Below are 235,381 nucleotides of genomic sequence, written 5' to 3'. Positions count from 1 at the left end.
TTATCTATTCAAATTACACTCAAAAAAATTAAACATTCGTTACATTTAATTTAATTGATGAAAGGTTTTAGACACAATTTAATTAAGTTCTGTCAAGACAGCTCTCAGAGAGATTGGGATGGTAAGGGATATGGCAATGTTAATGTGTAATGGATCCACTATGCTGCAGAGCAAGTACAGAGACGTTCTGTGAGTATGTAAGATATGCTGCTGCTGTTGTACAAGCAGAGATGTTCACAAGTCATTTTTTGGAAGTCCAAGTCAAGTCTCAAGTCTTTGAGTTCGAGTCCACGTCAAGTCTCAAGTCTTTGAGCTCGAATCCAAGTCCAGTCTCAAGTCTGAGCTTGAGTCCAAGTCAAATCTCAAGTCTTTGACCTCGAGTCCGCGTCAAGCCTCAAGTCTTTGAGCTTGAGTCCACATCAAGTCTCAAGTTTTTGAGCTCGAGTCCACGTCAAGTCTCAAGTCTTTGATCTCGAGTCCACGTCAAGTCTCAAGTCTTTGATCTCGAGTCCAAGTCAAGTTTCAAGTCTTTGAGCTTGAGTCCACATCAAGTCTCAAGTTTTTGAGCTCGAGTCCACGTCAAGTCTCAAGTCTTTGAGCTCGAGTCCACGTCAAGTCTCAAGTCTTTGAGCTGGAGTCCACGTCAAGTCTCAAGTCTTTGATCTCGAGTCCAAGTCAAGTCTCAAGTCTTTGAGCTCGAGTCCACGTCAAGTCTCAAGTCTTTGAGCTTGAGTCCAAGTCAAGTCTCAAGTCTTTAAGCTCAAGTCCGCGTCAAGTCTCAAGTCTTTGAGCTCGAGTCCACGTCAAGTTTTTGAGCTCAAGTCCGCGTCAAGTCTCAAGTCTTTGAGATTGAGTCCATGTCAAGTCTCAAGTCTTTGAACTCAAGTCCGCGTCAAGTCTCAAGTCTTTGAGCTCGAGTCCACGTCAAGTCTCAAGTCTTTGAGCTCAAGTCAAGTCTCAAGTCTTTGAGCTCGAGTCCACATCAAGTCTCAAGTCTTTGAGCTCGAGTCCACGTCAAGTCTCAAGTCTTTGAGCTCGAGTCCACGTCAAGTCTCAAGTCTTTGAGCTGGAGTCCACGTCAAGTCTCAAGTCTTTGATCTCGAGTCCAAGTCAAGTCTCAAGTCTTTGAGCTCGAGTCCACGTCAAGTCTCAAGTCTTTGAGCTTGAGTCCAAGTCAAGTCTCAAGTCTTTGAGCTCAAGTCCGCGTCAAGTCTCAAGTCTTTGAGCTCGAGTCCACGTCAAGTTTTTGAGCTCAAGTCCGCGTCAAGTCTCAAGTCTTTGAGATTGAGTCCATGTCAAGTCTCAAGTCTTTGAACTCAAGTCCGCGTCAAGTCTCAAGTCTTTGAGCTCGAGTCCACGTCAAGTCTCAAGTCTTTGAGCTCAAGTCAAGTCTCAAGTCTTTGAGCTCGAGTCCACATCAAGTCTCAAGTGTTTGAGCTCGAGTCCACGTCAAGTCTCTTAAGTCTTTGAGCTCAAGTCAAGTCTCAAGTGTTTGAGCTCGAGTCCACGTCAAGTCTCTCAAGTCTTTGAGCTCAAGTCAAGTCTCAAGTCTTTGAGCTCGAGTCCACGTCAAGTCTCAAGTCTTTGAGCTCAAGTCAAGTCTCAAGTGTTTGAGCTCGAGTCCACGTCAAGTCTCTCAAGTCTTTGAGCTCAAGTCCACGTCAAGTCTTTGAGCTCAAGTCCAAGTCAAGTTTCAAGTCTTTGAGCTCGAGTCCAAGTCAAGTCTCAAGTCTTTGAGCTCGAGTCCACGTCAAGTCTCAAGTCTTTGAGCTCGAGTCCACGTCAAGTCTCAAGTCTTTGAGCTCGAGTCCACGTCAAGTCTCAAGTCTATGAGGTCGAGTCCACGTCAAGTCTCAAGTCTTTGAGCTCGAGTCCAAGTCAAGTCTCAAGTCTTTGAGGTTGAGTCCAAGTCGAGTCTCAAGTCTTTGAGCTTGAGAAAAATGCAAAAATCTAACCTTTCATTGAATTAAAATAATTGAAAGTGGGGGAGATTTAATGAGTAAACTATCTCTGAAGTATATTTGCATTATTATTTACGTTTTTTAGCACATCAGGGTGACTAGGATCATGCAATTGTATAGCTATGACTTCTTGTTTCACAGTATTTCAGTGTATAAATATGAGGAAACACAAAGGTCAAATTCGCTCACAATCATCCATCACACACTCTTAGAAGAAAAGGTTCTATCAGCGCTATGTATTTAGAACCCCTAAAAGGTTCTATACACTCTTTAAAAAAGGGTTCCTCTGGGTTCTATATAGAACCCTGGGGTTCCATACTTGGCCAATAGAACCTTTTACCAAAAAAAAATGGTTCTATATAGAACCATTTTGGAGTTCCATATATGAAGTGGGGGATGGAACAATTTCTGGTTCTAAATAGAACCATTTCTTCTAAGAGTGAGTAAAAGTAGTTCTGATGTGCAGCAAAAGATTGTTGAACTTCACAAAATAGAAATTGGCTGTTAGAAAATAACTATAGATTTCCACCATCAGGGCAATAATTTCCAATCAACTGAAGATGCTTCAAATCTGCCAGAAAGAGGACGTGTGTCTATAATGCACGGTAAAGAGAAAAGTTTGAGTGGTCAAAGACTCTCCAAGGATCATAGATGAAGAATTACAGAGAGTACAACAGGGGTAAGAAGTACCAGGGATAACAGGGATAAGAAGTATCCCATGCCCACGGTTAAATAAACAGCTTGATCTTTAATGCTGGAGGTCCTGGACATCTTGTTAAGATACATGCTATAATTGATTCTACCAAACCCCAACAGATAAAAAAAACAAAAAAACCTGTCAGCATCTGCTAGAAATCTTATAATGGGCCGTGGTTGGATCTTCCATCAGGTCAACAATCCAAAACATCACAAAAATGGGTTACTGAGCACAAAAGGAAACTTTTGCCATGGCCATACCAGTCCCGATGACTGAACTGAAGGGAAGCGCCAACATGGATCTGGGAATCTAATGGATCTGGAGAGATTCTGTCTTTACCCCCCACTTTCAATTCTTTTACTTCAATGAAAGGTTGGATTTTTGAGAATTTTCTGAATGAAAGATCAAAAGGAAAAACAATGCAATTCATTTTTACAGCCATCTTTGATCATATTTACCAGGGGTGCCATTCATTCCGACCACGACTGTATTTTCAGGGAAGTCCCAGGACTATTAATAGGTATGGCTTAGATCTTCAGCAAGTCAGCTTGAGATCCTTTCCATCTAAGCTAGATGTATCACTCAAGCCTGGTGAATATTTAATGAGCAGTACGATAACTATATTCATCCGCGCATTCACACAGAGATGAAGCACATCCGAAACAATGTTCTTACGCAAAATTCATGCATTTAGAGGGACAAAAGTTACAGTGATGAATGAGAACATATAGGGGATTATCATCACGCTGATACGTAGGACTTCCGGATTCAGTGATCTTTGTGCACTGCCACTTCCATTGAATCACCGATCTCGCTGGCGAACTGATGACGGACTACACTAAGTTTATTTATACAGCATCCCTGGTAAATTAGTCTGATTCACTAAAGTGCCGGCTGCAAACAAACATGCTACCTTGTTTTATTTTAAAGTTTTAATCCAGTTCTTCCTTATACTCAATTCAGTCAGGATCCATGAAAACTTACGTAGGGTTGGCGTTGTTGGTTAGATTTACAAACTGGAACAGAGCAGTGACATAAATAGCCTTCGTCTCAGCCATTATTGAACTGCTTCAGAAGTGGACATGCACAAAGTTGACAAATCCCGCCCATGAAACCCGGAAGCGTGATAATCCCCTGGATGACATTATCAGTACAGTGTCATTTTATGAGAAGGCTCGTGTTGACAATAAGCATTAAAATTTGGCCTTAAACACGGGAAGTTAAAAAGCCTCATTTGCATTGCTGAACTGAGTCACAGTAAGGTGATTTTAGCAGGTTTATGAGTATGTATTTTCTTTATGTGAAAAGCAGAATCATGTTAGGAAGCACAAACAGAAGAACTTCTTTGGTTTGTATAATGAGCCAATGACACACGATGTGTATAATCTAAACCTCTTGACCACGTGCACTACAGCTAATGGTAAGTGAGTGATCTCTCCTTCTTAAACACATACACACACACACACACACACGCCCTATAAGCTTTTCCTTTGTTTTATTCCTCTTTCTCCCTTTTGTCAATTTAAAACTATTGAGCATGGTTTTCCATAAGCAACTTTTTAATGTGAACTGCTGTGAGAACTGTAAGAAAAATATATTTCCCATGTGCTGTTTCTAAATTTCTCCTGTTCTCATTTGTTTTTGCTGTCTCATAAATACCCATCTTTCTCTTTGTAGAAGAAAATGATGATCATGCTGTGCTGTGTGATACTGGGGATTGTTGTGTTTTCTTACCTTTACAGCTTCTTTTCTTAATGGTAAGCGTTCAAATTAAATATATATTCAATTTACCTGAATTAAAGGCACAGTTAGCGATTTCTGAGAAACATGGTTGAAAGTGGATCGGACCAAGCACCACAACTCACTTGTAGCCACTCTTTAGGGGAAGGGGCGTGTTTGTTCTGCTAATTTCAAATATCAAAAGCATTTCTCTGAAACATTTAATCCTATAAATATTGTTATTAAATGGTAAAATTGTTCCATCTTTGTGCTAATCTCAAATTGTCACTCTGTATCTTTCAGGCTGAAATGACCCCGAGACTATGGTCCACCAACTCCCCTTATATCTCCTGCTTTTCTTCTCAGTTTGATCCATGATTCCAAGAGATGCATCATTTGCTGTGTAGTACACATCAACCAGACAAACAAATCCTCACACTGACAGACCACACGAGTGACTGCAGACCAGCGCCCCCTGCCGCACAACAACACAATAGCCTACTCCTGTTTGCTTCTCAAACAAGGACAATTATTACAGAAAGGAGCCGAGAAATCTATATATTTTTTTCTATTTCTTTGTGTGTGTGTTTTTTTTTGTTTCTGGTTAGTTTTTCTCACAGTCTTATAGTCTAATAGGAATTAAAACTATTATTGTTTGGTTGAATGTTTTTGTGTTGCTGTAGTAAGATACACGTCTTTTGAATACTTGTCTTTCATGTGTTATGTAATTATATATTAAAACGATACCTTAACGATTCGTCTTTGTTGTCATTTGCTATATCCATAGTAGGCAAGTAGTTTTAGAAATATTGTGTTATCTTATCCTGCCTTCACGTGCTATCGGAATTATCGTAAACACTAGCTTCCTAATTAAAAAATTGGAGATGAATGCCCTCTCAAGTCAAAATTTGTCTGTAATCACGACTCAGAAGTGGGAACTAGGAGATTTCCGACATGAAGGCATGGAAATGCCTCCCCAACTCATCCCCATCCTCGACCAATCAGGGTACAGACACCCTTTGGGTGTTTTTGAATGATGGCAGGTGGCTTTTGACTTGGCTGTTTTACAAGACAATAACTATTATGATGCTTTCGTTTTAATCTTTTTCTTATGATCTGTGGTGGTTAGAAAAAAAATCAACCAATGAGTTTTCAAAGATTATATGCGTCCGTTGATGTTTCAACAAAAATATTCCTGCCACTATAGGCTGATTTAATGACCCGATTTTCAATCCGCAACCAATAAACTGCCCGTTATAAAGAACAATCCGAACATTTATTGGCTCCCGTAACATAATGCACGAGCGAGAGGCGTTGACGATCAAACTCACCCTTGTGAATGGCGTCGCTCTAACCCAATCATTTTTCATCTGGTTTGCATTGCCCCTATCTCATTGGCTGTTGATTTTGAGGGGCGTGTCGTATGAGCAGATAGTAGTGGTGTGTGTGTATCATGACAATCTGAAAATGGCGGATGAAAGCGGATTGATTTAACTTTATCGTACAAAAATAAGAATATCAAGTCCAAAACGACACCTTTTCACAGAATGAATCTACAGTCCAACGGGAATTTTTAAGCCAATTCTCACAAAGCGACTCGTCACTATCGGCAGAAAACGAAAGTTAAAGGCCAGGTATTGTTTAAAGGTCTTTTTTGTTTTGTTTCTAGCAGGCTAACGGGCTAGCGCGGGTTGTCAATGGAAATGCTAGTGGATTAGTCGGTTAGCCTCCACTGTCAGGGGCTTGACTCTTGGTATTTTAAACTCACCGTATTTATTTCAGGCAACAGAGTCGTCACAACCGAGCCTTGTGATGAAAATAGGCCAATTTTAAAGTTGAATTATATTAGCGTTATTGGTTCGCGGTCAAAAGTAGTGCAGCGTTCGCTCAGGCTAGCAGCTTCACACTAACGTTAGAGGAGCTTCAGCTGTAATAAATGTCAGATATCTGTCACTTCGTGTACTTTATGAGTAGCCGATGAAAGGGATTCGATTGTTTGGCTTTTAAGATATGTAACGTTAACGTTAGTTTCGTTGTGATATATTGTTTCAGGAATGTAAAGTTTCTGGGAACGGAGCATTTAAACGGGCTCTGTTGTCTGATCACATCGCACTGCTAGTTATAAAGATGCGTCTCAAAAGCCTAGTTAGTGAGCTGCCTACCTAGACAGCATTCATTTCTCTCCTAATGCACAGAATTATTTTAGATAGGCTGCTCAATTGGTTTTGAGACACCCGAAAACCCGTTCACGTATCTGATTTCAGTCTTACAGCAGTTAATATCCTTTTTTCCCTTCTTCTGAAATGTAACTTAGTCTTTGAGCGTGTCTAGAATAGATGACTACATATTATATGGAGGATAGTATGTAACTTGTTATTTCAAGTATGTGTTTTAATATGAAGTCGTGCTTCTTAAGCGCTGGTGATTTGTTTAGGGGTATTCCCGTCATTCAAGCTGGTTTCAGATGCATTGATTGATTCGTGAATTCAGTTATACTCGCTGCACCTGCTGTTATTTATTATGAGCGTCTGCAAGAAACGCTCCTCTAATTTAACGTTATCCCTTAATTTTTTTCAGAGCATGGAAGAGGAGAGTTCGCGTTATAGCAAACGCCTGGTAAGTTTCTCATTTACTAAACAGCTATTATGCAAATCAAATTGCGGTCTATGGAACATTTGTTTGTAGTTTTTAACCGAGCTGTAATGCGGTTATATTGTCGACAGCTGGCGCTCTATGGCTGACGTCACACCCGAGGGGTTTGTTGATATTACAGTGAACACGCCCAAGGGAAGAGGCTGTCAAAGTCTCATTATGTACAGTCCACTATCACCAAGCCTGTGCCACAACAGCAGTAAAATAATAAATGCAACTTCTTCTTTTAATATTTGCTTTAAATGGCGATCCACCCTTTCTAATGTTCATATGGCATAAATCATATGGTGCATTTGAAAGATAGGAACGCATCCGTTCACATTAGTGTGTGTTGTAGTAAAAGATAATATTTTATCAACTTCTGGTTGCCCAGCTATATAAATGTGAGTCAAGATACATGTCCTATGCTTTTCTATATCAAAGGCACAATATTTATGCATTTTGGATTAGCATATAAATAAACCACTAGAGCAATGTTATATATTTTGTTGATTTGTGTACAACATTATTCAGAAAGTTTAAATACAGAGAAATAAGCCATTTTAACCAGGACACAGACCATGTTTTTTTATAAAATCGCGAGCATGCATTGGATGCATTTATCGACAGAAAACGAATCATTATTATACAGCTCAACACAGCCTTGTTTGGTTCGATTAAATCGAACTCTAGTTTGTTTCCCCTCCTTGGTGCGGAGCTTTTGGGCAGGTGTGCGGACCAAACAACCGAACCGAGACCCACCTGAAGAGGTGGTTTCGGTACGGTTCCTTCCAAACGAACTCTGGTATGGTTCGTTTACGGTGTGAACATGATGAACCGACCCAATTGCAAGAAAGCATTGCACCTTTGAGTTAACAGGCTTCCGTAGTCGGAGTTGCATTATGGGAATTATTGCGTTACGATACTGTTGCGCGTCGTGTGTGCATGATAGGAATGGAACGAATGAGTGTGTGTGCATCAGGACATTCACATACAGAGCGTTCTCTTTAGTCTAATTGCACATAGATGCAAAAAAAGCATTTGCAGTTCATATAATGTAACGATAGTTACAATCCAAGGATGATGCTGCGTTAATTTACGTTAAACTGGACAAACTTTATCGCAAGTGTTAACTTTGACAGCACTTGTTAGCAGTATATACAATAAGAATCTCATTATTTGAATGTGTGAACATATCCCCTCTCTTTTAATGAAAATTTTATATCTTATCCGTCTTCTGCGCAGTGACACTGTCAGCATGCCATGGTAGGCGCACATGAGAGCATGATCTCTCCGCCAGAACCGTCTTACAGCACATCATTCGTCTTCCCAAAATCCGAATTACAACATTGTATAGATGACATTGTGATTGTATCATATGATACTCATTAGTTTCTTCATTGCGTTTGTACAGAATAACACAAAATTAGTAAAAGAACAAATATTGCAGTATGAAATATCTCCATGCTGAGCCTTTTTTGCACTTCCTGATTTGATCTGAGTCCTTGTCCAATGAATGGACGACCTTAGCACACGTGTGGTTTTGTTTACAAATTTTGGTTCACTTGCAAAAAGAGCAGTGTGAAAGCGAACCGTACCAAAATATATATATATATATATATATTATTTGGTCCGGACCAAAGCAAGTGAACTATCGGGCTTTCTTTTTCTTTAAATCTTGTTTTCTTGATTTACCGTACGTACCATATTTACCATGCCGGCTGTAAAGGTGTAGACAACAAATCAAAGCTTCATCAATCTATGCCATTATTTTGAATAAACCACCACTAGTGGTGAAAAATTACATAGTGTGCGTTTTGTTTTCTCTTATTAATGTGTGATTTGTTTTCAGCGGACCGGCACACGGCGACGTTACCAGGATGATGGAATATCAGATGACGAGATTGAAGGAAAGAGGTCCTTTGACCTTGAAGAGAAACTCCACTGTAACCGATTCAACTCGGATCTGGTCAAAATTATGGATGGGAAAGGTGCGTGTTAAACCTGTTTAGTTCCAGCACTGACTTGCATGATGAGTTTTGGTTCCTCTTATCCAGGCTAACTATATTGTGAGGTTTTTCTTTCCCACTGCTGTCTTTGAGTTTGCATTTTCTGTAAACTGCTTTGAAAAATTAAAGAAAGTCACTGATATACAGCATTTTTGGAGATCCAGGTTAACCTGTGTATGGTGTTCTCTGCAGACTTCACCCTGGAGTACATCCAACGGGAGGGACTCCGGGACCCCATTATCTTCAAGAAAACAGATGGCCTTGGCCTAAAGTATGGCTCATTTCATCATGCCAGTTCTTACAGCTGTTTGCACCTCTTTATCATTTGAAACTCTTAATATTATCTGTTTTTGTAGGATGCCTGACCCTGACTTTAGTGTCAGTGATGTGAAATTGTTTGTGGGTAAGAAGAAAAGTTTTTGATCCTCTTAGTCTTTGAACACTTTTATCATCAATGACAGCTGCTAATATTCGCTCTCCTGCCTTTGCTCCGATAGGCAGTCGCAGGATGGTCGACGTGATGGATGTGACCACTCAAAAAGGCATTGAGATGTCAATGGGACAGTGGAGGAGATACTACGAGACGCCACCATCTGAGCGCGAAAAGCTGTATAATGTCATCAGCCTTGAGTTCAGTCACACAAAACTAGAGAATCTAGTTAAGAGACCTGCCTCGGTACGTGCACGCTCAAGTAGTGCTCAACCAATTTATAGTTTTTGCTTATTAATCCGTGCCAATGACAGCTTTTGGAAGTGGTGGATACTGGTAAAAGTGATTGTGATATCAGCTAATAATGGGTTTCGTTATTGTGGCGTGTGATAAAAGCAGATGATGTCATTTTACTAAATTCTATTGATAAAAAAAATGCCTTTGTGTCTGTGAACAGTTTCTTTATGTGTTGGCTTGTGTTTCCATTAGGTTGATATGATTGACTGGGTGGACAACATGTGGCCACGTCATCTTAAAGAAAGACAGAGAGACTCCACCAATGCCATTATAGACATGCAGTACCCTAAAGTACAGAAGTAAGTTGTTTACTCTTATAAGTGAGGGATAATCCATGGCTAGCTGTGCATCAAACTATTTTAATGCACGACTTGGAGACAAAGAACCATCCAAAGCGAAGTGGAGTGCATTCAAGTTGTTTAAAAACGAAAGCAGCTCATTAATATAGAACGGCGATTAAACTTACTGGAACTACGTGTGCATTAAACTATTTTAATGCACACCTTCCAGCTAATCAGAATCGGGTATTCAGATAGACTATGGAATAATTCCATTTAAACTGTTGGGTTTTTTTAACGCTAGGGCAACATGAACTTGATTTGTGAAGATTGTTCATATGTCGTGTGTGTGTGTGTGTTTTTCAGGTATTGTCTGATGAGTGTCGAGGGATGCTTCACAGATTTCCACATAGACTTTGGTGGCACATCAGTCTGGTATCACATCCTCAGGGGAGGGAAGGTGAGTGCTGTCTTAAAGGGACAACACTATGTAGTGTGTACTACTGACTGAGTTCAGATCAGAATAAAATGCTGGGGTTGAAAAGTTTGGGGTTGGGATGATTTTTCTTTTGCTCACAAAGTCACCGTTGATTTAATCAAAATACAGTAAAAACGGTAATGATTACAATAGAACAAAACAATGCCATTTAAAGGAGTAGCTCACTTTTGAAAAAACTTTTGCTGATTTACTCACCCCCATGTCATCCAAGATGTCCATGTCTTTCTTTCTTCAGTCGAAAAGAAATTAAGGTTTTTGATGAAAACATTCCAGGATTTTCTCCATATAATGCACTTTACTGGGAACCAAACGGTTCAAGGTCCAAAAGACAGTTTCAGTGCAAACTGCAAACTGTTCAAAGGGTTTTAAACGATTTCAGATGATGAATAAGGGTCTTATCAAGCGAAACGATCACTCATTTAATAAATAAACAACAAAGTTTAAGTTTTATAAGCTCAAATGGTCGCCTTGCTCTGGTCTGTGATGCACATTAGTGACTCTCCTGTTCGAACTTGTTCATCAAAATGAATGAGTCATTTGGTTCATTCCATGAACGAAACGAACGAATTGACTCAGCCGCTTGATGAGACCCCTTTTCATCGTCTGGAATCGGTTAAAGCCCCTTGAACCGTTTGGCTCCCATTGAAGTCCATTATATGGAGAAAAATCCTGGAATGTTTTCATCAAAAACCTTAATTTCTTTTCGACTGAAGAAAAAAAGATATGGATGACATGGGGGTGAGTAAATTATCAGCAAAAATATTTGATAATGCATAATAATTAATCCCTGTGATATCAAAGCTGAATTTTTGGTCCATTCTCCAGTGTCACGTGATCAATACGAAATCATTCTAATATGCTTCTAATATGCTGATTTGCTGCTCAAGAAACATTTCTATAATTATCAAGGTTTAACAGTTGTGCTGCATTTTTGTGTGCACTAATTGCTCTAGAGTACTGTATGGTTGTTTTGTATCAGCCTCTCCCCGTCAAATCCTCTTGTTTCCTGTAATTGCAGCATTTATAAACCTGTCAAGTCAATCTTATCCCTCTGGTATTTCGTAATTACCTTTCCCAGCTATTGACCTTGTTGTGCTGAATGATCTCAGGTTTTCTGGTTGATCCCGCCCACACCTCAAAACCTGGAGCTCTATGAGAACTGGGTGTTGTCAGGGAAGCAAGGTGACATCTTTCTCGGCGATAAAGCCACCGCATGCCAGCGGATTGAACTGAAGCAAGGCTACACATTCATGATCCCCTCAGGTACACATGTGGAATCTAATAATGCTTTAATTGCTTTAGCTAGGAAGCTCGCTGGGTTTCCTGGAGCAAACCACTGTGTGTTTGTGTGTAGGGTGGATCCATGCCGTGTACACTCCAATGGATACTCTGGTGTTCGGGGGTAATTTTCTACACAGCTTTAACATTCCCATGCAGCTCAACATTTACAACATCGAGGACCGCACACGGGTGAGCACTCGCACACACAATCACACACTTGATTTATTCATTTCACCGATACCCATTTTGTGAACTGTTTTGATATGGTTTATCTGTACAGGTGCCTCCTAAGTTCCGCTACCCTTTCTACTTTGAGATGTGCTGGTATGTGTTGGAGCGTTACTTGTACTGTCTGACCAACACGTCTCACCTCACACCTGACTTCCAGAAGCACTCACTGGGCATTGGTCAGTACACATACTTTTATATACGACTGTGAATGTGTACAAAAACGCATCAATTATGGGTGTAACGGTATAAAAACGCCAGTTGATGTTCACGACGTAAAAAATGGATCTCTGCACACATAAATGCTGCATTCATTTAATACACATGCTTGCCAAACCAATAGACCTGTACTGAATATTTTCGGGACTAATATGTGTACCGTTACATCCCATCATCACAGCAACTAATTAAACTGGCACTTCTGTTTTGTGCTTTGCAGGGCTGAAGAAGGAAGATGTAATCAAAGAAGAATTAGATGATCATGCAGGAAGTGAAGAGAAAGAGGACGTGGAGGTGAAGGAGGAGCCTGAGGATGAGGTAGCACTCACTCCTCCCTCTCGTCCAGGGGTGAAAGTTCACCTGACACCCTTTGAGCTGGAGGGACTTTGGGAATTACTACACAAGTTGGAGGATTTGCCAGCTCACAAGAAATGTGTTCCGTCAGGCATCAGAAATGCTCCAGCACTGCTCAGCGACATACGGGTACAAACATAGTTACGCCATAGTATACTTTTTTTTTTTTTTTTTTGAAGCACAAGCATATTGATTATTTTTTTTTCCCTCTTGCCACAACAGAAGCTGCTCGAGGAACATGGAAATGATAATCCTAAATTGTCATACACTGGAAAACCAATTGTCAAATGGCCCAAAAGAGTAAGTTATATACTTGTTCCACGACCACCGTATTTACAGCACACACTTGGAAGTGGAAGTAAAAATGTGTCCTCTTCTGTCTTCAGCCCTCGTGGTATCAGCCGCCGCCACCTCTGTCTCCGCTATACCGCCCGCGTGCTCCTGGTTCAGCCCCCGTGTTGCCTCCGGTTCCTCGGCCCGTGAAGCCGTCTTCCTCCATCTCCGCTCTGAGACGCAGACGCGTGCGCTGCAAACGCTGCGAGGCCTGTCTGCGCACTGAGTGTGGCGACTGCAACTACTGTAGGGACATGAGGAAGTTCGGAGGACCCGGCAGACTCAAGAAGAGCTGTGTTCTCCGACAGTGTCTCGCAGTGAGTATTTTTATTGTGTTCTTATAAATCTGATTAATTTAGTGTTGACTCTCACACTTGGGTTCTGTTTGTAGCCGGCACTACCTCTTACTGCAGTATGTGCCATATGTAAGGAAGGCTACCAAGAGTCTGAAGACTCTGAGTCCGTCCAGACGCTCATGGAATGCTCCGAATGCGCTCAGATCACTCATCCAGAATGTATAAAGGTACATGTGTATCCCACATCTCACTTTTTATGGAATTAGCTGTTATATGTACATTTATCTTAAAGGAGTAGTTCACTTTTGCTGATAATTTACTCACCCCCATGTCAGCCGAGATGTCCATGTCTTTCTTTCTTCAGTCGAAAAGAAATTAAGGTTTTTGATGAATGAGTTCAATCAGGGCAGTCACAAACAGAGCAAGGCGAGCATTTGAGCTTATGCAACTTAAACTTTGTTAAATATAAAACTTAAACTTTGTTTGTTGTTAAATAACAAAGTTGAAGTTTTATAAGCTCAAATGCTCGCCTTGCTGTGTTTGTGACTCTCCTGTTTGAACTCATTCATCAAAATGAACGGATATTTTTACGAGTCATTTGGTTCATTCAACGAACGAAACGAATTAATTGACTCAGAAAAAGATTTGTTCATTTTGATGAACGAGTTCAAACAGGAGAGTCACAAACAGAGCAAGGCGAGCATTTGAGCTTATAAAACTTAAACTTTGTTATTTATTTATTAAATGAGCGATTGTTTCGCTTGATAAGACCCTTATTCATCGTCTGGAATCATTTAAAGCCCATTGAACAGTTTGTAGTTTGCACTGAAAGTGTCTTTTGGACCTTGAACCATTTGGTTCCCACTGAAGTCCATTATATGGAGAAAAATGCTGGAATGTTTTCATCAAAAACCTTAATTTCTTTTCGACTGGAGAAAGAAAGACATGGACATCTTGGATGGCATGGGGGTGAGAAAATTATCAGCAAAGGCTTTTTGAAAAGTGTACTACTTCTTTAATACCTCATGTTAATTGCAGGTACCCAATGAGGGTGTTATCAATAAGGACCTTCCCAGTTGTTGGGAGTGTCCAAAATGTGTCCAGGGCAAGAACACAGAGGTATTCTTTCTGCTTTTGGCAGCTGTCCTTTTTAAAATAAGTATTTTGTTTTAACAGGCTTATACTTGAGTGACTTCACAGATCAGTAATTTAGATTTGATAATGATTTGCTTTATTGGTATTAGTCTTCCAGTAGTAGTGAAGAGGAGACGGACAGCAGTGTGTCCAACGGCGGTCGCTTGTCTGGTCCTCCGGCTAAGCGAGCATACAGAGAGGGGATTGGGGTGGGAGGCTTGCGTATAGGGCGCAGAGGTCGACCGCCCCTCTCCCTATCCTCCCTGCCTCTGACCCGCTCCAGACGGCAGCCGCCCCCGTCCCAGAGACTCCTGCTGCAGCACCAGCAGAACAGGAGGAGAGCAGGGGCGCTGGAGTTACAGCTCAGGAAAAGAGTAAGTGTGCACATGTTTTACAGTCCTAATGTAAAGTTGCTTTCAATTCGTTGTATTTCCATTCATCGAACAACGTGTTTGACTACTGTTATTGTCAGAAGATGCACTAACATTCAAACGTTTGTGTCCGTAAGATTTTTTTTAATGTTTTAAGCCATCAAGACTGCATTTGTCCTCAAAAAGCAGTAATATTGTGAGATGTCCTCCTGGGACCCAGGAATAGACTTTTGTCCACTGTAGTGGACGTTAGATTTTAGTGTATTTCTCTGACACCATGCATGTGCCTTTTTTTTCTTTTTTTTTCTGGATGTCCTGTAAAGAGCACATTCAGGGCAATACAGAGATACCAAATGTTTGGAGGTTTCACCATTAAAAACAACTTCTCCTTGGTCTTTAAAAATGTCTAACATTCATTTAGTGATCAAATGTAGCATTCTTATGGAAATATGATATTATATTGTAATGATAATTTAAATCGAACAACTTTTCAAACTGTATTTCATCAACCAACATCTCAGTCAGAAAGTCAAGAAATGACTTTCTGTTACAGAACAGGGCATTGATTTCATACATGTCCACTGTAGAGGACATCAGGACATAAATCATGTTTATCAAGCATTCTGGGAGACATAACAAGTGAATATGTAAATGAATTATACATCAATATTCTTATGACATATTATTATTAAAATGTTACTTATTATTACTCCAATTCTTACACTTCTTTTTTCATTAAATGTTGCTCCAAGAACACATTAATGTGCAAATTAGATACATTGAATCGAATGGGAATATTAATTAATGCCCATTTTACCCACATATTGCATAAAGTAAAATAGTGTATCAATTAATTCCGTTATATCTTTCATAACATAGTTGAGAATCATCTTTATACAAATTTTGGTTTAAAAAAAATCCGGAAACCCCAAAATGTATTGGTGTGAAAAAAAATCCCATTGTTTTTGCCTACACATATAATTTTATGTCATTTAATTGTTTTAACAACTGAGTCAGTCCTGGTGTCCACTATAGAGGACATAGTATAACGTATGAATAAAATATAATTTTTCAAAAATGTTTTTTTTACCATTTGTTTCTTATGCTCTAAACAATGTGAACAAAACTAAATAAAAAAACCCACTTTTTTCTGGGTCTCAGGAGGATATTACAACTGTTTTCAATTCTAATATATTTTCAAATGTAATTTATTCCTGTGCTCAAAGCTGAATTTTCAGCATCACCAGTCTCACGTGATCCTTCAGAAATCATTCTAATGTGCTTATTTAATAATTAATAAACGTTTCTTATTATTATCAAGGTTGAGAACAGTTAAGATGCTTATATTTTTGTGAAAACCAGCCCCTAAATGTCAACTTTTGTTGGTCTGATGCTCACTTCCTGTCTATGTGGGTGGTTCTTGGCCAAAATAAGCTAGCCTACAATGTGGATCAGGCTTTATGACGGTGGTTGTCAAACGTCTGACTACATCAGTCCAATGTAACGCTGCATGTTTGATTCCATGCTTTCTGTTGCAGATCAAATTGGAAAGGAACAAAATCCTCCAGTCGGTGAGTGTTTTGAGTTTATAACATCTGCTTCCCGCATCGCATCGCATCTCTAATCCTGCTCTCACCATTCTCACATGCTTTCTGTCGCTCTCGGCTGCGCTTTCGTTCTCTCTACTTCTGTCTGTCTCTCAGACCCGTTCGCCTGTCTCTCTTTCTCCAAAGCTCCTGCGTCAGCGGAGTCTGGAGCGAGGGGGTGTAGTCCGAGCTGGACCCGGCCGAGGCGGTTCTCGTGGCCGAGGGACGTCCTCCTGTCGCGGGAGAGGGGTGCGACTACGCGGCGGTGGCAGAGGTGGAGGTCTGAGAGAGAGAATGGAGACGGAGGAGGAGAGAGATGATTCTGTGGAGGAAGAACAGGAGGAGAGGAAAGAGAACGGACAGTATAATGGTAAGGAGAACCGTCCTCAGAGACGAGGCGTTAAATCAGGCGAAGACGAGAACGCCGACGGTCATCGAAACGGAGAGAGCGAGGGGAGCAGTGAGGGAGGAGAGCCGACTCCGTCCGACGCTTCTGTGGTGCTAAACGACGATGTCAGAGGCCAGGGGTCCTGCGTCACGGTCACGTTACAGCCGTCGAGAGGTCGGCGCGACCCTAGCGCGATTGTTCCCAAATTGGAAGCCAACTTGTCTTCTAGAAGCCTTCCGCAAAACCACAAAGCCCTGCTCCGTCCCCCACTGCGAAACGGCGCCACTCGCTCAGACAGTCCTCATTTGCCTGCGGACAGACTGCACCTAAACAAATCACCTCTTTCATCATCGCACACTCTGACGAGGAGCGCATCCAAACACTCGCCCACGGTGCGGATTCTCAGATCAAACGTCAAAGGCTCCCATCACCGGCTAACCCGAGAGAGAATTGGGACGAAAACTCGATCGGAAAGGGCAAAGTCCTCTGTCTCCTGTCCCAGCTCCACCTTACGGCCCTCGCCGGAGCGGAACGGAGGGGGGAACGAGCCAGGCTGGGAGAGAGAGGTTTGGGTGTCCGTGTTCCGCTACTTGACTCGTGCGGAGCTGTGCGTTTGCATGGCGGTTTGCAAGAGTTGGTACAAATGGTGAGTGCACAATTACCGACACGCATGGTACAAATCTAGTGACCTAGTTAGTTGTTTACTGTCTGCATGGGCAGCTTTCTTCTGAAACTGCGTACCAACTGGAATTAAAAAATTATTTCGGGTTTCCTAATTCCAATAATGTAATTGGAGGGTTTTTTGTTGTTAAAAGCTCTAGGTTTGCTCTGCTTCTTTGTAGGGCTGTGCTGGTTGGCCAGTTTGTTTTTATCGTAATTACAAAATATTAAAGAAATATTACTATTGTAAAATAAAATAAACATTTTTTTTTATTATTTTGTGGAAAACATCAAGAAGCTTCTTGTTTGTTGACATCTGATTTTTCATTTCATGTTTGGGAAGATTGTTGATGCACAATTTGCTCCCACAATTAGCTTCTCACGTGTAAAACACACCACATAGTTAATTAAATCACAGCTGCTGGGTTTTTATTGTTATAATTGTGCGTCAAATACAAATATTGCTGTGTAAAACTAAATTCAATAGAGCGCCGAAGTTACGACATCACTCTGTTGGCCAAAACGCGGAAGTGAGTTAGCATTTTAGCACTCCCGGCCGGTTCCCTCGCTCTAAAGTCTGTGGGGTTTTTGAATGGGTTTTTGCTAAATCGCCTGAAATAAGGTCTGTGGTGAACAAAGCCTCTAAATATTTTCACGTTTTGATCTATGACATGGAACACACAGTTATAACCTGCTTGTGGTTTTTTAAACTTTATTGTGTCTGATTGTGTTTTTAAAAACTTTATATAGACCTCAATTTATACATTTTGGATTAACTTGATAGACAAAGCAGTTTGGAGTTTCTACTCATCTCTCGTTTTGTCAGCCAAGAAAGGGCTTGGATTTTTGTAGTAGTGCATTCTGGGATTACCTTCATCATGAAGTATTTACTCTGCTACATTATATGTTCAGCTCAAATGATGCCTTTCCTATGGAGGCAGCTCAATATAGATCAATATTGTGGTTTTGTCATAGGGGCTGTGACAAGCGTTTATGGACGCGGATCAGTCTGAGCCGATGCCGCTCTATAAGTCCACAGGCCCTCACGGGCATCATCAAACGACAGCCTGTCACACTGGACCTGTCATGGGCCAACATCTCCAAGAAGCAGCTCAGCTGGCTCATCAACCGCCTGCCAGGTGTGTGTTCTCTCATTACCACTGCATCTGTTTTAACACGCACTGCTATATGACTTGACCCACAACCCGCTCTCTCACAGGCCTTAAAGATCTGGTGCTATCAGGGTGTAATTGGACATCAATCTCAGCTCTGAGCTCTCCAAGCTGTCCTTTACTGCGCTCTTTAGACCTGCGCTGGGCAGACGGCGTCAAGGACGCTCAAATCAGGGATCTGCTCAACCCACCAGGTAATGACTCGCTTGTGCTTTTCGTTTTCCTGTGTTACTTTAAATTAGGGGTGTGTGATATTGCCAAAAAATATCTCTAGTTTTTGTGCTGGTATATGAACTGGTTTAGGCCTGTCATGGGCGGCTGTCTCTCAAAGCTTTTCATATTTATGTTTCACAACAGTCACAGACTAGGCACATTTAATTTAATTTAATTTTTAAATGAATTTGAAAAGTCACATTTAATTTTCCACTGACTCAATATTTGTCCCTTTAAACTGATTTCAAGGGAATTTTTACATTTATAATTCAACCTTAGACATGTGCATCATGTTTTGTCATTTGATGCATTTCATGAATAAATTGTTGCCAATCAAATGAAATCAGTAACATCAACCCATCTTTGCACTACAGAAGTGGCTCAGAAGCCGCATCTGAAGCGACATTTGGATATAATTACAGTTGAATGCAACTCTAATGTGTCTTGCATCTTTTTTTTATTTGAAAATTTAATTAACAAAACCATACTTTAAGTATGAAACTTAAAATGCCAGTAAGTGGTGCGAGTCACTATCTTAATGATTTGAGTCTTTGGCATTCATTCAAACCACTAATTTGTTCAGTCATTGAATCATTCATTAAACTGATTTGGTCAGAAAGCGGATTCACGAAACACTGCTGTGGTGCTCAGAGACTTCATTTGGAAAGCAAAAACTGAAAATATTGTGTTAATGTAATTTGCAATGACAAGTTATTGTTTATTGTTGAACTGTTTTATAAAATGAGTGTGATATTTGCAGTCATACTGATGTTTAGGTAAAACGGCATTCTTGCTTGTCATGTAATATTTCTTAAAGGAGTAGTTCACTTTTCAAAAAAAAAATTGCTGATAATTTACTCACCCCCATGTCGGCCAAGATGTCCATGTCTTTCTTTCTTCAGTTGAAAAGAAATTAAGGTTTTTGATGAAAACGTTCCAGCATTTTTCTCCACATAATGGACTTCAATGGGAACCAAACGGTTCAAGGTCCAAATGAGAGTTTCAGTGCAAACTGTTCAAAGGGCTTTAAATGATTCCAGATGATGAATAAGGGTCTTATCAAGCGAAACGATCACTCATTTAATAAATGAATAACAAAGTTTAAGTTTTATAAGCTCAAATGCTCGCCTTGCTCTGTACTCGTGACTCTCCTGTTCGAACTCATTCATCAAAATGAACTAATCTTTTTCCGTGTCAATTCGTTCATTTCGTTCATTGAATGAACCAAATGACTCTGAAAAAGATTCATTCATTTTGATGAACGAGTTCGAACAAGAGAGTCACGAACGCGCATCACAGAACAGAGCAAGGCGAGCATTTGAGCTTATAAAACTTAAACTTTGTTGGTTTTTTAAATGAGCGATCGTTTCGATTGATAAGACCCTTATTCATCATCTGGAATCATTTAAAGCCCTTTAAACAGTTTGTACTGAAACTGTCTTTTGGACCTTGAACAGTTTGGTCCCCATTAAAGTCCATTATATGGAGAAAAATGCTGGAATGTTTTCATCAAAAACCTTAATTTCTTTTCGACTGAAGAAAGAAAGACATGGATATCTTGGATGACATGGGGGTGAGTAAATTATCAGCAAAAGTTTTTTTCCAAAAGTGAACTACTCCTTTAATTCTGTAATTTGAGGTTTTATATCTTGAATTGTGTGGTCATTTTTCTGCATTAAAATAGGCTACATCATGCAGAGAAAGCATGTACTCAATTGTGCCGAAGTTATGACGTCACTCTGTAGGCCAAAACGCGGAAGTGAGTTAGCATTTTAGCACTCCCGGTTCCCTCGCTCTAAAGTCTGTGGGATTTTTGAATGGGTTTTTGCTAAATCGCCTGAAATAAGGTCTGTGGTGAACAAAGCCTCTAAATATTTTCACGTTTTGATGTATGACATAGAACACACAGTTATAACCTGCTTGTGGTTTTTTATAGGCTTCAAAATGTATACATTTTGGATTAACTTGTAAAGATTATCTTGAAAGACAAAACGTGTAAGTGTCACAACTCTTTGTTAAACACAGATCTTATTTTTTGCGATTTTCCAAAAGTCTATGGGGAAAACGCATAGCTTTTCGATGGAGGGAACCACTAACGTCCCAGTTGTCCTACAAAGTGACATCATCACTTCAGCACTCTGTCAGCTTGCACATTTTAAACACAAATTACGATATTATCTTAGACCCAGGTTTGTCTCTGTCTGTTTATCTGTATCTCGTGTGTGTCTGTAGGCAGTGATAACCGCTCCCAGATGAAGAACATGCAGTGTTTGTGGCTGTGCGGTCTGGAGGTGACCGAAGCCACGCTGAGGCTGATCATCAGACACATGCCCCTGCTCACACGCCTGGAGCTCTCGCATTGTCCCATCGCAGATGGTGCCGTCAACCTCCTCACCGCAGTGGGCTCCTCCACACGAAACACACTCACACACCTCAACTTAGCAGGTGAGCAAGTGCACGCCAAACCTGGTTCCAACTCGGTAACATTAGCAAAACTAAACTGCTCCCTGTTTGACGTCATCCTCAGGTTGCAGCCGCCTGACGGACCGATGTCTGGTGTTCCTGCGCCGCTTGTCCTGTCTCTCCGTACTGGACCTTCGCGACTGCAAAGGGGTCTCGCGGCAGGCGTGCGAAAGCTTTATCTCCGAGCTCTCTGTCAATGTCGTCTACTGCCTATCAGACGACAAGCTCATCCAGAGGATATCGTAAAAGCTGCCCTTCTCAGGGAGAGAGAGAGACTTTGTGAATATTTGTGTGACTGAGAAGGAACGCAGGGTACGTGTGCGTGATGGGTTCTGTAGGAGGTTCTCTGTTTGACAGATGTATGTTGGCTTAGGAGCTCAAAGCATCCAGGGTGGGGCTTGTGTATAATTGTGTCTGGGTGAGGAGTATCTTTTTTGTAGTTAACTATTTCCCTTTGTTCTGTGCACACACACACACACACACACACACACACACACACTGCAATTGGCAATCAGATCGGTTCTCAGGCCTGTCATGCCATGGGCTCTTCTATTAAAGAGATCAACAGGTGCTATTCCTCTACAGTTTGTTTTCTATTTCTGAGCAGCTCACCGTCTGCTACTACTCTGATCCATCGTCACCTAGACGGATTCATTTATCTTTAGTAGTGTGGAGGTTAGCATTGCATTTCGTTTTTTTTTTTTTTTCACACGTCCCCTTACTTGAGGAATACCTTTCTGTTCTTAATTCCTCTCCCTCCTTAATACCTGAGATTATAGAGATATATAAATATATAAGCTCCCTTGTGTAAATGTATTCCTCTCCTGTAGTAAGACCGACAAAAAAAATCTGTAGCATTATAATTATTTTGAGAAACTTTTTCACTTTTCTTTTTCTTTTTCAAGAAAATAAAAAAAATGATTAAAAAAAAAATGTGCAAGCTTGAGTTGATTTGGATTTAGATGTGGACTTTTAAGGTTTTGTTTAAATGTTTACATTTAATAAATATTGTGTTGTTGGTTTGTAGTTGACTTAAAATACTGGATGTGTTCATTTGAGCTGTCCTGTGTTTGTATGGTTTGTTCCACTGAGGATTCATTTGATCCTCTCTCAGACTTTCAGCTCACCCCAGTCTCATGCTGAGGTTCAAGGTTTAGTAATAAAAAAATGTTTTCAGAAGGGTTTATGAATTCAGGACATCCTTATCTGATGCAGTCTGATCTCAGATGTATAAACTCAGCACATGCTTCACTGATGTTATTTGATCTCTGATGCTGTCTGATCTCCAGCAAGTTTATTAATTCAAATCAAGAAGCTTTCTGAGTTTAAATTCAGTTTAAGGTGCTGTCTGATGAATTTACCAAATCCATACATCCATCTGATGTTATTTGTTTTCATATAAGTGAATCTGAGATAATCAGACCACACCTTGAGCTGAATTTGTGGTCTGGTTAAAAAAAAAAAAAGTGTGTACATGGTCCTCCTGGCTCATCTCAGACGAGTTTATTGACTGTGGTCATGAATGATGCAGTCTGATTTCTGATCAGTTTAATATTCAGCATGTGATGTCATCTGATTACAGGTGAGTTTATATATTCTGCACATGCTGCTGTCTGATCTCAGATGAGTCTCCATGCTGAAACAAGGCGCATGAGGAGGGTATCAGCACAACCAAGCCTGCATCCGATGCATTTTTCACATGGACATGGGTGGAAATTAGGCCTCCGCTTGCTGTCTGCGCTGGTTTATCTACATTTCCCCACCAGGTCATTACAGCCCGACAGGAAAATAATGGAAACAAGTCATTTTCTCCATCGGTGGACAGTGAGAAAATCATGTGTCAGCGAGCTCAACCAGCACTAGCCTGATGAGGATGATGGTGATGGGAAGCTATCTGCTAACTCAAGGATGCTTTACTCCAAATAAACCCCCGACTCACCAATGCTCTTCATTTTACCTCATTTAACGGAACGCCGCTTATTTTGACCGATCAATTTGCAATTATTTTAGCCTTGAAGGGGATATTTTATGAAGACTCGCAGATATATTTTGACTTAGCTTCGCTAGCTAAGCAGCTGTTTGCTCAACTGTCAGGGGATATTTTCAGCAAACGGAGGGATTTACAGCAAAATAACACACGAATCAGTCCGGTAAAGAGTGTAAATGAGACTCTGAGGGAGCTGAGGGAATTAATTCACAGAGCAGATTAAACGACACATCGCAGTAAATGAAACAAACGCTTGTGTTTTTTAACTGTTGACGTTCGATGCAAAGGTGGCCGCTGACCAACAAACATTTGTTAAAGCCTATTCGGCGATCAAAAATAAATAAATACAATTTTACAACTTAAAATAAAATATTGAAAACTTAAGTCCAACATCACTGAAATGGCTGAAGAGGCGTTTCCTTTACATTATCTGGTGTGGAACAATCAATATCAAGAACTGGACCGAGAGCTTCAGGAAAAGCAGGTGCATGGAGTAGTTTAAATTATGTATTATTTGAAATCATGGGCTTTCCCCTCTGTTAATATTTTTGTATTATTATTGTATGTGTGTGTGTTGCAGCATGAGATGCAGCGGCTGGATGCGCGCGGGCGCACGCCGCTCGAGCTGTCAGTGTGTCTCGGGCACCTGGAGTCCACGCGCGTCTTGTTGAGACACAACGCCGATCCCACACACAGCAGCACACAGGGCTGGACAGGTACATCAACCCTTTCATCAAGTACTTTAACCACTAACAGGGACCATTAGGATTTAAATATATTAGCAATGGGTATGATAAAAAAAATAAATAAATAATAAAAATTGTACAGTTTGTATACCAGGTGGGTAGGCATGAATAATAGGCCTACAGTATCAAGTCAATTCCTGAATATTTAATTAATTTCTAACTAAACTAGTATTCATTAATTGTGTCTAGATTTGCAATATATTATGTTTTAAATCTATATTTTGTACAACATGTAATGTTTTAAAGGGACTATGTGTAGGAATTGCTGCCATCTAGCGGTGAAAATGTTTTATGCATTCAGATGAATTGTGCTCTCTAGCCCTTGTTTTTGAAATGCACGTTGCATCTACGGTAACTATTATGTACCAAAAAGCTATGGTAGTTTTAGCACTTCGTCGAGTGTTCCTTCAGCTGAACAGGTTTATTCCAAACAAACAGCAACCTGACACAACGAATGAACTAATATTACAGTATGAATTACTGACTGAAAAACATGAACTATTGTAATAAGTAGTTAAGCCTATATTTTATTAGTTATATTTTATGAAGTAGCCTACGTCAACTTTTAACTATTAATGTTCATCTGTCTATAATAAAGTAGGCCTACACAACCAAACAATGGAAAAAAAGCTTGTAATTCAGACTGTAACATTGATTTACCTGTCGAGAAGAAAGTCTTTTTTTGAACTCTTTCTCCTGCATTAGCTCTATCACCTGGAAAAAGATATTAACCCAATATTAACTCTTGTTTTTTGTTATCTCCGGTCACGTTATCTTTACGATCTATTTTTGGACTTTTCTAGCGACTTCTGCGTTCACGTCATGCTGGCTCTAAACGAAAATTCGTTGTGGAATCGCGTTGGCCTAGTACTTCATGTCCCTCTCTGCTATTATAGTTTTTCAAGATGGCGGAATGACATGGAAGTCTCCGTGGACTTACCCGTCCCATGTATATAAAGATAATAAATTCTTAATTCACGAGGATAAGTCAGATAATTGGCAGAGGTATTTGTACACCATTGAGGACATATTTATGAACAAAAATGTTGATTTTAAATAATAAATTACATAAAAAGTTACACATAGTCCCTTAAAACAGTGTTATTTTTAACTACATTTTTGCAGTAAAATTAAATTCAAAGAAGATCGACATTTATAATTTTCATTCATGGAGACGTTGAAAATGTGCCATGGTTTAGAGGAGGATTCCTGTCACCTGGTGGAAAACAAACACTTAACATTTAAATGACGTGAAATTACCACTATAACCAGTAGATGGCGCCAGAGGAGCACTCATTAGCTACTTTGCTATTTTATAGTTTTATTTATTTATTTTTTATTTAATTTTTTTTTTTACATATTTTGCTTTTGATTTATTATTTTATATATATATATACATATATATATATATATATATATATATATATATATATATTATATCAAACCAATAACTGGTTGTTGTTGTCAAGCACATCATTGTTTGTTAACCCAAGGCCGAGTTACCGACGCTGGTTATGCAGAGAAGTTTAAATTCGGTAAAGTTTAATTCAAATCCAGCAGTGGTTTTATATAATAACTCCTTATTTGTCTCTCAGTTTCTCCACTTCTAATGTACACTCTAATCTTTGCTTAAATAACCTGTTAAATCTTGGAAGCTTGGAAAAAAAAAAAAGATTTTAAGTATAATCCTTCTGTTCGTTGCTTGAAATAATCTACAAGATATTTAAAGTTGTCCATGCTTCCATCATAAATTAATTTAAGGTTGTAGTTTATTATTTTTATTTTTTATAAAAGACTATTTTATCACTTGACAAATTATTTTTGTGATTTCAGATTGTGTGGTTGGTAATGTGATATCTCAATCAGTTTTTAACCTGGAAAAATAAAGGAAAATGAAATATAATTAAAAAAAAAATTATACTGTAATAATAATAATAAAAAACAATAATAAAATAAAGCAAGCAACTGCAAGATCATGTGCCAAATAGCAAATAGCCTTCAGTGCAGTGTAGGTGTCTTAAAATAGTTTTTAATTCGGGTCTGTGCCGCTGCCTATAATGCCAATCGTAATTCCTATTCATTTCCATTATATGGAAAAGAGCTGCCGTCTCATTCTGGAGAATATCTTTTTATTCCTCAGAAGGGACAAAAACAAAATAATACCGGTCTTTTAAAAGTTGACTTAAAATACTTAAAATTAAAATAAAAAGTGTATTTTAAATGAGCTTTTCCTACAATTTTTCCCACCATATGCATCTTTAGTATACCTGACGGGTGTGTTGAATTCTGTGTGCAGTGTTGCAGGAAGCAGTGAGCACTGGCGACCCCGAGCTGGTGCAGCTGGTCCTTCAGTACAGAGACTTCAGAAGAGCCACCGAGAGACTGGCTGGCATTCCTGAGCTTCTCAGCAAACTCAGACAGGTGATGCACATGCACACACACAGCCTGAATGAACAAAGAACAAAGTAATAATACCTAGAGATGCACCCATTACAATTTTCTAGGCCGATTCCGTTTTTTCATTTTTTCTTACCACTTTACAGCACACACAAATATTTATTTTCTCTCTTTTCTTTAGAAGAACATTTTACATTTTGCATAGAATATTTTTGAACTGTAATCGCTATAGGACTATATAAATGACTCCTGGTGTGGGAAATTCACACACATCTAAAGTGCAATGTTAAGGAAGAACCATTTCCTTCTTTTCACATCCAAAATCCAGCTAAAAATGTGTTCGTTTCAAAAAGAAAATTCATTTCCTTTTCAGAAGTATACGTTTTTGTTAAAACTAGGGCTGTGACAGGATTAATCGCGATTAATCGCATCCAAAATAAAAGTTTGTGTTTACATAATACATGTGTGTGGACTGTGTATAATTATTTTGTATATATAAATACACACACACACACACATGTATATATTTAAAGGGATACTCCACTTTTTTTGGAAATTGGCTCATTTTACCACTCCCCCACTCGAATGTATTCAGCAGATTTTTTTATATTTAGAAGAATATCAGTAACTAGACAGTTTCTGGTCTCATTGACTTCCATAGTAGGAAAAAAATATACCATGGTAGTCAATGAGACCAGAAACTGTCTGGTTACTGATATTCGTCTAAATATAAATGGCTGAATACATTCGAAAATGGTAAAACTCAACTGTTTAACTCTGGGGGAGAGGTAAAATGAGCCTATTTCCCAAAAAAAGTGGAGTATCCCTTTAAGAAATATTTGCTTATATATACTGTGTATATATATATATATATATATATATATATATATATATATATATATATATATATATATAATTTGTACTATACATAAATATTTTATATATACAGTATATTTCTTAAATATATACATGTATGTGTGTTTATCTCTATTTACAAAATAATTATACACAGTTCACATGTACTATTATGTAAACACAAACTTTTATTTTGGATGTGATTAATCGCGATTAATCCTGTCACAGCCCTAGTTAAAAACACACCAGACATGCAAACTCATTGCATTTTGGGCACTTTTGTGTGAAATCATATTTATTTTGTCCATCAAAAGTGTGCTTTCACTTTAATTGAGCGTGAGCAGCGCAGCAAAAATAGACTCTGCGCTGAAACCCGTGCTTCACCGCTGCTCCCGCTCCCGGTGTGAATGCGCTCATTGATTAACATGCACGCCGGAAATACTACGCGCTGCTCACGTTTGTGGTGCGTGAAACGGCCGCAATTCACGAGGTTTCCTACATGTGCGTTCGGTGTGCACATGTGGTACTGATGTTGCGCGATGTTAATCACGCGGCGCCTGAGTGCATTTGACCGGCATAAAAACGCCATATGTCAGACTGACTGGCCGGTCGCTGATCATGGCCGATCACGTGACAATCGGCCGATTCCGGTCACCTGCAGTCACAATCGGTGCATCTCTAGAACTCCAAGTAACGAATTATGACTTGTTTCCACTGAGCGTACGGTACAGTACAGTACGGGTCGGGTCGCTAAACCATGATCCGGCTTGCGTTTCGAGATATATCCAGCTGCAGACCCGCAGCACCACCAGTTTCAGAACCCCAGCGCTAGAACCGGAAGTGAGGGAGGGGCGCAATTATTGTTATTGCATTAGTTATTTTAGCAAGAATGTAAGGACAAAATGGGCCTGAGAGTGAGTTCCTCATTTCATACATTGTAAGTTAAAGATTGTTGTGGTAAAACAGGCCTGCTAGGGTTGTATTGGTCATTTTGTATACGTACTTATTGTTTAGTTTTAAAACAATGCCGAATTTTCTCTCTCTTTTTTAGATTTTGACATTATTATTTCACACGAAAAAATGCATGCTGCACACGTTATTTTGAAATAAAGTATATTTTATAAAAAAATACCCACGCATTTTTTTTAATAAACAATAAAAATCATCTTACAAATACATCTTCAATGTCAAAACAATTTAAGATTTTTGTAAACACAATAAATAAATAAATAAATAGAACATCACAGATGTCTAATCAGTTTGTGAATTGTGTATAATTTTGAAAACCTCCAATGCTTGTCTTGTTTTATTTCTTTCAAAGCTTTATTATACAAAGTTAACTCCTTCATAAAAACCAAAAAAACAAAGGTTGTACCTTCATAAATGTATAAACTGCTTGGCTAAAATGATTAAATTGTTATGCTTTAAAATGCCCATTAGTTTAAAGTATTATTTTTTCACCTTCATGATCAGGAAGTAACTCGTAATACAATGAAACGGATAACTGAAACTATATACAATTATATTACACAAAATCAATGTTTTAAAATGCTTATTGTACTTTAATGTATAGCATCATAACATACGTAGAGAGAAGGACGTTTTACGTTCAATAAAAGCTGTTTCATGTGTAAAATACCCTCCAAATTACGTTAGATGGCGTTATTAAGTTTCGAACCTAAGCTCCGCCCCTCGCTTACGACCCCGGCTCTGGGGCTCTGGTGTTGGTTAGAACGTAACTCCGCCCCTTACTTCCGGTTCTGGCGTTGGGGTTCTGAAACTGGTGTGCTGCGGGTCTGCAGCTGGATACTATTGTGCGTTTCCACTGCCAAAAGTACCCTGACTCTATAGGCGTGGTGTTTGCCTGAAAGAAGCAATCGACGTCATTTTTGCGAAGAAGAAAGCAAGCGACATAGTAAACAACAATGAATGACATACAGCAGATCTTGTTCTTGCTTCTCGGCATGTTCGTCACAAGAGACAAGCGCTGGCATTAGGCGTTTCTCAATACCAAGTAGCCTACGCAAAGTCCGACTCAGGAGAATGATCCCAATTCTCGCAAATAATTGCGTACCGTACCGCTCAGTGGAAACGAGCCATTAATTATACAACTACTAAAAGTAAATCCAACCTTTCTTGCAAATTGCAGCTTCAGGATTGTTTATATTGCAAACCCAGCTCAATATTTAAAGTTGGATATGTGTGTATATCGTATCCAAGTTTATCCGCACACATACAGTACAAACCACGAAAAGCAACATATACTGTGTCACAAATCGAATCTGCTTGATTGCTTGTATTGTTGCAAAATGTAACGGTATTATCACCCAGTTCTAATCTGCTAAATGCGATAAGGCATTAACATACTATAATCGTTAACATGATTTTCTGTAAAGCTGCTTTGAAACAGTGTAAATGAAATTGACTTATAAACCGATCAGGTACAACGTTGTTTTGAATCAGCGTCCTCTCTCGGAAAGCACTCCAGCTTGTTGTCTTTTCCTGCAGGCACGCGACTTCTATGTGGAGATGAAATGGGAATTTACTAGCTGGGGTAAGTTGAAGAGCTGAAATGTTGGGAAAGACCCACAAACTCGTTCGCTTTCCCTGTAGATCACTACTGTCCTAGATGGCAACTTTAACCGTTTCAGTTCCTTTTGCTCCTGTGATCAACGGTCAGTTGTCATTCTCTGTCAATTGCTCAGTTCCTCTAGTGTCGAAAGTTTGTCCAAGCGATGTGTATCGTGTATGGAAAAGCGGTTCATGTTTGCGGGTCGACACCACTTTGTTGGGCTTTGAGCACATGACCTGGCTCAAGGGCCGACGCAGCTACATCTTTAAAGGCGGAGGTGAGTGTTTAAAGAGGCCATATTATCATATGTAAGTTTTTTTGTTTTTGGGGTTTACTAGAATAGGCTGAATGTTTTAAAAAAACACATTATTTTCACATATTTTACACTGTTGCAACACCTCTCTTCCCTGTCTCTAGTAACACTGTTTAGTTGTTGTCTCTGTGAAGCCCCTCCTTCTGAAAAGCGCTATGTGCTCTGATTGGTCGGCTGGATCAGTGTGTTGTGATTGGTCAGCCGCTTCAAGTGTGTTTAAGAACTCTCACTCCTCTTACCATAACCATGGGTTTTAACAGTACTAACTCAACTCAACCAGGCCTCACACTTTTATTTTGCATGTGCCTTGAGCTGGAATTATTTAAATGAGGAATATAGTGACGTCGTGTTCATTCCTAAAAGTAAACTCAAGACCACAATGGAGGCGTTCAGAAACAGTGCGCACTGATATAGAGACTAACTCCCTTTGGATTGACTTTGTAAATTTGCAGACCTTTTTCATTCTCAAACAGCAACATTACACACAAAGAAAGGTGAAAATGTAGCAAAGCGTAATGGTCTCTTCGTGGGTCTGAGGTGGCTTGTGTATTTTGCAGAGAGTGGGGCAATGGTGATGGAGGTGGACCACGAGAAGCAGGTGGTGTACACAGAACCACTGTCTCTGTCTCCCCGCGACGCTCCCTCGCTGCTCGCCGCCATGATGCCCTCACAGGAGAACACGGCCCAGAGACTCACCTCTCCTATAGTGTCCACTCATCTCAACACACGCAACGTTGCCTTTGAGAGGTACAGGAAGACTATTCCCACAGATATTAAAAGAGTACACTTTAAAAAAAAAAAACTTTTGCTGATAATTTACTCACCCCCATGTCATCCAAGATGTCCATGTCTTTCTTTCTTCAGTCAAAAAGAAATTAAGGTTTTTGATGAAAACTTTCCAGCATTTTTCTCCATATAATGGACTTCAATGGGAACCAAATGGTTCAAGGTCCAAAAGACAGTTTCAGTGCAAACTGCTCAAAGGGCTTTAAACGAATTCAGACGATGAATAAGGGTCTTATCAAGGGAAACAATCGCTCATTTAAATAAAATAAAAATAAATAACAAAGTTTAAGTTTTATAAACTCTAATGCTCGCCTTGCTCTGATCTGTGATGCGCGTTCGTGACTCTCCTGTTCGAACTCGTTCATCAAAATGAATGAATCTTTTTCGAGTCATTTGGTTCATTCAATGAACAAAATGAACGAGTTGACTCGGGAAAAGATTCGTTCATTTTGATGAACGAGTTCGAACAGGAGAGTCACAAACGCGCACAGATCAGAGCAAGGCGAGCATTAGAGTTTATAAAACTTAAACTTTTGTTATGAGCGATCGTTTCACTTGATAAGACCCTTATTCATCGTCTGGAACCGTTTAAAGCCCTTTGAGCAGTTTGCACTGAAACTGTCTTTTGGACCTTGAACCGTTTGGTTTCCATTGAAGTCCATTATATGGAGAAAATCCTGGAATGTTTTCATCAAAAACCTTAATTTCTTTTCGACTGAAGAAAGAAAGACATGGATATCTTGGATGTCATGGGGGTGAATAAATTATCAGCAAAAGTACTACTCCTGAACTACTCCTTTAATTACTGTAAGGAATTCTTACCCAATTCTCTGTCCTGTACTGTAGAAATAAGTCTGGGATTTGGGGATGGCGCTCAGAGAAGACAGAGGCTGTAAGTGGATATGAATCAAAGGTGGGTCTAGTTTTTACTTTAAGCACTTTAATTTAAATGTGCAGTAAGTGATTTCTGAGAAACATATTTGAAATTGACACCCTTCCCTTTATTGCTCCGCCCCTCAAATAACAAACAACACGCTATGCAACCTTCAGCTTGATGGATGAATCAGCTGTGATTCAACACCAACAACAGCATATCATAGTTGCTATGAAAACTTAGCAAAAACCAAGGTTACTCGCGTATATAGCAGCAACCTCTGTGTCCGTTTTCAAGCCTTCCCGCTTCAGTCTCTCCAGCGCTGGAAAGCTTTTCTAATATTAACACGGGTTTTAAAACTATTGCCTGATTGTAACCCTTCATCTATAGATTTTTTGTTGTTGTTGTAATGTCTCCATCATCTCTCTTTCTACAGTCTTTATCCAAATCTCCCTTTTGCTCAATCTCTCAAGTGTGTTGTTGTCTTCTGTGGATTGATCCGTTTTTTTATTTATCCTGTTCATACAGACAGGAAAATGTACAAACACAATATTTTTGTTCAGCACACACTCTCAGATAAAAAGGTACAAAAGCTGTCACTGGGGCTGTACCTTTTCAAAAGATACACTTTTGTACCTAAAGGCTGCATATTGGTACCTTACTGTTACATATTAGCACCTAAAATGGACAAAGTTTACCTTTTGAAAAGGTACAGCCCCAGTGACAGCTTTTGTTCCTTTCCACACACAGAGCAGACATCTAGCAAATACACAAAAATCTAGCAAAAATGTTTTGTTTAGGTGTTGATTTAAATTTCCAATGGCGTTTTTTTAGAAATTGCTTACTGCACCTTTAACTCTGAGTCCTGCTGAAAACACCTGTGCACCGGGACTTAATGGGCTCCCTAATCGCTTTTTATAATGATAAAATTGTAGGTTTACAGTGCCTGTAATGTGGAGTTAGTGACGCGTTCTCGGACTGAACACCTTTCTGATCAGGACAAGTGTAGGAGTAAAGGTACATAAACCCATACAGACAGAAAAATGCTGCTGACAGTTCATTTAACTAATACATATACAGTCTTGAGACTTCTGTACGGTCACCTTCTGCACACTCCTGGCCTTCTCTGTGCTTTCAGGATCTAGAACTCCTCTACAGTCGTTCCTCGGTATTGCTGAGCAGCACGTCTCTAGCACTGGGGTGAGTGTGATCAGTGGTCACTTGCATATCATTTTCAATGTTTACATTTTTATTAACTATTATTTTAATTTTTGTTTTAAAAATACTCTCAAATATAGAGTATTTAAAGATATAAAGTCATAATACATTTAGGAATTAAATTTACAAAATAATAAAAATAAAAAATAATTTATGCGTTTCGCTTGTATGTTTGACTTGTGATGTTCTTCCTCCCTTTTTTTCTTTTCTATTTATTTGTTTTAAATAATCATTAAAAAATAACCACAAACATATAAAAAACCCCAATAAACATATAAACTAGGTTAGTGCGATTAAAAAATAAGAAGAAATTAATTAAAAAAAATATTTTATTCAGCAAGGATGTATAAACAAATCAAAGGTAAAAACATTTATAATATTACATAAGATTTCTATTTTAAGCAGATGCTATTCTTTAAAAACATAAAAGAATCTTGAAAAATGTGCCACAAAACTGTTTTTAACATTGATAATAATAAGAAAGCTTTCTTGATCATCAAATCATCATATTAGAGTGATTTCTGAAGGATCATGTGATGCTAAAGACCGGAGTAATGGTACTGAAAATTCAGCTTTGATCACAGGAAAAAAAAAATACATTTTAACATATATTACAATATAAAACGTATTTATACGTATATTTTTCATCAAATAAATACAGGTGAGCAAAAGAGACATTTGAAAAACATAAAAAAATGTGTACCAGCCCCGAACTTGTGAACACTGATTCGTTTGTATATTGTGTTTGTAGAGTCAGGTTTCTCAGTGCGCCAGTCCCCATAACCCAACAGCTATCACAGCAGAGGAGTACTTCGATGCAGAGTTTAATCTGAACGGCAGAGATATTGGGCGGCCCATCGAGCTTACAAGCAAAGTGCAGAGGTACCTCCAAAGTGCCATGACTGAACAGTGTTTGTGTGGGAATTTTGAATATGTGGTTTGTCTTTCTCTCTCAGGTTTAAAGCCACTCTGTGGTTGAGTGAAGCTCATCCTCTCTCGCTGGCTGAGCAGGTGACGCCCATCATTGACCTCATGGCCATATCTAACGCCCACTTTGCCAAGCTGCGGGATTTCATCACCCTACGCCTACCACCTGGCTTTCCTGTAAAGATAGGTGAGAAGAAGAGACACATCTTGTTGATTTACCATTTCCACATGATTTCTTAATCCATGTTCTTTGTCTTATTGTCATTAACTTTTCATCTGCACAATACATTTTTATTTGATATCTTATTTAAAATATTTTCTCAAAAGACTATCCCGTGTTACTCAGAAACACACCAAAAATGGTTGCCAATGCAAATTGAAAGTGCCTGTTTGAAAATAGCTGTTTGTGAATGTAAAAGTTATTGTCTCTTAAAAGAAAGAAGCGATTTTGACCAGCTTGAAACGTCTTTCTTACTTTTCGAATTATTCATCTGTATAATACCAGCCAACTGTCTTCATTGGCTGCCCGCAAACAAAGTTTGCATTCACCTTCAAATACTGTAGTTGTGTAGACTAATCAAAACAGACTGGGCCATCTGACCAATTAGAGCAGAGTAGACCAATCACAACAGACTGAAATAAAGGGGTTTAGAGAGACTGAATGCTTTATCGAACCATTTCAGACACTGTGAGAAAAGAGGTGATGCTACACTGTATAATATGAGAAAATGAAAGTGTTTTTTGACCTCCAAAACAAAGTTAGAAACCTGTAAAATAGCATAACAGGGCACTTAAATTGACTTTAATCATATCTTTACTCTTAGAAATTCCTCTCTTCCACGTGTTGAATGCTCGAGTGACATTCAGCAATCTTTGTGGCTGTGATGAGCCGGTCAGTTCTGTGACAGTTCACTCTCCACAAGGAGCCACAGAGGCTGGTATGCATCTCTTCTGTTCAGGTTTCAAGTTCCTCTGGCTGTAACTGTGCTGGTTATTCACCCTCACATCACTGCTTTCAGGTCAGACTCCTCCTCCTCTGCAGTGTGAAGTAGACCCGTCTGTGTTCGAGCCTCCCCCAGAATACACCACACTTGGACCAGGCCGCAGTGAACCAATGAGAGATGAGGATGATAATTTACTCCAGTTCGCCATACAGCAGAGCCTGCTGGACGCGGGAACAGAGAGTGACCAGGTATTGGCATTGTAACAAAGTTCAGGGAAGAAGGAGGCAGGAACCGGGTAATAATAATAAAATAAAACTTTATTTAAATAAAATAAACAAACAAAATACCTGCCAGCAGCCCCTCACGGACGACTGCTGGCTACCGAAAATAAAATATAAAATACCGGCCAGCAGCCCCTCGCGGACGACTGCTGGCTTACCAAATAAAATATAAAATACAAATAAAAGCAGGCCTGTTCCTCTCTCCCTCATCCACTCCGTCGCTCCCCCTTTATGGCTCCGCTCCTTCGTGAGAGATGCGAGACCGGTGTGCTTCGCAGGTGCTGCTCATTAGCAATCGCAACACCGGCCTCGCGACTTTCTCTCACGTCCCTCGGCCGTCCTGCTCACCACAGGCATCTGATGTGTATTGCACTTTCTTGATCTGGCAAGCTCTATTCTGATTGGCTGGCCACACTCAACTTCTCAGAGTCGGTGCACTCTTTTATCAGTCTGCCTGGAAACCAGATTGTTATTTCTGTTTTTGAGAGAGAACGAATGACTGGATAATAATTTTTATTGTTTTTTTTACTTGCATCAAATATTTCAATTACTGGAGATATCCAAATACCCACAAATAGAACTGAATTTCCACTTTATGTGTGTTAAATAATCAATACATGTAATTTTTGGGGCAAAAATAAAGTCAGATTTAGGTTAATTACTGTAAAGCTGCTCATAAACCTATACTGCTCTGCAATTATTACATTATTGTAATATATACAGCAACTTACAGAATCCAATCCTTGTGATCTTTTATCTAGACAGTCATTTAAAGGTGTAGTTCACTTTTGAAAAAACTTTTGCTGATAATTTACTCACCCCCATGTCATGCAAGATGTCCATGTCTTTCTTTCTTCAGTCGAAAAGAAATTAAGGTTTTTGATGAAAACATTCCAGCATTTTTCTCCATATAATGGACTTCAGTGGGAACCAAACGGTTCAAGGTCCAAAAGACATCTTTTTCCGAGTCAATTCGTTCGTTTCGTTCGTTGAAGGAAACTCATTTTGATGAACGAGTTCGAATAGGAGAGTCACAAACGTGCGTCACAGAACAGAGCAAGGCGAAGATTTGTGCTTATAAAACTTCAACTTTGTTATTTATTTATTAAATGAGCGATCGTTTCGCTTGATAAGACCCTTATTCATCGTCTGGAATCGTTTAAAGCCCTTTTAACAGTTTGCAGTTTGTACTGAAACTGTCTTTTGGACCTTGAACCGTTTGGTTCCCACAATTTCTTTTCGACCCTAGAAAGAATGACATGGACATCTTGGATGACATGGGGGTGAGTAAATTATCAGCAAGTGAACTACTTCTTTAAGGCATTGCAGGCTCCTGAAACAAAGCCTTTTCCAAACAGCTATCTGCAATTTTATGCTGCAAATTTATGCTAATATATTTTATGGGCCAAATATATATATATATATATATATATATATATATATTTTAGCTTTTTTTTTTTTTTTACAATTTCTTCATTTAACATCCAAGTGAAGATGTTGTACTTTATTTCATTCTATTTTCACAGGTGTGAGATGTCCCTATAACCTTGGAATGATCTAGCTATGTTTTCTGTTACGTTCATGCAAAAACAAAACATGCCATGATTAATAACTATAGATATCTAAACAGTAACTTTTTTTAACCAAAATAAGCTGTTACCATAAACCAGCCACCATAACAAATGATATAATTATCTCCCGGTTCATTTATTTAACCACCATCTGTTTTTTTTTTGTTTTTTTGTGCTGTAACCAAGAATGCAACCACAGATGCAACCTGTTCAGGACATTGTTTGTCGTTATGAATTTAATTGAACCATTCATGTGCACAACAAACATGTTTGCGATGCTCAAACTGCAAAATTCATGTTAATTATAACTGGAACAGATCTAAATAGATGCTACACTTTTCAATCAACACTTTTCATGATTAAGTTCTAGAAGCCAGAATATTAATCATGATTAGTCAATAATAAACAATTAGCAGACATCAGCTTTTCATTATTCCCTCCACTGCTTTCCACCCACTCCCTCATTTCTCTTTCTTTTCCCGTGTGATTCTGTAGGTGACCATATGGGAGGCTCTCACTAACACTCGACCATCTTCTCAGCCTCCGCTTTATGAGGAGGACTCTCAGCTCGAGAGGTGTGTGAGTGTGTGTGGATCAACAACAGGGTGGATGTGCATATTAGTTGTTTATCTACTCTGAAATGGTACTGTGTCTCTGATAGGGCGATTCAGGAATCTCTGTCTTTGTCACTGGTTGGAGGGGAGAGTGGAGAGTCAGATCCTGGCCTGCCGTTATCCCCATCCGACCCCTCCCTCAACTCACCCCCGTGTTACAGCTCACTGGCTGAGCCTCGAGCGCCGGGAGCGTTTGCCGTGGCCACCAGTTTTGATGAACAGCTACGCATCGCAATGGAGCTTTCATGCAGAGAACAAGAGGAGTTAGACAGGTACTGTACGAATGATGAGGGAGCAGAAATGACAGAATCCATAGACATAAGGTCTGTTCCCAAACCTATTGGGGGTTTCAAGTAGTGGTCGACCAAGGTACACAGATAACCGATTGTTCCAGCATTGTTCCATCCATACCGATAGTTTTTCGTCTTGAGTCCATTACTGGAGCGGCTGAGGAGGATGCGCTATCATTATACAGTAGTAGTAAAAAAAAAAAAAAAACTTTTGCTGATAATTTACTCACCCCCATGTCATCCAAGATGTCCACGTCTTTCTTTCTTCAGTCGAAAAGAAATTAAGGTTTTTGATGAAAACTTTCCGGCATTTTCTCCATATAATGGACTTCATTGGGAACCAAACGGTTCAAGGTCCAAATGAGAGTTTCAGTGCAGCTTCAAAGGGCTTTAAACGACACCAGACGATGAATAAGGGTCTTATCAAGCGAAACGATCGCTCATTTTATAAATAAATAACAAAGTTTAAGTTTTATAAACTCCAATGCTCGCCTTGCTCTGTTCTGTGATGAGCGTTCGTGACTCTCCTGTTCGAACTCGTTCATCAAAATGAACTAATTCATTCAATGAACTAAATGACTCGGAAAAAAGATTCGTTCATTCAAGTTTTCTAAAATAAAAGGAAAGAAAGTGAGAGTATACATACAGTATAGGCTACATAGGTGTTTAATTTCAATGGCCTTTGTGTGTAGATAGTTAAAGATGGCCGTTTTTAAGTGTGACTGTATTTATATGAAATAGTAACACTTTCTGAGTGTTTGCAACATTAGTTAAGGTTAATAAAACTATTGTTCATTTCAACATTTACTAATACATTTTTTAATTTTTAAAGTTGTCTCTTAACATTAGTTAATGCACTATGAACTAACATGAATGATCATGGTATGATTAATATATTAATATTTTTATATTTAAAAAGTACAGCATATTGTCATGATTCAGTACTTATTAGCATTGTTGTTGTTATTTTTGCAATGAAGTTCAGCACCATGTTTGTTTTCCTTCAGTATCTATTTTAAAAACTTATCGGTTGATTAGTTGTTTATCGACCAGCGTGGACCAACCTACTTACCGTGATCAGTAAAACACACTATCGGTTGACCTAGTTTCAAAGCATCATAGACCCCTGTTTTGTTTTTTGTATTTTCATTGTGTGTGGACAATGACGTACTAAAAACCTTAAAGGGATAGTTCACCCAAAAATGAAAATTACTTACCCTCATGTAGTTCCAACCCCGTAAGACTTTTGTTCATCTTTGATTAAATCTGAGAGCTGTCTCACTCCTCCATAGGCTTCTATTGTGATTGAAACCTGCCGGCCCAAAAGGTTGTTAAAAAAATTGTTAAAATAGTTAATTAAAGTCTTGTGGGGTTGCAACAACATGAGGGTTAGTAATTACTGACAGAATTTTCATTTTTGGGTGAACTAACCCTTTAACGTTTTTCCTTGGCGATTTTGAAAAGTTTTGTGTACAGACGACAACGTTGTTAAAATGATCCCATTCACATGAATACACGAAAGTGGTTAAAAAGGCTGTATTATTCATGCCAGGCCAGTAGTTGGCGATGTCACATACACATGTTGCATGGCGTCACCTATTTCATAAATTCAAGGTTTTGTATACTTCAAATTCAGGTTTACACGGAGACGATAACGGTATTGTTTTCAAAAACTAGCATTTAGAAACCCGCTTTTTATTTTTTACTTTTTAAAGTCCCCATGAAATCAAAATTGACCATACTTACTTTGTTTGCCTAAATTGATCGTTTTGTGGTGAACAATTCATACATGCAAGTCAATCCACACCAAAAAATTTTTTGGCTTCGTAATCTTTAATCAAATTTTTTAAATGCCCATCTCCTCTGCATTGGAGGACCTTGCCCGATGACGTAGGCTTTACGGTTTGGGTGTCTCCTTAACATCCATAACCACGCCCCTCCAACTGACTGCTGCTGTGTTGTTTGCGAGTGCCGAGCGAGCATTGATTGACAGCGTGTGTAAACTTGAGTCATCCTCCATTTCAGAATGAAACACACATTTTTCTAGATCCAATCAGGTGCTAGTTGGAAAAAAAAGCCACGCCCACTATTTTGCCTAATTTAGTATTCCGTTTCTCTCTGAAATACGTCACAACACTGGAGAAAAGTCGTTTGTAACTTCCGGTTCACGGGGATTTAAGTTTGCATTTTCAAGCCCCCGAAACGCTTGTGTAAATGAAAGGCCAAAATGAATAAAAAAACGCATAAAAGGTTTTCTGTTTTTTAGATGTAAACGGCCGCCTTAATGTGAGCGATTTTCCACTCACCACATCATCTCATATGTAATAGAGAATAAACGTGATTATTCAAATGAATATAAAACTGGAACAGGTTATGTTTCTTCTCATTTGTATCAGCCAATAACATTCCTCTTTTTGTTCCCTAAAGGAAGTGGAGGGAAGAGGAGGATGAGCTGGAAAGGATACTACAGCTGTCTCTCACAGAGAAGTAACTGTAGCAATGCTAGATGTGGGTTTAAAGGAGTAATTTATTGGTTGTGTTTTTTTCTGCAATGTTAAATTATTATTCTTATTGATTCATCACTCTTTATTTCTTTTACAAAATAATAAAGATAGGATTGCAAGTGGAATTGGAGAGTGTGTGTGTGTGTGTGTGTGTGTGTGTGTGTGTGTGTCAAGACTGAAACAATTCATAAGAGATGATAAAACATGGCATGAAAATGTGATTGATTTCCTCAGTTTCACTGTCTTTTGAGTGATTCCAGGTCAACTTCATTGTATAATGATACAGATGAAAATGTGAATATAAATTATGAATATTGATGACTGATAATGCATAAAGATAAAGTACTAAAAATACTATTGCGTACAATGAGTTTACGTATGGTGGATTATAATAACATGAAAGTATAAGTATTAAATGTTGCTCAAATACTTTCACAACAATGACTTCTGTTATGATGTTTTGTGTGCATTGGGGAAGCGACCGTCTAAGTCTGAAAGATGTATAGACTAAGGAACTAACTGAAGCACTTAAAATATATTAGTATCAAGGATGTAAAGGGTGTTGGGGGTAGCCTTATGCTTCAGAAAAGCTGTAGTCGACACAGATCTACATCTGCACAGCAAGTGTTATTTAGATGCGCCAGAGTTCCAGTGTTTCTATTATTAATCTCATACTGCTGCCATTTTGTTATGTAAGAAAACTGAATCAGCCATTATATCTGCAGGTAGTTCTACTTTTAGTCAATGGTTCTCAATCAGGTTCAGCTAACTATCAAGGGGGTTATTTTAACTTAATTATAATGCTAAAAAAAAACTGTTTCTATCCATCTATCCTGGAGACTGTTTGTATTTAAATAGGCAAATGCTTAACCTTCAAATGGTCTTCGTTTCCTGTTTACACTTCTGGGCTTCGGGGTCTATACCACCCCAACAATTGATTGAGTAATTGTACAAAAAAATATACATTTTTAATCATACAAATAATATATCATTTTTTAGTTTACTTCTCATCTAATCATTGCTGTGTTTTTGGAGATATAAAGTACTTTTGTATCCATATACCACACAAACTACACCATTAGCTTGCATATGAAATATTATTTTTTTATGATACATTGCATTTATGCTCTAATACTAGGCCTTCATTTCTGTGTAAAAAATTTCAGATTTATTACACAGATTTTTTTTTTTTTTGACACATGAAGAAAATATATTTAGTTTTTTTTTCACATTTCCCATTCATTTCAATGTGGGGTCATATTGACCCCAAAGACCAGAAGTGTAAACATATTTTTTTAGATAGCTTCAGAACAACCGAATCAAGCCCAGTTTTTGTGTGTGTGTGTGTGTGTGTGTGTGTATAGATAGATAATGTATAAAAAATCACAAAATCCTATTCCACTGAGATGAAGGGAATCTTTTTTTTATTAAGTAAAAGTCGATTGGGGTCGTATAGACCCCATGACCCGATTGAGGGCTACGAGTCTAAGATTGGATCATTGCAGTGATTATTATGTTTCTATAATGTTATATATTTGGCAACAGTTCTTCTAAACCTAACTGATGTAGTGTGTTGCTTGGGAGGATCATGAAGAATCATTGTCACACATGAATTGGCTCCTCTGAGTCCAGACCTTAAATTCACTGAAAGTCTTTGGGATGTGCTGGAGGAGACTTTACAGAGTGCTGGACTCTTGCATTGTCAATACAAGATCTGGACCAAAAATTGATGCACCTCATTGTTGTCAAAATTAAAGCAGAAAATGGGAAAATTGGGGCCTTTGAGTCAAAAAGGTATAGATAGAGCCAATCAATGCGCTAGTTCGTCAACTTAGGAGCAGAAATATTCAGGGTTTAAGTGGTATGCTAATTCATTTACAAGTTAAAATTAATTTGGGTAATTCTGTTCTGTAAAGGTTCAGTTTATTCTACGATAAAACTAGACATTTACACAGCATTTTACTGTACGGCAAGACTTCTCTGAGAAATTCCTTCTGTCTCCATAAAGGACATCCTATTGTACTCAACATAAGCCTTTTTTTTGTGTTGGAATCAAATCATATCCCTGAGCATGAAGTATATGACTGTTGATTGTCCTTAATTATGTAATTTTTTCAACATTTTGTAATAGCATTTCCTGCTTTTGGATACAATACTTACCATCTCTAGCTTTGTCGTAGAAGCGTCTTTCTTAAACATCTGATAAAACATTTTACCCCACTGGCACAGCTATCATTGTGGGGAAGTGTTTCGGTTAATAATTAATGGCTAAATTAACGTACATGGTTTTACACAATTTACAAGAATAAATGGTAGCCTATATGAACTGCAGTAGTTCACTTTTCAAAAAACTTTTGCTGATAATTTACTCACCCCCATGTCATCCAAGATGTCCATGTCTTTCTTTCTTCAGGTGAAAAGAAATTAAGGTTTTTGATGAAAACATTCCAGGATTTTCTCCATAATGGACTTCAATGAGAACCAAACGGTTCAAGGTCCAAAAGACATCTTTTTCCGAGTCAATTCGTTCATTTCTTTCGTTGAAGGAAACTCATTTTGATGAACGAGTTCGAGTTCACTTGCTGATAATTTACTCACCCCCATGTCATCTAAGATGTCCATGTCATTCTTTCTTCAGGTGAAAAGAAATTGTGGGAACCAAACGGTTCAAGGTCCAAAAGACAGTTTCAGTGCAAACTGTTCAAAGGGCTTTAAACGATTCCAGACGATGAATACAAGTCTTATCAAGTGAAATGATTGCTCATTAAAAAAAAAAAAAAAACTTTAAGTTTTATAAGCTCAAATGCTCTCCGCGTTTGTGACTCTCCTGTTCAAACTCGTTGTTCGATCAAAATGAACAAATCTTTTTCCGAGCCAATTCGTTCGTTTTGTTTGTTGAATGAACCAAATGACTCGGAAAAAGATTTGTCCATTTTGATGAACGAGTTTGAACAGGAGAGTTTGCACTGAAACTGTTTTTTGGACCTTGAATCGTTTGGTTCCCACTGAAGTCCATTATATGGAGAAAAATCCTGAAATGTTTTCATCAAAAACCTTCATTTCTTTTCGACTGAAGAAAGAAACACATGGACATCTTGGATGACATGGGGGTGAGTAAATAGACAGAGGGGTAAGATGTGTCAGTAGATACTACTGACACATCTTACCCCTCTGTCCCCAGTTTAGCAATCTCCATATTTTGAAAGCTTGTTTCCGCCATGGAATTTAAATCACACAAGCATTAGTTTTGCCAATTGTAAGAAAAACAAATCAGAATTTTGAGGATTCACAAATACCTTTCTTATTTTTTATTCAATTTAATTTATTTAATTTTGAGAAATAAACTGGAGAGACGACACAATTAGAATTCGGAGTTTTAGAATTCGGAGTTTACATATCACAATTACGTGTGTGTGTGTGTGTGTTTTTTTTTTAAGAATTCTAAGTTCACTTCTCACAGTTTTGAATTTACGATTTCTGAGCTTACATCTTGCAGTTTTGACTTTCTCGGAATTCTGAGTTTACATCTCACAATGATTTTTTTTTAAAGGATTCTAAGTTTATATCTCAAAGTTTTGACGACTTTCTTGGAATTCTGAGTTTTACATTTAATCTCAGAGTTTGGACTTTCTTGCAATTCTGAATTTATATCTTGAAATTCAGAATTTTTTTTTTGTTACATTTCAAGACTTTTGAAATAAACTTTTGTATTCCATGGCAAAAACAAGCTCCAGTATGGCCTTATAAATATAATATGAAGAAAAGAAAAGAAGTGCATGATCCCGCAATATGACAGACTGACCTGTAGAAGGCGCTGTACTGTACATCGCTTATGTCTCTGCTCTGAATACTCGCTCTTTCCACAGCACGTTGTCTTTGCGGCCTCGACTTCCTTTTCTGTGCAGATTTCATGGCGATTGATAGCGGGGAATAGTTGATTCACCTACCGTGACCACACTGACCCGTACATCAATCTCCAGAGACGCTTTTTCGGGTGAGTGGGGTGCGTTACCCTGCTTCTGGATTATATTTGACAAATTACGCACCTCAGACTCTCGATTGTGTGTGCCGTGAGACTCCAGTGTGTTATTATGACTGTATCTCTCACACTCTCTCTCTCTGTGTGTGTGTTTAATGTTTGGTAGCTCAGTTAGCAACCACTCTAAGCGCCTTTCTCAGTGTGTACATTCAAAGTCAGAGAAACGACGCTATCAGAGACGAATATAGTTATAAAAGCGATTCAAAACCACAAATAAGCTCTTGTGTTTTCCTTTGCGTGTTTTGTGGAACGTTACTGGATTCGGAGGTTAATTGTGTGGTCATTTGCATTGTGTCTTGCTGCATGTGCTAATTAGCTAGCTCAGCGCTAATTTGAGAACTTGAAGCGAGCGAGGGACGCGACAAAACCTCAACGCACCGGGTAAAATCAACGAAACCGCAAGTTTTTTTTCCCGTTAAACGCGATTGTTTGAGACCGCAGCCGTTGGTCTCGCGCTCACTGACTTGTCCGCGCGCAGTCTCGCGACCGAGACGCGGCGACGACGCTTGTCACGATTTATGGATATTTAACCCAATTTATGTGCTCTTCTGTAGTTTTTCCTGTCTTGAACTACTCTACACAGTCACAGGTTTGTTCATTGAGCCTCATGAGAGAGAACTAACTAAGCGAATTGAGACTGAAGTAAATAATCACGAAGTTTCAACTGAGCGCTCAAAACAAGGTGACGTGCCAAATAATTTTGTTTCTGAAAACGCGCTCATTCGTTCGTTTACGGTTATTTTTTAGCGAAATGGTCTTTAAGAAGCGAGTTTAAAAAGATTTATGCTAGTGGTGTTAATGCTAGTGGACATATATGGGCCTTTATCCTCTTTCAAACGCCACAATATATTATCAGTATCTTAAATAATGGGTAAAAATGACAGTTTTCTACGCTCTATCCATAACTAATGCTTGTTTGATGTTCTCCCCTACAGCTGCCATTATAAAGACCGTGACGTCAGCGGAGTAGTGTATTGGCTTTGACATCATCAGGTGGGTAGTTTCATTTGACATTTTCCCAGCACTATTTTTAAGAATCAAGTCATTTATGTGGTTGAAGCCTCACTGTGAAACATTTCTAGACTAAATAGTCAAAGGTATTTTACACCAGGTAAAATGCATGACATTTTTATCTTTGCACGTTTTCCCCATGGTGTGAATAGGTTGTCCAAGTGCTTTTGCTCTATCTTAACCTGTGAAATTGATCTTCACAGCTATTTTTAGGATTTGGGTGGTTTCTGGGCTGAACGCTGTGCTGTGCCCTCTCTCTCCCTCATCGTGTTGTGGCCGTAGCTGGTCTTACCGAAGAACTGCCAGTCGATGGCTCTGATGGACAAACACAAAGTGAAGCGGCAGAGACTGGACCGCATCTGTGAAGGTAAGATGAAGAAAACACATTAAAGATGGACAATATGTGTCCTATTGAATTTCAACAACCCAAATCTTTTAAATTCAGCACAAAATGACGTTTGCACCCACTTTACGTCCATAATGTGACATGTGAAATGAGTTGCTCAACGGGTAGTCTGCGGGGTTGGAAAAAATATTAAAAGGTACACGATGGTAAAAGGTCAAAGTTTCACATGGCGCAATTGGAAATTTATTTCCCGCTGTGTGTGAATTGTGTTAAAAAAAAAGTTGCCTTATCTTCTCTGTAAAGCGTTCCCCACATTCAGCTGACATAACCACACTTTCAATAAATGAAGAATTCTATCCTAAAAAAAACTATTTGTTGACACAAATTTATGCGATGGGATAACCACACAATGCGTACACGTCCGCTAATGACATCACTTTAATTAATGGTTAAAACAACAGATCTGTCCTCACGGGACTTCTGCATCGGTAAAACAATATGGTTCCATTTATTAAAATCTATTGAACTATTAATAAACAGCACGTCTACAGCATTAATGAATGTTTCTTAATGTTAATTTCACCATTTACTTGCCTACATTATTGAAATCAAAAGTTGTATTTGTTTATATTAATGCATTGTGAAGTAACATGAACAAACAATTCATGTATGTTGTAAACCATGTAGTATTTTCAGGTTATTTTTATTATGATGCGTAGAAACCTTGCCAAAAAACATAAAAAATAATTTAGTTTAGACTGGAGTGAGTCGAAACCAGAAAAAAAAGTGCAAAGCAAGTAATCTAGCATCTATTTATTTATTTTATTCTTTTAATCTGGCTGCTAATTCTATTTAATTTTACAGTATATGGTAAAAAAAATAGACTTAGTTAAAATAAAATTTTTAATGCTTTGTTTTTATTTTACATTTTGAAATTAATATGATTATATACCTAAACAATTATCAGGTCCTGCAAAGAAGGATTTTGTTACAAAGCAAATCAAGTGGTAAAATCAAAGCTTTAAAAAAAAAACGAGGGCAAGAAAGGATAAGTGTCTGTCGGCCACCACCGAAGAACAAGGAAAAACCTTGGACATTATGCGTAAATGCAAGTTTTTGAAGATATTTCATTACGTTACATTTCCCTTTACGTCACTACAGTTGCACCTTGAAGTCGTGCTGGTATTAAAAAAATATTGTGACGGTATTAAAGTATATTCAATTAATTTGAAGTATCTGTATATACCCTGTTCAAGGACATCGTTTAGGGTGGGACTGGAATTGATCAGGTTATGAGAAGCAGTCCACAGACACCTATTGGTTAAATTAAGTCAAGTTATTAGGTTTTGATGAAAAAAAAGTTTTTATCTCTTTGACATTATGTGCACTGATGAATTCTTCACAATAAGACCATGAAAATTGGTATATTTTGATTTCATGTTGACTTTAAGTGAATCCTTGCATCCACCACCAGATACACAGGCCTGATAAGCATTGCATTTTATGTCTTGAGCTGAACTTCAAAAAGTGATTTTATATTTTACCTTGTAATTAAATCTAGATTTGACGCTGTGGTTAGTCGGATTTGCATTTGCTTTAATAATTGGGTGGTTATGGATTGACCTAAACGTATTGTCCTAATGTTTATAGAGAAGTGATTTATGTATTATTTGTGTCAGTGTAAACCTTGAGTGATTCATCTGGCACTGGCATTGTGTCAGTGTACTATGTGAACTAACAATTATTGAGAAAGGGATGGGTGATGATATGGTTGTTTCGTGAATGTTTGTGTGGACGGTGATGTAGTTGTTGGACAGTTAAAGCTCTGTTCTCTTATCTTTTCTCTTTCCTGTTTGTGCAGGGCGGCACAGACACTCAACGACTGTTATTAAAAACAGTGCCTGTGTGTTCTTTATTATAGAGTACATTACAACTGAATGAATGAAACTCCTGTCCATTTTCATAAAATCTAGAGAAAGCTATTTCTTTAGATTTGGTGAACATGGTGCCATCCCTTAAAGTCCCCATGAAATCAAAATATATATTTTTTGGGGGTTTTAGTATAAATTTGTTAGCCTTACTGTTATCTATTCTACAATATAAGCTAGTGTGCTCCAAAGCAATGACAACATTCGCATTCGGAAGATACAACCATTTAAAGTCCCTGTGAAATCAAAATTGAACCTATTTACTTTGTTAGCGCATATTACTAGTCTTGTGGTGAACAATTAATCCGTGCAAGTAAAAATATATTAAAAAAATGTTTTACCTTGGTAATCTTTAATCAAAATCTGAAAAGTTACTTCCGGTCTGGAACGGTTTCTTTTTCTGATGACGTAGGTTTCACAGTTTGGGTGGGGAAACGCTTAACCACTCCCCTCAAACCGTTAGTTTACAATGAGCGCTCTGCCCTCTGTTCAATATCCCGTTTCACTTGGAAATACGTCACAGCACTGGAGAAAAATCGTTTGCGACTTCCGGTTCACGGGGACTTTAAAACCTAGTCTCTCACTCGGCCAATATGGATCAATGATTTTGATAACGTCACTGCACTGCACTTCATCTTCTCATCTGATTTTCTGTCCAGTCCAATGCTCTCTAGAATTTGACGCTGCGGCTAAAATCCGTCCCTTGGTCACACATTTACATTTTTTTCTTTTTTATATTATGGTGAATGGCACATGATGCACTATATAGGGGACACAGAACAATTCAGACAGTGTAAATATGCTTTCCCAGGTGAAAAAGACAGACTATTAAATGTATTAAATTTACTTGAGTATGTTTTTAGCACTATACGCAGACTGTCAGGACGAGCATTCATGCAAAATGAAAATACTTGAAACCCTTACAGATAAGGATATAAATAACCATAAAATTAAAGTTTTGCACTAAAGAAAACATATCCCACATGAAGTAGCGCACGCATCTATCAAAGCGTCTGACAGGGCTAGCCATTTTAATGCATTAGCTTGAAGTTTAAAAAAAAATCATGTTTTGGGTAGGGCTGTATTCAACCAAAGAAATCCTTAGTCGACCAAAGTCGAGTCCTGCTCGACGATTAGTCGACTAAAAAAAAAAAAACGTGATATTTTGATTAAACATTTTTTAAACAATTGTCATTGAGCATTTATAAAACAACAACGAAAAAACATCACAAATAAATAAAACTATAATAATAATATAATTCTTTGAAAATTAAGTGATTTTTTAACTGCAAAAAGTGAAGAGCTCTGTCCTAGGTCTATAGTACAGTCCCAATCGCGCACCTGACCACACCACACGCTGCAAAAAATATAACTGCTATCTGCCACATAATAAAAAAAATACCAACAAAAGCTCTCGTTTATACAGGCTTTATATTCTTCTTTACTTTCAAAGCTATGGGTTAACTTTAGTCCTGACGATCAAGGCGTTTTAAACAACACTCAAAAAAACCCAAATAACTTAAAAACAATCCTATAATAGGCTGTAGGACCGCGTATAGGTTTATTTTCGTTTTGTTGCATTATTTAGGCTATTTTCAAATGCGTCAAGTGTACAAATAAAAACGAAAACATTAAGAAAACACAATCTATTGAGTCAGCATGATATAGCCGTTAAAAGGCTGCTCACGTCTTTTGCGCGCTCAAGTTCGATTTTAAATGTATGTGCGCGACTTGCGCGCTCATAATGGCAACGCGATCGCCTCCCTCCACAGTCTTGTCGTCTTTGTTTTAAAATGCAGCCAGACAAAAGATTTATATTTCCTGGACATTTTGTCGACTAAAGCCAAAACAAGCAGCGTTCTAACTGAATGAATACAGCATCCCTTACCGAGCGCGAGCAGCAGCGCAGCCAGCCACAGGTGCGGTTCCCGACTGTATTATGTGTGTGCGCTAAACTGTGGCGCAGTTACAAAAATAGCCTAAATTAAAGCATTTTAAAGTTGGGGACAAAACATAGGCTAATTATATTTAGAATAGGCCTACAGTAATAAATAACTGATTATAAATGAATAAATATCAAGGAGTAAGTCATTGAAAAATTCCTTCTATTGGTAAAAAAAAAAAAAAAAAAAAATGCAACTGGTCGACCAATAAGAATGTCAGTCGACCACGACGGCATCGACCGATTAGTCGACTAAACGACTAAAGTTGACAGCCCTAGTTTTGGGCAGCTTGGATCCAGTACCTTTCCAGGAGCAGCTCACTCTGTTTCTTCCACTATTTTAAAATGCATGTTGTCCAAAGAAATTCATTATTCGTTGCTGTAATTTGAGACTACTTGCGGAAGTGGGCAGACGCTACTAATCGATAATGAAATTCGTTGTGGATTTACGTTATTGCTTAGTTGTTGCATCACTACCGCCCTATCTACCTTTTTCTTTTGAAATTACATCAACACATTTAACCCTCATCCTTCTCCTGAAATATTTCTGAGAAAAATTGAGTCTTCACCGGAAGGGGTCCAAACCCCAGGGGCCGGTTGCACCAGCTTTGTGTAAGTTACAACTTAGCCTAGTTTTGAGTAAATGGGCACCGAGTTACAACTTGCGCAATATTTTTACTTTGCACCATTACAACTTAGTTTAAACGTAACTCTACGTTCCAACTAAATATTTATGGCAGGCAGTCTCCAATCAGGAATAACGGTTGGAATAAAATATCAGGTAGATGAACTGCATCAATAAGCTCTTCTTTTACCTGACAGACTTTAATTCTTTAGACATATGATAATGCTGACATTTACACTTGCTTACATTTTAAGAGAGAGAACATTATGTGAAAAGATTACTTTAACAGCTCTTTATTACCTAACCTGTCCTAAACGGCGCCGCTGTGTGCATCGGTCCATGTTGTGCATGTCAAATATCAGTCATAATCAATAAATGTCATTTTGTATCAATATTTATTGATCCTTTTTAATTAAATTTCAAATACAGTTTCTGAATGTTATTTATGTATAAAAACACTTATTTACTATTCATGATCAAGTATCGTATTGAATGGAAACTTATTTTTACTGTTAGTATCATGAGGTGAGGCAAAAAAAATTAGAATAAAGGATAAATTTTAAATTCTCAGCTTTTTATTACAACTTCAGCTCATGTATTTGAAGGCTGCTATTGGTTCATCAAGGCTGAACGTCATATGCAACTACGCATTATTTTACGACCTACTTGCTCACTACGTTCTACCTTAGGAACAAATGGTGCTACGGAATAAAGTACAGAGTTAGTTACAAACTAGCTAGTAGTTACTGAGCCTCTAGTGTGGACTTTGCGTTATAATTTAAGAAAGAACTCATGAGTGGCTGGTGCAACCCTACCCAGGACAGGACTTTTTTGCACGTTAGCACACATGCAGCACGAAAACACAAACACACACAAAAAAATTAATGGATTCTTGGAGTTTTGTGGTTGAAAATTGAAAAGGTAACAACAAATACTTCCATTGTGGGTCAGTTTGACCCCCATAGGAATGAATGGAATGCGAAGAATTCCAAAACTTTACCAAAAAAATTATTTTCTAATGTCTACGTGTTTATCTGAATGCGTACTGAATAAACTGACTTTAGGACCCAGCATAACAGCTCATTTGCTCCATATAGAGATATAAGACCATCTCATGGTATATAATTTTTTCCACAAGAGGTCGGCAAAGAAACCCAATGTAGGATTTTTTTGAGCTGAATTAAAAGGTTTATGAATTATTTTGAATTTTAAAATAATTCAATTTATGAGTTATTTTGAATTTAAGTTAAAAGAATGTGAGGAATCTTATTATTTATTGATCAAATCTAGTAATTTAAAGGTGAATAAAATATAAATAAATTTCCCAAAAATTGCATTAAAAAATAGAATAAATATTATCAAAATTAAATAAAATAAGCTTTCTGGACAAAAAAAAATATGTAAGAATAATTTTAGGGCTTCAGGTCATTTTGACCCCCGAGGGAAGGATTAGTTAAAGAACGCAAGGGCCACGTAGACGTTATATAAATGAGTCGGTGTGCTGTATATTGCAGTCCCTTTTATTTTTTTGTAGATGTTGAATATTAGAGCTGCTCGCTAAAATTTTAATAGATCCTAATTTATGTACCTGGTGTTTAATGGGTTTTTAGTTGTGTAATCGTGTCAGTGAAATAAATGTGCTGTATCTATTTGGCATTACATCAAGATAAGTATGAATATTTAGGTGAACTCTATGTAATTTTCCATCAATTTGTAAGACAGTTCGGTAACCCTCTTGCTACACTGCAAGTTGTTAATATTTAGGTCTGTATTTGCATGGCATGTGATTTGAATCTTGAATCTTTATGTAAATGTCATCAAGGTTACCTGTTAAATATGGGAAAATCTTTTTGCAGGCTGTATTTTCTTTTTTTTTTGTCTGCATGAAATAAAATTTCACTCTTTTTATTTTCTAAATACATTTTAAAGTTCATAAATGATTCATCCATGCGTATGTTTTTAATCACAATGTCATACATGGATCTTCCGGTGTAAACGACAGACTTTTGTCTGGAAATGCTCCAATAATTTAGTCACTTAAACTCGCCCCTGCAAGCTCATGTTTATTTGCCTCGACTTTTGACTGGAACAACCACGTCTCAAAATCCAGAGTGAAAAACCGATGCATAGAACAAAGTACACAGCCTACTTTTTTGTGATTATCTTTTACTCTGATGTACGATACAATAGGGAAGAAAATATATTTTGCTGCTTCCATTACATTGAAAATGTTGGTAGATGGATGACACTTTATGAATTTGCTTGGTAAGATTTTTAAATAGATTGGACTCTGTTTTTATTGTGGGTACTATCTTAAAGTAAAAAGGCCTTAAGCTGCGCTGTTTAAATATGAGGAAAGTCAAACTTTTATTGATATTGGTTTCTTAAAGGGATAGTTCACCAAAAATGAAAATTCTGTCATTTACATACCCTCATGTTGTTCCCAATCTGTATGCAGTTTTCTTCTGATGAACACTAAAGATTATATTGTAAAGAATGTCAGTATCCAGACATTTGACAAATGATGACACCCATTGACTTCCGTATGAGGGGAAAAAATACTATAGAAGTCAGTGGGTGTCGTCAAATGTTTGGTTACCAACATTCTTTAAAATATCTTTTGTGTTCAATAAAAACTCAAAACAGGTTTGGAACATCTTTTTGGGTGAACTATCCTTTTAAAAAAAAATTTAACAATGCTTTAGTAATTCCACATTGCCCTAAGGTCATTCCAGAACAAAATAAAAAAATGAAACTAGTTTTGAATAAAAAAATTTAAAAATGGTTCTCAATTTCCAATATGTCTCACATTGTGCCCTTTGTAATGACAATGTTAACCCTATATCACAGCCTCTTGCACTTTAATTGCTTAATTGTGACTTAAATGGGGATTCATTTACGGAGCGTGTCGTGTCTAGTTGGCAGCTTCACTCTCATCAGCAGTTGCCTCGGGTCAAACCTTTTTATTTAGCAAAGCAAGTTGTTTTACTTGCAGATAACCTATGAGAAAGCTGCTGTCATCAGCTCAGGCAGTGTGAAAATTTTCCTCATATTTCAGCCCAGTTTTATGGCCACAGCTGCAGATGGCAGTGATATTTATCCAAGTGACAGCAGAAGAGAGAGCCAGGGGGCGGGAGGAGAGGATAACGGAGGCGTTTCTGTGGAAGAGCGAGGTCATGTTGATGCGAGCAGAACAAGACTCTGTCTCTTTAAAAAACAACAACTGCCTAACTGCCTCTAGCGCTGCTTGTCAATGCCGTGGAGCTTTGTGCTGGTTGGCCGGCACTCGAAACCCAGGCCTCTGATTGGACGGTCACTGTAGGGGAGGGGCCAGTGTAGATGACATGGGAGATGGGTGTCTGCCAGGCAAAAACAGCCTGACACTGATTGTAAAGGGTGGAGAGAGAGCGATAGAAGGAGAGGAGGGGAGAGAAGACAGGCGCGTGGATTTCATGATGCAAGGTTTGGACCTACGTGTACCTGTTTGATGTTGTGTGTATATGTGTGTGTGAGTCGCCTTGAAGATGCAGTGTGAGTAATTCACATGGGTGTGGTGACAGCAGCGGGCGTAATTTTCCTTTTTGCAGCTTACACTGCATGTCCTTGCAGCTTGAGCAAGAGTGTGTGTGTGTGTGTGTGTTGGCCAAGCAGGAGGCAGGGTGTGGTGCAGCTGTATTATCATCCACCCACCCTTCCCCCCCTCTCCTTGAGACCGTGTGTATGTGAGGACCATGTGGGGGGTGAAATGGCGAGGGAGGGAGAGCGAGAGAAGGTTTGGGAAGGGGGTGAAGTAGAGAAATGAGCGCTGAATGAATGGCATTGTTTGCATGGCCATGCTTGTGTTGCGGCCCTCTCTCTTTCTCATGCAGCCTGGCTCAGACTCAACACACGGCATCTGTGCTCTCGTCGGCGCTCGAGCCGTGACCCTACAGAAATAAGTGTTTGCATTGTTCCTCGCGAGAGCACCGCGGACCCTGAATTCTGCCGCTCAGCCATTTTGCATCTTTCTTGTTTTATATGTTATGTTTATTCCACTCCAAGAACGCTCGGCGGAAAAGCACACACTGCGTGATGGCAGTACAAAGCATTGATTTGGAGGGAAAGAGTGCAAATATTTGTCTTTAATGACTCGTCATGGAGCTCTCCTTAATCATTAGCTGTGCACAGGAGTGTGATAGCATGAGTGTGCGTGTTGGCGTCTTACCCCACCCCCATCTCAGCCGCCAGTGCAGCAACACCTGTCAGTGATGGAAGGGGGGCGTTGGGTTTTAAAATCATGGCTGTTCTGATTTACATGAGCATCGTTCTGTAGAAATAGGTTTGGGGGTGTTGTGAGTTCTTGGATGAACGGTTTAACACCCTTTTCCCTCCACAGCTGTTCCTAGACGAGTGTGATAATGAGATCGTAAGTATATGACGAGCAAAATCTCACACCTTGTTATTCGATACTTCTGGCATTACACTGCATTCCCTGAACTGCATCTCTTAATTTCTCTTAAAATGGGCAGATTTAGTGATGCCACATTGAATTTTGCCATTTGTAACTATTTACGTAATGCAGTTTGATGATCGTGGTACACAGAACACCCTGAAGCATGATGGGAATCTGCTGATACAGATCAATTAAGTTCTCCTCTTGCATCCTTTCCGGTCTCGTCCCAAGAAGCGTACTTTTCAGGAATTCGTCCCAGGCTGGATTTGTTTTTTGCCTTTGCTCAAACATGTCCTTCCTGTAGTTGTTCTGCATTTGGCTGTAGCAGGCAGAAGTTCCTCTTTGTCTGATATGTCAGCTTTTTACCCTGCTAATTTAAAAAAAGTGCTGTGATTAAGATATGAACAGAAAGTTACATCTCTGCTCCTTTTTTACAGTCAGTTGTGATGCTGTTAAGCTAAAATATTTGCTTTAAGTCTGCCCCTATCATGTGCCGTCTGCAGTAAATGCAGCGCTGATGGCGGTCTATGACTTAGAACTTAGGTTCTGTAGGACCATGACCAATCATCTTTAATTTGGCATTTTGCCTTGTCATGATGCTGTATTGCATTTGTCACAGCATCTTTGTACTGTCTCCGTCCTCTGTGTTTACCGTTAGCATGACTGCACCTCACAATTCAATCTAAAATAAAGTGTGTGCTGAGGTGCATTTGTAAGTGACTGGTTTTTACTAGGCACGGTCAAATCTATATGTATTTAAAATGGACCACTAGACACTTGATGAAATATGGGATGTAAGCTCAGACCTTCAATACGGTAATGAATAGATAGGTAGCAAAATGAATGTGCTAAATAACTATAAAGTTATTGTACAACCTTCATGGTCTTTACAGAAAACCGGGATCTTAACCGTATGTTCACACCGCCGCCAGCGAGAGCGGCAAAATTCTCTCTCGGCGCCATGGAAAGATTCGTGAACGCTCTGATGCTCTGACGTAGATCAAATGCGTTATCGTTTTTTAAAACTGTATTTAAACGGGCCGCAAAGCAAACAAGCATGTCGATTGTTATTTTTTGCAGAAAATTGATCGATGGAAAGTACTTAACAACTATAGTGACATGTTTTCTAATGAAATAAATTAAAAGCCATTTGTGTGGTGTGGCTTTTGTGTTCATGGTTAAGTGCTATTATTATTTACATTTCCACTGAAAAAGTGTCAAATTCAAATGATCAACCTCCTCTATTTTGCTTGGGAACTAATGCGGTCGGAAGCAAAGTTTACAGGACTGAGTTCTCTGGAATTCTCTCAAAATGAGCTCTTCTACATTCCGATTGGTTTCCACCAAACCTCGTCATTTTCTTATTACCATAAAGTTGACCAGATTTCAACTCTCTTCGCCGCTCTTACCGTCCAAGACGCGCTGCCCTCGCCGGATCTTGCCACCGGCTCTCATTGAAAATGAATGACTTCCGGCCACTTTGACGCTCTCGCCGGCGGCGGTGTGAACGTACAGTAAGATGTGACTATAAGAGCACACTATAACTCACTGCAAGAATTTGTTTTAAAGGACAAGTTCGGTAGCATAGGTGGTAGCATAGGTGCACTGGAACAATCATTCATAAAAACGCATAACTTTAGTTTACAAAGACGTGAAACTCAAGAGTGGTCTGGGGTGTTCACTGATATGCTCACACAAAAATCGCCTCAAAAGATGCTTTCCAACAGGTGTTTTACCATTCGTTATAAAACTGTAGACCTATTTTTCCAAACGCCTCACAGCCGGACATTCTTCCGTTGAGAGCTTGAATAGTAGACAATCCAGCCCAGTTGGTGGCGATAATGCACCTTTGCCAAATGCAAGCAAACCACTTGTATACACGTGACCTATGCACGTGACTGCATAAACTACAGAAAGAATACAAACAGGCTCATTTCCATTTCCAGGCGGCGGAGTAATAACGTACATCACAGAACATACAATACAAGTCAATGGAGTTGTACAAAAACTACGATAAAACCTGTTGGAAAGCATCTTTTGCAGCGATTTTTGTGTGAGCATATCAGTGAACACCCCAGACCACTCGGTGAGTTTCACGTCTTTGTAAACTAAAGTTTTATGCTTTTTATGAATGATTGTTCCAGTGCACCTATGCTACCATTGTAAAGGTGGGGAGGTGCTACCACAGAAACCGAAAATTTTCGTGACTGCAGCATTTGTCTTAAAAAACATCCCTAACCATTCTTTTTAATCAGAAATGATCTTAAAACAGGGCTTTAATTGTAAAATACCGAACTTGTCCTTTAAAACAAATTTAAAGTGCAACTGCTTGAAATGTTTTTATTTTTTTTATTTTTTACAATTAAGATTTAACTAACAGTTAAATTGAATGTACTGACTGTTGATTGTTAAATAAATTTAGACCTCACTGTTTATTATTTTTTTAGTGAAATCACTTTCTATAAATGGGGATGTGTGCAACTACTTGTACTAAACTGCAGCTAGATTGAGTGCAATGGACAAGAATGTAGGGCTCTCAAAAGTTAAACTATATTGAACGTTTAAGGGTTAGTCCACCTTCAAATTAAAAATTCTCACACAAATTACTACAAACATTTATGACAGACATTCTTCTATGGATCACAAAAGAAGACTGGTTTTTGACCATGTAATGAAAGTCAATGGTGACCAAAACTGTTGTGTTATCGTCATTCTTCAAACTATCTTATTTTATGTACCACAGAAGAAAGGAAATTAAGAATGACATGAGGGTGTGTAAATAATGACAATTTTCATTTTTGGGTGAACTATCACTTCAGTTTTCATTAAAATAAGTAATGCATATGTATGGCTCCATGCAGGATTTACTGTGGGGGCTTGTTTTCCTGTTCCCATCCCGTCTATTACATGTAAACATTTCTGTCTTTGATGTATTAAACTTGAAGTAGTTAGCGATGGTTTAGCAGTATGGGGACAAAGATAATTTGGCTTCCAGTCTGCTGAATGTAGGTCATTATGAGTCATGTGAAGACTCCCTGCCCCCTTTCCTCATCTCCTTCCCTCCCTCTGTCCCCTGCTCACACTTTCGTTTGTCAGGTTGGGGGGAGGTTGGGTTGGACCCTGGAGTTGTTAGCTGTTGTCTTACCCCATAATGGTAACAATCATAAAATAGTTTCCTGGAATTTATCTGACCACTAACATTCAAAACATGATAAATCACTTCTGGCTTTGTAATAGTTTGGTGTCATTTGATATGGACGCTTTGTTGGCGGAAATCATCCGTAATCTGCTTGGTAAAAAGAAATGCTGATAGTCTTGAAATGCTTGAGAATATTTGGTTTTGCTTCTCATAATGACTCAAAATGATGGCAAATTCTCATTTTAAGGATGTTTTTACTGGATTGATTTATTTAATGCTGGTTAATCTGCTAATCTGATGTAATGAACGTTGAAGTAAATGTCATCTTGGTTGCAAACGATGGCAGATGCTGCTGTTTATTAACATGACTAGTATTCTGGGGATGCTCCGATCAGGATTTTTTTTTTTGCAAACCGATACAGATTACAGGTTTTTATGAGAGCTCTGGCTTTTTAAAGAGCTTACAAGACTTAATGTCAAACTGAACATAATTATAACCCATATAACGTGTAATTAAACATTGTCCAATATGTGACTGAGGACAAACAAAAAGAAATGCTGCAACTACAAAATGGGTTTTCTGATCAGGAACGTTATTCCCCAAGTTCTGAGTATTTCTTCCTTCCTACGTCCTACTTAAGTAGGCCTTATTCTCTTTATAAATTCTAGCTTTTCTGTATTTTGGGAATATAGTCTATCTATTCCTCTTTTCATCCATAATGCATGCGGCTGTACTGAATCGAAATACAGCATAAATTGCATAGAGTAATCAAATGCACTGTACAATAACTGCATAATCTTCACAAAAGGGATTTAGTTGAGAGCATTGAGATGTTTGATTAACATGAAAGGCAAGAACGGCAGCATCTTCTTTATTAACCTGCTTTATGTTTAGGGCCCTATGATTTCCGCGATCATTGAATCGGGGACGGAATTGGCAAATTAACACGGAATTTATTGTTCACACGGAATTTCATGGAATTTTACATATTTGGTTTGAAATTCTGCTTTTTGTGTGGGAGAAGAACGTATGTCTGGTGAAAATACAGACCGGGTGACATAAAACTGGGCGACACCCATCATTTCAGCTCCAATGACGAAATCAAAACAATGAAAGCATGGCGAAGGAAGCGGCTCTCCGCAGCTCTGCTTTTGTCGGCAAAAAGTTAAGTAACTCAACGCTATTAGCTGTCAGTGCCGAGCAGTTCGCATGTGACTTATGCAGTGTTTCCCACACATTGACTTATTCGCGGCCACAATATCAACTCCGGCCGCCACATTTAACGTTTCGTTCATTTTTAAACACTATTTAAAACACGCAACGTATTCTTTCAGTTGCAATTCCTTTCCCCGCTCTCCCTCTGTCTCTATCACTCACGCGTCTCTCTTACATACACACACACACACACAGAAACGTGCACACTGCGTCTGTCTATGAGGCGCCGGACTGGACAGAAGTGAAGCGAACTCCGTGAGTGACACTGGGCGTGGGAGAGACAGAGTGTGACTATTCAAACTTGTATAAACTTATATAATTCATTTTATTGGACAGTTTGAAAAGCTGAAAAGGCTACTGAGTAAATGTTACCTCAGTAAATTTAAGGTCATTCCTATTTTATTTATATACATTTTAATCATTAACTTTAAAAGCACACTTTTTACGACTAAATAACAGTCTAGGGTAAAAAAAATGAATTCCCAAAAAATAAAACGGATTTCTTAGAGCCCTATATGTTCACTTAAGACAAACAATAGGGGTGTTGAAATTAATTTCTATGATGCGTTGCGATGTGGATCGATTCGATTATAGCCTATTGACGTTTATGATGTCATTCGTCACACACGTGTTTGTCTCATTAGCGTAACGTGGCAGAGGGAGGCAAAACACAAAAGCAAGTAATAAAAAAATCATTTACAGCATGTATGTGTGCGTGAGCTTGTGCTTGTATGTGTGTGTCGTGTGAGCATTATTGTAACTTGAGTACACTAGACAGTTTCATGTGTTTTTAGTATTTACATGTGTTTAGTTGTAAATGCTCCTGTTGTCTGCCGTGTTCAGGCTTAAGTTTTGTGTGACTACATTCAGGAAGTGTACTTGGAGCAGATAAAATAAAAAGGAGTTCATATATCATGATATCGAATCGTTGGCATGATAGACAATCGAGTTTAATCGTGAGAGCAGTGATGATTCACACCCCTAATAAATGTCTGTGTACTCGCAAAGATGGGCATTTTGTCATGCGTGTGTGTATAAGTTCCTTGTTACTTGAGAACACGTAATAACTCCACACTGGTGATCACATGACTGCGACGCTCAAGTCTGATGTTATCAATTTGCAATTGGTTGGTGAGATCTCGACCTATTGTAGTGACTCCCTATCGAGTCATAGAGCGCTATTTTCGTCCAATACCGTTCTGTGTCCGATTGGTTGGAGCATCCCTACTAGTATCCATAAGCTTTGGTGTTTGTTCTCATTGGCTGTTCGAGTTTAGGTGCTGCTTTACTGTACTTATTTAAAAATGTTTGCTTTTAGGTTCGTGTAAAGGACATGTAGTGTTCGTGATGAGAATTGTGGTAATTTGATGATCAATTTGTGTTTCCATTACATGTAAGAAATGAGTAAGATGATCTTTGGTGTCCTGCAGGTATTCGACCACCAATCCTCAATGGGCCCATGCACCCTCGTCCTCTGGTGGCTCTGCTGGATGGGCGGGACTGTACTGTGGAGATGCCCATCCTGAAGGACGTGGCCACCGTGGCCTTCTGTGATGCCCAGTCCACACAGGAGATCCACGAGAAGGTAATGTCACATAGTGGTCAATCGATACATCGCGACGGCTGATATATCGGCCGATATATTTGGCATTACAATCTCTGTCAGTCATATCTAATACTTTTTGACAGAACTGGGGGCTTCAGAACTGGTAATCAAATAAAGTAAATGGTATGTAAAAAGGAATTGTGTTTGTTTTTATATTATTTGTTACAGAAAAGGCAAACAATCTGCCTAAAATACTTTCTCATGTACCGTCAACATTCAGCAACATCATTGCTTCTACATAATTTTAACAAATCTCTGAATATCTAATAAACATTTAATTTCACAAACCTTGCAGATTTAATCAAATCCAGCTGTGGTATCTTGTGAAGTGTGCATTTGTAGGCGGCATAAGCGTGTTGCTGCGAGTGACGGTCCGTGTGCAGTGAGTGAATGCGAACAGGAAACGTGATCGCAACATTTTAAATCCTTTATTTAAAAATATGCTGTGCTATATTCAGTTGCCCACTGTGTCATATTCATGTCATTTTTACTGTGTGCTGTATGTAAAAATAGCGTTACCTTCTCAAAAGTTAGTCAAAAAAAGTATTTAAAAAAATGATTATCAGTGCGCATTAAATTACCAGATTACGGAGAGCCCTGTTACAGTGTTTACTTCCTTTTTATTCACATATTCATATGTTTTTAAACAATTTATTTGTGAAAAAAAAAAAAAAAACTGTAATGGGATTGCCGATTCAAGAAGTTGCCATCTAAAGTATAGGGACTAAGCATGTTTATTTTAAAGATTTTTTTAAAATAATATATATATATATATATATATATATATATATATAAATGAATAAAATAAAATATATATTGGCTTTATATCGGCCACCCTGAACTCTCAGATTTCAGCATCGGCCATCAAAAAACCCATATCGGTCGACCACTAATGTCACATGTTGTGCCCATATCCAAGGCTTTTATACAGTCAGTATATAATGGATTTTTGTTCTGCTGCAGGTCCTAAATGAGGCTGTTGGTGCTTTGCTCTATCACACCATTACACTCTCGCGAGACGACCTGGACAAGTTTAAAGGTCTTCGGGTCATTGTGAGGATTGGCAGTGGATTTGACAATGTTGATATAAAAGCGGCTGCAGAGCTGGGTGAGTTTTGTTCCTGTGTTGTGAAATGATCATGTTTGATTGAATGAGTTTCAGTCAGACTGACCGTTTAAACTGGTTCTCCGTCTTAAACAGGTATAGCAGTGTGTAATGTGCCAGCCTCATCTGTGGAGGAGACGGCAGACACTTCCATGTGTCTAATTCTGAATCTGTATCGCCGCGTCACCTGGATGCATCAGGCATTGCGTGAGGGCACCCGTGCCTCCAGCGTGGAGCAGATCCGGGAGGTGGCTGGAGGCGCTGCGCGTATTCGAGGGGAAACGCTGGGCATCATCGGACTGGGTGAGTCCTGATCTGATTAAATCAGGGCTGGCGGGAAAACCAAGCCTTTTTGAATGAATCAGTTCTATTAAGGTGACCGCTGATAAGAGATCCAAAATCCCTTTTGTAAAAACCTATCTGTAGTATGTCAATAAAATGAAAAAAAGAATTTATCCAATTTTAGGATTTCTGTTCTGGAATTGTATGCAAATTAGTGCATATTAAGTTATATCATGGTTAACTTGCATTAGGGCTGCACAACATTGAAGAAAATAAGCTGCCTTTCAGACAGCATGCAATCCCAAATTCAGTTCTCTTTCGCAGATTATTTTGCTTTAATGGTCAAAAATAACGTCCTGGAGAGTACTCAAAGTAAACAGTTGTTTGTTTTTATTAAAAATTCACATTAGTATTGTAAGAAAATACTTAAACCTGGTCAAAAACAGCTCTGTTTTCAGCACGCCGTTTCAGTGCATATGCCTTTAAAGCTGCAGTAGGGAGTTTTGAGAAAACGTTGACTTAGTCTGAAAATTTGAACAAGCACAACTACAGGTCCCACCCCCTTGCTCTCTGCTCTGCTGCGTTACAGCCCTCCCTCCACAGCTCGTCCCCCACAGCAGAGCCGGTCGTGAACGCGCAGGCTAGTAAACAGGGCCATCGATGACGGTGGATAAACAGTTATGGCACATTCACTGATAGGGACTAAACGTCAACAATATGCTTTACATTGGCTATGGCCTGCCCATACTTTGACTACAAACTTGGTCCTCAAATCCTTATGTATTTTGCAATACATGTAACTTTATGTTGCACTCTTTCTATAAGTTATAAATAGCTAGTAAGATAACGTTAATATAACGGTAACTAAGGTTACAGTATGTAAGTAATTATTCTAGCGCTATATAATGCTAGATAAGGTGTGCTAGTACATTATTTCAGCAACATGTCAAGCCAGTGAATTAGCAGGTTTCAATTGTTGCTTAGCAGCAGACATTTTATCAACATGTTTGCGGCTACAATGGGCTGACAAATTAGACAAGATTGTTTATTGTCATCGGTCTTTTCCCCTTTACCTCTCTGTTTTATGAGCAGGTGTCCCTCGAGAATTGGCAGTTTAGGGTACTTCTCCGTCATAAGCACAACTGCAGCTCGCCGGCAATCTTGAGTTTGAACGACGGTACGCGCTCGCGCTGTGCAAGAGAGGGGTGTGATCAGCGCGTACACGAGCATCATTGACACTGCTAAGACATTTCTCCTGGCTCTGATTGGGTTGTCTCTGACGGGAGCATTGTGTTTCTGCAAATGGCAATAGGACCACTGGGAGGAGCCAGAGGAGCTTGATTTTTTTCACAGATTATCTGTCTCATATTCTACTGTCAGGACATAATGACAGTTTTAACAAATATGTAAAAAATATTTTTCATAAAAGTTAACTACCCCAGCTTTAAATGATAATGAGCTTCGCTCACTCCACCCCTCTGTTCTGCTGGCGTTGTCACACAACGCATGTGGACTGTTGCCTTGACAACAATTGAGGGTATATTTTGGAGAAAGAATGGTAGCGGGAGTCTCTGAGGACAAATCGCGATCGTATCACTTTGAACCGGAGTCGGACCCGGAACAAGATGATGGCCGCAAAGAAGTTCGACAATTAAGGCTCGAACAGGTTTGTGTGTACTGGGAGGGTAGAGTAGTGAGATGCGAACACTGTGTTTACTGATGTATAGGTTAGTTTGTTGACCGATTCATCAACTGAACAACTTTTTTTGCGATTTGCAAAGATTAATATAAAGATTAACAAAACTTTACACTCACCTCTTTTTGGAGATGTAGTAGGGACACAAAGTTGGTAAATTTATTTATTTTATTTTTTTCAGGAGCAGCTTCTTAGCAAAAGCAGCTTTATACTGATCCTCGTTTAATGCGCGCAAGTTTCTCCGTGCTTCATAGGTTGTTGTGTATGTGTGTGACGTCGTTGCCGTAAAGCATGTCCTGATTCTTGATTGATTTATCGGGGGCACTCTCAAACTTGCGCTGGTGGTTTTTCCAGTGGCGTCCCCCCAAGCTTTACTACCAGGATGATTCGCCTTACTATGAGTTTGTTTACCACCGAAATGACTTTGAAGCTAAGGTACAATTCTTGCATATCTTTCCTTTAAAGCTACAAAAGTTTTTCCATCAAGAGCAGTAAGTGATTTTCTCTGTCTATTGTAGTGTAACATTAAGCACTCAAGACAGAATCAGGTTTATAGGGATGCTGTCACTTTAAAAGCTGAACAAATCCAATATATTGCTACACACACTTTCGGTCTCAACTCTTTACTCCACTTAAGACATGAATGTCATGAAGACATGAAACTATATATGTTTACATGAATACTCAGCAAGATGTGCTTTTCACACTTTTGTGTGTATTTGGCTATATAAGCTGTGGAAGAGAACTGAAATCAGGATAATGCGCTGTCTGAGATGTGTCTTCCTCTGCGTGTGAATACTTTGCTTATTGCGCCTAATAACATTTACCATGTCACACGTGTAACAGTATATTCTCTGCTATCTGCATCAACCTAAAACTTGGACTTTTAGTAATCTTTTGAAGTATTAAGATTAGTTATTGGAAGCCATTGCAACATGCACGTGATATTTTGATAATTTCTTTTTATTGTGCAGCCCTAATTTGCACATTTAAACAACATTTCAGAAAGCTTGTTGTATAAAACAAAATGTAATTCTTAATGTAAATTCAACTGGGGAAGTTTTTTTTTTTTCTTGCCTTAAAATGAAAATCAGTGAGTCAGATTTGAGATTAGTAATGTGGTCAACTGAGCTAAGAGTGAAACGGTTTCTTATGATGGATGTTTTTAGGACGTGTGGGCCAGGCAGTTGCTCTGAGGGCAAAGGCTTTCGGGTTTGGAGTGATTTTCTATGACCCGTACCTGCCGGACGGGGTGGAGCGATCACTAGGGCTCCAGCGCATGGCGACACTACAGGACCTGCTCATCCACTCGGACTGCGTCTCGCTACACTGCAGCTTAAATGAACACAACCACCACCTCATCAATGACTTCACCATCAAACAGGTACAAATGCAGCTCTCCAGTAACACTCTTCTCGTTTAAAAGCACTGTTGAAGCCGTTTGGTTTTGGTATGAACCTGGGTCTATTTGACATCAGAGTTTGATTAATTTGCTCTCTGTGAAAGCTGTTTCCTGAACTTGGGTTTATGTGATGGGTCCGCACCCCATTCTGGAAAATGAAGGACTGGAATATTCATCTTGTTCATGTGAACTCAAGTATGGCTCACAGTTGGTATGAAGGCAATCTGGCCTAATTTCCAGAAGTAAACTGCCTGTGTGTATTACACAATTATTCCCAAGATAAATGCTAAAAGGTTTACTCTTCCAGCACAACTGTGGTAGACACGCACATTGTCATCTCTGTCTTAAGGAACCTAAAATTAGCAAAATACTGAAAGTGATTCGATCAAAAGTCATTACTAAGCTGTAGTTGCTGCTATTAAGTGAACACACTTTTTGAGTGCTAAATGGCATACTCTTGGGGAATATTGCAGAAAGCATGTTTAACTTACTGTCCCACAAACCCTGTAGTCTTGGTTGATTAACCCAAACCTTTCTTACTCGCGTATATCAGTTCCAAAGATCCATCATGATAAACACACAAAGACATTCTCAACAGCGTGCCAAATACAGGAGTCAACATGGAAATAGACACTTAATTTGAAGTGTGACATACTTTCTGTTTTTTTTTTTTTGTCCATAAAATGTCCATTTTATATTTTTTTGTGCATATCACCACCTGCTGGGTGGTTGGACAATCATTTTATTATCTCAGGTTTTTTTTATAAATATAATAAGAATTTTTTTTTTGTTTATACTAAATGCATGAATAACAGAAAGATTGACTAAACTAAAACAGTCTCTTGTCTCTTGCAGTCTCTTGCAGAGTCATTTTGTTACATGTGTTGTAAAGTGAGATGTATCATGTATTTTTATTAAAGAAATGCATAATATAGAAAGCACTATTTTGCAAAAATAATTTAATGTATTTTAATGAAAATAAAATAAAAGTAAAATAAGAAACATTGTGTGGTTATAATGCTGCTTTATAAAGATATCAATTAAACTATAAAATATGGTGCAAAATCTGTCATGCCCATGGCCCTGAATACCTCTGAAGTAAACTTATGCTATGTTCGTAGTTGCTATATCTACTTCCAAACCCTGAAAGTTACCTCCGTTTGGGAGGGCTGTCACTAACAATTATTTTGGTAATCATATAAAAAAAATTGTTAATAAAAATAGACCTAACCTTACAATAGCCTTTAAAATGACTTAAAATACATGTATAATAACAACGAGGCAATAATATTTGGTTCAAATAAAGTATCTAAAGCAAAAAATCATATGGGTATTATAGAACAACACTGTTGATGTTTATAATATACATAATATAAATAAAACAAATATGCACCTCATATATATATATATATATATATTAAACTGCAGGGCATATGTTGATTTTAATTGAATTTCAGCCATTGTAAATTCACAATAGCATTATGCTGTAGTCTGTTTTTTAAATGTGTTTTAATATATCATGCAGCAGTAGAAAACGGTCTAATAATGCTGATCATGGTTCCTCGTCCATGGAATGCATAATTTCCGTTGTTTTGCAGGTTACCCGACACAGGTAAATTTGCTTCCTTTTATTATACATCATCATAGTTTTTTTGTTGTTGTTTTTGTAGATGCGCCAGGGCGCCTTCTTAGTGAACACTGCGCGTGGTGGTCTGGTGGATGAGAAGGCTTTGGCCCAGGCTCTGAAAGAGGGAAGAATACGGGGAGCAGCGCTGGACGTCCACGAGACAGAGCCCTTCAGGTGAGAGAAACAAGTTTCCTTTTTGCTTTCATTATTTATTGTCCAATAACTTCACAATCCATTTTCAAGGATTGGCCTGTGATGACCCCTTATGGCTCGTTTCCACTGAGTGGTACGGTACAGTTCGGTTCGGTACGCAATTATTTGCGTTTCCACTGTCAAAAGTTGTGAATGGTACCAAAAAGCTGAAACGTACCGTACCACTTTTTGGGTACCCTTCTGTTGATGTACTAAAAGGTGGAGCTAGACTCACTGCAGAACGGTGATTGGTGGACAGAGTATCGTCACTTGCGCGTGCTACATGGGAAGCATACTGTTGAAATATAATACTACTGTTGTTGTGTCACGAAATGTAGTTTTAAGAGTTTTTCAGGCGATAAAGTAGTTTTTTAAAGCTCAAATCTGTGGTTTATTTATAGATTTATGATAATTTGACTGAGATCCGTTCCAATCAATCATCGGACGCTCGCGCTCGTGTCCCCCGCCTGGAACAGCCTTTCCTCGGCTAGTCGTTCTGATGTTTGCCGCTGACTCGGATGTCTCTGTAGTGGTTAAACATGAGATATAGTTCGTCTTGTATAAACCTAACAGGTGATCTTTGGTCTCGTGAATCTATAATTCGTTCCCTGGCCAATAATTTTGGCAGAAGGCTACGTGAAGTTTCATATCTTTGAGCGCTGAATTATTTGACTGACTGAATTGTTTCTTGACGTTATTTAAGCTTTACTGTATATCTTTTTGTACCTTTTACTTATACTTTTATAATGGCGATTATTGATAAAACTGAAATTCAACAAAAAGAGATAGTTTTGTCTTTTTTTTTTTTTTTTTTGTCATTTTATTACAAGATCATCTGTCATGTTGTTTATTGCAACATTTGTACCAATGCGATATGCAATACATTACATTACATATTGCCTGGAATATGTTTAATATTTTGAAATTTAAATGAAAAGAGCCAGGGTTGTTTTATATTTAGTTTTGTCATAAATATAACGTTAACTTGCATGCATGCAGTGATAATCAATAGGCTATGCGTTGCCTGAACCACATTTGTGTGCTTTAGAATGTTTAAAATATATTGAAATGAAATTGAAAAGAAGCAGAGTGGTGTTTTATAACATATTTCGTTTTATTGTTGCCTAAAATGAACATGCAGAGAAGAGATAACCGGAGTCGCATAGCCAGAGCGAGCTGAGTGCCGCGTTCAAGAACGCGCTATTCCATAACAGAATTACTGGACTCGCGTCCTCGAGATCATTCTCCTGAGTCGGACTTTGCGTTGGCTTCTTGGAAACGCCTAATGCCAGCGCTTGTTTCTAGTGACAAACATGCCGAGAAGCAAGAACAAGATCTGCTGTCTGTCATCCATTATTGTTTACTATGTCGCTTTCTTCGCGCGAAAATGACGTCGATCACTTCTTTCCAGCATACCACGCCTATCAAGTAAGGGTACTGTTGGCGGTGGAAACGCAAGCCTGATCATGGTGTACCCGACACGTACTGTACTGTACCGTACCCCTCAGTGGAAACGAGCCATTATACCCACCCCAATCCCACACACACACAAGTATTTTCTTTATTTTGTTTTGTTTTTTTCTTAACGTGACACTAACCACATTTTCTTGATCAGTTTCTCTCAGGGCCCACTGAAGGACGCCCCAAATCTTATCTGTACCCCACACACATCCTGGTACAGTGAACAGGCCTCCATTGAGGCCAGAGAAGAGGCGGCACGGGAGGTGCGCAGAGCCATCACAGGTCAGAAAACACCAGGTGTTCATTATCAGCCTGTGCCTGCTGGGAATATCTACTCGATTAAATGCTTTGCAGGAGGATTCACTTATTTTATTCTATGCGTGTTTGACATGCTTTGAACACTTATCATAGAATAAACTAGTAATACAAAACATTTAAGTATCCTTACATGTGCAGTCATAGTTGAGCTGCAGCAGGTTTTTGTGTGGATTTTCAGATTAAGACTGTCATTTAAGCACACGACACAGTGCTTAAACAACGACAAGGCCAGCGTGAATTAGGCAACTGAAATTTGAAGTTTTGTAACTGATGAAAAATGTTAACAGATCATCAAACGTATTCACAGCCAAACTATTAGCAATGTAGCTACATTCATTTTTATTGTTATTTCAGTATGGAGTTTCAGCGTCTGCAATTTTACCTCTTTAGAAATGATCGAGTAAAATCGTCAGTTTTCTGTTTAAAACTGTTACAGATGGGTGTGGTGTTGGTTAGGGGAGTTAAAATTACAAGTTAGTTAAAATGGCCTTGCTCGCCCTGAAGAGATTTTAAATATCATATTTGTGTGCTGGTGTTTTTGCTGTCACCACCTTTCACTATATCATACATCTGTGGAGTAATTTAAGAAATCATTGTGGAAATGCAGATTAAAATAACTTATTAAAATACTCCCAAATCAAATAAAAGAGCAATTTTCTTAGCTGGCTCTATCAGCATAAAACCCTGAGTGTTTATCACCTTTTCTTGTGTTGACGCTGTATAAGGGGCTGTTTACACCTGGCCACTTCGTCATATCTGACTATAACATGACATAGCCTATAACACGCTTTCAAGGGTTATTTTTTTTCCCGCATCTTTGGGAGGAGTAAAACAAATGTGGTTTCAACAACCAGATACACTTACACTTGTCCAGTTTCTTCTGGGATGCGCCCCAGACCACCTCCTGAAGTGGTTTGACCGATCGGATTCAAATCCATCTCGAATGTGTTTCGGAGGGCATTTACAAGTATGAATGTCACAGTGTCTTTGATGCAAGGTTTTCATTCATGGTCCATGCTCTCTTGTGTCCGTGCAGGTCGTATCCCGGACAGTCTGAAGAACTGTGTGAATAAGGAGTATTTGATGGCAGCCTCTCAGTGGCCGTCTATGGAAGCCACCACCGTGCACTCTGAACTCAACGGAGCTGCAGCCTATAGGTGACTACACCCCTGTCCCGACTGCTATTAGATGTGCTCCAGTATGTCAGCATGTTGTTTGAGAGAGTAATAACTGATCGTTTCTTTGTCGTAGGTTCCCTGCGGGGCTGATTGGTGTCGCAGCGGGCGGGCTGCCTGGAGCCGGGGCAGGAGTGGAGGGCATTGTGGCTGGGTCTCTGCCCCTGGCCCACGCCATTGCCCCGGTCTCACACCCGCCTCATACCCCATCGCCTGGACAACCCTCCAAGGCAGAGGCGGACAGAGACATCCCTTCTGACCAATAGCATCCCAGCACATTCCATCTTTGCCCTGATTGATGCCCTTTCACCTCACCCAGGGGGACCGACACACCTTGCTTTCAGTGTGACCTTGGGTCACCCCAGTCCAACAGAACACATGTACAAACCCAGGAGTGAAACCCTCTACCCCAAACGTACCCCTCATTTCCACTCGCTGTATCCTCCGTTGATCACTCTGGCAAAAAGCAATAACTTCTCTCAAGGATTCAATAATTGGGTTGAAACACACTATTTGTAAGCTACGAAATCCCAATTCCTTTGCATTGTGTCTACTCTGGACTAGTTGGAGTTTATTTCCGAGTAGTGTTTCTTACATTTTGTTCTTTTCTAATCTGTTTTAACAGCGTGGAAATAAACGCATGGACCTTGTTTTCTTTCCTTTGTCCCCTGCCCATTCTCCTCTTAGCTTAAATTTGTAAAACCTTCTCAACCTGTCCCATCTCGATCATCAAAACAAAGCAACAGCTGGCTAACATATTTGATTAAATTCAGCAGCCATCAGTGTTTATTTCACAGCTGGTGTTCAAAACCACAGAGGTCAAGGTTAATGGTGATAGCCCGTGGCTAAGAGTAACTCGGTCCATGGGAAGAGCTCGGATGTTTCGCGTTCCTCTAACTCTCTCTTCATGTGGAAGGCATCTTCTAGAATTGTCCATCATCTCTCCCTCTCTCTCTCTCTCTCTCTCTCTCTCTGTCTTTCACAAAACGAGAGATTTACCCCCAGAGCTGTTGGGGGTTTGATCATGTGCTCCACTTTAAGTCACAAGATTTTATAGCGTCCGCAATGCCCGAGGTCTGCATAACGGTGTCATTGAAATTGCATATGTGAGATTCCATCGTCTTGTGATGGCTGACCTAATTTTATTTTGTGTCGCCCATTGTGCTGCTTTGTGAACGGCTAGATGACGGGATATTGCTCGTCGGCTGCCATCGTCATCGACTAAAGTTTCAAACAAAGCCATAATCATTTGACAAACTGTACAATAGCTGGTTTAACAAAACATATCTAGAACATCCCAAGTCCCCCTCCAAAAAGAAAACAAACAGATGCCCTTTTTACAATGTGTGTACAACATTGACCTCCCCTTGACTCATACTGAGATCCACCATTGCTAAGCTGATAATATTATTGGCACCTTTTTATTCTTAGCCATTTGAAGAATATTTGCCTTGTTTTCCATATCTTCTCTCTGTCCTGGATTATCTCTTGCTGTACTTCCTCCTTGTGCCTCCTTTTCCGACTAGGCCTTCTCTTTTTGACGTGGCGAGGCACACCGTTCCACCCTTCATATCTCCGCTCTCGTCCTCTCGCCCCCTCCATCGATTCCCATGAAATCACTGTGTAGCGCGTTCGCCTGCCCTGCCCTTCCTCCTTTCCACAAGGCACTTAAACTCTTAAAACACTTTGTGATACGTTTTCATACAGGCCTGATAAAACAAACTGAACTTCATCCACTTTTTTGGGAGGAAATCCTGGTTTAGGCGAGCTGGGGCTTGTGTGCTCTGGAAGCTGCAGTAACGTTGATGGCCAGCGGGTGGCGACGACTCGCTTCCCCCCTCAGGTTTGGGCTCGGCCGATGCTTCTCGTGAAGGTTCAGACCTGTTGTGGGCTGCTCGATCTGTCACTCATCTACACACTTCCAGATTCTCAGGATGGGTGATGTGGCAGCTCTGAGGTCATACCCCGAGCTTGACTCTTGCATGGGCGTCTTCTATGATATCAGCCTTTGTTTTCTCTGCGTTTTTACCGTTTTAGAGCACAGAAGATAAGGTGGAAAGAATGTAAAAGCTAGGTCACGCTGAAACGCTGGTTGCTTTCCAAAGAAGGTAGGAGAGTGTCTCGGTCGGGATAGCGTTCTGTCTGAAGAGAAAGGCCTTTCTAGTACCTCAGTAACAGATATTGAATGTATGCTCAAATCTTTCTCGCTTTGTACAGCTTTTTTAGATCATAGGTTCCTATTTGTGAGGGGGTGTGAATGAGTCTGCATGTATGCGACCCTGTGCGACTGCTTATCCAGTACTTCAGTTAATTTGCAAATGACGAAGCTCTTTTTTTTTTTCCAAGCATAGGATGTCTATTATTATTGTTTCATTAGATGTAGTTTGAATCTCAGGCTTTAGCTTTAGAAAGTTCTTGATCTGTGATTTTTGTAATTTTCTGTATAAAGGAGCACAGTTTCACGTCCTTGTCGACATGTATGTTAATAAACTGAGAAGAGGGGTCCTAAACCGTTAGGAAATGGCAGTAGTGTGTTTGGGGATGTCGATCCGCCTACAAACAGCTCGTTCTAGATAGGTGATGTTGTGGTAAGTGTCCCGAGATAGCCGTCGTCCTCGATCGCCAATCCTCATGGATTAATGCATGATAATGAGTTGATCGTACCTATCAGGCCCCTCCCCCTCGTGTCCCCATTGGCCACGTTTCCATGTCGAATTTTGATTGACGTGCAGCTTTTCATAGAACGAAGTGATGCCCTTTCTCGTCAACACTTTATAGCTGCTCTGTAAAATTTCTCTGTTCTACAAGGTTTTTGAAGTTTCTTCTAGCATTACCGTGGTGTTTCTTTGCCGTCGGCGTCATCTCCGATATGAGATGAGTGCTATGTGTTAACCAAGAAATTAGACATTTTGATCTAGTTTGTGTCATTCAGTGTTCAACATGTTGTATTGAAACATTTCAAGATGAGTCTCGTTCGATACTTTCGCCCTCGGCATCCAGGAATCCCGTTTCTCGTCTGAAGGCCCCCGTCATCTTGTGGTCCCCGCGCTGCCTTAATGTTGTAGATAGTGGTGGGCTTCTTTTTTTTTTTCTCTCTACAAACTCCCGATCTCTCCTCTTCCCCCTGCAAACACACATGCAAGAGAGAGGAAGCTGATTTATTTAGCCATATGTTGCTCTGTGTGCTTGTGTGCGCATATTTCTAGGGAACACGAATGGCTTTGACTTTGAGGTGTGAAATGCTCGGGCACTATGAAAGACCCTTTCAGGAGCCTCTGATGTGGTTACATCTAGTCCATGAAGGGTGGTTGGAGAGGACAGATATGGACTTGGAGAAGTCAGTTTCTCTCTCAGGGTTCTAATACACACATATCCTACAGCCGCCGGTTACACTCTTCCTCGATCCGAACGAAGATCTCCAGAGCTCTCTTACGCTGTCCATCTTTCAACAGTGAGTGTCTTTCTCAGTGATACTTTTCCTCTCTATCGCTCTTTTCTCCTCCTTTTCTTTTTGCGTATTTGTCGCACTGACACCTAACAACAGAAGAATGAATGTTTTAATAGAACTGCGTGTAACGTTGAAGTTGGGAAATGTATTTTTACAACATGTGAACTTTTTATTCCTTTCTCTTACCTTCTTTTTGTTGTGAATTGATCCCCCTCCCCCCATCACCAGACTGCAAAAAAGTAAAAACGACACAAAAAAAAAAAATCCTGTAACTAGGCTCTTAAGCTTTACTTTTGTTTTTGTTTACTTTTTTTATTAGAAAACAATCATGTTTGTGATGGTAACCTCTGATGGTAAATTCCACAAGGTATTTTAATAAAATCCTAAAGATTAAACCCGCTTGGTTGCTCGCTCTTTTCTGAAAAGCTGAACTTCAAACATCGTTCACAGACGGTTTTCCTTCTCTGTGACATGCACTACAGAGTTTTTCATTTAGCAAGAACTCATCACATTGATCAAAAGTGAGAGTAAAGGCATTTATTATGTTGCAAAACATTTTTTTTTTCTAAATAAAAGCTCAAATAAATGCTTTTAAACTTTCAAAGAATCTTAAAGGGTTAGTTCATGTCGTCCCAAGCCCGTTAGACCTCCGTTCATCTTCGAAACGGTTTAAGATATTTTAGATTTAGTCCGAGAGCTTTCTGTCCCTCCATTGAAAATTTATGTACGGTATACTGTCCTTGTCCAGAAAGGAAGTAAAGTAGGGCTGTCAAACGATTAATCGTGATTAATCGCATCCAAAATAAAAGTTTGTTTACGTAATATACGAGGGTGCACGGTGTATAATTTTTTTCTTATATATAAATACACACACATGCATGTGTATTTAAGAAAAAAAAATATTATTTATATATAAAATTATATTTATAGATTTATAATTTAATTAAATTAAAATTTTAAATTTTAAGGGTTACATTTTTAAATTACATTTTTAACCCAACATTTGGGTTTGTCCATATTTGACCCAAATTTGGGTTGAAACAACCCTGCTTTGTTTAGAGTGCATCAACATTGATATTTGAGCAGCAAATCTGCATATTAGTATGATTTCTGAAGGATCATGTGACTCTGAAGACTGAAAATTCAGCTTTGCCATTACTGGAATAGTTAACTATAGTTAAAAAAATATTTTGTAATATTTCACAATATTATTGTTTTACTGTATTTGTTTCCAAATCAATGCAGCCTTGGTGATCAATGTCTTTCAAAAATCATTAAGAAATCAAATCAACCCCAAACTTTGGTATGGTGGAGTTTTAAGTGAAACACTTCAAGCAAGAAACTGTTTAAACACAAAATACTGACATAAATGTGTCCATCAGAAATTGATGGATGGTTAAAAAAGTGGATCTTACATACCAGAATAAGCACAAATTTGAATGAGTTTGCTAAAACGGTCTAAACCTGTACATAGTAAGTAACATCAGTGCAATAGGAAAGTTCTTTTAGAGGAAAGTTATTATTTTAATGCTGTTTTTTTACAGGCTACAATTTGTTGTTGTTTTTTCAGTTGAGTAATAATGCATTGGTAAATGAAGCACAAGAAGACCAGGGACATGAATTAAGGAAAGGGGCTCAGTTGTGATTTCAATTCAACTCCAAAAATGTAATTTCTGTTGCCTAGTTTAGTTTAAATGTTTGTGAGTTTAGCCAAGAGCTTAAAACACAAGAGCTTAAAGTTTTCCAGACTTGCTCTTCTGGTGTTAGTGGTTTTGTACTCATGCAACACCTTTGGCTGTAGGGGAAAAGAAAAGCATAGTTTTGAGGTGATTAAAGGGAGGAAAGTGTTTAGCAGTGTATTTTTAGCAGGGTGCTCCCTCTGAATGTGTCCTGATGGTTGTTTATCAGCTAAAGTCCCCAGGTGCTGATGTGTTGCCAATCAGGTTAATGAGGTGTTCAGGGCATATACCCCCTACCCCCTGCTAGCTTAAATTGTTACCAAATGTCTCAGAGAAACTCCCTCTGCCGCATATAAAGCGATAGTTCACCCAAAAAGTCTTACAGATTTGTAACGACATAAGGGCGAGTCATTTACTCACCCTTATGTCGTTACAAATCTGTAAGACTTTCATTCATTTTCAGAACACAAATCAAGATCTTTTTGATGAAATCTGAGATCTTTCTGTCCCTCCATTGACAGCCAAGCAACTACCATATTGATGCTCATAGAGATCTTAAGTTCATAAAGATCTTTAAAGTAATATGAATTGAGTGGTTTATTCCAAATTTTCTGAAGAGACTCGATCGCTTTTTATGATGAATATTAACTTCAGGCCTTTATTAACCTATAATATAAACATTGAACATAAGCTCACCTGAATCGGTTTGATGCACAAGAACTAGCCTCCTGCTGAAGCTCAAACGTGATGCGTAACATGAGAATGAACATCATTGTTTCCCCCTGAAGCAAAAACGTGATGCGTAACACCTGAATGATCTTCATTGGTTCTTGCTGAAGCTCAAACATGATGCGTAACACCAGAATGATCCTCATTGGTTCTTCTTGCTGTAGCTCAAACGTGATGCGTAACACGAGAATGATCCTCATTGTTGCACATAACGTTTGAGCTTCAGCAAGAACCAATGAGGATCATTTTGGTGTTGCGCATCACATTTGAGCTTCAGAAAGAACCAGAAAGAACTTAATTGTTTCTTGCATGGCAAGCATTCTTGAGCTTCCGTTTACCACACCAGTTGATGAATGTTCATATTGTGAATATTCAATCTGTTCATCAAGTGATTGTGTCTTTTCAGAAAAGTACAATGACAGAGTTTTCATTTTTGGGTGAACTGTCGCTTTAAGTCCTGTTGTCTTCCGTTTAGGACAGGAAAACCCTTTTTTGCATAACTGAGTAATGTGGTGTTTGGCACCTGTTTTTCGTTAATTCAGTTTGTTTATGTTAAAAGCTGAAGTTTAGGAGTGTAGGTTAACCATAAAGGCTTGGCAGTAAACATCTTAGTCTTGTAAATGAAGGAAACTCCTGTCTAAATGGGCTATCTTGGAAAAACGCTTCCTCTGTAGTTGAGTGTGATGGAGATTTACGTAAATGGAGGTTTTATGATGGTTGCTCCTTTCAGCTGATGTCAGAAAAGTGGTGAAACAATTTTTTTTGTGAGTCTGCAGTGATTCACCATTGTCTGAAGGTTTGTTAGGATTGTGCAACACAGAGATGTTGAAATTTTAGTTTCTTTGTTTTTGATGTCGACTAACCTAATCTTTTACATGAATGTGGTTTCAAAATGTTGCTTACAGCAGATTTTTCCACAACGTCCTCCAATAAACCATTTCCCACAATGAAGTGCATTTTATTTTGTCAGGCTTTGAAAATAGCCAGTTATTACACATTTGTAAGCAAAATGAGTCTTATTACTGACTATTTAGGGTGTTGACGGTTCTAAAATACTTATGCACAGATTTTTTTCTTACATATGCACTTTTTCATCTGATGAGCCATTTAGCTTGCCCACATACATCACAATTGTTTTTTTCCTTAACTATGAATTTTTTTTTTTTTAGTTCTATTTGGATCGATTCCGACCTTTCCGACGGCAAGGACGACAGTACAAGGAACGCCATCATTTGTTTGGCTGGTGTGGGGTGGGATGTCCCCACCAAAGCTGAGACCAAACCTACGCCCTTGCTATAGACTGAACACGTAATAGGCTCGTGCATGACATCATTGTCTTCAGTGATTGGCGTTTTTGTTAATAACACAGAGACCGTTTTCAAAAACTTTTCCAAAAGTTAGTGTTTTCCCAAAACGCTGTTGTCGTGTAAACAAGCGGCAAAAACGCTGTTGTCGTGTAAACAAACGGCCAAAGCGCTGTTGTCGTGTAAACAAGCGGCAAAAACGCTGTTGTCGTGCAAACAAAGGGCCAAAACGCTGTTGTCGTGAAAACAAACGGCCGAAACGCTGTTGTCGTGCAAACAAAGGGCCAAAACGCTGTCGTCGTGTAAACAAGCGGCAAAAACGCCGTCGCCGTGTACACAAAGGGCCAAAACGCTGTTGTCGTGTAAACAAAGGGCCAAAACGCTGTTGTCGTGTAAACAAAGGGCAAAAACGCTGTTGTCGTGAAAACAAAGGGCAAAAACGCTGTTGTCGTGTAAACAAACGGCCAAAACGCTGTTGTCGTGTAAACAAAGGGCCAAAAAGCTGTTGTCGTGTAAAAATACGGGCAAAAACGCCGTTGTCGTGTACACAAAGGGCCAAAACGCTGTTGTCGTGTAAACAAAGGGCAAAAACGCTGTTGTCGTGTAAACAAAGGGCAAAAACGCTGTTGTCGTGTAAACAAACGGCCAAAACGCTGTTGTCGTGTAAACAAAGGGCCAAAAAGCTGTTGTCGTGTAAAAATACGGGCAAAAACGCCATTGTCGTGTAAACAAAGGGCCAAAACGCCATTGTCGTGTAAACAAACGGCCAAAACGCCGTTGTCGTGTAAACAAACGGCCAAAACGCCGTTGTCGTGTAAACAAACGGCCAAAACGCCGTTGTCGTGTGAACAAACGGCCAAAACACTGTTGTCGTGTGAACAAACGGCCAAAACGCGGTTGTCGTGTAAACAAAGGGCCAAAACGCCATTGTCGTGTAAACAAACGGCCAAAACGCTGTTGTCGTGTGAACAAACGGCCAAAACGCTGTTGTCGTGTAAACAAACGGCCAAAACGCTGTTGTCGTGTAAACAAACGTTCAAAACGCTATTGTCACGTGAACAAACGGCCAAAACCCATAAAGTTTTAGTTTTTAGTTGAAAACGGTGTCGGGTAAAAAGCCTCCAAGTCACCTAAGATTAACTACTTGTGGATTGAACTGTTCTGTAAACTCAATGTTACATTTGCAAACGTGCTGATGATTTTCGGGAAAACGGCACTCTTGCTCGTGTGGTATTGCTTATAAGTAAATAATAAAACGGGAATTTAGAAACAAATTGCACCATATATTGGATTTTTGAGGCATTTTTATTAATTTTGGTGGCATTTAAGCACCAAGCCCCTGTTAATTTTAGACCCAGGTGTGCGCGTGGCTAGCCTGTTTCAAACCAGACTCTAGTTCATTTCATTTCGTAAAATGAAATTGAGCGGAAGTGCGTAGGAGGGCGCAGCCAGGCTAGCGCGTGGCATGATGGCGGGGACAGGGCTCTTTTTCGAGCGCAAGCAAGGACTCTTCTGTTGCGAGGCCCATTGGGTGAAACGTATCAGAGGCCACCGCTGCATATGTCTACGCTGCAACTCCAGACAAGAAGGTGACCATGTATTATGTCTAAAATGGTTTCCCTCAGACAAGACGTAAAACTAGATTCCACTGTTTATGGGAGTCAGTCAGCAGAGAATGACGGTTTATCCAGCACTCTGACCCCATGTAAATGTTTTTTTTTTTTTTTTTTTTTTTGCTACAGGTTTGTCTTGCTGGACACTGGCAGTTTATTTGACATGGCTTCAATGCATCGCCACTTAATCCCACAGAATGACGTCGTCAGAGGTTAAATGACAGGAAAAAGTGAGCTGTTGAAGGAATAGACAGCCACACTTGAAATACTGAGCAGAAATGACATTTTTGAATGCTAAATTTGTTTCATTGTCCTTAGACGACTGAGCATGAGCACATGTACCTTATATGTCACTCTTTACCCAAAATGCCCCAAAATCGATCAAAGTTTCTTGGATTACAAACCTTTGGCGATTTTCGCAACCACCGTTATTTAAACTGAACAAACAAATCAATAAATAACCTACAGAGTTTTAAATGTTAGTGAAGTATTTGGTTTTAGTATACTCGTGAGAAATTGCCACATAGATCAAGCTTAAGTTGCATTTGGCTGCAACTTCTTTGCTCGTTGAGACGGTGTGCGCAGTTGCGAAAATTCTCCATGCATACATACTCCTGTTTGTACATTCATGGTCTCATCAGCTTCCCACATCCCTCTTGCTTGCCCACTGGCAGATTTATCAATGGCTTTTGTCCAGGAGAGGGTCATGTTAGGGTCAGTGTACTTGGTGTACATAACACTCAAAGCGATCACTTCATTTGCGGTGTCCAATCCCATCTGCGTCAATGCAAGCCAATCACCATTCAGTCTGGCCTCTGATGAAGTGATGACTACCTTCGCCTGACACGGTAAGCAGATGAATAGATGCTTTTACATTGGACTGTTCCTGTAAATGCCAGTCTTGATTTATGGAGCCTGGTAAAATCTTGTTTGCTTTTCAACTTTTCTGCTGGTGTCTTTTCTTGATGGACAAATGTGTCTTATGTTGGACGGAAGTAAGCTCCCAGAGGGACCGGCTGCTTTCTAACCAGGAAATTCCCAGATGTCATTCACGTCCATGAGTGTTATTATTAAAACCATTCCTCTGCGAAAACTCAGAACCTGATTTCACCAAGTGCAACAATCAATCAGTTGAGGGACAAGTTTGTGTGAACCAGGGTTTGGTGCTTATTCAGCCATCATTTCCCTCTGATTTTAAGGATAACTGATGGATAGTGTTAGGTTTAGGGGCAGGGATATGGTTAAGACACATTTTTTGGACTGGAATGTTGACTTCTAATTTGGCAAATTGGATGTGCTCATCAAACCTCTTGTGCAAGTGTGTGATCCACTGTAGATCAGCCGTATCAGAGCAGAATTACTCAAGCAACCAACTCTATTACTTCTTCTCAAATCTCTAACCCTAGCTATTGAATGTCATGGTCTCAGATTGTTTGGGCTACTGATATGATATATGGAATGAAAAGTCATGACTCACAGAGGAAATCTGGACTATTTTCTAAGCAATTGGATGTTGGCCTGAAGGGACTCAAGTTCCTTTTGGAAACATAGTAGCATACAAAAACAAACCCACTCCAAACAATTTAGCAACTGCATAGCAACGCTCTGGTCATTGTGTTGGCAAGTCATATCTGTGTGTAATAGGATACGATTTTGTCCGATCCAGTGCAAGCCAAAGAAATACATTAATATACAGTCAACTGTAAGCGTATCCTTTTTTCTGTGGTGCTGTTGTTCTGTTTGTTTGAGAAGCCCAACACAGCAATAATTGCTCAACCAATGGTGTGAGTTTGGGGCGGAGCAATGGCAGATGGAGGAGTGTTTAGGAAAGCTGTTAGAAATGAGTTGTCACTTGCTATTTCTTGTCAACAGAAAGTGGTATTAGAGGGAGGGACCTTAGAGAACTTTGTATAAAAAATTGGTTACACCCGAGTGCAAGATGAGTCATCAATTTTTGGTCTCTTTTCGATGAAAAGAAAGACATTTTAAAAGCATACGTCAGCTAAAACGTTACTTTTAGGAGTTTACCAAAGCGACAATGCCCATATTTATTTAATGAGATAAATAATAATAAAAAAACATCAAATATGAATAATTTCAAGGCCTGTTCACACCGCGTTATTCACCTACGTTTAACGCCTCATGACTAAACAAAGGGTGCCAATGTGAGTGTGCACACCGACGCGTAAAACGCCTCACGTAAAAGCGTCATTTTTAAAAAAAAAAAACGCCTCGGGTTCGGTTTTTTTTGTTTAACGCATCGCGTCAAAAACTATCCGACCAATGAGATTGATGCTTTTGCTCACGTGTTTGGAGCTTCTAAAGTTTCAGTAAAACAACTTTGGGGCGCTCAAACACAAGACGGTCTTGCCGAGCACACATACGGAACGGAGAAGAAGATATACGCCGTCTAAGTAGCGTCGCCGTCTACACTGCCAGGAAGATGCGAGGCAAGATGAATGTAGATCTGCTGGTCTCGTTGGTGCTAGAACATAAAGAACTATATGACAAACGCGACTGCGACTACAAACATCTTGATAAAAGAGGACTGAATGGAGTGGTATTGCAGAGTAAATGGGCGCCATCTAATGTCAGGGAATGAATTTGCAGGTTCACTCGGCTCATCGTCAGCGAAAATCGTTTTGGTGTGAACACAAAAAACGCGTTGAAAACGCTGGCGAATAACGCCCGCTGATATTCGTCCCGGTGTGTACGGGCCTTAATGCTCTAAAGCTTTCATTTTAATTGTGTAATATCTTCACAGTTTGAAACGGAAAGTCAAAATATGCAGTTAGGCATTGTAGGTATATTTTCTTAAAAAAAGTAATTTCTTGGTAGTTAAAAAGTTCGGTATATGCAGTGAAATGGAATCTGGGTGTACTAATATTTGTCATGGTGTCATTTGTGTTGCTTCACTGCCATTTACAACTCCTCTCCTGTGACCTCATGGGAGAGTATAATATAGTATATGTCAGGTCAACCGAGTAGCCTACCTTTTGCCTCCTATTTCACTAATACTCTGAATTCTACTTTTTCACAGCTGTTTTTTGACGACTATTCGCCTGTTAGTAGTATAGTAAGCCTATAGACCCCTTTTCAATTGGTAAAGATGGTGTTTTTTTGTGGGCGGAGCTTATGTGGAGGCAGAACGATCCCTCTGGCCGCTTCACTAACGCTAGTTAGCAAGTATTGTTAGCTTGTTTTTTTAACAATAGATTTTATCTTAATGTGTAAGGTCACTCAGCGTCCAGGACCGCGATTGTTATTTCCAAAAGTTATTTTTTAACGGACAGAACCAGATTGGCCGACCCGTAGCCGCCTACACACTCACTCAATGCGTGGACGATCTGACAGGATTAACGTTACGTTACCTCGGTTGAGTGGCCTGACTTCTACACCTACCTTAGAGAAACCGATCGTAAAGAGAAACTGAGGGCATATAAATCTTTAGATGCCTATATGGTCCTGTACAAGACTTTTGTGTAGGATCTGCAGTTCTGCCGAGCCAGCGCCGAGACCACGACAATGTAAAGAGTGATATTACGGAGCGATTTTAATGATGTGAATATTTACCTGAAATAAAAATTCCAGATACAGCATATTCATTTTTCATCAATTCTTGCACCAAACAACACAACAAGATGACATTCAATAATAGTAACAATAATTTAAGCTCCTTATTATGTAGCCAAATCTGTGCTGGTTTGTATTGGCCGCCTCCAGTTTTCACTTTGTTTTGCCTCCAGCTAGCGCCGTGACGTAACTGTGACGTCGGCGCAAAAGGGGTCTATTCAGAAGCACCCGACGACTGTTTTCAAACAAGTTTCCCGAACACCCCCCTCCCTCTACAATAGGCCGAAACAAACAGAGAGCCCCGCCCCCAAATTCACCCCATTGGCTGAGCTGTTGTCAGGCTGGTTGCACAATCAAACCGAGCAATGTTTTGATAGAGCCACAGAGAAAGATTTACACTTTCCAGGAGAAGCAACTTACAAATGACGCAGTTGTATTACAAAGTTAAGTATTTTCACATGAAATTCTTTGAGCAAAACATCACTGAAATTCCCAGATACAAACAGGAATCCAAAGCTCAGACAGCTATAAACTATTAGATGAGTGCTTACTTATGGAGTCAGTTATTCATGAACACATCAACTTGGGCATTACACAGGGGACCTTCTGTGATCTCACAGGAGAAGAGAAAAAAAGAGCAAGACTGTTACAAGAGAGAGAAAGTGTGTACCCATACATGGAGAGGTGGGGGTGAAGAATGGGAGGAGTAAGAGGAGGGGAAAGAGAGTATGAAAGTGAGGTATCTTTATCCGTAGTGCACATCTCCACAAACCCTGTCCTGCTGTCTACCATCACAGCCAGGTAAGAGTGAGCCATTCACTAGCGCGTATGTGTGTGTGTTTGTGTGTGTGTGTCCTACGCTCAAACCGGCTGCTGTGGCAAAGGTTAAGCCAAGGGTTGCTTTTCTGCTTCCCAACTCTCCTGCTGTGCCTCTATATACCGCAACCTTCCCACACTCCTCTTCTGCAGGTTTGATGTCTCTTTGAGGAACAACGCTGCACTCCTTAAGTGTTTTAACACATGTGCAGCTCTTGACAGTTATTTAACTGTTATTTCCCCCCCTCTTCTCGTTCATTTCTTACTCTGAATGTTTTGCATTTGCATGTGACTTGCAGTACAAGCGCACTGCGGCTTCATAATTGCTCTCCCTGTAAGTTCTAGGTTAAGTGTCGAAAAGCCACAGGCTCTTTTCTTTGGCTCTTTTCCGTCTCCCCTGGGTTTGTTGTGTCTGGTTTGCTGCGTCGCATGCGTTTGTGAATACGTGTGTCTTTTGACACGGCAAACATGTCACGCAGCATCTGCAACCACTGGCAAGTGCATAAACACACCTGAATTCTCTTACATGCGTAAGTTAATGTCTCAGCTCGGCAGAGATCGTGTGGAAAAAGTGGGACTTGTCATGCAAAATGTCACTGCAGATGGGAGATCAAAATATTTGTAAGGTTTTAATAGCCAGCGGATGGTTTTTGGGAATGCTGACTGGACTAGATAGACAAGGCATTGTTCAATCATGAACAAACAGATCTGTTTGTTTAGAGGACAAACATTATTGAGCAATTGCAGCATGTGTGCCTGATGCTTGTAGGTTATAGTCGCATACTTTTACACGTGAAACCAGTTACGTTGCAGTAAACCGGCTGGATTACTTTCCCCTGGCAAATGCCACATCTGCTTTTCACACTTTCAACAGATTTTATTGTTCCCGTTTACACATCAGCACTAAAATGCTGTTAAAACTCTGATGTTATTTGGTGGAATTGGGAAATGTCTTTCAAACAGCTACGCCAGTAATCTGTTCCCAGGGTCTGTTGACTAATTTATTCATCTACACAGATGAAAAGAAGCTCTTTTGTTGTTTCAATGCTTGTCTGGTTTTCCAAAATGTAGATATGCTTGGTTTTCATGGGGTGCAACCAATATGCATACCAATAAAAAAGAGAGGTGATGTCATAGAGACAACCCACACAGACCCTCATAACTGTGAGCCAAGGTCGATAAGTCTCTTTAAATGTCAGATAGTTTGACCTTTTTATGACATGGAAAGATTAGTTCAGGCTGTAAATGTCATGTGGTGTAACTCCCCAAAAACCTACTGATATACACTTTCTGTCAAAAATGTTTTTTTTAAATGTTTTTAAAGGAAGTCTCTTTTGCTCACCAAGGCTGCATTTGCTTGAATAAAAATACAACAACAACGAAATATTATGAAATATTATTACACTTTAAAATGTTTAAAACTTCTATGTAGGAAAGTGTAATTTATTAGTGTGACGGTAAAGCTGGATTTTCTGCATCATTACTCTTCAGTGTCACATGATTCTTCAGAATCAGTCTAATATGATGATTTGATGCTTAAGAAACATTTAATATCAACGTTGAAAACAGTTATTTACATTTTTATTTCAGGATTCTCTGATGAATAGAAAGTTCAAAAGAACAGAATTGATCTGAAATAGAAAGCTTTTGTAACAATGAACACCGCCGTTTAAAAGTTTGGGGTCAGTAAGAATTTTTATTACATTTTTGGGGAAAAAAATAAAAGAAATCAATACTTTTATTTGTCAGGGATGAATTAAACTAATCAAAAGTTACAGTATTTATAATGTTACAAAATATACTATTTCAAATAAATGCTGTTCTTTTGATCTTCCTATTCATCAAAGAATCTTGAAAAAGTTTTTTCAACATGGATAATGATAATTAATGTTTGAGCATCAAATCCGCATATTAGAATGATTTCTGAACAATGATACTGAAAATTCAGCTTTGATCACAGGAATAAATTACATTTTAAAATATATCAAAATACATATTTTTTATATTATTATAATTATTTTATTATTATTATAAGTTATTTTAAATGGTCATAATTAAACTATATATATATATATATACACATGAATTTATATTTAAGAAAAAATATTATTCATATATAAAATATTTATGTTTATATATAATAGAAATTATATATAAGTCTATATACATGAAAATATTTCTTAAATATATACAAGCGTGTGTGTGTGTATATAAAATATATTTATCAAATAAATGCAGTGTTGGTGGCGAGCAGAAGAGTTGGTGAGCATTTTGAACTTCTTTTAAAATATTAATAAAAGCAATTTTGAAAATAAGTATTAATGTGTACAGTCACTGATAATTACCTATTACTCTTATTATTAATTTATAATTATTATTTTAAAATGTTCTTTTAGTGTCTGTAAATGTGGTAGAATTTTAACTATAATATTTATCATGATACTTCCTAAGTTGATTAAGACGACTGTTTTGTACCTATTAAAAGTTTCCTGAAATGTTATGTTTAAATATCCAAATGAGACATTATCTAATTAAATATACCGCAATTTGCTTACAGAAACCAAGAAATTTAAACATCCATTAAGGTTTTCATTTTATTGACTTACTAGAGTCAAATAAAGATCCACAATCCCCTCTGCAAATCCTTTAGAATCCTTTTTTTTAATTTCCCTTTAACAATAAAGGAATACTAACGGATTTTCAGAGGGGATTAGGGCATCTTTTTATCACTGTTCTGTGCGCATAAACTGTTATCAAGCAAATTATATATGAACAAACCCCTCTGTTAAAAAAACCCCCCTTCAGAATAGAGATGGGAACAAAACTGTAAAGTCTGGTGTATGTAAATGAGGCTGAAGTGAATATTTCTGCATGGGAAAAAAACAACAACTTTTTTATGTGTTGTAATTACAGACTACAGACGCAAATAGTCAGAAGTTTAATAAACACCCAAATGTGTATTTAGCATGCTTTCCACTTGTCTGACATTACGAAAGCAAAATCAATCTCAAAATTGACCAGTGCCTGAGTTTTGCCTTTAGTGTATTTCGGCACCTTCAATATTGTGAAAGAATCGAAGAGCAGATTTCTCGTGTCAGAGCTCTTTAAATTTGTTTATCAATTCAGAATTTTTCCAGCAATGTTACAACTTCTCGAGCGGCCATATTTCTGTGGCTGATTTGCCCGCATTTCTATTAACACACGGTTCACCTCTAAATTGGAAAAATGCAGTTGGAAAAGTCTGCATGTGTGAAAGCGGCGTGACCATTTCAGATTTTCCAAAAGATGCTGAAACCTGATCTGTCAAACATTGGAGAAAGAGACTCTGAGCTCTGAAGAGAAAGAAAGGAAACCACAAAGGAGTGCACGCTCAGTTCTCACTCGTAAGATTTTATCCATGTCCCATTGAACCTGCGGTCTAGCCGGCTTTAAAACATGGAGCGTTCAGCGGCTCTCTCACTCCAGAACTATGTCCATTAGACATGAGGTCATTTCTGGGGACTCAAGACCTCTCTCCTCGTGGATCTTAATATATCTGCTCATTACGAGCACTATTATAACCCTGTCCGCTGTTTTTCTTCAATAACATCAGTCACCCTCTCATATATATATATATGAACTACAGGTCCAACCTAAACCTACATGATGACTTCAAATTTGATCAGGCGAGCATAAAAATACCAGAAGCGAGGACGCTGTGAGCCTGTGTGTTTGATCTGAGGGTTTGTCATCTGATCGTGGCTCATTATAAACTGTGGGGATCCAGCGGACGGGGCCAGAGCAATAGTCTGAGTCTGCGGTCGTGAACTTGTGCCCTTTGTCGCTTCGCCTCTTTATTAAAAGACAGTGGCAGACGGTGCAGATCCCAGTATCCCATGCAGTCATCCTCTAAACCTTCTGCCGGGGTCTAAGCTGGTCTTGCGTAATACACTCAATCACAGGATAAATCAGTCACACAAGCCATTGCTGTTGTATTAGTTTAATTTAGTCAGGAATAAACAGCATACCTAGGGTTGTTGTGAGAAGAGGGGGGTTGGCTGGGATGTGACTGTGGGGTTCTGGGTAAATGTGTGCTGTGGTGATGTTAATTGTGTTTTATTTAAAGCTGAATTTACTCACCCAAATGTTGTTTCGAAGTCTTTCTTGAAACACAAAATGAAATGTTCACCATGCTCCTTTTCATACAATGCATATATGAAAGGGGAAGGTGCTGTCAAGCATGCTGTCTCATGCATATTCATGAATTTTGAAGTGCCCATAGTATGCACATTTACACGTTTGTAACAGATTATTTGTCTCTCCTTGTCAGAGCTCTTTTTCCAGTACATTCAGCACACTGTATAAAAAAATGTTGGTTTAACTTAAAAAATGAAGTAAACTGGTTGCCTTAACTTTAAAAGGAGTAGTTCACTTTAAAAAAAAAATTGCTGATAATTTACTCACCCCCATGTCATCCAAGATGTCCATGTCATTCTTTCTTCACTCGATAAGAAATTAAGGTTTTTGATGAAAACATTCCAGGATTTTTCTCCATATAATGGACTTCATTGGGAACCAAACGGTTCAAGGTCCAAATGAGAGTTTCAGTGCAGTTTCAAAGGGCTTTAAACGATTCCAGACGATGAATAAGGGTCTTATCTAGCAAAATGATTGGTCATTTAATAAATAAATAAAAAAGTTTAAGTTTTATAAGCACAAATGCTCGCCTTGCTCTGTTCTGTGATGAGCGTTCGTGACTCTCCTGTTCAAACTCGTCCATCAAAATGAACAAATCTTTTTTCGAGTCATGACTCGAAGGGTGCTAGATAAGACCCTTATTCATCGTCTGAATTCAAAAACCCCCACCGTCCTGACGTCTTGGGACGTCTTTTGACCATACGTCAACATCCCCCTTTTTAGGGTACCCTTAAACGTCGGTTAGATGACGTTATCGGATCCTAAACCTACCCCTTCCGTCACCTAACTGGCGTTAAAGGTAAAGCGTCTTTTCCATATTTGAACACGTTTGAATGCTAATGGAATTTCAGAGCTAATGCAACTTTAATTTTGGTCGTATAAATTTGGAATACAGCCAATATGGGCTCTTTTATGGTGGTCCCAGTCTCAATTCACTTTCTTTGTTTGCAAATTCAGTTCCTCAGAAGACTGTTCATTCGAACAGGTTTAGAGTATATGATGACAGATTTTTAGTTTTCAGAAATTTCAGAAGACAGTCTCTCATACGGCTTTCTCTAAAGCAGCGTAACTTCGTAATATAAGACGGTTGGTGTCTTTGAATCCAGAGCAAGCTGCAAATCTCAGATGCTTCGGGTGTCAGGAAGAAACCAAGTTATGTCATTTCCCAATGCTATATATATATATTTGCTGCATGAGTGGATCAGAATTATTGTAGCATGAAAAACTATTATTCGATTTCTACATGGCCTTTTTGTTGACCATAAAACGGAGAAAAAGGAAGTGCACAGTACTTGGCTAATGACTTTTCCTGCTCTTTTTTTCCTGACAGAGATGATGTCATCAGAGGTCTTTGTTCCTGGTTGGCTGCAGCATCTGCTCGTCGTTCTGCTCAGGTTTACGCTGTCCTGCGCTGCCCCAATGAACCTGAACAACGGGACGGAGTGCAGCGCTCGAGGACCCGCCCCTTACATCCTGGTGTTCACCGGCCACTGGAGTCCACAGACCTTCCCCAAACAGTATCCCCTGTTCCGACCACCTGCTCAGTGGTCCAAGCTCATGGGTAAGACTTCTGCGAGGTGGCGGAAAGTGAGAGTGAGTGATGATGTGTTTGGTGGACGATTCAGACGTAGGTTGCTATATGTGGAACATCTCGTTCTCTGAGGTCGACCGCCAGCGATGGCTCTGTTGTTCAAACGTCTTCACCTCACCATGTGTCAGGACTCACAGCTGGCCTGTAAACCCTGCAATTTGCCTCGTCAACCCCCCTAACATACGCGCACTATACCTGCCACACCACGTGAGCGGGGCAGTCTAATGAGGAAAGCAGAACGAGAGGGAGGTTGAGGAGTAAAATCCATTGCCAGATGACACAGGGCTGCCCTGCAGGTTCGCCTTTTTCTTTTAAGCTCCTTCCATAAATACACAACGCATGCGGCCTGCAATGCCCATTGACTTGGCCACTGCGACGGCGTTTTCTGGGTGTCACTGGTATGCCAGCCGAGACCAGCAGCAGACGTGGGCGCCTCAGCCAAAACATTCGAAACCCCGAGATCCTGAAAGATCAGGCTGTGGCTTTGGAGCGCTGAGATGATGTTTCTGCTGCCTTCTGGATGCCTTCATGGCTCTCTCTTTATCCATTTATCACTGTTGTATTGCAATTATGTTCAGAAACCGCACATTTTTGTATCTAATCAAAAGTTTGTGCCGTACATATGAACTCCTTGGATGAAGGATGAGACAATTTGAGGGAAGACGGAGCGTGGGAGATGGTTGTGGTTTGTGCTTTCGCTGATTGAGGTCAGGTCTCCTCAGTTTTTCTGTCCACATGTGAGCCAGACGTGTAGCATGGAGAGACTAGACGTGTCAGCGTGCCAAACGTGCTCCCTGCCTTACTGTCATTCTCACTTGTGTCTTTTTCTTTCATTCTCCTGCTCTCTCGCTCCCAGCTCAGGGTCTGCCAGACCAAAATGGTTTGTAGCTATGAAGAACATACTGGGACGTTAAAGAGCGTCTGAAATCGTTTCAGAAACGTCATCTTAGCTCCTTCTTCTTTCAAAAGCTCTATTGTGAGATCAAGAAGCTAATAGGTGAATTATCAAACTAGGCACGTTTTGTGTTTGGAGGAATAGTTCACTAAAAAATGATGGTCTGTATTTACTCATTATTGTCGTACTAAACGTGTCGTAAAAAAAGCTTTTTTTCTGTAAAACACAAAAGAAATGTTTTTTCTGTGAGGCTGAGGCAGTTTACACATTATGCTTTTATCCAAAGTGCCAAGGGAAAAAAGCAATTTGTCAAATATTTGTTGAAGACCAAGTCTGTTAAGCTCTAAAAAAATAAGTTCATATAACGTAATTGAACATGTATTACACCAAGGGCAACATGTTCCTGGAACAACATTCCAATCAACCAATCAGATCTGAGTTTAGAATCAAGAGTTAGGTGCTTTTACATCAGTGTTATTCATTATTTAAATCTCATTTCCTTATCTTAAGTTATCTGTTCGGTAAGGTTTAGGGATAGGGTTAGGACTAAATTTTCGGAAAAGAATGTTGCAAAATCTGGAGGTGCATGAGTTATGGACAAGTTCTGCTATGAATCACAGAAATCTGCATGCGAAGTAAAAGGAACCTGAAAATGTGCTGCTTCACACTTTTAAAGCAGCACTATGTCATTTTTTCAACCTTTATAATATTTTTCCAAAACCATTGAGATGGTACATCGACTTACAATAGGTTGAATGAAAGGTCTGCCATAGCCTGATGTGGTCCGTATCGCTTTTACTGGCACTCTGTAACTTCGGGGTGCGGGTAGGAACCCGAGCAAAAAAGAACTACAAAATCCAACTGCTTTACGGCGTACGTCACTTCCCCCACTTCCTCAAATTCTGATGCGAGAGCCCAACAAGCGTTTTTTATGTTGTCATGGCTGAAGCAGCAAGTAAAACCAAATGTGAAGCGTCAGAAACAGAGCGCGGGTGATCAGTTTACTGTTGGTGTTGTGTAGCTTCGCCCCTCGCTGCATCAACTGTAGACTTCATTGCTTTCTATTGAGGGCGCTTAACACACTCAAGCATCCCCGTAGAGCCGGGGCGGGCAGCTCGCGCCAGCTCGAGACGTGAAAGTATACTGATTACAGAGTTTGGTAAGGGCTTCATTCTTGCAAGTAAATAATACATGATTCGACGGACAAAATAATCGTTCAGGATAACTATCCTATGTCTGCAGGCTGATAGTCATGTTTGTTATTTATTTTTCTGATAAAAGTGTCTTGCCTCAGGCTATAATGCAAATCGATTTTTCAAATTTGCAGATTCATCTATGATAGCTTGATATTATAATATTGACGATATGGCCATTATCTACCAACAAACATTGAATTGAATTAGCATATCCATTATGTAAAACAGTAGCCAACAGACCCCTTTTGCGCCGACGTCACCGTCACGTCACGGCGCTAGCTGGAGGCAAAATAAAGTGAAAACTGGAGGCGGCCAATACAAACCAGCACAGATTCGGCTACATAATAAGGAGCTTAAATTATTGTTACTATTATTGAATGTCATCTTGTTGTGTTGTTTGGTGCAAGAATTGATGAAAAATGAATATGTTGTATCTGGAATTTTTATTTCTAGAAAATATTCACATCATTAAAATCGCTCCTCTTGTACAGGACCATATAGGCATCTAAAGATTTATATGCCCTCAGTTTCTCTTTACGATCGGTTTCTCTATAAGGTAGGTGTAGAAGTCAGGCCACTCAACCGAGGTAACGTAGCGTTAATCCTGTCAGATCGTCCACGCATTGAGTGAGTGTGTAGGCGGCTACGGGTCGGCCAATCTGGTTCTGTCCGTTAAAAATAACTTTTGGAAATAACAATCGCGGTCCTGGACACTGAGTGACCTTAAACATTAAGATAATATCGGATTTTCTCCAGTCATTGTTAAAAAATAAGCTAACAATACTTGCTAACTAGCGTTAGTGAAGCGGCCAGAGGGATCGTTTTGCCTCCACCTAAGCTCCGCCCACAAAAAAACGTCACCATGTTTACCAACTGAAAAGGGGTCTATAGGCTAACGCTACTATAAAGATGCTGGCTTGTAAACGTGAACTATGCAATCTTTTGGCGTTTGAAAAAAAATAAAGCCTTTCACACGCAACATTTCACACGCAACACTGGAGTCTGCCCAAGAACTCCCTCCTTCTGCAGAGTTCGGGGGTATCGCTTGTCAACAAATGCACGTGTGTGTTCCCTAATGTAACCATGTCAGATTTTACGAAAGGAGTAGAAGACAATACTGTTTCCCTACTGTAAAATTTCAAAAATAACATAATGCTGCTTTAATCGTCTTTCTACTCAAGTGTGCAATATTTGTTTTTTTGTAAACATAAAGTTTGTAACGCTCCCTTTGACGTTAAAATGCCATGTGGCTGTGAGTGAACTGAAGACCGTGTCCTAATATTTGCATACCAGTTTGTGATTGGTCTTTCTGTCTGTTTGCATACTGAACTGTGATTGGTCTTTCTTCCTTGCACACATTTAACTGTATAGTGCATAGGGATTTTTGAGTGCAATGAACTACACACTGAATGTCATGACAATGTCAAAGTGATTAATTTACTCAAATCCAATACCGAAAACAAAATTTTACTCAAAACCTTTTTCCGCATTGCAAACACTGATATTATCTCCAGGGCATGAAAATCTACTTTAATACATTACACAACAGTCTCGGTCACCCCTGCACTTTAGGTGCACACTAGACTCCTAATAAGTCTGGCTTTTCTCAATGAAGGGTTTGTTTTTAGGTGTTTATTCTCTTGGCATTGCAGCTCGAGGTGTGTTAAGCAAACATAGAAAGTGGCAGAACTGTGTTTTTTGAATTCTGATAAGCAATGAAAATTCATGGAGTGGGAGAAATGTTCAACAGGCCACGACAGAACCTTCCCGAGGAATCACATGAGCAATTGAAATATTTGACCATTTATTCTTTTACCTGTGAATCTGTGCAGCCGTGACCCATAATGAGCAGTACCGGCTGTGGCAGGAGGGGGCGCCGGCGAGCGATGGCTTGAAGAGCTTTGCTGAGCAGGGGCTCACAGTGGATCTGGTGAAGGATGCGAAGGAGGCGAGGAAGGGGCGAGCGGTGGGGTCCATGTACCGCACAGCCGGGATTCCCTCAGGCATCGGCCACAGCTCCACGGAGATACTTCTGACGCCCAGGAGTCCGCTGGTGAGATGGCCGTAGTCACCACACAATATGGATCATCATTGTGTCGCTAAATGTTTTCTGCACCTAAAAACAATTTGGGTATGTCAGTTCAGGAATTACCGAAAGAGCTGATCTATTTTGATTTTCCCAGTAGAAAAGTTGAAAACAGATCTTTGGAAATAATGATCACCAGGATGACTTGTAGAAAGGGACATTCTAGGGTGGATATAGACAGCCCGTTCTCATCCCAAGGCGTCATCTAACTGATGCTTTTGACCATGCGTCAACATCCGACGCTTTAGGCACCCTTTAAGGTCCGTAGGCCTACACACTGGGACGAATATCAGCGTGCGTTATTCGCCAGCGTTTTTCAACGCGTTTTGTGTGTTTCATTTTCGCTGACGATGAGCCGAGTGAACATGCAAATTCATTCCATGACGTTAGATGGCGCCCATTTACACTGCAATACCACTCCATTCAATTCTCATTTATCAAGATGTGTGTAGTCGCAGTCGCGTTTGTCGTATAGTTCTTTATGTTACAACACCACCGAGACCAGCAGATCTACATTCATCTTGCCTCGCATCGTCCTCGTCTTATTTCTTCCTGGCTGTGTAGACGGCGACGCTACTTGCCGTATATCTTCTTCTCCGTTCCGTATGTATGCTCGGCAAGACTGTTTTGTGTTTGAGCGCCCCCAAGTTGTGTTCTACTGTAACTTCAGAAGCTCCAAACACGTGAGCAAAAGCACCAATTTCATTGGTCGGATAGTTTTTGACGCGGCGCGTCAAACTAAAAGAAACGAACCTGAGGCGTTTTTTTTTTTAAAATGACGCTTTTACGCGTGGTGTTTTACGTGTCGGTATGCACACTCACAATGGCGCCCTTTGTTTAGTCACGAGGTGTTAAACGTCGGCGAATAGCGCCCGCGACATTCGTCCAGGTGTGAACAGGCCTTTAGCATCAGGTAGATGACGCTATCCTAGTGGTCTAACCCTAACCCTACCCCAGACCTAAACCTACCCGCGTCATCTAACTGACGCTAAAGGTAAAGCGTCAATTAGATGACGCCCTAGGATAGCATCATCTAACTGACGCTAATGGGTGCCTAAAGCGTTGGATGTTGAAGCATAGTCAAAAGTGTCAGTTAGATGACACCTTGGGATGAGAATGTGTTGATATAGAACATTTTTGTAGTGTACCAAGGGGTTGGCATGTGTCAACACCAAAGCAAGCATCTATGCTTCATTCTTGTGGATTTATGGCTTGGCATAAACAATTGGGCCCTGAATATTCAAAGCTATTACATTACCAAAAAGTAATCATCTATACTGTCTAAGAATAATTAGAAATAAATGATAAAATCTGTCAACACTACACAGAGAAGATTTGTTTTATTACTGTAGGCTTCTTCAATAATAATCACAAATTTTAGTGCATTAAGCTAAACTACAAACATGAAGTAAAAACTTATCAAAGCAATGAGAATGCCATTCATCCATCCATCCATCCATCCATCATCTACACCTTCAAATAATTTTAAATTTTAAGACACAAAAATGTTTTTTAAGTCTCGAACCACCCGGAAACGGTACACAACACTGGTCAACTTAAACGATGAGAAGCATTGTGAATGTGAGGGGACATTCCATATATTTCTCATATTTCTTGAATTTTTCCGATTCAGAAACTGGGAAAAACCTGTGAAATGGGCTACACTGATTGTGCTGTGTGCTTTTGACTCAAAAAGAACTGGACCATAAGTGCCGTCTGTTAATGAAGTCGACCACACACCCGCAAAGACAACAAAGGCATTTTCCACATAATCTTTTTTTTATATGCCATCACATTGAAGTGCCGCGACTGAAAAGAGGTGCATGAAACTCTACTTAGATTTATATTTTTAAAGGGATAAATCTGGGGTGGCAGATGTGCTGGCAATGCCTTTTCTTAGATCCGCCCTTGGCAGTTGTTCTCATTCCAACAGTTTTGACCATTTAGTTTCAGACGTTTTCGTTGCACTACGCAGTGGCGTGCAGTTGTGCTCTAAAATGAGGAGGCAAAGTCCTCACTGTTTTCATGTTCCAGTTGACCTGACAAATCAGTGATATCTTGGTGTGTGAGTTTACTTGCTTTTTAGATTATCTTCAGATTAACACCAGACCGATTTGTGGTTGCATCTCCGTATTGTGACACATCCATAATGTATTATCGAAAAATAATAAATGAAGGCCGCATGTACTTGGTGCATCATTCGTGAAGGCGGATGAACATGAGCTTGCAGGAGTGGGTTTAAGAGGACTAAATGATTGGAGAAGTCCTGCATACGTCATTCAGTTTTTTAGATCAGACTTTAATGACACAATTTAGTTCTATATTGCACATAGACAGACTTCACCGGAGCGCAAGTCTCCAAAACCACATCCAGAGTCCCGGGACCTCCAGACCACAAGCCTCACTCACTCACTCCCTCCCTTCCGGCTCCTGTGCTGTGTTTCCTGAACCCACCAGATCTGCAGATAGAGAGAGGCTGGATCCTTTCCTTCTCACTTTCTGGAATATTTATTTTCCTTAGCCATGAGTCAGATGGTTATAGGGTCTAAAGGCAGCGCTGGTGCTGCTGGTGACCTACATATCTTTATTGCCAAAGTCTGGAATACAAGGTAGACTTATTAAAAACGGCAACTACCCTCAGATGCGCTTGGCATTCAGTCCTGCTGGCATTTAACCACAGCATGGCGGGATGTCTGCTGCGGCGCTGCTGTTTTTAGATCCACAGGGCAGTAAAGTACGACGGAGAGTATGAATGTGGCCTTGGGGTGAGACTGTAACGTGTGTTGAGAGAGCTGTGAGTGTCTTATTATTGATGAACTGATTGCTTACATCTTACAGTTATACATATTAATAGACTTCAGCGAGTGATTTGTCACACGGATTGTAGGTCTGACTTATTATTGTTCTTAGTGATCAGACTTTATAATCCCAGAAAACGTATTAAAGGAACCCAAGAAATGTCGAAAGTGAATGCTTTTTTTGACATGCAGTTTAAAATTGAAAATTAAAATTTTATTTAAACCCTAGCTACATGGTATAAGTCATTGAATAAACATACTTTTAAAGGATTAGTTCACTTTAAAAAAAAACTTTTGCTGTAATTTACTCACCCCCATGTCATCCAAGATGTCCATGTCTTTCTTTCTTCAGTCAAAAAGAAATTAAGGTTTTTGATGAAAACATTCCAGCATTTTCTCCATATAATGGACTTTACTGGGAACCAAACGGTTCAAGGTCCAAAAGACACTTTCAGTGCAAACCGTTCAAAGGACTTTAAACGATTCCAGATGATGAATAAGGGTCTTATCAAATGAAACGATCGCTCATTTAAAAAATAAATAACAAAGTTTAAGTTTTACAAGCTCAAATGCTCGACTTGCTCTGTTCTGAGCGTTCGTGACGCTCCTGTACAAACTTGTTCAAATCTTTTTTCGAGTCATGACTCGAAGTGTCCTAGATAAGACCCTTATTCATCGTCTGGTGACGTTTAAAGCCCTTTAAAGCTGTACTGAAACACTCATTTGGAACTTGAACCGTTTGGTTCCCATTGAAGTCCATTATAGAAAATCCTGGAATGTTTTCATCAAAAACCTTGATTTCTTATCGACTGAAGAAAGAAAGACATGGATATCTTGGATGACATGGGGGTGAGCAAATTATCAGCAAAAGTTTTTTTTTTAAAGTCAACTAGGCTACTCCTTTAAGATGAGATGTGGATGTGAATGTATTTACTTTAACAAAACAGTAACAGCTGTAACTCTTCTCTTATGAAAATCAAAATCCGATTCAGACATACTTGATGCCTTCTTGCCTCTGTATGCTGTCTTAATCTTTCTGAAGCATATTCTGAGAAACTACAAATACACATTTGCGCTGCAGCCGACATTGAACAGTGTTTAATTATTTACGATCTCCAAAAAAGACGGCGGTGTCCGATTTCATCTTCCCGCACATGCATGACCAACAACCTCAAATCAACAGGAAAATAAAGTAATCAAAAACGACCAAATGCTCTCCAAAATTACTAAAGGTTCTTTTTGCATTTAATAGGATCCAGACAGTGTGTATTTCCACAGTGTGTATTTCAATGAAAGAAACCACAGCGCGTTCCAGCAGACAGACAGAGGGACAGATATGTATTACAGAATAGTTGTGCATTATTTTTCCTAACGTTCTGTTCTGGCAAATCAGGGGTTTGGCAATTATGTGTTAGTGTGACTTTGTGCCCTGAAGGGAGTTTGAGCTCTATTAGCTTGGGGTCAGAACAGACAGAAGAGGGATGAGGCACCGCTCGCTTCTCACGCCAGAGAAATTGATATAGCAGGAGGTATTTCTGGAAAAGCCACAGAATGAGAAGAGATGTGAGGGAGAGACCACCAGAGTAAATCCAGCCTGGAGAAAAGTCAGCTGTAGACTGGATGTTGCCACAAGGTAGCGGCCCAAATATGGATGCAAAGTGCCGACTATATCAGTCCTGGTTTTAATGTTTGTTTTGGGAATGATGGATTGTGAGTAATTCACACTAAAATGCGTAGGCTACTATAAAAGTGAAATCCAATTCGATTGTGTTGCTTGTCAGGGGAAAAGGTTGCTCTTCCCAAGTGCAAGAAATCCAGTGATTCTCAACCTTTTTGACTCCAAGGCCCCTGTAGTAGCCTATAAAATAATTTACCTTGATTAATTATATGATTTCATTAGTTTCAAGAACGATTCCTTCTGTAAAAAAAAGCAGCTTTATTGGGACAAGTTAAAATAAATATGGCTGTTTCTTAACTGAACAACTTTTATTTTTTTCCTAGGGGGTTTTGGTGAATTTAGCATTTTAATTCATATCAAAATTCATATCACTTTGATTATTTTTTAATTTTTTTAACCCTCTGATGGTCTTCAAAAAAAGTAACAATTCCAGTCTTCGGGGTCTATTGGACCCCAGACAAAAATATTTAATTTTGTAACAGAATAGTATTATTTTTTTTTTTAACAAATATAATTTTACTCTGTTTATTAATGTTTTTACTCAACATTTGTGTAGTTTTTGGAGGATTTATGATTTTTTTATTTATTTCTATAAATAAATAAATAAATATTTATTTAAATAGGATTTTTACAAAAAAACAGCATTTTATGTTAAATAAACTTTATAAAAGACCCAGATTTCTAACTTTCATTCCTGGGGATACCATGGATAATTTTACAAGGTTGAATGTAAGATTTTTTGCCTAATTTTTGGAAAAAACAGGTAAAATTTGTAATAAGTCACTTTATCCACTAGATGGCTATAGAGCTCCACTAGATGGCTATAGAGCTTCACTAGGGCTATAAAGTATTTGAATTACTGAAAGATATAGTTTCTAAAGTTGGATTCAGTTGGATTCATATCTAAATATTGTAAAATCACACTTATAACAAAAATAAAATACTTTTTGTCAAAGTTTAGCCTTTGTTTTTGTACTGAAAAAACAACAGTTTTTCAATAATGTTACATTATGATTAGAATCAAACCTGAACATGTTACAAAGAGAAATGTTGGAGTCTTAAGATTTGATCATTTATTTCAACTGAACAGCAATAACAAATTAGCAAATAAAGCAGTAAAAATAAAATATTGAAAAAAAAAAAAAGTAAATTGGGTAAAAAATAGAATAACTAGGAACAATAGTTTGGAACAATAGAACAGATGGTCTCATCTCTTTTATTTTTTTTATAGCCTTACAAATGTATTCCTGTGTGTGTGTGTGCACATTTTCAATGTGTCTTAGTGTTACCAATTTATTTTTGCGGTGGTTCTGCATTTTAGAGTATTTTATTTTACAAATGATAAGCGAATAGTTTTTATAGTCTGTATGTATTCCTGTATATTGCATTCCTCTATATGTGTGTGTTTGTGTGTGTGTGCATGTGTGTGAGCATGATAATTTTGGATTGTGGATGTTTTTTGCATTGTTGGAAGTGTGCCACTCAATTTCTGTCATTTCTGTCTGTGTTTCTGCGTTATTTCTGATTTTGATGATGAATTGTGTCTATTTTGAGTCCAATGATAAATAAATATTTATTTATTAATTTATAGATATTTAAAAGATATCATAAATCCTCCAAAAACTGCACAAATGTTGAGTAAAAACATTAATAAACGGTAAAATAATATTTGTATACAAAAAAAAAAACTATTGTTCTGTTACAAAATTAAATGGTATTTTTTGGGGTCCAATGGACCCCGAAGACCACGAGTGTGACTATTTTTTGTCACGCCTACATAAAAAAAGATAGAATTCCATTTTAATTTTTTTTTGTAGATCTTGACAGTGTTGAGAGCCGTAGCAAGTTTCATACCATTTGAAAAAAGAGAACATTTTTTTTTAATTCAAGCAAAATTCATTTGGGGTCTAACAGACCCCGAAGACCATCAGAGGGTGATCAACTTTGCCTCAAATGACTTAGAATTCCATAAAAAATAGTTTAGAGATTATAGAACAACATGACTGTATATATGACTGTATCACATCTTCTTTAGATATTGTTTGTTGTTGCATATCAGTAATTCTTTGAGTAGCTTCTTTTGCTATTTAATCTCAATTGCTTTCCAAAAAAAAAAAAAAACCACACAAAAAAAACCAAAACAATTTAGGCACACTCTTAAAGTACCAAAGGGATTTTTCTCATGCCATAGAAATCCCATTTTAGGTTTTCCAAAGAACCTTATTTTACTTAGTGTGAAGAACATTTTAATAATCTAACAAACCTTTTTGTTAGATTTTTGATACACCCCGAAATTGACCATTGATGCCAATAAACTTTATTTTTAAGAGTGTATTAAAAAGATCTTTCCCTTTTGACTAGCACTAGTAAGCAACTACCCAGAACACATAGCAACCCACTAAAATCATTGTAGCATTACTGCACAGCAATGTTCCTGCAGCCCTGCTGGCGAATCTTCCACTCACATTTTGGTCATAAAATATGGATCTACCTTGTGATATAGAGAGGTTGGACTGATATATACCTTAAATGAACTCAAGCAGACAGGATCTGTCAGGTTTTATTGTATGTCTGATGAATCATCCTTGGCTCTTTATTAGGCTTGCGCTCATCCTGAAATAGCCATTGTCACAGTATGGCTGGTTTCTCTCTGTGTGTCGTGTGGCTATTCCCTCATTCTGCTCCGACCGAAGGGATCCTCCTGAATGAGGTCACAGTAAAAAGGAAACATTCATCACATTTACAAAGAAAACCCAGATGGTTTAACCTAACATACACAGGAAGGAGTGGAAAAAACTGGAAATGGCTACAAAGAAAAGTTTCAGATGTGACTTATGATGCCAATTATGTTAGCAGAGCATGCTTGAGAAAAATAACGTTGCCAAAGGTAAATCAGGGTTGATAATGTGTGTGGGTTTTCAGCAGGAGAGTGACTGATCTTGCGTTTTCTCTCACAGCTGTCTCTGATAGTGAAAGTGATCCCCAGTCCAGACTGGTTTGTGGGGATTGACAGCCTGAACTTGTGTGAGGGTGGGCAGTGGAAACAGGAAGTGACCTTTGACCTCCACCCATTTGATGCCGGCACAGACAGCGGCTTCACTTTCTCTTCACCAAACTTTCCTACAACACCTCCTGAAAATATCACCATGGTGAGATATTATTATTGTTTTTTTTAAATATTTTAATACAATGTAAAAGGTTAAAATACAAATTTGATATAGCATTTAAATATTTTAAAAAATGTGTGAAAAAAACAACAGTTTAGTTAACCTTCTGGGCCTCTTTGAAAAATATTATCTTTGGAATTTTCCTTTTTTTTTCTGCTTTGGAATGGGATGACGCTTGGTTACTTTTGTCGCATTAGTTATGTGAACACACAAAAAAATCGGGAAATATGAAAAATATGAGAATCTTTTGGTGGTACAAACTACAAATGAGCCACTGTGCAGAAAAAAAGTGCGCAGCAATGAAGAATCATCGCTATCCATTTTTTTATTTTAGATATTTTAATGATCAAAAATGCTTTTCATGTGTTCCCTTTCTTATAAACTTTTAATGTTTAATTGTAATCATTGTGCAAAACATGACACTTATCTAACAAATAATATCTAAACCTTGACAAAAAGTAGTCTTATAATGTCTAATGTTGTCTAATCTTATAATGTATTTCTAAATGCAAAACCTAATAAAATTAAGAATTTATGTCTAAAAAAAACCCAATGGTAATCCAAAACCCTCTCTATAAACAGTACTTAAATAGGGAAGTTTTTATTTTAACGACTCTATGACACTATTTTCACTTTAAAAAAGGATTTTAAATGCCTTCAATTGGATTTAATTATTATAAAAATAAAAATATATTAAACACAACCACTTTTTAGCCCTTAAATGCATTTATTTTTATATTTGGAGTGTTTATAAGTACAAATTATTCTCTTCAGGTGCTTCGTTTATATCTTTATATTGTGTTTTGGTCATATTTTTCAACCTGTTCAGATTTTTCTGTTCTCTATTACGTTTTTTGAACAATTACGTAACAGTATTTGCAGCGAAACTGACAAATAAGGACTTTGACTACCGGCCCAACACTTCCGCCATTATTATTTCTCGCTCCGATTTTGTAGTCCAAGCTCAATGATGCAGAAGTTACGAGAGGGCAAGTCAAAATGTTCGTTTGTTGGATGTAGTGACCCGAAGCACTTCAAGGATCCCCACTTCAACAACCTCCGCCAGTATTAAGAAGGATTTGCCGATCGACTTCGTCTGAATGAGGGGTTCCTTCTATCTTTGGAGACGACGAACTGAGCATTTCGATAAGCAGTAAATATTGCTAATAAAAATAAAGTACTTTACTTTATTAAAACGCATGTTGGTCATGGTTTAGCAGTATATGTCTTTCTTTGTTTTTGTTTTGAAGTAACATTACACGTCTGCAGTATTATTGTTCTTGAGTTTCATGCTGGTCATTTAGCTGCTGTGTTTTCTGATGCTTTTCTAAATGTATCATATTGTCAATACAGATTTTAGTGCTAAGATTAGACCATAGTCATTTATCTTGTTAGTGTGCTTGTTTTAACACGAGAAATAATCGACTTTCACTAATAACACAATACAGTTACATACCACTGCAGTACATCCATATGAAGACGTTGTTCTGCAGGTTCATCGTCGTCTTTTCGTCGTCGTTTTTCAAATCGTTCTCTCTGACTCGAACATGTAAGGCTTGATGGACAAATCTTCCGTTGTTGACATTTTGTTAATATGTGAATAAAAATGAATGGGGTGGAGTTGAACCGAGTGTGAACTCAGCGACCTGGAGAGCAGGCGGGGTATGACACATCTCCTTTTATTTAAAGGGGCCGCTCCAAAACGAGTTGCTCACAGACGCACATCAGAAAAGGGGCTTGTGGAGCTATAATAATGAGGAATTCAGACCCAAGCATTGCAGTTTCGCCTTATATAGACCACAAATGTATGATTTATATGTAAAAAGGAATGATTTAAAAGCATGATGTGTACCCTTTAACATTTTTTTTTAATTTATAAATGTTGCATTGTATCATAAAATCCCCTCAATATTATTGAACAAAAACATTGTACATAATTTTTCAAAACTTTGGTCACTTTTGACTGAGAAGGAGCCAAGCAAAGGAAAGATCCAGAGGGTTAAGATATTAATCTGGCTAAATCATTTTGGCAAAAAAAAAAAAAAAAAAAAAGGCAAACTACCGCTACAGATTATATTTTACTATACAGAAATAATACATAGAAAAACAAAAAGCTCACAGGAAAAAGGATCCATTGACTAGAGCATAATCAGTTATTAAAATTTAGTTGGTTCTCTCTTGTGTTTGCATGTGTTTATAATTTATTTTTATGATAACCTGGCCAAAAATGATGTCTGCACATTTTGGCATGTTTCATTGCGCTATCACATGCTACACAATCATTCGCACATTTTTAATAACATTTAAATAAAAGGTGAAAATGTCCATTTCCGTAAGCCGGACGTCACTTTTGGCCACTAATGTATTTTTTAACGACTCCAGATGAACTTATTCTCACTTAAAAAAAAAAAAGGATTTTAAAGGCCTTTACTCTATTTTAATGTGAAAATTGGACTTCTAGAACAAAAAAATTATTCTAATGGAAAAATAGCTTTACATTTTTTTTATAAACGTTGCATAGTGTCATAAAATCCCCTCAAAATTCTAAATAATGATAAAAAAATATTGAAAAAAAAATGTTTTACATTGATTTTTCTGAAAAAAAAAAGTTGTTACATTTGAAGACTTCAGTCACTTTAGACCGAGAAGGAGCCAAGTAAAGGAAAATGTCCAGAGGGTTAAGGTATTAATCTGGCTAAATCATTTTGGCAAAAAAAAGGCAAACAGCTATACAGATTTTATTTTACTATACAGAAATAATAGTTTTAAATAAAAGGTAAAAATGTCCGGTTGTCACTTTTGGCCACTAATGTATTGTATTTGCAATATTTTTGACTAATAATAAATCAACACGTCTCTGTTGTTTTATTCTGATGCAGATTACCTCTCAGAAGCCAAACCACCCAGCAAATTCCTTCTATTACCCTCGGCTAACAGATCTCCCGCCTCTGGCCACCATATGGTTGAAGCGTCAGAGCCGCTCACCTGTCCGTCAGCAGAACCGGGTGTCCAATCACATCCTGCCTGAAGCAACCAAACCTCACAGATTCTCAGGTAGATCTGCATACACATTTCAGACATGCAATGGCAGAGTTTTTGCGTCTCTTGATCGTGACGATCTTTTTATTTGGATGGTAAATCCAACAAAAGGTTTAATGTGCTTCTTCGAGAGGTTTTGGTTCACCACAGCATTGCGCATGATTTAATGTGTTTTTAGGCCAAGTAAACAGTTTAGACTTGATGAACCGTAATGCACGCCACATGTGGTAAACTCTTTTTATTTGCTTTCACAAAATGTTTAGCATGTGCGTTGTTCCACTTACTGATGTGCTGGTTTCAATTTCTTTTTTAAAGTGCCCCTATTATGCTATTTTAAAGGTCTCCAAAAAATGCATATCTGAATTTCAACTCTGGCTCTTCCTCAGTGCTTGATACACAGTGATGCAAACAGTAACGATGGCGTCATTCGTGCATGAAAGTGCATGAAAAGTGGATTTGTTTCACAGACCTGGATTTGTTTCCAGGCCTCAGTGTTTGAGGCTCAAAGTAGACGCTGTTTGCGGGCAGCTAATGAGGACCTTAGGCTGGCGTTATGCAAATTTGTTACAGACCTTATGTTTGAGTGGGAAAGTAAGGTAACACTTTACAATACGGGTGCACTAATATGCATTAATTCATGCTTAACTAATGCACAGATAATCATGAGTTAATATATAACTCATAAAGAACTAAACCATTAATTAATGATTACTGCATCAGCAACTAATAATGATTGTATATAATTAATAGATTAAGTAATACATTAATTGCTATTAATTCAATGTATTAATTCCTTAATAACATATTTTATTAACTAATAGTGTAAATGTTAATTACCACAATTAGTCAAAGCTATGCACTTCAACTTCCAGTTGTCTGCTTTAATTAATCATTAGCTAATGATTTGCAAAGGTATCATTATGACTTTACTTGTTGGGGCACATCATTATTAACTAGTCATTTAGTAATTGTAGTAATTTACACATAAATTTGCACTAACAATGAAGTAATTAACCATGTATTAATGCATATTAGTGCCTGTCATATGATCTGGAAGTTGAAATGCAAGGCTTTGGATTATTCTGGTAATTAACATATTAATTAACACTATTAGTTAAAAAATGAGTTATAATGGAATTAATCCACAATTACATATTTTATTAATAACAATTCATGTATAAACTAATACATTAACCCTACAGGCTCTTAATTAGTTCCTAATGTGGTAATCATTAATGAATAGCTTAGATAATCATTAGTTACACATTAATTCAGTATTATCTGTGCATTAGTTAAGCATGAATTAATGCTTATTAGTGCACCCGTATCGTAAAGTCAAGTGTTACCGAACACTTTACCGACTTGTTTCAGGCGGTTCAGAATCTGTTCTTTCTTTTAAGACACAATAACACCACTTATCTGCACATTGATCTTTGAAACTTTCAGGCCTTTTACATTCAAAAACATTTGAAACACATGAACCATATATGAAAGAAAATATTATTTGAGAAATATGAGAAAGCATAATAGGCCTGGTTTCACAGACAGGGCTTAGATTAGGCCTCATTTAGGACATTTAAGTTGCTTTTATAAATGTGCATTAGAAAACACATTAATGGTGTGCATCTTGAGACAAAACAATGGAACTAATATATATATTATAAGATATGTGTAAGTTGCTTTGACTTAAAACTGCCCAAACATGTGTTTTAGTCTGCGACTATAGGCTTAAACCTTGTCTGTAAAACTGGGGGTTAGTATAGGGTGACCAAAAGTCCTGTTTTCCCAGGACATGTCCTGTTTTCACGTCCTGTCCTGGCTGTTTTTTTTTTTTTATAAAATGATGAAAATGTCCTGGTTTCCAAAAAACTAAAATCAGCTCTACAGCAAAATACGGATGGCAAACAAGGAGGATGAGGAAGAAAAACAGGATAAAGAAAGAGGAAGAAAACCAAAGATATAAATATGTTTTTGTAAGTTTGTGAGACCTATTTTTGTTCAATTTGGAGGTATTTCTTTTAGTTAGGCCCTACTTATTACTTAAATATTTATTTTTCTAATACAAAAGAGACATTATTTGGTAACACTTTAGAATACGGTTCCTTCGTTAATGAATAACTACACAAGAACTAATGAGTAACACAATATTAACAATAGTAACTATTATTAACTAACAAGAAACTCTGATTAACGAACTAGTAAGTAATAGCGCACAGACGAAGTGGTAGTTCACTATTAAGTAATCAATAACTACTATTTTTTTAATACTTCCCAGAGAACTACTGAAAAAGTTTATTAATAATCTAGTAACTACTATTAACTAAAAGAAACTCTTATTAACAAATTAGTAAGTAATAGCTCACAGATGAAAGTGTTACTAGATACTTCTGTGGGAATTACTAATTATTTGGATCCGTATTATAAAGTGAAGATCATTGGAACTAACTAGTAATTACTCAAGTGTTACTACATGATCTAGTCATGATTTGTGCAAATGTTTGAGTTTTTTGGTGAACTTTAGTCACTTTTAGAAAATGTCTTTAGTAATACTTGAGTAATTACTAGTTAGTTCCAATGATCTTCACTTTATAATACGAATCCAAATAATTAGTAATTCCCACAGAAGTATCTAGTAACACTTTCATCTGTGAGCTATTACTTACTAATTCGTTAATAAGAGTTTATTTTAGTTAATAGTATTACTAGATTGTTTATAAACTTTTTCAGTAGTTCTCTGGGAAGTATTAAAAAAATAGTAGTTATTGATTACTTAATAGTGAACTACCACTTCGTCTGTGCGCTATTACTTACTAGTTCGTTAATCAGAGTTTCTTGTTAGTTAATAATAGTTACTAGATTGTTAATATTGTGTTACTCATTAGTTCTTGTGTAGTTATTCATTAACGAAGGAACCGTATTCTAAAGTGTTACCCATTATTTCTATCATTTCATTCATTATTTTTGAAACTTGTCATAATAAAACATGTTGAGTAATCTCTGAAAAGCCTGAATCTGAATTTGTCTTGTAATATAACAATTTTCTATCCATACAGAGGAGACATAGCCTACTTTAAATGCATTGAAATTAATAAGGCATCTTTGAGGAAACTTCGAGTATTATTTGATCATGTTTGCCGGGCCGAGTGTCCTGGTTTTCTCTAATCAAAATATGTTCACCCTAGGTTAGTATTACAATTTTCTATTGCATGTTGCTATCGGGACTTCATAAACCTACTCTATTTCTTCAATTGTTTGGGATATGTGAGCCGTCCTGCCCTAGATTACGCCAGCGCTCCTTCTTTTTCATGCATAAACAGCCACAGAAACATAATCTCCTCCTGACGGATTGCTTCCATACTGGCGATCCTCATGATTCCTGCATGTGTTTCAGAAACGCCGCTGGACTGCGAGGTGTCGATGTGGTCGTCCTGGGGCCTGTGTCTGGGGCCGTGCTCTCGGGGCGGACTGCGCCATCGCACCCGATATATCCTGCTGAAACCCGCCAACAGTGGCACGCCGTGTCCCGAGCTGGAAGAACAAGAGGAGTGCACGCCGCACAACTGCCTCGCGTATCAGTGATGCCGGTCACGCCGCTGGCATAGACACTTCGACGCTGTCCAAACGGAGAGCCGAGTTTAACCTCATGCCAATGCCTAGTCACGGGAGAGCCGTCTGGCTGGGACGTCCTGTGAGCTGCATTGGCTCCTCTCCTCACTGGAAAAGAACGGCTCGTATTCTGTTAATAGAGACTTTGATTACGGGTGCTGTACTCGCAGTATTCTCAGTGTATCTTTGCATAATCGCACATTATTTTGCCAATATAGATTTGTGGAATAGACGACTTGGAGTTTCCCGACCACTGATTTGAACATAACTACATGAATTAACATAAGCCTTCCTCTCGAACCTCACAACAGCAGCAACCTTTTTGAAGTAGCCTAGTTGTGTTTCGAGTGATTTGACAGATATGGTGCAGTTTTAGTATGCTGTGGAACTGGTAGTTCAATAGTAGTGAAATAACACTTGAAGACACCTCTGCTAATGATGCTCCAAATGCAGTTTACAATATTATCTTGTGAGGAATCGCACAAAAACAAACTGTCATGTGTCATTTATCAAATAAGGGACCGTTTCAAAGTTGTTTGCACTACCGGTCAAAAGTTTGGAATCATGAAGATGTTTTAAATGTTTTTGAAAGAAGTCTCTCACCACTGCATTTATTTTGCCAGTAAAAACAGTATTATTGTGAAATATTATCAAAATGAAAAATTGTTCTCTATTGTAATATATTTGTATGTATTAGCTGAATTTTCAGCATCCTTACTCTAGTCTTCAGTGTCACATGATCCTTCAGAATCATGATGATGATTTGCTGCTCAAGAATCGTTTCTTCTTATTATTAATGTTGAAAACGGCTGTGCTGCTTCACATTTTTGATCAATTGATGAATAGAAAGTACAAAATGACAGCATTTATTTGAAATTATTATTTTTATGTGTCATTAGACATGTCTTTACTGTAACCTATGATCAACAATATGCATCCTATACTTGCCACAATTTTTTAGAAAGTTATCACCGTTTACTTAAATTTTAAGCAGTAAAATCATTGAATCATTTCAGATTTTTGACCGGTAGTGTATATGTTGTATTTTATGTTTCTTCTACTAATAAACAATGAAATTCTCTCTCACATCATCTCCTCCTGTTTGATTTTTTTTTTTTTTTTTTTTGTGGTAGCATTTTACAATAATCTTCCTTAATAATATATTAGTAGTAATTAAAGTCCTCAAACGGGCAAGGACTTATTTCCCCGGGGCCCAATCAACCTATAAACTTCGAACATAATCTATTTTGTTTTTTATGATTCAATAGCCTACTGTGCAACCATAATTCCTTCAATATAGGCCTATTAGCGCTGGGGAACAGAAAACCCCTGTGACAAGTTTCCACAATAACCCATGTCTTAAGTAAATATACAGACCTGGGAATATTTTTTTCAGGTTCTCACACTGTAGAAAATAAACCTGTAAAATGTACAGTACAAAAACAAACACCAGCTGTGGTTGTCAAGCACATTACCGCAAACAAACGGTAGCAATGTTTAATTTAACGGCGCTGAAGTTAATAAGTCATGTTAAACCATATTAACTGATGTAATGTTAATATTACTAGAAACCGGTTTTGCCTGTATACTGACTGAATACATAGCAAAAAATAAAATAAAACGTTATACAAAAGGGTTAGGGCTATTTCACAGGACACATTTATAAACAATCAGCTGCTGTAGGCTAGATAACATAAACTCATTGAAAAGCAAGACATACTACAATTACAGTTGATGGTCGATGTGTTCATGAAATTATTTGGTTAATGGGTGGATCTAAGATTTCATGTTTATTATTGTTATTAACTTTTTTTTTTTTTTTGGAAATAGGCTAATAATGTCTTAATATTATCGGTAACGCTTCCTTTTACAGTAGTAGGCTACTTACTTACAGTGTACTTACCTAGAAAGTATAACCCTTACGAAAAAGAAGTTTATTCAAGTGTGCCATTAGTATACTTCTTTTAAACTAAAAATAAGAAAGTATACTTTCAGTTTATTTTTCCTGTACTTCTCAGAAGTATACTATATGTACTTCTAAGAAATATACTTCAAATTACACTTAAGTGTACTTGACTTATACTGAGAGAAAGACAAGAATATTTGTCCTGTTCTTGTACTCAATCTTGTGATCCAGAAATACTTAAAAGTATAATTAAGTTTTCAAAGTATACTTGTTTAAGTATTACAGTGAAAAAGTAAACTATAAATTCACTTGCAGTACACATAAGATACATAATTATGAACTAGTTGTGCACTTACTGTTACACTTATAGTACACTTTTATGTACTAAAAGTGGGCCAATTTAGTCCCAAGCGGTATTAAAATAGTACACTTACAAGTTTACTACTAGTACATAGTGACATTAGTATACTTACTAATGTATACTTAAAAATATACTTGAACATTACTTAAGTATACTACATAAAATGAACTTGAAATATACTTCTTTTTTGTAAGGGAAGGTAAGTTAGATGGAACAGGTTTAGGGGTAGGTTCAGGGTTAGTACTAGTACCCAGTAATTGTAGTTACTAAAATAAGTAGGCCTACATATTAGGCTATTTACGTGGGTAACTGGACTGTAAAAGGAAGCGTTACCATATCATCCTGTTAATGTTAACCGCTTTCTGAAAGCCACCCATCTTTCGAGCGAAGCTGAACTTGTTTGTGTTTTGAAATGTCACCATCTAGTGGATACAACCGATTTTACTGTGTCACAGTTACAGGAACTTGTGAATTAAACTAGACGTTGGAGCCCCGTTATCGTGAATTTTATAATTGTGATTGGAAGAAATTCAATTAATTCAATGCAGAATGTTGTAGAATGTTCCCAAACATTAATGTGTGAGAAACAGAAGGGTGCTCTGTTGTTGGTGATCTGAGACTCTCTTCACATCAGTAGCATGCCCTCACCATCTGTTGTCTCTTGGGATGATGAATCCCGGAAGTCATGAACAGGTGGGATGAGAATATTGACAAGGGAGAATAAGAATAAATAGGCAGCAGCTGAGACTAGGGAAACTCATATCTCTCACAATCAGCACCGGCTTAATAATAGCCTACAATTATAGGTGTTGTTTTGTTTTTCAGCAAAATTGTGAGTTTTGTATTGTCTGCCACATATGGGGGAACAGGCAATATATAAATGTACGATCTGCAAAATTTGGTTTATGTTGGTTATATAGCTCATGTATCAAATTCTGAACTGTACACCTGTCACACTCTAAAATGTAATATTGGTTTGGGCAAGAGCTTATTCGAAAATAAACAACTTGAATTTCTATAGAAGAGCATGATCTCATAAATTGTGGATACATTTTAATGTGTGATGAGAACTTTTTAAATATTTTTTAAAAAATGTGTGAAATGGTACTGAATTAACGTAAACGTATAAAAACAGTAGAGACATTTTTTAGAAAAAAAATAAACTCACACTCACTAAACTCAATTCACAAAAGGGCACCTAAAGCGTCAAATATTGAAGCCTGGTCAAAGGTGACGCCTTGGGGTGAGAATGCGTTGCCTATCTCTAAGTAAGTGCCCAGTCACCCAGCAGAGAAAGCTAATTTCGGCCGCCTATATCCGAGATCTTGTCCTTTCGGTCATGACCCCATGTAAATCGAGAGCTTCGTCTTGCACTTGCAGCTCAGCTCTTTCTTCACCACGACAGACCAGTACATCGACCGTGTTACTGTAGAAGCTGCACCGATCCGTCTGTAAATCTCCCCGTTCCATCCCTCCCTCACTCATGAACAAGACCCCAAGATACTTGAACTCCTCTACTTGAGACGGGAACTCTCCACCAACCTGAAGCGGGCAAACCACCCTTTTCCAACTGAAAACCATGGGCTCATATGCCATAGCCTACCTAAGCATTGTTTCTGACCATGTCCATCCCGTTACGGCCACCATGTGCACCACTTCCAGCTGGATAATGCACTGTCACAAAAGCTCAAATCATTTCAAATTGGTTTCTTGAACATGACAATGTCATGCCCTCATTTATCAAAAGTGCATACACCAAATTTCCACCGTACACCTGACGTACACTCAAAACCACAGTGACTTTGAGATTTATCAACATGTCATGGATGTTGGCGTACGGCACGCCCAAATCCTATGCCAGCACGCTTTGAGTTAGTACGGAAATGCACAGAAAACAATTCCTAACACCACAAAATGCACTGACAAACTAAAAGATATGATATATTATGACCCACTGTAAAAAACAACAACAACAGCAACAAAGTAATTATAAACTTCAGTGTTTATTTTTGTGCAACATGGCGAGAACTGCATTCTTATTCTACTACCGAAGATCGCAGTTCTCGCGCATGCGTCGTGGAAATCTCTTGAACTCTCTTCTCAGGCCTAAAAGGAAGAAATGGAGTAGTCGAATAAAGTCGTTATTTTTATATGTTTTATATGTTTTATATGTATGTTTTGTAAACTTATAGTTGAGCCACTGTAGTCAGATGGAATATATAAACATTTTCTTCATTGACTTTATGGGCCGTCAAGTTTCAATCCCTTAGGTGTAGCACTGATCCACCTCTCAAATTTAATCAAAAATATCTTTATTTGTGTTCCGAAGACGAACAGAGGTCTTACGGGGTTGGCACAGCATGGAGGTGAGTAATTAATGACTTAATCTTCATTTTTGGTTGAACTAACCCTTTAAGGTATATTATTACAAGAGAATTATTACATATTACAAGAGAAATTGTTAACATTTTTTCCTGACCTGCAATAAACAAATGGCATTTCCACCACATCTCAAAAAACAGCTGTTATGTAAAAATATAACTTATGACACTCAATAATTGTCTATGACTATTTTTTTTCCCACAATGTTCAATAATTATAGCCTACATTTGTCAATGAGATAAATGAAATGCCTCAAGGACCAAACAGGAGAACATTGATGAATAATTAGAAATTATTCATTAAAAATGTGTAAGAAATGACATTTAACTTTAAGGTCCAGAGATGTAGACTACATGATACACTCTTAAAAATAAAGGTTCTTTATTGGTATTCTGGTTCCATGAAGAACCCTTAACATCAATGGAACTTTTTCATTTCACAAAAGATTCTCTATAGTGGAAAAAGGTTCCACTATAAAATGTTTTTTACACCAAGAAAAAAAAAGGATCTTTTAAAGAATGGATCACTGAAAGGTTCTTTGGGGAACCAAAATGATTCATTCGTTGCAAAAATCTAATGTAGGTCGTCTAGTGAGTTTTAAGCTTTTTTGATTTGCATGGAGGATTGGATCCAACATTAAAAGAGATCAAATAATTTTTAAAATTAAAAAAAAAATAATAATTGGGGAAAGAATCAATTCCTGTTAAGTCGCGGAAGCTTCCTTTCGTTGCTGTGCGACTTCAAGTCCAAATCCAAATAAACGCAGCTGAATTCTCGCGAGAGTTTGCCATGACCCTCCCATACAGACCTCCAGAGATGCGCGTTCACTGCGTACGGCGCGTACAGTGTCCAGCAGGGGGCGCTGCTTTATTTCTCGGGTAGCCCGTGAAGCGCAGTCCCGCAGCAGTACGAGGGGTGCGTTTGATCACTGCACTTCTAAATGGCGGATGAGGACAAGGGGCTGAAGCTCGAACAATAACACCTTACTTTCCCAGTAAAGCTCGTTATCAGTCCTCTCAGCTTGCCGATGCAAATCCCGCGCGCACAGGCTGCAGTCAGTCATATGTGGCTTTAATAATTGACGAGTTCAGTTGAGGCACGAAAGATCGCGGATTTTTGCGGAGCTCCGAAGGAAGTCGATCTCTTCATGGTGGTTGTGATATGGGCGACTCGCTTGGTTTGATCGGGAAGCGGCTGCTGCTGCTGCTCAATGACGGGAGCTCCGCGTCTTCCGCGGGCGTTGGGACGGATCCGGCGGCCTGGCTCCGCGGCACCGTGCGGGCGGTCAGTGTGATCGGGCTGGAGAGCCCGGGGGTGGAGGTGAGACCGACACAACAACAACAACACACCGTCAAAACATCAAACAAAACCTGCCCATGCGAATCAACACTGGTGCATTCGACAGTTTAACGGTGCAACACAATGTGACCTGACTTTAGGTTGCGTCCAATTCTGAATTAAGGGAGAGATATGCAGATAGACTTTAAGTGTGTGATGGAGTGCTAGTTAGCTAAGTAGCTAGCTGCATATAAGGGTTGGCTTAAATCCTAGTGAGCCAGTCGCCTGTTTTTGGGAGTCATTGATACTGTCTGGTTAGGTAGTTTACTACATTACTTGGCCCATTGTGATTTAAAATACATTCAGCACGATAAATGCATACGTCATATCGATTAAACATAATTTACTCACAATGAATACAAAGGGAAGGGCCATTGTTTATGTCATATTGCCTTTGTAGTAGTAAGTAGAGTGAGCTTTTATTTCTATTTAGAATAAATGGATAAATACTTGGGAAGTCTGAGCTATTTATATTCGCACAGACAAACTTTATTTAAAATAAGATGTTTTTTTTTTGTCAGTCATTGGTCTTGGATTAAATTGCATTAGATTCATTTAGTTTGTGGAGTACTTGTACAGAATGAAATGCATGGTCGAGACACTTTTGCACTGGTTTGATTTAATCCTCTTCATTTTTACGTCAGTTAGTGATCGGTTATTTACAGGAATCCGGAAGACGAGCTGATGTTACCTTTTTTGTCCCTTTAAACTTCTACATGCTGTTCTATAGTAACAGATTCTCCAGCTGATTTATACAATGAAACTCGGTTAACATATTGCGATAAAAATCCAAAATGTGACATTTTTATATTAATAACATATGATAGAATTAATCTAGTAGCTACATTCATTACCGAATGATTCACATTTTAAACGAATCGGTTGAGTCAACGATTTAATGACCCCTTCGTAAACAACTGCCTTATTCTTCAATAAATTGGCCATTTTAATGAATGACTCAGTGGCTCACTCATTAAAACGGTTCATTTTAGACAGGAAACTACTTTGTGAGACTTTTTCACTCACCATATTTTTAATAATAGCCGTTTTAATCATATTAACAATGCTGAAATATGAGCATTTCTCTTGTTTGGTGCTTATACAGGGGTAACTGAGCCTTACGGTGGGGCTGTTGTGGTACATAGGACAAAACATTTTGGGAGTTTGGAATGTAATTAACACAATATCCATTTCCAACACTTTGAAGTGTTCTTGTTGAGTGCAGCATTTTACTTCTGTGTTCTGCAAAGATGCAAACCTCCCATCTTCATTGCAGGTGTTCGTGGAGTTTGAGAAGAGCCCTTGCCGGCAGCGCTCATGGGTGCAGATGTACGGGGACGAGGTGCGTGCGGTTCTCGTGGAGAGTGCCATTGTCTGGGTCAACTGCAGTGACCCTTCCCTCTCCCTTCCCCCGGCTCTAGTAGCGGCTGCTACTCAATGGCCAGCCTTGGTGAGTACAGATGCACACTGGGATCTTGGTAATCTTCCCATAATTGGCCATAGTTGACATGAAACATAAGTTGCGCTATGAAACGTATATCCGAGTGAAACGGCTTCTCGAGCAAGAACATATGAAGCACGGGGCTTGATTTTGTCTATGGGGAATTGATTGGATTGTTGTGGTTTGCTATTGGTGGATCTGATGAGAGTGATGGGTTGTCCTGCCCTCACGCCAGTTAACACATCATCAGAGAAGAGAAGAGACGAGGGTTCCAGACTGAGAATGTGCGAGTTAAAATTTTATGTGGTCGCATTTGTGCGCAACAGAACGTCGTTGTATCAGCTGTTTCAGTCCGTGACTTATGTTCAAAATGAACGAGTAGGCTACATCATGAATCCATTTTCTGAACTGTGTTTTTGACTTATCCTGAATCACTACGGTATGCCTAATAAGTGTTTATATTCGGACTATTTTATCCCGGGTCGACTCGGATGCGGAGTCGCCCAGTGCCATAGACATGAATGGAGAGAAGCAGCTCCGGCTACAGTGTTCTTCCGCAAGACACGTGCAGTTAATTTACTGATGAACGTAGACGTCACGCACAGTGCACATTGATGGTGGAACGTGCCAATTACGAATTCACGAATTAAGGCATATAAAAATGAAGCAGCGTGCCCCTTCCTACGTCTTTTCAGCGGTTAGATGAGAGCAATCGCTCGACTGAGGAAAAGGAAATTATTATAAAATGCAGAAGGGAAGGAGAGTGAGATTTCTTACTTTTGTTACAACTATAAACTTTGATAAAGAAAAATCTGTATTAGCTTATTATAATACTCTAATCTTTTAAAATGTAATGCATGCATTTGAATGTTTAATGATTTTGAAAAGATAGATAGATTATGATTCAAATGTAAATAGATTGTATATAATTCAAATGTAAAATGCTTAAAATTACACATTAAAATTACTGTCCAAAATCCTGAAATTTGGCAATGATAATTAATATATTACAGGTGTTTATGCTGCAACCTAGAAAGCCTTTGCTAGCTTTGGTCCATTCAAACCACTATTCAATCCAATCCCATGGCATGTAGCAAAAAAAAAAAAGTCAGACCAAATCAAATGCTGGTGCGACCAACTGAGAAAGTTGGTAGCACCAGTTCAACCAGTGGAAAAGATAGTCTGGAGCCCTGGAAGAGTTGTCACTGCAAGTTATTCTGATCAAATATTATGAGGACAGATTCATTTAAAACGCATAATAATGTGCATGGATAAATAATTTATAATAAAGACTGCAATATTCCCTTAAAAAAAAAAGAATTGTCAATTTTGTTTTCATTTTGACCTTCATACAGGTCGAGAGCTGTTTCCATATTGTCAGTCATTTTTGTTATTTTGTTTTAGTTATATTTTGATTAGAAAAAGCATTTAGATGTGAAGATATGATTTTTATTCAACCGTACTGGTTTCCCGAACCCACTGGTTGTCTTTTGCCTCTATCTTCAGTTGTTCAAACCGCTGGTTGACCGAGTGGGTTTGGGATCCGTGGTTCCTGTCGAGTTCTTTGGACCAAGAACTTTGTCGTTTTTCCCTAATGGGAATTCACTGCACACATTTGAGGTTGGTGACCAACTAATGCAGAACTTTTGCTCTTTAAAAGTTTAAATGGACCTGGATCAAATAGATTTTCTTTCTTTCTTTCTTTCTTTCTTCAGACTGAAAAAGATATGATACACTCTCTGCTACTAGAGCAGCCAGCGCTTCAAGCTGCCATCAGCAGTTGGCACCGGGACTCTGAGCTACAGGAGATCCTGCGCAAAGGTCAGTTGCGTTTACCTATAAATAAACGAACTCTGTAGATGTGCTTGAGTAAACTTACCTGTGCAAAGCCTGAAATGAAGTCAAGTCATGCAATATAGAAAGGGTTAGTTTAGCCCAAAATAATAATTCTGTCATTTAATCCTCCCGTTCATCTTCGAAACACAAGTCTTTGACACGTCAAAACATTCATAAAGAGATTGTAAAATAAATCCATATGTATCAAGCAATTCAGTAATAAGTCTTCTGAAGGGACTAGGCTGATGAACAGATTGAATGTTGGCTTTTATTCACATAAAAACATTGATCAGCGAACATAAACGTACTTGGTTCTTGCTCATCCATCACCCATGCTTGAGCTTCCGCTTACCAAAATGAAATGCTGTAAACATAGTTTGCTGACACATGTTGATATGGCAATAAAAGCCTAAATTCAGTCTGTTCATCCTATAAAGTGATTGTGTCTCTTTAAAAGACTTTGGACTAAACCACTTGATGCGTATTTTATGATCTCTTTCTGAATGAGTTTTGGGTGAATGGAATTTCAGTGGAGGGACTTTTTTTAGAAATATCTCCATTTGTGTTTTAAAGAGGAACAAAACAACATGAGAGTCCGTAAATTATGACAGCATTTTTATTTTAGGGTGAACTATCGTTTTAAGCTGATAGTATAAGCTTTATTTTTTTCTGTCTTGTACAGGATCTTATACTATTCAGGGTCGGAGAGTACAGGTGTACCAGCCGGAGTTTGGGGAGCCCTGGGCCCTGGGCCTCGTATCTCAGCATGATCCTGTTTCACACATTATGGAGATTACCATGGACCAGGTACGTGTGCAAGTCTGTTTAGAAACTAATGCCGTAACCAAAGCTGATTTTAGTGTGTTGGCTTAATGTGTCAATCATGGTTTATCAACGCAGGGTGAGGAGACACAAGTGGTCGATCCGCGGGTTATTCACGTGATGCTTGCTGCGGAACAATCAGATGAGGTATGGTAGATTTCTGTCACTGCTGGTGTCGATTATTGTTCCAAAGAAATCGCTTTTTATCAAATTGTTTTTAGTTATATATTTTTTTTTTACTTGCACCAGAAAGAATTTATTAAATGTTAATTTTGATTTGCGTAAAAAATATTAAAAAAATTGGCAATTATAGTTGGAAATTATACTTGTTTAGGAGTCTTTTGGAGAACAAATTGCATTCAGTTTTTTTTAATGCATTTACAAGATAAAATTGTTCTCAGAAAGTAATTTAAATTCTGAATATTGTATACACACTAATCAAAAGTTTGGACTCAGTTAAGGTAAAAATTTATAGATACTATAGATACTATATTTATAGATACTATAAGGTGCACCGGATTATAAGGCGCACCTTCAATGAATGACCTATCGGTTTGCTGGCTAATTTAATAACGCGGAGCGTTGTTAACCAATTGATCCATATATAAGACGCTCCGGATTATAAGGCGCATTTTGATTTTTTTTTAGAAAATTAAAGGCTTTTAAGTGCGCCTTATAGTGCGGAAAATACGGTAAATGGACTGCATTTATATAGCGCTTTCGTCATATATATATATATATATAGACCCAATGGCCACCAAAGCGCTACACATTCACCCATTCACACACTCATTAATTGAGATTAATCACATCCAAAATAAAAGTTTGTGTTTACATGTGTATAATTATTTTGTATATATAAATACATATGCATGCATGTATATATTTAAGGAATTATTTGCATGTTACTGTGTGTGTATATATATATATATATATTTATGTGTATATATAGATAATTATGTTATATATATATATAAATATGTTATATATGAATAACACATTTTCTTAAATATATACATGCATGTGTGTGTATGTATATATACAAAATAATTATACACAGCACACACAAATATATTATGTAAACACAATCTTTTATTTTGGATGCGATTAATCACAATTAATCCTCGCACAGCCCTTATATATATATGTATATATATATATATATATATATATATATATATATATATATATATGTGTATATATATATATATATATATATATATATATCACTGTTCACATTTGAGGTTGTTGAATATATATATATATATATATATATATATATTTCAAATAAATGATGATTTGAACTATTCCAGAAACAATTTCCACAAAACATGAAGCAGTACAACTGTGTTCAACATTAATGATTATAAAAAAAAATTGTAATGATGCTTGAAAGACAGGAATAAATTACATTTTTTTTATATATATTATTTAATATATATAAAGGTAGCCTTGGTCAACATGAAGGTAGCCTAAGGTAATTGATGTGTATGAACTTCGTAATTGATCTTGTGCCTGGGTCATTCTACCATATCTCTTTTAGAGCCAAGATAGACGCAAGAAGGAGAGTGATGGTGGGAAAGGTGAGGGCAGTCGGCGGCGCCGGACAGCATCTGAAGGAAATGAAGACATTACTCTCAAACGTTTCAAAGGAGCCGGGGAGGGTGCCTCTGACAGCCAGAATGGGAATGGCTCCAACAAGGACGCTGGGGCTATGGTAACACACGTAGAGATGCCGGTAGATTTAGTAGTGGAGAGAAAAGACGGAGGGGGTGGCGTAGGTGGGAGGGTGTCGAGCACCTGTAGTCCAGTAGCTTTCCCAAACCAAGACTCCTCTAACAACACCAATTCCTCTCAGCAGGATCACTCCCACATTAGGAGCGCAAGTTTTGTCAAGGAGAATGGCAGTTTTGTCCCAAACCAAGAACGGATATCTTCAATGTCAGCGGTGCTTCCTGCGTCCACTCCAACACCACCTCCATTGAAGCCTGCCCCATCGCCTTTTTCTAACACTTTTCCTTCTTTGGGGCAAATGCCCAGTTTGGTGCCCGGGGCTCCTGCCCCCAAGTCATCTCCCACACTCCCAGCATCTGAGAGGGACGAGGGAGGTGTCCTTTCAGGGTATCCTAAAACAGCTGCCCTGGTGTCTCCAGGTCCTGTGACCATTTCGTCACCTTCCCAAGACAATGCTTCAAGTGTGGCTCTTTCTGTTCCTGGAGATGCAAACCAAAAGCCCAGTATGTGGGGATCAACCCCAGAAGCAAGCCAGGTAGGACATTATGTTCGTTTTTTTCCTTTTGGATCTATTCATTAATTTGAAAATACATAAAAAAATGTAAAAAAAAAAAAAGTGAAAAAAGTCCCCAAAATGTAATATTATGATTTAATAGACATTTGATGGTGAAAAATATTTAAAACAACTTTAGATTTATTTAAATAGGAATGTTTAAAACCATATGAAGTCAACATGAATATAAACAATTGCCATGCTTATTAGTGTTATTTATATGCTATTTTAAATTAGCTTTTTTATATTTTAATAATTGTGCTTTTGTAATTTTTATTAGTTTGTTTTCTGTTTAACTATTTTATAATTGTTTTTTTGTCTATTTTCTTTCAGTTTTAGTCATTTTACTACTTCAACTTATTTCAGTTAATTGCCATGACATCATTTATAACTTAAGTTTTTTTGTCTTCATATTAAAGGGATAGTTTACCACAAAATTTCAATTCTGTCATTAATTACTGACCCTCATGTCGTTTCAAACCCATAAGACTTTTATTCTTCTTTGGAACAAAATTGAAGATATTTTTAATGAAATGGAGGGACAGAAACCCCATTTCATTAAAAATAACTTAAAGGGATAGTTCACTTTGAAATTAATTGTTGATATGTTTTAGCTTACCTCAAGGGCATCCAAGATGTAGGTGTATTTGTTTCCACAGTATTTTCAATTTCAAATAAACCGTTCTTGTCTGTCAGTCATATAATGGAGGTCTATGGTCACCACCTCAAAGAGCATGCACAGAGAAGTCCAAATTAAGCATGATTTAATGACTCGTAAATGTAAGTACACATCGATGGCCTAAGACACGAAACGAGCGGTTTGTGTGAGAAAACGAACAGTATTTATATCGTTTTATGTCTTGTAATCACAGTCACGTCCAAGTAATCTGAGGGCACGGGCGCTTCGGTCTGCGCAAGCGCCGGAAAGTGCCGCAAGTGATCTTTCGCGCGTGTACGTCACTCATTGTTTACACACAGATTTCAGAAGTGTTACCCTTCACTGTGAAGATCTAAACATATTTAGATAGACAGGAAATTGCAATGGAAGACAATTTCGATATATAAACAGACAACGTTTTTTTTTTTTTTTCCCGCAACCACGCAAGAAATCGCTTGCGCAGATAGAAGCGCCCGTGCCCTCAGATCACTTGGACGTGACTGTGGTTACAAGAGTTAAAAACGGTATAAATACTGTTGGTTTTCTCACACAAACCGCTCGTTTCGTGTCTTAGGCCATCAATGTGTACTTGCATTTATGAGTCATTAAATCATGTTTAATTTGGACTTCTCTGTGCATGCTCTTTGAGGAAGACCGCATAGACCTCCATTATATGACTGATAGACAAAAACGGTTTCACCTAAAAATTATCAAAATTGAAACTACTGTGGAAACAAAGACGCCTACATCTTGGATGCCCTTGAGGTAAGCTAAAACATACCAAAAATTTATTTCAAAGTGAACTATCCCTTTAATTTGTCTTCCGAAGTCTTGCGGGTTTGGAACAACACGAGGGTGAGTAAATGATGACAGAATTTTGTGGTGAACTAACCCTTTTTAAGTTTTATTTCAAATATTGAATTTTAGTTTTAGTTAATATCAACACTAGTTTTTAACAAGATTTGTCTTTTTCTTCCTGTGGACTCTTATGAGTCTTTGACCCTCACTTATTAATGGCTTATTTATATTTCAGACCCCCAAGACCCTTGCTCTGGCTGCTGCAGTATTTGGTAAACCGTCAAGTGAGTTTGGAGATGTTCCCACACAGACAAATGGTTCTTCCCAGGAGGACAAGCCTTTTGGCTTTCCCTTTGGATCTGCGAAGGAACCCCAGAGGCAGAACGCTGATGCCTCACAGAACCTGTTCTTTCAATGCATGTCTCAGAACCAGAGTATCACACAAGGCCAGGCAAAGGCCTTCACATCCTTGTCCGAGTGCCTGAACAAGGAGCCACCTAGCCTGTTCAAGCCTTCCAAGGGTTTCAGAAAGGCGGTTGTGGCTTCTGCATCTGCTGGACTGTTTGGTTCAGCTCCTGCCAGTGGCCTGACGCCACTGAAAGAGCAGCCAAAAGTGCCTGATATCAAGCCTGCAGGCAATGGGCTGATGAGCAAGCCTTTTGGAGGGGTTGTGGAGGCACACGGAAAACTCCCAGCCACTTTCCCCTCAGCCATCTGTCAAGCTGCGAGCTCTGCGGAGGTGCTGAAACCCTCTTTGGGATTAGGAACCAGTGGACTTGGAAGTTCCAGTGGTGGGATTAGAAATGTTAACAGCTCGAGGCCAGGCAGCGGCTTCGGTTTGCTTGCTGGCAACAAGGTTCCAGAAACTCACGAGAACCTGTTCCTACAGGCGTCCAAGGAGACGAATCCATTTCTCGCTTATGGTGGAGCTGTTTCGCACAGCCCTTTCAGTTCCTTGTCAACTCCAAAGTCGTCCTCTTCCGTGTCCGCACCTGCTGTTTCACCTTCAGGCAGCTCCAGTGTACTTAGTCAAGATCCTCCTGGGAATGAGGCCAAACCAAATCTGTTCACCATGGCAGAACCTCCTAAGGGAATCTTAACTCCCCAGTTCGCCACTCCTGCTCTCATGACCACTCCGTCATTCACTTCGGTAGCCCAGGATGGACAACAAACGTCCAAAGCAAGCAAAGAGGGTTCGGATGTCAGCACGGGATCCCGCCTCTCCACTGAAGGCCAAGGTGTCTCTATCCCCTTCGACCAAACCAAGTTTTCATTGGAGGAACGCGGTCAGTCCACCAAAAGGGATTCAGAGTCCAGTAGCAACAGTGACCTGTCTGATTTGAGCGAGGCGGAGGATAACTCGAGCCAGAAACCTGGGGTTTCTGCAGCCAATGAGGATAAGAATAAGACCCTGCCTGCGCCGAAGAGCCGGCCGCGGAACAAACCCTTTAAAGGTAACATTCTGTGTAATTCATAAATTAGTTCACCCTAAAATTAAAATTACGCCATCATTGACTCCTTCCTGATTTCTCGAATCAATGAAAGTCAAGGGGTCCAGTGTTGTTTTGGACCTTAATGACTTTCATTGTATGGACAAAAACAGTTTAAATTTTCTTTTTTATTCATGCCTTATGAGTTTTGACTCATAGCATTTTTGTGCAATATTTTGTAGTGGTCATTCAATGTATATATTGGTCGGTATTTGACACTGACTTATCGGCCAATGCCGATAAGTTTCAGTTTGGCTGATATTTCAGAAGCAAGATGTTTATTTTGACAGCTCTGAGAATTGATATCAGTGTGTGAGCATGGGGGCTCCTGTGCGTCTATTTTTTGCATAGAGTGGTGCAGTGAGGACATTTTTGTAGGCTAACCCTTAAGTTAGCATTGCCCTTGTTCCCTCGACAAAAGCCCTATAGGATTTTTCCATTAGATTTTGTATTATTGCAGAAAATAAGCTGTGACTAACAAAAGTTTATGATTCTTTCTTACATGATTTGTTCATTATGATAATCTTCACAAATTAACACAAATTTTATGAATTATAAAGCCTAAAAACTATCGGCAGAAGTAAAAGGCTAAAAGTAGGCTATAAACTAACTACACCACCATCGCATGACTTCAACATCGCCATCACTAAGCTTCCGACAACTCTTTATTAAAGAACAATTTCCCTGAAAGATTGAGTTAGAATAGTTTGATTATAAGCACATTGAGGCACACACTCAGTTCTCAGACTCAGACACTCAGTCTAGATGTATTTTTTCAGTGTTAGTTGTTCAAATATTCCTCTTAAAAATAAAAAGTATCAGGCAGCTGTATGTGAAGTGACCCACATTTGGTTTTGGACCTCTGAATATATGTACAGTTTACTTATGGAGTCGCATTAAAATCTCTGGGATTGAGCCATATCGGGCCTTTAAAATGAAGATATCAAAAATAAATGTTTGTTAAAGGAACACTCCAACTTTTTGGGACTTTAGCTTATTCACTGTATCCCCCAGAGTTAGATATGTCCATACATACCTTTTTCATCTCCGTGCGTGCTGTAACTGCAGGTACTGCGGTAATCACTCCGCCCAAGTAGCAGTGCTTCGACTTCTGAGAATATAGTTCCCAATATTATTACGGTTAAAAGATGGCTGTGTCTCATATGACCTTGTTATTTGTACACTCTGTGACTATACAAATCACAACATGTAAATAGGAAAATGTTTGCATTATTTTGTCACTTATTTGGGATTAGTATGCTAGCTGGCTGCAACCATTTACATCCATTCTTTGTGCTAAGCTAGGCTAGTGGTGGGTGCGTCAGACAGAGTTACAGAACGCATGGAGATGAAAAAGGTATGTATGGACTTATCTAACTCTGGGGGATATAGTGAATAAGCCAAAGTCCCAAAAAAGTCAGAGTGTTCCTTTAAAAACCAAAATATAATAGAATGTTAAGAAATCTTTAATACTTCATAAATTACAGGCTTAAATTACAACACAAGAAGTGCTTTTTTCCATTTTTGAAATGTCACTGATTTCTAAAGTAAATGGATTTAACTAATAAACCTACCAATCTCTGTGTAAAAACAAAATGATGATGCGGCCATCTTTCTACAGTCATTTTTACCACCCGTAATTTGGCTTCAAATCTCATATGAAAATTGTCATTTTGATCCCCCTCTACACAATAATGGATTACTCAGTCAATATACATTCATTACATTTAATTTTTTGGCTTTCATCACTATTTATGTTTGTCTTGACATGGATTGACCCTTGTTGCAGACCTTATTTCAGGCATTTAACCAAAAACCCATTGATTTTTTTTTTTTTATGATAGAACCGGAAGTGATATAAACTTGCCTGGGTTTTGGCCCTCAAAAATGTCATCCCTGCAGAACTATTCATTAGTTCACCGTCTTTGTTTAACAGTTATGTCCTTTGGCCAACTTGCTTTCTAAGATATTAGTATCATCATCACCACCATCAAAAAATCCTCAATGGTCAGCCGCTAAGCAGTAGTTCATATTGATGGATCAGTCAGCATTCACGGTCACCTGATTTTGAGTTTTTGTGTGAACATTTATCTAGTGGGACAGTCCGTGTTGAAGGACCAGAGTAAGGTTCGGCGCTTGAAGCAGTCCGGAGAGTCCTTCCTGCAAGACGGCTCTTGCATTAACGTGGCTCCCCACCTGCACAAATGCCGCGAGTGCCGTCTGGAGCGCTACCGGAAATCCCGCGAGCAGGACTCGGACGATGATGACCCAAACGTGGCCTGCCGATTCTTCCACTTTCGCAGGTGAATAAGATTCAGAGAACTTTTGGTACGACTAGCTTAACTCTTGCCTAAGGTATGACTCTGACATCTTGACTTGTGTTGTAACAGGCTGGCTTTCACTAAGAAGGGAATCCTTCGTGTGGAAGGTTTCTTGAGCCCGCAGCAGAGCGACAGCATGGCAATGGGGCTGTGGCTGCCCTCCATCGCGGTACACGAAGGACTTGACCTGGACACGTCCAAATATATTTTAGCAAACGTGGGTGACCAGTTTTGCCAATTGGTCATGTCAGAGAAAGAAGCTATGATGATGGTAGAGCCCCATCGTAAGTAACTGTGTTAATGTTTCACACATTAAACTTCACACTGATCAACTTATCTGAATAAATCATAAGAAAGTATCACATAAAACCAAACACTATTTGTACATATACAAGTAGTTCTTAAAGTTCACCCAAAAATGAAAGCTTATGATGTCATCATTTTCTCACCCTCATGTCCTTACAAACCTGAATGAGTTTCTTTGTTGTGTTAAGCATAAAATAAATTTTAAAGAATGTTGGTTTTTGGTGGCCATTGACTTTTTTTTTCCTACTATGGAAGTCAATGGGAAACAGCAACTGTCTGATTACCAACATTCATCAAAATGTGTTGTTTCATGTTCAACTGACGAAAGAAACTCATACAGGTTTGGCACAACATGAGGGTGAGTAACTGATGACAAAATTTTCATTATTGGGTGAGTCATCCAAAACAGAATAAATCCTTTAATACATTTCAAGATTCCACTTGGTTATATTCTTCGTTTCACATTGGAATTACGCATTTTAAAGTTGTGTTTAAAAATTTGGACACATGAATGAATTGCTGTTTTTGTTATTTTGTTTTGCACAACAATGTCATTGTTGTGATATTTCAGTCTTCATTCATGGAATATAAGCAGAACAAATTATTCATAAAATGTACATAAAATGTAGGTCCCACTTTATATTAAGTGGCTTTAAGTACTATGTACTTACATTGAAAAGAATAATTTGATAAAATGGACTTATTGTGTACATGCATGTTTTTACATTGTACTTATATTTTAAAAATACCAGCATGTAATTACAGCTGTAACTAATAGAGCCAGACCGATATATCGGCTGGCCGATATTATCGGCCGATATTAGGCATATTAGGCATTTTCCGAACTATCAAATGCCGATAAATTAATATTTCAAAAATAAAATAGAAACGGACGAAACATGCTTGAACCATGTCATGAGTGTTGGAGTTGTATAGTTTGTCCACCAGAGGGCACTCTACAATGCACCTGTTGGTCTGTTCTGTTGTGACAATAAAAGAACAAGTTTCTTTTTAAAATGTGTTATCATATTATTTTAGTTAAAACTCATAAATAACTAATGTTAGGGAAGTCTGTTAATGTTTTGTTACGCGTTTCAGAAAAAAAAAAGGAAAAAAAAATATTGGCCGATATATCGGAATATTTGATTTTAAAACCAGCAAATATTTGTATCGGTATCGGCCTTCAAAATCCTTATAATTAAGTACATTGTACTTATTTTTCAATGTAAGAACATAGTAATTAAAGCCACTTAATATAAAGTAGGACCAAAATGTATTACACAATCTACTCAAGTTTTATGAATAAGGCCCAATGTAAAGGGGTTTGGACACTTTTCCATGTGTTGTTTTGTCAACAATAAACATAATATAATAATAATTTTTGTTTATGCAGCCTAAGTGTATTAGGACCTCAAGGTTACTTATTTTAGAGTGAACACTTTAGGACTTAATAGTTGAGATTGTTACTAAAATAAAGCTAGCAATGGAAATAAAATAAAAAACCCAGTTCTTTTAAGTAAAATAAAATATATTTTTATATATAACATTGTTCTTATTATAAATGACACAAAGATATGAACAAAACTAAAATAAAAAACAACAAAAAAGAAAAGCTAGTGACTATTTTAAAACTCTATTAAGGACTTGTATAAAATCTGATAACCCTTTGTGACTTTGCAGAAAAAGTGGCATGGAAGCGAGCTGTGAGGGGAGTGAGAGAAATGTGCGATGTGTGTGAAACGACGCTGTTCAACATCCACTGGGTGTGTCGCAAATGCGGCTTCGGTGTTTGTCTTGACTGCTACCGGCTACGCAAGAACAGGCCACCTGAAGGTAGACCTGCAACAAGAATGACTAGCCAAACGCTCATTTTGTTTGTGTCATGGACATCCATTACAGCTTGTCTCCATTCTTTCAGTAGAAGACAGTCCTGAAGAAGAGGTGTTCTCATGGCTGAAGTGCGCTAAAGGACAGCCACACGAACCACAGAACCTCATGCCCACTCAAATCATACCCGGCACAGGTTCGTGCATTTGTTCCTATTAAATATATGTAGATTTCAAATAAAGTGAAGTCACGGTAACTGAAGCCATGGGCACATTTATACTTTCTCCTTGTACCCCTTCAGCTTTGTACAGCATAGGTGACATGGTACACTCGGCCAGAGGTAAATGGGGGATCAAAGCGAACTGTCCCTGCATTAGTCGACATAACAAACCCTTGGTGCGGCCCAGTGCTCCAAATGGCCTTTCACAGGCAAGTTGTCTTTTTGATACCTTTAGAAAACAAACAAACAAACATATGTTTCTGCAATATTTAGTCTCTTCTTGCAATATCTCCTCTTTTATCTCTTTAATGGGTGCAGTCGAGTACAGCTCACACTTCGGGGAATGGAGCCAGCACCACTTCAGCCACAACCCGGCCCAATGGGGAATCTGGAGCAGGTGTAGTGGTCAAAACAGAACCTGTTGAAGAGGCGAGCAGTGCTGACACAACATCAAGCACGAGTGGGACAAACAGCAGCGCGTCTAGCCCTCCTGCTCCCCCGACACCAGCCGCAAAAGATAGCAAGGCCAGTTCCTCAGCCCTGCACTGGCTGGCTGATCTGGCCACGCAAAAGGAGCCTAAAGGTGAGACAATGTGGAGGTACTTTATAACTGTGGTTCTAGCACTTTATTTTACAGTCCTGTTCACCATGTACATACACTGTACTTATTACAGTAATTACAATAACTAGGTACTAACTAGGGCTGCAGCTATCGATTCTTTTTGTAGTCGATTAATCGAGTAATCGGATCATTTGCTAGAGGTATTTATTCCAACTCCAACATTTGGCTTCAAAACTAAGCCTATTTATTGCATTTTTTTTTTTACCCATTTAGTGTTTATAAGTGCCAGTGCCAACAATTATATAACAATTAGGGATGGGCAACGATTAATTGTGATTAATCGCATCCAAAATAAAAATTTGTGTTTACATAATATATGTGTGTGTAGTGTGTATAATTAATTTGTATATATAAATACCCACACATGCATGTATATATTTAAGAAATATGTGTTATTAATATATCAAATATTTATATTTATATATAATATTAATTGTGAATATATATATATATAAAATATATACATGCACATATTTCTTAAATCAAACAAAAATAAATTAATATAAAATATCAAGTCAAACAGGTACACAAATGTATACAATTCATAAAAAAATGTAAATAAAACAATTATAAATAAGAATCAGACTTTTTCAACTGTAATCTCAAGACAAACATCAAAATATACCTAGCTGAGAGTGTGTGTGTCACAATATTTGTTTGAATAATGAATTGGTCTGAAATTGGTCTGACTGGCGCTTGAGAGAGACAAAAACTAGTCTAAAACTAGTCGGTAAAACTAGTCGATCACGAGTGGCTCATCTGGTAGATCTATAGACGAACTCATGTTTCAGGCTTTTGACCGAAGGGATTGACACTTCAGCGTGAGAAATGGCTCAATTGCTCGAGTTGAATGTGTGAAAGTTGGCAGCCCTGCCAGGTATACTTTGCAGTAGTGTTCTCTTCCTTTTTAAATATATAATGATCCCAAACTTTAGACATACTATGCCGTTTATGAGGTCACATGAAGTCAAATGAATCATGCGCTATGGTGTGCTTCCTGAACAACGGTTCGTGTGAAACAATCAGATCCCTGCGTGCGCGTATAGGAATTTAACGAGGCTTCGAGGCAGATTTTTTGCCTCGGAATTTTTGTAATCGAGTAACTCGAGGAATCGTTTCAGCCTTAGTACTAACCCTGAACCTTCACCTAACTTACTACATACAAAAGGAATGAATCTTTTGAATTCGCAGCTTCTTGGTGAATCTTTGCAAGGGCTCTGTGCAGATACCATGTGCTCAGGCTCTCCCGCTCTTGCTTGATCATTTTTCAGAGTCTCTGCGATCCATGATGGGTCGTGACCCTCGCGCTCCGTTTGGCCTGGACTCCTTCAGCACCCTTCCCAAACCCTCGGGGTCCAACCCCAAGCTCTTCAATAGCCTGCTCCTGGGTGCTGGGCCATCCCAACCCAAAGCAGAGGGTACTAGCCTCCGAGATCTGCTGAACTATGGCCCTGGAAAGCTCCCTCAAGGTCCCGCAGAGGGAGGAGTCCCCTTCCCTTCAGTGTTCTCCACTGCTGGTGTATGTATCAGCGCTTTAACTTGCATTTTCATTATTTTTTGAGATTTTTATTAATGTAGTTTTGTTTTTTCCCTCCTTAGCAGGCTGATAAAATGAAGGGAGGTCTTCCTAATTTCCTGGATCATATCATTGCGTCAGTAGTAGAGACAAAGAAGGCAGAGGGTCGGCGTGTGTCGGGGTCAGCAGAAGGCGGCGAGTCTGGGACTGTTCCTCGCAGAGAGGGGATGATGGGCCTCAACGTACTCGACCCCCACACCTCCCACTCCTGGCTGTGTGATGGCCGTTTACTCTGCCTGCAGGACCCCAGCAACAGCAACAACTGGAAGATCTTCAGAGAGTGCTGGAAACAAGGACAGGTGAGGCGTGACGGTCAAATGGAAGGACTTTTGTTTTATCAGTTGTGTTCTGAAAACACTTTTTTTTGTTTTTTGTTTAGCCTGTGCTGGTTTCGGGCATACACAGGAGACTGAAGGGTAACTTATGGAAGCCTGAGGCTTTCAGCCTGGAGTTTGGAGACCAGGATGTAGACCTGGTCAACTGTAGGAACTGCGCCATCATCTCTGATGTCAAAGTCCGAGACTTTTGGGATGGCTTCCAGGTTATTTCCAGTGAGTACAGATGCTTTGACATCTCTAGACTTTAAAACTCTGAGCAAGATTGGACTATATGCTCAATTTTGGCTCTTTTTACTTTTATTATTATTATTAACAGTTTAATTGATTGTTAACATCCCTAACTATGGTCCCTAATACCCTTAACTATTTTATGGTCACCTGTTAACCTTAAAACCACTTTAACCTGGAGGTCTATTGCATTCTCCTTTTCTAGAACGGCTACAAGGTGCAGATGGCCAACCTATGGTACTAAAACTCAAGGACTGGCCTCCTGGAGAAGATTTTAGGGACATGATGCCCACTCGGTAGGTTTGGCTTCTTGGTATCTTCATCTGTGCTTTATCTAACTAGGAGCAGCCAGTTGCGTTTAGCAGTTTTTATGATTTGGCTTATTTATGTTCTTGCAGATTTGATGATCTCATGGACAACCTTCCTCTGCCAGAGTACACAAAGAGAGACGGCCGTCTCAACCTGGCTTCTCGTCTTCCAAACTTCTTCGTTCGGCCAGATCTGGGCCCTAAAATGTACAATGCCTATGGTAAGGGATCTTCATTAAAGCACTCAAGTACTCAAGAGGATAGCATTGGAATTTTGTTAAGCTCTTTCCTTCGCCGTGTCTCTCTCAGGTCTGATCTCCACAGAAGACAGGAAGGTTGGCACCACTAACCTGCATCTGGACGTATCCGATGCAGTTAATGTTATGGTGTATGTGGGCGTCCCAGAAGGAGAAAGTGAACAAGAAAAGGGTAAGCATTAAGCTTATTATATTTTGTCTTATTTGCAAGTGTTATCACCAATAATGGTTTAAACTTTCATTGAAATACCAAAAATGTAAAATCCACAAGCGGTTTACTCACCCTGAAAACACGTCCTGTCCTTAAAGGGTTAGTTTAACCAAAAATGGAAATTGTCATTTGTTTACGACCCTTATGTTATTCTCTTTGACGAAATACGAAAGGAGAGGCAGAATTTGATGTCACTTTCATTGCGTCTTTTTCCTCATGAAGTGAACGTTGAATTGATCATTCTGTCTAACAAATTATTTTGGGTTCTGTGGAATAACGAAAGTTTTGGAATGATTATAGTAAGTACATTTTTAGGTGAACTGTCCTTTTAGGCATAAGCTTAGAGAATCTACCCGTAGATTAAATATTTAGATGCTGTATATCACAGATGTTATTTCCGGTATACAAATTTTCCTGCCATTTTGAATTGACATGTATCATCTAGGGACCCTCATGGCAAAATGTTGTCAAAAGAATTACGATCAGTGATTTATGCTCACGATGGGACACCATTCGAAGTAGGCAGGGCCACTTTCACTAAAATGGCTGTAACTCTTGAAAGTATTGAAATATTTTCACCAAATGTGTTTTGTTCATTCTGTGATCACACAAAAAAATTGTCTGTAATCACGTGGCGTTTTTCACATCCACACAATAATATGCATATCATTTGATAGATTTCCTCATATTGAACAACTTTGCTTCAAGAGCCACTGTTGTCAATCAAAACATTTGTTAAATATTTGAGATTATTTGAAAACTCCTCATAGGGCGTTTGTCCGATTTGCGTGAAACTTCGCATGCATCATCAAGGGACCCTCATGGCAAAAGTTGTCAAATGAATTTCGATCAATGAAATAGTTTAGCAGATATATTTAAAAAATATATATATTTCTTGTATTGCCCATTGTGAGGAGTATGTCTATATATTGTGTGCACAAAGTAGAAACTTCACAAAGCAGTGTAGATATGGAGAACCAACTGATTTTAGATATGGAGAACCAACTGATTTTGAAGGAACATGCCAGGTTTTAAGGATTTCTGATACTCGGAGGGCTCACAGTACATTCTATTAAACATTTCAACTGAAGATGAAGCCTTTAATACTACTTTAATCTAATCTTTATCATTATCCAGCATTGGCTGATAAACAAATGTTTATGGGTGCACTGACACTATAAATTTCCATCATGGATAATTTATGGTTTCAGGCCTACATTTCGGTTCGGCCTAGATCCCAACAGCATAGTTGGCATGAAGGTCTTAAATGCTTGAACCCCGTTAATTGCTGCTTGCAGCTATATTTAAATATAGCATCTGCTCTGACAGAGGTCTCTCATAGTAAAATCTGTGCAGATTATGAGCAATTGTAGCACCTTTATAGCATCCAAACCACTCACAGGCCAGTGGACAGGATGCAGTCAAGGCCTTTAGGACGGCCTGTGCTCTTGGGGTCTTACTATTTTTGATTGTGGCACCATTTCTCATTTACAGAAGCAGACCTCGCTGGATTTAAAGGTCTGTGCATTTTTTTAATTTGTCTCAACTCAGGCATGTCCTTCCCACTTTTCTCGCTCTCTCTTGTTCTACACTCCCATTGCTTTAACCCCATCTCTTACTACTCTATACATTAAATTATGTATTATTGTTGATGGGTTTTTTTTTTTATATAAAACTCCAATATATGGGTAATAATTATGGACAATGCACCTCTCAGTGCATCATTTTGTACTCCATTCAGAATTTCCCTGGACACCAAAACATAGTGACTGTAGTGTTTTGTTTTGTTGTTGTTGTTACATTTCTCTGTGTTACCGCCCCTTCAGACCACTTGATTGAGTTATGTTTTTAAAGGGGTCATTTAAAAAGAAAACCACAATATCCTTCGGTCTTTTCAAGAAGGAGTTTTGTGTATAATGGCATTTTACTTTCAGGAATCAAAATGTTTTTTGAAGGAATAGTTGACCCAAAAATTAAAACTCAATGTCCGTCTAGTTCAGCTGTGCAACACAAAAGGAGATTTTTTTCAAAGACTCTTTATGCCACTCTACAACAGTTGTTCACAGTAATATGTAATAGTATAGAGCAGTTTTTCCCAACCCTGTTCGTGGAGGCACACCAATGCTGCGTCCCAATTAGCCCCGTATTCCTGTTTATCCTGTCACCATTTAAACTGCCCTGTCAATCATTGTCACAGTTAAAATCCTCCACGTTTAGTTTAATTAAGTGTCCTACAATATTTGAGAGAAGTACAGCACTTTGATCTGCCAATCGTGGATCTTTCGTTCGGGAGGTCTCCCGCACGAAAGACCCACGATTAACATAACTTCATAAACTTAACAATGGTGTTGCAGGTGAAATATAATGTGGATAACATTGAATAAATCTTTTTTTTGTCAGGTTTGATACTGATTTTTGTTCACTCAAACATTTTATCTACACCTCTCTACTTAATCGTTAGTCTTGCACTTTCGCCATGTTTGTTTGTCCAATGCACAATGGGTTGTGGGCAATATCTTCTTCCAGCTCGAAGAAGAGTGATCGCATCACCCCAATTCTAAAATCCCTTCAATGGCTACCAATCAGATTTCGGATCGATTTTAAGATCTTAATATTCATTTTTAAAATTTTAAACGATCTGGCACCCTCTTACCTTTCTGATCTTATAGACGCTTTCAGCAACAACATAAACAAACGGTACTGCATTAATCTGGCCCAAACTTAACTTCCGGCAGACTTGCAGAGACAATCCATAACAAGTAAATAACCTAGTAGCTGGTATTTCTTGCCAGTCAAAGAAAATAAATGTTACCTGGCCAAACTGAAATGTGACGCTACCAGACCCGTTGAACAAAAATTGGAGACAAGATGTTTTTCTACCGACGTGTCTGATAGAAAAACATAGATAGAGCGCTGTCTGATAGAGCGCTGATATTGTGGTGGGCTGCCACTAATAAATGTGTGGGAAACACTGTTTTAAACTCTTCAAACACCTGATTTCAAATCATCAGTCAATAGTAGAGACCAACAAAATGTGCACTGTTGGTATGCCTCCAGGAACAGGCTTGGGAAACACTAGACATGTTTAAAGACCCAGACACACCAAATGACATCAATGAACATCTAAGAACTGTGAGGTCACCTCTGGGCCAAAAAGTTGTAAAAGCTGCAAAGACTACAGCCCATGGCCAACTTGCTTGTATGTTCTGTGCCTACGCGAGAGGAAATAACTCTTAATACCAGCAGATTGCAGGAGTCTATTCATTACTCAAAGGAAGAAGAACCAATAAGAGGACTGTAAACAAAGCAGCGCTTTCTTACCACTTTCACACCAATCTGAGATGAGATGAGCACTCAGAGTAGCCTGGATGCCAGCCCGAACTCCGCCCACAACATTTTTTAGGTCGGGAAGTTCGGTCTGGACTCGATCCATTGAGGAGAAATTATGATCAGTCAAAAAATGATCGGGGCAATCAAATTGCCAGGGCGGGCTTTATACGATTATGGACAGGTGATCTAAAATTGTGAAATAAATCGACAGCACATTAATTTTAATAGACCAACAGAAAACTGCAATCAAAGCATTTGTCGATCGGAAAGATATTTTTGCCGTCCTTCCAACATGATTCGGCAAAAGTGTAACTTATCAGCTGGCTCTGACAGTCGCTAAGTTAAGAAGATGGGACGTAATGAAAAGCCTGTGGTCGTTGTGGTTTCTCCTTTGGTCGCACTCATGGAGGACCAATTAAAGAAGCAACACTCGTTATTTTACTTTTAAAATCTAAAAAGTAAGTTCTGTAGTTGACAACTGTGATATGCAAAGTAGTTGACTTACTGCGTTGCTCTGATTGGTTATAGGTCTACCGACTATCCATTGAGTGCAAAGTTGTTGTTTTTTTCGTGGTTCGGTTAAGACAAGCCTCATAATCAAAGCCCTACGGAGGAGTTTCAGACTCGCATTCTGACCAGAATATGAGTTTGACAAAGTCAGGCTACACTCAGAGTACTGTTTGTGCCCTCTTGACTTTGTTGTTCACTTTTGCTTTTCTTGTGTACTGGTTCGTGGAGCTGACCAGTCAATCAGAGTGAACTCTCTCACCAATCACTCTGATTCAACATGCTCAATTGGCTGAAAAGCTGCGGGGATCGACTAGACCGACAGACACACATGATGGCCCGACATTGGTCGTCCGTCGGTTTAGTGTGTCACAGGCTTGTGTATTCCTATAAGTCTTCTGAAGTTGTATGATAGCTCACTGGAGGGGTCTCTTCTGTTAACTGGTGCAAATGGATCACTCTTGAGTCAGTTGTCTTCAATGAACTGGTTAATCTGGTTCATACATTTTCAATATCAGACTGATTTGTTGAAAATTGCGCGTTCCGCGGTGACTAATATTATGACCCCTTTAATATCTTATTCTAAGGCTCAATCCCAATTCACCCCTTGGCCCTAGCCCTCCGTTTTTCGCGTTCATGTCTAGGGGTAGGGTGTCCCGAATCCCGATTCTTGTTGAGATCGAGGGGTAGGGCTACATAGCCCTCGAAACGGAGATTTTTCAGAGGCACACTCCAAACGGTGGGCTACGAGAAAGTTCACGCATTGCATCGCAAATCACCGGCGAGATGGCTTCGCAAACGGTTAAACATTTAAATTTAGCGCCTGATATCACCACGCACTTTATTTACTCTTATAATAACACTGTAGTCGTTTAGATTAAGAAATGGTATAATAAATTACCTTTCCCATCAGAAAAGACATACATTTCGAGAAAGGGATGTTATAATCATCATGTTTATTCAAAGTTAAGAGCAGCTGCGCTGATTGTCAGTCGTTGTCATGGAGAAATCCTGTAAAAAACTCTGTAACGGCAGAGCCATCGCCGACGACTGATGATGTATCGGGTTCATGAAGGGTTCTTCCATTTCGTAGGGGAATATTTCAACCCCTTGGCCCTCTAACTCTGTTTTAAGGGCCAAGGGGTACACTCAAAAACAAGGGGTAGGGCCAAGGGGTGAATTGGGATTCAGCCTTATTATCTATGCTTAATATCCCCCCTCCCCCTTCCACATTCAACCTCTTTGCTCTGTTTGCTTGCTTGATCAGTATGGCTGTTAATAGATTCAAATATTTCTTTTCAATTAATCTCAGCTTTCTTGTAGTTCACATGTGATCACATTCAGTTCCTTTTTAAAATAAAATTCAAAACATGTTGTTATTGTGTTTGGTAGTTATGGCATACAATGAGGAATAGTAACAGTTTTCCCAGTCTGTGTGTGTGGTATTAATCTTTTCTAACATGCTCTGAAGCCCTGCTCCGTAATGTTTGCATAAATGTTTTGAGTGAGTAACTGAAGGTGATGGATGTGATTATTACAATCCCACTGGTGTAATAAGTCCCTAATACCTGACAGTTATCAATGAGGCGGCTTTCACACTGGGTTACGTTCGCTGCAGTCCGTGCGCGATTGTTCCCGGCCCTGCAACGTTCGTTCACACTCAACTTGATTCTGGTGTATTTACATGCACCGAATGTCTTCGTAAACATGCACGGTGCATCACGGAAAACAGGACGTGGGTCAATAAATATTTTTTTTATTAACTTTGTCCTATTATGCGCAGCAGAGTGAACGACACTTCACTGCAAACGTACTCTTTTAAGGAGACATTGGATTGCGAGTCATTCATTTGCCGCTCAGATTGCACTCGCTCTGCACAATGGCACTGCACTCGTTCTTGTATACCAAGATAAATCATCACCACTGTCATCCCTCAAAATTGTTTTGTTGAACTAAAATGCATGCGTGTTGGTTACTTTAATTCCTGAACAAGTGCGCACTCGAGTCCGAGTTGCTTTCACATTAGCATGAATCGCACCACAGTTCGAGTGCAACTAAACTCAGACCACCGCCTTCGGGTAGCCTCGGGTTCGCTACCCTGGGTCCGCACATAATCAAATTTTTCATGCGAACCGTGCTCCATTTTCAACTAAACTGCCAGTGTGAAAGCACCATAAGTCACATCTGTGTCGGTGACTGCGACTGCATTTACACTGCAGGTCTTGATGCCCAAATCCGATTTTCTGACTATTATCTGACTATATTTTTTTGACGACCTGCTTATATCATCTTTTAAAAGTGACCCATATTTGATTTTTGCGTTTACACTATACACTACTGAAACTACAAACCCAATTCCATAAAAGTTGGGACACATTCATATCACAAATTGTGAATAAAAACAGAATGCAATGATGTGGAAGTTTCAAATTTCAATATTATATTTAGAATACAACATAGATGACATATTAAATGTTTAAACTGAGAAAATGCATAATTTTAAGGGAAAAATAAGTTGATTTTTCATGGCATCAACACATCTCAAAAAAGTTGGGACAAGGCCATTTTTACCCTCTTCTTTCAATAACAGTCTGCAAACGTCTGGGGACTGAGGAGACAAGTTGCTCAAGTTTAGGAATAGGAATGTTGTCCCATTCTTGTCTAATAAAGGCTTCTAGCTGCTCAACTGTCTTAGGTCTTCTTTGTTGCATCTTCCTCTTTATGATGCGCCAAATGTTTTCTATGGGTGAAAGATCTGGACTGCAGGCTGGCCATTTCAGTACCCGGATCCTTCTTCTACGCAGCCATGATGTTGTAATTGATGCAGTATGTGGTTTGGCATTGTCTTGTTGGAAAATACAAGGTCTTCCCTGAAAGAGACGATGTCTGGATGGGAGCATATGTTGTTCTAGAACTTGGATATACCTTTCAGCATTGATGGTGCCTTTCCAGATGTGTAAGCTGCCCATGCCACACGCACTCATGCAACCCCATACCATCAGAGATGCAGGCTTCTGAACTGAGCGCTGATAACAACTTGGGTTGTCCTTGTCCTCTTTAGTCCGGATGACATGGCGTCCCAGTTTTCCAAAAAGAACTTCAAATTTTGATTCGTCTGACCACAGAACAGTTTTCCACTTTGCTAGAGTCCACTTTAAATGAGCCTTGGCCCAGATAAAACGCCTGCGCTTCTGGTTCCCGTTTAGATATGGCTTCTTTTTTGACCTATAGAGTTTTAGCCGGCAACGGTGAATGGCACGGTGGATTGTGTTCACTGACAATGTTTTCTGTAAGTATTCTTGAGCCCATGATGTGATTTCCATTACAGTAGCATTCCTGTGTGTGACGCAGTGCCGTCTAAGGGCCCGAAGATCACGGGCATTCAGTATGGTTTTCCGGCCTTGACCCTTACGCACAGAGATTGTTCCAGATTCTCTCAATCTTTGGATGATATTATGCACTGTAGATGATGATAACTTCAAACTCTTTGCAATTTTTCTCTGAGAAACTCCTTTCTGATATTGCTCCACTATTTTTTGCCTCAGCATTGGGGGAATTGGTGATCCTCTGCCCATCTTGACTTCTGAGAGACACTGCCACTCTGAGAGGCTCTTTTTATACCCAATCAAGTTGCCAATTGACCTAATAAGTTGCAGATTGGTCCTCCAGCAGTTCCTTATATGTACATTTAACTTTTCTGGCCTCTTATTGCTACCTGTCCCAACTTTTTTGGAATTTGTAGCTCTCATGAAATCCAAAAGGAGCCAATATTTGGCATGGCAATTCAAAATGTCTCACTTTCAACATTTGATATGTCATCTATGTTGTATTCTAAATATAATATTGAAATTTGAAACTTCCACATCATTGCATTCTGTTTTTATTCACAATTTGTACAGTGTCCCAAGTTTTATGGAATTGGGTTTGTACCAAATGCAGACTTTCTGACCTGGGAAATTAAGCAAAACAGCACGAAATTCAATGGATGCAGATGCGAATAAAATCATCCAGTGTTTTTCTTTCCACAATATTTCAATAAGTCATCAAAACATTGGTCTCGTACGGCGGAGAAAAAAGAGGAGCGGCTCTTGCCACGAGCACTTAAAACGATGCCTCATATCTCATGAAATGTCTTCAAATACAGATTTATTTCTGTAACGACCCTGCATTTTTGCCTGCACTCTTCACCCCAAACACTCAAAAGACATAACCTCCGCATTGCTCCACTGTGTGTATCCTTTCCTCCATCGCGCACTTTTTAATGACGTACGACTCGCATTACCGAGGAATATCCGATTTGTCTGCTTACATGGCACACGCAAATGCACGTATCCCATTCATATCTGATTTATTACTACATATGAATGAGGCCTGAATCTGATCTGAGAAAATCAGAATCCATGCGTTTTTTTTCCTGCTTACACGTTCACCGGTCATATCCGATCTGTGCCACATGAGAGGAAAAAATCGGATTTGGGTCACTTGAACCATGCAGTGTAAACGAGGCCTTAAACATCAAGAAAAGAGCAAAGGGACGTCCCGATCAAGTTTTTTGGGCCATTGAATTTTGGATATCTGCTGATATGAAGTCCTGATCGGATACTTGTATATTCATAGTGCACAAACACTTGAAGTACATTTAAAGTTCTTAAAGTCAATCCAATGTAGATAGGGATGTAATTCCAATAAAACAATTACTAACTACGCTAATTATATTTATAGTCCTGTGTGTGTGTCTCTTTCTAGTTTTGGTGATATCTTTGTTGGTGCAGGGAGAGAGAATAGCAGAAAACGCAGTCAGAAAAAAGTGATTGTGTTAAAAGAGTAACAAAAAAGTGTTAAACATTTTTAATGTGTTAACATTAATTTTGACAGCCCTATTGTTAGGTAATTGTAATCACTCAAACTTTCAAATATTAAATGTCTACTTGCCCGAGTAATGCTTGGAGACCCTGTTCAGTATGGCATTGAATGATGGACAAAACAGTGCAAGGGCATGAACAGTTTAAGTGAGTTACAGCAGAAAGCTTGCACGTAAAACGTAAACCTGCAGAAATCGCAAAGCCCAAACTTGAGCACAAAAAAGTGCACAAATTTTGAGAAATAACAAAACCGTGAGTCCTGACGGCTCTCGCACACGCAGAACTGACCATGTGCGAGTTGTTCTGTTCACAAGCATGAAGATCTGAACACACAGGCAAGATGAAAGCTTTACACACACCAGTCAGTTGTGGCCATTGGCCGTTTGTGTGGCTGCTTGTATTACTTTAACAATGTTCTTCTGTCATGATTGGTTGTTGTTGGCCCTCTATGAAAAAAGACACTCAAACCAAGCTTAGTTGGGAATGGGATGGCAGATAGTAAAGTTTTCTTTCTAAGTTCATACGCCATAGTAACTGTAAGATTGGAGCAAGTGGCACACTACGGAAGCCCAAAGAGGCTATGCATTACTTTTTCTTTCTTGTTTTCTCATGATCTTGAGTTAAAGTTTAACTTAAGTTGGTTTGATATTGGGCATTCGTTAAACATTTAATATTTTTTTCAACATTAAACAATGTGTAAACACAAAATAGTGACGGTTCATTCAGATCATGAAATACAGCCCCATCTGAGCCCAAGCACCATAACCAACTAAGCACTGTAATAAATAAATAATTTAATATTCTTGTAGAAATTATTATCTACTGTACTGGAGCGTTGAAATACTACACAGAACATATCGTCATTATTTAGAGCACATGTTAGGAAAAAAAAAACAAATAAATGGAAAATTTTTGGGATGCTGGTGTCAGGTTAAATGAAAATTTGTCTTTTTAGAAATCTTGAAATATTTATATTCTACAAAAAGCTAATCAAATTGTATCAATATTTAAATGGACTGCAATATAATTGTCATGTCTGGCAATTTGAAGAATGTTTTATTGGGGTCTGTAAAAGTTAAAGTCCCCCTGTTGTCAATCATTTTATTCCTTAACTCATTTTTGATCTCCAAAATGACTTTTAAATTAAGTATACACGGTTCTATGTCTCTTGTCTTTGGTTCACTGCAGTTTTATATGTATATATATATATATATATATATATATATGCAGAAAATACTCAGCAATGGTGTTAACTTCTGAATTTGCACATGGTTTGTCTTCTTAAATCATGTTAAAAACACCACAGACATATAAAAACCAATTAAAAACTTAATTTTCACCACAGCGAAATTCTAAATAAACATTTAACAATCTATAAACCTTTCACATTTTACACTACTTGACAGTTTTATGTAATTATTTAAAGGGATACTCCACTTTTTTTTTTTGGAAATAGGCTCATTTTACCAGTCCCCCAGAGTTAAACAGTCGAGTTTTACCGTTTTTTAATGTATTCAGCTGTTGTTTTGATATTTAGAAGAATATCAGTAACCAGACAGTTTCTGGTCCCATTGACTTCCATAGTATATTTTTTTTCCTACTATGGAAGTCAATGAGACCAGAAACTGTCTGGTTACTGATATTCTTCTAAATATCAGAAAATCGGCTGAATTGATTTGAAAACAGTAAAACTCAACTGTTTAACTCATTAAGTGGTAAAATGAGCCCATTTCCAAAAAAAAAGTGGAGTATCCCTTTAATGAATTCCTATTCAAAGAGATGGAAACTGATAGAAAAACACAAAGGCTTAAAAGATGCCTTATACTGTGGTACATTAATACCACAACTTTCATCTTTCATTTGAAATAGCTGACTGTTTATAATTTGCTTTTAGCCTCCCCGAGCATCATACATCAGCATGTCTGTCTCCAATGCACAAAGAATCTTACAGCTAAGACATGTGAACTCCGAAAGAAAACATATCCCTTTAACACAATACAATCAGCAAAGTTGAGCAAACTCTAGATTTTTGCAATTGCGATTTATGCAGGTTTACATTTTACATGTGAGCTTTGTCACTGTGCTCACGATTCTGTGATTATATTATGATCATGCACTGTTTTGTCCATTTAAAGCCATAATGTAGACACAAAGGAGGCTCTTACAATCGATATGAATAGTACAGCTGTAGTTCCGTCTTATTGAAAACATAAATAGTTTTAGACAAGTCATGATAGCTTGTTTGTTTACTGATCAAGCTGTTATCACTGTAGAGGTGATGCTGACCATTGAAGAGGGTGATGTGGATGAAATGACTAAGAAAAGAGTCTACGAGATCAAGGAGAAACCTGGAGCTCTCTGGCACATCTACGCGGCTAAAGACGCTGAAAAAATCCGCGAGCTCCTGCGAAAGGTGAAAGAATGATGTTTGTAATTTGTTTGAGGTTATTGCTTTTAAAGTATTAGTTTACCTAAAAAAGAAGACCCTCATGTGGTTCCAAACCCAAATGCCTTGAGGACATTTTTAATGTCAATGTCACATTTGGGCAATGTTCTCTGCTTTCTATGTTTTTAATACGGTGTAGTTAATTTCACCTATTTATTGCAGGTTGGAGAAGAACAAGGACAAGAGAACCCACCAGACCACGATCCTATCCATGACCAGAGCTGGTACCTGGACCAGACGCTGCGCCGCAGGCTGTTCGAGGAGTATGGGGTCCAGGGCTGGTCCATTGTGCAGTTTTTGGGAGATGCCGTGTTCATCCCAGCTGGAGCGCCACATCAGGTTAGTTAGTACTGAGATCATGTCCACCAGAGTTCATGCACTTGAAACTAGAGGTGTTGGATATTGACAATTATTTCTCTGTAGTTTCAGGGATTTTGTCGATAGCGATAATTAGACGATTAGCCGAGTGTTTTTTTTATATTGGTCAGTTCTGCAGTAACAGAAATAAACATTTTCATTGAGGGCAAATTTGTCACCATTTTCTTTTCTAATTAACATGCATTATGCATAATTAGAATACTAAAACAAACTACTTCCATGTTGTAAGGCCGTGTGTCCAACAAAGTGTTTTTCCACGTGCATTAACAGCGTGTTAATGGCGTTAACACAATCCCATTTTAACGGCGTCAATTTTTTTATTTTGTGCGTTTAATGTTTTTTTTGGCTTAGCAAACTTTGTGTTTTTTTTCACATGCTTTTGCAACATGACACGGAATGTGCGGCGCGTCACTCTGAAACCCAAGCACACACACACACACACACACAGATGATGCGAATTCTCCGCCCCCTCATCAATATCAGGACCTCATCAGTATTTCTTTCACCCTTTTATTGATGGACAGTGTTACATTGTGTGAGAGATTATTTGCTCCAAGTGAAAACGTTAGTGTGAAATTGAACACAGTATTTGACAATGTTGTTTTTAATAAAAAACTTTTGCACAAAGCAAGCTGATCCTTTTTTCCATGTTGATTAAAATGAGCATTAAAATGAGAAAAATTAATGTGAGAAAAAGAAATCAAGAGATATTTAGAATAGATAAAAATGTGCCATTTAATTGCGATTAATCACGAGTTAACTGTGACATTAATGCGAATAATCGCGATTAAATATTTTAATCGTTTGACAGCACTAGTTTTCAATTGTTGGGAGCGCCGCGTTTTTTAAACGCCATGAGCGTAACAAGGCACTGAGCGTTTTTTTTTCACGCTGAAGCACTGAGCACCTAGCGTTTTTTACTGTTCGCTGAGAGTTCAGTTTTTTCTACTGGACGCTGAGAAAAATGTTCAACTTTGGATAAAACGCAGTGCTGTCACTTATACCCACCCGTCCAATCACAGTGGAGGAGGGGCGGGACTAATACCACACCGACCAACTGTCACAACATTCTTTCTGTACAGAGACATAAACCAATAGAACTAATCGAACATAAATGGATAAAAAATAAATAGTTACTATGAAACAAATGATCTGCGAAATCAGTTACAAGTGAACTGTGCTGCAGATATTCGATATCATAGCAACGAAACGTCTCAACGGAAAAAAACGCTGCGCTGCCAAAACACTCAAGCGCCCAAAGCAACAGCGTCTTCAGCAGAGCGTCTGGCGTTTTCAGCTGGAAAAAAAAACGCTTTGGTGGACACACGGCCTTACTGTCACGTGATCTACCAGCATCAGTTACATCACTTCACTGTCAGTGTCCATTACATGCACATTTCAGATGGACATTGGAAGTCGTAGGTCATCCAGGTACTTTTCGACCAACTGTTTGTCTAGATCAACTCCAGGTATCGCACACGCCGGACGCGCACTTTCTTATCAGTGTATGGCCAGCAATATTGTAATGCTTAAAGGGTAACTAAACCCCTGGTCAGAGCCTGACTCCACCCACTGGCAACATTTGAAAATGCTGAAAAAATGGGCAGACCCCAGCGGAGATGGAGGGGACGAAATAGATGCTAAAACACTCTATCCTGATCTTTTTCAATACTCGCGCAATTCCAACTCCTGACGCGCTACAGTGGTTTTGACGAAACAAAGATGGTTTTTATACTGCCAAGGGCGTAGCTCGCGTGGTGAGCTGAAACCTGTGTACGTCACGAAGTGCAGAACCAATAGGAAAATTCAACTGCAGTAGCCACCGTTCAACCTGAAGAGGGCAGCACTAAGACGTTTTTACACCATATAGTTACTCGAATCAATGACTGGTATTAATAAAGATCCATTCTTACAGATCATTAACTAAAAAAAAGTTGGTTTAGTGTTTAGTTCCTCTTTAATGACATGAAATGAAGATAATGTCTGTTCTATGTTATTATTGTACTGTACAATTAAATACAATCGTTGTTGAGTCTGCAGTCAGAAAACTTTACCTCAGAGCATCCGTTAATAACTGAATGAATTGAGAATCTCACCTGAAAAATCCAATAACATCAGCAATTGTCGTTCAAGCAGCTGATTTCTGCAAATGAATGCAAAACTAAATGCAATATTGCAGTATAGGGCAAAGTCAGGATCCATCAGCAATGATTTAAGACAAAAATAATTTACATTTTATATAAAACTATGTGGCGCAGCAGGATTTTGAACACGGTCCTGAGCCGTCGCTGGGCGCCGCAGGCAGATGCCGAATGACGCCGCCGGTGTGAGAATAATGTGTTCGAATTTTAAAGACGTGGCGCTGCGCGACGCGGCGCTTCTCGTTCAGTGTGCGACCCCCTTAAGACTCTCCTTAGCTGTTCTAAATTCACTGTAAACCACTGCTTCACAGAGGGCTTATTGCTTTATTACGATGCATATGACGCACCTCTACTTGACACATAAACTCTCATTTAATTTCCTCATCTTGGTTTTGTCAGGTGCACAATCTGTACAGCTGTATCAAGGTTGCAGAGGACTTTGTTTCTCCTGAGCACGTGAAGCACTGTTTTAGACTGACGCAAGAGTTCCGGCACCTTTCCAACACTCACACTAACCACGAGGACAAGCTACAGGTATGTCTATATGTCCTTCCAAAGCTGATGTGATTTTCTTCTGTGGGGCACAAAATCTCATTTTCAACGTTGTGTTTGTGTTCCCAGGTGAAGAACATCATATACCATGCTGTGAAGGATGCTGTGGGAACACTAAAGGCCCACGAGCCCAAGATAGGCCGCTCTTAGTTGGAGAGATGTGGGTTTGGATGAGGCCAGTGCGCTCGCAAAACAAGCTGTTTATAATGGAACGTCTCTCAGCGTTTTGGTAGGATGAAGATGCCGCTTCATCAGTGTTACAAAAGCATCGTTTAGTTTTACAATCCGTTTCTCTGTATTTAAAAAGTCTGTTTTTTGCTCCGCGTTTAAAATTTGTTGGACTGTTCACAGAGCTGGTGATTATAAGTTGACATGAATCTTTTTAAAGGCCTTCAGCAAGGTTTTTCTATGACTTCTGTGAAACATGAGCACTGGGTTTCCTTCTTAGAGAACATTCATTCTGTGCTCTTCAATGAAGGAGAGCTTTTAGATAAGATGGGGTCAACAGAAATTAAAATGAGTAAAAGATTCCCACCACCTTGTCCAGGAGAGGTGGAAATGAACATGGAAGGGGACTAGACCAAAGTTTTTTAGTTTTATGTTTTTTTTGTTAGTTTTTTTTTTGTTGTTGTTGATGAAAACATGTCCTTCTGATTTTTTTGTAATATGCCATAGGTAATATTTCACTGACAACAAGAGTTTAGACTGGCGTTGACGAACAGTCATTCAAGAATCAACAATTCCAGTTCTGCAGAACTACTGCTCATTAATATGTACCATTATATATATTGATCTTAGCAGTGTGTATGATTTTTTTTTTTCCACAATAAAGATTTACAAGAAAGGATCTGGCCCTGTTGTTTGGAAATGACGACGGATTTCTTAGCGAACTATTTGTTAAATGCTTACTATTTTATTTTATAAGACATTTTGTGGTTCATGGATGGCACTGCAATAAACTAAGCTTTTGAAATATTGCCAGTTTACTTTGAAATTTTCTTGATGCACAAGGGAAACTTTAGCTGCATTTAGTGTTCAACAAATAACTTTTGTGCTTCCATAAAGCCTAGCGGTCGCAGGAACGTGGTAACAGCCAGCGGCATAATCGCATTTAAATATTAGTCATAACTAAAAAACGAATGCACCAGAAGTGTGTGTCTGAGCATTTAGTGTACGCAGTCCCAGAAAGAACTGGTCACAGACTCGCTGAATGAAACTTCATTCGACTGTCAATATTGAGCCTTCCCTGTCCTGTTGTGAGACGCACAGAGCTCGAGAAGGAATTGCACCATTTATACACGAGTTTCATTGTCGCGTCACAGAGATTGAGCTTGATCTCTTCATTAGGGAAATAACTGGTAAAACATCTAGAAGCACTGTACAAAAAAAAAGGATGCTGATTTGGGGGTTTAAAAGGGGTTTGTTTTTTGAGCCTGCAGATATGCTTTCTTTACAAATTACTTTTACTACAACTTTGTGTCTAAGCCCTTATGTAGTGGAGTAAGCTATTATAATTGAACACGACCAACCTTATAGTTTGGCACTGGGGCATTTAGCTTTAGGAACCTAATGGGCTATATGCACGCATAAATTCCACATTTGACGCAAGGATGCTCGTCCATTTCCGGTTGTGAAGATTAAAGCGGAGGAAAACGGGATTATGGCAGAGTCTTCAAAATTTACTGTCCTCCAGTCTTTTAAATGAAACGTACATATGTTTAGATGTAATTTTACCTATAGTTATATTAAATTTATTTAGTATAATTTTAAAAAGAAGCATAAACACAACGAGGGGTCTGTTTTATCTTTTTTTTGTGATAAACTTTAGTTTCTTTAGTATAGGCTAACCATGGAATATAAAATTCAATATTAATTCTCGGTATTGCATTGGACTCTATGATCGGCGGAAATTATCGAGCATCCTCACACCTTCACCGGAAATACCGCCGTGCATAGAGCGCATAAAGCTGGAAGTAGGGACGAGCGTTCTGTGTAGGCTGCCATCTTGTGGCGACGCCATTATGCACCGGTATGTAAACAAACCTCGGTGATAACGCACCCTCGATGACAGCTGCAGCCAGGCAGAATGACTTGTGTTTATGATGTTAGACAGTGGCCTCCAGTCACAGATGAAGATACAAACGATCTCACAGATTATTTATGAAAATAGCTTGGCAAGCTATAACGTTTGCTAACGAGGAAGCTATAAAAAGATCCGTCCATTTGGCAACAATAAATAAATAAATGAATTAATTAATGAAATCAAATAAATAAATTCATGTTTTTCATTTGCGTCCATTATTTATCTCATTTTCACATTGCAACGGGCAAGGTAGCGTTACAGCTAGAAAGTATACATAATTGCGATTTTTTTTTTCGGGCGAAAAATTAAGTTTCTCCAATCTTCTCAAAACTCTGGATTCTGATCGAGGGCCATGAGACTTAGACCTGAGAGCAAAAATGGAGGCTCTAGCCCCTTCCAGAGCTGAGATATCGAAACTCAAAAATTTGGCCCGAAAAAAAAAAAAAACGACAGTGGTACCCCTTACGTTTTTTTTTTTCGGGCGAAAAATTAATTTTCTCCAATCTTCTCAAAACTCTGGATTCTGATAGAGGGCCATGAGACTTAGACCTGAGTGCAAAAATGGAGGCTCTAGCCCCTTCCAGAGCTGAGATAGCGAAACTCAAAAATTCGGCTGGAAAAAAAAAACGACAGTGGTACCCCTTACGTTTTTTTTTTTTTTGGGCGAAAAATTAAGTTTCTCCAATATTCCCAAAGCTCTGGATTCTGATAAAGGGCCATGAGACTTAGACTTGAGTGCAAAAATGGAGGCTCTAGCCCCTTCCAGAGCTGAGATATCGAAACTCAAAAATTCGGCCCGAAAAAAAAAAGACGACAGTGGTACCCCTTACGTTTTTTTTTTTCGGGCGAAAAATTAATTTTCTCCAATCTTCTCAAAACTCTGGATTCTGATAGAGGGCCATGAGACTTAGACCTGAGTGCAAAAATGGAGGCTCTAGCCCCTTCCAGAGCTGAGATATCGAAACTCAAAAATTCGGCCCGAAAAAAAAAAAACGACAGTGGTACCCCTTACGTTTTTTTTTTTTGGGCGAAAAATTAAGTTTCTCCAATCTTCTCAAAACTCTGGATTCTGATAGAGGGCCATGAGACTAAGGGCCAATCCCAATTCTACCCCTTACCCCTTCCCTTTCACCTAGCCTTACCCCTTCGCCTTCCCCTTGACCCTTGAAACAGAGTGGCAATGCGTAGGGGTGAAAATATTCCCCTAAGAAATGGGACACCACTACGCCTCCGTTAAATGTCATTATAATACTTAAATTTATGGGTCTCCTTTGTTGCTTGGGCAGCCAGCCTGGGTTAGCAGTGACACTTCTCATACCCCTTCGTTTGAAGTGTGCTCCCGAAAAATCTTCGTTTGAAGGGCTATCTGGCCCTTCACCCTAGGCCTCCCCCTCCAACCAAAAGAGAATTGGGACAGCCCTACCCCTTCACGTGGACGCGCAAAACGGAGGGGAAGGGGAAAGTGAAGGGGTAAGGGGTAGAATTGGGATTGGCCCTTAGACCTGAGTGCAAAAATGGAGGCTCTAGCCCCTTCCAGAGCTGAGATATCGAAACTCAAAAATTCGGCCCGAAAAAAAAAAACGACAGTGGTACCCCTTAAGTTTTTTTTTTTTCGGGCGAAAAATTAAGTTTCTCCTATATTCCCAAAACTCTGGATTCTGATAGAGGGCCATGAGACTTAGACCTGAGTGCAAAAATGGAGGCTCTAGCCCCTTCCAGAGCTGAGATATCGAAACTCAAAAATTCGGCCCGAAAAAAAACAACAACAGTGGTACCCCTTACGTTTTTTTTTTTTCAGGCGAAAAATTAAGTTTCTCCAATCTTCTCAAAACTCTGGATTCTGATAGAGGGCCATGAGACTTAGACCTGAGTGCAAAAATGGAGGCTCTAGCCCCTTCCAGAGCTGAGATATCGAAACTCAAAAATTTGTCCCGAAAAAAAAAAAACGACAGTGGTACCCCTTACGTTTTTTTTTTTTCGGGCGAAAAATTAAGTTTCTCCAATCTTCTCAAAACTCTGGATTCTGATAGAGGGCCATGAGACTTAGACCTGAGTGCAAAAATGGAGAATCTAGCCCCTTCCAGAGCTGAGATATCGAAACTCAAAAATTCGGCCCGAAAAAAAAAAACGACAGTGGTACCCCTTACGTTTTTTTTTTTTTTTCGGGCGAAAAATTAAGTTTCTCCAATCTTCTCAAAACTCTGGATTCTGATAGAGGGCCATGAGACTTAGACCTGAGTGCAAAAATGGAGGCTCTAGCTCTTTCCAGAGCTGAGATATCGAAACTCAAAAATTCGGCCAGAAAAAAAAACGACAGTGGTACCCCTTACGTTTTTTTTTTTTCGGGCGAAAAATTTAGTTTCTCCAATCTTCTCAAAACTCTGGATTCTGATAGAGGGCCATGTGACTTAGACCTGAGTGCAAAAATGGAGGCTCTAGCCCCTTCCAGAGCTGAGATATCGAAACTCAAAAATTCGGCCCGAAAAAAAAAACGACAGTGGTACCCCTTACGTTTTTTTTTTTTCGGGCGAAAAATTAAGTTTCTCCAATATTCCCAAAACTCTGGATTCTGATAGAGGGCCCTGAGACTTAGACCTGAGTGCAAAAATGGAGGCTCTAGCCCCTTCCAGAGCTGAGATATCTCAACTGAAAAATTCGCCCGAAAAAAAAACAAAACAACAGTGGTACCCCTTACGTTTTTTTTTTTCGGGCGAAAAATTAAGTTTCTCCAATCTTCCCAAAACTCTGGATTCTGATAGAGGGCCATGAGACTTAGACCTGAGTGCAAAAATGGAGGCTCTAGCCCCTTCCGGAGCTGAGATATCGAAACTCAAAAATTTGGCCCGAAAAAAAAACGACAGTGGTACCCCTTACATTTTTTTTTTTGGGCGAAAAATTAAGTTTCTCCAATCTTCCCAAAACTCTGGATTCTGATAGAGGGCCATGAGACTTACACCTGAGTGCAAAAATGGATGCCCTAGCCCCTTCCGGAGCTGAGATATCGAAACTCAAAAATTCGGCCCGAAAAAAAAAACGACAGTGGTACCCCTTACGTTTTTTTTTTTTGGCGAAAAATTAAGTTTCTCCAATCTTCCCAAAACTCTGGATTCTGATAGAGGGCCATGAGACTTACACCTGAGTGCAAAAATGGAGGCTCTAGCCCCTTCCAGAGCTGAGATATCGAAACTCAAAAATTCGGCCCGAAAAAAAAAACGACAGTGGTACCCCTTACGTTTTTTTTTTTCGGGCGAAAAATTAAGTTTCTCCAATATTCCCAAAACTCTGGATTCTGATAGAGGGCCCTGAGACTTAGACCTGAGTGCAAAAATGGAGGCTCTAGCCCCTTCCAGAGCTGAGATATCTCAACTGAAAAATTCGCCCGAAAAAAAACCAAAACAACAGTGGTACCCCTTACGTTTTTTTTTTTCGGGCGAAAAATTAAGTTTCTCCAATCTTCCCAAAACTCTGGATTCTGATAGAGGGCCATGAGACTTAGACCTGAGTGCAAAAATGGAGGCTCTAGCCCCTTCCGGAGCTGAGATATCGAAACTCAAAAATTTGGCCCGAAAAAAAAACGACAGTGGTACCCCTTACATTTTTTTTTTTTGGGCGAAAAATTAAGTTTCTCCAATCTTCCCAAAACTCTGGATTCTGATAGAGGGCCATGAGACTTACACCTGAGTGCAAAAATGGATGCCCTAGCCCCTTCCGGAGCTGAGATATCGAAACTCAAAAATTCGGCCCGAAAAAAAAAAACGACAGTGGTACCCCTTACGTTTTTTTTTTTTTGGCGAAAAATTAAGTTTCTCCAATCTTCCTAAAACTCTGGATTCTGATAGAGGGCCATGAGACTTACACCTGAGTGCAAAAATGGAGGCTCTAGCCCCTTCCAGAGCTGAGATATCGAAACTCAAAAATTCGGCCCGAAAAAAAAAACGACAGTGGTACCCCTTACGTTTTTTTTTTTTTGGGCGAAAAATTAAGTTTCTCCAATCTTCCCAAAACTCTGGATTCTGATAGAGGGCCATGAGACTTAGACCTGAGTGCAAAAATGGAGGCTCTAGCCCCTTCCAGAGCTGAGATATCGAAACTCAAAAATTCGGCCCGAAAAAAAAAAGACGACAGCGGTACCCCTTACGTTTTTTTTTTTTCGGGCGAAAAATTAATTTTCTCCAATCTTCTCAAAACTCTGGATTCTGATAGAGGGCCATGAGACTTAGACCTGAGTGCAAAAATGGAGGCTCTAGCCCCTTCCAGAGCTGAGATATCGAAACTCAAAAATTCGGCCCGAAAAAAAAAAAACGACAGTGGTACCCCTTACGTTTTTTTTTTTTGGGCGAAAAATTAAGTTTCTCCAATCTTCTCAAAACTCTGGATTCTGATAGAGGGCCATGAGACTAAGGGCCAATCCCAATTCTACCCCTTACCCCTTCCCTTTCACCTAGCCTTACCCCTTCGCCTTCCCCTTGACCCTTGAAACAGAGTGGCAATGCGTAGGGGTGAAAATATTCCCCTAAGAAATGGGACACCACTACGCCTCCGTTAAATGTCATTATAATACTTAAATTTATGGGTCTCCTTTGTTGCTTGGGCAGCCAGCCTGGGTTAGCAGTGACACTTCTCATACCCCTTCGTTTGAAGTGTGCTCCCGAAAAATCTTCGTTTGAAGGGCTATCTGGCCCTTCACCCTAGGCCTCCCCCTCCAACCAAAAGAGAATTGGGAAAGCCCTACCCCTTCACGTGGACGCGCAAAACGGAGGGGAAGGGGAAAGTGAAGGGGTAAGGGGTAGAATTGGGATTGGCCCTTAGACCTGAGTGCAAAAATGGAGGCTCTAGCCCCTTCCAGAGCTGAGATATCGAAACTCAAAAATTCGGCCCGAAAAAAAAAAACGACAGTGGTACCCCTTAAGTTTTTTTTTTTCGGGCGAAAAATTAAGTTTCTCCTATATTCCCAAAACTCTGGATTCTGATAGAGGGCCATGAGACTTAGACCTGAGTGCAAAAATGGAGGCTCTAGCCCCTTCCAGAGCTGAGATATCGAAACTCAAAAATTCGGCCCGAAAAAAAACAACAACAGTGGTACCCCTTACGTTTTTTTTTTTCAGGCGAAAAATTAAGTTTCTCCAATCTTCTCAAAACTCTGGATTCTGATAGAGGGCCATGAGACTTAGACCTGAGTGCAAAAATGGAGGCTCTAGCCCCTTCCAGAGCTGAGATATCGAAACTCAAAAATTCGTCCCGAAAAAAAAAAAACGACAGTGGTACCCCTTACGTTTTTTTTTTTTCGGGCGAAAAATTAAGTTTCTCCAATCTTCTCAAAACTCTGGATTCTGATAGAGGGCCATGAGACTTAGACCTGAGTGCAAAAATGGAGAATCTAGCCCCTTCCAGAGCTGAGATATCGAAACTCAAAAATTCGGCCCGAAAAAAAAAAACGACAGTGGTACCCCTTACGTTTTTTTTTTTCGGGCGAAAAATTAAGTTTCTCCAATCTTCTCAAAACTCTGGATTCTGATAGAGGGCCATGAGACTTAGACCTGAGTGCAAAAATGGAGGCTCTAGCCCTTTCCAGAGCTGAGATATCGAAACTCAAAAATTCGGCCAGAAAAAAAAACGACAGTGGTACCCCTTACGTTTTTTTTTTTTCGGGCGAAAAATTTAGTTTCTCCAATCTTCTCAAAACTCTGGATTCTGATAGAGGGCCATGTGACTTAGACCTGAGTGCAAAAATGGAGGCTCTAGCCCCTTCCAGAGCTGAGATATCGAAACTCAAAAATTCGGCCCGAAAAAAAAAACGACAGTGGTACCCGTTACGTTTTTTTTTTTCGGGCGAAAAATTAAGTTTCTCCTATATTCCCAAAACTCTGGATTCTGATAGAGGGCCATGAGACTTAGACCTGAGTGCAAAAATGGAGGCTCTAGCCCCTTCCAGAGCTGAGATATCGAAACTCAAAAATTCGGCCCGAAAAAAAAAACGACAGTGGTACCCCTTACGTTTTTTTTTTTCGGGCGAAAAATTAAGTTTCTCCAATATTCCCAAAACTCTGGATTCTGATAGAGGGCCCTGAGACTTAGACCTGAGTGCAAAAATGGAGGCTCTAGCCCCTTCCAGAGCTGAGATATCTCAACTGAAAAATTCGCCCGAAAAAAAAACAAAACAACAGTGGTACCCCTTACGTTTTTTTTTTTCGGGCGAAAAATTAAGTTTTTCCAATCTTCCCAAAACTCTGGATTCTGATAGAGGGCCATGAGACTTAGACCTGAGTGCAAAAATGGAGGCTCTAGCCCCTTCCGGAGCTGAGATATCGAAACTCAAAAATTTGGCCCGAAAAAAAAACGACAGTGGTACCCCTTACATTTTTTTTTTTTGGGCGAAAAATTAAGTTTCTCCAATCTTCCCAAAACTCTGGATTCTGATAGAGGGCCATGAGACTTACACCTGAGTGCAAAAATGGATGCCCTAGCCCCTTCCGGAGCTGAGATATCGAAACTCAAAAATTCGGCCCGAAAAAAAAAACGACAGTGGTACCCCTTACGTTTTTTTTTTTTTGGCGAAAAATTAAGTTTCTCCAATCTTCCCAAAACTCTGGATTCTGATAGAGGGCCATGAGACTTACACCTGAGTGCAAAAATGGAGGCTCTAGCCCCTTCCAGAGCTGAGATATCGAAACTCAAAAATTCGGCCCGAAAAAAAAAACGACAGTGGTACCCCTTACGTTTTTTTTTTTTTTGGGCGAAAAATTAAGTTTCTCCAATCTTCCCAAAACTCTGGATTCTGATAGAGGGCCATGAGACTTAGACCTGAGTGCAAAAATGGAGGCTCTAGCCCCTTCCAGAGCTGAGATATCGAAACTCCAAAATTCTGCCCGAAAAAAAAAACGACAGTGGTACCCCTTACGTTTTTTTTTTTGGGCGAAAAATTAAGTTTCTCCAATCTTCCCAAAACTCTGGATTCTGATAGAGGACAATGAGACTTAGACCTGAGTGCAAAAATGGAGGCTCTAGCCCCTTCCAGAGCTGAGATATCGAAACTCAAAAATTCGGCCCGAAAAAAAAAACGACAGTGGTACCCCTTCCTTTTTTTTTTTTGGGCGAAAAATTAAGTTTCTCCAATCTTCCCAAAACTCTGGATTCTGATAGAGGGCCATGAGACTTAGACCTGAGTGCAAAAATGGAGGCTCTAGCCCCTTCCAGAGCTGAGATATCGAAACTCAAAAATTCGGCCCGAAAAAAAAACGACAGTGGTACCCCTTACGTTTTTTTTTTTTGGGCGAAAAATTAAGTTTCTCCAATCTTCCCAAAACTCTGGATTCTGATAGAGGGCCATGAGACTTAGACCTGAGTGCAAAAATGGAGGCTCTAGCCCCTTCCAGAGCTGAGATATCGAAACTCCAAAATTCTGCCCGAAAAAAAAAACGACAGTGGTACCCCTTACGTTTTTTTTTTTTCGGGCGAAAAATTAAGTTTCTCCAATATTCCCAAAACTCTGGATTCTGATAGAGGGCCATGAGACTTAGACCTGAGTGCAAAAATGGAGGCTCTAGCCCCTTCCAGAGCTGAGATATCGAAACTCAAAAATTCGGCCCGAAAAAAAAAACGACAGTGGTACCCCTTACGTTTTTTTTTTTCGGGCGAAAAATTAAGTTTCTCCAATATTCCCAAAACTCTGGATTCTGATAGAGGGCCCTGAGACTTAGACCTGAGTGCAAAAATGGAGGCTCTAGCCCCTTCCAGAGCTGAGATATCGAAACTCCAAAATTCTGCCCGAAAAAAAAAATTGACAGTGGTACCCCTTACGTTTTTTTTTTTGGGCGAAAAATTAAGTTTCTCCAATCTTCCCAAAACTCTGGATTCTGATAGAGGGCCATGAGACTTACACCTGAGTGCAAAAATGGAGGCCCTAGCCCCTTCCGGAGCTGAGATATCGGAACTCAAAAATTCGGCCCAAAAAAAAACGACAGTGGTACCCCTTACGTTTTTTTTTTTTGGCGAAAAATTAAGTTTCTCCAATCTTCCCAAAACTCTGGATTCTGATAGAGGGCCATGAGACTTACACCTGAGTGCAAAAATGGAGGCTCTAGCCCCTTCCAGAGCTGAGATATCGAAACTCAAAAATTCGGCCCGAAAAAAAAAACGACAGTGGTACCCCTTACGTTTTTTTTTTTTGGGCGAAAAATTAAGTTTCTCCAATCTTCCCAAAACTCTGGATTCTGATAGAGGGCCATGAGACTTAGACCTGAGTGCAAAAATGGAGGCTCTAGCCCCTTCCAGAGCTGAGATATCGAAACTCAAAAATTCGGCCCGAAAAAAAAAAACCGACAGTGGTACCCCTTACGTTTTTTTTTTTGGGCGAAAAATTAAGTTTCTCCAATCTTCCCAAAACTCTGGATTCTGATAGAGGGCCATGAGACTTAGACCTGAGTGCAAAAATGGAGGCTCTAGCCCCTTCCGGAGCTGAGATATCGAAACTCAAAAATTCGGCCCGAAAAAAAAAAAACGACAGTGGTACCCCTTATGTTTTTGTTTTTTTTGGGTGAAAAATTAAGTTTCTCCAATCTTCCCAAAACTCTGGATTCTGATAGAGGGCCATGAGACTTAGACCTGAGTGCAAAAATGGAGGCTCTAGCCCCTTCCGGAGCTGAGATATCGGAACTCAAAAATTCGGCCGGAAAAAAAAAACGACAGTGGTACCCCTTACGTTTTTTTTTTTGGGCGAAAAATTAAGTTTCTCCAATCTTCCCAAAACTCTGGATTCTGATAGAGGGCCATGTGACTTACATCTGAGTGCAAAAATGGAGGCTCTAGCCCCTTCCAGAGCTGAGATATCGAAACTCAAAAATTCGGCCCGAAAAAAAAAACGACAGTGGTACCCCTTACGTTTTTTTTTTTTGGCGAAAAATTAAGTTTCTCCAATCTTCTCAAAACTCTGGATTCTGATAGAGGGCAATGAGACTTACATCTGAGTGCAAAAATGGAGGCTCTAGCCCCTTCCAGAGCTGAGATATCGAAACTCAAAAATTCGGCCCGAAAAAAAAAACCGACAGTGGTACCCCTTACGTTTTTTTTTTTTTGGGCGAAAAATTAAGTTTCTCCAATCTTCCCAAAACTCTGGATTCTGATAGATGGCCATGAGACTTAGACCTGAGTGCAAAAATGGAGGCTCTAGCCCCTTCCGGAGCTGAGATATCGAAACTCAAAAATTCGGCCCGAAAAAAAAAAACGACAGTGGTACCCCTTACGTTTTTTTTTTTTTGGGCGAAAAATTAAGTTTCTCCAATCTTCCCAAAACTCTGGATTCTGATAGAGGGCCATGAGACTTAGACCTGAGTGCAAAAATGGAGGCTCTAGCCCCTTCCAGAGCTGAGATATCGAAACTCAAAAATTCGGCCCGAAAAAAAAAAACGACAGTGGTACCCCTTACGTTTTTTTTTTTTGGGCGAAAAATTAAGTTTCTCCAATCTTCCCAAAACTCTGGATTCTGATAGAGGGCCATGAGACTTAGACCTGAGTGCAAAAATGGAGGCTCTAGCCCCTTCCAGAGCTGAGATATCGAAACTCAAAAATTCGGCCCGAAAAAAAAAACCCGACAGTGGTACCCCTTACGTTTTTTTTTTTGGGGCGAAAAATTAAGTTTCTCCAATCTTCCCAAAACTCTGGATTCTGATAGAGGGCCATGAGACTTAGACCTGAGTGCAAAAATGGAGGCTCTAGCCCCTTCCGGAGCTGAGATATCGAAACTCAAAAATTCGGCCCGAAAAAAAAAAAACGACAGTGGTACCCCTTACGTTTTTGTTTTTTTTTTGGGTGAAAAATTAAGTTTCTCCAATCTTCCCAAAACTCTGGATTCTGATAGAGGGCCATGAGACTTAGACCTGAGTGCAAAAATGGAGGCTCTAGCCCCTTCCGGAGCTGAGATATCGGAACTCAAAAATTCGGCCGGAAAAAAAAACGACAGTGGTACCCCTTACGTTTGTTTTTTGGGCGAAAAATTAAGTTTCTCCAATCTTCCCAAAACTCTGGATTCTGATAGAGGGCCATGTGACTTACATCTGAGTGCAAAAATGGAGGCTCTAGCCCCTTCCAGAGCTGAGATATCGAAACTCAAAAATTCGGCCCGAAAAAAAAAACGACAGTGGTACCCCTTACGTTTTTTTTTTTTTGGCGAAAAATTAAGTTTCTCCAATCTTCTCAAAACTCTGGATTCTGATAGAGGGCCATGAGACTTACATCTGAGTGCAAAAATGGAGGCTCTAGCCCCTTCCAGAGCTGAGATATCGAAACTCAAAAATTCGGCCCGAAAAAAAAAACGACAGTGGTACCCCTTACGTTTTTTTTTTTTCGGGCGAAAAATTAAGTTTCTCCAATCTTCTCAAAACTCTGGATTCTGATAGAGGGCCATGAGACTTAGACCTGAGTGCAAAAATGGAGGCTCTAGCCCCTTCCAGAGCTGAGATATCGAAACTCAAAAATTCGGCCCGAAAAAAAAAAAACGACACTGGTACCCCTTACGTTTTTGTTTTTTTTGGGTGAAAAATTAAGTTTCTCCAATCTTCCCAAAACTCTGGATTCTGATAGAGGGCCATGAGACTTAGACCTGAGTGCAAAAATGGAGGCTCTAGCCCCTTCCGGAGCTGAGATATCGGAACTCAAAAATTCGGCCGGAAAAAAAAACGACAGTGGTACCCCTTACGTTTTTTTTTTTGGGCGAAAAATTAAGTTTCTCCAATCTTCCCAAAACTCTGGATTCTGATAGAGGGCCATGTGACTTACATCTGAGTGCAAAAATGGAGGCTCTAGCCCCTTCCAGAGCTGAGATATCGAAACTCAAAAATTCGGCCCGAAAAAAAAAACGACAGTGGTACCCCTTACGTTTTTTTTTTTTTGGCGAAAAATTAAGTTTCTCCAATCTTCCCAAACCTCTGGATTCTGATAGAGGGCCATGAGACTTACACCTGAGTGCAAAAATGGAGGCTCTAGCCCCTTCCAGAGCTGAGATATCGAAACTCAAAAATTCGGCCCGAAAAAAAAAACGACAGTGGTACCCCTTACGTTTTTTTTTTTGGGCGAAAAATTAAGTTTCTCCTATATTCCCAAAACTCTGGATTCTGATAGAGGGCCATGAGACTTAGACCTGAGTGCAAAAATGGAGGCTCTAGCCCCTTCCAGAGCTGAGATATCGAAACTCAAAAATTCGGCCCGAAAAAAAAAACGACAGTGGTACCCCTTACGTTTTTTTTTTTCGGGCGAAAAATTAAGTTTCTCCAATATTCCCAAAACTCTGGATTCTGATAGAGGGCCCTGAGACTTAGACCTGAGTGCAAAAATGGAGGCTCTAGCCCCTTCCAGAGCTGAGATATCTCAACTGAAAAATTCGCCCGAAAAAAAAACAAAACAACAGTGGTACCCCTTACGTTTTTTTTTTTCGGGCGAAAAATTAAGTTTTTCCAATCTTCCCAAAACTCTGGATTCTGATAGAGGGCCATGAGACTTAGACCTGAGTGCAAAAATGGAGGCTCTAGCCCCTTCCGGAGCTGAGATATCGAAACTCAAAAATTTGGCCCGAAAAAAAAACGACAGTGGTACCCCTTACAATTTTTTTTTTTGGGCGAAAAATTAAGTTTCTCCAATCTTCCCAAAACTCTGGATTCTGATAGAGGGCCATGAGACTTACACCTGAGTGCAAAAATGGATGCCCTAGCCCCTTCCGGAGCTGAGATATCTAAACTCAAAAATTCGGCCCGAAAAAAAAAACGACAGTGGTACCCCTTACGTTTTTTTTTTTTTGGCGAAAAATTAAGTTTCTCCAATCTTCCCAAAACTCTGGATTCTGATAGAGGACAATGAGACTTAGACCTGAGTGCAAAAATGGAGGCTCTAGCCCCTTCCAGAGCTGAGATATCGAAACTCAAAAATTCGGCCCGAAAAAAAAAACGACAGTGGTACCCCTTCCTTTTTTTTTTTTGGGCGAAAAATTAAGTTTCTCCAATCTTCCCAAAACTCTGGATTCTGATAGAGGGCCATGAGACTTAGACCTGAGTGCAAAAATGGAGGCTCTAGCCCCTTCCAGAGCTGAGATATCGAAACTCAAAAATTCGGCCCGAAAAAAAAACGACAGTGGTACCCCTTACGTTTTTTTTTTTTGGGCGAAAAATTAAGTTTCTCCAATCTTCCCAAAACTCTGGATTCTGATAGAGGGCCATGAGACTTAGACCTGAGTGCAAAAATGGAGGCTCTAGCCCCTTCCAGAGCTGAGATATCGAAACTCCAAAATTCTGCCCGAAAAAAAAAACGACAGTGGTACCCCTTACGTTTTTTTTTTTTCGGGCGAAAAATTAAGTTTCTCCAATATTCCCAAAACTCTGGATTCTGATAGAGGGCCATGAGACTTAGACCTGAGTGCAAAAATGGAGGCTCTAGCCCCTTCCAGAGCTGAGATATCGAAACTCAAAAATTCGGCCCGAAAAAAAAAACGACAGTGGTACCCCTTACGTTTTTTTTTTTCGGGCGAAAAATTAAGTTTCTCCAATATTCCCAAAACTCTGGATTCTGATAGAGGGCCCTGAGACTTATACCTGAGTGCAAAAATGGAGGCTCTAGCCCCTTCCAGAGCTGAGATATCGAAACTCCAAAATTCTGCCCGAAAAAAAAAAATTGACAGTGGTACCCCTTACGTTTTTTTTTTTGGGCGAAAAATTAAGTTTCTCCAATCTTCCCAAAACTCTGGATTCTGATAGAGGGCCATGAGACTTACACCTGAGTGCAAAAATGGAGGCCCTAGCCCCTTCCGGAGCTGAGATATCGGAACTCAAAAATTCGGCCCAAAAAAAAACGACAGTGGTACCCCTTACGTTTTTTTTTTTTGGCGAAAAATTAAGTTTCTCCAATCTTCCCAAAACTCTGGATTCTGATAGAGGGCCATGAGACTTACACCTGAGTGCAAAAATGGAGGCTCTAGCCCCTTCCAGAGCTGAGATATCGAAACTCAAAAATTCGGCCCGAAAAAAAAAACGACAGTGGTACCCCTTACGTTTTTTTTTTTGGGCGAAAAATTAAGTTTCTCCAATCTTCCCAAAACTCTGGATTCTGATAGAGGGCCATGAGACTTAGACCTGAGTGCAAAAATGGAGGCTCTAGCCCCTTCCAGAGCTGAGATATCGAAACTCAAAAATTCGGCCCGAAAAAAAAAAACCGACAGTGGTACCCCTTACGTTTTTTTTTTTGGGCGAAAAATTAAGTTTCTCCAATCTTCCCAAAACTCTGGATTCTGATAGAGGGCCATGAGACTTAGACCTGAGTGCAAAAATGGAGGCTCTGGCCCCTTCCGGAGCTGAGATATCGAAACTCAAAAATTCGGCCCGAAAAAAAAAAACGACAGTGGTACCCCTTATGTTTTTGTTTTTTTTGGGTGAAAAATTAAGTTTCTCCAATCTTCCCAAAACTCTGGATTCTGATAGAGGGCCATGAGACTTAGACCTGAGTGCAAAAATGGAGGCTCTAGCCCCTTCCGGAGCTGAGATATCGGAACTCAAAAATTCGGCCGGAAAAAAAAACGACAGTGGTACCCCTTACGTTTTTTTTTTTGGGCGAAAAATTAAGTTTCTCCAATCTTCCCAAAACTCTGGATTCTGATAGAGGGCCATGTGACTTACATCTGAGTGCAAAAATGGAGGCTCTAGCCCCTTCCAGAGCTGAGATATCGAAACTCAAAAATTCGGCCCGAAAAAAAAAACGACAGTGGTACCCCTTACGTTTTTTTTTTTTGGCGAAAAATTAAGTTTCTCCAATCTTCTCAAAACTCTGGATTCTGATAGAGGGCAATGAGACTTACATCTGAGTGCAAAAATGGAGGCTCTAGCCCCTTCCAGAGCTGAGATATCGAAACTCAAAAATTCGGCCCGAAAAAAAAAACCGACAGTGGTACCCCTTACGTTTTTTTTTTTTGGGCGAAAAATTAAGTTTCTCCAATCTTCCCAAAACTCTGGATTCTGATAGAGGGCCATGAGACTTAGACCTGAGTGCAAAAATGGAGGCTCTAGCCCCTTCCGGAGCTGAGATATCGAAACTCAAAAATTCGGCCCGAAAAAAAAAAACGACAGTGGTACCCCTTACGTTTTTTTTTTTTTGGGCGAAAAATTAAGTTTCTCCAATCTTCCCAAAACTCTGGATTCTGATAGAGGGCCATGAGACTTAGACCTGAGTGCAAAAATGGAGGCTCTAGCCCCTTCCGGAGCTGAGATATCGAAACTCAAAAATTCGGCCCGAAAAAAAAAAACGACAGTGGTACCCCTTACGTTTTTTTTTTTTGGGCGAAAAATTAAGTTTCTCCAATCTTCCCAAAACTCTGGATTCTGATAGAGGGCCATGAGACTTAGACCTGAGTGCAAAAATGGAGGCTCTAGCCCCTTCCAGAGCTGAGATATCGAAACTCAAAAATTCGGCCCGAAAAAAAAAACCCGACAGTGGTACCCCTTACGTTTTTTTTTTTGGGGCGAAAAATTAAGTTTCTCCAATCTTCCCAAAACTCTGGATTCTGATAGAGGGCCATGAGACTTAGACCTGAGTGCAAAAATGGAGGCTCTAGCCCCTTCCGGAGCTGAGATATCGAAACTCAAAAATTCGGCCCGAAAAAAAAAAAACGACAGTGGTACCCCTTACGTTTTTGTTTTTTTTTTGGGTGAAAAATTAAGTTTCTCCAATCTTCCCAAAACTCTGGATTCTGATAGAGGGCCATGAGACTTAGACCTGAGTGCAAAAATGGAGGCTCTAGCCCCTTCCGGAGCTGAGATATCGGAACTCAAAAATTCGGCCGGAAAAAAAAACGACAGTGGTACCCCTTACGTTTTTGTTTTTTTTTTGGGTGAAAAATTAAGTTTCTCCAATCTTCCCAAAACTCTGGATTCTGATAGAGGGCCATGAGACTTAGACATGAGTGCAAAAATGGAGGCTCTAGCCCCTTCCGGAGCTGAGATATCGGAACTCAAAAATTCGGCCGGAAAAAAAAACGACAGTGGTACCCCTTACGTTTGTTTTTTGGGCGAAAAATTAAGTTTCTCCAATCTTCCCAAAACTCTGGATTCTGATAGAGGGCCATGTGACTTACATCTGAGTGCAAAAATGGAGGCTCTAGCCCCTTCCAGAGCTGAGATATCGAAACTCAAAAATTCGGCCCGAAAAAAAAAACGACAGTGGTACCCCTTACGTTTTTTTTTTTTTGGCGAAAAATTAAGTTTCGACAAAAAAAAACGACAGTGGTACCCCTTACGTTTTTTTTTTTCGGGCGAAAAATTAAGTTTCTCCAATCTTCTCAAAACTCTGGATTCTGATAGAGGGCCATGTGACTTAGACCTGAGTGCAAAAATGGAGGCTCTAGCCCCTTCCAGAGCTGAGATATCGAAACTCAAAAATTCGGCCCGAAAAAAAAACGACAGTGGTACCCCTTACGTTTTTTTTTTCGGGCGAAAAATTAAGTTTCTCCAATCTTCTTAAAACTCTGGATTCTGATAGAGGGCCATGAGACTTAGACCTGAGTGCAAAAATGGAGGCTCTAGCCCCTTCCAGAGCTGAGATATCGAAACTCAAAAATTCGGCCCGAAAAAAAAAAACCGAGAGTGGTACCCCTTACGTTTTTTTTTTTTGGGGCGAAAAATTAAGTTTCTCCAATCTTCTCAAAACTCTGGATTCTGATAGAGGGCCATGAGACTTAGACCTGAGTGCAAAAATGGAGGCTCTAGCCCCTTCCAGAGCTGAGATATCGAAACTCAAAAATTCGGCCCGAAAAAAAAAAACGACAGTGGTACCCCTTACGTTTTTTTTTTTTGGGCGAAAAATTAAGTTTCTCCAATCTTCCCAAAACTCTGGATTCTGATAGAGGGCCATGAGACTTAGACCTGAGTGCAAAAATGGAGGCTCTAGCCCCTTCCAGAGCTGAGATATCGAAACTCAAAAATTCGGCCCGAAAAAAAAAAACCGACAGTGGTACCCCTTACGTTTTTTTTTTTTGGGCGAAAAATTAAGTTTCTCCAATCTTCCCAAAACTCTGGATTCTGATAGAGGGCCATGAGACTTAGACCTGAGTGCAAAAATGGAGGCTCTAGCCCCTTCCGGAGCTGAGATATCGAAACTCAAAAATTCGGCCCGAAAAAAAAAAAAACGACAGTGGTACCCCTTACGTTTTTGTTTTTTTTTTGGGTGAAAAATTAAGTTTCTCCAATCTTCCCAAAACTCTGGATTCTGATAGAGGGTCATGTGACTTACATCTGAGTGCAAAAATGGAGGCTCTAGCCCCTTCCGGAGCTGAGATATCGGAACTCAAAAATTCGGCCCGAAAAAAAAAACGACAGTGGTACCCCTTACTTTTTTTTTTTTTTGGCGAAAAATTAAGTTTCTCCAATCTTCTCAAAACTCTGGATTCTGATAGAGGGCCATGAGACTTACATCTGAGTGCAAAAATGGAGGCTCTAGCCCCTTCCAGAGCTGAGATATCGAAACTCAAAAATTCGGCCCGAAAAAAAAAACGACAGTGGTACCCCTTACGTTTTTTTTTTTTCGGGCGAAAAATTAAGTTTCTCCAATCTTCTCAAAACTCTGGATTCTGATAGAGGGCCATGAGACTTAGACCTGAGTGCAAAAATGGAGGCTCTAGCCCCTTCCAGAGCTGAGATATCGAAACTCAAAAATTCGGCCCGAAAAAAAAAAACGACACTGGTACCCCTTACGTTTTTGTTTTTTTTGGGTGAAAAATTAAGTTTCTCCAATCTTCCCAAAACTCTGGATTCTGATAGAGGGCCATGAGACTTAGACCTGAGTGCAAAAATGGAGGCTCTAGCCCCTTCCGGAGCTGAGATATCGGAACTCAAAAATTCGGCCGGAAAAAAAAACGACAGTGGTACCCCTTACGTTTTTTTTTTTGGGCGAAAAATTAAGTTTCTCCAATCTTCCCAAAACGTCTCGGTTACGTATGTAACCCTCGTTCCCTGAGTAGGGAACGGAGACGTTACGTCAGAAGTGACGGAGATTGGGGGTTTCGCATAGAAAGCCAATCCTCTTCGAGTATTTAAACACGAGCCAATGGCATGCAATGCCTTGGGGCTGCGGAAATTTGCATAGCGTACTCCGCCCTACTCCGTGAGTATAAAAGGAGGAAGTGAACGCAACCGCAGTATGTCTTCGCTGAGGAGCCAAGACTGAACTCGGCATCTACCCAGCGATACAGCAGAAGTGGCAGGGAGACGTAACGTCTCCGTTCCCTACTCAGGGAACGAGGGTTACATACGTAACCGAGACGTTCCCTTTCGTAGTCACTTCGAGTTACGTCAGAAGTGACGGAGATTGGGGGTCTGTGCCATCACGCCAACTTCAGGCTGTCTTCCAGTGCCCTGCGAAAGTCTGAACCCCCGAGCCTTACCTGTTTTCCTTAGGGGATCCGACTTAACACAGGATTACCAAGGTACACTGGGAAACATATCCCGAAGGGGACATGCTACCAGCTGCCTACCGAAGGGAGGACTTACGAATACACATATGGCCACATAGGAACACATATGGAATCACTGGAGCACCAACCGCAGGTGGCTACTAATTTCAGCTCCAGGGGTGGCAGATGGCTTGCCAAGGGAAGACACATGCTCAGAGAGGCTTACAGTGGATAATACACATGAGACGGTTACCAAGGGGGAACCGTACGCATGGAGGCACCTAGCCAGCACCCAGAGCCACAGCAGTGGTGCCCGCATCGTCGGTGCTGGAGGACTCAAGGCTTCAATGGAAGAACTGAGGAAATATCGCACTTATCCAGTCCGGGGAGTGGAGTGGCGAGCAAGCGAAGACACCTGAGCGGATCCAGAACTGGCCGAAACGAGTACGTGAGAGGATACCGGCTCAATTCGCAGATTATAAAATCTGGCGAAGGTGTTGGGTGTCGCCCAGCCTGCAGCTCTGCAGATGTCTGTTAGCGAGGCGCCGTGCGCTAAAGCCCAAGAGGAGGCCACACTCCGAGTGGAATGGGCCGTCACACCAAGGGGGCACGGAAGGCCTTGCTGCTGGTAAGACAAAGCAATGGCATCCACAATCCAGTGGGACAGCCGTTGCTTTGAGAGAGCTCTTCCCTTCTGGCTCCCTCCATGACAGACAAAGAGCTGGTCTGAGGTCCTGAAACACTGCGTTCTGTCGACATAGGTGCGGAGAGCACGTACCGGACAGAGCAGTGCCAAGGCTGGGTCTGCCTCCTCCGGGGGCAGCGCTTGCAGGTTCACCACCTGGTCCCGGAAGGGAGTGGTGGGAACCTTGGGCACATATCCAGGCCGGGGTCTCAGGATCACGTGAGAGTAAGCCGGCCCGAACTCCAGGCACGCTTCGTCAACGGAGAATGCGTGCAGGTCCCCCACCCTCTTGATGGAGGCCAATGCAACCAGGAGCGCTGTCTTCATGGACAGAAACTTTAACTCTACCGATTGCAAAGGCTCAAAGGGATGCCTCTGCAGAGCACTTAAAACTACCGAGAGGTCCCAAGAGGGTACGAGGGGAGGACGAGGCGGATGCAGCCTCCTCGCTCCCCTCAGGAACCTGATGACCAGGTCGTGCTTCCCTAAGGACTTACCTTCCACTGCTTCATGAGAAGCGGCAATGGCCGCGACGTAAACCTTAAGGGTGGAGGGCGACAGCCTGCGCTCCAACCCTTCTTGCAGGAAGGAAAGCACGACACTGATCGAACATCTCCGGGGGTCTTCTCCGCGAGAAGAGCACCAATTGACGAAGAGGTTCCACTTCAACGCATAAAGGTGTCTCGTGGACGACGCTCTTGCGGAAGTGATGGTTGCCGCCACCGCAGGTGGCAGCGAACTCAAACCTGCCTCGTCCCGTCCAGGAGCCACACGTGCAGCCTCCAAAGATCGGGACGAGGGTGCCACAGAGTGCCCCGTCTCTGAGAGAGTAGGTCTGGTCTCAGAGGAATAGGCCAAGGAGGTGCTGTCGCGAGGAGCATGAGATCGGAGAACCACGTCTTGGTGGGCCAGTAGGGGGCTACCAGCAAGACCTGCTCCTCGTCCTCCTTGATCTTGCACAACACCCGTGCAAGGAGGCTCACTGGGGGAAACGCATACTTGCGTGGGCCCCGTGGCCAGCTGTGCGCCAGCGCATCCGAGCCGAGAGTGCCGCGGGTCAGAGAATAAAACTGGGCGCAGTGGGACGAGTCCCGAGAGGCGAACAGGTCTATCTGTGCCTCCCCGAACTCGTCCCAAATCAGCTGGACCGACTGGGGATGGAGTCGCCACTCGCCGGAGATGGGGCGGACCCGGGACAGCTCGTCGGCTGCCCAGTTCCGGTCTCCAGGAATGTAAACTGCACGAAGGGACCTCAGGTGCTTCTGACTCCATATCAAGAGGTGGCGGGCGAGCTGCGACAACTGGCGTGAGCGTAGACCCCCCTGGTGGTTGATGTACGCTACTGCCGTAGTGTTGTCTGAGCGGACAAGCACATGCTGGCCCTTGAGCAACGCTCGTAAGCGGCGAAGGGCGAGCCGTACTGCCAACAGCTCGAGGCAATTGATGTGCATGAGGCGCTGGGCTCCTGTCCAGGAACCGGCGGCTGCATGCCCATTGCACATGGCACCCCAACCCGTGGTAGATGCATCCGTGGAGACAACGAGATGCCTGGAAACTCGCTGAATAGGGACGCCGGTCCGTAAAAAGCTGAGGTTCGACCACGGGAAGAAGGTTCGGCGGCACGCTGGAGTTACTGGAACTCGGAGCGAGCCGCGATGCCATGCCCACCTCGGGACTCGATCGCGAAGCCACAGCTGAAGCGGTCTCATATGAAGCAAACCGAGCGGCGTTGCCGCGGCCGCGGATGCCATATGCCCCAGGAGCCTCTGAAATAGTTTCAGTGGAACCGCACTCTTGCCCTCGAACTGTCGAAGACAAGTCAGCAGTGAGTGCGCGCGCTCGTTCGTGAGCTGCGCGGACATGGCGACCGAGTCTATCTCCATGCCGAGAAAAGAGATCCTCTGCACGGGGCAAAGTTTGCTCTTCTCCCGGTTGACCCGAAGGCCCAAACGGGCTAGGTGCCGGAGCACCAAGTCTCTGTGTTCGCAAAGCTGAGCTCGAGAGTGTGCTAGTATCAGCCAGTCGTCGAGATAATTCAGGATGCGAACCCCGTGTTCGCGAAGGGGAACAAGGGCTGCCTCGACGATCTTCGTGAAGACGCGAGGGGACAGAGCTAACCCGAATGGGAGAACGGCGTACTGATATGCCTGGCCCTCGAAGGCAAACCGAAGAAACGGTCTGTGTCGAGGTAAGATGGACACATGGAAGTACGCGTCCTTCAGGTCGATCGCTGCAAACCAATCCTGATACCGAACACATTCGAAAATGCGTTTGGCCGTGAGCATTTTGAACGGTAGTCGATGGAGAGAACGGTTCAAAATGCGCAGGTCCAGGATCGGTCGTAACCCACCGGTCTTCTTGGGGACAATGAAGTAGGGGCTGTAAAACCCGGACTTCACCTCGGCTGGAGGGACCGTCTCGATTGCACCCTTCGCCAGCAGGGTCGCAATCTCCGCTCTCAGGACTGGGGCATTGCCACCAACTATCGTGGAGCGAACTCCCCTGAAGCGGGGAGGAGACCGTGCGAACTGAATCGCGTAGCCGAATCTGATCGTTCTGATGACCCAGCGGGATATCCCGGGAAGCGCTAGCCAGGCTTCCAGGAAATGAGCCAACGGGGTCATGCGAACCACAGACGTCCCCCCGGAGGGGCAGCGGTGCGGGTCGACTGGCACGCGTGCAGGGGTTACCCCGCTCGGATGCGTCGAAGCCCGCTCCCCGACAGAAGGGACCAGGGAAAGCGGAGCGTTCCACGGGGGTCTGTTCTGCCGGGGGTCTGGCGACAGAGGGGGAAGGGATTGGTGTAGCCCGGGGACGACACACGCACCCTTCCGCGCCCTCAGAGACAGAGAGGAGTGTGTGGGCTGACGCACGGGGGCATCGAGCGCACCCACTCCAGTCTGTGAGCTCAGTGAGGATGTCAAGTCTTTCTTTAACCAGTTCAGGGTGCTGCCCACCCGTGGGTGAGCAGCGGGGAGCTGAGAACAAAAGATTCTCCCCCGGCCCTCCACCGGGGGAAGGAGGGGGCCTGCTACCGCCTCCTGAGAAAGACTCGAGATCGTCACTGAGCGGCCCGTGTCAGGATCTTCGCTTGGCCTGGCGTTTAGCGGGGCGAGCGGCCTGAGGGGGCTGAGACGCCGGCCTGCGGCCTCCTCGACGCCGGGGCCCGGGTGAAGGCTGCTGCTGGGGCCGGGCGGGAGGGAGGGGAGCCGCAGGGGGGCGTCCTCGGCGGCGAGCAGAGGGAGGCACCTGCGCCGATGACTGGGTGGAGGCAGCAGCTGGTCGTCGGGGCAGGATGTGTTTAATGGCCTCCGTCTGCTTCTGGGCGGTGGAGAACTGCTGGGCGAAGTCCTCGACCGCACCGCCGAAAAGGCCAACCTGGGAGAGCGGAGCGTCGAGCAGACGAGTCCGCTCAGCGCTCCGCGTGTCCGCCAGGTTGAGCCAGAGATGGCGCTCCTGAACCACCGAAGTGGCCATCACCTGACCGACGGCGCGAGCGGCCACTTTCGTTGCCCGGAGAGCAAGGTCAGTGGCGGACCGCAGATCTTTAAATGCCGTCGAGTCAGTCCCGCCCTCGTGCATGTCTCTGAGCATCTTCGCTTGGAAGACCTGCAAAGTGCTCATGGCATGCAAAGCGGAAGCCGCCTGTCCCGCCGCTCTATAGGCTCGCGCCGCCATAGCAGACGAGAACCCACAGGCTTTGGATGGGTGCTTAGGAGGACCACGGGTGGAGGCGCTCTGTGGACACAGCTGCATCGCAACAGAGCGCTCCACCGGGGGCATCCCAGTGTACCCACGGGCGGCCCCACCGTCGAGGGGGGGAAAGGCGGGGGAGAGATCGCGCTCTCGAGTGGACAAAGGAGCCCCCCAAGAGCGCGATAACTCCGCATGCAGCTCGGGGAAAAAAGGTATTGGAGTTGGCCGTGGCCTTGCGGCGGCAGCTTTGTCCAGATACCAGTTATCCATCCGCGAGAGATCGGGGCAGGATGGAGGTTTCCATTCTAGCCCGATACTCCCAGCGGCTCGAGACAGCATGGCCGTCAGCTCGGGATCTGACACGGGCAACGCTGGCACTCCCGAAGGGGGCAACGCAGCCGCATCTTCCTCTCCCGAGGACTCAAGCCCGCCTAGTGATGCTGTGATAGACATCACATCATCATCTGGAGCGCTGCTCGAAGCAGCCGGTGCCGCCGAAGAGACAACCGACCGAGTCGCGCTAGCGCTCGCTGGCTCACGCACTGAGGCGGGAGGTGTGGCCCGAGGAATCGTCGGGGCTTTATCCCACACCGTCACCGTTAGATCGCCGGGTCCCCGAGTCGACGGGCCCCCTTCCGTGAAGGAAGCCGATCGAGTAGGGGGGACCGGGGCTCTCACTCTAGTGAGATCATTGAGCCTCGACCTCAGTGTGGAGATGGTCATGCTCCCACAGAAGGAACATGAGTCATCCACGAACGCTGCTGCTGCATGCTGAATGCCCAGGCATACAAAGCAGCGTTCGTGACCATCAGATGACGACAGAAATCTACCACATCCAGAAGGGCACGGGCGAACCATCTTTAAAAAGACGTGCCGCGTGCAGCTCTTTCACTTTCACTTTTATGAGAAAGGAGAAATTCACTCTTTCAGCGCTGAAGCTGCCAGGGAGAAGTGCAAAGTCTGGCAGACCACTGCTCAGATCGCAGGCAATGCAAAATCTCGCTGGGTACCGCCGTCACACCAACACTGAAGAGGACGCTCGTTCTCGAAGAGTCTTGAATCAGCTTTTAGGAGTGAAGAGGTTCTCTTGGCTCCGAAGCGAAAACATACTGCGGTTGCGTTCACTTCCTCCTTTTATACTCACGGAGTAGGGCGGAGTACGCTATGCAAATTTCCGCAGCCCCAAGGCATTGCATGCCATTGGCTCGTGTTTAAATACTCGAAGAGGATTGGCTTTCTATGCGAAACCCCCAATCTCCGTCACTTCTGACGTAACTCGAAGTGACTACGAAAGGGAACTCTGGATTCTGATAGAGGGCCATGTGACTTACATCTGAGTGCAAAAATGGAGGCTCTAGCCCCTTCCAGAGCTGAGATATCGAAACTCAAAAATTCGGCCCGAAAAAAAAAACGACAGTGGTACCCCTTACGTTTTTTTTTTTTTTGGCGAAAAATTAAGTTTCTCCAATCTTCCCAAACCTCTGGATTCTGATAGAGGGCCATGAGACTTACACCTGAGTGCAAAAATGGAGGCTCTAGCCCCTTCCAGAGCTGAGATATCGAAACTCAAAAATTCGGCCCGAAAAAAAAAACGACAGTGGTACCCCTTACGTTTTTTTTTTTTGGGGCGAAAAATTAAGTTTCTCCAATCTTCTCAAAACTCTGGATTCTGATAGAGTGCCATGAGACTTAGACCTGAGTGCAAAAATGGAGGCTCTAGCCCCTTCCAGAGCTGAGATATCGAAACTCAAAAATTCGGCCCGAAAAAAAAAACGACAGTGGTACCCCTTACGTTTTTTTTTTTCGGGCGAAAAATTAAGTTTCTCCAATCTTCTCAAAACTCTGGATTCTGATAGAGGGCCATGAGTCTTAGACCTGAGTGCAAAAATGGAGGCTCTAGCCCCTTCCAGAGCTGAGATATCGAAACTCAAAAATTCGGCCCGAAAAAAAAAAACGACAGTGGTACCCCTTAAGATTTTTTTTATTCAGGCGAAAAATTAAGTTTCTCCAATCTTCTCAAAACTCTGGATTCTGATAGAGGGCCATGTGACTTAGACCTGAGTGCAAAAATGGAGGCTCTAGCCCCTTCCAGATCTGAGATATCGAAACTCAAAAATTCGGCCCGAAAAAAAAACGACAGTGGTACCCCTTACGTTTTTTTTTTTCGGGCGAAAAATTAAGTTTCTCCAATCTTCTTAAAACTCTGGATTCTGATAGAGGGCCATGAGACTTAGACCTGAGTGCAAAAATGGAGGCTCTAGCCCCTTCCAGAGCTGAGATATCGAAACTCAAAAATTCGGCCCGAAAAAAAAAACGACAGTGGTACCCCTTAAGTTTTTTTTTTTCAGGCGAAAAATTAAGTTTCTCCAATCTTCTCAAAACTCTGGATTCTGATAGAGGGCCATGTGACTTAGACCTGAGTGCAAAAATGGAGAATCTAGCCCCTTCCAGAGCTGAGATATCGAAACTCAAAAATTCGGCCCGAAAAAAAAAAAACGACAGTGGTACCCCTTACGTTTTTTTTTTTTTGGGCGAAAAATTTAGTTTCTCCAATTTTCTCAAAACTCTGGATTCTGATAGAGGGCCATGAGACTTTGACCTGAGTGCAAAAATGGAGGCTCTAGCCCTTTCCAGAGCTGAGATATCGAAACTTAAAAATTCGGCCAGAAAAAAAAACGACAGTGGTACCCCTTACGTTTTTTTTTTTCGGGCGAAAAATTTAGTTTCTCCAATCTTCTCAAAACTCTGGATTCTGATAGAGGGCCATGTGACTTAGACCTGAGTGCAAAAATGGAGGCTCTAGCCCCTTCCAGAGCTGAGATATCGAAACTCAAAAATTCGGCCCGAAAAAAAAACCGACAGTGGTACCCCTTACGTTTTTTTTTTTCAGGCGAAAAATTAAGTTTCTCCAATCTTCTCAAAACTCTGGATTCTGATAGAGGGCCCTGAGACTTAGACCTGAGTGCAAAAATGGAGGCTCTAGCCCCTTCCAGAGCTGAGATATCTCAACTGAAAAATTCGCCCGAAAAAAAAAACAACAACAGTGGTACCCCTTACGTTTTTTTTTTTCGGGCGAAAAATTAAGTTTCTCCAATCTTCCCAAAACTCTGGATTCTGATAGAGGGCCATGAGACTTAGACCTGAGTGCAAAAATGGAGGCTCTAGCCCCTTCCGGAGCTGAGATATCGAAACTCAAAAATTTGGCCCGAAAAAAAAAACGACAGTGGTACCCCTTACGTTTTTTTTGTTTTGGGCGAAAAATTAAGTTTCTCCAATCTTCCCAAAACTCTGGATTCTGATAGAGGGCCATGAGACTTACACCTGAGTGCAAAAATGGAGGCTCTAGCCCCTTCCAGAGCTGAGATATCGAAACTCAAAAATTCGGCCCGAAAAAAAAAACGACGGTGGTACCCCTTACGTTTTTTTTTTTTTGGGCGAAAAATTAAGTTTCTCCAATCTTCCCAAAACTCTGGATTCTGATAGAGGTTCATGAGACTTAGACCTGAGTGCAAAAATGGAGGCTCTAGCCCCTTCCGGAGCTGAGATATCGAAACTCAAAAATTCGGCCAGAAAAAAAAAAAACGACAGTGGTACCCCTTACGTTTTTTTTTTTTTTGGGTGAAAAATTAAGTTTCTCCAATCTTCCCAAAACTCTGGATTCTGATAGAGGGCCATGAGACTTAGACCTGAGTGCAAAAATGGAGGCTCTAGCCCCTTCCGGAGCTGAGATATCGAAACTCAAAAATTTGGCCCGAAAAAAAAAACGACAGTGGTACCCCTTACGTTTTTTTTGTTTTGGGCGAAAAATTAAGTTTCTCCAATCTTCCCAAAACTCTGGATTCTGATAGAGGGCCATGAGACTTACACCTGAGTGCAAAAATGGAGGCTCTAGCCCCTTCCAGAGCTGAGATATCGAAACTCAAAAATTCGGCCCGAAAAAAAAAACGACAGTGGTACCCCTTACGTTTTTTTTTTTTTGGCGAAAAATTAAGTTTCTCCAATCTTCCCAAAACTCTGGATTCTGATAGAGGGCCATGAGACTTACACCTGAGTGCAAAAATGGAGGCTCTAGCCCCTTCCAGAGCTGAGATATCGAAACTCAAAAATTCGGCCCGAAAAAAAAAAACGACAGTGGTACCCCTTACGTTTTTTTTTTTGGGCGAAAAATTAAGTTTCTCCAATCTTCCCAAAACTCTGGATTCTGATAGAGGGCCATGAGACTTAGACCTGAGTGCAAAAATGGAGGCTCTAGCCCCTTCCAGAGCTGAGATATCGAAACTCAAAAATTCGGCCCGAAAAAAAAAACCCGACAGTGGTACCCCTTACGTTTTTGTTTTTTTTTTGGGTGAAAAATTAAGTTTCTCCAATCTTCCCAAAACTCTGGATTCTGATAGAGGGCCATGAGACTTAGACCTGAGTGCAAAAATGGAGGCTCTAGCCCCTTCCGGAGCTGAGATATCGGAACTCAAAAATTCGGCCGGAAAAAAAAACGACAGTGGTACCCCTTACGTTTGTTTTTTGGGCGAAAAATTAAGTTTCTCCAATCTTCCCAAAACTCTGGATTCTGATAGAGGGCCATGTGACTTACATCTGAGTGCAAAAATGGAGGCTCTAGCCCCTTCCAGAGCTGAGATATCGAAACTCAAAAATTCGGCCCGAAAAAAAAAACGACAGTGGTACCCCTTACGTTTTTTTTTTTTTGGCGAAAAATTAAGTTTCTCCAATCTTCTCAAAACTCTGGATTCTGATAGAGGGCCATGAGACTTACATCTGAGTGCAAAAATGGAGGCTCTAGCCCCTTCCAGAGCTGAGATATCGAAACTCAAAAATTCGGCCCGAAAAAAAAAAACCCGACAGTGGTACCCCTTACGTTTTTTTTTTTGGGGCGAAAAATTAAGTTTCTCCAATCTTCCCAAAACTCCGGATTCTGATAGAGGGCCATGAGACTTAGACCTGAGTGCAAAAATGGAGGCTCTAGCCCCTTCCGGAGCTGAGATATCGAAACTCAAAAATTCGGCCCGAAAAAAAAAAAACGACAGTGGTACCCCTTACGTTTTTGTTTTTTTTTTGGGTGAAAAATTAAGTTTCTCCAATCTTCCCAAAACTCTGGATTCTGATAGAGGGCCATGAGACTTAGACCTGAGTGCAAAAATAGAGGCTCTAGCCCCTTCCGGAGCTGAGATATCGGAACTCAAAAATTCGGCCGGAAAAAAAAACGACAGTGGTACCCCTTACGTTTGTTTTTTGGGCGAAAAATTAAGTTTCTCCAATCTTCCCAAAACTCTGGATTCTGATAGAGGGCCATGTGACTTACATCTGAGTGCAAAAATGGAGGCTCTAGCCCCTTCCAGAGCTGAGATATCGAAACTCAAAAATTCGGCCCGAAAAAAAAAACGACAGTGGTACCCCTTACGTTTTTTTTTTTTTTGGCGAAAAATTAAGTTTCTCCAATCTTCTCAAAACTCTGGATTCTGATAGAGGGCCATGAGACTTACATCTGAGTGCAAAAATGGAGGCTCTAGCCCCTTCCAGAGCTGAGATATCGAAACTCAAAAATTCGGCCCGAAAAAAAAAACGACAGTGGTACCCCTTACGTTTTTTTTTTTTTTCGGGCGAAAAATTAAGTTTCTCCAATCTTCTCAAAACTCTGGATTCTGATAGAGGGCCATGAGACTTAGACCTGAGTGCAAAAATGGAGGCTCTAGCCCCTTCCAGAGCTGAGATATCGAAACTCAAAAATTCGGCCCGAAAAAAAAAAAACGACACTGGTACCCCTTACGTTTTTGTTTTTTTTGGGTGAAAAATTAAGTTTCTCCAATCTTCCCAAAACTCTGGATTCTGATAGAGGGCCATGAGACTTAGACCTGAGTGCAAAAATGGAGGCTCTAGCCCCTTCCGGAGCTGAGATATCGGAACTCAAAAATTCGGCCGGAAAAAAAAACGACAGTGGTACCCCTTACGTTTTTTTTTTTGGGCGAAAAATTAAGTTTCTCCAATCTTCCCAAAACTCTGGATTCTGATAGAGGGCCATGTGACTTACATCTGAGTGCAAAAATGGAGGCTCTAGCCCCTTCCAGAGCTGAGATATCGAAACTCAAAAATTCGGCCCGAAAAAAAAAACGACAGTGGTACCCCTTACGTTTTTTTTTTTTTGGCGAAAAATTAAGTTTCTCCAATCTTCCCAAACCTCTGGATTCTGATAGAGGGCCATGAGACTTACACCTGAGTGCAAAAATGGAGGCTCTAGCCCCTTCCAGAGCTGAGATATCGAAACTCAAAAATTCGGCCCGAAAAAAAAAACGACAGTGGTACCCCTTACGTTTTTTTTTTTTGGGGCGAAAAATTAAGTTTCTCCAATCTTCTCAAAACTCTGGATTCTGATAGAGGGCCATGAGACTTAGACCTGAGTGCAAAAATGGAGGCTCTAGCCCCTTCCAGAGCTGAGATATCGAAACTCAAAAATTCGGCCCGAAAAAAAAAAACGACAGTGGTACCCCTTACGTTTTTTTTTTTCGGGCGAAAAATTAAGTTTCTCCAATCTTCTCAAAACTCTGGATTCTGATAGAGGGCCATGAGTCTTAGACCTGAGTGCAAAAATGGAGGCTCTAGCCCCTTCCAGAGCTGAGATATCGAAACTCAAAAATTCGGCCCGAAAAAAAAAAACGACAGTGGTACCCCTTAAGATTTTTTTTATTCAGGCGAAAAATTAAGTTTCTCCAATCTTCTCAAAACTCTGGATTCTGATAGAGGGCCATGTGACTTAGACCTGAGTGCAAAAATGGAGGCTCTAGCCCCTTCCAGAGCTGAGATATCGAAACTCAAAAATTCGGCCCGAAAAAAAAACGACAGTGGTACCCCTTACGTTTTTTTTTTTCGGGCGAAAAATTAAGTTTCTCCAATCTTCTTAAAACTCTGGATTCTGATAGAGGGCCATGAGACTTAGACCTGAGTGCAAAAATGGAGGCTCTAGCCCCTTCCAGAGCTGAGATATCGAAACTCAAAAATTCGGCCCGAAAAAAAAAAACCGAGAGTGGTACCCCTTACGTTTTTTTTTTTTTGGGCGAAAAATTAAGTTTCTCCAATCTTCCCAAAACTCTGGATTCTGATAGAGGGCCATGAGACTTAGACCTGAGTGCAAAAATGGAGGCTCTAGCCCCTTCCGGAGCTGAGATATCGAAACTCAAAAATTCGGCCCGAAAAAAAAAACGACAGTGGTACCCCTTACGTTTTTTTTTTTTTGGGCGAAAAATTAAGTTTCTCCAATCTTCCCAAAACTCTGGATTCTGATAGAGGGCCATGAGACTTAGACCTGAGTGCAAAAATGGAGGCTCTAGCCCCTTCCAGAGCTGAGATATCGAAACTCAAAAATTCGGCCCGAAAAAAAAAAACGACAGTGGTACCCCTTACGTTTTTTTTTTTGGGCGAAAAATTAAGTTTCTCCAATCTTCCCAAAACTCTGGATTCTGATAGAGGGCCATGAGACTTAGACCTGAGTGCAAAAATGGAGGCTCTAGCCCCTTCCGGAGCTGAGATATCGAAACTCAAAAATTCGGCCCGAAAAAAAAAAAACGACAGTGGTACCCCTTACGTTTTTGTTTTTTTTTTGGGTGAAAAATTAAGTTTCTCCAATCTTCCCAAAACTCTGGATTCTGATAGAGGGCCATGAGACTTAGACCTGAGTGCAAAAATGGAGGCTCTAGCCCCTTCCGGAGCTGAGATATCGGAACTCAAAAATTCGGCCGGAAAAAAAAACGACAGTGGTACCCCTTACGTTTGTTTTTTTTGGGCGAAAAATTAAGTTTCTCCAATCTTCCCAAAACTCTGGATTCTGATAGAGGGCCATGTGACTTACATCTGAGTGCAAAAATGGAGGCTCTAGCCCCTTCCAGAGCTGAGATATCGAAACTCAAAAATTCGGCCCGAAAAAAAAAACGACAGTGGTACCCCTTACGTTTTTTTTTTTTTTGGCGAAAAATTAAGTTTCTCCAATCTTCTCAAAACTCTGGATTCTGATAGAGGGCCATGAGACTTACATCTGAGTGCAAAAATAGAGGCTCTAGCCCCTTCCAGAGCTGAGATATCGAAACTCAAAAATTCGGCCCGAAAAAAAAAACGACAGTGGTACCCCTTACGTTTTTTTTTTTTTCGGGCGAAAAATTAAGTTTCTCCAATCTTCTCAAAACTCTGGATTCTGATAGAGGGCCATGAGACTTAGACCTGAGTGCAAAAATGGAGGCTCTAGCCCCTTCCAGAGCTGAGATATCGAAACTCAAAAATTCGGCCCGAAAAAAAAAAAAACGACACTGGTACCCCTTACGTTTTTGTTTTTTTTGGGTGAAAAATTAAGTTTCTCCAATCTTCCCAAAACTCTGGATTCTGATAGAGGGCCATGAGACTTAGACCTGAGTGCAAAAATGGAGGCTCTAGCCCCTTCCGGAGCTGAGATATCGGAACTCAAAAATTCGGCCGGAAAAAAAAACGACAGTGGTACCCCTTACGTTTTTTTTTTTGGGCGAAAAATTAAGTTTCTCCAATCTTCCCAAAACTCTGGATTCTGATAGAGGGCCATGTGACTTACATCTGAGTGCAAAAATGGAGGCTCTAGCCCCTTCCAGAGCTGAGATATCGAAACTCAAAAATTCGGCCCGAAAAAAAAAACGACAGTGGTACCCCTTACGTTTTTTTTTTTTGGCGAAAAATTAAGTTTCTCCAATCTTCCCAAACCTCTGGATTCTGATAGAGGGCCATGAGACTTACACCTGAGTGCAAAAATGGAGGCTCTAGCCCCTTCCAGAGCTGAGATATCGAAACTCAAAAATTCGGCCCGAAAAAAAAACGACAGTGGTACCCCTTACATTTTTTTTTTTCGGGCGAAAAATTAAGTTTCTCCAATCTTCCCAAAACTCTGGATTCTGATAGAGGGCCATGAGTCTTAGACCTGAGTGCAAAAATGGAGGCTCTAGCCCCTTCCAGAGCTGAGATATCTCAACTGAAAAATTCGCCCCAAAAAAAAACAACAACAACAGTGGTACCCCTTACGTTTTTTTTTTTCGGGCGAAAAATTAAGTTTCTCCAATCTTCCCAAAACTCTGGATTCTGATAGAGGGCCATGAGACTTAGACCTGAGTGCAAAAATGGAGGCTCTAGCCCCTTCCGGAGCTGAGATATCGAAACTCAAAAATTTGGCCCGAAAAAAAAAACGACAGTGGTACCCCTTACGTTTTTTTTGTTTTGGGCGAAAAATTAAGTTTCTCCAATCTTCCCAAAACTCTGGATTCTGATAGAGGGCCATGAGACTTACACCTGAGTGCAAAAATGGAGGCTCTAGCCCCTTCCAGAGCTGAGATATCGAAACTCAAAAATTCGGCCCGAAAAAAAAAACGACAGTGGTACCCCTTACGTTTTTTTTTTTTTTGGGCGAAAAATTAAGTTTCTCCAATCTTCCCAAAACTCTGGATTCTGATAGAGGTTCATGAGACTTAGACCTGAGTGCAAAAATGGAGGCTCTAGCCCCTTCCGGAGCTGAGATATCGAAACTCAAAAATTCGGCCAGAAAAAAAAAAAAACGACAGTGGTACCCCTTACGTTTTTTTTTTTTTTTGGGTGAAAAATTAAGTTTCTCCAATCTTCCCAAAACTCTGGATTCTGATAGAGGGCCATGAGACTTAGACCTGAGTGCAAAAATGGAGGCTCTAGCCCCTTCCGGAGCTGAGATATCGAAACTCAAAAATTTGGCCCGAAAAAAAAAACGACAGTGGTACCCCTTACGTTTTTTTTGTTTTGGGCGAAAAATTAAGTTTCTCCAATCTTCCCAAAACTCTGGATTCTGATAGAGGGCCATGAGACTTACACCTGAGTGCAAAAATGGAGGCTCTAGCCCCTTCCAGAGCTGAGATATCGAAACTCAAAAATTCGGCCCGAAAAAAAAAACGACAGTGGTACCCCTTACGTTTTTTTTTTTTTGGCGAAAAATTAAGTTTCTCCAATCTTCCCAAAACTCTGGATTCTGATAGAGGGCCATGAGACTTACACCTGAGTGCAAAAATGTAGGCTCTAGCCCCTTCCAGAGCTGAGATATCGAAACTCAAAAATTCGGCCCGAAAAAAAAAAACGACAGTGGTACCCCTTTTTTTTTTTTTTTTGGGCGAAAAATTAAGTTTCTCCAATCTTCCCAAAACTCTGGATTCTGAAAGAGGGCCATGAGACTTAGACCTGAGTGCAAAAATGGAGGCTCTAGCCCCTTCCAGAGCTGAGATATCGAAACTCAAAAATTCTGCCCAAAAAAAAAAAACGACAGTGGTACCCCTTACGGTTTTTTTTTTTGGGCGAAAAATTAAGTTTCTCCAATCTTCCCAAAACTCTGGATTCTGATAGAGGTTCATGAGACTTAGACCTGAGTGCAAAAATGGAGGCTCTAGCCCCTTCCAGAGCTGAGATATATCGAAACGCAAAAATTTGGCCCGAAAAAAAAAAACGACAGTGGTACCCCTTACGTTTTTTTTTTTGGGCGAAAAATTAAGTTTCTCCAATCTTCCCAAAACTCTGGATTCTGATAGAGGGCCATGAGACTTAGACCTGAGTGCAAAAATGGAGGCTCTAGCCCCTTCCAGAGCTGAGATATCAAAACTCAAAAATTCGGCCCGAAAAAAAAAAAAACGACAGTGGTACCCCTTACGTTTTTTTTTTTTCAGGCGAAAAATAAAGTTTCTCCAATCTTCCCAAAACTCTGGATTCTGATAGAGGGCTATGAGACTTAGACCTGAGTGCAAAAATGGAGGCTCTAGCCCCTTCCGGAGCTGAGATATCGAAACTCAAAAATTCGGCCCGAAAAAAAAAACGACAGTGGTACCCCTTACGTTTTTTTTTTTCAGGCGAAAAATTAAGTTTCTCCAATCTTCTCAAAACTCTGGATTCTGATAGAGGGCCCTGAGACTTAGACCTGAGTGCAAAAATGGAGGCTCTAGCCCCTTCCAGAGCTGAGATATCTCAACTGAAAAATTCGCCCGAAAAAAAAAAACAACAACAGTGGTACCCCTTACGTTTTTTTTTTTCGGGCGAAAAATTAAGTTTCTCCAATCTTCCCAAAACTCTGGATTCTGATAGAGGGCCATGAGACTTAGACCTGAGTGCAAAAATGGAGGCTCTAGCCCGTTCCGGAGCTGAGATATCGAAACTCAAAAATTTGGCCCGAAAAAAAAAACGACAGTGGTACCCCTTACGTTTTTTTTGTTTTGGGCGAAAAATTAAGTTTCTCCAATCTTCCCAAAACTCTGGATTCTGATAGAGGGCCATGAGACTTACACCTGAGTGCAAAAATGGAGGCTCTAGCCCCTTCCAGAGCTGAGATATCGAAACTCAAAAATTCGGCCCGAAAAAAAAAAACGACAGTGGTACCCCTTACGTTTTTTTTTTTTTTGGGCGAAAAATTAAGTTTCTCCAATCTTCCCAAAACTCTGGATTCTGATAGAGGGCCATGAGACTTAGACCTGAGTGCAAAAATGGAGGCTCTAGCCCCTTCCAGAGCTGAGATATCGAAACTCAAAAATTCGGCCCGAAAAAAAAAACGACAGTGGTACCCCTTACGTTTTTTTTTTTGGGCGAAAAATTAAGTTTCTCCAATCTTCCCAAAACTCTGGATTCTGATAGAGGTTCATGAGACTTAGACCTGAGTGCAAAAATGGAGGCTCTAGCCCCTTCCGGAGCTGAGATATCGAAACTCAAAAATTCGGCCAGAAAAAAAAAAACGACAGTGGTACCCCTTACGTTTTTTTTTTTTTTGGGTGAAAAATTAAGTTTCTCCAATCTTCCCAAAACTCTGGATTCTGATAGAGGGCCATGAGACTTAGACCTGAGTGCAAAAATGGAGGCTCTAGCCCCTTCCGGAGCTGAGATATCGAAACTCAAAAATTTGGCCCGAAAAAAAAAACGACAGTGGTACCCCTTACGTTTTTTTTGTTTTGGGCGAAAAATTAAGTTTCTCCAATCTTCCCAAAACTCTGGATTCTGATAGAGGGCCATGAGACTTACACCTGAGTGCAAAAATGGAGGCTCTAGCCCCTTCCAGAGCTGAGATATCGAAACTCAAAAATTCGGCCCGAAAAAAAAACGACAGTGGTACCCCTTACGTTTTTTTTTTTTTGGCGAAAAATTAAGTTTCTCCAATCTTCCCAAAACTCTGGATTCTGAAAGAGGGCCATGAGACTTAGACCTGAGTGCAAAAATGGAGGCTCTAGCCCCTTCCAGAGCTGAGATATCGAAACTCAAAAATTCTGCCCGAAAAAAAAAAACGACAGTGGTACCCCTTACGGTTTTTTTTTTGGGCGAAAAATTAAGTTTCTCCAATCTTCCCAAAACTCTGGATTCTGATAGAGGTTCATGAGACTTAGACCTGAGTGCAAAAATGGAGGCTCTAGCCCCTTCCAGAGCTGAGATATATCGAAACGCAAAAATTTGGCCCGAAAAAAAAAACGACAGTGGTACCCCTTACGGTTTTTTTTTTGGGTGAAAAATTAAGTTTCTCCAATCTTCCCAAAACTCTGGATTCTGATAGAGGGCCATTTGACTTACATCTGAGTGCAAAAATGGAGGCTCTAGCCCCTTCCAGAGCTGAGATACTCAAAAATTCGGCCCGAAAAAAAAACGACAGTGGTACCCCTTACGTTTTTTTTTTTTGGGCGAAAAATTAAGTTTCTCCAATCTTCCCAAAACTCTGGATTCTGATAGAGAGCCATGAGACTTAGACCTGAGTGTAAAAATGGAGGCTCTAGCCCCTTCCAGAGCTGAGATATCGAAAGTCAAAAATTCGGCCCGAAAAAAACCCCCACAGTGGTACCCCTTACGTTTTTTTTTTGGGCGAAAAATTAAGTTTCTCCAATATTCCCAAAACTCTGGATTCTGATAGAGGGCCATGAGACTTAGACCTGAGTGCAAAAATGGAGGCTCTAGCCCCTTTCAGAGCTAAGATATCGAAACTCAAAAATTCAGCCCGAAAAAAAAAAAACCACAGTGGTACCCCTTACGTTTTTTTTTTCGGGCGGAAAATTAAGTTTCTCCAATCTTCTCAAAACTCTGGATTCTGATAGAGGGCCATGAGACTTAGACCTGAGTGCAAAAATGGAGGCTCTAGCCCCTTCCAGAGCTGAGATATCGAAACTCAAAAATTCGGCCCGAAAAAAAAAAACGACAGTGGTACCCCTTACGTTTTTTTTTTTCGGGCGAAAAATTAAGTTTCTCCAATCTTCTCAAAACTCTGGATTCTGATAGAGGGCCATGAGACTTAGACCTGAGTGCAAAAATGGAGGCTCTAGCCCCTTCCAGAGCTGACATATCGAAACTCAAAAATTCGTCCCGAAAAAAAAAACGACAGTGGTACCCCTTACGTTTTTTTTTTCGGGCGAAAAATTAAGTTTCTCCAATCTTCTCAAAACTCTGGATTCTAATAGAGGGCCATGAGACTTAGACCTGAGTGCAAAAATGGAGGCTCTAGCCCCTTCCAGAGCTGAGATATCGAAACTCAAAAATTCGGCCCGAAAAAAAAAAAAACGACAGTGGTACCCCTTACGTTTTTTTTTTCGGGCGAAAAATTAAGTTTCTCCTATATTCCCAAAACTCTGGATTCTGATAGAGGGCCATGAGACTTAGACCTGAGTGCAAAAATGGAGGCTCTAGCCCCTTCCAGAGCTGAGATATTGAAACTCAAAAATTCGGCCCGAAAAAAAAACGACAGTGGTACCCCTTACGTTTTTTTTTTTTCAGGCGAAAAATTCAGTTTCTCCAATCTTCTCAAAACTCTGGATTCTGATAGAGGGCCATGTGACTTAGACCTGAGTGCAAAAATGGAGAATCTAGACCCTTCCAGAGCTGAGATATCGAAACTCAAAAATTCGGCCCGAAAAAAAAAAACGACAGTGGTACCCCTTACGTTTTTTTTGGGGGGGCGAAAAATTAAGTTTCTCCAATCTTCTCAAAACTCTGGATTCTGATAGAGGGCCATGAGACTTAGACCTGAGTGCAAAAATGGAGGCTCTAGCCCTTTCCAGAGCTGAGATATCGAAACTCAAAAATTCGGCCAGAAAAAAAAACGACAGTGGTACCCCTTACGTTTTTTTTTTCGGGCGAAAATTTTAGTTTCTCCAATCTTCTCAAAACTCTGGATTCTGATAGAGGGCCATGTGACTTAGACCTGAGTGCAAAAATGGAGGCTCTAGCCCCTTCCGGAGCTGAGATATCGAAACTCAAAAATTCGGCCCGAAAAAAAAACGACAGTGGTACCCCTTACGTTTTTTTTTTTGGGTGAAAAATTAAGTTTCTCCAATCTTCCCAAAACTCTGGATTCTGATAGAGGGCCATGTGACTTACATCTGAGTGCAAAAATGGAGGCTCTAGCCCCTTCCAGAGCTGAGATATCGAAACTCAAAAATTCGGCCCGAAAAAAAAAACGACAGTGGTACCCCTTACTTTTTTTTTTTTTGGGCGAAAAATTAAGTTTCTCCAATCTTCCCAAAACTCTGGATTCTGATAGAGGGCCATGTGACTTACATCTGAGAGCAAAAATGGAGGCTCTAGCCCCTTCCAGAGCTGAGATATCGAAACTCAAAAATTCGGCCCGAAAAAAAAACCGACAGTGGTACCCCTTACGGTTTTTTTTTGGGGGGGCGAAAAATTAAGTTTCTCCAATCTTCCCAAAACTCTGGATTCTGATAGAGAGCCATGAGACTTAGACCTGAGTGTAAAAATGGAGGCTCTAGCCCCTTCCAGAGCTGAGATATCGAAACTCAAAAATTCGGCCCGAAAAAAAAAAAACGACAGTGGTACCCCTTACGTTTTTTTTTTGGGCGAAAAATTAAGTTTCTCCAATCTTCCCAAAACTCTGGATTCTGATAGAGGGCCATGAGACTTACACCTGAGTGCAAAAATGGAGGCTCTAGCCCCTTTTGGAGCTGAGATATCGAAACTCAAAAATTCGGCCCGAAAAAAAAAAAACGACAGTGGTACCCCTTACATTTTTTTTTCGGGCAAAAAATTAAGTTTCTCCAATTTTCTCAAAACTCTGGATTCTGATAGAGGGCCATGAGACTTAGACCTGAGTGCAAAAATGGAGGCTCTAGCCCCTTCCAGAGCTGAGATATCGAAACTAAAAAATTCGTCCCGAAAAAAAAAAAAAACGACAGTGGTACCCCTTACGTTTTTTTTTTTCGGGTGAAAAATTAAGTTTCTCCAATCTTCTCAAAACTCTGGATTCTGATAGAGGGCCATGAGACTTAGACCTGAGTGCAACAATGGAGGCTCTAGCCCCTTCCAGAGCTGAGATATCGAAACTTAAAAATTCGTCCCGAAAAAAAAAAAAACGACAGTGGTACCCCTTACGTTTTTTTTTTCGGCGAAAAATTAAGTTTCTCCAATCTTCTCAAAACTCTGGATTCTGATAGAGGGCCATGAGACTTAGACCTGAGTGCAAAAATGGAGGCTCTAGCCCCTTCCAGAGCTGAGATATCGAAACTCAAAAATTCGGCCCGAAAAAAAAAACGACAGTGGTACCCCTTACGGTTTTTTTTTCAGGCGAAAAATTAAGTTTCTCCAATCTTCTCAAAACTCTGGATTCTGATAGAGGGCCATGAGACTTAGACCTGAGTGCAAAAATGGAGGCTCTAGCCCCTTCCAGAGCTGAGATATCGAAACTCAAAAATTCGTCCCGAAAAAAAAAAAACGACAGTGGTACCCCTTACGTTTTTTTTTTCGGCGAAAAATTAAGTTTCTCCAATCTTCTCAAAACTCTGGATTCTGATAGAGGGCCATGAGACTTAGACCTGAGTGCAAAAATGGAGGCTCTAGCCCCTTCCAGAGCTGAGATATCGAAACTCAAAAATTCGGCCCGAAAAAAAAAAACGACAGTGGTACCCCTTACGTTTTTTTTTTTCAGGCGAAAAATTAAGTTTCTCCAATCTTCTCAAAACTCTGGATTCTGATAGAGGGCCATGAGACTTAGACCTGAGTGCAAAAATGGAGGCTCTAGCCCCTTCCAGAGCTGAGATATCGAAACTCAAAAATTCGGCCCGGAAAAAAAAAAAAAAAACGACTGTGTTACCCCTTACGGTTTTTTTTTTTCGGGCGAAAAATTCAGTTTCTCCAATCTTCTCAAAACTCTGGATTCTGATAGAGGGCCATGAGACTTACACCTGAGTGCAAAAATGGAGGCTCTAGCCCCTTCCAGAGCTGAGATATCGAAACTAAAAAATTCGGCCCGAAAAAAAAAAACGACAGTGGTACCCCTTACGTTTTTTTTTTTTTTGGGCGAAAAATTAAGTTTCTCCAATCTTCCCAAAACTCTGGATTCTGATAGAGGGCCATGAGACTTAGACCTGAGTGCAAAAATGGAGGCTCTAGCCCCTTCCAGAGCTGAGATATCGAAACTCAAAAATTCGGCCCGAAAAAAAAAACGACAGTGGTACCCCTTACGTTTTTTTTTTTGGGCGAAAAATTAAGTTTCTCCAATCTTCCCAAAACTCTGGATTCTGATAGAGGTTCATGAGACTTAGACCTGAGTGCAAAAATGGAGGCTCTAGCCCCTTCCGGAGCTGAGATATCGAAACTCAAAAATTCGGCCAGAAAAAAAAAACGACAGTGGTACCCCTTACGTTTTTTTTTTTTTTTGGGTGAAAAATTAAGTTTCTCCAATCTTCCCAAAACTCTGGATTCTGATAGAGGGCCATGAGACTTAGACCTGAGTGCAAAAATGGAGGCTCTAGCCCCTTCCGGAGCTGAGATATCGAAACTCAAAAATTTGGCCCGAAAAAAAAAACGACAGTGGTACCCCTTACGTTTTTTTTGTTTTGGGCGAAAAATTAAGTTTCTCCAATCTTCCCAAAACTCTGGATTCTGATAGAGGGCCATGAGACTTACACCTGAGTGCAAAAATGGAGGCTCTAGCCCCTTCCAGAGCTGAGATATCGAAACTCAAAAATTCGGCCCGAAAAAAAAACGACAGTGGTACCCCTTACGTTTTTTTTTTTTGGCGAAAAATTAAGTTTCTCCAATCTTCCCAAAACTCTGGATTCTGAAAGAGGGCCATGAGACTTAGACCTGAGTGCAAAAATGGAGGCTCTAGCCCCTTCCAGAGCTGAGATATCGAAACTCAAAAATTCTGCCCGAAAAAAAAAAACGACAGTGGTACCCCTTACGGTTTTTTTTTTGGGCGAAAAATTAAGTTTCTCCAATCTTCCCAAAACTCTGGATTCTGATAGAGGTTCATGAGACTTAGACCTGAGTGCAAAAATGGAGGCTCTAGCCCCTTCCAGAGCTGAGATATATCGAAACGCAAAAATTTGGCCCGAAAAAAAAAACGACAGTGGTACCCCTTACGGTTTTTTTTTTGGGTGAAAAATTAAGTTTCTCCAATCTTCCCAAAACTCTGGATTCTGATAGAGGGCCATTTGACTTACATCTGAGTGCAAAAATGGAGGCTCTAGCCCCTTCCAGAGCTGAGATACTCAAAAATTCGGCCCGAAAAAAAAACGACAGTGGTACCCCTTACGTTTTTTTTTTTTGGGCGAAAAATTAAGTTTCTCCAATCTTCCCAAAACTCTGGATTCTGATAGAGAGCCATGAGACTTAGACCTGAGTGTAAAAATGGAGGCTCTAGCCCCTTCCAGAGCTGAGATATCGAAAGTCAAAAATTCGGCCCGAAAAAAAACCCCACAGTGGTACCCCTTACGTTTTTTTTTTGGGCGAAAAATTAAGTTTCTCCAATATTCCCAAAACTCTGGATTCTGATAGAGGGCCATGAGACTTAGACCTGAGTGCAAAAATGGAGGCTCTAGCCCCTTTCAGAGCTAAGATATCGAAACTCAAAAATTCAGCCCGAAAAAAAAAAAACCACAGTGGTACCCCTTACGTTTTTTTTTTCGGGCGGAAAATTAAGTTTCTCCAATCTTCTCAAAACTCTGGATTCTGATAGAGGGCCATGAGACTTAGACCTGAGTGCAAAAATGGAGGCTCTAGCCCCTTCCAGAGCTGAGATATCGAAACTCAAAAATTCGGCCCGAAAAAAAAAAACGACAGTGGTACCCCTTACGTTTTTTTTTTCGGGCGAAAAATTAAGTTTCTCCAATCTTCTCAAAACTCTGGATTCTGATAGAGGGCCATGAGACTTAGACCTGAGTGCAAAAATGGAGGCTCTAGCCCCTTCCAGAGCTGACATATCGAAACTCAAAAATTCGTCCCGAAAAAAAAAACGACAGTGGTACCCCTTACGTTTTTTTTTTCGGGCGAAAAATTAAGTTTCTCCAATCTTCTCAAAACTCTGGATTCTAATAGAGGGCCATGAGACTTAGACCTGAGTGCAAAAATGGAGGCTCTAGCCCCTTCCAGAGCTGAGATATCGAAACTCAAAAATTCGGCCCGAAAAAAAAAAAAACGACAGTGGTACCCCTTACGTTTTTTTTTTTCGGGCGAAAAATTAAGTTTCTCCTATATTCCCAAAACTCTGGATTCTGATAGAGGGCCATGAGACTTAGACCTGAGTGCAAAAATGGAGGCTCTAGCCCCTTCCAGAGCTGAGATATTGAAACTCAAAAATTCGGCCCGAAAAAAAAACGACAGTGGTACCCCTTACGTTTTTTTTTTTTCAGGCGAAAAATTCAGTTTCTCCAATCTTCTCAAAACTCTGGATTCTGATAGAGGGCCATGTGACTTAGACCTGAGTGCAAAAATGGAGAATCTAGACCCTTCCAGAGCTGAGATATCGAAACTCAAAAATTCGGCCCGAAAAAAAAAAAACGACAGTGGTACCCCTTACGTTTTTTTTTGGGGGGCGAAAAATTAAGTTTCTCCAATCTTCTCAAAACTCTGGATTCTGATAGAGGGCCATGAGACTTAGACCTGAGTGCAAAAATGGAGGCTCTAGCCCTTTCCAGAGCTGAGATATCGAAACTCAAAAATTCGGCCAGAAAAAAAAACGACAGTGGTACCCCTTACGTTTTTTTTTTCGGGCGAAAATTTTAGTTTCTCCAATCTTCTCAAAACTCTGGATTCTGATAGAGGGCCATGTGACTTAGACCTGAGTGCAAAAATGGAGGCTCTAGCCCCTTCCGGAGCTGAGATATCGAAACTCAAAAATTCGGCCCGAAAAAAAAACGACAGTGGTACCCCTTACTTTTTTTTTTTTTGGGCGAAAAATTAAGTTTCTCCAATCTTCCCAAAACTCTGGATTCTGATAGAGGGCCATGTGACTTACATCTGAGAGCAAAAATGGAGGCTCTAGCCCCTTCCAGAGCTGAGATATCGAAACTCAAAAATTCGGCCCGAAAAAAAAACCGACAGTGGTACCCCTTACGGTTTTTTTTTGGGGGGGCGAAAAATTAAGTTTCTCCAATCTTCCCAAAACTCTGGATTCTGATAGAGAGCCATGAGACTTAGACCTGAGTGTAAAAATGGAGGCTCTAGCCCCTTCCAGAGCTGAGATATCGAAACTCAAAAATTCGGCCCGAAAAAAAAAAAACGACAGTGGTACCCCTTACGTTTTTTTTTTGGGCGAAAAATTAAGTTTCTCCAATCTTCCCAAAACTCTGGATTCTGATAGAGGGCCATGAGACTTACACCTGAGTGCAAAAATGGAGGCTCTAGCCCCTTTTGGAGCTGAGATATCGAAACTCAAAAATTCGGCCCGAAAAAAAAAAAACGACAGTGGTACCCCTTACATTTTTTTTTCGGGCAAAAAATTAAGTTTCTCCAATTTTCTCAAAACTCTGGATTCTGATAGAGGGCCATGAGACTTAGACCTGAGTGCAAAAATGGAGGCTCTAGCCCCTTCCAGAGCTGAGATATCGAAACTGAAAAATTCGTCCCGAAAAAAAAAAAAAACGACAGTGGTACCCCTTACGTTTTTTTTTTTCGGGTGAAAAATTAAGTTTCTCCAATCTTCTCAAAACTCTGGATTCTGATAGAGGGCCATGAGACTTAGACCTGAGTGCAACAATGGAGGCTCTAGCCCCTTCCAGAGCTGAGATATCGAAACTTAAAAATTCGTCCCGAAAAAAAAAAAACGACAGTGGTACCCCTTACGTTTTTTTTTTCGGCGAAAAATTAAGTTTCTCCAATCTTCTCAAAACTCTGGATTCTGATAGAGGGCCATGAGACTTAGACCTGAGTGCAAAAATGGAGGCTCTAGCCCCTTCCAGAGCTGAGATATCGAAACTCAAAAATTCGGCCCGAAAAAAAAAAACGACAGTGGTACCCCTTACGGTTTTTTTTTCAGGCGAAAAATTAAGTTTCTCCAATCTTCTCAAAACTCTGGATTCTGATAGAGGGCCATGAGACTTAGACCTGAGTGCAAAAATGGAGGCTCTAGCCCCTTCCAGAGCTGAGATATCGAAACTCAAAAATTCGTCCCGAAAAAAAAAAAACGACAGTGGTACCCCTTACGTTTTTTTTTTCGGCGAAAAATTAAGTTTCTCCAATCTTCTCAAAACTCTGGATTCTGATAGAGGGCCATGAGACTTAGACCTGAGTGCAAAAATGGAGGCTCTAGCCCCTTCCAGAGCTGAGATATCGAAACTCAAAAATTCGGCCCGAAAAAAAAAAAACGACAGTGGTACCCCTTACGTTTTTTTTTTTCAGGCGAAAAATTAAGTTTCTCCAATCTTCTCAAAACTCTGGATTCTGATAGAGGGCCATGAGACTTAGACCTGAGTGCAAAAATGGAGGCTCTAGCCCCTTCCAGAGCTGAGATATCGAAACTCAAAAATTCGGCCCGAAAAAAAAAAAAACGACAGTGGTACCCCTTACGTTTTTTTTTTTTTGGCGAAAAATTAAGTTTCTCCAATCTTCCCAAAACTCTGGATTCTGATAGAGGGCCGTGAGACTTACACCTGAGTGCAAAAATGGAGGCTCTAGCCCCTTCCAGAGCTGAGATATCGAAACTCAAAAATTCGGCCCGAAAAAAAAACGACAGTGGTACCCCTTACGTTTTTTTTTTTTGGGGCGAAAAATTAAGTTTCTCCAATCTTCCCAAAACTCTGGATTCTGATAGAGGGCCATGAGACTTAGACCTGAGTGCAAAAATGGAGGCTCTAGCCCCTTCCAGAGCTGAGATATCAAAACTCAAAAATTCGGCCCGAAAAAAAAAAACGACAGTGGTACCCCTTACGTTTTTTTTTTTCAGGCGAAAAATTAAGTTTCTCCAATCTTCCCAAAACTCTGGATTCTGATAGAGGGCCATGAGACTTAGACCTGAGTGCAAAAATGGAGGCTCTAGCCCCTTCCGGAGCTGAGATATCGAAACTCAAAAATTCGGCCCGAAAAAAAAAAACGACAGTGGTACCCCTTACGTTTTTGTTTTTTTTGGGTGAAAAATTAAGTTTCTCCAATCTTCCCAAAACTCTGGATTCTGATAGAGGGCCATGTGACTTACATCTGAGTGCAGAAATGGAGGCTCTAGCCCCTTCCAGACCTGAGATATCGAAACTCAAAAATTCGGCCCGAAAAAAAAAAACGACAGTGGTACCCCTTACGTTTTTTTTTTTTGGCGAAAAATTAAGTTTCTCCAATCTTCCCAAAACTCTGGATTCTGATAGAGGGCCATGAGACTTACACCTGAGTGCAAAAATGGAGGCCCTAGCCCCTTCCGGAGCTGAGACATCGAAACTCAAAAATTCGGCCCGAAAAAAAACGACAGTGGTACCCCTTACGTTTTTTTTTTTTTGGCGAAAAATTAAGTTTCTCTAATCTTCCCAAAACTCTGGATTCTGATAGAGGGCCATGAGACTTACACCTGAGTGCAAAAATGGAGGCTCTAGCCCCTTCCAGAGCTGAGATATCGAAACTCAAAAATTCGGCCCGAAAAAAAAACGACAGTGGTACCCCTTACGTTTTTTTTTTTGGGCGAAAAATTAAGTTTCTCCAATCTTCCCAAAACTCTGGATTCTGATAGAGGGCCATGAGACTTAGACCTGAGTGCAAAAATGGAGGCTCTAGCCCCTTCCGGAGCTGAGATATCGAAACTCAAAAATTCGGCCCGAAAAAAAAACGACAGTGGTACCCCTTACGGTTTTTTTTTTGGGTGAAAAATTAAGTTTCTCCAATCTTCCCAAAACTCTGGATTCTGATAGAGGGCCATGTGACTTACATCTGAGTGCAAAAATGGAGGCTCTAGCCCCTTCCAGAGCTGAGATATCGAAACTCAAAAATTCGGCCCGAAAAAAAAAACGACAGTGGTACCCCTTACTTTTTTTTTTTTTGGGCGAAAAATTAAGTTTCTCCAATCTTCCCAAAACTCTGGATTCTGATAGAGGGCCATGTGACTTACATCTGAGTGCAAAAATGGAGGCTCTAGCCCCTTCCAGAGCTGAGATATCGAAACTCAAAAATTCGGCCCGAAAAAAAAAAACGACAGTGGTACCCCTTACGTTTTTTTTTTGGGGGGGCGAAAAATTAAGTTTCTCCAATCTTCCCAAAACTCTGGATTCTGATAGAGAGCCATGAGACTTAGACCTGAGTGTAAAAATGGAGGCTCTAGCCCCTTCCATAGCTGAGATATCGAAACTCAAAAATTCGGCCCGAAAAAAAACCACAGTGGTACCCCTTACGTTTTTTTTTTGGGCGAAAAATTAAGTTTCTCCAATCTTCCCAAAACTCTGGATTCTGATAGAGGGCCATGAGACTTACACCTGAGTGCAAAAATGGAGGCTCTAGCCCCTTTTGGAGCTGAGATATCGAAACTCAAAAATTCGGCCCGAAAAAAAAAAACGACAGTGGTACCCCTTACATTTTTTTTCGGGCGAAAAATTAAGTTTCTCCAATGTTCTCAAAACTCTGGATTCTGATAGAGGGCCATGAGACTTAGACCTGAGTGCAAAAATGGAGGCTCTAGCCCCTTCCAGAGCTGAGATATCGAAACTGAAAAATTCGTCCCGAAAAAAAAAAAACGACAGTGGTACCCCTTACGTTTTTTTTTTTCGGGTGAAAAATTAAGTTTCTCCAATCTTCTCAAAACTCTGGATTCTGATAGAGGGCCATGAGACTTAGACCTGAGTGCAACAATGGAGGCTCTAGCCCCTTCCAGAGCTGAGATATTGAAACTCAAAAATTCGTCCCGAAAAAAAAAAAAAACGACAGTGGTACCCCTTACGTTTTTTTTTTTCGGCGAAAAATTAAGTTTCTCCAATCTTCTCAAAACTCTGGATTCTGATAGAGGGCCATGAGACTTAGACCTGAGTGCAAAAATGGAGGCTCTAGCCCCTTCCAGAGCTGAGATATCGAAACTCAAAAATTCGGCCCGAAAAAAAAAAACGACAGTGGTACCCCTTACGGTTTTTTTTTCAGGCGAAAAATTAAGTTTCTCCAATCTTCTCAAAACTCTGGATTCTGATAGAGGGCCATGAGACTTAGACCTGAGTGCAAAAATGGAGGCTCTAGCCCCTTCCAAAGCTGAGATATCGAAACTCAAAATTTCGTCCCGAAAAAAAAAAAAACGACAGTGGTACCCCTTACGTTTTTTTTTTTTCGGGCGAAAAATTAAGTTTCTCCAATATTCTCAAAACTCTGGATTCTGATAGAGGGCCATGAGACTTAGACCTGAGTGCAAAAATGGAGGCTCTAGCCCCTTCCAGAGCTGAGATATCGAAACTCAAAAATTCGGCCCGAAAAAAAAAAACGACAGTGGTACCCCTTACGTTTTTTTTTTTCGGGCGAAAAATTAAGTTTCTCCTATATTCCCAAAACTCTGGATTCTGATAGAGGGCCATGAGACTTAGACCTGAGTGCAAAAATGGAGGCTCTAGCCCCTTCCAGAGCTGAGATATCGAAACTCAAAAATTCGGCCCGAAAAAAAAAAACGACAGTGGTACCCCTTACGGTTTTTTTTTCAGGCGAAAAATTAAGTTTCTCCAATCTTCTCAAAACTCTGGATTCTGATAGAGGGCCATGAGACTTAGACCTGAGTGCAAAAATGGAGGCTCTAGCCCCTTCCAGAGCTGAGATATCGAAACTCAAAAATTCGTCCCGAAAAAAAAAAAAAACGACAGTGGTACCCCTTACGTTTTTTTTTTCGGCGAAAAATTAAGTTTCTCCAATCTTCTCAAAACTCTGGATTCTGATAGAGGGCCATGAGACTTAGACCTGAGTGCAAAAATGGAGGCTCTAGCCCCTTCCAGAGCTGAGATATCGAAACTCAAAAATTCGGCCCGAAAAAAAAAAACGACAGTGGTACCCCTTACGGTTTTTTTTTCAGGTGAAAAATTAAGTTTCTCCAATCTTCTCAAAACTCTGGATTCTGATAGAGGGCCATGAGACTTAGACCTGAGTGCAAAAATGGAGGCTCTAGCCCCTTCCAGAGCTGAGATATCGAAACTCAAAAATTCGTCCCGAAAAAAAAAAAAACGACAGTGGTACCCCTTACGTTTTTTTTTTTTCGGGCAAAAAATTAAGTTTCTCCAATATTCTCAAAACTCTGGATTCTGATAGAGGGCCATGAGACTTAGACCTGAGTGCAAAAATGGAGGCTCTAGCCCCTTCCAGAGCTGAGATATCGAAACTCAAAAATTCGGCCCAAAAAAAAAAAAAAACGACAGTGGTACCCCTTACGTTTTTTTTTTTCAGGCGAAAAATTAAGTTTCTCCAATCTTCTCAAAACTCTGGATTCTGATAGAGGGCCATGAGACTTAGACCTGAGTGCAAAAATGGAGGCTCTAGCCCCTTCCAGAGCTGAGATATCGAAACTCAAAAATTCGGCCCGAAAAAAAAAAAACGACAGTGGTACCCCTTACGTTTTTTTTTTTTGGCGAAAAATTAAGTTTCTCCAATCTTCCCAAAACTCTGGATTCTGATAGAGGGCCGTGAGACTTACACCTGAGTGCAAAAATGGAGGCTCTAGCCCCTTCCAGAGCTGAGATATCGAAACTCAAAAATTCGGCCCGAAAAAAAAAAAACGACAGTGGTACCCCTTACGTTTTTTTTTTTTGGGGGCGAAAAATTAAGTTTCTCCAATCTTCCCAAAACTCTGGATTCTGATAGAGGGCCATGAGACTTAGACCTGAGTGCAAAAATGGAGGCTCTAGCCCCTTCCAGAGCTGAGATATCGAAACTCAAAAATTCGGCCCGAAAAAAAAAAAAAACGACAGTGGTACCCCTTACGTTTTTTTTTTTTTGGCGAAAAATTAAGTTTCTCCAATCTTCCCAAAACTCTGGATTCTGATAGAGGGCCGTGAGACTTACACCTGAGTGCAAAAATGGAGGCTCTAGCCCCTTCCAGAGCTGAGATATCGAAACTCAAAAATTCGGCCCGAAAAAAAAAACGACAGTGGTACCCCTTACGTTTTTTTTTTTTGGGGCGAAAAATTAAGTTTCTCCAATCTTCCCAAAACTCTGGATTCTGATAGAGGGCCATGAGACTTAGACCTGAGTGCAAAAATGGAGGCTCTAGCCCCTTCCAGAGCTGAGATATCAAAACTCAAAAATTCGGCCCGAAAAAAAAAAACGACAGTGGTACCCCTTACGTTTTTTTTTTTCAGGCGAAAAATTAAGTTTCTCCAATCTTCCCAAAACTCTGGATTCTGATAGAGGGCCATGAGACTTAGACCTGAGTGCAAAAATGGAGGCTCTAGCCCCTTCCGGAGCTGAGATATCGAAACTCAAAAATTCGGCCCGAAAAAAAAAACGACAGTGGTACCCCTTACGTTTTTGTTTTTTTTGGGTGAAAAATTAAGTTTCTCCAATCTTCCCAAAACTCTGGATTCTGATAGAGGGCCATGTGACTTACATCTGAGTGCAGAAATGGAGGCTCTAGCCCCTTCCAGACCTGAGATATCGAAACTCAAAAATTCGGCCCGAAAAAAAAAACGACAGTGGTACCCCTTACGTTTTTTTTTTTTTGGCGAAAAATTAAGTTTCTCCAATCTTCCCAAAACTCTGGATTCTGATAGAGGGCCATGAGACTTACACCTGAGTGCAAAAATGGAGGCCCTAGCCCCTTCCGGAGCTGAGACATCGAAACTCAAAAATTCGGCCCGAAAAAAAAACGACAGTGGTACCCCTTACGTTTTTTTTTTTTTGGCGAAAAATTAAGTTTCTCCAATCTTCCCAAAACTCTGGATTCTGATAGAGGGCCATGAGACTTACACCTGAGTGCAACAATGGAGGCTCTAGCCCCTTCCAGAGCTGAGATATCGAAACTCAAAAATTCGGCCCGAAAAAAAAACGACAGTGGTACCCCTTACGTTTTTTTTTTTTGGGCGAAAAATTAAGTTTCTCCAATCTTCCCAAAACTCTGGATTCTGATAGAGGGCCATGAGACTTAGACCTGAGTGCAAAAATGGAGGCTCTAGCCCCTTCCGGAGCTGAGATATCGAAACTCAAAAATTCGGCCCGAAAAAAAAACGACAGTGGTACCCCTTACGTTTTTTTTTTTGGGTGAAAAATTAAGTTTCTCCAATCTTCCCAAAACTCTGGATTCTGATAGAGAGCCATGAGACTTAGACCTGAGTGTAAAAATGGAGGCTCTAGCCCCTTCCAGAGCTGAGATATCGAAACTCAAAAATTCGGCCCGAAAAAAAAACACAGTGGTACCCCTTACGTTTTTTTTTTGGGCGAAAAATTAAGTTTCTCCAATCTTCCCAAAACTCTGGATTCTGATAGAGGGCCATGAGACTTACACCTGAGTGCAAAAATGGAGGCTCTAGCCCCTTTTGGAGCTGAGATATCGAAACTCAAAAATTCGGCCCGAAAAAAAAAAAACGACAGTGGTACCCCTTACATTTTTTTTCGGGCGAAAAATTAAGTTTCTCCAATGTTCTCAAAACTCTGGATTCTGATAGAGGGCCATGAGACTTAGACCTGAGTGCAAAAATGGAGGCTCTAGCCCCTTCCAGAGCTGAGATATCGAAACTGAAAAATTCGTCCCGAAAAAAAAAAAACGACAGTGGTACCCCTTACGTTTTTTTTTTTCAGGCGAAAAATTAAGTTTCTCCAATCTTCCCAAAACTCTGGATTCTGATAGAGGGCCATGTGACTTACATCTGAGTGCAGAAATGGAGGCTCTAGCCCCTTCCAGAGCTGAGATATCGAAACTCAAAAATTCGGCCCGAAAAAAAAAACGACAGTGGTACCCCTTACGTTTTTTTTTTTTGGGCGAAAAATTAAGTTTCTCCAATCTTCCCAAAACTCTGGATTCTGATAGAGGGCCATGAGACTTAGACCTGAGTGCAAAAATGGAGGCTCTAGCCCCTTCCGGAGCTGAGATATCGTAACTCAAAAATTCGGCCCGAAAAAAAAACGACAGTGGTACCCCTTACGTTTTTTTTTTTGGGTGAAAAATTAAGTTTCTCCAATCTTCCCAAAACTCTGGATTCTGATAGAGGGCCATGTGACTTACATCTGAGTGCAAAAATGGAGGCTCTAGCCCCTTCCAGAGCTGAGATATCGAAACTCAAAAATTCGGCCCGAAAAAAAAACGACAGTGGTACCCCTTACATTTTTTTTTTCGGGCGAAAAATTAAGTTTCTCCAAATTTCTCAAAAGTCTGGATTCTGATAGAGGGCCATGAGACTTAGACCTGAGTGCAAAAATGGAGGCTCTAGCCCCTTCCAGAGCTGAGATATCGAAACTGAAAAATTCGTCCCGAAAAAAAAAAAACGACAGTGGTACCCCTTACGTTTTTTTTTTTCGGGTGAAAAATTAAGTTTCTCCAATCTTCTCAAAACTCTGGATTCTGATAGAGGGCCATGAGACTTAGACCTGAGTAAACAATGGAGGCTCTAGCCCCTTCCAGAGCTGAGATATCGAAACTCAAAAATTCGTCCCGAAAAAAAAAAAACGACAGTGGTACCCCTTACGTTTTTTTTTTCGGCGAAAAATTAAGTTTCTCCAATCTTCTCAAAACTCTGGATTCTGATAGAGGGCCATGAGACTTAGACCTGAGTGCAAAAATGGAGGCTCTAGCCCCTTCCAGAGCTGAGATATCGAAACTCAAAAATTCGGCCCGAAAAAAAAACGACAGTGGTACCCCTTACGTTTTTTTTTTTTTGGCGAAAAATTAAGTTTCTCCAATCTTCCCAAAACTCTGGATTCTGATAGAGGGCCGTGAGACTTACACCTGAGTGCAAAAATGGAGGCTCTAGCCCCTTCCAGAGCTGAGATATCGAAACTCAAAAATTCGGCCCGAAAAAAAAACGACAGTGGTACCCCTTACGTTTTTTTTTTTTGGGGCGAAAAATTAAGTTTCTCCAATCTTCCCAAAACTCTGGATTCTGATAGAGGGCCATGAGACTTAGACCTGAGTGCAAAAATGGAGGCTCTAGCCCCTTCCAGAGCTGAGATATCAAAACTCAAAAATTCGGCCCGAAAAAAAAAAACGACAGTGGTACCCCTTACGTTTTTTTTTTTCAGGCGAAAAATTAAGTTTCTCCAATCTTCCCAAAACTCTGGATTCTGATAGAGGGCCATGAGACTTAGACCTGAGTGCAAAAATGGAGGCTCTAGCCCCTTCCGGAGCTGAGATATCGAAACTCAAAAATTCGGCCCGAAAAAAAAAAACGACAGTGGTACCCCTTACGTTTTTGTTTTTTTTGGGTGAAAAATTAAGTTTCTCCAATCTTCCCAAAACTCTGGATTCTGATAGAGGGCCATGTGACTTACATCTGAGTGCAGAAATGGAGGCTCTAGCCCCTTCCAGACCTGAGATATCGAAACTCAAAAATTCGGCCCGAAAAAAAAAACGACAGTGGTACCCCTTACGTTTTTTTTTTTTGGCGAAAAATTAAGTTTCTCCAATCTTCCCAAAACTCTGGATTCTGATAGAGGGCCATGAGACTTACACCTGAGTGCAAAAATGGAGGCCCTAGCCCCTTCCGGAGCTGAGACATCGAAACTCAAAAATTCGGCCCGAAAAAAAAACGACAGTGGTACCCCTTACGTTTTTTTTTTTTTGGCGAAAAATTAAGTTTCTCCAATCTTCCCAAAACTCTGGATTCTGATAGAGGGCCATGAGACTTACACCTGAGTGCAACAATGGAGGCTCTAGCCCCTTCCAGAGCTGAGATATCGAAACTCAAAAATTCGGCCCGAAAAAAAAACGACAGTGGTACCCCTTACGTTTTTTTTTTTTGGGCGAAAAATTAAGTTTCTCCAATCTTCCCAAAACTCTGGATTCTGATAGAGGGCCATGAGACTTAGACCTGAGTGCAAAAATGGAGGCTCTAGCCCCTTCCAGAGCTGAGATATCGAAACTCAAAAATTCGGCCCGAAAAAAAAACGACAGTGGTACCCCTTACGTTTTTTTTTTTGGGTGAAAAATTAAGTTTCTCCAATCTTCCCAAAACTCTGGATTCTGATAGAGAGCCATGAGACTTAGACCTGAGTGTAAAAATGGAGGCTCTAGCCCCTTCCAGAGCTGAGATATCGAAACTCAAAAATTCGGCCCGAAAAAAAAACACAGTGGTACCCCTTACGTTTTTTTTTTGGGCGAAAAATTAAGTTTCTCCAATCTTCCCAAAACTCTGGATTCTGATAGAGGGCCATGAGACTTACACCTGAGTGCAAAAATGGAGGCTCTAGCCCCTTTTGGAGCTGAGATATCGAAACTCAAAAATTCGGCCCGAAAAAAAAAAAACGACAGTGGTACCCCTTACATTTTTTTTCGGGCGAAAAATTAAGTTTCTCCAATGTTCTCAAAACTCTGGATTCTGATAGAGGGCCATGAGACTTAGACCTGAGGGCAAAAATGGAGGCTCTAGCCCCTTCCAGAGCTGAGATATCGAAACTGAAAAATTCGTCCCGAAAAAAAAAAAAACGACAGTGGTACCCCTTACGTTTTTTTTTTTCAGGCGAAAAATTAAGTTTCTCCAATCTTCCCAAAACTCTGGATTCTGATAGAGGGCCATGTGACTTACATCTGAGTGCAGAAATGGAGGCTCTAGCCCCTTCCAGAGCTGAGATATCGAAACTCAAAAATTCGGCCCGAAAAAAAAAACGACAGTGGTACCCCTTACGTTTTTTTTTTTTTGGGCGAAAAATTAAGTTTCTCCAATCTTCCCAAAACTCTGGATTCTGATAGAGGGCCATGAGACTTAGACCTGAGTGCAAAAATGGAGGCTCTAGCCCCTTCCGGAGCTGAGATATCGTAACTCAAAAATTCGGCCCGAAAAAAAAACGACAGTGGTACCCCTTACGTTTTTTTTTTTGGGTGAAAAATTAAGTTTCTCCAATCTTCCCAAAACTCTGGATTCTGATAGAGGGCCATGTGACTTACATCTGAGTGCAAAAATGGAGGCTCTAGCCCCTTCCAGAGCTGAGATATCGAAACTCAAAAATTCGGCCCGAAAAAAAAACGACAGTGGTACCCCTTACATTTTTTTTTTCGGGCGAAAAATTAAGTTTCTCCAAATTTCTCAAAAGTCTGGATTCTGATAGAGGGCCATGAGACTTAGACCTGAGTGCAAAAATGGAGGCTCTAGCCCCTTCCAGAGCTGAGATATCGAAACTGAAAAATTCGTCCCGAAAAAAAAAAAAACGACAGTGGTACCCCTTACGTTTTTTTTTTTCGGGTGAAAAATTAAGTTTCTCCAATCTTCTCAAAACTCTGGATTCTGATAGAGGGCCATGAGACTTAGACCTGAGTAAACAATGGAGGCTCTAGCCCCTTCCAGAGCTGAGATATCGAAACTCAAAAATTCGTCCCGAAAAAAAAAAAAACGACAGTGGTACCCCTTACGTTTTTTTTTTCGGCGAAAAATTAAGTTTCTCCAATCTTCTCAAAACTCTGGATTCTGATAGAGGGCCATGAGACTTAGACCTGAGTGCAAAAATGGAGGCTCTAGCCCCTTCCAGAGCTGAGATATCGAAACTCAAAAATTCGGCCCGAAAAAAAAAAAACGACAGTGGTACCCCTTACGGTTTTTTTTTCAGGCGAAAAATTAAGTTTCTCCAATCTTCTCAAAACTCTGGATTCTGATAGAGGGCCATGAGACTTAGACCTGAGTGCAAAAATGGAGGCTCTAGCCCCTTCCAGAGCTGAGATATCGAAACTCAAAAATTCGTCCCGAAAAAAAAAAAACGACAGTGGTACCCCTTACGTTTTTTTTTTCGGCGAAAAATTAAGTTTCTCCAATCTTCTCAAAACTCTGGATTCTGATAGAGGGCCATGAGACTTAGACCTGAGTGCAAAAATGGAGGCTCTAGCCCCTTCCAGAGCTGAGATATCGAAACTCAAAAATTCGGCCCGAAAAAAAAAAACGACAGTGGTACCCCTTACGGTTTTTTTTTCAGGCGAAAAATTAAGTTTCTCCAATCTTCTCAAAACTCTGGATTCTGATAGAGGGCCATGAGACTTAGACCTGAGTGCAAAAATGGAGGCTCTAGCCCCTTCCAGAGCTGAGATATCGAAACTCAAAAATTCGTCCCGAAAAAAAAAAAACGACAGTGGTACCCCTTACGTTTTTTTTTTCGGCGAAAAATTAAGTTTCTCCAATCTTCTCAAAACTCTGGATTCTGATAGAGGGCCATGAGACTTAGACCTGAGTGCAAAAATGGAGGCTCTAGCCCCTTCCAGAGCTGAGATATCGAAACTCAAAAATTCGTCCCGAAAAAAAAAAAACGACAGTGGTACCCCTTACGTTTTTTTTTTTTCGGGCGAAAAATTAAGTTTCTCCAATATTCTCAAAACTCTGGATTCTGATAGAGGGCCATGAGACTTAGACCTGAGTGCAAAAATGGAGGCTCTAGCCCCTTCCAGAGCTGAGATATCGAAACTCAAAAATTCGGCCCGAAAAAAAAAAACGACAGTGGTACCCCTTACGTTTTTTTTTTTCAGGCGAAAAATTAAGTTTCTCCAATCTTCTCAAAACTCTGGATTCTGATAGAGGGCCATGAGACTTAGACCTGAGTGCAAAAATGGAGGCTCTAGCCCCTTCCAGAGCTGAGATATCGAAACTCAAAAATTCGTCCCGAAAAAAAAAAAAACGACAGTGGTACCCCTTACGTTTTTTTTTTCGGCGAAAAATTAAGTTTCTCCAATCTTCTCAAAACTCTGGATTCTGATAGAGGGCCATGAGACTTAGACCTGAGTGCAAAAATGGAGGCTCTAGCCCCTTCCAGAGCTGAGATATCGAAACTCAAAAATTCGGCCCGAAAAAAAAAAACGACAGTGGTACCCCTTACGGTTTTTTTTTCAGGCGAAAAATTAAGTTTCTCCAATCTTCTCAAAACTCTGGATTCTGATAGAGGGCCATGAGACTTAGACCTGAGTGCAAAAATGGAGGCTCTAGCCCCTTCCAGAGCTGAGATATCGAAACTCAAAAATTCGTCCCGAAAAAAAAAAAAACGACAGTGGTACCCCTTACGTTTTTTTTTTTCGGGCGAAAAATTAAGTTTCTCCAATATTCTCAAAACTCTGGATTCTGATAGAGGGCCATGAGACTTAGACCTGAGTGCAAAAATGGAGGCTCTAGCCCCTTCCAGAGCTGAGATATCGAAACTCAAAAATTCGGCCCGAAAAAAAAAAACGACAGTGGTACCCCTTACGTTTTTTTTTTTCAGGCGAAAAATTAAGTTTCTCCAATCTTCTCAAAACTCTGGATTCTGATAGAGGGCCATGAGACTTAGACCTGAGTGCAAAAATGGAGGCTCTAGCCCCTTCCAGAGCTGAGATATCGAAACTCAAAATTTCGGCCCGAAAAAAAAAAAACGACAGTGGTACCCCTTACGTTTTTTTTTTTTGGCGAAAAATTAAGTTTCTCCAATCTTCCCAAAACTCTGGATTCTGATAGAGGGCCGTGAGACTTACACCTGAGTGCAAAAATGGAGGCTCTAGCCCCTTCCAGAGCTGAGATATCGAAACTCAAAAATTCGGCCCGAAAAAAAAACGACAGTGGTACCCCTTACGTTTTTTTTTTTTTGGGGCGAAAAATTAAGTTTCTCCAATCTTCCCAAATCTCTGGATTCTGATAGAGGGCCATGAGACTTAGACCTGAGTGCAAAAATGGAGGCTCTAGCCCCTTCCAGAGCTGAGATATCGAAACTCAAAAATTCGGCCCGAAAAAAAAAAAACGACAGTGGTACCCCTTACGTTTTTTTTTTTTCAGGCGAAAAATTAAGTTTCTCCAATCTTCCCAAAACTCTGGATTCTGATAGAGGGCCATGTGACTTACATCTGAGTGCAGAAATGGAGGCTCTAGCCCCTTCCAGACCTGAGATATCGAAACTCAAAAATTCGGCCCGAAAAAAAAAAACGACAGTGGTACCCCTTACGTTTTTGTTTTTTTTGGGTGAAAAATTAAGTTTCTCCAATCTTCCCAAAACTCTGGATTCTGATAGAGGGCCATGTGACTTACATCTGAGTGCAGAAATGGAGGCTCTAGCCCCTTCCAGACCTGAGATATCGAAACTCAAAAATTCGGCCCGAAAAAAAAAAACGACAGTGGTACCCCTTACGTTTTTTTTTTTTGGTGAAAAATTAAGTTTCTCCAATCTTCCCAAAACTCTGGATTCTGATAGAGGGCCATGAGACTTACACCTGAGTGCAAAAATGGAGGCCCTAGCCCCTTCCGGAGCTGAGACATCGAAACTCAAAAATTCGGCCCGAAAAAAAAACGACAGTGGTACCCCTTACGTTTTTTTTTTTTTGGCGAAAAATTAAGTTTCTCCAATCTTCCCAAAACTCTGGATTCTGATAGAGGGCCATGAGACTTACACCTGAGTGCAAAAATGGAGGCTCTAGCCCCTTCCAGAGCTGAGATATCGAAACTCAAAAATTCGGCCCGAAAAAAAAACGACAGTGGTACCCCTTACGTTTTTTTTTTTTGGGCGAAAAATTAAGTTTCTCCAATCTTCCCAAAACTCTGGATTCTGATAGAGGGCCATGAGACTTAGACCTGAGTGCAAAAATGGAGGCTCTAGCCCCTTCCGGAGCTGAGATATCGAAACTCAAAAATTCGGCCCGAAAAAAAAACGACAGTGGTACCCCTTACGTTTTTTTTTTTGGGTGAAAAATTAAGTTTCTCCAATCTTCCCAAAACTCTGGATTCTGATAGAGAGCCATGAGACTTAGACCTGAGTGTAAAAATGGAGGCTCTAGCCCCTTCCAGAGCTGAGATATCGAAACTCAAAAATTCGGCCCGAAAAAAAAACACAGTGGTACCCCTTACGTTTTTTTTTTGGGCGAAAAATTAAGTTTCTCCAATCTTCCCAAAACTCTGGATTCTGATAGAGGGCCATGAGACTTACACCTGAGTGCAAAAATGGAGGCTCTAGCCCCTTTTGGAGCTGAGATATCGAAACTCAAAAATTCGGCCCGAAAAAAAAAAAACGACAGTGGTACCCCTTACATTTTTTTTCGGGCGAAAAATTAAGTTTCTCCAATGTTCTCAAAACTCTGGATTCTGATAGAGGGCCATGAGACTTAGACCTGAGTGCAAAAATGGAGGCTCTAGCCCCTTCCAGAGCTGAGATATCGAAACTGAAAAATTCGTCCCGGAAAAAAAAAAAACGACAGTGGTACCCCTTACGTTTTTTTTTTTTCAGGCGAAAAATTAAGTTTCTCCAATCTTCCCAAAACTCTGGATTCTGATAGAGGGCCATGTGACTTACATCTGAGTGCAGAAATGGAGGCTCTAGCCCCTTCCAGAGCTGAGATATCGAAACTCAAAAATTCGGCCCGAAAAAAAAAACGACAGTGGTACCCCTTACGTTTTTTTTTTTTCAGGCGAAAAATTAAGTTTCTCCAATCTTCCCAAAACTCTGGATTCTGATAGAGGGCCATGAGACTTAGACCTGAGTGCAAAAATGGAGGCTCTAGCCCCTTCCGGAGCTGAGATATCGTAACTCAAAAATTCGGCCCGAAAAAAAAACGACAGTGGTACCCCTTACGTTTTTTTTTTTTGGGTGAAAAATTAAGTTTCTCCAATCTTCCCAAAACTCTGGATTCTGATAGAGGGCCATGTGACTTACATCTGAGTGCAAAAATGGAGGCTCTAGCCTCTTCCAGAGCTGAGATATCGAAACTCAAAAATTCGGCCCGAAAAAAAAACGACAGTGGTACCCCTTACATTTTTTTTTTCGGGCGAAAAATTAAGTTTCTCCAATTTTCTCAAAAGTCTGGATTCTGATAGAGGGCCATGAGACTTAGACCTGAGTGCAAAAATGGAGGCTCTAGCCCCTTCCAGAGCTGAGATATCGAAACTCAAAAATTCGGCCCTAAAAAAAAAAACGACAGTGGTACCCCTTACGGTTTTTTTTCAGGCGAAAAATTAAGTTTCTCCAATCTTCTCAAAACTCTGGATTCTGATAGAGGGCCATGAGACTTAGACCTGAGTGCAAAAATGGAGGCTCTAGCCCCTTCCAGAGCTGAGATATCGAAACTCAAAAATTCGTCCCGAAAAAAAAAAAACGACAGTGGTACCCCTTACGTTTTTTTTTTTTCGGGCGAAAAATTAAGTTTCTCCAATATTCTCAAAACTCTGGATTCTGATAGAGGGCCATGAGACTTAGACCTGAGTGCAAAAATGGAGGCTCTAGCCCCTTCCAGAGCTGAGATATCGAAACTCAAAAATTCGGCCCGAAAAAAAAAAAATGACAGTGGTACCCCTTACGTTTTTTTTTTTTCAGGCGAAAAATTAAGTTTCTCCAATCTTCTCAAAACTCTGGATTCTGATAGAGGGCCATGAGACTTAGACCTGAGTGCAAAAATGGAGGCTCTAGCCCCTTCCAGAGCTGAGATATCGAAACTCAAAAATTCGGCCCGAAAAAAAAACGACAGTGGTACCCCTTACGTTTTTTTTTTTTGGGGCGAAAAATTAAGTTTCTCCAATCTTCCCAAAACTCTGGATTCTGATAGAGGGCCATGAGACTTAGACCTGAGTGCAAAAATGGAGGCTCTAGCCCCTTCCAGAGCTGAGATATCGAAACTCAAAAATTCGGCCCGAAAAAAAAAAAACGACAGTGGTACCCCTTACGTTTTTTTTTTTTGGCGAAAAATTAAGTTTCTCCAATCTTCCCCAAACTCTGGATTCTGATAGAGGGCCGTGAGACTTACACCTGAGTGCAAAAATGGAGGCTCTAGCCCCTTCCAGAGCTGAGATATCGAAACTCAAAAATTCGGCCCGAAAAAAAAACGACAGTGGTACCCCTTACGTTTTTTTTTTTGGGGCGAAAAATTAAGTTTCTCCAATCTTCCCAAAACTCTGGATTCTGATAGAGGGCCATGAGACTTAGACCTGAGTGCAAAAATGGAGGCTCTAGCCCCTTCCAGAGCTGAGATATCAAAACTCAAAAATTCGGCCCGAAAAAAAAAAACGACAGTGGTACCCCTTACGTTTTTTTTTTTCAGGCGAAAAATTAAGTTTCTCCAATCTTCCCAAAACTCTGGATTCTGATAGAGGGCCATGAGACTTAGACCTGAGTGCAAAAATGGAGGCTCTAGCCCCTTCCGGAGCTGAGATATCGAAACTCAAAAATTCGGCCCGAAAAAAAAAAACGACAGTGGTACCCCTTACGTTTTTGTTTTTTTTGGGTGAAAAATTAAGTTTCTCCAATCTTCCCAAAACTCTGGATTCTGATAGAGGGCCATGTGACTTACATCTGAGTGCAGAAATGGAGGCTCTAGCCCCTTCCAGACCTGAGATATCGAAACTCAAAAATTCGGCCCGAAAAAAAAAACGACAGTGGTACCCCTTACGGTTTTTTTTTTTTGGCGAAAAATTAAGTTTCTCCAATCTTCCCAAAACTCTGGATTCTGATAGAGGGCCATGAGACTTACACCTGAGTGCAAAAATGGAGGCCCTAGCCCCTTCCGGAGCTGAGACATCGAAACTCAAAAATTCGGCCCGAAAAAAAAACGACAGTGGTACCCCTTACGTTTTTTTTTTTTTGGCGAAAAATTAAGTTTCTCCAATCTTCCCAAAACTCTGGATTCTGATAGAGGGCCATGAGACTTACACCTGAGTGCAAAAATGGAGGCTCTAGCCCCTTCCAGAGCTGAGATATCGAAACTCAAAAATTCGGCCCGAAAAAAAAACGACAGTGGTACCCCTTACGTTTTTTTTTTTTGGGCGAAAAATTAAGTTTCTCCAATCTTCCCAAAACTCTGGATTCTGATAGAGGGCCATGAGACTTAGACCTGAGTGCAAAAATGGAGGCTCTAGCCCCTTCCGGAGCTGATATATCGAAACTCAAAAATTCGGCCCGAAAAAAAAACGACAGTGGTACCCCTTACGTTTTTTTTTTTGGGTGAAAAATTAAGTTTCTCCAATCTTCCCAAAATTCTGGATTCTGATAGAGGGCCATGTGACTTACATCTGAGTGCAAAAATGGAGGCTCTAGCCCCTTCCAGAGCTGAGATATCGAAACTCAAAAATTCGGCCCGAAAAAAAAACGACAGTGGTACCCCTTACTTTTTTTTTTTTTGGGCGAAAAATTAAGTTTCTCCAATCTTCCCAAAACTCTGGATTCTGATAGAGGGCCATGTGACTTACATCTGAGTGCAAAAATGGAGGCTCTAGCCCCTTCCAGAGCTGAGATATCGAAACTCAAAAATTCGGCCCGAAAAAAAAAACGACAGTGGTACCCCTTACGTTTTTTTTTTTGGGCGAAAAATTAAGTTTCTCCAATCTTCCCAAAACTCTGGATTCTGATAGAGAGCCATGAGACTTAGACCTGAGTGTAAAAATGGAGGCTCTAGCCCCTTCCAGAGCTGAGATATCGAAACTCAAAAATTCGGCCCGAAAAAAAACCACAGTGGTACCCCTTACGTTTTTTTTTTGGGCGAAAAATTAAGTTTCTCCAATCTTCCCAAAACTCTGGATTCTGATAGAGGGCCATGAGACTTACACCTGAGTGCAAAAATGGAGGCTCTAGCCCCTTTTGGAGCTGAGATATCGAAACTCAAAAATTCGGCCCGAAAAAAAAAAAACGACAGTGGTACCCCTTACATTTTTTTTCGGGCGAAAAATTAAGTTTCTCCAATGTTCTCAAAACTCTGGATTCTGATAGAGGGCCATGAGACTTAGACCTGAGTGCAAAAATGGAGGCTCTAGCCCCTTCCAGAGCTGAGATATCGAAACTGAAAAATTCGTCCCGAAAAAAAAAAAACGACAGTGGTACCCCTTACGTTTTTTTTTTCGGGTGAAAAATTAAGTTTCTCCAATCTTCTCAAAACTCTGGATTCTGATAGAGGGCCATGAGACTTAGACCTGAGTGCAACAATGGAGGCTCTAGCCCCTTCCAGAGCTGAGATATTGAAACTCAAAAATTCGGCCCGAAAAAAAAAAACGACAGTGGTACCCCTTACGGTTTTTTTTTCAGGCGAAAAATTAAGTTTCTCCAATCTTCTCAAAACTCTGGATTCTGATAGAGGGCCATGAGACTTAGACCTGAGTGCAAAAATGGAGGCTCTAGCCCCTTCCAGAGCTGAGATATCGAAACTCAAAAATTCGTCCCGAAAAAAAAAAAACGACAGTGGTACCCCTTACGTTTTTTTTTTTCGGGCGAAAAATTAAGTTTCTCCAATATTCTCAAAACTCTGGATTCTGATAGAGGGCCATGAGACTTAGACCTGAGTGCAAAAATGGAGGCTCTAGCCCCTTCCAGAGCTGAGATATCGAAACTCAAAAATTCGGCCCGAAAAAAAAAAAACGACAGTGGTACCCCTTACGTTTTTTTTTTTCGGGCGAAAAATTAAGTTTCTCCTATATTCCCAAAACTCTGGATTCTGATAGAGGGCCATGAGACTTAGACCTGAGTGCAAAAATGGAGGCTCTAGCCCCTTCCAGAGCTGAGATATCGAAACTCAAAAATTCGGCCCGAAAAAAAAAACGACAGTGGTACCCCTTACGTTTTTTTTTTTCAGGCGAAAAGTTAAGTTTCTCCAATCTTCTCAAAACTCTGGATTCTGATAGAGGGCCATGTGACTTAGACCTGAGTGCAAAAATGGAGAATCTAGACCCTTCCAGAGCTGAGATATCGAAACTCAAAAATTCGGCCCGAAAAAAAAAAACGACAGTGGTACCCCTTACGTTTTTTTTTTTGGGGCGAAAAATTAAGTTTCTCCAATCTTCTCAAAACTCTGGATTCTGATAGAGGGCCATGAGACTTAGACCTGAGTGCAAAAATGGAGGCTCTAGCCCCTTCCAGAGCTGAGATATCGAAACTCAAAAATTCGGCCCGAAAAAAAAAACGACAGTGGTACCCCTTACGTTTTTTTTTTTTTGGGCGAAAAATTAAGTTTCTCCAATCTTCCCAAAACTCTGGATTCTGATAGAGGGCCATGAGACTTAGACCTGAGTGCAAAAATGGAGGCTCTAGCCCTTTCCAGAGCTGAGATATCGAAACTCAAAAATTCGGCCAGAAAAAAAAATGACAGTGGTACCCCTTACGTTTTTTTTTTCGGGCGAAAATTTTAGTTTCTCCAATCTTCTCAAAACTCTGGATTCTGATAGAGGGCCATGTGACTTAGACCTGAGTGCAATAATGGAGGCTCTAGCCCCTTCCAGAGCTGAGATATCGAAACTCAAAAATTCGGCCCGAAAAAAAAAAAACGACAGTGGTACCCCTTACGTTTTTTTTTTTTGGCGAAAAATTAAGTTTCTCCAATCTTCCCAAAACTCTGGATTCTGATAGAGGGCCGTGAGACTTACACCTGAGTGCAAAAATGGAGGCTCTAGCCCCTTCCAGAGTTGAGATATCAAAACTCAAAAATTCGGCCCGAAAAAAAAAAACGACAGTGGTACCCCTTACGTTTTTTTTTTCAGGCGAAAAATTAAGTTTCTCCAATCTTCCCAAAACTCTGGATTCTGATAGAGGGCCATGAGACTTACACCTGAGTGCAAAAATGGAGGCTCTAGCCCCTTCCGGAGCTGAGATATCGAAACTCAAAATTCAGCCCGAAAAAAAAAACGACAGTGGGGCCCTTACGTTTTTTTTTTTTGGGCGAAAAATTAAGTTTCTCCAATCTTCCCAAAACTCTGGATTCTGATAGAGGGCCATGAGACTTAGACCTGAGTGCAAAAATGGAGGCTCTAGCCCCTTCCGGAGCTGAGATATCGAAACTCAAAAATTCGGCCCGAAAAAAAAACGACAGTGGTACCCCTTACGTTTTTTTTTTTTGGGTGAAAAATTAAGTTTCTCCAATCTTCCCAAAACTCTGGATTCTGATAGAGGGCCATGTGACTTACATCTGAGTGCAAAAATGGAGGCTCTAGCCCCTTCCAGAGCTGAGATATCGAAACTCAAAAATTTGGCCCGAAAAAAAAAACGACAGTGGTACCCCTTACATTTTTTTTTCGGGCGAAAAATTAAGTTTCTCCAATGTTCTCAAAACTCTGGATTCTGATAGAGGGCCATGAGACTTAGACCTGAGTGCAAAAATGGAGGCTCTAGCCCTTTCCAGAGCTGAGATATCGAAACTCAAAAATTCGGCCCGAAAAAAAAAACGAGAGTGGTACCCCTTACGTTTTTTTTTTTTTTGGGCGAAAAATTAAGTTTCTCCAATCTTCCCAAAACTCTGGATTCTGATAGAGGGCCATGAGACTTACACCTGAGTGCAAAAATTGAGAATCTAGCCCCTTCCAGAGCTGAGATATCGAAACTCAAAATTCAGCCCGAAAAAAAAAACGACAGTGGGGCCCTTACGTTTTTTTTTTTTGGGCGAAAAATTAAGTTTCTCCAATTTTCCCAAAACTCTGGATTCTGATAGAGGGCCATGAGACTTAGACCTGAGTGCAAAAATGGAGGCTCTAGCCCCTTCCGGAGCTGAGATATCGAAACTCAAAAATTCGGCCCGAAAAAAAAACGACAGTGGTACCCCTTACGTTTTTTTTTTTGGGTGAAAAATTAAGTTTCTCCAATCTTCCCAAAACTCTGGATTCTGATAGAGGGCCATGTGACTTACATCTGAGTGCAAAAATGGAGGCTCTAGCCCCTTCCAGAGCTGAGATATCGAAACTCAAAAATTTGGCCCGAAAAAAAAAACGACAGTGGTACCCCTTACATTTTTTTTTCGGGCGAAAAATTAAGTTTCTCCAATGTTCTCAAAACTCTGGATTCTGATAGAGGGCCATGAGACTTAGACCTGAGTGCAAAAATGGAGGCTCTAGCCCCTTCCAGAGCTGAGATATCGAAACTGAAAAATTCGTCCCGAAAAAAAAAAAAACGACAGTGGTACCCCTTACGTTTTTTTTTTTCGGGTGAAAAATTAAGTTTCTCCAATCTTCCCAAAACTCTGGATTCTGATAGAGGGCCATGAGACTTAGACCTGAGTGCAAAAATGGAGGCTCTAGCCCCTTCCGGAGCTGAGATATCGAAACTCAAAAATTCGGCCCGAAAAAAAAACGACAGTGGTACCCCTTACGTTTTTTTTTTTGGGTGAAAAATTAAGTTTCTCCAATCTTCCCAAAACTCTGGATTCTGATAGAGGGCCATGTGACTTACATCTGAGTGCAAAAATGGAGGCTCTAGCCCCTTCCAGAGCTGAGATATCGAAACTCAAAAATTTGGCCCGAAAAAAAAAACGACAGTGGTACCCCTTACATTTTTTTTTCGGGCGAAAAATTAAGTTTCTCCAATGTTCTCAAAACTCTGGATTCTGATAGAGGGCCATGAGACTTAGACCTGAGTGCAAAAATGGAGGCTCTAGCCCCTTCCAGAGCTGAGATATCGAAACTGAAAAATTCGTCCCGAAAAAAAAAAAAACGACAGTGGTACCCCTTACGTTTTTTTTTTTCGGGTGAAAAATTAAGTTTCTCCAATCTTCTCAAAACTCTGGATTCTGATAGAGGGCCATGAGACTTAGACCTGAGTGCAACAATGGAGGCTCTAGCCCCTTCCGGAGCTGAGATATCGAAACTCAAAAATTCGGCCCGAAAAAAAAACGACAGTGGTACCCCTTACGTTTTTTTTTTTTGGGTGAAAAATTAAGTTTCTCCAATCTTCCCAAAACTCTGGATTCTGATAGAGGGCCATGTGACTTACATCTGAGTGCAAAAATGGAGGCTCTAGCCCCTTCCAGAGCTGAGATATCGAAACTCAAAAATTCGGCCCGAAAAAAAACGACCCTTACGTTTTTTTTTTCGGGCGAAAATTTTAGTTTCTCCAATCTTCTCAAAACTCTGGATTCTGATAGAGGGCCATGTGACTTAGACCTGAGTGCAAAATTGGAGGCTCTAGCCCCTTCCAGAGCTGAGATATCGAAACTCAAAAATTCGGCCCGAAAAAAAAAACGACAGTGGTACCCTTTACGTTTTTTTTTTCGGGCGAAAAATTAAGTTTCTCCTATATTCCCAAAACTCTGGATTCTGATAGAGGGCCATGAGACTTAGACCTGAGTGCAAAAATGGAGGCTCTAGCCCCTTCCAGAGCTGAAGTATCGAAACTCAAAAATTCGGCCCGAAAAAAAAACGACAGTGGTACCCCTTACGTTTTTTTTTTTCGGGCAAAAAATTAAGTTTCTCCAATCTTCCCAAAACTCTGGATTCTGATAGAGGGCCATGAGACTTAGACCTGAGTGCAAAAATGGAGGCACTAGCCCCTTCCAGAGCTGAGATATCGAAACTCAAAAATTCGGCCCGAAAAACAAACGACAGTGGTACCCCTTACGTTTTTTTTTTGGGCGAAAAATTAAGTTTCTCCAATCTTCCCAAAATTCTGGATTCTGATAGAGGGCCATGAGACTTAGACCTGAGTGCAAAAATGGAGGCTCTAGCCCCTTCCAAAGCTGAGATATCGAAACTCAAAAATTCGGCCCGAAAAAAACAACAACAGTGGTACCCCTTACGTTTTTTTTTTTTGGGCGAAAAATTAAGTTTCTCCAATCTTCCCAAAACTCTGGATTCTGATAGAGGGCAATGAGACTTAGACCTGAGTGCAAAAATGGAGGCACTAGCCCCTTCCAGAGCTGAGATATCGAAACTCAAAAATTCGGCCCGAAAAAAAAAAAACGACAGTGGTACCCCTTACTTTTTTTTTTTTTGGGCGAAAAATTAAGTTTCTCCAATCTTCCCAAAATTCTGGATTCTGATAGAGGGCCATGAGACTTAGACCTGAGTGCAAAAATGGAGGCTCTAGCCCCTTCCAAAGCTGAGATATCGAAACTCAAAAATTCGGCCCGAAAAAAACAACAACAGTGGTACCCCTTACGTTTTTTTTTTTGGGCGAAAAATTAAGTTTCTCAAATCTTCCCAAAACTCTGGATTCTGATAGAGGGCCATGAGACTTAGACCTGAGTGCAAAAATGGAGGCTCTAGCCCCTTCCAGAGCTGAGATATCGAAACTCAAAAATTCGGCCCGAAAAAAAAAAAACGACAGTGGTACCCCTTACTTTTTTTTTTTTTGGGCGAAAAATTAAGTTTCTCCAATCTTCCCAAAACTCTGGATTCTGATAGAGGGCCATGTGACTTACATCTGAGTGCAAAAATGGAGGCTCTAGCCCCTTCCAGAGCTGAGATATCGAAACTCAAAAATTCGGCCCGAAAAAAAAAACGACAGTGGTACCCCTTACGTTTTTTTTTTTGGGGGGGCGAAAAATTAAGTTTCTCCAATCTTCCCAAAACTCTGGATTCTGATAGAGAGCCATGAGACTTAGACCTGAGTGTAAAAATGGAGGCTCTAGCCCCTTCCAGAGCTGAGATATCGAAACTCAAAAATTCGGCCCGAAAAAAAACCACAGTGGTACCCCTTACGTTTTTTTTTTGGGCGAAAAATTAAGTTTCTCCAATCTTCCCAAAACTCTGGATTCTGATAGAGGGCCATGAGACTTACACCTGAGTGCAAAAATGGAGGCTCTAGCCCCTTTTGGAGCTGAGATATCGAAACTCAAAAATTCGGCCCGAAAAAAAAAAAACGACAGTGGTACCCCTTACATTTTTTTTCGGGCGAAAAATTAAGTTTCTCCAATGTTCTCAAAACTCTGGATTCTGATAGAGGGCCATGAGACTTAGACCTGAGTGCAAAAATGGAGGCTCTAGCCCCTTCCAGAGCTGAGATATCGAAACTGAAAAATTCGTCCCGAAAAAAAAAAAACGACAGTGGTACCCCTTACGTTTTTTTTTTCGGGTGAAAAATTAAGTTTCTCCAATCTTCTCAAAACTCTGGATTCTGATAGAGGGCCATGAGACTTAGACCTGAGTGCAACAATGGAGGCTCTAGCCCCTTCCAGAGCTGAGATATTGAAACTCAAAAATTCGGCCCGAAAAAAAAAAACGACAGTGGTACCCCTTACGGTTTTTTTTTCGGGTGAAAAATTAAGTTTCTCCAATCTTCTCAAAACTCTGGATTCTGATAGAGGGCCATGAGACTTAGACCTGAGTGCAACAATGGAGGCTCTAGCCCCTTCCAGAGCTGAGATATCGAAACTCAAAAATTCGTCCCGAAAAAAAAAAAAACGACAGTGGTACCCCTTACGTTTTTTTTTTTCGGGCGAAAAATTAAGTTTCTCCAATATTCTCAAAACTCTGGATTCTGATAGAGGGCCATGAGACTTAGACCTGAGTGCAAAAATGGAGGCTCTAGCCCCTTCCAGAGCTGAGATATCGAAACTCAAAAATTCGGCCCGAAAAAAAAAAAACGACAGTGGTACCCCTTACGTTTTTTTTTTTCGGGCGAAAAATTAAGTTTCTCCTATATTCCCAAAACTCTGGATTCTGATAGAGGGCCATGAGACTTAGACCTGAGTGCAAAAATGGAGGCTCTAGCCCCTTCCAGAGCTGAGATATCGAAACTCAAAAATTCGGCCCGAAAAAAAAAACGACAGTGGTACCCCTTACGTTTTTTTTTTTCAGGCGAAAAATTAAGTTTCTCCAATCTTCTCAAAACTCTGGATTCTGATAGAGGGCCATGTGACTTAGACCTGAGTGCAAAAATGGAGAATCTAGACCCTTCCAGAGCTGAGATATCGAAACTCAAAAATTCGGCCCGAAAAAAAAAAACGACAGTGGTACCCCTTACGTTTTTTTTTTGGGGCGAAAAATTAAGTTTCTCCAATCTTCTCAAAACTCTGGATTCTGATAGAGGGCCATGAGACTTAGACCTGAGTGCAAAAATGGAGGCTCTAGCCCCTTCCAGAGCTGAGATATCGAAACTCAAAAATTCGGCCCGAAAAAAAAAACGACAGTGGTACCCCTTACGTTTTTTTTTTTTTTGGGCGAAAAATTAAGTTTCTCCAATCTTCCCAAAACTCTGGATTCTGATAGAGGGCCATGAGACTTAGACCTGAGTGCAAAAATGGAGGCTCTAGCCCTTTCCAGAGCTGAGATATCGAAACTCAAAAATTCGGCCAGAAAAAAAAATGACAGTGGTACCCCTTACGTTTTTTTTTTTCGGGCGAAAAATTAAGTTTCTCCTATATTCCCAAAACTCTGGATTCTGATAGAGGGCCATGAGACTTAGACCTGAGTGCAAAAATGGAGGCTCTAGCCCCTTCCAGAGCTGAGATATCGAAACTCAAAAATTCGGCCCGAAAAAAAAAACGACAGTGGTACCCCTTACGTTTTTTTTTTTTCAGGCGAAAAATTAAGTTTCTCCAATCTTCTCAAAACTCTGGATTCTGATAGAGGGCCATGTGACTTAGACCTGAGTGCAAAAATGGAGAATCTAGACCCTTCCAGAGTTGAGATATCGAAACTCAAAAATTCGGCCCGAAAAAAAAAAACGACAGTGGTACCCCTTACGTTTTTTTTTTGGGGCGAAAAATTAAGTTTCTCCAATCTTCTCAAAACTCTGGATTCTGATAGAGGGCCATGAGACTTAGACCTGAGTGCAAAAATGGAGGCTCTAGCCCCTTCCAGAGCTGAGATATCGAAACTCAAAAATTCGGCCCGAAAAAAAAACCGACAGTGGTACCCCTTACGTTTTTTTTTTTTTTGGGCGAAAAATTAAGTTTCTCCAATCTTCCCAAAACTCTGGATTCTGATAGAGGGCCATGAGACTTAGACCTGAGTGCAAAAATGGAGGCTCTAGCCCTTTCCAGAGCTGAGATATCGAAACTCAAAAATTCGGCCAGAAAAAAAAATGACAGTGGTACCCCTTACGTTTTTTTTTTCGGGCGAAAATTTTAGTTTCTCCAATCTTCTCAAAACTCTGGATTCTGATAGAGGGCCATGTGACTTAGACCTGAGTGCAAAAATGGAGGCTCTAGCCCCTTCCAGAGCTGAGATATCGAAACTCAAAAATTCTGCCCGAAAAAAAAAAACCGACAGTGGTACCCCTTACGTTTTTTTTTTTTTGGCGAAAAATTAAGTTTCTCCAATCTTCCCAAAACTCTGGATTCTGATAGAGGGCCGTGAGACTTACACCTGAGTGCAAAAATGGAGGCTCTAGCCCCTTCCAGAGCTGAGATATCAAAACTCAAAAATTCGGCCCGAAAAAAAAAAACGACAGTGGTACCCCTTACGTTTTTTTTTTTTCAGGCGAAAAATTAAGTTTCTCCAATCTTCCCAAAACTCTGGATTCTGATAGAGGGCCATGAGACTTAGACCTGAGTGCAAAAATGGAGGCTCTAGCCCCTTCCGGAGCTGAGATATCGAAACTCAAAAATTCGGCCCGAAAAAAAAAAACGACAGTGGTACCCCTTACGTTTTTGTTTTTTTTGGGTGAAAAATTAAGTTTCTCCAATCTTCCCAAAACTCTGGATTCTGATAGAGGGCCATGTGACTTACATCTGAGTGCAGAAATGGAGGCTCTAGCCCCTTCCAGAGCTGAGATATCGAAACTCAAAAATTCGGCCCGAAAAAAAAAAACGACAGTGGTACCCCTTACGTTTTTTTTTTTGGCGAAAAATTAAGTTTCTCCAATCTTCCCAAAACTCTGGATTCTGATAGAGGGCCATGAGACTTACACCTGAGTGCAAAAATGGAGGCTCTAGCCCCTTCCAGAGCTGAGATATCGAAACTCAAAAATTCGGCCCGAAAAAAAAAACGACAGTGGTACCCCTTACGTTTTTTTTTTTTTTGGGCGAAAAAGTAAGTTTCTCCAATCTTCCCAAAACTCTGGATTCTGATAGAGGGCCATGAGACTTACACCTGAGTGCAAAAATTGAGAATCTAGCCCCTTCCAGAGCTGAGATATCGAAACTCAAAATTCAGCCCGAAAAAAAAAACGACAGTGGGGCCCTTACGTTTTTTTTTTTTGGGCGAAAAATTAAGTTTCTCCAATCTTCCCAAAACTCTGGATTCTGATAGAGGGCCATGAGACTTAGACCTGAGTGCAAAAATGGAGGCTCTAGCCCCTTCCGGAGCTGAGATATCGAAACTCAAAAATTCGGCCCGAAAAAAAAACGACAGTGGTACCCCTTACGTTTTTTTTTTTTGGGTGAAAAATTAAGTTTCTCCAATCTTCCCAAAACTCTGGATTCTGATAGAGGGCCATGTGACTTACATCTGAGTGCAAAAATGGAGGCTCTAGCCCCTTCCAGAGCTGAGATATCGAAACTCAAAAATTTGGCCCGAAAAAAAAAACGACAGTGGTACCCCTTACATTTTTTTTTCGGGCGAAAAATTAAGTTTCTCCAATGTTCTCAAAACTCTGGATTCTGATAGAGGGCCATGAGACTTAGACCTGAGTGCAAAAATGGAGGCTCTAGCCCCTTCCAGAGCTGAGATATCGAAACTGAAAAATTCGTCCCGAAAAAAAAAAAAACGACAGTGGTACCCCTTACGTTTTTTTTTTTCGGGTGAAAAATTAAGTTTCTCCAATCTTCTCAAAACTCTGGATTCTGATAGAGGGCCATGAGACTTAGACCTGAGTGCAACAATGGAGGCTCTAGCCCCTTCCGGAGCTGAGATATCGAAACTCAAAAATTCGGCCCGAAAAAAAAACGACAGTGGTACCCCTTACGTTTTTTTTTTTGGGTGAAAAATTAAGTTTCTCCAATCTTCCCAAAACTCTGGATTCTGATAGAGGGCCATGAGACTTAGACCTGAGTGCAAAAATGGAGGCTCTAGCCCCTTCCAGAGCTGAGATATCGAAACTCAAAAATTCGGCCCGAAAAAAAAACGACAGTGGTACCCCTTACATTTTTTTTTCGGGCGAAAAATTAAGTTTCTCCAATGTTCTCAAAACTCTGGATTCTGATAGAGGGCCATGAGACTTAGACCTGAGTGCAAAAATGGAGGCTCTAGCCCCTTCCAGAGCTGAGATATCGAAACTGAAAAATTCGTCCCGAAAAAAAAAAAACGACAGTGGTACCCCTTACGTTTTTTTTTTTCGGGTGAAAAATTAAGTTTCTCCAATCTTCTCAAAACTCTGGATTCTGATAGAGGGCCATGAGACTTAGACCTGAGTGCAAAAATGGAGGCTCTAGCCCCTTCCAGAGCTGAGATATCGAAACTCAAAAATTCGGCCCGAAAAAAAAAAACGACAGTGGTACCCCTTACGTTTTTTTTTTTCAGGCGAAAAATTAAGTTTCTCCAATCTTCTCAAAACTCTGGATTCTGATAGAGGGCCATGAGACTTAGACCTGAGTGCAAAAATGGAGGCTCTAGCCCCTTCCAGAGCTGAGATATCGAAACTCAAAAATTCGGCCCGAAAAAAAAAAAACGACAGTGGTACCCCTTACGTTTTTTTTTTTCGGGCGAAAAATTAAGTTTCTCCTGTATTCCCAAAACTCTGGATTCTGATAGAGGGCCATGAGACTTAGACCTGAGTGCAAAAATGGAGGCTCTAGCCCCTTCCAGAGCTGAGATATCGAAACTCAAAAATTCGGCCCGAAAAAAAAACGACAGTGGTACCCCTTACGTTTTTTTTTTCAGGCGAAAAATTAAGTTTCTCCAATCTTCTCAAAACTCTGGATTCTGATAGAGGGCCATGTGACTTAGACCTGAGTGCAAAAATGGAGAATCTAGACCCTTCCAGAGCTGAGATATCGAAACTCAAAAATTCGGCCCGAAAAAAAAAAAACGACAGTGGTACCCCTTACGTTTTTTTTTGGGGGGCGAAAAATTAAGTTTCTCCAATCTTCTCAAAACTCTGGATTCTGATAGAGGGCCATGAGACTTAGACCTGAGTGCAAAAATGGAGGCTCTAGCCCTTTCCAGAGCTGAGATATCGAAACTCAAAAATTCGGCCAGAAAAAAAAACGACAGTGGTACCCCTTACGTTTTTTTTTTCGGGCGAAAATTTTAGTTTCTCCAATCTTCTCAAAACTCTGGATTCTGATAGAGGGCCATGTGACTTAGACCTGAGTGCAAAAATGGAGGCTCTAGCCCCTTCCAGAGCTGAGATATCGAAACTCAAAAATTCGGCCCGAAAAAAAAAACGACAGTGGTACCCTTTACGTTTTTTTTTTTCGGGCGAAAAATTAAGTTTCTCCTATATTCCCAAAACTCTGGATTCTGATAGAGGGCCATGAGACTTAGACCTGAGTGCAAAAATGGAGGCTCTAGCCCCTTCCAGAGCTGAAATATCGAAACTCAAAAATTCGGCCCGAAAAAAAAACGACAGTGGTACCCCTTACGTTTTTTTTTTTCGGGCAAAAAATTAAGTTTCTCCAATCTTCCCAAAACTCTGGATTCTGATAGAGGGCCATGAGACTTAGACCTGAGTGCAAAAATGGAGGCTCTAGCCCCTTCCAGAGCTGAGATATCGAAACTCAAAAATTCGGCCCGAAAAACAAACGACAGTGGTACCCCTTACGTTTTTTTTTTTGGGCGAAAAATTAAGTTTCTCCAATCTTCCCAAAATTCTGGATTCTGATAGAGGGCCATGAGACTTAGACCTGAGTGCAAAAATGGAGGCTCTAGCCCCTTCCAAAGCTGAGATATCGAAACTCAAAAATTCGGCCCGAAAAAAACAACAACAGTGGTACCCCTTACGTTTTTTTTTTTGGGCGAAAAATTAAGTTTCTCCAATCTTCCCAAAACTCTGGATTCTGATAGAGGGCCATGAGACTTAGACCTGAGTGCAAAAATGGAGGCTCTAGCCCCTTCCAGAGCTGAGATATCGAAACTCAAAAATTCGGCCCGAAAAAAAAAAAACGACAGTGGTACCCCTTACGTTTTTTTTTTTGGGCGAAAAATTAAGTTTCTCCAATCTTCCCAAAATTCTGGATTCTGATAGAGGGCCATGAGACTTAGACCTGAGTGCAAAAATGGAGGCTCTAGCCCCTTCCAAAGCTGAGATATCGAAACTCAAAAATTCGGCCCGAAAAAAACAACAACAGTGGTACCCCTTACGTTTTTTTTTTTGGGCGAAAAATTAAGTTTCTCCAATCTTCCCAAAACTCTGGATTCTGATAGAGGGCCATGAGACTTAGACCTGAGTGCAAAAATGGAGGCTCTAGCCCCTTCCAGAGCTGAGATATCGAAACTCAAAAATTCGGCCCGAAAAAAAAAAAACGACAGTGGTACCCCTTACGTTTTTTTTTTTTGGGCGAAAAATTAAGTTTCTCCAATCTTCCCAAAACTCTGGATTCTGATAGAGGGCCATGAGACTTAGACCTGAGTGCAAAAATGGAGGCTCTAGCCCCTTCCAGAGCTGAGATATCGAAACTCAAGAATTCAGCCCGAAAAAAAAAAACGACAGTGGTACCCCTTACGTTTTTTTTTTCAGGCGAAAAATTAAGTTTCTCCAATCTTCTCAAAACTCTGGATTCTGATAGAGGGCCATGAGACTTAGACCTGAGTGCAAAAATGGAGGCTCTAGCCCCTTCCAGAGCTGAGATATCGAAACTCAAAAATTCAGCCCGAAAAAAAAAAACGACAGTGGTACCCCTTACGTATTTTTTTTTTCGGGCGAAAAATTAAGTTTCTCCAATCTTCTCAAAACTCTGGATTCTGATAGAGGGCCATGAGACTTAGACCTGAGTGCAAAAATGGAGACTCTAGCCCCTTCCAGAGCTGAGATATCGAAACTCAAAAATTCGGCCCGAAAAAAAAAAAACGACAGTGGTACCCCTTACGTTTTTTTTTTTTCGGGCGAAAAATTAAGTTTCTCCAATCTTCTCAAAACTCTGGATTCTGATAGAGGGCCATGAGACTTAGACCTGAGTGCAAAAATGGAGGCTCTAGCCCCTTCCAGAGCTGAGATATCGAAACTCAAAAATTCGGCCCGAAAAAAAAAAACGACAGTGGTACCCCTTACGTTTTTTTTTTTTGGCGAAAAATTAAGTTTCTCCAATCTTCTCAAAACACTGGATTCTGATAGAGGGCCATGAGACTTAGACCTGAGTGCAAAAATGGAGGCTCTAGCCCCTTCCAGAGCTGAGATATCGAAACTCAAAAATTCGGCCCGAAAAAAAAAAACGACAGTGGTACCCCTTACGTTTTTTTTTTTTGGCGAAAAATTAAGTTTCTCCAATCTTCTCAAAACACTGGATTCTGATAGAGGGCCATGAGACTTAGACCTGAGTGCAAAAATGGAGGCTCTAGCCCCTTACAGAGCTGAGATATCGAAACGCAAAAATTTGGCCCGAAAAAAAAACGACAGTGGTACCCCTTACGTTTTGTTTTTTTTTGGGCGAAAAATTAAGTTTCTCCAATCTTCCCAAAACTCTGGATTCTGATAGAGGGCCATGAGACTTAGACCTGAGTGCAAAAATGGAGGCTCTAGCCCCTTCCGGAGCTGAGATATCGAAACTCAAAAATTCGGCCCGAAAAAAAAAACGACAGTGGTACCCCTTACGTTTTTTTTTTGGGGGCGAAAAATTAAGTTTCTCCAATCTTCCCAAAACTCTGGATTCTGATAGAGGGCCATGAGACTTAGACCTGAGTGCAAAAATGGAGGCTCTAGCCCCTTCCGGAGCTGAGATATCGAAACTCAAAAATTCGGCCCGAAAAAAAAACGACAGTGGTACCCCTTACGTTTTTTTTTTTTGGGCGAAAAATTAAGTTTCTCCAATCTTCCCAAAACTCTGGATTCTGATAGAGGGCCATGTGACTTACATCTGAGTGCAAAAATGGAGGCTCTAGCCCCTTCCAGAGCTGAGATATCGAAACTCAAAAATTCGGCCCGAAAAAAAAAACGACAGTGGTACCCCTTACGTTTTTTTTTTATGGGCGAAAAATTAAGTTTCTCCAATCTTCCCAAAACTCTGGATTCTGATAGAGGGCCATGAGACTTAGACCTGAGTGCAAAAAATGGAGGCTCTAGCCCCTTCCAGAGCTGAGATATCTTAACTCAAAAATTCGGCCCGAAAAAAAAAAACGACAGTGGTACCCCTTACGTTTTTTTTTTTTGGGCGAAAAATTAAGTTTCTCCAATCTTCCCAAAACTCTGGATTCTGATAGAGGGCCATGAGACTTAGACCTGAGTGCAAAAATGGAGGCTCTAGCCCCTTCCAGAGCTGAGATATCGAAACTCAAAAATTCGGCCCGAAAAAAAAAAAACGACAGTGGTACCCCTTACGTTTTTTTTTTTCAGGCGAAAAATTAAGTTTCTCCAATCTTCTCAAAACTCTGGATTCTGATAGAGGGCCATGAGACTTAGACCTGAGTGCAAAAATGGAGGCTCTAGCCCCTTCCAGAGCTGAGATATCGAAACTCAAAAATTCGGCCCGAAAAAAAAAAAACGACAGTGGTACCCCTTACGTTTTTTTTTTTCGGGCGAAAAATTAAGTTTCTCCTGTATTCCCAAAACTCTGGATTCTGATAGAGGGCCATGAGACTTAGACCTGAGTGCAAAAATGGAGGCTCTAGCCCCTTCCAGAGCTGAGATATCGAAACTCAAAAATTCGGCCCGAAAAAAAAACGACAGTGGTACCCCTTACGTTTTTTTTTTTCAGGCGAAAAATTAAGTTTCTCCAATCTTCTCAAAACTCTGGATTCTGATAGAGGGCCATGTGACTTAGACCTGAGTGCAAAAATGGAGAATCTAGACCCTTCCAGAGCTGAGATATCGAAACTCAAAAATTCGGCCCGAAAAAAAAAAACGACAGTGGTACCCCTTACGTTTTTTTTTGGGGGGCGAAAAATTAAGTTTCTCCAATCTTCTCAAAACTCTGGATTCTGATAGAGGGCCATGAGACTTAGACCTGAGTGCAAAAATGGAGGCTCTAGCCCTTTCCAGAGCTGAGATATCGAAATTCAAAAATTCGGCCAGAAAAAAAAACGACAGTGGTACCCCTTACGTTTTTTTTTTCGGGCGAAAATTTTAGTTTCTCCAATCTTCTCAAAACTCTGGATTCTGATAGAGGGCCATGTGACTTAGACCTGAGTGCAAAAATGGAGGCTCTAGCCCCTTCCAGAGCTGAGATATCGAAACTCAAAAATTCGGCCCGAAAAAAAAAACGACAGTGGTACCCTTTACGTTTTTTTTTTTCGGGCGAAAAATTAAGTTTCTCCTATATTCCCAAAACTCTGGATTCTGATAGAGGGCCATGAGACTTAGACCTGATTGCAAAAATGGAGGCTCTAGCCCCTTCCAGAGCTGAGATATCGAAACTCAAAAATTCGGCCCGAAAAAAAAAAACGACAGTGGTACCCCTTACGTTTTTTTTTTTTGGCGAAAAATTAAGTTTCTCCAATCTTCCCAAAACTCTGGATTCTGATAGAGGGCCGTGAGACTTACACCTGAGTGCAAAAATGGAGGCTCTAGCCCCTTCCAGAGCTGAGATATCGAAACTCAAAAATTCGGCCCGAAAAAAAAACGACAGTGGTACCCCTTACGTTTTTTTTTTTGGGGCGAAAAATTAAGTTTCTCCAATCTTCCCAAAACTCTGGATTCTGATAGAGGGCCATGAGACTTAGACCTGATTGCAAAAATGGAGGCTCTAGCCCCTTCCAGAGCTGAGATATCAAAACTCAAAAATTCGGCCCGAAAAAAAAAAAACGACAGTGGTACCCCTTACGTTTTTTTTTTCAGGCGAAAAATTAAGTTTCTCCAATCTTCCCAAAACTCTGGATTCTGATAGAGGGCCATGAGACTTAGACCTGAGTGCAAAAATGGAGGCTCTAGCCCCTTCCGGAGCTGAGATATCGAAACTCAAAAATTCGGCCCGAAAAAAAAAAAACGACAGTGGTACCCCTTACGTTTTTGTTTTTTTTGGGTGAAAAATTAAGTTTCTCCAATCTTCCCAAAACTCTGGATTCTGATAGAGGGCCATGTGACTTACATCTGAGTGCAGAAATGGAGGCTCTAGCCCCTTCCAGAGCTGAGATATCGAAACTCAAAAATTCGGCCCGAAAAAAAAAACGACAGTGGTACCCCTTACGTTTTTTTTTTTTTGGGCGAAAAATTAAGTTTCTCCAATCTTCCCAAAACTCTGGATTCTGATAGAGGGCCATGAGACTTACACCTGAGTGCAAAAATGGAGGCCCTAGCCCCTTCCGGAGCTGAGACATCGAAACTCAAAAATTCGGCCCGAAAAAAAAACGACAGTGGTACCCCTTACGTTTTTTTTTTTTTGGCGAAAAATTAAGTTTCTCCAATCTTCCCAAAACTCTGGATTCTGATAGAGGGCCATGAGACTTACACCTGAGTGCAAAAATGGAGGCTCTAGCCCCTTCCAGAGCTGAGATATCGAAACTCAAAAATTCGGCCCGAAAAAAAAACGACAGTGGTACCCCTTACGGTTTTTTTTTTTTTTGGGCGAAAAATTAAGTTTCTCCAATCTTCCCAAAACTCTGGATTCTGATAGAGGGCCATGAGACTTACACCTGAGTGCAAAAATGGAGGCTCTAGCCCCTTCCAGAGCTGAGATATCGAAACTCAAAAATTCGGCCCGAAAAAAAAAAAACGACAGTGGTACCCCTTACGTTTTTTTTTTTCAGGCGAAAAATTAAGTTTCTCCAATCTTCCCAAAACTCTGGATTCTGATAGAGGGCCATGAGACTTAGACCTGAGTGCAAAAATGGAGGCTCTAGCCCCTTCCGGAGCTGAGATATCGAAACTCAAAAATTCGGCCCGAAAAAAAAAAAACGACAGTGGTACCCCTTACGTTTTTGTTTTTTTGGGTGAAAAATTAAGTTTCTCCAATCTTCCCAAAACTCTGGATTCTGATAGAGGGCCATGTGACTTACATCTGAGTGCAGAAATGGAGGCTCTAGCCCCTTCCAGAGCTGAGATATCGAAACTCAAAAATTCGGCCCGAAAAAAAAAACGACAGTGGTACCCCTTACGTTTTTGTTTTTTTGGGTGAAAAATTAAGTTTCTCCAATCTTCCCAAAACTCTGGATTCTGATAGAGGGCCATGTGACTTACATCTGAGTGCAGAAATGGAGGCTCTAGCCCCTTCCAGAGCTGAGATATCGAAACTCAAAAATTCGGCCCGAAAAAAAAAACGACAGTGGTACCCCTTACGTTTTTTTTTTTTGGCGAAAAATTAAGTTTCTCCAATCTTCCCAAAACTCTGGATTCTGATAGAGGGCCATGAGACTTACACCTGAGTGCAAAAATGGAGGCTCTAGCCCCTTCCAGAGCTGAGATATCGAAACTCAAAAATTCGGCCCGAAAAAAAAAACGACAGTGGTACCCCTTACGTTTTTTTTTTTTGGGCGAAAAATTAAGTTTCTCCAATCTTCCCAAAACTCTGGATTCTGATAGAGGGCCATGAGACTTACACCTGAGTGCAAAAATGGAGGCTCTAGCCCCTTCCAGAGCTGAGATATCGAAACTCAAAAATTCGGCCCGAAAAAAAAACGACAGTGGTACCCCTTACGGTTTTTTTTTTTTGGGCGAAAAATTAAGTTTCTCCAATATTCCCAAAACTCTGGATTCTGATAGAGGGCCATGAGACTTAGACCTGAGTGCAAAAATGGAGGCTCTAGCCCCTTCCAGAGCTGAGATATCGAAACTCAAAAATTCTGCCCGAAAAAAAAAACGACAGTGGTACCCCTTACGTTTTTTTTTTGGGCGAAAAATTAAGTTTCTCCAATCTTCCCAAAACTCTGGATTCTGATAGAGGTTCATGAGACTTAGACCTGAGTGCAAAAATGGAGGCTCTAGCCCCTTCCAGAGCTGAGATATCGAAACTCAAAAATTCGGCCCGAAAAAAAAAACGACAGTGGTACCCCTTACGTTTTTTTTTTTTTGGGCGAAAAATTAAGTTTCTCCAATCTTCCCAAAACTCTGGATTCTGATAGAGGGCCATGAGACTTAGAACTGAGTGCAAAAATGGAGGCTCTAGCCCCTTCCAGAGCTGAGATATCGAAACTCAAAAATTCTGCCCGAAAAAAAAAACGACAGTGGTACCCCTTACGTTTTTTTTTTGGGCGAAAAATTAAGTTTCTCCAATCTTCCCAAAACTCTGGATTCTGATAGAGGTTCATGAGACTTAGACCTGAGTGCAAAAATGGAGGCTCTAGCCCCTTCCAGAGCTGAGATATCGAAACTCAAAAATTCGGCCCGAAAAAAAAAACGACAGTGGTACCCCTTACGTTTTTTTTTTTTGGGCGAAAAATTAAGTTTCTCCAATCTTCCCAAAACTCTGGATTCTGATAGAGGGCCATGAGACTTAGACCTGAGTGCAAAAATGGAGGCTCTAGCCCCTTCCAGAGCTGAGATATCGAAACTCAAAAATTCGGCCCGAAAAAAAAACGACAGTGGTACCCCTTACGTTTTTTTTTTTTGGGCGAAAATTTAAGTTTCTCCAATCTTCCCAAAACTCTGGATTCTGATAGAGGGCCATGTGACTTACATCTGAGTGCAAAAATGGAGGCTCTAGCCCCTTCCAGAGCTGAGATATCGAAACTCAAAAATTCGGCCCGAAAAAAAAAACGACAGTGGTACCCCTTACGTTTTTTTTTTTTTTTGGGGCGAAAAATTAAGTTTCTCCAATCTTCCCAAAACTCTGGATTCTGATAGAGAGCCATGAGACTTAGACCTGAGTGCAAAAATGGAGGCTCTAGCCCCTTCCAGAGCTGAGATATCGAAACTCAAAAATTCGGCCCGAAAAAAAAAACGACAGTGGTACCCCTTACGTTTTTTTTTTTGGGCGAAAAATTAAGTTTCTCCAATCTTCCCAAAACTCTGGATTCTGATAGAGGGCCATGAGACTTAGACCTGAGTGCAAAAATGGAGGCTCTAGCCCCTTCCAGAGCTGAGATATCGAAACTCAAAAATTCTGCCCGAAAAAAAAAAAACGACAGTGGTACCCCTTACGTTTTTTTTTTTTGGGCGAAAAATTAAGTTTCTCCAATCTTCCCAAAACTCTGGATTCTGATAGAGGGCCATGAGACTTAGACCTGAGTGCAAAAATGGAGGCTCTAGCCCCTTCCAGAGCTGAGATATCGAAACTCAAAAATTCGGCCCGAAAAAAAAAACGACAGTGGTACCCCTTACGTTTTTTTTTTTTGGGCGAAAAATTAAGTTTCTCCAATCTTCCCAAAACTCTGGATTCTGATAGAGGGCCATGAGACTTAGACCTGAGTGCAAAAATGGAGGCTCTAGCCCCTTCCAGAGCTGAGATATCGAAACTCAAAAATTCGGCCCGAAAAAAAAACGACAGTGGTACCCCTTACGTTTTTTTTTTTGGGCGAAAATTTAAGTTTCTCCAATCTTCCCAAAACTCTGGATTCTGATAGAGGGCCATGTGACTTACATCTGAGTGCAAAAATGGAGGCTCTAGCCCCTTCCAGAGCTGAGATATCGAAACTCAAAAATTCGGCCCGAAAAAAAAAACGACAGTGGTACCCCTTACGTTTTTGTTTTTTTTTGGGGCGAAAAATTAAGTTTCTCCAATCTTCCCAAAACTCTGGATTCTGATAGAGAGCCATGAGACTTAGACCTGAGTGCAAAAATGGAGGCTCTAGCCCCTTCCAGAGCTGAGATATCGAAACTCAAAAATTCGGCCCGAAAAAAAAAACGACAGTGGTACCCCTTACGTTTTTTTTTTTTGGGCGAAAAATTAAGTTTCTCCAATCTTCCCAAAACTCTGGATTCTGATAGAGGGCCATGAGACTTAGACCTGAGTGCAAAAATGGAGGCTCTAGCCCCTTCCAGAGCTGAGATATCGAAACTCAAAAATTCTGCCCGAAAAAAAAAAAACGACAGTGGTACCCCTTACGTTTTTTTTTTTTGGGCGAAAAATTAAGTTTCTCCAATCTTCCCAAAACTCTGGATTCTGATAGAGGGCCATGAGACTTAGACCTGAGTGCAAAAATGGAGGCTCTAGCCCCTTCCAGAGCTGAGATATCGAAACTCAAAAATTCGGCCCGAAAAAAAAAACGACAGTGGTACCCCTTACGTTTTTTTTTTTTGGGCGAAAAATTAAGTTTCTCCAATCTTCCCAAAACTCTGGATTCTGATAGAGGGCCATGAGACTTAGACCTGAGTGCAAAAATGGAGGCTCTAGCCCCTTCCAGAGCTGAGATATCGAAACTCAAAAATTCGGCCCGAAAAAAAAACGACAGTGGTACCCCTTACGTTTTTTTTTTTGGGCGAAAATTTAAGTTTCTCCAATCTTCCCAAAACTCTGGATTCTGATAGAGGGCCATGTGACTTACATCTGAGTGCAAAAATGGAGGCTCTAGCCCCTTCCAGAGCTGAGATATCGAAACTCAAAAATTCGGCCCGAAAAAAAAAACGACAGTGGTACCCCTTACGTTTTTGTTTTTTTTTGGGGCGAAAAATTAAGTTTCTCCAATCTTCCCAAAACTCTGGATTCTGATAGAGAGCCATGAGACTTAGACCTGAGTGCAAAAATGGAGGCTCTAGCCCCTTCCAGAGCTGAGATATCGAAACTCAAAAATTCGGCCCGAAAAAAAAAACGACAGTGGTACCCCTTACGTTTTTTTTTTTTGGGCGAAAAATTAAGTTTCTCCAATCTTCCCAAAACTCTGGATTCTGATAGAGGGCCATGAGACTTAGACCTGAGTGCAAAAATGGAGGCTCTAGCCCCTTCCAGAGCTGAGATATCGAAACGCAAAAATTTGGCCCGAAAAAAAAAAACGACAGTGGTACCCCTTACGTTTTTTTTTTTTGGGCGAAAAATTAAGTTTCTCCAATCTTCCCAAAACTCTGGATTCTGATAGAGGGCCATGAGACTTAGACCTGAGTGCAAAAAATGGAGGCTCTAGCCCCTTCCAGAGCTGAGATATCTTAACTCAAAAATTCGGCCCGAAAAAAAAAACGACAGTGGTACCCCTTACGTTTTTTTTTTTTGGGCGAAAAATTAAGTTTCTCCAATCTTCCCAAAACTCTGGATTCTGATAGAGGGCCATGAGACTTAGACCTGAGTGCAAAAATGGAGGCTCTAGCCCCTTCCGGAGCTGAGATATCGAAACTCAATAATTCGGCCCGAAAAAAAAACGACAGTGGTACCCCTTACGTTTTTTTTTTTTTGGGCGAAAAATTAAGTTTCTCCAATCTTCCCAAAACTCTGGATTCTGATAGAGGGCCATGTGACTTACATCTGAGTGCAAAAATGGAGGCTCTAGCCCCTTCCAGAGCTGAGATATCGAAACTCAAAAATTCGGCCCGAAAAAAAAAACGACAGTGGTACCCCTTACGTTTTTTTTTTTTTTGGGGCGAAAAATTAAGTTTCTCCAATCTTCCCAAAACTCTGGATTCTGATAGAGAGCCATGCGACTTAGACCTGAGTGCAAAAATGGAGGCTCTAGCCCCTTCCAGAGCTGAGATATCGAAACTCAAAAATTCGGCCCGAAAAAAAAAAACGACAGTGGTACCCCTTACGTTTTTTTTTTTTTGGGCGAAAAATTAAGTTTCTCCAATCTTCCCAAAACTCTGGATTCTGATAGAGGGCCATGAGACTTAGACCTGAGTGCAAAAATGGAGGCTCTAGCCCCTTCCAGAGCTGAGATATCGAAACGCAAAAATTTGGCCCGAAAAAAAAAAACGACAGTGGTACCCCTTACGTTTTTTTTTTTTGGGCGAAAAATTAAGTTTCTCCAATCTTCCCAAAACTCTGGATTCTGATAGAGGGCCATGAGACTTAGACCTGAGTGCAAAAAATGGAGGCTCTAGCCCCTTCCAGAGCTGAGATATCTTAACTCAAAAATTCGGCCCGAAAAAAAAAACGACAGTGGTACCCCTTACGTTTTTTTTTTTGGGCGAAAAATTAAGTTTCTCCAATCTTCCCAAAACTCTGGATTCTGATAGAGGGCCATGAGACTTAGACCTGAGTGCAAAAATGGAGGCTCTAGCCCCTTCCGGAGCTGAGATATCGAAACTCAAAAATTCGGCCCGAAAAAAAAACGACAGTGGTACCCCTTACGGTTTTTTTTTTTTTGGGCGAAAAATTAAGTTTCTCCAATCTTCCCAAAACTCTGGATTCTGATAGAGGGCCATGAGACTTACACCTGAGTGCAAAAATGGAGGCTCTAGCCCCTTCCAGAGCTGAGATATCGAAACTCAAAAATTCGGCCCGAAAAAAAAACGACAGTGGTACCCCTTACGGTTTTTTTTTTTTGGGCGAAAAATTAAGTTTCTCCAATATTCCCAAAACTCTGGATTCTGATAGAGGGCCATGAGACTTAGACCTGAGTGCAAAAATGGAGGCTCTAGCCCCTTCCAGAGCTGAGATATCGAAACTCAAAAATTCTGCCCGAAAAAAAAAACGACAGTGGTACCCCTTACGTTTTTTTTTTTGGGCGAAAAATTAAGTTTCTCCAATCTTCCCAAAACTCTGGATTCTGATAGAGGTTCATGAGACTTAGACCTGAGTGCAAAAATGGAGGCTCTAGCCCCTTCCAGAGCTGAGATATCGAAACTCAAAAATTCGGCCCGAAAAAAAAAACGACAGTGGTACCCCTTACGTTTTTTTTTTTTGGGCGAAAAATTAAGTTTCTCCAATCTTCCCAAAACTCTGGATTCTGATAGAGGGCCATGAGACTTAGACCTGAGTGCAAAAATGGAGGCTCTAGCCCCTTCCAGAGCTGAGATATCGAAACTCAAAAATTCGGCCCGAAAAAAAAACGACAGTGGTACCCCTTACGTTTTTTTTTTTTGGGCGAAAATTTAAGTTTCTCCAATCTTCCCAAAACTCTGGATTCTGATAGAGGGCCATGTGACTTACATCTGAGTGCAAAAATGGAGGCTCTAGCCCCTTCCAGAGCTGAGATATCGAAACTCAAAAATTCGGCCCGAAAAAAAAAACGACAGTGGTACCCCTTACGTTTTTTTTTTTTTTGGGGCGAAAAATTAAGTTTCTCCAATCTTCCCAAAACTCTGGATTCTGATAGAGAGCCATGAGACTTAGACCTGAGTGCAAAAATGGAGGCTCTAGCCCCTTCCAGAGCTGAGATATCGAAACTCAAAAATTCGGCCCGAAAAAAAAAAACGACAGTGGTACCCCTTACGTTTTTTTTTTTTTGGGCGAAAAATTAAGTTTCTCCAATCTTCCCAAAACTCTGGATTCTGATAGAGGGCCATGAGACTTAGACCTGAGTGCAAAAATGGAGGCTCTAGCCCCTTCCAGAGCTGAGATATCGAAACTCAAAAATTCTGCCCGAAAAAAAAAAACGACAGTGGTACCCCTTACGTTTTTTTTTTTTGGGCGAAAAATTAAGTTTCTCCAATCTTCCCAAAACTCTGGATTCTGATAGAGGGCCATGAGACTTAGACCTGAGTGCAAAAATGGAGGCTCTAGCCCCTTCCAGAGCTGAGATATCGAAACTCAAAAATTCGGCCCGAAAAAAAAAACGACAGTGGTACCCCTTACGTTTTTTTTTTTTGGGCGAAAAATTAAGTTTCTCCAATCTTCCCAAAACTCTGGATTCTGATAGAGGGCCATGAGACTTAGACCTGAGTGCAAAAATGGAGGCTCTAGCCCCTTCCAGAGCTGAGATATCGAAACTCAAAAATTCGGCCCGAAAAAAAAACGACAGTGGTACCCCTTACGTTTTTTTTTTTTGGGCGAAAATTTAAGTTTCTCCAATCTTCCCAAAACTCTGGATTCTGATAGAGGGCCATGTGACTTACATCTGAGTGCAAAAATGGAGGCTCTAGCCCCTTCCAGAGCTGAGATATCGAAACTCAAAAATTCGGCCCGAAAAAAAAAACGACAGTGGTACCCCTTACGTTTTTGTTTTTTTTTGGGGCGAAAAATTAAGTTTCTCCAATCTTCCCAAAACTCTGGATTCTGATAGAGAGCCATGAGACTTAGACCTGAGTGCAAAAATGGAGGCTCTAGCCCCTTCCAGAGCTGAGATATCGAAACTCAAAAATTCGGCCCGAAAAAAAAAACGACAGTGGTACCCCTTACGTTTTTTTTTTTTTGGGCGAAAAATTAAGTTTCTCCAATCTTCCCAAAACTCTGGATTCTGATAGAGGGCCATGAGACTTAGACCTGAGTGCAAAAATGGAGGCTCTAGCCCCTTCCAGAGCTGAGATATCTTAACTCAAAAATTCGGCCCGAAAAAAAAAACGACAGTGGTACCCCTTACGTTTTTTTTTTTGGGCGAAAAATTAAGTTTCTCCAATCTTCCCAAAACTCTGGATTCTGATAGAGGGCCATGAGACTTAGACCTGAGTGCAAAAATGGAGGCTCTAGCCCCTTCCGGAGCTGAGATATCGAAACTCAATAATTCGGCCCGAAAAAAAAACGACAGTGGTACCCCTTACGTTTTTTTTTTTTGGGCGAAAAATTAAGTTTCTCCAATCTTCCCAAAACTCTGGATTCTGATAGAGGGCCATGTGACTTACATCTGAGTGCAAAAATGGAGGCTCTAGCCCCTTCCAGAGCTGAGATATCGAAACTCAAAAATTTGGCCCGAAAAAAAAAACGACAGTGGTACCCCTTACGTTTTTTTTTTTTTTGGGGCGAAAAATTAAGTTTCTCCAATCTTCCCAAAACTCTGGATTCTGATAGAGAGCCATGAGACTTAGACCTGAGTGCAAAAATGGAGGCTCTAGCCCCTTCCAGAGCTGAGATATCGAAACTCAAAAATTCGGCCCGAAAAAAAAAACGACAGTGGTACCCCTTACGTTTTTTTTTTTTTGGGCGAAAAATTAAGTTTCTCCAATCTTCCCAAAACTCTGGATTCTGATAGAGGCCCATGAGACTTAGACCTGAGTGCAAAAATGGAGGCTCTAGCCCCTTCCAGAGCTGAGATATCGAAACGCAAAAATTTGGCCCGAAAAAAAAAAACGACAGTGGTACCCCTTACGTTTTTTTTTTTTGGGCGAAAAATTAAGTTTCTCCAATCTTCCCAAAACTCTGGATTCTGATAGAGGGCCATGAGACTTAGACCTGAGTGCAAAAAATGGAGGCTCTAGCCCCTTCCAGAGCTGAGATATCTTAACTCAAAAATTCGGCCCGAAAAAAAAAACGACAGTGGTACCCCTTACGTTTTTTTTTTTGGGCGAAAAATTAAGTTTCTCCAATCTTCCCAAAACTCTGGATTCTGATAGAGGGCCATGAGACTTAGACCTGAGTGCAAAAATGGAGGCTCTAGCCCCTTCCGGAGCTGAGATATCGAAACTCAAAAATTCGGCCCGAAAAAAAACGACAGTGGTACCCCTTACGTTTTTTTTTTTTGGGCGAAAAATTAAGTTTCTCCAATCTTCCCAAAACTCTGGATTCTGATAGAGGGCCATGTGACTTACATCTGAGTGCAAAAATGGAGGCTCTAGCCCCTTCCAGAGCTGAGATATCGAAACTCAAAAATTCAGCCCGAAAAAAAAAACGACAGTGGTACCCCTTACGTTTTTTTTTTTTGGGCGAAAAATTAAGTTTCTCCAATCTTCCCAAAACTCTGGATTCTGATAGAGGGCCATGAGACTTAGACCTGAGTGCAAAAAATGGAGGCTCTAGCCCCTTCCAGAGCTGAGATATCTTAACTCAAAAATTCGGCCCGAAAAAAAAAACGACAGTGGTACCCCTTACGTTTTTTTTTTTTGGGCGAAAAATTAAGTTTCTCCAATCTTCCCAAAACTCTGGATTCTGATAGAGGGCCATGAGACTTAGACCTGAGTGCAAAAATGGAGGCTCTAGCCCCTTCCAGAGCTGAGATATCGAAACTCAAAAATTCGGCCCGAAAAAAAAACGACAGTGGTACCCCTTACGTTTTTTTTTTTTGGGCGAAAAATTAATTTTCTCCAATCTTCCCAAAACTCTGGATTCTGATAGAGGGCCATGTGACTTACATCTGAGTGCAAAAATGGAGGCTCTAGCCCCTTCCAGAGCTGAGATATCGAAACTCAAAAATTCGGCCCGAAAAAAAAAACGACAGTGGTACCCCTTACGTTTTTTTTTTTTGGGGCGAAAAATTAAGTTTCTCCAATCTTCCCAAAACTCTGGATTCTGATAGAGAGCCATGAGAATTAGACCTGAGTGTAAAAATGGAGGCTCTAGCCCCTTCCAGAGCTGAGATATCGAAACTCAAAAATTCGGCCCGAAAAAAAACCACAGTGGTACCCCTTACGTTTTTTTTTTTGGGCGAAAAATTAAGTTTCTCCAATCTTCCCAAAACTCTGGATTCTGATAGAGGGCCATGAGACTTACACCTGACTGCAAAAATGGAGGCTCTAGCCCCTTCTGAAGCTGTGATATCGAAACTCAAAAATTCGGCCCGAAAAAAAAAAAACGACAGTGGTACCCCTTACATTTTTTTTTTCGGGCGAAAAATTAAGTTTCTCCAATGTTCTCAAAACTCTGGATTCTGATAGAGGGCCATGAGACTTAGACCTGAGTGCAAAAATGGAGGCTCTAGCCCCTTCCAGAGCTGAGATATCGAAACTAAAAAATTCGTCCCGAAAAAAAAAAAACGACAGTGGTACCCCTTACGTTTTTTTTTTTCGGGTGAAAAATTAAGTTTCTCCAATCTTCCCAAAACTCTGGATTCTGATAGAGGGCCATGTGACTTACATCTGAGTGCAAAAATGGAGGCTCTAGCCCCTTCCAGAGCTGAGATATCGAAACTCAAAAATTCGGCCCGAAAAAAAAAACGACAGTGGTACCCCTTACGTTTTTTTTTTTTGGGCGAAAAATTAAGTTTCTCCAATCTTCCCAAAACTCTGGATTCTGATAGAGGGCCATGAGACTTAGACCTGAGTGCAAAAAATGGAGGCTCTAGCCCCTTCCAGAGCTGAGATATCTTAACTCAAAAATTCGGCCCGAAAAAAAAAACGACAGTGGTACCCCTTACGTTTTTTTTTTTTGGGCGAAAAATTAAGTTTCTCCAATCTTCCCAAAACTCTGGATTCTGATAGAGGGCCATGAGACTTAGACCTGAGTGCAAAAATGGAGGCTCTAGCCCCTTCCAGAGCTGAGATATCGAAACTCAAAAATTCGGCCCGAAAAAAAAACGACAGTGGTACCCCTTACGTTTTTTTTTTTTGGGCGAAAAATTAAGTTTCTCCAATCTTCCCAAAACTCTGGATTCTGATAGAGGGCCATGTGACTTACATCTGAGTGCAAAAATGGAGGCTCTAGCCCCTTCCAGAGCTGAGATATCGAAACTCAAAAATTCGGCCCGAAAAAAAAAAACGACAGTGGTACCCCTTACGTTTTTTTTTTTTTGGGGCGAAAAATTAAGTTTCTCCAATCTTCCCAAAACTCTGGATTCTGATAGAGAGCCATGAGACTTAGACCTGAGTGTAAAAATGGAGGCTCTAGCCCCTTCCAGAGCTGAGATATCGAAACTCAAAAATTCGGCCCGAAAAAAAACCACAGTGGTACCCGTTACGTTTTTTTTTTTGGGCGAAAAATTAAGTTTCTCCAATCTTCCCAAAACTCTGGATTCTGATAGAGGGCCATGAGACTTACACCTGACTGCAAAAATGGAGGCTCTAGCCCCTTCTGGAGCTGTGATATCGAAACTCAAAAATTCGGCCCGAAAAAAAAAAAACGACAGTGGTACCCCTTACATTTTTTTTTTCGGGCGAAAAATTAAGTTTCTCCAATGTTCTCAAAACTCTGGATTCTGATAGAGGGCCATGAGACTTAGACCTGAGTGCAAAAATGGAGGCTCTAGCCCCTTCCAGAGCTGAGATATCGAAACTCAAAAATTCGGCCCGAAAAAAAAAAAACGACAGTGGTACCCCTTACGTTTTTTTTTTTCGGGTGAAAAATTAAGTTTCTCCAATCTTCTCAAAACTCTGGATTCTGATAGAGGGCCATGAGACTTAGACCTGAGTGCAACAATGGAGGCTCTAGCCCCTTCCAGAGCTGAGATATCGAAACTCAAAAATTCGGCCCGAAAAAAAAAACGACAGTGGTACCCCTTACGGTTTTTTTTTTTTGGGGCGAAAAATTAAGTTTCTCCAATCTTCCCAAAACTCTGGATTCTGATAGAGAGCCATGAGACTTAGACCTGAGTGTAAAAATGGAGGCTCTAGCCCCTTCCAGAGCTGAGATATCGAAACTCAAAAATTCGGCCCGAAAAAAAACCACAGTGGTACCCGTTACGTTTTTTTTTTTGGGCGAAAAATTAAGTTTCTCCAATCTTCCCAAAACTCTGGATTCTGATAGAGGGCCATGAGACTTACACCTGACTGCAAAAATGGAGGCTCTAGCCCCTTCTGGAGCTGTGATATCGAAACTCAAAAATTCGGCCCGAAAAAAAAAAAACGACAGTGGTACCCCTTACGTTTTTTTTTTTGGGCGAAAAATTAAGTTTCTCCAATCTTCCCAAAACTCTGGATTCTGATAGAGGGCCAGGAGACTTACACCTGACTGCAAAAATGGAGGCTCTAGCCCCTTCTGGAGCTGTGATATCGAAACTCAAAAATTCGGCCCGAAAAAAAAAAAACGACAGTGGTACCCCTTACATTTTTTTTTTCGGGCGAAAAATTAAGTTTCTCCAATGTTCTCAAAACTCTGGATTCTGATAGAGGGCCATGAGACTTAGACCTGAGTGCAAAAATGGAGGCTCTAGCCCCTTCCAGAGCTGAGATATCGAAACTCAAAAATTCGGCCCGAAAA

General features: G+C 40.4%; 5 protein-coding genes across 13 annotated transcripts; all 5 read left to right on the top strand.

Moving 5' to 3' along the window:
* The first annotated feature begins 5,827 nt into the window (after positions 1–5,827).
* Positions 5,828–22,245, top strand: kdm2ab (lysine (K)-specific demethylase 2Ab). Of its 2 annotated transcripts, none has more exons than XM_089134770.1 (23): positions 5,828–6,011; positions 6,955–6,993; positions 8,861–8,999; positions 9,210–9,288; positions 9,374–9,420; positions 9,515–9,693; positions 9,937–10,043; positions 10,389–10,482; positions 11,631–11,784; positions 11,876–11,991; positions 12,083–12,209; positions 12,470–12,732; positions 12,826–12,903; positions 12,990–13,253; positions 13,328–13,459; positions 14,271–14,351; positions 14,477–14,740; positions 16,276–16,308; positions 16,471–17,357; positions 18,347–18,510; positions 18,591–18,737; positions 20,989–21,201; positions 21,284–22,245. In XM_089134770.1, the coding sequence occupies exons 2-23, from the start codon at positions 6,958–6,960 to the stop codon at positions 21,463–21,465; spliced, it is 3,786 nt and encodes a 1,261-aa protein (XP_088990896.1). In that variant the 5' UTR covers positions 5,828–6,011; positions 6,955–6,957; the 3' UTR covers positions 21,466–22,245. The 2 variants fall into 2 exon arrangements, with proteins under 2 accessions (XP_088990896.1, XP_039504395.2); XM_039648461.2 differs by having other exon boundaries at positions 16,441–17,357.
* Positions 22,246–22,736: 491 nt separating this feature from the next.
* ankrd13d (ankyrin repeat domain 13D) lies at positions 22,737–40,535 on the top strand. The gene is made up of 16 exons (XM_039649186.2): positions 22,737–23,690; positions 23,787–23,922; positions 26,249–26,373; positions 29,713–29,758; positions 29,910–30,053; positions 30,647–30,836; positions 31,722–31,788; positions 32,685–32,766; positions 32,888–32,949; positions 33,719–33,849; positions 33,924–34,081; positions 34,719–34,832; positions 34,914–35,086; positions 37,186–37,265; positions 37,352–37,576; positions 40,022–40,535. The coding sequence occupies exons 1-16, from the start codon at positions 23,607–23,609 to the stop codon at positions 40,083–40,085; spliced, it is 1,881 nt and encodes a 626-aa protein (XP_039505120.2). The 5' UTR covers positions 22,737–23,606; the 3' UTR covers positions 40,086–40,535.
* A 3,381-nt stretch (positions 40,536–43,916) lies between these two features.
* Positions 43,917–70,290, top strand: ctbp1l (C-terminal binding protein 1-like). 3 transcript variants are annotated; one of them, XM_039648641.2, is made up of 11 exons: positions 43,917–44,092; positions 45,073–45,130; positions 45,352–45,515; positions 60,207–60,361; positions 61,346–61,490; positions 61,584–61,790; positions 64,635–64,849; positions 66,538–66,668; positions 68,302–68,429; positions 69,502–69,622; positions 69,717–70,290. In XM_039648641.2, the coding sequence occupies exons 3-11, from the start codon at positions 45,458–45,460 to the stop codon at positions 69,904–69,906; spliced, it is 1,350 nt and encodes a 449-aa protein (XP_039504575.1). In that variant the 5' UTR covers positions 43,917–44,092; positions 45,073–45,130; positions 45,352–45,457; the 3' UTR covers positions 69,907–70,290. The 3 variants fall into 3 exon arrangements, with proteins under 3 accessions (XP_039504575.1, XP_039504576.1, XP_088990895.1); XM_039648642.2 differs by having other exon boundaries at positions 43,971–44,101; XM_089134769.1 differs by lacking the exons at positions 43,917–44,092; positions 45,073–45,130; positions 45,352–45,515 and adding an exon at positions 53,316–53,451.
* A 12,368-nt stretch (positions 70,291–82,658) lies between these two features.
* spon2a (spondin 2a, extracellular matrix protein) lies at positions 82,659–108,103 on the top strand. Its single transcript, XM_039648547.2, has 6 exons — positions 82,659–82,787; positions 88,309–88,539; positions 92,493–92,713; positions 100,180–100,371; positions 103,269–103,443; positions 106,820–108,103. Exons 2-6 carry the CDS (start codon positions 88,311–88,313, stop codon positions 107,005–107,007), a joined length of 1,005 nt encoding a protein of 334 aa, XP_039504481.1. The 5' UTR covers positions 82,659–82,787; positions 88,309–88,310; the 3' UTR covers positions 107,008–108,103.
* Positions 108,104–112,580: 4,477 nt separating this feature from the next.
* kdm3b (lysine (K)-specific demethylase 3B) lies at positions 112,581–145,760 on the top strand. 6 transcript variants are annotated; one of them, XM_039648652.2, is made up of 26 exons: positions 112,581–113,003; positions 114,298–114,471; positions 115,969–116,082; positions 116,178–116,283; positions 116,981–117,105; positions 117,199–117,267; positions 118,664–118,837; positions 118,982–119,389; positions 121,099–122,317; positions 124,449–124,656; positions 124,744–124,958; positions 126,661–126,813; positions 126,899–127,003; positions 127,109–127,236; positions 127,346–127,610; positions 128,921–129,168; positions 129,249–129,524; positions 129,605–129,776; positions 129,997–130,087; positions 130,190–130,320; positions 130,409–130,528; positions 132,062–132,085; positions 141,540–141,679; positions 141,875–142,051; positions 144,631–144,765; positions 144,853–145,760. In XM_039648652.2, exons 1-26 carry the CDS (start codon positions 112,845–112,847, stop codon positions 144,931–144,933), a joined length of 5,217 nt encoding a protein of 1,738 aa, XP_039504586.2. In that variant the 5' UTR covers positions 112,581–112,844; the 3' UTR covers positions 144,934–145,760. The 6 variants fall into 6 exon arrangements, with proteins under 6 accessions (XP_039504586.2, XP_088990894.1, XP_039504585.2 ...); XM_089134768.1 differs by having other exon boundaries at positions 118,979–119,389; XM_039648651.2 differs by having other exon boundaries at positions 118,664–119,389; positions 126,902–127,003.
* Positions 145,761–235,381: the final 89,621 nt, after the last annotated feature.

This window comes from Pimephales promelas, chromosome 9 (assembly GCF_988280905.1).
Source record: "Pimephales promelas chromosome 9, fPimPro1.hap1.1, whole genome shotgun sequence".
NCBI classification, from domain to species: domain Eukaryota; kingdom Metazoa; phylum Chordata; class Actinopteri; order Cypriniformes; family Leuciscidae; genus Pimephales; species Pimephales promelas.
The sequence above is the reverse complement of the archived record's forward strand: the minus strand, read 5'-3'. Positions and strand labels throughout refer to the sequence as shown.

Bases quoted from the DNA above. Each gene is read 5' to 3' on its own strand.
- ankrd13d (XM_039649186.2), top strand. From the start codon at position 23,607: ATGGCTGAAGAGGCGTTTCCTTTACATTATCTGGTGTGGAACAATCAA. The intron at 26,374-29,712 runs GTGATGCACATG...CTTTTCCTGCAG, and splicing joins TTCTCAGCAAACTCAGACAG to GCACGCGACTTCTATGTGGA. The intron at 34,082-34,718 runs GTGAGAAGAAGA...CTTTACTCTTAG, and splicing joins TGGCTTTCCTGTAAAGATAG to AAATTCCTCTCTTCCACGTG.
- spon2a (XM_039648547.2), top strand. From the start codon at position 88,311: ATGATGTCATCAGAGGTCTTTGTTCCTGGTTGGCTGCAGCATCTGCTC. The intron at 88,540-92,492 runs GTAAGACTTCTG...GAATCTGTGCAG, and splicing joins TCAGTGGTCCAAGCTCATGG to CCGTGACCCATAATGAGCAG. The intron at 100,372-103,268 runs GTGAGATATTAT...ATTCTGATGCAG, and splicing joins CTCCTGAAAATATCACCATG to ATTACCTCTCAGAAGCCAAA.
- kdm3b (XM_039648650.2), top strand. From the start codon at position 112,845: ATGGGCGACTCGCTTGGTTTGATCGGGAAGCGGCTGCTGCTGCTGCTC. The intron at 113,004-114,297 runs GTGAGACCGACA...TCTTCATTGCAG, and splicing joins TGGAGAGCCCGGGGGTGGAG to GTGTTCGTGGAGTTTGAGAA. The intron at 119,390-121,098 runs GTAGGACATTAT...TTTATATTTCAG, and splicing joins CAACCCCAGAAGCAAGCCAG to ACCCCCAAGACCCTTGCTCT.
- ctbp1l (XM_089134769.1), top strand. From the start codon at position 53,334: ATGGGAGATGGGTGTCTGCCAGGCAAAAACAGCCTGACACTGATTGTA. The intron at 61,491-61,583 runs GTGAGTTTTGTT...CGTCTTAAACAG, and splicing joins AAAAGCGGCTGCAGAGCTGG to GTATAGCAGTGTGTAATGTG. The intron at 69,623-69,716 runs GTGACTACACCC...TCTTTGTCGTAG, and splicing joins AACGGAGCTGCAGCCTATAG to GTTCCCTGCGGGGCTGATTG.
- kdm2ab (XM_039648461.2), top strand. From the start codon at position 6,958: ATGGAAGAGGAGAGTTCGCGTTATAGCAAACGCCTG. The intron at 6,994-8,860 runs GTAAGTTTCTCA...ATTTGTTTTCAG, and splicing joins CGCGTTATAGCAAACGCCTG to CGGACCGGCACACGGCGACG. The intron at 16,309-16,440 runs GTGAGTGTTTTG...TCTGTCTCTCAG, and splicing joins GGAACAAAATCCTCCAGTCG to ACCCGTTCGCCTGTCTCTCT.